Source organism: Paramormyrops kingsleyae, chromosome 6 (genome assembly GCF_048594095.1).
Source record: "Paramormyrops kingsleyae isolate MSU_618 chromosome 6, PKINGS_0.4, whole genome shotgun sequence".
Classification (NCBI taxonomy): domain Eukaryota; kingdom Metazoa; phylum Chordata; class Actinopteri; order Osteoglossiformes; family Mormyridae; genus Paramormyrops; species Paramormyrops kingsleyae.
The window spans coordinates 20,865,437-21,153,794 of NC_132802.1; the positions used below are offsets into that span (position 1 = coordinate 20,865,437).

At 41.8% G+C, this 288,358-nt stretch overlaps 3 protein-coding genes across 15 annotated transcripts; all 3 read right to left on the reverse strand.

Moving 5' to 3' along the window:
• Positions 1-6,447: 6,447 nt before the first annotated feature.
• Positions 6,448-9,258, reverse strand: LOC111855145 (E3 ubiquitin/ISG15 ligase TRIM25-like). 2 transcript variants are annotated; one of them, XM_023833861.2, is made up of 2 exons: positions 9,058-9,258; positions 6,448-8,688 (listed from the first exon to the last, which is right to left on the reverse strand). In XM_023833861.2, exon 2 carries the CDS (start codon positions 8,668-8,670, stop codon positions 7,159-7,161), a length of 1,512 nt encoding a protein of 503 aa, XP_023689629.2. In that variant the 5' UTR covers positions 8,671-8,688; positions 9,058-9,258; the 3' UTR covers positions 6,448-7,158. The 2 variants fall into 2 exon arrangements, with proteins under 2 accessions (XP_023689629.2, XP_023689628.2); XM_023833860.2 differs by lacking the exon at positions 9,058-9,258 and having other exon boundaries at positions 6,448-9,015.
• An 11,377-nt stretch (positions 9,259-20,635) lies between these two features.
• LOC111855144 (homeobox protein TGIF2-like) lies at positions 20,636-28,348 on the reverse strand. Its single transcript, XM_023833859.2, has 3 exons — positions 27,593-28,348; positions 25,535-25,776; positions 20,636-23,157 (listed from the first exon to the last, which is right to left on the reverse strand). Exons 1-3 carry the CDS (start codon positions 27,609-27,611, stop codon positions 22,444-22,446), a joined length of 975 nt encoding a protein of 324 aa, XP_023689627.1. The 5' UTR covers positions 27,612-28,348; the 3' UTR covers positions 20,636-22,443.
• A 2,279-nt stretch (positions 28,349-30,627) lies between these two features.
• Positions 30,628-226,255, reverse strand: LOC111855149 (disks large-associated protein 4-like). 12 transcript variants are annotated; one of them, XM_023833870.2, is made up of 18 exons: positions 139,416-139,452; positions 137,818-137,906; positions 133,684-133,762; positions 95,743-95,791; positions 92,661-92,795; positions 92,113-92,521; positions 91,974-92,023; positions 91,761-91,886; positions 78,056-79,237; positions 75,468-75,685; positions 74,670-74,823; positions 71,333-71,579; positions 45,509-45,885; positions 45,222-45,310; positions 44,031-44,473; positions 38,311-38,402; positions 37,215-37,367; positions 30,628-36,874 (listed from the first exon to the last, which is right to left on the reverse strand). In XM_023833870.2, the coding sequence occupies exons 8-18, from the start codon at positions 91,764-91,766 to the stop codon at positions 36,629-36,631; spliced, it is 3,207 nt and encodes a 1,068-aa protein (XP_023689638.2). In that variant the 5' UTR covers positions 91,767-91,886; positions 91,974-92,023; positions 92,113-92,521; positions 92,661-92,795; positions 95,743-95,791; positions 133,684-133,762; positions 137,818-137,906; positions 139,416-139,452; the 3' UTR covers positions 30,628-36,628. The 12 variants fall into 12 exon arrangements, with proteins under 12 accessions (XP_023689638.2, XP_023689634.2, XP_023689633.2 ...); XM_023833866.2 differs by lacking the exons at positions 137,818-137,906; positions 139,416-139,452 and adding an exon at positions 225,891-226,255 and having other exon boundaries at positions 92,113-92,237; XM_023833865.2 differs by lacking the exons at positions 137,818-137,906; positions 139,416-139,452 and adding an exon at positions 225,891-226,255.
• Positions 226,256-288,358: the final 62,103 nt, after the last annotated feature.

Sequence of the window (288,358 nt, forward strand, 5' to 3'; positions counted from 1 at the left end):
TGGCAGTCTACGCAGGGGACAGTGAACCCATAGTCCAGCTGATGCCAGTCATTGAGACATGGTGCAGGATGACACTGGGTGTTATTGAGAGTCCAGTACCTCTGTCTGGATGGCAGGCGCAGATGTCATGGGGTTCTGTAATGGTTGGCGCACGATACAACGATCCTCCCTTGGTGTGGTCTGGTACGCCCCCACTGAGTGTCCAGAACCCCGCAGCCAAATTCCAGCAACAAGGCCTGACTGCCTCAAAACATAGATGCATCCTACACTCGCTAACTCACACTAACATAGGAGATAGCACCCCAGACTAACATTAGGGACATATACACCCATGTTTGGTCTTGTTTGAATGGTCACAGTACGATGGACACAATATTCTCAACCTTAACACAGTATGTTCTCACATAAAAGAAATATAGAAAATAAGACTAAACCCACCAAAGTGGATGATCGTATCACATCCCACATTCCTTTTAAAGCAATTTGATTGGCTGAGGATCTGAGAATTGATAAGATCAGCAGTTGTCCAGGACACACACACAAGATCAAAACAGTCCCTAAATTAATCAATCACAATATTTCATCAGGAAATTTAGTCTTCACAGACATTCCGTCATTTGGTTTGGAATACTTAAGGAAGAGCTCCAGAGTAGCAAGGGGACACAGTCTGTAATCAGAGCTCCCACATAGTGCTGCGTGAATCTATCTGTAATCAGATATTTTCTGCAGTTACTCTGCGCCCACTCAGCTGAGGTATGTAATTGTTTAATTTTTGCATTGTTTCTGACTTGATATAGTTCAGGAGTTTGTGGCCACATATTTGAATGAATTAGATTAGTGTTATATTTTGTTAAATTGATGTCTTGTATTAATTGTGAATAAACTGTGTTTTGATTACTTCTTGGCTGTCTGACTTTGCTAACCTCAGTATGTTTCCGGTAGATTGGGTTATTTCCCCGGTCAGAGTTAAACTGTCTTTTGTCTTGGGTATATTAGCTTCACTACATCTCTTGCAGCCTCTGACTCGACCCCATTTCTCCGGGAACCAATGCAGCTGTGCAAGCTGAGTTAGGGTGAATATCGGCTCAGCCTCTGAGGAATGCCCAAGCTGAGTTAGGGTGAATACCGGCTCAGCCTCTGAGGAATGCCCAAGCTGAGTTAGGGTGAATACCGGCTCGGCCTCTGAGGAATGCCCAAGCTGAGTTAGGGTGAATACCGGCTCGGCCTCTGAGGAATGCCCAAGCTGAGTTAGGGTGAATACCGGCTCGGCCTCTGAGGAATGCCCAAGCTGAGTTAGGGTGAATTGACATCATGTCATCATGATGTGAATTTTAGGGCCTCTGAGGAATGCCCAAGCTGAGTTAGGGTGAATACCGGCTCGGCCTCTGAGGAATGCCCAAGCTGAGTTAGGGTGAATACCGGCTCGGCCTCTGAGGAATGCCCAAGCTGAGTTAGGGTGAATACCGGCTCGGCCTCTGAGGAATGCCCAAGCTGAGTTAGGGTGGATACCGGCTCGGCCTCTGAGGAATGCCCAAGCTGAGTTAGGGTGGATACCGGCTCGGCCTCTGAGGAATGCCCAAGCTGAGTTAGGGTGGATACCGGCTCGGCCTCTGAGGAATGCCCAAGCTGAGTTAGGGTGGATACCGGCTCGGCCTCTGAGGAATGCCCAAGCTGAGTTAGGGTGGATACCGGCTCGGCCTCTGAGGAATGCCCAAGCTGAGTTAGGGTGGATACCGGCTCGGCCTCTGAGGAATGCCCAAGCTGAGTTAGGGTGAATTGACATCATGTCATCATGATGTGAATTTTAGGGCCTCTGAGGAATGCCCAAGCTGAGTTAGGGTGAATACCGGCTCGGCCTCTGAGGAATGCCCAAGCTGAGTTAGGGTGAATACCGGCTCGGCCTCTGAGGAATGCCCAAGCTGAGTTAGGGTGAATACCGGCTCGGCCTCTGAGGAATGCCCAAGCTGAGTTAGGGTGGATACCGGCTCGGCCTCTGAGGAATGCCCAAGCTGAGTTAGGGTGGATACCGGCTCGGCCTCTGAGGAATGCCCAAGCTGAGTTAGGGTGGATACCGGCTCGGCCTCTGAGGAATGCCCAAGCTGAGTTAGGGTGGATACCGGCTCGGCCTCTGAGGAATGCCCAAGCTGAGTTAGGGTGGATACCGGCTCGGCCTCTGAGGAATGCCCAAGCTGAGTTAGGGTGGATACCGGCTCGGCCTCTGAGGAATGCCCAAGCTGAGTTAGGGTGGATACCGGCTCGGCCTCTGAGGAATGCCCAAGCTGAGTTAGGGTGGATACCGGCTCGGCCTCTGAGGAATGCCCAAGCTGAGTTAGGGTGGATACCGGCTCGGCCTCTGAGGAATGCCCAAGCTGAGTTAGGGTGGATACCGGCTCGGCCTCTGAGGAATGCCCAAGCTGAGTTAGGGTGGATACCGGCTCGGCCTCTGAGGAATGCCCAAGCTGAGTTAGGGTGGATACCGGCTCGGCCTCTGAGGAATGCCCAAGCTGAGTTAGGGTGGATACCGGCTCGGCCTCTGAGGAATGCCCAAGCTGAGTTAGGGTGGATACCGGCTCGGCCTCTGAGGAATGCCCAAGCTGAGTTAGGGTGGATACCGGCTCGGCCTCTGAGGAATGCCCAAGCTGAGTTAGGGTGGATACCGGCTCATCCTCTGAGGCGCGTACATGCTGAGTTATGGCAAACACCGACTCACAAACTCAAATACAGCAAGTGTCAGCTGAGCCTCTGAGGAGTTGTATGAGTCACCGGGCCCGAATGGTCGTCTAGGCTGACACTGTGTTAAGTTGTACTGATTTCTCAACCTCTGAACTGAGTCCTACATAGCAGATTTGCAGATCACCCTATCGGCCGAGGCGAATCCGGTGTACTCCACTGTCCAGGATTAATGGGCAGCAATAGAAAGAAAAGCCCAGGACTAATCTGAATAACAGAAATGTCATGACTAAAACACCATGAAAACTCTTTAGTTAAATTAAATAGAGGTGATTCTTGAAGACTGGAAAAAAGACAGATCTTGCAATATGTCGGCAATTTGTTCCTTCCATGCCTAGAAGACTTGGTGCTGTACTTAAAAATCACGGCGGTCGTACAAAATACTAGATGTAGTAATATTTGTTGTGGGGTGTATTCATTTTTGCATCACCTGATTTGCGTAAAACTGAAGATTCAGTAATCTAAGTTATATTATTAACCTTACTTTCATGTTCATTAGTTAAGAAAATGTTCTATAAAACTCTTCTTGTCAAAATTTTGGAAATTGTTGTTGTGTTCAGTGAGATTTTGATTAAAATCTTACTCCTGATAGGGGGTGTACTCATTTATGCTGAACACTGTATATATATATAAGGTCTTGTGCAGCAACAACGCTTACCCACTGCGCCGCCTTCCTAGGCTTGCACAACGTGTAATGTTAATATTGACATCACATGTTATACACATGGGCATGAGGGGCACTGCCAGGACCAAGACCGGGACTGGGTACACGGGACAATGAACATGGAACCATCACAGGGAGTTCTGTACCTCTGGTAGACAACAGGAAGGATCAGGGCAGTACAGCAAAGGGGAACTAGGAGAGAAAGGTGGGAAACAAGGAACTCAGAAACAATAGACAGAATGGAAAACATTACAAGGAGCTGGAGCTGAGGATCAGGGTTACATGTAATAACAGGACATGGCACATGACAGTGAGGGGTGCTCGATTACTCAGGCGCAGGCTCCGCCCATTCAGCTATGTGGCAGCCTGGAGAGCAGAGGAAAACACAAGGGTTAGTGAAGGTGCTAAACATAGAGGAATAAAAATGGAATAGTCAGTGACCCCTGCTGGCCAAATGTGGAAACAACTGATGGGAGGAGGGAGAGACCAATCCTTACAGTAATCAAGTTTAACTGAGTATTTGTGAAAGCTCTAGATATATATCAATGTTTTGTTATTTAATTTTTCTGTTTTACCCATTTGCAATTTTAAAAGCTTATATCTCTATCACTTGTTTATGCAGATATCCCACCTTCAGCATGTTGATTTCAGGGAGACAGATGAGGGACAACTGGGAGCGGGGTGGGGGTGCAGGCTTGGGGGGTATTACAGTAATACTATGTACCGTGGTATTTTTGTTCCAAAAAACACAACATGTAAAGCCCTGTGTTGTGCACGATGCAAAAAATGTAGACGGAATCATGGAATCCAGACATAAAAGCAGAATTGATAGTGAATTTATCAGGTTTCTGATTAAACAGAGGCCATTATAAATTATTGTGAGTGCCTGTTATCCAGTGGTTTTATTAATTGATTGATTGGTAATATAAAAAATAAAATGCCCTAGTGTTATGCAGGCCATTATTATTATTATTATTATTATTATTATTACTGTTGTCATTCCTTCGACAAGAGCCACAACTAGCTAGTTAGCTAGCTACTGAATATTATGTTTACTTTTCTCGTTGATTTCATAGCGATTTGATCGCCTAGTCAGTGATTAAACACCACTCATCCTTCCATCCATTTTCTGCCACTTATCCGGGGTCAGGTCATGGGGGCAGCAGTCTAAGCAGGGATGCCCAGACCTCCCTCTCCCCAGTCACCTCCTCCAGCTCCTCCAGGGGAATTCCAAGGCGTTCCCGGGCAAGCAGAGAGATATAATCTCTCCAGCGTGTCCTGGGTCTGCCCTGGGTGCTCCTCCTGGTTGGACATGCCTGAAACACCTCCCCAGGGAGCCGTGCAGGAGGCCCAAACCACCTTTTGATGTGGAGGAGCACCAGCTTTACTTTGAGTTCCGCCCAAATGTCTGAGCTCCTCACCCTGTCTCTAAGGCTGAGGCCAGACTCCCTGCGAAGGAAACTCATTTCTGCCACTTGTATCTGCGATCTCTTTCTTTCGGTCACTACCCAAAGCTTGAGACCATAAGTGAGGGTAGGAATGCAGATCGACTGGTAAGTCAGTCTACTGGCTCAGCTCTCTCTTCAACAGAACAGAATGGTACAGCGTCCGCATTATGCTGCACCGATCCACCTGTCAGTCTCCTGCTCTCCCTCACATGGAGTTAAATTTCGGCCCAGGTCTAAGTAATGAATGAGCTGTCCAAGTTCTGTGTACTATCTATTTTGTTAGGAAAAGCCATGTACTAAGACAGGTGTTAAAGTGCTTCGTGTTTGCCTTCATTTGCTTTCCTAAGGTTCCTAAGGTTTGACACTCATTCATCCTTTGGTCGTCTTCCCGAATACTTTCAGAAATAAAAGGCATTTCTTTTCTCTTGTGTTTGTGTGGGCAATGCAAAAGTGAGCCCTTTCACCAGCTTCACACAAAAAAAATGGTTTCCAGCTGTAGTCAGCATGACATTTTCAATTCAAGACAAGTCTGCACACGCATTTACATGTATGTAAGTTTTATTACCTTCTAAATCAGGGGTGCCCAATCTTATCCGCAAAGGGCCGGTGTGTATGCAGGTTTTTGGGATAACCTGTAGGTCAGCTGTTCAAACCCAGGTGTGAGGACTCTTCAGCCAATCAGTCCTCTAATTAGTAATCTAATTAGGGAGTTGCAGAGAAAGCCCGCATACACAGCGGCCCTTTGTGGATAAGATTGGCCATCCCTGTTCTAAATAGTCTGTAGAGTTTGCAAACTACCCCAATGCTTTTGATGTAGCTAATTTTAGGTTCATAATGGAATAATATATATTCGCCATAAGGTTTATTGCGTGAGAGTCTGACAGCATGAGTGTGACGCCAAATGCATGATGACAGGGAGATAAAGAATAAGGAAGAGGTGCTGGGTATCTGTGATGACCTACAGTACTGTGAAAAAGTCTTAAGCAGTCACAGAAAATATTATGATAATACAATGAAGATCTTATGTCTGTCAAAGTGTGTCAGCTTAACCACTTCAAAACTTCTCCTAAAATCACCCCAGCATTTGCAGCACTTATCCAATACACCCGTGTATTTTTTGACTCGACTACTACCCCACCTTGTTTGGCTAATCAATATCTCATTGAGTTAACTAATTATGCTAATGAGCTAATTGAGCTGGTAGTGAAAGTGAACAAATACGAATGGAATGGCTCAACTGTCTGGCAGACAGTGGGGAACTGAAGTGCAGTTCATCAAGCCATTGATACTAGTAACAGTTTAGGAGAACAGGAGAAATTCTTGCATTTTTTATGATGTTAATTTGCATATTGTTCTAATATTAAATACAGCCTTAAACATTTTCTCTGACTGCTGAAGACTTGCACAGTACTGTATGTGCATCACATGAGTATAATTCAGTCTAATTAAAGGACAAATATTCTGCCATTTGTCAAAAACAATTCATAAGATCTTATGTCTTACAAATTGTGCAATATGTGAGAGTATCGATATTTTAAATGATACAGTATTAAGAAAAGTACACATGAATATTACTAATGTACACTACAAAAAAAACTTCAAAAATTCAGTGTGAAAAATTGATTATTATCAGCAGAAAATGATACATGTAGTTATGGTAGTTAACTTTCTGATTGTAAAAGTATTTTTTTGTAGCCTTAAGTAGCTCAATAAGTAAAGTATTGCACTAGCAATGCAAAGGTTATGAGCCCAAATCCATGGGTGCAAACATAAAAAATGGTAACTTCCCTTTACTGTAAGTCTTTGGGATGAAAGCATCAGGTAAATGTAGACTTGCTTTACCACATGCCTCTGGTCACCCATGCCATTATATTAATAATCTCACCCTGACAATACCAAGCCAAATGACATACATCACATGTCATCCAAACATTTCCATAAACAATAAGAAAGTAAAAACCTTTAAAGTGGTAAAATAATAGGAAGAACCTCTTTTTCATAAAACTAAGGAGTGAATGTCACTAGGAGTGAAGTCATAATGTTTATATTACCCAATGGACCAATGCAACCAAAATGGAAGCTGAGAGACCTGGAACTACTGAGTCTACCGATTGAGCCCAACGTTCAAAAGAATATACGTTCAAAAGTAAATAATATTAGACTAAGATGTATTTGAAAATGTATTATTTCTCTATTGTATTATTTGCTTACTCATTAAAGAATAATTATATATTCAACTATAATTTGCAACTAATGAAACGTGACTGAAACTGCATTCATTCTGCATTTTATAGAGACTAACATGCACAATTATACTCAGCTCTGTAAGGTTATCCAGGACTCAGAGTTAGTTGAATGGATGGCAAAAGCAGGGTACACCATCTCCTGAAACTTGGCTGTAAAGGTGTGCAGGTGTTCCCGCCGCCCCTTGATGCTATGAAAGCACAGCGTGCCCCTACTGTAGTCCAGGGCCATTTCTAGCCTCAAGGGAGGAATAGTCACAGGAAGTGTCACTGTGGACGATGCATGGCAGGCTGTCAGTTTCTTGTTCTTCCACTGGAGGCGCCAGGAGATAGAATTGTGGCCCAGGCGGCTGTGATCCCCACGTCTGGGCACACTGGGATAACACACACCCACAGACCACATGCACTGGCCTACCTCCACCACCCAGACATGTTCTCCACCAGAGAAACCCTGGGAGCACAGCACCTGAGGCGCAGCCTGGAATCGTTCGGGGTGCTCTGGGTAGACCTGCTTGCCGGCATTATACTTCACCGTCCTCAGGTCATTGGACAGGAGCAAGCTATTGTGGACTGTGTTGGGGTCAAAAGTCAACTCCAATGGAGTGAGCAAGGTATGCAGTGCCTGGAGCAGCATAGTCATATCTGTCTTCAACTCATCTGTTCTTGTGAGAGCACATAAATGTCTTGTGTCCACAGTAGGAGGTGCTGGCATATCCACGTTACTATCTAAGGCTTCTTTAAGCTGGGACTTGATCGATAGAAACTGGTGAACAAACAGGCATTGGTCCGTCTCTGCCAGAACAGATTCAGCCTGCTCCTGGATATCCTTCAGGAGACTCTGCTGCTTAGTCATCTGACTTCTGTTGGCCTGCCAGCTCTCCTGCTTGCACGCATGCTCCTCCTGCAGCTGCTTGCTCAGTCGGCACTTGTATCCGTTTAGCTGGTTAATCATACTGTCCAGGATGCCCAGGGCTTTTACTGTAAGATGGTCGCTGGCATCAGCGAAAGCCATCTCCTCCCCAAGGCTCTTCTGCAGCAAGATAGAGGTCATCTGGAGCTTTTCTTTGGCGAGCTTCAGGTCAGCCCTCAAAATGCACCTCATCTCAGCCCCGGCACTCTCAAAGTTATGAATATCATGGCCGTAGTGGGTACCCTCAATGAAGCAGCTCGCACAGAGAAAGGCGGCATCAGTTGCGCAGTAAAACTCCAGGTTCTTGCTGTGAGACAAGCATTTCTGGGAGTTCAGGTCTGACAGTGGCTCAACCAGTGTATGGTTCCTGAAGGACATCTTCTTTGCATGAGCCTGGAGATGATCGGTACACAGGGAGATCTCACATTTCAAACAGGTCTTGAAGGCCGGTTTTCTGATGGGCAAGCAGTAGTCACACTGCACTGTGTTCATGTCCTGGCCCTTCCCTGTGGTGATCTTGTAGCTCTCAATGATGTTGCACAGCTTCAGGTTCTTCTGAATGTCCTTAATCCCATGATACTCTTGTCGGCATTCAGGGCAGCGGTGTGGTCCTTTCTCCGAGTCTGTGGCAGACTGGATGCAGGAGACGCAGTAGTTGTGGGCACAGGGCAGCATCACCGGTTCTGAGAAGAGCTGCAGGCAGATCGGGCATGTCAGTTCCTGCGCCAGGAGCTCCGTCGACATGATGCCGTTTCACAGTTCAACTTCACACTGAGCTTATGAAAATGAAACATAAAAAGTAAAACTATATGCCACCCCTACTACTGGAACAAGTTCTACCCGTAGAGCAACATCACAAGGAACATCAGCGAGAATCTTGCGATAAGAGCTGTTTAGAACAAGCTATTGTGCTTACGAGCAAGCAGTTTCCAGTTTTTGTTAAAGATGTTTAACATTAACTGTTCCACTGTCAGATTGTGCCAATAGAATGCTATAGTCCGATAACAAAATAAGGTAACGTTTGAGTTAAGGGTGCCCTTCATACTGTTACGTGACACCTACATAAGTCCTTCATTGTCCCAGAATTGGGGGTTCTTGTCACAGACTTGGGGCATGGTACAGGCAGGAAAAAATGGGTGAAGATACACTTGTGGCTCCAGAAAACAGACCACGAGGGGTGAAAACTAAACAGGGGAACGATATAACAGAACAAAAAAATGATCTATGAAGGGAAAACTGGTAACACAGAAAACAAGCGGGAAAGCAAGCATAGCAAAACCAAATAACTAAAATCAGGATCAAGTACTTAAATACAGAGGGCTAACAAGGAAACACAGGACAGGTGAGAACAATCAACAAGGACCGGCACAAGAAAACGGGCAACAGGTGAAACTAATAGTTAAAACAAGGAACTCAGAATCTAGGAAACAGAATCCAGCACTAGGTAAATAACAAAGACAGGTGAAATACAATCAAGGGCACAAAGCAAAAAACCAAAACACAATGCAAACCACAAAACTCAGGAACTGAGGTTAGTAGCCACATGCTCAGCCCATAGCGCCTTGCAGCAATCTGGGGGGCTGGGGAAAAACATGAAGGACTTGGGCACAAGCAGAACTGGATGACCAGCAACGCCTGCTGGCCAAAAGGGGAGGAGACACGAATTTATAATGGTTCGTTCCAACATAAATGCTGACACTGGCAACTCTTGTGTCAAGTTCACATATCATCTGTGTTGACTGTTGTAGGGTTATGTTGACTATCTTAGATTTACGTAAATATAAATTTGTATTATGACACTTTTCATTCAAGTGAGTTGAAAGGTTATAAGATTGACTCTACACTTCACTATGTCAGAGTGACATAAAGTGACAATTTGTCATGTATAGCCAGCTGTAAAACAGAAAGTGAATGCTTTTTAAGTGTTACACGTGGCTACAGTGAACATGAACATAGAATCGCACCTCCAGAGACTGCTGGTTAGTATCTTATCTGTTGTTTTGTGCAGGCAGAGCTTTCACGCTCCTCCTGTGTCTGTGGTGGGTTTGTATCTTGTCTCTGGTTCTGTGCGTGCAGAGCTTCTTAGGTAACATCAAATATATGCATCAAAAGGATGCCCTGCAGAATCTCCTTACATGCAAACTGTGTGTAAGGTACAACACTGACTCGTGGTGAATGCTTTGGTACTATATGAAGTGATTTCATATATTTTCTTTTCTCTTAAGTGAGTTTAACTTTTAATGTCAGTTTGCAACATGTGCGTGAATACTGTGGAAAAATAATAGGACGCTTCTTTGTAAAATATATATATATTCAACCAACCTGGCTTGTTCCTCATTGACGAAGAGCTCCTTCCTTGTTTTATGGGACTTCAATCCTGCTCCTAGGAGCCCGTTACAAACTTGCCCCAGCAGTGCAAGTGTCCCACATTTGAATTCTGCTTCAAAGCTAAAATAGGTGAATAACTGTACACATATGTACTGTATATAACTAATCATTATTTATTCCATATTCACATGATTTTTGTGAGGTGTAATCTTGGTTACACACACACACACACACATACACACACACTTTGACACTCATTTACATGAGTTCTACATGAATGATTCATACTTATTTGGGTAACCTTTATGGGCTTCCCTTGTCAGAAACATTCTCTGCAAAGACCCATCAGACTCCCACGGTGTCCATAAACACACCATTGACAGCTTAATGATCTGTTGCCCAAATGTGTCACCTATATACTGTACAGTATGCCATGCGTTGCATATGGTGAAAAAAGAAGTAAATGAAGGATTCACTGTTTAATTTTACACAGTTACATTGAACTTCCTCTTCTCTTTACCCACAATGCTTCACGACTCCTATGTAACTAATGACTGACAGAAAGAGAGAAAGACAGACAGAATTGTGACTGAATGGCGTTTAGTTCAGGCAATGTTCATTTACAGGAAGGTAACTGCACTGAATAGGAACAAGAAGATAAATGAACATAAAATAACTGCATAATGAGGTACAGAAAGAATGAGGCTCAACCAGTTTCACAAAAACTGCACAAAACAACCACTTGTCAGTCATATGTTAATTTAAGAAAGGGGTTAATTTTTAAATGTCTTATTTCAATTAGGAAGACTCATCTAAATGTGTTTTTACATATAATTAACTGCAGATGAACGCTGTGACTGACACATCAGCAAAACAAGGGAAGTATTTACGACAGAATCATAACAGTCTGTCTCGTGTTTAGCATCCAGACCTATTTGTCACCATGGAAACCAGATGCACCCAGATTTATGATGTACAATTAGCTTTACATTTGCTATATAGCAAAAAAAAACTGACAAGATTTTTTAAATTATGTACACAAGTGTTACGGAAGCCTGTTACCCATGTAACAGTCTCTATGAATAGGTTTCTTAAAGTGCTAAGAAAAGATGCCTTCAGAAAGCATTCGCACCCGTTCCAGTTTTGTCACATTCTCTTGGGACATGGGAAACTGGTTTTCAACACAATCAATTTACACATGATGCAAAGAATTTTAAGAAGTGAGATTTTCATGTCCCATGTCCCATTTCAGCCAATGAATTCATACCATAGACAATTTCTCTCTGAATACATTTGTTTAATTTATAATGATTACCTGAACCTGGTCGTACTAATTGTGCCATATTTTTTTCCAATTTTCTTGATAGATCATAGCTTTCTCAGTATTCTTATGACTTGATCTTTACCACCTTTTTGGTGCATTTGTTTGGATCATTTGTTGATCAAATTTGTGGTCTTCATGACAATGTAAATAATGCAGTTTGCTGTTTCTGTTTTGAATCCTCACAGAATGAAAAAAATGGTTATGCTTGTGACTGAACAAGATGGACCCCATTTATGTTTTAGTGCACTTGCATGTGAAAATTTTGCTACCACAAATGGGTACATTTATTGTATAAGAGTGAGAGTCATGCAACACGGGAGATGATGTTAAACTGTCCATTGTGCCAATGGATGGTACACATGAGGTTTCCCTTGATGTTGAGAGGAATGGGAGCTGTATCTCAGACATAGGGAAGATGTAAATTTCGGGACACATTATCAGTAGTGTGCCTTTGAGTCATAGGGTGTTTCGGCCTTTCAACACTAGACACTCTCATCAAAGATGGCCGGCTACAGGGTGATCAGGCCTGAGCTTGTGTCCCGTGCCCAATCATGAAAATTGCCTTGTTGTTCGGCACAGCTCACCAGACTATGCAAGGCAGATATCCCTGAGTCAAGCCTCGAGCTGACCGCCTACCTTGTTCCCCTCCTCCTGGAGGGTTCTGACCTGGGTTCTCGAGTGGGTGGGGATTAGTGAGCGGGTCATGTTGATGTTCTATGAGCCCAGCAAGGGTCCTTCCGCTTGAACCATATCCACTGGCTGCTTCTTTCGGCCGCTTCAGAGATTGATTTAATTATCTGCCACATAGCCTGTCCATGTATACCAAGGTCTTTCAGCAGCCTAATGGTGGAAGAAGCCACAAAACCTCTGCATCCCACGTCTACCGGATAGACTTTCGCATTCCATCCTCGTTGTTTAGCATCTGATGCCAGTTCTGTGTAGCGCAGTTTCTTTCGCTCATAAGCCTCTTCAACTGAATTTTCCCACGGGACTGTGAGTTCTGTGAAGTAAACAGACTTCAGTGAAGGGGACCAGAGTACCAAGTCTGGCCTAAGGGTGGTGGTTGCAATCTCAGGTGTCTGGTTTGGTAAGACTGGACAGGTTGGGCTGGTTTGGTTGTTTTTTTGTCCCTCTCAGATGAATGTTGGTGCCGTGATGGAATTGGTTGCTCTCAGAGGCAGAGTGTTGATGGTTTTTCTCTTGCTCTCAAGAGCTGCTGCCAGCCACTTGAGGATCTGGTTGTGCCTCCAGGTGTAACGGCCTTGTGTTAGGCTGGTCTTACAACCGGTCAAGATATGTTTAAGTTGGGCAGAGGGCACAGGTTGGGTCTTCTCCATACCATTGGTGGAGGTGTTTTTGGAGATGGGAGCACATCATAAGTAGCCCTGATAATGAAGCTGATGTTGCTTGCCTCCATTTCCCAGAGCTCCCTCCAGCTGAGCTTTCTCCTCTCCAGACCTTCCCACCTCATCCATTGTCCCTGCTTGACGAGAGCAACAGCCTTTGCACATCATTCTGCCTCCTCCTGACGGCGCACCTCCTCAACCACCATTTTCCTCCTCTCTAATGTTGAGGCCTTAGGCCAAGTTGGTTTACTTGCCATAAGGCCAAATCCTCCTCTTCCCCGCTGGACATGCCCCACAATGTCATTTTGCCTCAGAGCTGATGTAGGAAGCTGCACCACGTCGGATGTCCATTTCCGTCCAGTTAACAGGAGCGGTGCAGGATTGCTGATGGTCTGATCTCTGGAGTCCTTCAGAGTCATGTGGAGTCTTATTTTAGAGCTCTTGTACTTTTCGCTGGTGATGGTTAGTTCAGGGACCCCTTTGCCATAGAGGCTGATGTTGGTTAGACAGCGTAGGACACTGAGCCATTTCTTCACGTATGAAGTTACGGTTCGTTCCACCTTCTCTCGTTGTTATTGGGACCTCGTAGATGTGGCCACATTACCCGAGGAAAAAGTCCGAACTGTAGGCACTAGAGCTTGAGCTTATCTGGCAGTAGGGTCTTGCTGATGTTTTCTAGACCGTTAGTGATGTCCTGCCTTAGTTGTTGCACTTGGTTTTTGTCCCTGAGACTTGCATCGTACCATCTGCCCAGACTTTTTATAGGTTGGTCAGACACCGTTGGGATTGGGTCATCACCGATGCAGAACTTTTAGCTCTCCCTTGACTATTGAGATGCTTCGTGACTTGTTCAGCTGAATTTTCATCCGGGCACACGTGATGTTGTCCTGCAGTTTTCCAAGTAAGGTTCCATAGCATACGGCCCTTCACTGCCAGGATGGGAAACAGTTTCTTCTCTCCGGCCATAAACTTCTGAATCAGAACTGAATCATAATATGTAGTCATACACCCCCCCCCCCCACACACACACACACAACCGCACAGGTTTGTAATTATATATTTGTGGGGACTCTCCATTCATTCCTATGGGGAAAACTCTAATCCTAACATGATGACCTTAACCCCTACCCAGCCCTAACTATAACCATACGTAAGCAAACAAAATGCAAGACTTTTGGGATTTTTCATTTCTTTGATTGCATTCACAGATGTTTGTGGGGACTTGAAACATGGTCCCCACAATGTAAAAAAAAAAACAGGTCTTTATCACATTGTGGGGAACATTTGGTCATTTAGTAATATAAACATCCACACAGATACACACACAAACTGTATATACCCTTTATTTATTATACACTGCACATTCTCTGTCCTGCTGCTGCTGTTTGCACATTTATTTATTGATATCTACCTCAATCTTGCATTTTTTGCGCACTTCTGCTGCTAGAATGCAGTGTCTCATACTGTATAATACTGTATTCATTCAAACTAGTACTGTTACTGCTTTTGTCGACTGCACTGTATTGCTGTTATTGTGTTTATCTTGCAATCTTTATCCCTCTTTGCCGCCCTTGCACTCTGTATCGCTCTCTCCTCCCTGCACCTGTGTAGTCTTGTGTTGTTCCTGTTTTTGTTCTTTGTGATGCATCATGATCCTGGAGGAACAATGCTTATTTTCACTGTGTACTATGTATATGGCTGAAATGGCGATTAACCTACTTCACTTGACTTAACATGGTTGTCTGAGGACATCTTCCCCCACTTATTCGACTGCACCACGTCATTCTGAATTCCTATAAATGAATCTGCCACTAGGTGTCACTTTAGTTACAACTTCCATGAATGAAAGCCTTTTATCGCAGTAATAGTGTTTTGATAGTTGTAAATGGACCATTTGAACACATCAAGAATGCAGACTTTAAACACATTTACCAATAATATACTCATATTCACCTGAACACAAGCCCTCCCAAAAAAAATTCAAGATCTTATCTCAGTATCACATTTGTTTATATCTTTTCTGCTTGATGGGTTTTTACGGGTTTTAAAGATCAAAAATTACACATCTCCAGAGCATACAATGTCACAAGCTTATTAAAGCCTCAAGTGATAATAGACACGCCCCACTTAAACCTGATAAAGTTGACACTCCTACATTGACTCTTGGATGCCATCTAGTGACATTTCAAAAATTATGCAAGTGAACACACTTTTCCTGTTGCTACTGCTTAAAGAATTGCCCTATTTATTTTGGAAATTCCGATGGACCCTACTACATTTACTTTACCTCATCTCTGTCAGCTACAATTTACCTGGATTCTATTCACATAAAATGGTTTAATCTGGAAAAAGTCCAATTAGTTAGAGAACATTACAGCAACAATTTTAACCTTTTTCTTACCCAGACAGTCACCTGGATAAATAGTGTCACGTAGTGTAATTTCTCTTATGACTATTTAAAGTAACAATCTGTTTAAATTACCACAACATAAACCTAACTTCTACATTTTGCTGACCCTGGTGGCACTTCTTGTTAAATCTCGTTGATGGGGGGTGAAAGGAACCATGCGGTCTGGATTACTGTACATTGTGCTTTGGTCTGGATCTGGACCAGAATCCTCCATTTCAGTAACCCTGATGAACATACTAAGGGAGTAAGAGACAAGGTGCAGGTTTTCTGTGCTGGACCTGGTGATTTACCCATATACATCTGCAGAGAAGTGTATGTAGTTTCCATTGTGCATGTGGCTCTGTGGAGAGTGGTGCAGTGGTTAGCACTGTTACCTCACACCTCTGGGACCAGGCCGTGAGTCTGACTTTGGATCAGGAGGGTGCCAGTTCAAATCCAGTGGCAGGCAGTGTGAATTCACCATTGGCTCCTTAAGCCCAAATGCTACTAGAATGCTGTCTGATCTGCTCTCTCTCATTTGTACATGGGACCGAGGTGCCGGTCAGCACTGTGGATATTCTTCAGTCGATTCAGAGTGTTCTTTGGTTGATCTTGGTTTCCAGACCATGCTGTAAAACAAGCAGAGAGTTCAGACTGGATACACAGCTGGTAAGAAGAATACAGACAGCCATGTGGCTGCCTGACCTTGAGAAGACATGCTTTTCAAGACCGCCAGACTCGCACATTGCAGAGATAACAAACATGCCATGAGTGAATTAGAATACACATTCTTACAGTGGTTCCCATAGAAATCCCATCCATCTGGTTGAGACGAAGGTGAAGACTCTTTGTTAGAATAAAAATAACATTGCTATTTTAATTTCTGTAGTACACCAGACTTTGTAAGGAGCTATGCACCTATGTTTATAATTACTTTTTACTAAATTACTTTATTTTCTCTAAATAAGATTTCCTTGTTGTAGTTCATAGAATAAATATCCAAAAATCCATTATGGGAGCATCAAGCCACAATTTAGACATTCCTTTCCCTTCTATGGGTAAATCCCTGAAGTGGGCAGACTGTGTGACATAGGAGCCTTGATACCTGATTAGCTGGAAGAGAAACGGGGGGTGGAGAGAAAAGCTAGAGCTCTAAACAAATGTATGGCTGGGGGGGGGGGGGGGCGCGACTGCCTTGGTAGCGAGAACAGAAGTGGAGAGTCGCAGAACTCGTCTCCCTCCTGAGAACTACAGTAAGAAAACGGATTTCTCACTTTATGTGCTTGGCAGAGGATCCCCCTTCATACTTGTACCCCTCATGTCCTGTGAGTGATCAAAATGAAGGAAATGCTAACCTGTGATAATGGGATAGTGAGGGCAGAATGGGCAGGTGGGCTTCACCCTGTGTGGATCGAGTACCACCAGAAATACATCGATATGGCAGATAACCAGCCAGTGATACCAGGAGGACACAGTATTCACGAACTATCAGTATTGGAATGAAAGAACAGAGGTAAGAGTTAAATAAAACAATGTGAAATAATCATTATACTGTATATTGTGTATCATGAGAGCAATGAAATTGCAGCATATGTGAATATAAATATTCAGAAAAAAATTTGCTAACTTACTGGTTTCGTGACAAAAGTCCATTGACAAGTAGTGTTTCGCATATCTGCCGATATTTTCCACACAGATGTTTTCTTTTTAAGTGTGAATTTAAACCAACTCATTCAGTTCTGTTCTTTCCATTTCGCTATGAATTGTATATCTATCTCCCAAAAGGATACTAAACACAAATGTTTGGCATTTCATATCAATGCAAACTAAGAATTAAAAAGCACATAATGAGACTGCTTGTCAATAAACCTTTAAAATCAGAACAGCTCTTTTTTAGAGCTGTAATCTAGGTTTCCATTTATTAGTACTTAAAATGAATGTTGTACTAAAAATTACTGGTTGTATCTAATGAGTGTGCATGTGTATATACACACACACCCACACATACATATGCCAAAAGACAAACAACAGGCCAAAAGAATACTTTGGTAGAGCTACTGAAACTCAAAGATTAGACAGGGGTCTGTGCTCCAGAAGGAAATGGATCATTTTCTGCTTCCTCACTCATATCAGACCTGAGAGATTAATCAGTTTTCTCTCGATATTCAGTGGAAACCATGGGTCCTGTTGTTGAAATACACTGCATGTAGAGATTGTGGTTCAGAAAACGCAAACAAATATAAGATAGGAGATTTGATATTTCATAATTTCTAAGAGACAGAATAATAAAGCAACCATCCAATACACTCTTGTACTATTCGACTTAACCTCTAGCAAACCTTGTTTGACTCATCAGTACCTAAGTTATTCAACTAATTTAGCTAATTCATTAAGTGAGCTGGTGGTGAAATTTAACAAATACATGGTATGGTTGGGGTGCCCCTGAGGAGAGGTTGTATTTCTTTTTGGTGAAAAGAAGAAATTCATATTAGTTTTTATTGTGTTAATAATTAATTGCATATTCTGATGTTAAAATATGTTTTTTACATGAACAATTGTTCACTTACTGCCCATATAAGTAGCTTTAAATATTTTCTTTGACTGCCAAAGACTTTTGCACGGTACTGTACATTACATGTGTACTGAGTGTCCATATACCAGAGGTGGCAATTTCAGGTCCAGAAAGTAAAAATCCAGACCAAGATTTTGTTTCAACCAACCAGTTGAGTACTCTGTGACTTTTTATGCTCAACTGGTTGGTAGAAAGTAAATCATGGTCTGGATTTTTACTTTCTGGACCTGAAATTGCCACCTTTGCCATATACACAGACAAAACGATTTATGCTATACTGACTTTCAAAATACAAGCTAATTTACTCGAGTTTCTATGTACTGTAAGGAAAGAAAAACTGGGGTTGTAATTTCATTGAAAATGTTTTTCAGAAATTAATCACATTTCATGACCAGTTAAAATGCGAAATATGCTGCGACAAAGTCAATCATAAAGGAGACATGAGCTCAGCTCTGGGAAATTCTCTGCCTTGCGCCTGTAGCTTTTGGGACAGGCTGTGGCCCCGCATAGGACAAGTGGGTATAGTGGGTGTAGAATATACTTCTATGCCCACTTGTCCACAAGGACAAGTGGGTATAGAAGACTGAATAAGGCCCTCATTAACCATTGAACACTTTGCCTGAATTGTTGGATGTTTCAGACAAGAATGTGGTCTCAAGGTGGTAGAAGAGGGGCCAAAACACGGTGCATCCTGCTGGATTTTGTACTAGCTTTACCATATCAGGTATCTTTGGTGAAGACTTTGGCCAATAGAAAGCAAGCCTATTCTTTCATGTAGGTTAGCTTGCTGGATTTGTCTCATTGCCCTGCAGTAATTATTCTCAAATCAAATCAATTCTCCATCAATGTCATTACTGAACAAGGAATTATGGGAGATTGATGATAGTAGTACTCAGTAATTCCAAATTGGCTGAAAACGTTTTTTTTTTCTTTTTTCAAGAGTAGTTCAGGCCACTAGACTGTCAGTTGGTGGATAGTTGTGGGATTAGAAGTTTGACTGCGCTCTAAGAACCCGCCTGATGAGTACCTGAAAACTTCACCATTAGCCCATGAGGTAGAAATTCTCAACGCCTTTGCATACTTTGATGAGAAGGGCACTGGCATAATGGGGGTGAAATGCTGCCAAACACACTTTCAAACAAACTCTATGCAGTGTACCCAATTCCAGCTGATGAATATTTTATTATTCTGTGACAGTTTTTTGGATGGAATATTTGAAGAGATCATCAGCTGATTAAAGTTTTACTATTGTAGCAGAATCAAAGCCTTATAACAAAAAAAAAATGACTGGAGGAGACTGAATTGAAGCACAGTCAGAGTAAATAAATGGATAGAGAGGAAGCATGTGAAGCAGCTCTACTGACTTACAGGGTGAACCAAAGAACATCAGCATATTTGGTTCACAAGAAGGTCTTACATGACACCTGCGGGAGCTGCTCATCACCATGGTGATGCCTTCACCAACAAGGAGGTGGACGAGCTGTTCCGTGAAGTGCCCATCAACTACACAGATTTCAAGCATTGCACCAAGGACAGAGATAGCATTTCAGGACTGCTTTCTGCTTCACAGCTAGTGCCGACTTCCTTTCCACGCGACGGCCATCATAGACAAAGCAGATGTTCAACACTGGACACTGCGGATGTTCTCAAAGTCATCAGCCCATTGACCCACCTGAGATTTGAACCAATTACAAGGCTGCATCGCTACCACACATTTATTCTATCCACAGTCATACTATTGTATCCTGTATATAATTTGATTTCCTTTAAGATTAAGATATTTTTAAATGACACAGGATGTTGCAAAATTGCAAGGACCCCCCCACCCCACCCCCAGTGACGCAAGCTCCTTTTTAAAGGTTATAAAGCCAAAGTCAGAAACAAAAAAAAAAGAATTGTGACAAAGCCTCTGACCCATTAAATGTTAGATGCACCATTTACCTTTCTTAAATATTCATAAGGTGTACCGTATGAACTTTTATAGCCTTATCATAAAAAAGAAATTACACACTGGACACTCTGAGCGAGACAGATGTGCAAGCCCAGACACCTTGTGGGCTCTCCACGTTTCTGTGGGCCCCAGTGCGGACGCACTGCCTGCAATTACCCCACACTGCCTGCAATTACACCACACTGCCTTCTATTACGCCAGTGCCCTGACAGCTGTTTACACCAATAGACTGAATGCTAATTGCCGGTCACCAGTTCCTGTCCTGTTGCTGTACTCCCCAACTCACCACTGCCTGAGACATATGCTTTAAGGACCAAAGGAAACCACAGCTTCAAAGAGATGTTAAGCCTCATTCTACCTTCATCCCATAGACTGTAGTTTATAAATGTGTACTTGAAAAAAACAAATAGAATCCATCCAAACTTTTTAACCTTGATCAATTGTTGCTGCAGTTTGTATGCTTTGAAAAAATTACAGCCAATCCAGGCACTTCTCTAACAAACTACCTTAAAACACAGCAATGGGCAGCAGTGTGACAGTGGCTTAGCTCACCAGCTGCTCACCATTGTTTGAAAGTGAAACAGCAGCTGACCACCACCAAGTCACCAGGGTAAAGTCACCATTCTACAATCACTAACCATCAAAAACACTCGGAAAAGCTTCATGAATACAGAGAACAACTTTCTGAATCAGACATCAAATAAAAGCACTGAACAAAGATTGTATGAAGAAAAAAAAAAAACTTTTATTCTCTGAAATACAAAAGACATTTAAAGTTAAGGCTACAAATGAATGGTTTTAATCTGTTTTGTCCCATATATATTGCACAGACTATCCAACTGTATATGTGAATAAAGTATGTCTTCGAGTAAGCCCAGGGTAAGGCACAACTGCCAATTCATAACAAAAGCACCATCTTTTAATCGCGTTTTTGCAAAAAAAAAAAAAAAAAAAAAAAAAAAAAAAGTGTACACGTGAAATTTGTGCCAGCGTGCGTGTCATTCACTGGGAAGCTCACAGATGGCTGAAGGTCACACTGGAAGCTTTCTTTCATCACAGCATGTGGCACACAGACTCCTCCATCCCCTCTTCACAGTTCATTGCAAAATACATGCAGTTATATGCAACAAAAATGCACCTTTCATATAAATAAGTCCACAACTTATGTCTTGTTCCATCAGCCAGTTGTTTTTAGTAACAAACCACATCCTTGGTTTTTCAACGTGTCAATTTTCGACAATGAAAGATGAATAAACTTGGCATGGTGTACTACTAAAGATCTTTCTAAAACAAATCTGATACATTATCACAATCCTCCAGTACTTCTTTATCGTTGCATTTGCTTCGTTTGGTGCCATTTTCCATTAACCAGAGGAGGTTTATGGATGTTTCCAGTAAAGCGGCCTGCATGTGTGCCGAACATCACAAAACAACCATGAGGGAAACGGGGGCTACTCCAGACGTGTAGCACTTAAGGAAAGGCAGAGCAGCAATAGTTGGTGCCAACAGAAGCAGCGGATTTGCTCTCATGCAGATGCATTTCCACATTCTGTACGGTCCTAAAATCAGAAAAATGAGCCAAGCTTTCTAATAACGGACCAGGCAACTGGCTGCCTTTTAATAATGTAGCTGGACCCCACATTATTTAAAAAAATAATAATAATAATAATAATAATAGGTAACATAAGTGAATGATAGGGTTCGACAGAATCAGATACAAGAGAAAACTGAGGTGACAATGTCAAGAGACTGACAGAAAAACTTTTTTGGCGCAAACCAAAGTCACGTGACACTGAGGTACACGTTGTACAGAAAAAGACCGCAAGCGACTGAAGTGACCAGAATGTACTGGACACAGTATAAAATGGCTCAATTTCATTTTCAGAAGCACCACTAAGGAGCATGAATATCCAAACCTGGCACTGAGAAAACCACGGATTTTTTTAAAGTGCATATGAAAACGACACAGAAGCTCATGGGTTGCTCCTGTGATTGCGAGGAAAGAACATTTTTGCCAGTGAAGTGGGAGGTAAATATCTGAGGAATCCATCCAAAAGAGACAAAAACACTACATTCTAATCTGTGGCACATTTGTGATATTACTGAATTATTTTGCCATTCTGTCACACTCTAGTGTTGGAGGCAGAGCACAGCTTCATCCTGGTAACCCTCCCACCCTCACAGAAAAAGGAAAAAAAAAAAACCCCCACACACCTTTCAGCATCTACTTTACAAAATTCACACCCTTCACACTTCAGTTAGAACATTTCCAGAATGCGGTTTTACAGTGTCAAAAATAGTCCCTTTCCTGTCAAATAACCTTAAAAAAAAGTAAATTGTGATAAAATGTTCCAGAGCACCTGTAAACACACCAAACGCACCACCCATTTCAGCTGTGGGATGGGGGGGGCAGAGTTTGTCCGTTTCTCACCAAAAGCGGGAGATATCAATCCCGTTGGTCCAGCCAGTTCTGACCCCATGAGACAGAGCTGAAAAGTCTGGGGGAAAAGGTGCAAGAAGTAAAGGGAAAAGTTGGGCCTAGTTGACAGCCTCCTGCACAGGAAGGAGGGTGTGAGTGGAGCCCCACGCACAAGCCATGGAGCCGGCCGGGGCCGGCGGCCGGGGCTCCCCGCACATCACACTCCATGCCGGAGGCTCGTAAACACCCTCCACTCCTGGAATAGCCAGCTGGGGCCCAGGGGCCGGGCTCTCGCTCTGCTTCCCCAGTGAGCTACCAGTTCCTTCGGCAGTGGTGGCAGCGGTGATGGGGCCCGTACTGGCGGCCCCTTCTCTCTGCTGAAGCTCGAGCTCTGCTGCTCTTTGAAGAGCGGCGTCCACCAACAAGCGGAGGTCACTGAAGTCCTGTGGGCGGGGCTCGGGCGGCGTGGGTGGTGGGGTGTTGAAGAGCCCACCCCCCAACACCGGGCTCACCCGGGCCTCCACAGAAGTGCCGCCAGTCAGGTGTCCCTGCGTGTCCGATTGCACTGGTGCAGTGAGACTGGCCCCCGCTAAGATGGCCGCGGCCGTACTGCCCAGCAGGCCGAGGTCCAGTGCAGGGGCCGGTCGGATCACGGAGGGCCGCAGCAGGGGGAGCGAAGGGGGTGTCTCTTCTGGGGACTGGGGCACCACGGACGCTCTCGCTTCGGCCTTCCCCGTCCGTCTGGAGATGGTGAACTGGTTGGGATCTTTACCATCCTTTCGCAGCATGTCCGGGAGCAACCGCCTCCTGGCATTTATAAACCAGTTACAGATCTGAAGATGGAGATTAAATTATTAGATATGGGGGAGACCCAGTTCCGGACAAAACATTCATCGCTCATTCTTTGATGTTTCCATTTCGAAACCAAATCAGGGAGAAACAAAATCAGCAGCATTTGTTGGTTCCTTTTTTAAAATCAGAACTGGAGAAGGAAAAACGGGAAAAGAACTCCGGCTTCATAACTTGGATTTCTGTATTAAAACCAAATGGGACTAAAGATCGGTTCATTTCGGTTTTTGTGACATTCACAGTAAATTCAGGGGATGCCGGACAATATAGTATAAAACAAATACTGTGCCAGTCAAAAGTTTGGAGAAACCTACTCATAGATAAGTTTATTTGTGCTATTCTCTACATTTTATGATAATTGTAAAGACAACACAACTATAAAATAACATAACCTGCTGGAAAAAAAACAGCTGAGACCAGAATAATGCATGTGATTACACAGCATCTCTTCTGTTTTGGTGCTGGTGGTCCAGCATCATTAAGGGAACATTGCTGGTGGACAAGCTTCACATGCAGGTAGACCAGCGCAGTCATGCTGGTCCACCAGCCACACTGGCACCAAACCAGCACCAAGCTATGCTGCTCAATCTGCTGGCCAGACTTCATAATGAAATATAAACATGTTGCGGCTCTTATGAATAAAATATAAATAAGCCAGTAACCCCGATTCGTAGTGCAGGCCCCTCGTCAGTGCCACTCTGTTGCTGGTCTATGCTGGTTAGTGCTGGTGTAGCAGGGGGACCAATATGGCTGCGCTGGTCTACCTGCATGTGAAGCTCGTCCACCAGCAATGTTTCCTTAATGATGCTGGACCACCAACACCAAAACACAGGATGCTGGTAACTATGCTTGTCTATGCTGTTTTTTCAGCAGGGATATTTCATTTTATAGTCTTGATGTCTTTATAATTATCCTACAATGTAGAGGACAGCGCAAATAAAGCTTTCTATGGGTAGGTGTTCCCATACTTTTGGCTGGCACTGTATAATATTAAAATAATGTTTTTTGTGTTCTTGTCTGGCGTCCCCCGGATTTCCTGTGAATATCACAAAAACAAAACAAAAAATGATTTTATAGTTTGTGTTTGGTTTTAAAACAGAAAAACAAAACATGACATTTTTTCCCCCCTTTTCCTGTTTTTCTTTTTCCCGTTCTGATTTTAAAATGGGGGAAAAAAAAGATGCTGCCGTTCATTTCAAGATAAAACATACTAACACTGTTGCAAGAAGTGAACAAACCAGGTGCAAGGAAAAAGAATAGTGTGTGTGTGTGTGTGTGTGTGTGAAAAAAGTGTGTGTCAATGTCTAGGAGGGGGCAATCATCTTTAGGAACTTAGATCAAGATGGGAGGTCTTTAGAAATGTTTCAGCTTGAATAACATGACCCTAATCAGACCAAAAGACTGGTTAGTTTTTAACTCTGGTTCTTCTGCTACCCAAGTGTCACATTACACAATGTATAGGTGGTGTCTTTTTACCCCCCACCCCCGAGAAGAAATACACATGGCAGCAATTTTGTTTTGAGTACGACACACACACACACACACACACACTTCCTTTGCTATTGCTAGACCACAATCACAGCAAGTGTCTTGGCATCTCAGGCCACTAACAGCTATGCAGGACGCTGGCTGATGCTTACAGTTCAGCAGCGAAGAACTTTTAAACTCCTTCAGTTCTCTGAACCATGGGCCTGGTTTTAGGTCCAAATACCATTAATCAAACTCCACCTGGGAGGCATCCTATCAATTTCTGATCAAGATAAGTCGCCAATATAAGAGCACGGCCAAAGACATAGCTGGAAATAGATCCGACTTAGAATTCGTTGTGGGTTTGACCCCTGACATACATTTTGATTGAAATATAAAATTGACCACAGACACGGCATTTAAAACACAGCCTACATTGTTCTCCATTTCGCAATCAAAACATTTCGCCATGGATACGTTTGTCTGTATGGACAGGCTGATAATTCTTGCTCCAACTGAAAAACTGAAACAGAAGTACCCATGATTAAAATGTGACAAATTCAATCAAACTATACTATATTTAGCCTCAAAGTTTGAGCTGCTAAAATTAGATTGACCCAGTGGGGAACAAAGAAATAGGGGGGAAAAAAAGAAAAAAACACTGGATATTTACTTAAGTAATCCAATATATATATAGGTGAAAAATGTCATTTTTGTTGTGGATATTTCATAAAAACAAAACACTGGCATTGGCTTCCATGATGTTGTGAAAACACAAGAGTTCCTTTTACAAACAAGACTCCCTGCTTTGAAATCAAATGAGCAGCAGAAGAGAGAGCGGTACAGAGAGAGTCCAGAGCAGAGCGGCACCCAGGGCTGACCCAAGCTGCGTACCTGTAGCACCGAGAGGCTCGTCTGCCCGGACAGGCTGAGCTTCTCCTGCTCAGACGGGTAGGCGTTGAAGCGGTGTTCGTACAGCCAGCTTCGCAGCACCTGCACGGCCTCCTTCGGGAGGTTGCCCCGACGCCTGCGTTTCGCAGATCGATGCGACAGGTCCAGGGGGGAGCTGCAGCTGCCGGTGTCGTCCTCGCAGGTGTCGCTGTCTGACACCACGGAGGAGTCAGCGTCGTCCAGGGCTGAAACACACACTGATCAGCAACACCTTCCCACCACTGAACTCCATAAATTCATTATGGAATTTATCAAGAGATACTTTACAAATATTTTGGAGGGGGGGGGGGGGGCAGGATGGTGACAATTGCATTTACAAGCATAAAAGAAAAAAAAAACTAACTATCACATGGCATATCAACCCCGCCCCCAAAAAAAAAACTAATAAAACCCTCAGCTCCCGAAATATGGCTTTTGGGGGAAAAAAATTGAGGCAGAAATAGCAGCAAATGTAGCATCTTGCATCATTCGCCTTTGGGTGTCCAAGCCACTTAAAATCGTCAGGAAAACCCAATGGCAGCCTTTACGACCCCGGCGATATACTGTTACACCTTTTACTTTCTTGCGAACAATGGTAACTGGAAAAGGCCTCCAACAATATAATGTCGGGATTTAATAAAACTTGCACTAGCAGTTGTACAAATAGCCATACATACCCAAGGCCAAAACGGAACCTTATAAAAAATGTGCTGTTCTGCTGAGATAAACCGCCAGTGGGCGGCTGATATGAAGGCATTTAAACGTGCACGCCAAGCCATGACTGCACGAGCTCGCGGTTCATTGTACAGATGGGACTGTGACCCCCCCTCCCCCGTGAAATCCGAGCTGGCGATCGGGCCGGGATGAGGGATCCATCAGCGCCGCCCTGACTCGCGCACAATGCGCATCGGCGGCTCGAGGCGGCGGGGGATCCGTGCACGTTCCGCACGGCCGCGCTCGCTTCCGCTCCCCGGGCCCTCGAGGGCAGGTAAAAGCCCACGCAGGGCAATTTCTCACCCCACCCCCATAATACAGCTAATAGCGTGGATGTTTTGAGTTGGCGAGCGGAAAACAACTCAAGAAAGCGCAGATATTGACTCGACTGCGTCAAAACTGCTGGGCACTAAAAATAGCCACAGAACAACTGAATTAGCTCAACCGTCAGAAACATCAATGCAGAGTGACAGAAAATTAAAATAACTCGTTATATAGGTTAACGACAATGGGGAGGGAAAAACTGCCTGGGAAAATAGTGCAATTCCTTTAAAACGAAGATAATATACCTTAGGGGGGCAACCCCCTTCCCAGTTCAGACTCCAATATGAGTACCGTAAAAATGCATCACTAGTTGCCCACAGAGCACACACAGCTTTATTACAAAAATATCTATTTAAAAACCGTGTCGAAATGATGCTCATAGAAAACTGCGCACCTCAACCTCGAAAAATAGTGAAAACAAAAACAACTCGTGTTACCAATAAGTAATACGGGCAACTTCTGTTAAAAAAAATGACACAAAACAACGAACATTTAACAGGTGGACGCGTCCCATTTCGGAAAAATATCTGGCTGGCTTTATGTGGAGACGAAAAAAAAGTTTAAGCAGAAGCCACTTGGACTCCATAGTTTGTTGGGGGTAGATCGGGTGGAATTCTAACCCCCCCTCCGGACGATCAGCGTCAGTGGTCTCGCTGTTTCAAGGCTAAAGCTATACAAAGGAAATCAGTGCAACTAGCAGGAATTTATTACATGAACGATAAAGCAGAGAACCAAATGTGCAATTCCTACACCGCTACTTCAGCCCCCACCCCGAAAACTCCTCGGCCGCTCCGCCAGATGGACACCATGCTTGCTTCCCAAATAACTGTCCCTCCAAATTCAAACACAAACACACGCTGCATTTGCTCGCCACAAAAAGCCGCATTCCTGTTAAACCCAATAGTGGGCCGTTAAGTTCACGGAGATCGCGATTTAACGTGCGAACACCGGGCATCGCGAATGCATTGAAAGAAATAAACCCACCTTTCTTGAAACGTTTCATTCTTTGTGATGGCCGAAGGGTTGTTTGCTAGCTGGCTGAATGTTTGAAGTTTCTTGCACAAAATTCGTGCTCCTCAGACCGGATGGTTCCTTAAGCTCACAGGGTATCCCACGCGACGTTTTCGCTATTTTCAAGTCCCAAATTATCTTTCCTTTAAATTTGTTTTGAGGAGAACGCCCTTTTCTACCAACTTGTAAAAACAAAACCACGCTTTGTCAATCACGGCAAGCCTTTTCCACCATCAGATCACTACCTGCAGGCTGCAGCACCATCTCTTGCCTCAGTTTACCAATCTGACAGCCAGGCCAGGGCCAGACAAACCCCTCCCCCACTGCCTGCGCGGGCCAATCACAGCATCGCATGCTTCTCCACAACCCGTGCTGCTATCGAGTGACAGACAATCAAATCACTTAATTTATACGCCAGGAAGTGCCAGATTCACTGGAGCCGAGGCAGTGCAGTTAGTTTAGGTGACTCATGGACTGTGCACAGTGAAGATGTGATGTCTGATGTGATGGTGGCAGTGGCAGTTACAGATCTCTAATAGAGTAGTGCAGAGTTCAAGTAGTTAAGGATCTGTCTCTCTGTCTGGAAAGTTATGGTTTAAAGTCCTGTAACTGGCAGACTGTTTATATGTGTTGAGCCCTTAACTCCAGCTGCTCCAGGAGTTGATTAATCTGCATGTATGTATATATTTGTGACTTTCTTTGAAAGCAAGATGGGATAAGTGAACAATGCCAAATTTCCACATAGGAATGGAAAAAGTACTCCTGCTTGCTATATATAACATGCATTCACTGAGCACCCTATTAGGAACACCTGTAGAGATGCCTATTCATGTAATTATATAATTAGCTAATCATGTGGCAGCAGCGCAATGTGTAACATTAAGCAGATACGGGTCAGGAGCTTCAGTTAATGTTCATATCAAACACCTGACCTGAATGGTTTTGACTGTGGCGTGATTGTTGGTGTGAGATGGGCTGGTTTGAATATTTCTGTAACTCCTGAGGTTTTCATGCACTCTACTCTCTAGAGTTTACTCAGAATGGTGCAATATATATATATACAGACGGAAGTGCCTTGTTGATGAGAGAGGTCAGAGGAGAATGGGTAGACTGGTTCAAGCTGACTGGAAAGGCTATGGCAGTGTTTCCCAACCCGGTCCTCGGATACTCCCAGACAGTCCATCTTTTTTTGATCCCTCCCAGCAGGAACAAAAATGCGGACTCTCTGACAGGGAGCTGGTAGGGAGGAAAAACGTGGACCGGCCAGGGGTCCCCGAGGACCGGGTTGGGAAACACTGGGCTATGGTACCTCAGATAACCACCCTGTACAACTGCAGTGAGCAGGAAAGCATCTCAGGATACACAACGCATCAAACCTTGAGGCGGATGGGCTACAACAGCAGAAGATGTCGGGTTCCACTCACTCCTGTCAGCCAAAAACAGAAATCAGAGGCTGCACTGGGCACAGGCTCACCAAAGTGAAACAGCTGAAAAGTGGAAAAATGCAGCCTGGTCTGGTGAAGGATCTTGTTTTCTGCTGAGGCATACAGATGGTAGAGTCAGAATCTGGTGTCAACAGCATGAATCCACAGACCCAACCTGCCTTCTGTGAACAGTTCAGGCTGGTGGTGCTGTAGTGGTGTGGAGAATGTTTTCTCAACACACTCTGGGGCCGTTCATACCAAACGCTCATAGCTTGAATGCCACAGCCCACATTGCTGCTCACCATGTCCCTTCATGACCACAATTTATGCATTTTCTAATGGCTACTTTCTAATGTCTACTTGAATGATAATCCATGATGCCACGAAGCAAAAGTCGTCTCAAACTGGTTTCACGAACATGACAATGAGTTCAGTGTTCTGCATCCAGATGCACACCTTTGGGATGTGGTAGAACGGGATATTGGCAGCACGGATGCGCAGCTGACAGATCTGCAGAAAGTGCGTGATGAAATCATATCAACGTGGACCAGAATCTCAAAGGAACGTTTCCATCATCTTATGAAATCCATGCCATGAAGAACTGAGGCTGTTGAGAGCAAAAGGAGGCCCTAGCTACCTAGTATCAGTATAGTGTTCCTAAAAAAAGTGCTCAGTGAATGTACATCGTAAGTTTATTTAGTATGAAAAGTGACAACAGTAATTTCTCCTATTCAGAGGCACCTACTTGTATTTATGAACCGTTTCTCATTTCTTCAGTTTAATCCTTAGTTGCATTTGAGCTGGAGGGTTTGGTTTTACTTTTGAGGAAAACTGATCAGCCTTGATCTGATTAGTCAAGGTATAGTAAATAAAAGCAATTTACATGGCAGTAGTGGGGGGTCTGTGGCATGCTGAATCATTTGCACGTGGCCGTGATCTCTGTCTCAGCCCTTTCAAATGTTAAGTGCTTCCATTGGACTAATTAACACTTCCCATTCTTCTCTGCCTGCAAACAATGTCTCTGGATATACCACAAATCACCTGCACTGTAAATGAATGGATCACCTTTACCATAAATTTGAATTTAGAATTAAGTGATCAGTGGTCATTGTCAACACACCACAGCAGACAGTGCGCAACAACGAAATGTGACCTCTGCATTTGACCCATATGTGACTTTTGTGACATAGCAGGGGGCAGCTAATTCAGCGCCCGGGGAGCAGCGCTTGGGGACAGTACCCTGCTCAGGGTACCTCAGTGGTGACTTGCTGTTGGGGGAATCGAACCTGCAATCTTTCTATTACAAGTGCGCTACCCTAACCATCAAGCCACCACTGCCCACCGTCTCCAGATCAAACAACACAGTGTCTGCTGTTTGTACATGACAATAGACATTTTCAGGAAACTTTACATTCCACAAATGCATCCTGGAAAATAATGGCTAGCTAACTAAATATTGTCAAAAAGCTAAAAAGCCATTTTTTATCATGTCATTCGCTTTTCTGACACATTCACAGAAAACATCTTTAGGGGTGATACTTTATTTTTTCCCGAATCGCAGTGTAGTTAACAAAACAGAGACCGTTTATTTCACAAAGTTTATTATTTCGGAACCTAAGCCTCATAGCTTGTTATTTTCATTTTGCCCTTTGTAACTTTATAAATAATATCTAGACAGACCCTTAGAAGCAGAAGATTTTGTGTTTTATATCACAAAAACAGTTTTGCCACACAACCCCCTCAGAAGAATCTGAAAGGAAGATATTCAGCGGCATTGAATAGTGATTTCATTTTATGTGACAACATAATTTGGAGTTCTATAAACAGACCATTTAAACATCATTTGAAACTAATTCAGATATTATGAATGACATCCATAAAATTTAGTTTTGAACATATTGCCATATAATTCCATCAGCACGTCAGGTTTTTAATACACCATTCAAAAGCCCAGTAAGACCATTTAATTCAGGCCATTACATTTCAAAATATACAGAGGCCTCTGTCCTTATGAGGCTGTGGATTTTCATATATATAAAAAAGAAAAGTAAAAATTCTTAAAACAAATCAATAACAACATAAACTCTTAGGAACAACCCTGAATATATTTGGTGGATAATTGTAAATTCAAAATATTTAATTCACTTTCCAGTGAATTTTTTTTAATGTAAGTGTAAACCATCCTTTATGAAAAGGAAAATTTGATGCTCCATACATTGTTAACCAAAGTTCAACAAGCAAATAGGTTCAGTGATCTGGAACACTAAGTAAGACTGGACCAAATCTAGGGAAACTGCACAGCCTGCTGCTCTGCCTAACAGACTGATCACACTGATGTAATGTGACGTGGGCCGCACTGCATACAGCCAGTGCCTCAATGCCAGCCTTCGCAGTTCAAATAACGAAAAAGAAGGCCTAGTTTGTGAGCGGTCGGAAAATGAAATTACACGCAAGCCTGCAACATGTAGACGCACACCCTGAAAATCTTTTTTTTTTTTTAAACTCACTTTTGTCGACACAAACTGGTTAACAGCTGTGCCAGTGTCAGAATGAATAAGCACCTGTTTGCATCTAGAGAGCTGCCTGCTTGGATGACCGCGAGCTGAAATGAGGTCGAGGAACTGGACCCAAACATTTCAGTGCATGTCCAGCTGGATAAATAAATATGCAATAATAATAATAATAATAATAATAATAAATAATAATAATAATAACAAACTAATTAAAGAATGAAATCCCTCAATTGGCCAGGTTCTGTGGAGACATAGTATGTTGAAGACACACATTTATGTCAAAGCAAGATGTCACGTGATACTTAACTCTTAGAAAAGATAAGAACTCAATAGGCAGTATGCTTGGCCATCCAAGCTGTGAAGAACAGTGAAGAACAGTGAAGAACAGTGAAGAACAGTGAAGCAGTTCTTAACAGAGCTATGACACCATGCAGCAATCTTAGGGGCCAGAGGTGCCTATATACTACAATAAAAACAACGAAGCAGTGAAGCATGTTTGCAAAGACCAGGCAACTTCATTTCCCACCAACAGTTATTAGTATAAACTACTGTCCCTTCACCTTACAGGTGCTGGTCTGTAATAGGGGTTAATTGAACTAGAAGATGATAATTTGAGAAGTGAGTAACTCAGGAGACTAATAGAATCACGTCCAATTGATAATACTCATATTATAGGTCTTGACCTGCACGTCAGTGTGAAACATGGATGTTACAGCTGACTGTAGACCTCTTCATTTATAGCTGCCATTGTCCCTGAATAGCCAAGGCTTGGAAACATACAAAAAGAATTCTGGGAGCAGAATTAATTAAAGAGGAATGGATTCAAGACTCCATACACAGTCACTATAGAAAAGGACCATGTGAAAATGTGGTTGTTTTTTTTTTTTTTGATTGTCATTTGTAGACACTGCCCTAAACTTACTTTCCAGGTAACCGTGCAAAGCAGTGTTATGGTTTGGCATTGTAAGCACCCCAACAATGGGTCACATGTAGGGGGGCTGTGGCAGAGGTCTAGCTGTGCTCTCAGTTCTCACAAGACCGGGAAGCACACAAACTAAACAGGAGATGGGAGCAGGATGGCAAACATGTGGAAAGGGCCGCTGTTTCCGCACCCTTTGGCGCTCAGCAGAGTGAAGTAGGACGGTGCACAAAACCAAAGCCTGGGCATTTTGGCTGAAACAAGCCAGCTAGTGACAAAGAGGATAAGGATAAAGGCAGAGGATAAAGGTGCTGGGACCCAAAGGCTTCAAAGACACGGTGCATTATACATTCTAGCATATTTCACTAAATTCGGAGCTACATTTTTAAGCCTAAAAACTGGTTCCTATACACTATATTCCAAAAAAATTCTGATTTAGTACATGTAATAGAATTCATGGATAACCTTCAGTCAGTAAAATATGTGCTTGTTTTGAAAAATAATTTATTTTAATAAACTTAAAATAAATTTAATAAACTACTCTAAAGCAAGTGTGTTGCATCCTCACTGTATCACAGGCACAAACAAGGACAAAAAGTCACAGACAGAGAGATAGACAGACAAACAGAATATGGAAATGGCACTTGTAGAGGTTCACCCCAGGGCTGCAATGAGAAAGTTCAGCCAATAAGCTGGAATAGAATAGTGATACTTTATTCATCCTCATGGGGAAATTGTGTTTTCGCAGCCAGTGAGCTCTCGGGTCAGCCAGTGTGCAGTGCCCCAAAGCTGGGGGGGGGGGGGGGGGTAAGGTCCTTGCTCAAGTGCCCAACGGCAGAATCAGTCCATCGGCCCTGGGATTCAGACCAACGACCTACTGAGTGCAGCTACGGGTCCGAACCCGCTGAGCAGCACTCTCGGATGGCTCAGGTTAGCCAGCTCAAAACTGGATTGTGGTCTGGGAGGAAAACTTTTACAATCTACTGACACAGTGATTGTCAGAAGCAACCCGATCTGTTTCTGTCCTGTGAAACAGGGTTCAGGAGGGTCATCTGCATCAGAGACATGTCCACCTCTCCCAGAGCCCAGATCCCTTAGCCCTTACCAAGGACACTCTAAGGGGGCATAAAGGTCTTTGGTGGCACAAATGGGCTCATAACGCCGTCTTGCGATCTGATAGTACCAAAAAAACCTAAAAAGAAAACAAAGCAGGCTTTCATCCTGTGGACTAACCACTCGTCTGTCATGACAGATGAATCCTCAGTCAGCATCATAGATTGGAAATGCTTCTCACCAAAACCCACTGCCATTTACAGCTTCATGAATTGAGACAGCGAGAGAATGGTTTGTCTGAATAGGTTTCCAAAAATACTCGAGTCGCATACTATCAATTTCACACATCTTCAATTTAAATGTTTGTTAGGATTTCATGTGCTCTCTATTTCAGATAATGTGATATGATCATCTACGTACATATTGCAAAGAGCTTTCTCTTCCAGACCTTTCAACAGGACCTCAGCAAACCTTTACTTACAGACTGGAAGGTTGTACCAAATTTTGACTCCAGATATAGTTGTTTAGGTTCTGTGTTGCTTAGATTACCAACACCAGTAGTGTTAGGTACACTTCTTTATAACAATTATGATAAATAAGAATGATGACAAATGCACAATGAAGGACATTTAATGATTTTAAGACATAAAGGGACATTTCAGCAGTTTGGTTGGTGTATGAAATAGAGAAAAAAAAACACACCCAAAAGTAGACAGCAGACTGCAGTGAACTATATGACTCCTTTGGAAATTTCAAACATTCACTCCTGCATTCACCTCAGATCTCAGCACGAGAGACTGCTGGCTGGGGCGGGGGCCGTCTTCATAAGTACCATGCACACAAGGAGTGGGCTAGACCAGGCATCATTGGAAAATGTGCACTTTTTGTAGAACTATGTATTGCCCTTCATTTCTAATTATTCAGAATTTATGATGTTAATGTGCAGATTTTGCAGCGCTGCAAAAGCCAAAAGCTATACATGTCAGACACGTCGCCGTTATCGTCGTCCTCGCCACACTGGCGTTTCTCCCCGTCACCGGTTCGGAATCCACCACAGTTGCCCGTTTTCCCTTTGAGTACCGAAACATGAAAATGTACAACCGAGTGACTTAAAATGATGCAAACGACAAGATCAATAGCTAAATAATCTCTTTTTGGCAATTTGTAGGGTTCATACCAGGCACGCAGCCAGGTGGAAAAACGCCCCTCCCAATTTGCTTCAGGCACCCAACTCTGCTTGGCAACTTTTACTGAGAGGGGGGGCTCCTCTGGCCGACAAAATACGGACTACTCATGGCTGCCTGACTCTCCACGAAATTTATTTCTGGCTACAGGCCTGGTTTATACTGTATTTTTGTCCCCATTCTGTTACCTAACTGATAATTTTCCTTGAAAAGCAACCCACTTTGAAGCCTCGGAGAAACCAGACCTCACATCACACACACAGACAGAATATTTCCGCTGAGGGTTTTTCAATAACTGGTGGCGATCGTGCATAAAGTCTAAAGAAAGATGGAAGAGGAAAACTTCACATCTCACATAACAATAATGGCATTTACAACCAGAGCGCCTTTAAGAACCTGCAATGTACTGCACGTGCAGCAGAACAGCGGCCACTTTAAGGAACTCCCTTGCATGGACACTGACCCCAGTGTCCCAATTATTCAGTTAAAAAGGGGAAAAAAGGGTCAGTAAGAGTGGAATTGGACAATGCCTTTTGTCAATTATGTTATGTGAACCACGAAACCAATTTTGTGAATCTAACTCCCAAGTCGCATATAATAAACATCTTAAATAATATTTAATAATGAACAGATCCATGATAAATGTTAATTAGTCGTCTGGATGATTACGACTACCCGGATTTATGGGCTAGAGGTAACAGAGTTATACTAGCAGATCAGCTCAGGTACTGCCCATTCATGTGGATGATTCTACGGAATTTTAAGTATGCATCGTGGGGGGCGGGGGGGGTTAGTTACCACCACCATCAAAACACCTGAGCACCCAGGTGACCTGTGGGACAGTATCCATAATGCTACAAGACCCATTTTATAACCCCACAGGACGTCTGCAGCGTCTTCAAACGTGTGCCTGGCAAAGATCTGGCTTCCCACGGATTCAAATGTACCGTTGGAGCAAATATTTTGGCAACGTACTGGAGTGTGTATAATGAACTTTCTCGACCCACTGCACAGAGCATTAGGATGTTAGCATTGGCCTCCCTCTTTGCCAGACCATGGAGTTCATTCGAGCAGAAAGGATTCCGCCACCCAGAACCAAATAAAAAGAAAGAAAACCAAAAGCTCTTCGTGTCATGGGGCTCTCATTTCTGGGCTCACCTGCGAAGATACTATCCTGACCCCTTCAAGAGGGTTCAGAACGCTCGTTAAATATTAAATACACAGACACACATGGACAGGTGCGGTCAGGGACCTCATATGGTGCTAAAAGTTGAGCTCTGTGGAACAATCAGGGAGAAAAGAGGAGGGGCACAATTAACAGAGTGGGGGCAGGGGGGATATTCCATACATCCTGTTTCCAGGCTCTCACTCTGGCTGCTGCTGCTTGTCCTGGGCCCATCCAGACACAAGCCCCCATTTTTGGGGGGAAAAAAGAAGCCAAACGGAAGACACCGATTGAGGCACAAAAATGTGCAATGCTCTCCCTGCCCTTGCGTGCAAAGGAGAGGGGGTGTGACTGGTGGGGGGGATGAGCGGCAAGAGGAAAGAAAAGGGGGCTGACACTGCAGTCCAGGTGCTCAAGGACGCCGGCATTAAAATATTAGAACACGCAAATTTCTGATATAGTTCTTCATTTGTAGTAATAACAACAACAAGAACAACATTTATATTTACAACGACGGTAATAAAAGTCTTGAGGTTTTCCATGGCAGCCATGAGAAAGCAGGGCCTTCTGGGACGCTCTTCGTGTTCAGGCCGTACTCCATGTGGCGCCCTGGCCTGCCCTTGTGGTTCACCCTCTGCTGGGGTTCTGTCAGAGTGGCCATAGGGGCGGTTGTGGGGGGGGGGGGGGCGGGGTTCAGGGGAGTAGGGGGCGTGTTTCGTTTGTTTCTCACGCCACCCAGCGCCTCTCGCTTTCAGAGGCGTGTCTGCGCCTCGGGCACGTAAATCTCGATGCTGTCGGCACTCTCTGTGGCGGAGTTCTGTCGCACAGACGCGGCCCGCTTGGCGGCCATTAGCCGTTTGCGGGCTTCCTGCCGCTGCTTGTCCGCCGGGTCGCTGCTGCCGCCGCTGCCGCCGCCGACGCTCCCCTTCTCCCGGTTTGCTGCCAGCTTCGCCTTGCTGGGCTTCTTTGGCACTGGAGGGGGCTGCTTCTTATCCTCCTAAACACGCAAGGGCATCATTTTGGGGTTAGCGTGGGGGGGGGGGGGTTGGAGCCTCCACCCATTTAAAGGGGTCCGGGGGGATGTATTGGCTGGTTTTGATTAATGGGAAGGTTACAACCCCCCACCCCTTCATGATTTACGCCCATGACTCCAGGGGTGCTGGGTGATGGCTGACCATGCGCTCTGACCCGCTAACTCACCTGTATATATGTCCGTCTCTCTTACGGAGAGGACAGGATATGCAAAAACTATCCAATTTCTCCATGGGGATGAATAAGCTGCCACTATTACTCTAATATTAAAAGTTGAGAGGCACGGCGGGCAAAGGTAAAAGTACCTTCTTGTCTGGCGAGTCGGAAAGCTGCCAATCGTTGGACTTGAGGTGGTAAAGCTCGTCAAACTTCATGCTGATGTCCTCAATGGAGAGCTGCAGCAGGTCCCAGAAGCCAGCCAGGTCCTGGGCAGTTGGCCGTGGGTTGGCATCCACATTCTTCAAGGTCACAAAGCAGGAACAAGGTTATTTAAAACCAAAACAGAGAAAAAAACACTGCTTTTGTCAACTGGATGGAATGCAAACCAATGAACCTGAAAATAATCTCCGAAATTAAAAAAATTAAAATTAAACCAGCTCATGATCAATGTAAAGGAACAGGCAGTATTTCAGCAAAGTTAATGTGCTTTAAAGACACAGACACTAGGGGGCGACATTCTACTATTCCTATAAAGAAGAAAAAACATTCTTTGCGGATTGTAGAAAGATGCAGAAAGAGCAACAATAATCAGCAGTATGGAGTAAAGAGTGAGTATTTGTGGGTGGAAAAAATTTAGGAAGGGGGACCGAATTGATAGGGAGTGTCGCCCTGGGACAGCCTGCAGAGTTCAGCAAGATTCATCAGACACAGCAAGCACTGTGTTATGAACAGCAACTTCTTCCATCCTCACGTTGATTTGATTCAGAAAGTGTCACACACATCTAATTCCAAGAGTTTTGAAGATTTCAAGCTTACTGCCTCAAATGCCTCAAAATTCTTCCATTCTGATCTTTCAGGAATGTGGTAAAGATGGCCTTGTCCAATCAGGTGGGTAGAAAAAAAACCAGCACTGGATTTTTCAAGCCATGGTTTTCCTCAAGCGTGCAGTATATGCCGGTGTTTATCTCATGCTATTTGCATTGTTTAGCTTGAGTTCCACGTTAACGCTGAGGTTACAATAATGACTAGACACTGGATAGTTGGGTAAAGGTTACACAAGAAAACATGTCTAATTTTGGTTTCAATAGTTATGTGTCAGGATGGGGTTTTGCAGTGCTAATGAGTGTGAGTAACTGGTACATTCTGGCCTTGCTGAAAACACGCAAAATGGTCGCTCGCCTCAGTCACCCTCGCAGAAGCGCCGTCTATGTCGCCGTGTGGGGAAAGCAGACAGTTACTCACCAGGTTCTGGTCGCAGAGTCCTCGAAACTGCTGGAACTTCTGGGACATGAGAAGCTGGGCACTACCTATGGCACTGCGTACCCTCCCCAGCACTGCGGGCACAGAGAAACGGCAGATTAAGGACTGACCTGCAACCACGGAAAGCGTTTTTAGCAGAGCTCTTGGAGGAATGCCAACAAAAATCACCAGTGGAATCTGCGAGACAACACAGTCCTGCCCCTCACTGCAGCTGTCTCACGTAGGGCTGTGTCATGTGGGCGAGTGTCCAGGAAAGCAGCTGCCCCCCCACATTTCCCCTCCCAGCAGCTCACTGGCACAGTCTGGGTGACCCATCCTGGGGTCCGAACAGATCCAGAGTCTGAGACCATTAACATGGAACAGCTGACGAAGATGGTGCTATAAGCAGATTGAAAAGTATTTAAAGGTTCTACCATTTTGAGAAAACACTAATGCAATCAGCCTTGATAAGACATTCTTGGGATCACGGCATAAAGATCAGCCCCAGCTCAGTATGAAGCTGTGCGACACACTGCGTAATACAGCAGGGTGAATGTCACAGCAGTCCCCTCCCCCCACAGCACGCTCCAACTTAGCATGCCCGCTGTACTCGCCAATGCACTCCCAACTGGCTGATTAGGAGCAGCGGCAGTTTCTTTAAGACAGTGATTCTCAAAGTGTGGGGCGCGCCCCGTGGCAGGTGGGGCACAAGAGACCTGGGGGAAAGTCGTACAGGACTGATGTTTAATATCGGAGTCATTTTCAGGGCGGAACAGAGGATTCACATCGGTACCGTTAGCAACCTGCTCGTTCACTGCTATCGGAGCCTTAAAAGGTCAAAAAAGACAGATATTTAGCAGGTAGGAAAAGAAAAACAGGTGGTGCTTCTGAGACACATGAAGCAAGTGCTGAAAACTGGCAAAAAAAAGGCCAAAAAGGAAATATGATGAAGCATATCTCACTCTGGGTCTCACTGTTGGTAGGAGATGAGGAGAGACCTGACTGTATTTTATGTTTGAAAAACTGGCAGCTGACAGCATGAAACCCAACAAATTAAACTAACAAAACACCTTGTTCACCTCTCTTCACAAGTTTCTGCATTTGTTCTTATTTATACAGACTGAATTTTTATTGCTGTATTTCCGGAAAAGTGCAAATTCTGCTTAATTAGCCTTTTTTTTTTTTGAAAAAGCACAGACTATTGAAGCAGTGTAGTGACAAATGTCACAGAAAGTTGTTTGAAGTGAAAGTTGTTTTTTTGCTTAACAAAAGTTACTGAAGAAATTAATGTTAATGAGTTAGATTTTATCTAAATAAAGTTACACCTCGGCTTTTCTGTTATTGTTTTGTTGAGGTGGGGTGTGCAAATATTTCTTCCTGCCAAGTGGGGAATGATAGAAATAGTCTGAGAACTACTGCTTTAAGACAAAGCAGAGGTTCACCAAAAAAAAAGACATTTAAAAAATGCTACATTCATATCACATAAAACATCATATTAAAGAGGCCTTATTATGCTTTTCTGATTTTATTCCCATTCCTTCAGTGTGTTATATAGCTTTATGTGCATATAAGTGGTCTGCAAAATCTTAAGGGTCAAAGTACAAGCCAAAGGGAGTAACTCTCACCACAGAAACAACTCTTCTCTGATCTGTCTGAAACACCTCGTTGAAATTCCAGTCTTTACTTCCCTACCATGGTGAGGTCGCCTCCTAACACAACCCATGTTGGCTGCCTACCAGCAAGGATCCGTCTACAGACTGTAAAACAGGGGTGGGGCATATAAGGCAAGCTGACCAACCAGGAATGCCGACTAATCAGAGCCCACTGGGCTCATCAGGGGTACAGCTAAAAACTCCAACAAAGCTTTTCAGACAGATGGTGAAGAGATGTACAGTATGAGAAAAGTAGTGTGTTTTTGGAACACTGAAGCACGTAAATCTATTCTAGACTCCAAACATAAAATTATGAACAGTGAAAATGAGCATAATAGGTCCCCTTTAATACCAATATATAATCCCAATGACCATTTCCTGTTCAGAAAGTACTGTGCAAAACAGCACCACCTCTAGGTTGATAAACAGAACTTTAGTGAAGAAAAACATTTTCTGCCTCACTAAGCTCATAGATTTCAATGTGTTTCTCATCACCATCTATCTAGTAGCTGATTGGACAGCTTTGGAATGTGACACGGTTTTAAGCGTACCCAGTGAAGCATGCCTCACCTAGCCTTTCTAATGATGCTTTATAATGCTCATCCCAGCCCAAAGATGGACACGTTTACCCATTCAGAACATGTGTTCAGCCATCAGGCAAGATTGTTTTGTGGACAAGGAATTGGCATAATAATAGAAGTGAAAAAGGCAAGTGGTTGAAATACTTTAAATATTGTTCTTTTTTTTTTAAATTATTATTATTACTGTATCAAAGGAACATGTCATGACAGTCATATAATTAAGCCTTTTTGGAAATGGATTAGAGTTTGCACCTGTGCCGTACTGTATACAAGATTAAATAAAATGCTTAATGTTGTGAATCAATACAGGCTGCAGTTTGTGTATTTTTGGATAGCAGAATAGGACACCCCCCCCCACAAATTTTACTGTCATGAACCTGAGCAGGTGAGGGAGGGCCGATCTCCTTCATTTATTCAGATGAAAAGAGGCAACGCTAGTGAGAATTGGCAGCTTGATCAACGAATGTGAGCATGTACAGTCAGCCAAACACAATGACACAGAAAGGGAAACCCGTGAGATTCTGAAAAGGCTGAGGTCCCGTTAATTAAACTGCATCAGTCACTTAAGGGACACATTGGGAGTGAAAATGCTGAAGTAACCGGGAGTTCTCAGGCGTGCTTTCCTGCTGTGATGATGCTCTGCCTTTCATTGGTGTGTGTGTGTTGTACGTGTAGCATAAAACAGTAATGTAAAGCCATATAACCTACTCATATTCAGTCTAAAGTTTGTTTCAGTAAAAGTTTTGTTCAGCGGCTGTTGCGTCTAGGAAGAATCAGTAGTGGGGGTGGGGGGGGGATCAGAAGGCTGCAGAGACCTTTATCTCTGATCAAATGTGATCAGGCTATGACTGGCAGAGACCTTCTGATTTGATATTTCAACATTTGTTTGGCAATTCGATATGCATTGTGAAATTACGTACAGTATTGTGATTACGAAAGTGACATTGCTCTTTTTCTTCTTTTTTTTTTTACATTTTGCTGACGAGAAGTCAGTCTCGGTTAAAAAAAAAAAAGTTTGTTGCTTTCAACATAATTTCTCTTGAGCATTTGAGATCTAATTAATAATAATTTATACTTTTAAAAGATCCCCATGGGGAAATTCTCTTTACGCCTCCACCAGCTTGCTCTCCGTAGGTGAGAGTAAGCTGGCCACGAAGGGCAGCCAACCATTGGCGTGCGGGGGGGGGCTGGGGGTTAAGGGCCTCGCTCAAGGGCCCACGGACATACCAAGGCTGGGCTTGAACTGCACCCACGTCTACATTTAAAGTAAATATCTTCTTACTTTAAAGACCCTTATTAAGCAGTACTCAACAAATAAAAGATCAACAAAACCGTTTAATACAAACTCCAGTACTTACAGCATTAAGAGCTTTTTAGCAGTTAAGGGATCAGAACTAAAAATGTGGCAAGCAGAACAGCAATACTTTACTAACCCCTGGGGGGGGGGGTTAGTAAAGTATTGTTAAGTAAAGTATCCCTTTTTGCCTCCCCCATCTTGCTCTCCATGAGACACACAGACACAAATACAGGTGAGAGCAAGCTTGGGGGTCACAGCACAGGGTCAGCCAGCGTGGAGCTCCCCCGGAGCTGGGGGTTAAAGGCCTTACTCAAGGGCGCGCCGGCACGCGACTATTCGGCTGCGGCTGGGGCTTGAACCAGTGACCTTCTGATCACAGGGACAGAGGCTTAGCCCGCTGAGACAGACACGCCCCTAAATGACATGCACACCCAAAATTCCACTTTTACAGTATGCATTATGTATGCTACTGTGAACAAGAAGGGGACAAAAATGAAATCGGAACTGACAACTTGAAGAAATCTACAGCAAAGTGGAATTCTCAACAGAATATCTTGTAAACAAGTACCTCCACATTACACTACTGTTGGGGAGCACTGGGTTTTTATGCAACAACAACAGACGGTCAGGTTAACATGCTCGGGGGTGAGGATGTTTCTTTGACAAGACAGCTGCAGGTTTGTGGTCGTCCGACTCGGGGCGGTGCCAGGAAAGATGCACACGAATGTTACTGCTGCTATGTATCTGTGCTTCATGTGCTGTGGGGAGGGCACCAAGTTCCAGAAGGGGCACGAAAATAGCATAATGATCACCATCATAATCACCATTACGAATGATTTAAATTTAACATGGAGCAATAGGCACCATTAAACCATTATACAAGATATACATAAATGCTCAAAATAATAAAAATGAATCATGAAGCCCCCAGTCTCCTTGCGGTTGGCTTGACTGCATGGTGGTGCAGTAGTTAGCACTATTGCCTTACATGTGTGGGACCCAGGTTCCGTGTGTGTGGTGTTCGCATGTTCTCCTCATGTCGTCGTGGGTTTTCCTCTGGGTACTCTGGTTTCCCTCCACGGTTAATTGGAGTTACTGAATTGCTTGTAAGTGTGCATGTGTGTGTGTGTGTGTCTGAAGGCATGGTGTGTGATTGTGCCCTGTGATGGGTTGGTGCCCCACCCTGGGTTATTCCCTGCCTTGTGCCCATAGGCGTCGGACCCAGCGTGACCCTAAATAGGACAAGGGGTCACAGAAGGTGAACGGATGGATTTAAACTCTCGGGGTGCTCAAAAAATTTCCACCAAAAAGAATCCCAATTTGTAACTGAATTGATTCTCCCCCGACTTCTGATAATCAGAGTGACGAAGCTGTTGGTTGGGGGGGGATGGGGGGGTTACTGACATTTGTCGCACTGAATTCTATCTGAATAACTGCATTCAGATTCCCATTCAGCTTTCAATTAGTGTATTTCTTATAAAAAAAAACAAGTTTAACCTTGTTTTTACAGCCCAAACTCATCCAGCATTTACTACTAATCAAGTAGCATCAAAAAACCTAAATCACACAGTGTGAGTGTATGTGTATGTATATATGTGTGTGTGTATTATTATAATGTTACTGTCCAGTAATTAATCAACCAACTAGGAGTCCAGCGACCCCACAGCCACGACTCAGTGCTCCAGAGAGTGTGCTAATAAGCATTTGGTCACAACAAAGCTTGTGACATTTACACCCATGCTTTTTTCCCCACCAATTTTTCCCTCCACTGTAACCAGAAGTAATGCAGCATTTAACTGAGCAGCAGACTCAGAGCCAGAGCTTATTGATCCCAGTCTTAGGATGGACCTGCCGCAGCACTCGCATGACTCAGGTACAACGCAAGGCTAATATATATATATATATAAAAATGACCTGACTACCAACATAAACATGCATTGCAGCCCCATGGAGATGTGGTGTGACGGAGGGAGATACTGATGGTCTGGCCAAGTTCTTTAAAAACAGGCCCTAGAAGGAAAAAAAACCCAGGAAGTCTCCGCTAATGAAACTTTTTTACTGCTTCTGAGACTCTGGCATGTCAAGGTGACTTCCTGCTTCAGCACACTTCTTAGAGGGCTGCACTGTAACAGCCCGATCTCCTGGGGCAGCGCATGTCTCATTCCAGTGCAGCTGCAGTGGTCTGGGGCTCACCCTCCTCCGACAGCTGGTGGTCTTTGGTCTCCTGCTCCATCTGCTGGCACCAGCCCTCCATCCGTGCCGTCTCGGCCTGGAGCAGCTTGAGGAACCAGTGGCCGTCTCTCCGGCAGGTGGGCGCGCCGACCGGGGGGGTCTCGCCGGTGGGGACGCTACCGCCATTGCTGGTCACGCTTTCCAGCCAGGGATCCGGCGGGGGCAACGAAGACGGGTCCAGCGCTGGGTCCAGGCTCTCAGAAGAGGAGGACGACGACGAGGACGGGGCAGAGGAGCTGACCTGGCATCCGGTGCCACCCTCACTGTTGCCCTGGGTGTTGGGCGCCGGCTCACTCTCTGGCTGCGTGGCGCTGTCAGCCACTCCCTTATCTGCTGGCTTGGGATCATCCTGGATGTCACAGTCCGCTTCCGGCTTGGATGCCATGCTGCTGGAGCGGTTGAGCCTGGACACACACAGGGTTCACAGACTATGGTTACGGCTATATAACCACTTTACACCCGGGATCCCCAGCAGTGGCCCAACCATCAGAACGGAAACCAAAGAGGGCAGCAGTCACCGATGTCTCAAGGACCAGGTCTGACAACTCTAAGTTAAACCAAGGCCGTTCATCAGCCACGAAAATGAAAACATTTACAATGAAAGCACATCATTATGGGATAAAACACAGATAGCATGGCAGTTAAGCATGCAGACTGAAGGCTGCCAGCTTGAGTAGAGGAAGAACACAAAACCAAGGTGCACAGCCGTAAGAGCTCCAACATCCTAATCAGCTGTGCAGATGGGTGGCATTTGTGAAAACATAACCATGGGCTGATGTCTGTAGCCTGGGGCCCCCGGACGTCATTCCCCTTGGGGGTGTGCGATGAGGAAAATAAAAACAACAGCTTCAGCGGCCCCTGATTGGACTGTGAGTCACAAAGGTGCACAAACAGTTTGAGTAAATTTTCGAACCCTGTAGTGGCAAGGGGGAGTTTACCCACAGGAGGTTCTGCGTTATTTGCTCTTTTATGTGGAGCCTAATTTAAATCTGTCTCAGGGGGTGTATATTTTATACATACATGCTAAAAGCAGAAGGTAGGCGTTGTGGGTAAAAAAAAACAAATAAAACATCCAGGAAGGCCAGAGCCGGAGAGTGGGTGAGGAATTCAGAACCCGTGAAAAGTGAGGACCCACCCCTCCTCTGCACTTACTGCCAGCTGTCTTCCACCTGGACACCGATGGACTGGAATCTGGTCAGGGGTGGCGTTTCCTCTTTCTGGACCGGCAGAAGGCAGTCCACCTAGACATCAATCACATTATTGGGAAAAACGAAGCCAGTTCTCCATAACGATTTACTCTTGGTGAGGACCACAGCTTACTAATAATAAAACAAACACAAGAGAAATTCATCTGCATCGCTGTGAATGACAATCCCGTTACATTTCAATGTAGGACCAAGAACTTAGCTCTCTGCTCTGAGCCCCGCAGGGACGCTCACCTGGATCCCGATGGACGAGAGCTTCCTTTTGGGTCCGAGCTCAGCTTGGGGCTCCTTGGGGGTCAGGGTGTCCGGGGGGCTCTGCGCCGTGTCATGCTGCGACTCCTTGGGGGGGCTGCTGGGGGTTGGGGGCTCCTGTTGGGTGGTGCAGGGTGAAGGCTGGGTGGCATAGACCCGCTCCGGGCCGTCGGGAGGGTAACTGGGCACAGGCCGGCTGGCGGAGGGGGGAGCCTCAGTCCTGCGCTCCTGGTTCTCCAGGTACGTGTCGTGGGCTGACTCTGTGCTGCTCTGCACCGTGACGGAGATGAAGGGCTTGGCGGCAATGCGAGGCGGCACAGGGGGCGGAGTCCTCTTACAGGTGGTTATACACGTGGAGGCTGCAGGGGATGGCAAACAGGCGGTCTTAGAAGCTGCAGCTGGAGGACGCACTCACACACACAGTGTCCCTGAATGACAGACACAGGCATTCCTACGCAGACAGCCGTCCCATTAAAGTCGTCTCGCTTTAAGTAGCCCCACCCATTTTCATTACTCGCAACATAAATAAGCATAGGGCACGACTGACAAGTGTGGGCCTGCCCTGCCCTTCCCAGGAAGCACTGATGATGCACTGGGGTAACTTCCTCTGTGAGCCTCACTAAAGGGAAACCAACGAATAGGCTGAAGTCATAAAGCAGCAGCTCTAAAAGGAGATTCCACAATGAAACCAAACAGGTGCCAGCAGTGGCAGAGCATATAAGCTCAATCAACGTGGGTTCACATGTATACATTTGAACATAAGAAATTTACAAACGAGAGGAGGCCATTCGGCCCATCAAGCTCGTTTGGGGAGAACTTAACTAATAGCTCACAGTTGTTAAAATCCTACCTAGCTCTGATTTGAAGGAACCCAGGGTTTTAGCTTGCGCTACACTAACAGGAAGACTATTCCATAACTAAAGAAGTGCTTTCTCAAATTCATTTTAAAATGTATTGTCTAGTATTTAAACTTGTATAGAAATAGCTATTTGGCTGAACAGCATCTAGACTGGTCAGAATCTTATATACCTGGATCATGTCCCCCCTTAGTCTCCTTTGCTCGAAGCTAAAAGAGAATATCTAGAGTATGTGTTTTTCAGGTACTTCACAACTCATTCCCATACACCATATACATCCATCACGAAGACACCAGGATTTTAAAAGCTAGGCATCTTCATCATTTGCGGTTCTTCCACTGGCTTCCCAGCTGTAGAAGATCTATGACCACATGCGTAGCTGGGTTTCCAGATGCAGATGAGCGCCATCTAGAGCCAAAACGGGACCAAGGAACGTTGGGCCGTGAAGCCTGTGACCATTTACAACGTTTATAAAAATTTCCCATGCCTGCCCTGGAATCACTTTCACACATTATAATACACAGAGTCATTTGATAACAATGGTATTTATTGATGCTGTTAAGGCTTTAAATGCAGCTTTTCTTTCTGTACCGAAGACACCCAGAAAACCGAAGTATGCGGCCACCTTAATAGGTGTTCATTAGTATCAAATGCAATCAACATCATTTTAGCAATACGGCCTGTAGGGTCCCTGAGGTGAGCTTTTTGCTCACGGGAGTTTTACTTACACAAAAATGTCCTGAGGGCAGAATGAAAAATGACTGGTTTCAGGAAGATAACCAATCAGATTGCAGAGAAGGTGGGTCCAAACAACTAGAGGAGGGAGGTCCAAGACATCTGATTGATGTTCATTGGTTATCACTCTGGACCAATCATCTTTTTGTTCAACCCTCAGAGTTTTTGCGTAAGTAAAACTCCCATGAGTGAACATTTTTTTATTCTGATCCCACCCACTGTCCTCAATTGGTTGACATAATGGTTGGGGTTGGTCAGCAGGACTGATTATGCAGTTACCTTGAGTGTAAATTAATATGTATTTGTATATTGATGTTGCTCGTAAATGTAACCATATAATGTTTGCCATACAATTGGTGTGTTTCATTAGAGAGTAATGACGTCATTTAAATTGTTGTCTTCCCTCTCCATGCCTCTGCTAGTATTAAACAAATAGTGGCTGTTAATAAAACTTTCATTTTAAAAGTGCTCCTTTATTAAAATGAGTAAAGCACTTGCCGCAATACAATTATTTGCGCTCTGTGTGGGGGTCTGCTGCATCTAAAACATTCTGCGCCCTCTTGGGTTGTGGAGTGACACAGAATGAACAATATAGCACTGTCGTTTTAAATATGGAACAGATTGTTCTCGCTGAAGTGTTTGTTTTGTCCGGAAGTCATTTGAAGTGTGCAGCCACCTTTAATCTAGTGTTCTGGATAAAGAAAACAAGGCTGATTACTTCACCCACAGATTCCACAGCTGGCTTCTCCGGCCGCTCAGGCTCGCGAGGGGGTGGGCGGCCCCACTGCGCCAGCTCGCACCCGGGTCCTCGGCCCTCACCCAGAGCACAAACAAAATTCCAGAGAGGAAAGTAGGCTGACCAGAGTCTGACACAACCCACAAGAGTAATGCATGCATAAAGATGTAGATAAAGACAAAGCAATACAGAGGAGACAGAAGGGCTATATCGTGGAGAGGACACACAGACCAACGCCATCAATACAGAGGACACACAGACTGTTGGTTCTTGGGAAGGGGAGTCCCAGTGACATCGGCACTGGGGGAGGAAAGGAAGGGTGTCCCTGTGAAGAAAAAAGTCCAAATAACCGTGGAGTAGGTAGTGTTCTTTGGAGGGGCGGGGGGTTGGGGGTAGGGTGACAGTAGGAGAGAGGGTCCACAGGAATTTTGGCCACATTAAATGACACCAGCCCGCTTACACAACCCCCTCACACTTTGGTCTGACAGCTGGGAAAGCAAACAGGGCTCATCCTTATGGCACATCAACCTCTCCCCCCCCCCCCCCAGTGTCACTGCACTGGGACTCCATTACTGATGCCGTTGGTCTGTGTGTCACATCAACCCCCCCTGGATTACAGCACCAGAAAATGTTTTGTTTTACCTGCTACTGATGTTAAATCCTAACAAATGCATTATAAAACTCTTCGGTTCACTTCTGAACATGACATGACACCCCCCGCAACCAAAAAAAAAAAAAAAAAAAAAAAACCTGATCAGACCAGACCGGGGGTCCATACAGTAGCAGTGTCTCATACTGTGAAAAATCAGACCCTGTCCTTTGCGACCACTGCACCCCCCGGAAGTCTCCCAGCAGAGGACAAAGAGAAACATTATGCCTTGTCAACACGAAAAATTCCAGGCGTTCCTGAAACGCATAGGAGGAGAGTTCTGAGCGGCCTGTTCATGTGGAGCCTCGAGCAGCACCCACAGGTCGGCCCACTGATCCCTCCAAGCTGCTGATGCTACAGCTTCTTTTAAAAATCCACTTCAGGATTCCCTCCCCCTTTATTGCCTTCTGTCATTTATTGTAGTCTGTTGTTAATTTGTTTACTTCAAAGCCACAATTCTGCTGGAGAATCCTTGTTAAGCACATTGAGGCAACCATGTTGAGGAGGATGACATTTAAAAATGAATAAATATAAAAGCCAACAATGTGTTCCCCAGAAAGCCCTGTCACCCCTCCAATCTAATCCCTCCTCCTCCCACACCCCCAAACTCCACAATCTCCAGCTCACCAACACTCTTCCCATTTCGCCAAAGAAATGTTTATAGCATACACTTTCTGTGACTTGTCTCAGTGTGATTAGGTTCCCCAGATCTGCATTTGTCATTGTCCTCTCACGTGCCACCACCGAAGATGTTTTCCCAGCTGGAGTTCCTGAGCTGTCTCACCCGGAAACTTTTGTAGTTCCTGGTAGGGATGGGCAATACCACTGATTTTTAATTCATTTAAATTTTTTTATTTGATTCAATATCACAGATATTGTTTGGCAGCACCGACACCGATCCAGATATTTTTTGTGCGCATTAAATGAGGCAAGTTGGTGGTGTTACTGCAAGTTGTGCCAGACGGAAAGCTGACAAAGCACACTTTCTGTTATTGCTCCTGGAATCCAATACATTTCCATTCAGTGGAAGGCATGGAGGAGCTAAGGCAAAGCAAAATATCCTAGATAATTATTAAAATTACTTGTCAATGATCGCAACCCAGTTGCTTATCACAGTCCTTGCGATATATGGGAGATGAAAACTGGTATCTCAGTACCATAGTAGCCTGCAGTCCAACGCCGTGGCGTACAACCTCTGTACAGGGCTACATGCATCATTGAGTGTTGACCATGATTACACTAACAGCCAAAACACTGAACCATGCACCTTCAAACAATAATAGATGGTAAAGTAATCGCTGCAGTGCACTGAAGCAGTTAGTATGGGTAGCAGTGCAGTAGCTTAAAAAAGTATTAAGAAATAAATACACAGTAACACTTTGCTAAAGTATCTATAGTGCATTACTGATACCTTCATAATGTAATACAATGATCCATATAACAATTAATAAAGCATTACAGCATCTTCTACTGACAGTCATAAGGCATTATAGTGTTGATTATAATTAGGAATGGACCAATTCACGTTTTCTCAGTTCTGATCCGATACACAGCTGCTGATACCGGTACTAATTCCGATTAAAGAGCTCTTTTTAAATTTAAGATTTTAATATAATAAATATATAATAAATAGTTATACTTTATATTATCTAGCAAATAGATGAAAAAACATATGCCAAAAAATTATATAATTATGCTACAAGAAACCTACATAATAATGAACTGTTCCACCTTGTAGCACAGCAATGTACATCTTGTTATAAGTGTTTTTGAGGCATTTTGTAGTTCCATTTGAATATCTTCCAAGCGAAGTGATGAATGCTTAAAATGCCCCACAATTTCTCTCGCAACACTGCGAGTTACACTTCGTTGCGATAGCAGTCACCCCTGTATCACAAGCTGTAGCCAGTGAAAACAGCCCAAGTTAGCGACTCCTAAATCATACATTGTTTTTTTCATATTACATGCGCGTCTCGCACAATTGCGTGCACTTTGTTTAGTGGGATTTTCCACTAAACGCTACTTCCACCTCTCAAAATTTTGTTTTTACAAAGATTGCAAATTGCTGTGCATCACGCACAGCTTCAAATGGGTGGAAAAATAAAGTTTAAGTTGACCTCTTATTCAACTGCCATGCAAAGTCTGGTGATAGGAGGGATTTCTGTTGTGTTTCAGAAGATTTGTTCAATAGAAAATGGGTTAGTTAAGATTTGCTTATTTTCAATGTACATTGTTTTCGGTACAGTTTATAGTTGGAGGAGGTATACATTTCTGGATAATTAAAGTTGTCACTATTTTGTCACTACTGTGTAATAAGGAAGAACATAAACCATATCCTTCTGCTTTTAAATCAAGCTAAACAGTGGCTTCCCATTATATGGGAGCCCTGACCAACCACAAAAACTTGAAGTTGGACTAAGACACCCAGATAATGTGATTGCGTGTCGATTTACTCCTTCAATTGGACTCAAACTGGCCTAGGCGTTCTGCACATGCTCGACAGTTTCCTCTTGGGCTTTGACCCGGAACTAACAGAAGAAGTCGCAACACAGAAGTAGCATGGAGCATAGCAGAGGACGTACAGCATGTACAAAATGTACCGCTCTGTAAAGCTGTCCAATTCAACACGCAACTAAAGGGCACTTTTCCACTGCACCAGGTACCGTACTTTTGGTACTTCAAGAAGATACCAAAAGCACAGTACTTCCAGGTGTTCGTTTTCCACTGGCATAAAAACTGGTACCACAGCCAAATGACATCACAACACGAGGCAGGGTATTTTATACTGAATTCGAAAAATGGCTGCAGTAGGACTGGCCGACGTGCGATATCGATACCAACATCGCATATTATGCACATCCAATTCTTACATCGCTAGTCAGGCATCGTGGAAGCAGACATTTCTAAAGCTACATATAGGCTAGTAGGAATCCATGCACTTTATTTTGTCTGCGTACAAACTGAGGTAAAGGGAGACAAGGGCACGCATGTGTGTACAGGCACGGAGATGCACGAGTGAGAGGGGACTGCTACCTGCAGCAAACATTCTGTAGTAGTTCCTGACGCGACAGTTTGATGAGTCCGAAATTTTAGATATCCGACCCTATTTAGCGATGCTACTTATTATAGCCTTTGTGTAAACTGGGAGGTATAGACCAACACATCCAAAATATTATGGCCCTGTTGCATGCAGCAAACAGAATTTTTAGTAACAGCCAAAACATAATTCATATTATGACAGGTTAATACTGAACTGTTTTCAGTTACCAATTTTAGTGAATCTGAACATGTTTATCTTGGTAAGGACAGGGGAGACTTAAAATAAAGACTCCAGAGAACAAAGAGGTAAATGTAATCAAAGGCTTCCTGCATATAAATAAAACAATAACACAAAACAGACACTGCCAAAGCTCTAAAAACACACAACAGCCAAATTAACAAAAAAAATAAATAATAATAAAAAAAGATCCAGACGGCAAATTATAAACAAAAGAAATGTTGACAAACTTGTTTACTGGCACTAACAAGCAGTGGTGGCTGATGGCAAACAATGGAGGTGATGAGACGATAAACCTTCCCATTGTGGCATGTAACTCCACAGGCTGCCTACTTTATGTACTTTATTGTGGTAAAGAAATACGCAGTAAGATAATAGGTTATGTTTATTTCTTAAAACAAATATGTATCGGGGTAATAGATGTAACAAGCAGTTACTGAAAACAGTGTTTCATGCTTTTTTCCCTTTAAATTAGAGAGAAGGTCAAAAAGTCTGTTGTATTTACACCTGTAAAGAGATTTATAATAACTTTAGGAAAAAATACCAAAATACTACAAGAAAAGGACAAATAGCCAATGAGTATGGAGGCAGCGACATGTTTTCCTAAATAAGGGGATTAGCTGGGGTAAAAAAAAAAACAAACAAAAAGGACAATGCTGATTTGTAGGAGAAGATTCGGATTTTCGTATTATACCCATATTGAGGTAATTCAACTTTCACTTCACCTGGTCATCTAGCTGTGTCACTATTTACGATATTGCAATGCATTTTACAATGTTATAACAGCTAATTTTTCCAAAGAAGAGAGCAAATGTGTTTTAAAACTGCAATGTGATTTTAGCGTTGAGTAATTTCAAAGTTAGTCGTTTCATAGTTTAATCTGAAAAACAGAGGATGTGCTACCACTATGGATCAGCTTCCTCTACTAACAAGGCCTTGGCGCTTCTAGGTCAGATTCCAGCAAAGGTGAGCTACACCACTATGCTCAGGATGGCTCCACAGCCATCGCCTGCCAGTCTAGTTTGTAAAGCTGCACTACCTGCCTGCATCAGCACTGTGCGCATGGCCTGCTCTCACTGGCTGTTGACAGATGAAAAGCTTTGTTTTTTCCTGCAATAGACAGGTTCACCCCCATCAGAGTGTCAGTGTAGGCAGACCCTGTAGGAACCTGCTATATCATGTCTCAGGAAGGACTCGGGGCCCCTTGATGGGAGAAGCTAAGAAAAGGGTCATGGCAAGCTCACTAACAGCCATGTACAGCGGGGAAAGCAGACTGGAATAAACCACAGCATAGACACAAAGGACGCAAAGGGAAGCGCATGTGGGGGTGTGACAGCAAGAACATCATCTGCAATCAGAGTGGAGCATATGGAGGCATACGAGCTGGGGCTCATCAGACAAGGTAATGTTTGGGGAATTGAGCACCAAGTCTGACACAGACGGGGTGGAGATTCTCACAAGCAGCCTTCTATTGTTTCGAGTCCCAAGGTTCTGAACCAGAGCACCAGGGTGGTAGCCTGCAGCGTTCAGTATGGAGATACGGATATGGGGCTCCAGAGAAAGGACGCATGTTGTAAATGAAATCACAGTCGCACATGTGGAATTACTGAGATCAAGCCTACTCAGGCTACGAGGGAGACTCTGCAGCATGGCAAAAAATAAAACTGAAAAAGAACCTTTAAAACACCACTGGCTGGGTTATATAACTTTGTCTCATGGGGGAGATAAATAATTATGTATGTACTGGCCTTAAGAGCGATGGAGACCCTCCAAGAGGGACTCTGAATGAATGCATGAGTCATTCCCAGGCCTCTGAAAAACACAGGATACATCACCTGACAGACACTTGAGGCAATTATTGCAATTCTAACAGAGTAACCGTTATTGCATAATGGCCAATGATTGGTGGGGCTGCCGTTGCCCTGGGCAACCAGAGCCAGCACCGAACTCAAGCACAGACAAGGCAGATCTGCAGAGAAGCGCAGTGCAGGTGAAATTACAATGAACAAGAAGAAACGACATCAGTTTGTTGGGCTCCAGTCAGATCAGATCATGACTGCTGACTGGCACTGTCCACACCTGACCTCAACACAGTAGAGATGATTTTGAAGGAGTTTGACCAAGAAGCTTGAGTGCTCAGCATATATGGGAACTCCTTTAAGACAGCCGGAAAATCACCCCAGGAGACCATCTCATTAAACTGCCATAGTGGGGACAGTAGGGTCAGCCCATCCCTGGAACAATTGGGTTTAAGGGCCCAAAAGGTGGGATCACGCTGCCGACCCAGGAATTTGAACCGACAACCATCTGAGTCACAAACCACAGAGTTGCCCTCCACCCCGCCGAATTTTTTTATTTTTTTTTAATTGTTTAGTGGTCAGTGCATAATTCCATATATGTTATTTTATAGTTCTGATGTCTAATACGAAGCGATGTTGATTCGCTCTTGGGGGCGATCTGTCTCAATTGAATCATCTCTAGTTTGTCATCCACACAATGCCTCTGCAAAGTTTGAAAAGTATCCATCAAATGAGTTTGAGTTATTGTCTTAACAAACAAAGTGTTTGCAGCGGTGGACCAGTCCCAAAACCTTACATATATGCCAGTGTCTGGGGAATACAATGAATAAATCATCCATCCATTCTGTTTTGCCCATGTCTGCCTGTAAGCACCTGTATTCTGTATGTTTTACTGGACGCCAATGCTCTGAATGGTGAAATAGATTTCCATTATCTTCCATTAGTTTTTTTTGGCAGTTTACAACACAGACCAGTCTGTTGCATGTTGGACTTTAATCTGCTAAACTGCCACCACACCACTGATGCCGTTTTACCTTGATTATCCACAGTACCTACATTTTAAAACGACATATATATGACAGGATCTCATGTCACCCATTACCATGTACAACACTTTCTATGTCAAGATCTATACCTAAATGGATCAAATCAAACAACATACTAACAACCCACAAGAAGCAGATTATCTACACCAAAATGAACAGCAATAGGAACATACAAGGCCTGAAATTCTCTATTAAAAAGCCAAAATTCAACAGTGCCAATATAGGGCTGAATATTTAATTCAAAGTAAACACTTTTCAGCAGCACAACAGCTGCTCCCATTTTCTGACTTGAGCCTGAAACCACCTGCTAATGAACATTTCTGACCCTGCAGTGCGGCTCCATCCATCAAAGGATGGAGGGACTCGCTTCCAACCAGAATGCTGACCTCCAAGTTTAGTCATCCGGAGATTCAGTCCCAGCAACTGCAGAGTGCTTCCTCCTATACAATGAGTCACTGTCAGCTCATGCCTGCACAATGTGAAAATGCAAACACATGCCTACAAGAAACAGCTTTCCTCTGGAGGTTGGGCACCCCAATATTATATATATATATATATATATATATATATATATATATATATATATATATATATATATATATATATATATATATATATATATATATATATATATATATATATATATATATATATAAAATGCACTACTCTTCACCTTATGTCATTTACACACTAAAGTCAGAATGATAGAGAGAGAGAGAGAGAGAGGTATGATTCTGACTTTCCAGTGCATAAATGACAAGGTGAAGAGTAGTACAGATGGGCACATCAAGCAGAATTACTACTTGAATTTCCCCAGTCATTATATTCTAATAACAGGATAACATGAAACATTAAAAAGTAGCTTGAATAATTGAAACATTAAATTACCCCTCCATGAATCACCACCTATATTACATAATCTTGAAAAGGGACTGTAAAGCTTGCAGTTGCAATATTTTGTTTCCTACGACAAAAAAAAAAACAATGTAGCATGACTTACTGATAGTCTTAACTCAGCTGACTACCGCGGCCCTTGTGATGTGACAATTGCATGCGCATAACATAAAATGTCAACATTGCACATCATGCAGGCCTGTTACAAAATTAAACAGTTGTTGTTGCAAAAGGCTACCTTAAAACTAAAAGGTCATATAGATGCTGATATATTGTGATGTAACGATTATTAAGGTGGTTTACACTGCCATGTTCTCCGTGTTTAATAACAATAAAAAATTAATGATCTGAGATACTACTTATGTATTTCATTAATAGTGTGTAATTAAGTTTGCATGGTAATATTTGTGATTTTTTTCAGTGAATTTAAAAGAAAGTTAGAATTCTGAGGATTAAAAAGAAATAATCAGCTAACCGATTAATCAAATTAAACCAAATCAAGCTCAAAACTTTGAGCTTCAGAATGAACCTCAAATATTTCAAATTGCCTCATCTATTTATTTATTTTATACACATTCAACAATGCTGACTCCTTCCTAAAGAGGAGCAACAGATCTGGGGTGATGTGACAGCTGCAGTTTGGAGCACAGAGGCAGGTAGCAGAGGTGAGAGGTACGGCCCCTCTGGGCAGCGTGTTCCAGGGCTTCACCTGTTACCAGGCTGCATATGGTACAGGACGCAGGACCCGTGACACACAAACAGAGCCCGGGCTTCTCCACAACACTGTGGCCAAGAGACAGGGTCAGGAAAGAGCGGTCAATCAGTGCCAGGGAGGTGTGGCACACGTCAATCATCATGACGGGTGCCAGGCTGCAGGGCCGTCCCCGGAGGGCATCCAGGGCCAGCTGCCACAGTCTCCCACGTCACGCTTGTAACCTGGTGCCTTGTAATCTTCCCCAACAGACCCTGGGGTCTAGAGAAGGCAAGATTAATAGAGTACAGCTGACGCTGGGTCGACATGCCTAAAATCCTGTCCACACGGGGCTCTGTGCTGTAAACATAATCTGGCCTCTAAGTTTGCTAGGATCCAATGTCTTACAGGGTCAGAGCAAAAGGGGTGAAATGCTCCTTTACACCATTAATTTATATGTGGAAAATTATTTTGTGCTCTCAAAGACAGAAATTTGTGCCTCATTCCTCAACAATGCAGTGTCTGTGTGGTTCCTAGATATTTGCATTTACCTACAATTATTGGTTAAGATGCCTGGGGTACCATAAGTTGCTTGGATGTCGCTCTTAAGGAGGAACCAGTGCCGCTCACAAATTAACTCATAATCAAGGTAACAATTACCTCATCATTTCTGGAATCTCCCTGTTTACAAGAGACATTCAATCAGAGGCATAAATTTCTAACCTACTGATAATTTGATATAGAAAACAAAGGCTGAAATAAATCTGCTATTTAGCCATTACAATGACAATACTGCTTATGGAAATAAAGTAAATACCCTGATTGACTTCACAATGGAAATATATGGTAACATGAGTTGTTTTAGAAATCCAAAAGCCTCACACACAGACCTCGGGACAGAGAAATTCCTCATGCATGGGGTGTTACTCAAGCAAGATGACTAATAGCTGGCCAGCAGCAGTCCTCACAGAGGGACGTAGGCAGATACCATCACCTGCTCACTCTGGCTGGCTTCCAGCTCTGTGCGTTTCAACGTAACCCATCCATTCAAATCTCTCAATCAAGCTCAAGGACATTTACATTCATTTTATTACGCAGACGATTTTATCCAAAGTGAAGTACGATTCAGAAAGCAGGGCGAGCCAGTCTCTGGAGCAATTGGGGGTTAAGGATTTTGCTCAAGGGCCCAACGGTTAACTTGCACTGCCAGCCGCAGGAGTTGAACTGATCATGACCATATAGTGTCCCAATCCACATATCCACACACTGCCCCACAAAAGCAGTGTGCAGGACCAAAACACAGTGCATACAGTACACTGCGAGTACATTTTACTACTGTAGTATTAACACAATACTGTTAACACTTGGCCACTATCAAGGTCAAGTACTCAGTGCTGTGACTGAAACGACCCTACAGAAGCAGAAAAGCTGACGACCAAGACGTCCACTTTCAAATTGGCCCACAGCAAGTAACGGGATCTCTTGGATACGATGGTAATCTTACTCGTTTCTCAAAAGAAAGACTCAAGCGTGCAATGGTAACTTTGCCACATGGTTGCTATGGACACGATCGCCATAGCAACCATGTACCATTTCAGGGACCACTCAAAAGTGAACTGCACTTGTCTTGCATCATAAGTTTCTGTTACCAACGGCACCAAGAGAAATATCGTTAGAGGTACACAAACAAAGCACCTGAATTCAATAATTAAGAGGTGTGTTGTAACACCATATTCGTCCATATAGTGTATTTCACGGTGTCACACTTTGACAGGCATAATGGCAAGCTTTTTACCAACATGAAGATCATTTACACATCATTTTCTATGGCTGCCTAAGACTTTTGCACAGTACAATGTATACTATGACAACCCTAACCCTCACCCCGCCATAACAATAACCACAAGTAACTATTTTAGTTGTTTGATGCTTGATGCAAAGGCAGACAATACCTTTTAATCTAGGTTTTCATTTAGATTGGGATAACAGAAGAACTTGCGAGTAAAACTTAAAAGCTTTACGACTGAACCTGCAGCTTTGTTCCTGTTCAAAATACCTGTTGCTTTATGGTCATGACAACCACTTAAAGGTACATATTGGCCAAACACACAACACCAAGCATTAAGTCACCTAATAAGTTTAAGGTACAACAAAAGCTCAACTCAGATTCCTGTTTCTGTTCTACTGAGTCTCTTGATTGTATGAATGCAGTCTAGACAGAGAAATTACTAAAAAAGAAACTTGGCTCTACAGAGCTGAGCAATACCCTTCCAGTATGAGGCTGAATCATTTCTTCCCACCCCAAGCTATGTCTGATCCCTCACAGTCAGCCACACAGAGCATCTCACCAAGGCTGAAAATGCTCACAGCCCAGCAAAACAAGTGCATCATGTGGCTATGAGTAAACTGCAACATTACTACCCATGGAATTTTAATCATCCCCTATTCTCAAACTGGGCTTCCAGAATGACTGTCAGACAGGGATACTGAGAGCTGATTGGAGAACAGAACTGGGGCAGCTGCAGTCTAAAACAGAGAGATAAGCTTCTGAGGTGGTCCTTAGCTCAGATGCAGTCGAGAATGTGCTATGGGGGAAAAAGACCTTGCAGGAGCCTCCATTCTGATGTTATGTTCATACTGGGCTGTGAGAGGAAGCCACTGAATTATATCAAAAAGGTGTGTGTGTGTGTGTGTGTGTGTGTGTATTATATATATGAATCACATTCACAGGGCAATAAAAGTACAAGGGAGCTAAAGATAGGGCTTTGTCATGAAAGCCTTTGAAGGAGATGCTCTTTAGGCAAGGATATATACCTGCCACCACTTTTTGGACCACTGACTTGATAACATCCAGTCTATTATTTAACATTTATGCTGTTTGATATTAAGAGCAATAAAAAAAAGCATGTCAGGACCTTAAAGTCAATGGTCATAAGAGCAGACACAAGGACCACTACGACTATGATTAATGGATGGATCATATAAACTTGAAAGCAATTTATTATATAAGCTCATTAAGCTGTAGATGGGTTCTGATGATGTATGCAGATGGAATGTGAAAGTAAAAACAGAGCAAGCACCTCACCCGTCTCATTATCAACAAAACGCACGTAAACGAAAGGGCATCTAACGGTGGCTCAGTTACCGATTTAGGATGCTTTTCCACTGCACCAGGAACTGAAATTTTGGTACAGTACTTTCCCTTTTCCGGTGTCTTCCGGTCAAGTGCTAATACCAAAAGTTCCGGTACCTAAAGTACTAAACCAGCTGAAGTACCTTTTTGGTACTTTGAGGTGGGACCTTGCAAACCCTTTCTTTGTCGACTGGTTATAGAAATAACCAGACTCTGAAACACAATATAATCATCGTTTTGAAAGAAGTTACAAACTATGATAAAGTAAACAATGAATACATGGACAAATTACGAGATCCAAGCTTGAACTGATCTGGTTGGAAGAACAGATACAAGAACAAGATGGCATGACAAAAAAAAGCATTTTGCACGATATACATATATATATAGGGCAGAGCGGTATTGGAAAATGTTAAAATATGATTTTGTCTTAATAAATACTGGGGTATTTATAAAGTAAAAAACAGTTTACCAAATTTACCTAATTTCCCACAAACCCGTCTAGGAGTGATTTAAACAGCAAGGATGTAAATTATGATCGTCTCGGAGAACACATGCAAAAGCAGCAGAGGTAAACTTTGAAAATGATTTTTAAAACATATACTATATAATCTTGAAAAGAAAATCATCATTAAAATTGAAAGTTGGCTATTTCCACTAGGGATGCACCGATCCACATTTTTTCACTTCCGATCCGATTCCGATACCTGAATTTGGATATCTGCCGATACCGATACTATTCCGATACCAGAGCTCTATTTGCTTTAATATCACTATGATTATTATCATTATTGTTGATTTTATGAGGCTGTAATAAACTTCTCTACAAGCAAGTCTATGTATGTCCCAGAAAGCAACTTGAGGTAAGTATGAGGTTCGAAAACGGCAGAAATGCCATCCTGAAAACAAATATGCAACTTTAAGGGTTTAAATGGATATTTATTTAAATTTCAAGACAGGATTACTAGATACTAGTGCAATTATTAATTATATCTGTAGTGTTGAACGTCGCGACGGAGGTTCCACCTCTCGGAGCAACGGCTTTGCAAACATTGCACGTTGCTGTCTTACTTTGCGGTGTTTCGACTGTAAAATGTTTCCCCACAGCGGACATGTTGTATGGCGCTCAATGCTAAACTGCTACCTGCAGAGGATTTCCTGAAAGGAGGCGTGTCATCTCTCTCAGTGTCTCATTGGAGCACAGACACGTCACCTAGCCCGGGATCACTTGTGAAGTCATTTCAGCAGACAGCATTGTAGACATAGCTCTGGATCGGAAATTTCCGATCCGTTAATTAAGCTGGTATCGGAACCCGATACCGATACTGGATCGGATCGGCCCCATCCCTAATTTCCACATGCCAAAGTGAAAATGTTTTAGTGAAACTTAAACCCACTGCGCTGTGATGTCCATACAATATGAAGATATGAAAAAGTGTGATCTCAATCAAGTTAGGGCGCAATGCAAGGACTACATGTGCATAACATGCAATGTCGGTATTAATATCGCACATCCTCCATCCCTATAATATACTACAACCATTTTTTGAATTCAATACAATACCCCACCTCACGTTGTGATGTCATTCAGCCCGGTACCAATTATATGCCAGTGGAAAACAAACACCTTGAAGTACCGTACTTTTGGTACTTCTGGCCAAATACACACCAACCATGAGGGACACAGGATTGAGAGTGAAACTACAAATGAAGCACAAAGCCTTCCTCAATGACCAAGATGTCCCTTTGTGACTTTACACAGGTCTCTATTTCAGTGTGCAAATGGGCTGGTGTTACAAAGCCTTCCTCAATGACTAAGACATCCCTTTATGACTTTACACAGGTCTTTATTTCAGTGTGCACTGGTGTTACAAAGCCTTCCACAATGACCAAGACATCCCTTTATGACTTTACACAGGTCTTTATTTCAGTGTGCAAATGGGTTGGTGTTACAAAGCCTTCCTCAATGACTAAGACATCCCTTTATGACTTTACACAGGTGTATTTCAGTGTGCACATGGGCTGATGTTACAAAGCCTTCCTCAATGACTAAGACGTCCCTTTATGACTTTACACAGGTCTTTATTTCAGTGTGCAAATGGGCTGGTGTTACTGGCAGGTTTCTGCTGGATGCAGGGACCCAGTCCCCATACCCACAAGCTTACAGTAATCCAGAGCAATACACAAGCAGCTCAGCAATCCCCAGCCCCCCTTTTCCAGTACTGTTCTACTGAAAAGAGCACAGCTATGTTTAATGCAACGAGCTGGGGCTCCGGACGCCACATAGGACAAGCAGGCATAGAAAATTGATAGATAGATGTTCAGTGGACACTTCTGGTATTCTTAACAAGGAGCAGTAATAGCGACACCTAGTGGCCAGTCCATTAACACTTCGGGGAAAAAAAACTGGCAGAGGCAAAGCAGGAAGAAACAAAAAAATGAAAACAATAAGAGGTCTGAAGTTCCCCCCCCAACACAATTGGAGAATGATTATATGCAGTGAGAAATATGCATAGAATTTTGCATGGGACAACAGAAGGATTTGCACGATTAGCATGAAAGAAAAAGTAATGTTAGCATGCTAGATTGAAATACAGGTCATTCGTTACATTTAGCACAATATGTATCCAATTTTCAGTGTTAGTTTTGTACTTAAAAGCAGCTTCTCTTTGACAACACACTTTTCAAACGGACAACGAAGTTCCTTTATGTTTACCTTTTAGTGAACTCAGCTGGCTTAATATTTTCAGAATATTTTAAATGATCAAAACTCATATCGAACAATCAAGTATTAAAATATTTGAATGCTGCAGCCTTATATAGCACAGATTAAACAACTTTTCCCAGTACTCTGTAAAAATTATTTGATGTATCTCGATTTTATACCTCCATAGATACACACCGCCAAGGTAAAATTGGTAGTTTTGCTCATTATTATTATTATTATTATTTCACATGACAATGGACGAAAGGGTTTTTCTACCCTTCGTGTATATCCCCCAAATAGATTAAATCGTTATGTTAAATTGTACTCTGAAAACTTGTACATCTTAAGTTAGGTAACAGTTGTTCAGGACTGGTATAAAACACTGCCCTGAACATGTAACACTAACAAGATATTCATTCATGCATTAAGCTAAATAATATGTGGGTCATGCAGTTACTAAATGATTGTGAAGCAATAATACAACTTATTTTGAAGTAATGATTGATTTAAAAGAAAAGTGCGACAAACATCAAATATACTCCTAGTCAAACAACATCTGTCAACTGTTCTGACAGGCATTCAAAATCCTTAGCCATACAGCTATGTAACGCGCATATATTTTTTCCATAAACACAGCAATTACTATGAACTACAAAACACAAAAAAACACAAAAAGCATTTAAAGCTGCTTGAAACAAACACTGGTATATTTGTAAAGTACTTGTTAAAAACCAACCTGTTCGCAGTGTTTCTTTTCGCAATTACCGGCACAAGAATGAAAATACACGCTAATGCATAACTGAGGAGTAAGGAGCGGAGCTGCGCTTTTAGGCGTTTTTCCAGGCAAAATGCATGAACAAAGACGGTAGCTCGGACGAACAGAGCCGGACAGGGCCGGCGCCGAATCTCCCCGCGTCTCGGAAACGGCCCCTTTCAGTCGCTTCGGGCAGGAAAGCGGCGCGGCTGCCAGCAGCAGAGCGCCACCCTGCGGCCGAGAAGCTACCTAAGCAACAGGCTTGCTTGACGGGCCAGGCTATCGATCAAAATCGGGATATCAACACGTGTTCATCGCTGGGGCCTCCACGGAACCCAGTTTGCTGTCCATGCACAGGATGCCCCATAACACAGGATCGTAGCCTACACGTCATACCAGTTTAGAAATCCCCAGTCTCCGGATACCAATAACCAAGCCTTAAAAAATGCAGCTTCAAACTACAGTAACACGGCGCAAAACTTATCCAGCAACCCAGAAAACCATGCAGCCCGGGGCGCCGTTAAAATCAGCATGAACTTAGTGCCCCCGCCGCATCCAGGGCTATCATTTAGGCTCCCTGCAAGTCAGTGGAATAAAACGGAGGTACCGGACACAGTCTGACAACCATAAATCAGTAGTATTTTGAAAACGGGTTTACTCTTGTGTAATCAGGCACCGCAATTTCAAAACACTGTACCCTTATAATTTCTCACTGCCTCAATAGCGATTTACTGGCATTCTGTCTATGGTATTCTCACCCCTGCAACGTGCTTTGTAGCAGACGCATGGATGGATACTAGTGAACAACTTAATTAAGGGGTTACCCCAGGTTATTAAATCATCCTGTATGATGCAGGACCCTTGGTTTAATAGCCGTAACAACTAAACGCAACGAATTTACTATTTATTTATTATTAAACTTGTGAGTTTCAACATAACCGTCAGAGTAACAGATCTTAAACACGTTTTAAAACCACGACAAAATGGGGTAAATCTGGCAGTACATACTGCAGCATGGTGACAACATAGGAAGCTGCTTGAATATTTCAGCATAGAGCTGTGCAGCCATGCGACGAGAGCAGTTACCGAATTCAGCGTCACTCCTCTTCCTCCTTGTTTGATGGGCAATCAAACCTGGAGCTTCGGCATCTCAGGTCCATGACACGGCTAATGCAAGTCAAAGGAACCACGGCTGCTATCCCGTTTTACTACACGAAAGCGCAAATTTTAGCCTAAGTAAAGTCATGCAACATCCATCTCGCAGGTCCACGTAGTGAAAAGAAGACCGGGGGGAGATGGGGACCGCTCCCGCACAGGATTGGAGCACGAGTCTCTGAAAATCCACCTTAAAGGCTGCCGCCGTCCATTCAGATGACACGCAAATCGTTTTATATTTATTCTCTATCATCCCGCCGCCCCTCCCAACCTACGTAAGAAACGCCTCCATCGAATCTAGCCCACGCTTCATGCGATTGGGCAACTGCTTCCAGACTGCATATTCTATTGGATACCTCTTATGTCATTATTTCCCGCTACTTAATGTATGCACCGCCCACCAAGGTGACTCCGCCCATAACACAACGTAAGCATCGCGGTTTTGATTCGCTGCTAGCGCTTTTGTTTCCACGATAAGACAAATATTGCAGGAACACGTGACATGTATTCACACAAAAAAGAGAGAGAAGATGACAATTCCAGGATTTCCAGTCATATTATAATGTCATGCTATTACTTATATGCTAATTATATATATGCTAATGAATTATGTGCTTTACAGTCACAAATTCTGATGGCAATTTGCCTGAATTAAAATATCTTTTGTAGCTAAATAACCTGCTAAATTTCTCATCATTATCATCATCGCGATTATCATTATCATCTTCATTATTGTTGTTGTTATTATCATTGGTTTGATCGTTCTTGTTGATGCTTTATTTTATCACGCATGAAAGGGATAATGTGACACATTTGACATAATTGGTACAGATCCAGTTACAAATGCTATGTTTTTTTTAGTATATCTACAGTAGATAAGGGCAGCTTTACACTGACCACAAAAACTTTCTTGCTGAGGCCTGGATGTATTGTGAACAAGAACAGCCAATTAACACAACACAGAATTAACACAATTCTTCTTTGTCCATGCAGCCCTCTGAGGTTCAGAAACCTGCAGCTTAAAGCACAATGCACTTCTCTACAGATAAAAATTGTTGCATTATGGCAGCATATTGTTACTACCATAACAGAACGACAACAATGTATTCCCGGGACAGCCCCGTTACCTCATCTTCCCACCCATCCTCCTGCACTCCTTCCACAACTCTGATACTATACCTATTCCACTGACATGCCAGTTTGTACAGTATTTCCCCACCAATTAGTTGGCAAAACAAACTGACCAACTGGCACTTTGGGGTATTTATAAAATCGAAGGCTGCACCAAACGATTATTTTTGTGTCGATTAATCTGCTGATATTTTTTTTGTGTTTTGAATTTGGTGATCAGTGGCCATTGTTGACACACCACAGTGCACAATAACGAAATGTGTCCTCTGCATTTAACCCATATGTGACGTCGTGACATACTGTAGCAGGGGGCAGCTAATTCAGCGCCCGGGGAGCAGTGCTTGGGGACGGCACCTTGCTCAGTGATGCCTTGCTAGTCGGGGATTCAAACCAGCAACCTTTCAATTACAGGTGTGCTTCCCTGACCATTAAGACACCACTGCCCACTCAATCAGTTGACTAATCTAAAGATTAATTTACTGAATAAGCTAATAAAGACTACATTACTCCATCAAAAAAACCTAACAATTTAATACCAAAAACACTTACCATTTAAATGTAAATCATGGCTGACGACTTTGTGGATGACAAACCATTTTGATGGCCTGTGACATTTTAATAATTTATAATTAAATCAGGTCTGTGGGTTGCTGTTTTGTTTTCCATGGCATAAAAAACAATGTAATTTCATTCTGCTAATCTGCACCGGCAAGCTCAGCAAGTGTCACAGCCAGCAACCCCCTGCCCCCCCGCTGGGGTCCAAGTGCATGGTCAGGCCTATCATCCGGCACCCCAGGACCACTTGATTGGGGTGACTTGTAATGTAATCAGGTTCACCAGATCTGCACCTGTTCTTTCATGTGCTACAAATGACTAGGACTAGGGCTTTAGTGACACAATTACATTTCCCCACGATAAATTTTGCCTAGCTGAGGGGGGAGGGGGAGTGATATCCACAATAAATTTCTCTGAGCAAAAATACCGCAGTACAACCAAAATATTACTATAACCTCGCCCAAGGCTACCATACACCAGAAAATCCTTAATGCCCACCTTTAATTAAATTCCCCCATGATAAATTTCATCAACCTGCTACTGGATGACTACTGATAAAATCTGTCGAGAGGGGGCTGGCAATGAAAAGAAATTATAAGCATTATTTTATAATAAACAGGAAATCATCTCGCATCCCACCGTTTCACAATCACTGACTTGTACAATGTTCCTGGAAAGTCTGCGAAAAGATCCACGGGACACATCTGGTCTGCAGATGGCTGGTGCACACAAGAGGGCTGCTGCAGCCTCCTGTTTTGCCCTTTGCTGCCCCCATCGCTGCAGTTTCCGTCATCTGCTGCCACTTATCACTGCTGTTTCAATATTGAGGTGATGTGTTTCAGCTGTAGCCAGTGCAGATTGTAAGGTGTAGATTTTCATCCATATATAACATACATAATATTTTTGTGAATTGATAAGAAGATCCAATAAAGATCAAATACAGGAAACAGACTAATTATATCAATAATATCAATATACAATGTGTGTTTTAAATAAGATATTTTGGGGTCTTGCAAGTGGCGTCTTTTCATATTTAACGTGTTTGTGCAGTGATACAGATTGAACAGAACAGACGAATTAAGAGTGTGTTAGTTATTTCATTATGAATCCATGCATTATTAAGGCCAATCAGCACGCATGCAGAACTCAGGATGAAAGTTATGTACATGAACAGAGTTTTCTTCTTTCTTACATCATACCCTTTCACAATGTACATGACTATTGCATGTGTGACCATTGCAATGTCATGGAATACATTACACCCCCCCCCAAACACTGTCAACTCTGCTTCAATTTCTCAAAATTTGATTAGCTCCACACCTTCACTCTTACAATGTACAAGGTTGAAAAAAAATTCTCAAAAAATTATGTTATCGCACTAATGAAATAAGTAACTGCAGAGGCAGACCAGTCCAGGGACGGATTACGGACCGGGCCAGCGGGGCCGCTGCCCAGGGGCCCTTGGGGTGCAGGGGGCCCATGGGGCCCCTAACCCAAAACAATTTGCAACGCTTATCAACAATGTATTTTCGTTTGTCTATTTTAGAGGATGTATTTCTTTGATCCTCTGCCTACAAGGGCCCCTGACCCTATAGGGCCTCTGATGGAAACATGGAGGGAGGGCGTTTGGCTGCCAAGGGCCCTTGAATTGTGGTGGTTGTGGTGGTGGGGGGGGGGGGGGGCCCTCGCGAACGTTTTGCACAGGGGCCCACACAACCCATAATCCGTCCTTGGACCAGTCCCAAAACCATATATATTTCCTGTCTGGTGAATACAGAAAAAGATAGGCATAACTACAATTATCACACCAAACTGAAGCAGCGCTGCATAGTGATAGCAAAGTAAAGGGCCGTCTCAGACATTTGATCTTATTAGCACAATAACTCAAAAAGTATTTAAGTATTTTAAATTGCACCTAAATCAAAGTAACCCTGCTTAGTGGAAGCAAAATGAAGCATGACTGCAGAAGACACTTGACCTTGTAAATGTGATAATTCAGATCTATTTGATGGACGTTACTGCTACTTCACAACAACATTACATGGGTAATGGACACCTAATTTCATTTTAAGAAAGATTGCACAAAAATTGAAGCCATTGTGCTAGGTGACAGCAAAGGAAGGAAAGGGTAGCTGCAGAAGACACTTGCTATTATTGTTTATAACTCTATAAGTATTTGATTCGCCTTTTTTGAACTTATACACTGTATAACTGTTTGAGACAAGTCATGCTAAAATTAAAGCAGTGGCATTAAATGGTGGCACATACAAGGACAGCTAGAGAGTTGGGATTTTGATAAAGATGTTTTTGGAGAAGTGGGGAAAGTGTGGAGGGGGCAGAGATTGAGGTTGATGGTGTGAAAGGAGTAGGGATTAGATAGGGGAGGTGGTGGACGACGTGGTTGTTATTCCACCATATTGGTTTTTATTAGAGATGCACCGATTGTATTGGCCAGCTGACGGTATCAGCTGGTACAGCAACAATCGGCCATTGGTTGATGGCTAAAAATGAGACCATATTTACCCCCAATAATTCCCTGTAAAATGGTGACCTGTAGTGCTTTGCACAACCATGTGCTAAACAGAAAAACGTCTGCTATATGGAATTATTAGAAATGCATTTTGCAAACATTGCTCTGCTAAAATGTCATGAGGAGGATCTACTAATAAACATTTCAATCACTCACCTTAATAGGGGATACAGTGAAAAGTATGAAAAGTTTCTGAGAAACAAATCTGTTCCAATAGGGAAGCGTACAGTACTGCTGAAAGATGCAAGTCCGTCAGAAACACAAGCATTTGATAGCAAAATAAAAATCAGTGCACACAGTGCAAAATCAAAAGATATTACTTGGGAAATTATGGAGTTTATTGATAATGATAGCTGATGATCAGCCCTTCTCTGTTATACGTAACATGTGTACAGTCATAAAATAGAATGCTCTGGGACTGTTGTAGTATGGTTTTATTTTTATTTATTTTTTTACTAAAAAATAAATACTTTTTCATATCTTTGGAATGTAATGAATTCATTTTTTAATTTATTTTGGTGGAGTGTCCCTTTAAACTTATTTAAGCAGAATCTCCCAAACAATTGGTATCAGTGTCAGTTTTCAAAATAATGGGCCATCTCCCCAAACAAGCTTGACGGGCCGAATGGCCTCCTCTCGTTTGTAAATTTTTTATGGTCTCATGTTATCGGTATCGGGCAGAAATGTCCTTATCGGTATATCACTAGTTTTTAAAAGTCGGCAAATAACCATTCGTTATCTACACAAAGGAAGATGAATTTTGCACGTACACTTTGGATAATGCATTGCTTCTATTGGTGGCCAGACTTCTGGGCCACAGTGGATGTTAGATGCACACAGCAAACCCAGTGCACCATTTTTTCACCATAACCGCCTCCCCCCACCCAACCAGTTGTAGTAAAGGGGCTTACTGCAGTGTTTGTGGTGACTAACAGACACAATTGAGGTGGTCAAGATAAAGTGTTTCATATTTAGTACAAATGGGTATTTTACTTTGGTGTTTTTGAGGTTAACACAGTGTAACTGAACTCAAAGATCTGTACTACTCATTAAGTATTAGATTAAAAAATAGCCACATTTTCCATGCTGCTGCCTGGCTTTGCATCTGCCAGAATCTCCTGAAGTATTAAATTAGGCGCTAATGGTTTATGCACCTCACATTATCTGCACATGAGTTATGTAACTATGGCATTCAAATTACAACCTGATAATAGCGGAAAAATCCATTATTTTTATATACATTTATATTAATGCTTACATCTTATCTGGAAAATTGGAGTATTAAATACTATGCACTGAAAATAATAAAAGGCCAAAATATGCATGTAGAACAGCCACTCCATACAGCTGGAAGCCAGAACCACTAATAGAATAAAATGCCATAACAACATATCTCTTCTCTTCACATAAACAGGAAAGGCCAGTGATGCAAAGCATTTCTATGACTCTGTCCACTTACCCCCTCTCTCCTAAGGTCAGAATTCAGTCACAGTCAGAATTTTTTGCTTTTGGTTTGACTTCTAAACTCAGCATGTAAGTGTTCCACTCACGGTTCTTCATCCCCATTTCCAGTTTCTCCTCACCAGTTGTTCCCAAAGGCACAACAGCAGTCATCCAAAATGTGTATGTGTGCGCATATGTGAGACAGTTAGAAAAGGGAACCAGAAATGACTAACAGTGAGTCACTGCGCAGAGTAGAATCATCAGAGCACAAGTTTTACGTGCTTTTTGGTTGCTTTCAGCTTCTATTCATTTTCAGTGATCACTAGAATGCAGGACAGGCTGATATTCACGTAGTCATACTAAAGGCAATGCAACCTCCAAATTCAACTATCACAGTGAACAAGAAACCTGTGGGAACCCCCTCCAGAAGAGTATTCAAACATAAACCCTCGGAGGCATGGGATGGTCATGCTATTCCCAAAGAAACCATGTTACATTCATCATCTTTGATGACTTGCTTTGGTTAGGATGGCTGATAGATCCATGTGACAAGTATCTTTTTTTGGGCAACACAAAGCAATACACTAAGGTGGTCTTCTTCAGCAATAGGACCCATAATGCAAACACCAGTGAAATCATTTTTGAAGGACTTTGAAAGCACAGTAAGAAATAAATACTGTATGAACAACAACAATGTATCCCCTGGATGGCCCCGTCACCCCTCCCCCCATCTACTCCATACTCCTCACACCCCCCAATCTCTACAATCTCTACTCCTCCCTCCACATTCTCCCCACCTCTCCAAAACATCTTTATTAAAAGCCCAGCTGTGTCCAACTTGTCTCAATGTAATCAGGCTCACCAGATCTGTGTCTGTGGCTGTCCTTTCATTTTCCCACAACTAAATGATACTGCTTCAGTTTTGGTGTGATTTGCCTTGAAGTCAAATAGGCCTCAGATATACAATGTTCCTGGGAAGTCTGAAAACATGTCTTCTGCAGTCCTTTGCTGTCAATATGTGGCAGTGTTTTACTTTATTCCTAAATTTCATCACGTGCAGATCTTCACCCACACAATGTGTCTGCAAAATTGAAAAAAGGTCCATTCAATACTTTTTGAGTTATTGCACTAATGATATCAAGTATCTGTTGCTATAACAATGCTGCACTACTTCGATTTTGGGGCAATTTGTGTGAAAATTAGTTCCAGATCAGTACCCAGACATTGTGTCTGCAAAGTCTGAAAAAGTTTTAAGAAGATCCAGTTGACCAATCCCAAAATCATATGTATTTCCCATGTTGAGAATACAAATAAAGCAGCATAGTCATAGAACTCATAAAAAATCTACATGCTTGACAAAAATTGAAATGTAAATTGTTTATGCAGAGCTAGTCAAATTAATTAGTTTTGTTAGTGCATATCTCTCTGAAAAACATGCAAATTTTTTATGTAAAATCTGAAAAACATTAATAAATTCTGCTAAATTCTACCCATAACCTGCTAAATTTCAGCCATAACTAATGTGTTTTCACAGAATCTTGCAGTCACTGGCCTACCTAGCAATTGCTCAGATATTAGATTTAGTGAACTGTGGCTTTATCTGGAGCTGGTTTATCATGAGGAAATGTCACATCAGACCCATTGCACACTATGCTACACTGTTCAAGATGACTGCTAAGTAGAGTTTGGGGGAGGAAATAGCCTTGGTACTCACTGGTGCTGGAGCTGTACGTTCGAACAGTGGTGGCGGTGGGTGGAGGTGAGTCAGAGTCCAGGGAGCCAGTGTCCTCATCCTGGGAACAGCCAGCCTGTATGGCACGCAAGTAACTGTGCGATCGTGAGCGGAAGCAGGTGGCTGATGGCAGCTCCACTGCTTCTGTGGCCGGCTGCATGCTGCCTTCACCAAACGGCGAATCCTGGTAGGTGTCCACAGCGGTCTGGCCCACCTCTGGAACCTGCATCTGGAAGGACATATGGCATGAGGCCGTGCTGGGGTTACCAGCTCATCCATGTCACAGAGGACATTTTGAGCCAGGACAGGATTTGAAAGATACCATTTCCATTAAAGGGATCTGGATTTCACTCATGCACCAAGATCTTGCTGTGTACTGAATCTCCTATGATCATGCACATTCCACTGATGTTAATGTGAAACAGCTGGATGAGTCTTTCAATCAAGCAAACAAAGCAGTCAAAGCTCAAGAAGAGCTGAACTATTTGATGAAGTTCAGGAGCCTTTCAGTTTTAAAGTATAGTTTATGAAACATGAAGTAGCTCAAAGTGTCCTCCCTGAGGCACTCGATTGCCGCTGGGTGGCCTGGCAGGAATGTGTGTAGTCAGGCCGGGTCTGTGAGGCATATTAGGCCTGGGACGAGGTCTCATACTGAAATACACTAATGTGACACAAAGAGCACTGCTAGCCTAGCCATTAGCAGGTGGAAGGCGATATAATATTCTGGCAGTAGAAAAAGGAGATCCACCCACAGTTTGGAAAGGTGGCCTTGTGGAGCTGCTGATAACATAGACGGTCATATCTGCTAAAATAGCTTATATTCACACTCTCAGTAAACACATCACCTAGCAGAGATTCTGACACCATTTCTACTGAATCCATGCCAAGTCACTACACTACGATTTTTATGCCTCTAACACCAACCACTGAGGAATAACTGCTCAGCCGAAGTTCTGCTCACGTCTTCATAACTGAGGAAGGAGAAGCTCCCTGTGCTGTCACAGAACTGATGATACCACATCACAGCTAAGCACCGACCAGTGCTGGGAAGTAGTTAGTTATAGAGGTATATAGTTCAAGTTCAGAAAGTAAAAATCCAGACCAGAATTATGTTTCAACCAACCAGCTGAGTACAAAGAGTCCCAACTGGGTGGTAGAAACAAAATCTTGGTTTGGATTTTTACTTTCTGGACCTGAGCTAAATGGTAAATGGATTGCATTTATATAGCGCTTTTCTACTCCTATGAGCACTCAAAGCGCTTTACAACTCATGCCTCACATTCACCCATCCACACTCACATCCACACACCCATCCACACACACATCCACACACCTGTGGCTGAGGCTGTCAAGCAAGACGCCAACCTGCACACCGGGAGCAATTTGGGGTTCAGTGTCTTGCTCAAAGACACTTTGATGGGGTCAGGAGGAACCAGGGCTCAAACCTGCAACCCTACAGTTGCCGAACGATAGCACTATCCACCTTTGGTAACAGTGTTACATAATTAAATTACGAAATAAATTAAATTGTACTCCATTAGTTAATGGGAAAAAAATGTGTAATTAAATTACAGTTACTAATCAAAATGTTGATGATTACAAAAGGGGTTACATCCGAATATATTGTTTTTGGTAAAAAAAAGCTTATATGTAGAATATAACATTCATTTTGTTGCTTTGCATCTTTTCACATATAGAAATGCCTTCTGTGGCATTTTTCCAAACAATGTGGGTTAATCTGTAACCTATTACATTTCAAATGTAACTCTCCCAACACTGGCACCAACAATGTCATTTGCATTGTGGACACGGCACCGTCCCGTGTGGCTGCCTAAAAAACAGCACAGGAGAAGCCCGTAGAGAGTGGGAGACAGAGTGACCAGGGATGAGTTTCCCGAAGCGTTCTTAACGCTACATCGTTCTTAAGTTCTGTGTTAAAAGATAGAACTAACGAACGACGTAGCGTTAAGAAGGCTTCGGGAAACTCACCCCAGGACTGTACAGACAGCAGTCACCCCTCAGGAAGGTACAGGTCTGAAGGTCTTTTGTCCTCAGACACCTGGAAAGACAGGGCATCATTTTGGTTCTCCTACAAGTGTTCTGCTCCTATTAGCACTGAGACTGCATCTACCAGTCTAATCAATAATAGCCTTTTTTTGTTTTCTTTTTTCCTGTAAATGTACCTTGAAGTTTCCCTTGCAACCATATCATTCCTCAAAATAACTGCCATCCAATAGCAATCGATCTGGGGATCATGTACCACAGACGTGCCAGTGATCTTGCTTGGGGATCACGTCACGTTAGACTGGATTTGGTGCTACTCAGCAGGGGCCTGTTGAGCTCTGAGCTACATCACAAATTATGTAGCGTGCAATATATATGTATAGCAAGGTCAATATTTATCTTCAATATTGGCTTAGTGTACATAAGTGTGACAAAGTAAAATCTGCCCCGGGGGTGTCTTTGGAGATCAGCAGCCCAGGAAAGCTGGAAGGAAAGCAGAGTCTATAACTTGGCCTTATTGCTTCTCAGAATGATTTACAAAGACATCTCATTGCCCCTGCCCCCCCCCCTTCCCCAATATGCAGGCTGCCCCACAGTTCATTTCTCCAAATAGTTTGACGTAGCTGATGGTGTTTTCTATGAATATTTCATAAGAAATTTAAATTCATTCTGCTGCATGTTGATGATCTAAAAAAATGTTGATAATCTAAAAATACTGTGTTCACTTAACCAAAGCTTGAAAAAGTAAAACCTTTTCTAGTATTATACCTGTGGTGTTTCTAGGATTTTACTGTTACAGGGGCTGAGCCCCCTGAAGAAATATGGTACACCCCTCCCCAGTGTTACATTTTCTGAGTAGGGGGCTTCCACAATAATGTATGCTGAGCCAAAGTACCACGAAATATATACAAAAATATGGGACAAATCGCTATAGTTATAGAAAAATAATTTTAGGGGGGTTGAGACAAAAAATAGCGGAACTGAATGGTCTAAATGCTACCCGCTTTAATGGAGCCTTGTGATTTAAAGAACATAAAAATTCCTGCGCAATCATTAGTTAAGTGTGGGTCCTTCCATTAGGAATCAGATTTGCATGGCAATTACCCTACTGATGTTGGTAAAGGGAACAGATTGGAGAGTTTTCAGTGTGCTAATTGTGTTAATTGCTGGTATCGGTCTGGTGCAGAAGAGCACCATGGGGAATAAGACAGCCTAGCTTTAGGAGGAGAGCTCACTGTAGAGCTGTTCCCTTGGACTGTAGGTGACCCAGAGGCTTAACAGCAGGGTACGTGGGGGCTGAAGTGAGGGCACTGACCTTAGTGACGCAGCCAATTTTGCCAAGCGTGTTGCAGCCCAGACTGAAGTCCTCCTCATCCCAGTTTGGGAAAGTTGCACTGGGTGGTCCACTGATACAGTCCAGGTTGTCCAGGCTGCGATTGGTGGAGAGTTCTTGCAAAGAAGGGAGACAACTGTGCAGAAAGGACAAAACAAAATTACCCCCCTGACACAGATGGCCATAGTCAATGTCTGAAACCAAGTTTCAAGTGCACATTGTCTGCCTGTGGTGTATCAGGAGAACATTCTGAGGGCACATGAGAACAGAACAGGAGGATCAAAATCACCACCAAACTGGGCATCTATCTTGCTCACTCCCTAACATATCTTCACAGCAACAAACCGTCAAACAAACAGACAGAACCACCTGCCAGCAAGCCATGGAAACAGCTGTTAATCATTATAGGTGAAGAGGAAAACAGATCCTGGAATGCACAAGTGAACATCTACACATGTGTGGGATCCTGTTGGATGCTGCTATCGGGGGTCTATAACCTGAAACCAAAAACCAATAATCCTAAATCACAAAGGTTGTAATCTTTTACTGGATGGTTAGTGGTATACATTGGTTGGATGGATGGATGGATGGAAATTGTACAATACACCTAGATGTGAAGTTTAATGCACTTAGAACTATATCATTGCAAAGCTTCATTCACACTCATTTTTGGGCCTTCTATAAAATAAAGATCTGCATGCATGATTACCAGATCCCTTCATGACCTGTTAAAATAATCCATGAGCAAAAAAATATATATATATGAGTGGGGGGGCTTACTTGCGTAATGGCAGTTGCTCGCTCAGAGACTGCTGGGTGGCTTTCAGGTAGCTCTGGCGGCGGCCTGCCATCTTGGGCGAGGGTTTGGGGCTGCCCTCTGAGTCCTCGCTGTTCTCCTGGTCCCCCATGGCCTTCACGTAGCTGCCGCTGCGCATTCGCCGGCATGGGATTTCACTGGAGCCCCGGGTGCGGCCCAGCGTGTTGTTCCATTCGCCCGCCTGCAGGACACATTCCTCATAAGCAGCCAATTTGGCTATGATCACCTGACATTATTACACTGGTCCCTGTCACATACCCGCTATGTAACCACCAGAGCTCTCTTACAGTAAATACTCTATTTATATATCCGAGTAACATTTAAACTGTGGAGTGGTACAGTGTATGTGTGGGGTTGGCATATGACTCCTGTGTTACCTTGGTATTCCACTCTCCTTCTGCAGTTCAAGGACATGAGACTCAATTTACCACCTGCGCAAAGTGGTTTTGCTAGTTTCGCACCATCGTATTGCTCATTTTCACGACAGGCAGGCATGTCGTCAAAATAGTACATGATTTTGCACCCGCTTTCGGCTCGTAGGAGCGGCGTTTTTCAAACGAGGCGTAGCTGGGCGCATTGTCGTCGCGTTGCTATATTAAGGCAGCGAAATGACACGTACTGCACCTTTGACCAACGAAGACCACGTCTCAAGTCAGCGGTGCATTATTAAATTATATTTAAGCGGCGCATTTTAGAAAAGTATGGGTGCATGACGCTTGTTACGGACACAGGTCACACCCTCGAGATTATTGTATTTTATGTACGTTTTATTATAGGGCACAACTGGTCCTTTCACGTAATCATACTGTTCAATAAAACACCAAAAGAAAACAATATATATTAAGTAAGGAACAAATCAAAAAACCTTTTGAGTTCATTATCAGAATTAAGCACGTACTGTAATTGAAAGGACATCTGAATGCTGAAAATGCATTTCAAATATTTAGATAAGCCAGGTGGAGTATTACAACGTAGCATGCTGTATGTGGCGTAACATTGCCATGCGTGATGAATGTCTGCTGGACATAAATGAGGACACATTAGAGGACTTTAGAAGGCGTGTTGCTGAACTGCATGCGCCGATGGCAACAAAGGAGTGTATGGGCAGCAGCACGGGCAAGGAGGGGTCAGCTGTCAGAAGAGCTGAATCGTCTGTATACCCCGGTAAGGAATCGCAGTTGTGAGATTATAAAAATAACAGCCATATTGTCTTTTATTTGAACAATTTAAGCACATTAGAACTACTTTCATTTATATTTCGTGAACTGCAGACCCAAAATTAAAATAGAAAAAAATCACACACGCATAATTAATTCCCCGTCTCCAGCCGCTGCTCTCGTTCAGCAGCGAGCTTCTACCGTCTTCTAATTTCATTATACCGCTTTCGGAAGCGGATGATCTGGTGATGCCAGAAAACAAAGACACGGCACCTTCATCTCGATAGGCTTTGGTGGAACAATGCTGCTCCCGTAGACGACGTGCTCCCGCATTTTCACTTTGCGCACGAGTATGTCTGTTTCCTCGGCCGAAAAGCCAGGCAAACGCGCCATTGTAATAATAATCCGTCGTAGATCATGCGCCGCTGCTGAGGTGACGCGCCATTCTGATTGGTTAATTGCTTGTTATGGCCAAAACACGCCTCTGAATAATTAGAGAGGTAGGACAACCTTTTTTTTTGCCTTGCTCTGGCACAAAGTCTGTAAAAGTCCCGTAAAACAGGGACATGGATCAGGACACGCCCATGACTGTTAGTTCCGCTTTGCGCCTTGCATTAGATTGTCAAAACAGAGCCCATGCAGTTAGGTGAACTGGTATCTTAAAATTGACCGCCGTGTGTGATTATGCATGGGAATATGTGCATGCTTGTTCCCTGCGATGGACTGGCATTAAATCCAGGGTGTCCCCTCCCTGGTACCCTACACTGCATATGATAGGCTCTAAACCAGGGATCTCCAAGTCCGGTCCTGGAGAGCTACTGTACAGTAGGTTTTCTATCCTACTTGGCTTCTGATGAACCACACCTGCTCCTGGTATTTACTTGAGTATAGGTGTGACTCATCAGAAACCGGGTAGGATAGAAAACCTATTGGACAGTAGCTCTCCAGGACTGGAGTTGGAGACCCCTGCTCTAAACCTTCTGCAACCTGGTGCTGGATAAGTGGCTGATTATTTACCAAACAATTCGGAAAAGCAAATTTTATATTAATCCAATCATTTTCCATAACCACTTACCCACTGCACAAGCACAGGGTATTAGAGACCAATACATCAAAGATCATACACTTACACACTTACACAACAGGCAACTCAGAGTTACCAGAGTAACAGGTGAAAATCTGTGCAAACATGGGCAGCACATGCACACTTCTTAACTGCAACATCACCCATTTATAATAAAACTTCTATGTATAAGGAAATATATTACTAAGCTTTCCCTTGACAGCTTTGGAGAAGAACCATTATTATAATATAATAAAAATGCATGACAATGGAAAGGAAAGGTGAATTTTTTTGGTAAATGTTATTTACAAAGACAAACATGTCCTCTTACCTGCAGGTAACGACACGTCAGGTCCTGGTGACAGGACTTGGACTTGAGCAGTGATTTATCAATTGTGGCCGACCCCATCTGGCAGACCTGCCTAGCCTGGCTGAGGGTCAGGGTGGACCAGGAGCTGCGTTTCACCACCTTGTTTTCGACAGCTTCTCCACCATTCCCATCCCCGGTTCCATCCACAGGCACAGGAAACGGTGGACACACCTGGACCTTGAGGTCATTGTTGCTCTTAGAGGCTTTCAGTGTGTTTTCACTAATGGTGTTGTAGCCCTGTGGAAAGACCTTTGGCGCCCCCTGGCTTTCAGGTGCGGAACGGCCCAGAGTCATCATGGCCACTGGGGCGTGGCAGCCACCAGCATCATCATCCAGATTGTCCTCGGAGCTCCACAAGCCCAGTATATTAGAGCGGTTCCGCCTCTTGGCGCTTTCGGTCTTTGCCCGGTCTTTGCTCTTGCTGCGCCGGCCACGCTTACCTTCTGCAGCACGTCCATTGAGGTTTCCCTTGATGGAGGCCTCAAGTGACTGCGACTTAGCGAAGAGCTTCTGCACCGAGTGCACCAGATAACGGATGCGGCCCGGGCTCTCGCTGCGCTGCTTCGACGTCCGGTTGCGGTGGAACTGCAGGGTGCTGAATCCGTCCCGCTGCACGGGAAGCTGCTTCTCAAACTGATCCAGCAGGTTGGCAGGGAGCCTGTTGATCTTGCTGGCTGCGGAGATGGTAGCTGAACCGCTGGTGATGAGAGGGGTCCCTCCCACACCCACGCTCATGCCGACACTCATACCAAAGGGCATCGAGGTTCCCAGGTTTGCTGAGGGGATGCCCGGCATGGAGCTGGGCGCAAACTCAGAACTGTAATGGATTCGAGGGAAGGTGCTGCTGTTAGTCATCTGGTTGTGGAGGGGTAGCATGCACTCAGGGGGCAGAGAGGTGGGGCTGGTAGGGGGGAAGTGGTGAGAGTCCATGGTACCATAGTGGTCTATGGTGGGGCTCAGGAGGAAGGGGCTCCGGGGGTCAGGGGCCAGGGGGTACATGACCTCCGGCAAGCCTGACGATGGTTCGCAGGAATCAGACAGGTGACGGTTACGGTTGATTCCCAACCCTTTCATGGTAGCCAAGGATTCCCCTTCAGAGCATTGCCCCTGTTGGAGTAAGACTACAGTCCAGGCAGGGTACCCCTGTAATAATTGAGGAGAACAGAAGGAGTTTACTGTAGCATTTTGGAAACATGCACTCAAAGAGTTCATAGGTATTCCCTTTGACTCATTTCAATAAATCGAATCATTCTGAAACTCTCAGTGCAACAAAATACAAAACCAGAAGGCCCACATCAAGCAAAAATGCTGGTATTTTTATATTTTGTTTAAACAGCAAATGGAGTTGCAGGGGAAAAAATTGTGAGTTTGCCTGACAGTGTTTAGTTTTCATGAGTTACTGTCTTTGCAGGGATATTTCAAAACCTGCATCTACACACAACCACATATGAAATGAAGCGGAGGTGCACAGTCATCCACAAATATCACCCATGGACAGCAGTAGGCCTATGTAATGCAAAAGGGAACAATTTCATGATTGGGTTAGGCACTACTGTATCCCTCACTATAGTTATTCCACTTGAATGTCACCATATTTGGATCAAGATAACGTAACAACAACTGCTAATTATCTTTGATAGATAAGGTGACTGTCAACCATCCACAACATCATTTCAATCCACATTGATTGAAATCAAGGTGTCACATAGAAGGTTAATTGAATCTGCCTTTATCAGCCTAGTTTAAGTCTCTTGCAAATGGTCAATTATATCCTTCCTTTGAGAATTCGGTCAACATGCTGGATAAGAAATAGAACCATCAGAAAAGTAAAGTAACTCCTATTGATGTCGTTACCGTTCTCTAAGTTCTAAAGCAAAGTGTTTAGCATGGATTGATATCGTGTGCAAAGGGAAACAGGAAAGGTTGACTTTTTCTTTTCAGGATAACACTTGTGGTCAAATGACATACATGTAGGTAAGAGTGAAAAAGATTGGCAGTGAAGGGCAGCCACCATGGAGCTGGGGGTTAAGGGCCTTTGCTCAAGGGCCCATGAACTTAACAATTCTGTCAAAGTTGGGCTCAAACCAGCAACCTTCCAATCACAAGCACAGATGCTTAGCTCACTGAGCCACATGCCACCACACAGTGGTACCACTTCTGCCTCTCTACCCTTAAGTCTCAAACCATGGGCCCAGTGAGTCCGAAATCCGCCAGGCCTCCATTACAGGTTATGTATAAGTACATGATACTATATTTTTATTTGTAAAACTTGTAACAGTAGCCTGTGTTTTTTCCATTGTCCCTCTGTGCTTTGAGGGGTGTATAAGCATGATTTTCATTGCTCTGTCATCCCTTGATACATGACATTTTATTTTCATTGCCATACCGTATCTGGAGAATTAGGCTGAAACGGAAGAATCCCTTCCATCTGAGAGATAGCGAGAGTACAGAACTGTATGATAATGAACAATGTACTTTGTTATTACTCTGTTTAATGTTGGTATTGTCTTACTGTGCATAATTTGATCAGTTAACCTTTATGATATGTATGTACATGAAAATCACGTGATGTATGGAGTCCACAGATGGTTTGCCATTATCTGCAGCTTTGGCCATCCACAATAGGTCTTGGAATGTATCACCCATGGATACGGGGGGGGGGGGGGGGGTCTACTGTAATTATAAGTGATTATTATAAGGAATGCTAAAGAGGGTCCAGAAAACAGAACCCTAAATGTGTTTTTGATATGATCTGCCATTCTGGCAAGTGCAAAGGGATAATTACTTTTGCTTCCAACCCAGTGGCCAGCAGCACTACCAGTCCTAACTGTCAGCAGGTATCCTCACAGATGGCTCTACTGTTCTGGCCAATTGGCTTTAGGGATTCGAGCAGTTTTGATGTGAGCTTGAAAGCCCTCTGCTCACTGGAGGAAAGCAGCACTAACCAGTGGAGTCCCTATGTGGAACTATGAGCAGACTGCTGTGTTAGACATCTAGCCCCACACGATTTTCCCAAGCTGCCTGCCTGCTGGCAGGACAGCTGCCAGTCCCAGCATGCCTCTGTGTATCGCGCTACTTTATAATAACTAATTCTCAGCTGGTTGTACGTATAACATCAAGGCAAATCTGCAGGTAAAAAGAAGCGAAGTGCTTCGAAACATCACGTGAACAAAGCAATTTATCATTATAGGAACATTTAATAAACGTTACAAATTAAGATATGGAAACGTTCAAAGTGTCCAGTTTTCCTGATGTTCTCAGAACATTATTCCTCTACCACAACTATTATTACAACTAAGAATAATAACATAGAACCAAACAGGGCATGGTAGGGCAGCGGGGGACACTGTTGCTTTGCATCTTAAAGGTAATGGATTAAAGACCAGGTGGTGTGTTCACAGTATGCACATATAGCACTTATATAACATATAAAATAACATTTATTATAAAAATATTTTTCAACATGAATTGTATTAAAAGGATGTTCAGGTAATCTTATTGTGCTGACATTGACAGAACCTTTGATAAAATTGAAAATGTGGAAATAACGTTCTGTCTATGTTACAGTAGGAACATTCTCTGCCAACTTTGAGAAGACCTACAGGTAACTCTGGCTAAAGTTATGGGAATGTTCACTGTTAGCTGGGCAGACCTAGAGACTTTCAGCTTTCAACAAATGTATATCCTTACATCCAGAAAGTTTTTCAGAGAGAGCTGAACTCATTTGGTTAGTAATTATTATTGATGGCCGTGTTCAACCTTTAGCTCGATCCATTCAGTTCTAGGGTGGTTCTCTGTGTGCCTCAGTGATGTCTGCGGGTCCCCGAGGACCGGATTGGAGCAGATTGGGAAACACTGCGCTGGAGCAATTGGGCCGCTACTGCTTTGGAAAAAGTCATTAAATGTATTATAGCTGCTTGCATCAGTCTAATGCAGCTGTGTGGACGATTCCAAAAGCTAAAAAATTGGGTGAATCTGTGGAGCTTGGAAACAGAATGAATTATCCATCAAGGGAGATGTGCTGGAGGACATATTCACATTAGAGAAAAATATCTGAGCACTGTCAAGTCTTTCTTTCATTCTTATAGTTTCGATTTTCCATTAAGATTCACGATGTTTCAAGTCCAGATGGAATTAAAACTTCATTCTTTAAAGAACCTGTCAGCAGTGCAGAAGAGAGAATCATTTGTCAGTACATCAATCTAAGCTCATCAAGATGCAGCTGGCCGACGTTACTCCATTATTATTAATCTGCAAACATATGTTCATCTACTATCATTACTAAATCAATGGTGGAGCTTTAAATGTGATCTATATAAACAGCTCAAGGGTCAGATTCAGACCACGGTATAATCTGTCTAGCATTAAATTCTCTCTGCCAGTTCAGGTCCTTGGTTCCACAGTGATGAGGAGCTTTAGTGAGCATCTGATGTCAAGCTCAACCTTACGATTGTGACTAGTGATTTTGAACACAGCCTTGATGCTCTGTGTCAAAAAGTCAGGCATACTGAGCACCAAGACTCATTTTGATTTCTAAACTGACTGAGTTCATTACTGCATATCTGAGTTCAACTTCGAGTCCGGGAAACACAAGTTCAATTCTAGGCTATGAATTCAAAAACCGCGTATTGTAGACTAAACAGATAACTATTTCCAAATAGGGAATAAATGATTTGTCAAACACAAATGTAACACACATCCACTCCATCCCATCTTTTTTAACAAACTGTTTATTAAACATTCACATAATATAGCTAAAGTGCACAGAAAACTATGCAATAAGACTGTTATGGTGCACATACTCATCATGTATGATTCGGTTCATCATTTTCAGTTCGGTACCCTCAATGAAACTAATGAATACAGTTATTGGCAGGGGGTAGATGTTCAGCATGGAAAACATTATGCTAATTGTGGCTGTGAGTTGGTTACAGCTAATGCTGGTTACAGTCAGTCAAAATCGGTGGTTTGGGTACATTTTCCATTCCCTATAAATTACACCAGCAGAGAGAGAGATTCCATGATAAGACCAAGACTGTATGTCAGCTCTGTTAATCAGAACTCTGATATGTTGCTGGAAACATATCCAACGTGCTAACTTAGGCCTCGTTCACACGGACGTCTGTACCAGGCGTTTTTCTGGCGTTTGTGGCGCCAGGTGAGCGCAGAATGAACGCCGACCGTTTTTCTGCTCATTGGAGCAAATCAAAGCGACCACACGGGCGTTCAGCACCGGCGTTCGGCCGGCTACGCTTTCAAATAAACGCTCCATGCAACGTTTTCTTGGCGTCAAAATCCCGACGAACGCGAGGAAAATGACGCTATTGCATTTACATGGCGTTCGGTTGGCGTTCTGGAGGACCGAATATGTCCCACGATTCTGTACGGCAACTGCGAGAAACCACATTTTACGGAAAATGTGATACTCGTAATATCGGTATTGTACCAGCAGTGAGTTAATCAGCTGCTGGTACAATACCGATATCATGAGTAACTGATATTTAAATTGGTATTTTCGCTTAAAATACCAATTTAAAAAGCTCAGTAGGCAACTGGAAATTTGGACATCTATAAGGAAAAACTCATTTAACTGATGCGCCATATCTGCTTTCTCTTTTCAACTGTCTTTACTCATAGGGTTCAACTGCAGTTAATACGAAATTACAAAAGCTGTAGAAATATTTCAGCATAAAATCATGCGTTATAAATAATTATAGTGTTACAGCAATTACGGCCGTAATTATCATAAAGCCTTGCAACCCCGATCAGGATAAGCAGTGGGGATCGAGATTGATGGATGTGTGGATGTAAATTAAATTTACATAAATGCATCTTGGACCTCTAGCTTAAAAATTAGTTTACACACTGCAGCTGATCCCCCCCAAATTTAAGCAATTAATATATAAACCCCGCTTCTCTCCAATACCTCAACAATTACGGATGGATTCGAGAGTACAGTATAACTTTGGCTACTTATTACCCGTGCGACATACTCAGAAAACGGCGGCTGAAACACCGAACCCGAAAAAAATCACAAAAAAACTGAAAATGAAAGACGTAAATTATGCATGTTTGAAAGTAATTTTTAAATGTAAAACTAAAACTTTAATATGTGATTTCGTCATCTTGTTTAAATCTCGAAATATACATTAGAAACCTTAAGAGTAATTACTGACCCCACAGGTAAATACACGAGACTACAGATTGGGCGTCAGGCTGGTGTTAAACAGCGTCAAGCGAACGCCAGTGAAACGCCAATCGAACGCAGCTACAAAACGCAGGAAAAACACATATGGCATTCAGACGACGTTCATTTTGAACGTCCGTGTGGACGAGGCCTTACGTGAGACGACATCATGCAAGTGCATGCATGACCAGAGTAAAGCAGAAACACCTCTGCGAGTTTGTCTCCCTGCGGCATTCATGGCCTTTATTCCAGGATATTCAGATGGGACTAAAAATAACTACAGCTATCGGGGTGTTTATCATTACAGCAACCATACTTGATGGCAGAGAACATCATGATTATTACATTTTTTAATTTCTATCAATTTTCTGTACCTGCTTCTCTTGTTTAGTAGCACATGGGGTCCGGGGCCTATGCTAGAAGGTATGGGCACAAGGTAGGGAACGACCTAGGATGGGGCACCAACCCATAGCAAGGCGCACTCACAAGCACACCTAGTTACCTATTTGGGAACTCCAATTTGGGAACTCCAATGGGGAGACACCAGAGGAAACCCCAAGGTGATACAGGGAGAACATGCGAACTGCACCCACGTGTAGCCACGGTGAAGACTTGCACCCTGGTGCCAGAGCTGTGAGACAACAGTGTCAACCACTGTGCCACTGCGCCACCCAATTTTGAATTTACTTTACATATTTCTTTTTTCAAATGAGTGTATCTTAGGTTTTGTTTACAGACACATTGACAGACACATTGCCTTTGGTTTACAAACGCCCCTAATAGTGTTTGTGTTTGCAGTTTTAATAATAAATCATCTCAAAACAAATTCTGTTTTCCCTGCTGTGCTGAAATTGGACTGTTCTGTGAACCCAAAATTAACATTTCTTGAACAGTTCCTGAATAATTTTTGCAGTGTGGCAGGGCACATTATCCTGCTGAAAGAGGCCACCCCCACTGGGGAATATTATTGCCACGAAGGGCTGTACTTGGTCTGCAGCAATGTTTAGGGAAGTTGTACATGTCAAAGTAGCATCCAAATGAGCGCCAGGACCCAGGGTTTCCCAACAGAACATTGCCCAGAGCATCAAACTGCTTCTGCCAGTTGGCCGTCTTCCTACAATGCATCGTGGGGCAATATCTTCTCCAGTTAAACAACACACATGCACCTGACAGTCCATGTGACAGAAAAGGTGACTCATCAGACCAGGCCAGCTTCTGCCGAAGGTCCAGTTCTGATGCTCATTGTAGGCACTTTCGGCAATAGAACGGGGTCTGCATGGACACTCTGACCGGTCTGCAGCTACACAGCCCCACACCCAGCAAGCTGTAATGCACTCTGTATTCTGACACCTTTCTATCATAGCCAGCATTAACATTCTCAGCAATTTGTGTTACGGTAGCTCTCCTGTGGGATTGGACCAGATGGTCTAGCATTTGCTCCCCTCACGCATCAATGGCCTTGGGCTCCCATGACCTCGTTGCCAGTTTACTGGTTGGCCTTCCTTGGACCACTTTTGGTAGGTACTGACCACTGCATACTGAGAACACTCCACAAGACCTGCTGTTTTGGGGGATGTTCTGACCCAGTCATCTAACCATCACAATTTGGCCCTTGTCAAAATTGCTCAGATCTTTATGCTCGCCCATTTTTCCTGTTTCCAACAAATCCGCTTCAAGAACTGACTGTTCATTTGTCTAATATATGATGGCACGTGTTTGACAGGTGCCATTGTAACAAGACAATCAATGTTATTCACTTCCCCTATCAGTGGTTTTAATGTTACTATTGGTGTAATGTTTTGATGATATAATTGGTGTATTGTTTTCCAGAAATACAATGCTATGAGCAGGTTTATGCCTTAAACATGTCCCATTTAAAGGCCCTGTTTTCTTGTTGCTTAAATGTGTTGGAACTAAGAAGTCCGTTCAACAACTGACCTAGGATCCCCCAGTCAGAAAATTTTATCAGCAACATTTAAACTGCTGTATATCATGGTGTAATGTCTGGATGGTGCAACTGTATGTAAAATTAGATAATGGGGATTAATAAAATACAACATAAATTATTATTATAAGATTGGCTAGCTAGCTGTATAGCTATCGCTATATTACAAAAACTCCTTATGCCAGATGTACACAAATTAGGTAATTGCTCACTTGGCAGACATGATGAGGGCCCTGTCTTCAAACTAATTAAAAAAATTTGAGAACAATGATATGGGGGTGGCATGGTGATACGGTGGTTAGCAGTGTTGCCTCTGGGGTTGGAGGTTCCACCATGGCTTCATGTGCATGGAATGTGCATGTTCTCCATGTGGGGTTTTCTCCAGGTTCACTACCCTCCCCCCACAGTCTGTGCAAAATCTTTATTAAAAGCCCAATTTTGTGTGACTCTGTCCATTCATGTATCACCACTAAAGGTCAGTACTTCAATATTGGTGCGATTTGTCTCAAAATGAAATAAGTCTCAGATCGTAATCTATACAAAGTTCCTGGGAAATCTGAAAAAGATCCATTAAATACTTTCAGAATTACTGTTCTCACAAAATGAAATGTCTTCTACAGTCATCCTTTCCCTTCCTTGCTGCCACCTAGTACTGATGCTTAAATTTTAGTGTGATTTGTCTCAAAATGAAATCAGGTGAAGATATTCATCCATATAATATTTCTGTGAAGCAGTAGTAATATCCATCAAATACTTTTCAACTTATCAGATTCACGGTGTCAAACGCTGTCTGCTGTCACCCTTCCCTTTGTTGCCACCAAGTGGCGCTGCTTCAATTTTGGTGCAGTTTATCAAAAAATGTGACCCGTTCTAGTTCACACAAACAATACATCTACACAGATTGAAAACAATCTGTGAAATACTTTCTGAGCTATTGCTCTAATGAGAAAGTGTTCAGCCCCACAAAAGTGAAAGTGCAGTTATGTTCCATACTGTTTTATTCATTTGGCTCCTGTCGGTTTTCTTCATTATGGAAAAATCCAAAAAGTCTACAAAAAAATTCTGTTTAGTCACCGACATCATGTGCACTAGGACGACTTGGTTTGATCTTTCTACTGAAGGGTGAGTACTGCAGGGATGCCTTTGAAGTATGTCTGAATTTAGCAGTTCATAGCGCAAAGAGAGAGGGCTGGAGATACTGACTTCCAGCTGTTTAAATAAGAGTCCTTTTTGCATTCTACAGACACCTGCATGGCCTGCAGGCTACATAAGGAAACCAGGTAGTCTGATGCCAGGTCAGATGCTTCACCACATGCAAATATGCTCAAACTGGAATGGGAATGATGGGGAGTTTATAATGCAAGTGGTAGCACAATTTGATGAATGTCCCTTCATAAAAATTACTCAGGCTTGATACTTCATCGGTCCCTGTGGAGAAATTCTCTTTATGCTTCTGACACCACTGAATGGTGCTCTCTGTTGAAAAAAGGGCTCAAAGTATGTCCCAAAGTAAACCAAGAGCACCATCTAGTGGGGTCAAAAAATACAGCTAATGGTTCACGAAGCTTCATTTGGCCATCACTAACCATATCCACTGACTAATCACAGGTAATGGAAAACAGCTGTGGGAAATGGAAACGAGAGGAGGATACAGGATCGCTAGCAGTGGCATCTGCTGGCCAATTAGGAAAAGGATGGGAAAACGGAGGCAGATCATGACAAAAATAGCATAGCAATTAGAAACAGAGACCAGTATCCCAAAGGAATTCGAATTCCAGGCTGGACCTTGTTGCCAGATCACATTTTATCTGGGAAAACATTCAAAAGTATCAATAGCAGAAACCTTGAGTTACTCTGAATAAAACAGTTGACTAAAATGATAACTCACTCACACCTATAAACCCCCACATGCATACACTTAGCACATGTGTCAGTGGCATATATGCCCACCACCCTCCTAAAAAAAGGCAGACATAAATTTTGACCTGGGAATCTGTTACAATGTTGTGTGATGCACTAGGTCTATTTGTGCAACATAAGAGCTGCTGCAGATTCAGGGTAAAGAAGCACAGGGAAAAGTGCCCGCCCACTCAGTGCATTAGAGGTATCCGCTTCCTGAGCACTGAAAACAGCTCTCCCATATAGCCTCTGCCCACATGACTGCATTTACACTCCAGTCTGACACACTGAGTCTCAGAAGGAATTGGAATAGAGAAAACCCTGTCCCAGTGTTTGTTTCTATGTATTTTCAGCATTTCAGTACAATGTAGGTTCACCAACCTCTAGAATGCCTGATATTATCACTGTAAAAGCAGAATAATATAGCTCTAATGAATGTTGTGACTGAAATCCAGCAGGGATGTGGCACTATACACTATCAGAAAAAACACCGAATACTACCATTGATGGTACAATTACAATTACAATTCTCCTGATGAGGTTTTCCAAGTCTCTTGTTAATGCAGACTGTTATCTTTTGATGGTTTTGGCACTAAAATTCACTGCACTACTGGGAACTATCACTCCTCCTCTCCTGTTACCACAAAGTCCCTACATCACATAGCACAAGTACCCACTCTGGTGACCAGATTCTTCCTTTCAGTCTCTTTTGAGGCCCATTTGACAGTGCTGTGTGTATGTCTGCTTTTCTGATAGCCCCTGCTGTTGAAGTTACAGCTGGCTAAGGAATAGGGGGGTCTGGAGTGCAGTTTTGTTGATGTGAGTTGTGTCTCCTGGCTACAAAGGCAAGGGCAAGAGGTTGACCAGCCAGGAGGGAGCCCTAGGGAAGTAGATTAACGAAGAACAGCAATCCATGGATCCCCGCTGTGTGCTGGAATGAGAACCAAAAGGGCAAAGGGAGGATGAGGTAGGCCCAGAAATGCACAGTATAGCTGAGAACTCCGTGGTGAGCCGGAAGCATTACACAGATAGCAGTAACTGCTACTTACTCATCACCACAACCTGCAGAGAGTCCAGCAGGTGTACTGTTAGGCCAAGGTTTACCTGGAAACCCCCCAACGCAGGAGCCCGCAGGACACGCTGCTCCCACAAACACATGGCACGAGAGCCCCGGATTTGTGTGAACCCGAGAAGCTCGGGTGTATTACAGGACTGGAGCTACACAAAGCTAGATCCTTCCACTGGCAGAGATAAGAAAATTATGCACAGGGATTTAGAAGATGTATACATAGGAATTTGAACCGTTAATCCATCGGCAGCTTCTGCTAAGAGGATAAATGTCCTTTTGTATGTCTAAATAAAAATTGAAAAATCTATAAAAACTTATGCTAAAACAGAAGAGGCCAAAGAAGGATCAGGCTATGAGATGCGATTTCATTATGAGACGGGGGCTAACGTCAAATGGAGAAAAGAGCCAAGTACCTTTCATCATCCTAAGATAAAGAAGACTGTAGGAAATATGAGATTGTGAGATATTGCACATGGTTTAGATTATACGTGTGTAACAGGAACCAAGCAGCCGCATTAACAGTCATTGTCCATAGGTAATGCTTGTTATTGCAAACACCTGCTCATGTAAACACCTGCTCCTCCAAACAGCAGTTCATATGGCTGTAGCTGAATACATAAGGGACACATATGGTCCAGAGGTCCAGTTACGGTGTGGCTGGTTGTGATTGTTATTCATAAATATGAATAACATAAGTATCTAAGTATCTCAGAAGCAGCCACCCTCCTGGACAACTTCTCATAGGTTACAGTGCCTGGAGTTTACAGAGAATGGTGTGATAGATAAACACTTTCAGTCAGTGGGAGCTGTGTGGTGAAAACACCATGTTAATCAGGGAGGACAGAGGGGAAGGACTTGACTTATTAAAGCTAATAGACAGGCCAGAGGTGCAAAACCAAAAGTTCAAAAATGACACTGGTGTGCAAAAAGGAATCTCTGAAGGCTCAACTTATCTATGCCAAATGCAGTGATTAAGGCAGATCTGGAGGCAAAAGTCGTTCCTAACCAGTACTAGCTTGGTCTACCTAATAAAGTGGCCACTGAAAACTGCATACACTATACGGACAAAAGTATTAGACACACCTCTTAATCATTGAATTCAGGTGTTTCATTCAGACCCATTGCCACAAGTGTATAAAATCAAGCACCTAGCCATTTAGTCAGGCTTACAAACATTTGTAAATGAATGGGTCATTCTGAAGAGCTCAGTGAATTTAAGGGTGGTGCTGTCCTAGGATGACACCTTTGCAATTAGCTAGTTCGTGAAATTTCTTACGTTACATATTTCCTGGTCAACCTTAAGCAGTATTATTGCAAAGTGGAAGCATTTAGGAACAACAGAAATTCAGTCACGAAGTGGGAGACCGCATAAAGTAACAGAGGGGGGTCGTCAATTGCTGAGGCGTATACTGCATAAAAGTCGCCAACACCATGTTGACTGCAGAGTTCCAAACTTCCTCTGGCATTAACTCCAGCACAAATATTATGCGCTGGGAGCTTCATGGAATGGGCTTCCATGGCCGAGCAGCTGCATGTAAGCCTCACATCACCACAGAGTGGTGTAAAGTACATCGCCACTGGACTCTGGAGCAGTGGAAACATGTTCTGTGGAGTGACGAATCACGTTTCTCTGTCTGGCAGTCTGATGGACCAGCCTGGTTTGATGGGTGCCAGGAGAACGTTATCTGTCTGACTGCATTGTGCCAACTGTAAAGTTCGGTGGAGGAGGGATAATGTTATGGGGTTGTTTCTCAGGGGTTGGGCTAGGGCCATTAGTTCCAGCAAAAGGAACTCTTAATGCTTGAGCATACCAAGATATATTGGACAACACTATGTTTCCAACTTTGTGGCCCTTTTCTGTTCCAGCATGACTGTGCCACAGTACACAAAAAAGGTCCATAAAGACATGGTTTGGTGACTTTGTTGTGGAAGAACTTGATTGGTCCGTACAGAACCCTGACCTCAACCCCATCGAATACATTTGGGATGAACTAGAATGGAGCCAGACGTTCACGTCCAACATCAGTGGTTGGCCTCACAAATGCTCTTCAAAAATCTTGTGGAAAACCTTCTCAAAAGAGTGGCATCTGTCATAGTAGTAAAGCAGGTACCAACTCCATATTGCTGCCTATGGATTTGGAATAGGATGTCGTAAGTGTCCCTGTAGGTGTAATGGCCAGGTGTCCCAATACTTTTGTTCATGTAGTGTAGGATTATTGTAAGACTTACCACACCAGCTCTGGTATTGTTTGAGACATCAAAGGACAGACATTTTTAATGATCTCTTTAAATCACTGATAGCAGTTCTGTGTTATGAACTTGCCAGTATCTCTGTCATTAATTAATAGTACACTGTAAGAAACCCCAAAAAATCACCTAAAAGGAACCTTTGATGTTCTGCTCATCTGTAATTCTAACAGACTGACTCACTGCCCTAAAGGAAGTCAAAAAAATTTATCATGGCCTCATAAGAACTTTAAAAACTACTTAACCATCTTACACATACTTGGATCTTTGGCCTTAGCAAACAAAAGATTCAGTATTCTATGAATAAATTAGTTCTTACCAACATTCAAAAGGGAAATAAGTCCATGCAGTCCATCTTTAATGAAGCAGATGTTCAGTTGGGGTTTATTAAACCTTTGACCCATGTATCTCAGCTACCCAAACCATTGGTTCAGCAGGTCATCTCCTGTGAAGATAAACCAAAAAAGCAGAACATATGGTATTCAGTGAGCTCCTTATATAACCTTAAGCAGCTAAATGTGTAGATATCAACCTGTTTCACAGCTTAATTAGAACCAGCCCAGGAGTGCTGCTAATATCAACCTAGAAGAAGAAAGTAGCAGTTATGTTCCAACTATAAAGTCAGCCACTCTCTGGCCTCTGTTCTCTAAGATGTAACATAGGAAACATACCTTTGGCAATGAAATATAAAACCCAGCAGTGCTTGTTCTTTTTTTGGCATAATCGATGTTGTTGTCAACAGCAACTTATACAACTTATATGGGCAGGCTCTGAAGCATGGCATGTTCTGCACCTTCTGAAAGACAGCAGCTTCAGTTCCATGTCAAGGTTCCGCACAAGAAATTTAACTGTAAGCCCAGTTCTGAAACACTGTGCTATTGGAAGCAACTTCAATAGACTTGTTTTTTTTTTTTTCTCTTTTCGCTTGGACCCAAATTGCTTCCATGAATCATTCAACCTCCCCTCTACTGTTTTTGTGTAAATAATTAATTTTGTTTTTCATGATGTGATTTTGATAAGGTGTATACTTCATGGCTGCACTCTAAGCGCGTTTGATCCTCCCACCTGCCTTCCACTCGGCTAGGAGGAGAGCAAAAAGAACAAGGATATAATCGCTACCTGCAAAGCAAAACTGGGTCAGCTGATCTGCATCTTTTATTCCAGAGATGTCATGGCTGGCCATAAACCGTTAAGCCTTAATACATTTGAAGATTTATACCTTTTTATAAAATGACTGGCTCCTCTGCAGTTCAATGGCACAGATTTCCCTTTCCCCTAAGGTATGCTTCTTGCTCGCCCACACCTCTCATACCCAGTGGATCCTTCATAATACATCTGCAACCCTCTTCTGGCCCTAATGAGAGCCAAAAACAACATGCCACAAGTGACAGCTCCGACTACGCTTTCAGCTACTGTGCTTAATGCTAAAATACCATGGGGACATATTCACTTGCCTCTGGATAGATCAATAAATTTAAAGGATTTTCATGCCTTCTAAAACATTGCAAAGATGTTCTCTGCATGTATACCAGTGAAGCATTAGCCATATGAGTAATGTAATGTGGATTGTAAAAAATCGGTCATAACCCCAGTACTTAGGCTTGGGCGGTAATACGGTAATATGGTATACCGCGGGATCTAAAAATAGCAACGGTATCAGTTTCAATACCATTATACCGTCATAAAAACAATGCACTTATATAGGAGACACGGATTAAATATGAAATACAATTTATTTAATGCCTAAAAATGCGTATGCGTGGTTGTCATCACATGACAGCGTGGAGGAGAAATAGAGAGGAGGGGAAAGATGACGAGTCGCGCACCAAGTGACCTGTGGCCTGTACTACGAAGCGGGGTTACTGGCTTATCGGGGTAACTTGTCAGATTTAAGGTACCACAGTTTAAATGGACTTCATATTCGCTCACTTACATTTTGCCCAGACTACCTTAAATCCAACAAGTTACCCCAATAAGCCAGTAACCCCGCTTCGTAGTACAGGCCACTGGTCTCGAAAAAGAACACAACTTCTGCAGTTTGGCAGTATTTCGGGTTTCGACCGAACGAGAAGGGAGAGGCGGTAAATACGGATTTATTTAATTGATTCAGGTATTTTTATTTGGTTTACGTTAAAAACAATATTGGAAATAAGACTGGAAAGAAGTTTTTGTTTAGGACTATTGCTTTGCAATACTTTTTATAATATGGATATGTTTATGTTAATTCAACTCTGGTTGACTGTTGTGGGTCTATTTGCACTTTTTTATAAGCTGCTCTTCTTTGTTATTAAAAGTTGTAACTAGATGAATACATTCTTATTTGGTTAAACACAGAAAAAAAACCTCCGACCGATAAGTTGTTAAACACTCTGTGAGATGTTTCCTCTCCTGATCGCTAAAGAGACTGGAAGCGTGGATGCTGCCATTGCCCAGCATCAGTAGAAAGTATCGCACGCTACATCTCTAGCTTGGGAACAGGTGTTGCAGGAATTTCCAGCTGGAAACCTGATTCATATATGAAGAGAATATTTTCTTACACAATCAGTCTAATAATCAAGGTAAAGTATCAAAGTAAGTTTCCCAAACTGTTCGAACCGGCTCCACATGCACATCAACCAGGGTCAAGGCAGTAAACTTTGTGGGCAAAGGTAAACAATTTGCTTGGGACAGAGGCCATCTGAGCGGAGTGGATTACATCATCTCTAAGATGCTAGAGAAATAACTTTCTCATAGACAGAACTTTCCCATAGACCTAGGCCTGGCATAGCACCTTGCCTAATAACAAGGCGATCCTCCAGACTCACGGAAAAGGGAGGAAGGCCAGTCAAAACAGAGAAGGAAAGAGGCCCACTGTCTCAGGGTCGCGGCTACAAGATACCAGAAGACATTACCGGCAAAGACAATTTATGGCACTGCGCTCAAGGCCTGTAGGCCCACAACAGTGAGGCATGCAAGCCGTGTTCATTTCTAGGCCTTCACAGATTTCCTCCACACTCCCCCCCCTTTTAACACAACTAAATGCATTCACCCCTCCTGAGAAGGAAGGATCCATTCTTCCTCAGTACCACTGCTGAGCACTTGAAGATATTGAACAGATACTAATCTAATAATCATATAACGAAGCAAAGGAATAAAAACACGTCGTCCAGCAGCCAAGGGATTCTCATCTTTATAGGAATCACCAAAAATAAGCATAGTAGACTAACAACATGCTTTCATTTTCAGAATAAAATAGTTTCTGCGGATTTCACAATGCAAATTAAAGTGTCATTGTTCCATGTTTCGCTTGCTGCCAAAATCAGCGAGGGTGTAACTCCCTATTCATTTAAGTAGACATCTTGCTTGGCCGTGCCTTCTCTGTCGAGTTATGCACGGTGTTGATGAGGGAAGAATACGCTTAACGGAAACGCAAATGATTTTTTGATACACTTTTATGACTTATGCACAGGGATGTCGTTAGAGATGTTGGGCCGCATGAAAGTATATCATATTTGCCCCCCAACCCAGACTAATTATATTATGTTCAACACAGGGGCCCTTGGAATCCCACCTCCCAGTATGGCACCCCTGTTCATGTGACTAATGGGAGAATAGACCCAGAGTTTTTAAGTGCATGAATGCTAGTTGTAAATATATTGTTATTAATTTAAAATAAAAGGCAAATTCATAACTATCTGATCCGTAAATATGTAAATGGTAATTAAACCACATTTATTCTGCCCTTTGTAGTATGTAGTTCTTCCATTAATTTTGGCTCATAAGTATTATTACATTAATGCATAAATGACATGAGTAGAATAGGTGAGTACTCATAGGTGCATAGAATCTAGCACTGAATTCTCATGTTTAGCTTAAGGTCTTGAATCGTAAAAGGTCTCTGGCCATAATTCAATGGCTTCAGTCTTTAAAAGGCATTCATATACAAATATTATAATTTTATAAGGAGACACCTTTCTGTATAGTTGGCTGATATTTCTTCCTGAAGAGACAGAAATGGAGATGCATTAATGCATTCATGGATATTAAAGACTTATTTTGGTTTAATTTGGCAAAAGGAAGGATTTTATTGGGATAGTCAGTGAGACTTGTCTTTATGTTCTGTATGCCCGTTTTGGTATAGGAAGTAGTGTATGGCCCATTTTGGTGTTTGACATTATCCATACATGTTGGTGAAGTGCATTTTTAACATAATGTTCCTTGATTGCTAAAAGAGCAGGTGCATGTCCATACCATTTCAGCATTTCAGTTAACCCAACGCCAACGCTGCGTTTTGAACGCAGTCAGCCATGGTAGTGACTCACGTTGGTGGCACATTCTTCCTGAAAGGAGGTCTGGATGGAGACCACACTCCTGTCAGGCAGAAAATAAAGAGGGTTAAATTATGCTGCATTCACTATGTAATTTTGAATTCTGTCAAAAGAATATCCTGTTCCAGTAAATACAAAGAAATGCTGTAGGTAGCCATGCTGTCCCTTTCATGTAACAGAACTAGTTTGGCAGTTATTACGATGTTACAGTTATAATTCCTACATTAAAATTTTTCTTGATGCTATTCCACGTTATTCATTGCTACCACATAACACAAATCATGAAATACTTAAAAATCATGGTAAATTTTCCCATTAACTTAAGCCAAAAAAGCATGTTGCTGCGCACTTTTTGGACTTAAGCATGTTGACTTAAGTTTGGGGTTAACATACACTTCAGGTCACCCAAAAAAATGGTCCCCACAATCAAAATATCAGATTTTTACGACATTATGGGGACAGATACCATTCACAATTTAGTAACTCCAAAACACCTTGGCATGGTTTTGGACTGTGGGTGGACACGAGAACCCAAAGGAAACCCTCCATGAAGACATGGAAAGATCATGTAAGCTCCACCCACGGGAGTCAGGGTAGAGATTTGGATCCCAGACCCAGCAGTGTGAGGTGACAGTGCTGAGCACTGCAGCACTGTGTCAGCTCCCTAATAAGGTATTGTCATTTGCTATGCACAAATTTCAAATGCTGCACTGCACCGTACAAGTTTCTTTCTGTCAAAGGATTCTCATGTTCCTGGGAATGCCCGGATATCAGTGTACTAGGCTATCACCATGCTTTCATTTTCAAAATAAAATGTTTCTTGTGGACTTCAGTTAGGCTCACAACACAAACGAACCATATTCCACGTTTTGCTTGTTGCCAGTATCACTGAGGGTATAACCCCCATGTCTTGCTTAATAAACTAGACTTCTTGCAGGACTGCATCTTCTTTTCTGGATGACACTAGGTGGGCATGACTGTGCTGATGAGGGGAAAATACATGTACATCAAAAGCGTGTAACTTTTTAAGTCCTTTTTTTGACATAAGCACCTGATGGGAGAGCAGACCCCACTGTGAATTTAATTTAATTATGCACGTATAACAGCTACAATGCGCTGGACATGGTGGTTCACCGGGCTGCACAATCGCTTTGTGCTTTCAGCATTGTGGGTTTGAATGTGTGTCCATAAGTACTGACATCCCATTCAGGCTGTATCTCTGCTGCGTTACCCATGTTACCAGGGACGGCCTCATGACCCCATCCAGGATAATTGGTTAGATGCTGGAGGGATATGGTAAATCAGATTGCCCATTATGCCCTCTACAAACAAAGCTTGTTTATCAAAATGAAAGTTAGCAACTGCACCTGGTAATTCGCAGGAATAAAGTAGTGGGTATTTATCTAAACCCCAAGTAGATCTAGACGTAGAGAACACAGCAGCTGGCCAAAGTGTTTGCAGATGTGTCCAGTGTGCAGTTCTCCTAACACCATGAACTCCGCGATTGATAATTGGGAGCTCTGAAATACATGGATTTTTCTGTAAAACTTGTATATAATTCAACAGAAAGGATGAATATTTATGAATGCAGTTTTTACACAGGCCCATGTATAATTTATATCTTGTTGGGGAGCATATCTTCCATTTTTATAAAACATGAACTTGAGCTCAAACACATCAGCTATCCTACTTACTGTGTTATTGTCTGCATTAGGAGGTTCAAAGAGGGATTTGTTCCGGCCTTTGCCTCCTTCTATAGGGATCACGAACATACAAATTTACAAAAAAGGCTGGCAACTGTACAAAATACGAAGTTTTTCTTTATGTCAGATGGTGCCTCTCCTGCATTACAAAAAAGTGCTAAATGTTAGCAGCTGCCGCTAGCTTTCTGCCACTGCACATCCTTGGACATTCGATACTACGAGATACTATGACATTTGATACTATGAGTGCGATACCTCAAAAATTATTGTGCGATCTTTGTCTGATCTTTTCCAAACATTGCAGGCTCATTGTATGGGTGAAGATCTAGACCCCTTCACATTTTGAGACAAATCACATCAAAATTGAAGCAACGGCGCTTAATGACAGCTAAGAGAAGATGAGATGGGTAGAGGCTTATCTCCGAGAACTGGATCAGCCTATTTGTTTTTATAAAATCTACAGCTGACAATGGACACTTCAGAATCAGCTCAACATTGGAACTGCAAGACAGAGGGCAGCCGAGAGTGAACACGGAGCCTGCAGCTGGCATCTTGTGAACATGGCCATCTGCCATCTGAAAGCATTTCTTGGATCTATGTACAAGCTGGAACATTGTACCGGTCAGTGATTCTCAAACTGCAGCTTGTGAAGAAAAAAAAACGTTTTTTGGCCCCTACGGGGCTCCGTTTGTACCAATAATGTATCGGTTCTTACTGTTATGTCATGGAAAATGCTGGTTACAGTGCAAAAGAGAAATATAATATAAATATTTAAACATATAACAATATAAACAATATGAATTATATTTTCAATAAAACACACGCAACGCAATACATGTAACCATCTTTTTGAAAGATTCTGTAAATTGCCATATGAATAGAATGTGCAATAAATGAATATGTGTACTTTCACACCTACATAGTACAATAAGGACTCCTAGCATTCAGGTAAGAATACATTTATTCATTTTCACATTTACAGGTGATCCATCCAGTACTTGTAGTTAATATTTTTTATTAGCGACAGAAAATGTTCCCGTGGTGGAGAGGTGACATTGCGAATGGGACCTACGAACTGTATCATCGTGGGAGCAGCCTTCAGTGCCACCGTACACAGGCCAGTGTGGAGAACAGACTCATTGATGGACTTTGTCTTGATCCTTAATCACAGCTTACACTCTTTTCTGTTTTCAGTAATGTCACTATGCCCGGGGGGGGGCAGCCAGTTGATCTTGGACCCCCAGAGGTTTCTTTCCTCTCCTCTGTTGTCATCTGACTTTCTTTATTCAGTTTCTTTCCTTCCTTTTTCCTGTTCTGTATTACTCTCTCTAATGATGTTTAATGTATCACAACACATCCATGTAAAGCGCTTTGGGACGACTCTGTTGTGAAAGGTGCTATATAAAAATTAATTGAATTGAATCGAATTGAATAAATTGAAAATGTGTAAATGCTTCTTTTTTTCCTAAAGTATTCCCTTCAACACTGATCATTAATGGAAAAAATGTGAGCAGAAAACCATTTTGTGAAACTCATCCCCTATGGATGTCTCCTTAATAAGGCCCGTAATGTAGGAATGTGCTGTGGGGTGGGTTTGGCTCTCAGCAAGGACACTGGGGCCTTACAGTTCTCCTGAAAAATTCTCCTTGGCACATTAGGGCTGGTGCTAACAAGGCAATAGTAAATTGTTTCAATGTTACAGAGGGCTATAATTAGAAATGTTTTTTATAGGGATGCACTGATCAGAAATGGCCGATTTTCGGCCTGATTGGTGCTGTAAGTAGTCTAAATATGGCCGATTTTATGAGCCGATCAAGTAACTGACCAACTAACATTTCTTTTAGTTCCAACTCTGTTTCCATGCACAGTTGTGCCCCCTGCGCCTAACCAACTGCACCCCCCCCAATGCTGCATGATAAGTGCACTAAAACACCTACTGGAAGCATGTCTCTCATTTGGAAATTCTTTACAGTGTAGGATGAAGACATTAAATTTACCTTGGGTAAAATATATAAAGAAAAAAATGATCTGTGAAGTAACTACCCCAAGGACAAATGGAACAACAAATTTAATTTGGCATTTGTGGAACCATCACCCAGGTGAATATAAAGATTTGTCTCAACAAGCAGAGACTAGCAAAGTGGCTAAAACTGCAAGAGCATCGTCTGTGAAAGCTGGCCATCTCTGAAGGTATGCAGCGATCCACCCTGGGCCTTTGGACAAGAAAAGGCAAAGGGTCTAACAAAAAAAGATAATGAAATTTATAGCATTAGATGACCAGCCTTTCTCAGTCAGTGAAAACCAAGCAATTTGAAACTTAATAAATTACATGAACCTAAAATACATTTTCAAGCAAGCACATTTTTTTGGATGTTACTCTGCCTGAATTGTTTGAATTTTTTTTTTCTTTTGGGTCATGTAGACAATCTTCTGAGTGGTAATGTCAAATCAATCAATTTTACAACTGATATCTGGACCTCAGATGTTAACTTAATGTCAAGGTTAAGCTTGATTGCACAATGAGTTGATGAAAACCTTGAGCCATACAAAGTGCTTTTACTTTCACAAGAGATGTCAGGATCAAAGATAAAAAAAAAAAATGTTTCAAACATGCCACGTTGAAAAAAACTAATTTCATGTTATTGTGCATGATAATGCAAGATACATGTCAATGGGAATGGACAAGGAAAACTTGCAGACTTTACCATGCATGGTGCATACCTTGCAGTTAGTTGTCAATGAAGGGATGCCCAGCAAAGCTTTAAAGACCCGTCGCATATTCATGGCTTTATGATATCCAGACACAGTTAGGCCAGCCCAAGAAGAGATTGGAGCCAGATATTCCTATCAGATGGAATAGCACATAATATATGCTGCAAAGTCTGATGGAACAGAAACGTGCTCTGGGGGTAAATGCGACAGAATATTACCTGCCAGCTCCACTAAACATACATCAGTGAGGACTCACTGAGAATGCGTTGACACTACTTGCAAATTTCGGGGAACTTGCAAAGGAAACCAGTCCCTGCAGCGTCTGCCACGACGTCATTCCATCCGTCATCACACTGAAACATCTTTTGGAGTGAAAAGTAGATGTAGACCTTGGAATGGGAACAGTAAAAGCTGCCTTAGCAGGTTAGAGGAAGTTTGGCACCACTGAAGAGGAACCTCCGTACACTGTGGCCATTGTTCTTCATCCCAGGTAGGCAACTATACTAATATTCATAGGAATGTTTTTTTTTTAATGGAAAACCATTTCAAATGTTTAGAAAACACAAATGTATTGAAAGTACTGAAAATGTTTCAATAAAGATATTATTAATGGTAACATCTATAGACTGATGTGTTAGAATTTATTTTCTTAACCTACTTGTCTTTTTCTCTCTGTCACGTCAAGGTAGGGACAACTCAGAGGCAGCCATAGGGTAAACTAAAACAGCAGAGGGACGGATACAGGTGACGACCTGGGGAACACAGTGAGTGTGGGGACATATATACTCAGAACAAGATTTGCAGCCAAAAGACAGGTGTGAAGGGTAAAAACACGGGGGCTGGGAACCAGGGGATTATGAGATGGCCAGCGACCTCTGTTAGCCAAATGGAGACAAGACGGACACTGTCTCTCATCAAAAGATATATGACTCTATATTTCTCAGCTGAAATTAAGGGTCACGTAAGACAAGGTACTTCTGAACAATCTGCTCAGTTACTGGGATTTTCACACACAACCATTTCTAGGGTTTACAAAGAATGGTGTGTAAAGGGAAAAACATCCAGTATGCGGCAGTCCTGTGGCCGAAAATGCCTTGTTGATGCTAGAGGTCAGAGGAGAATGGGCCGACTAATTCAAGCTGATAGAAGAGCAACTTTGACTGAAATAACCACTCGTTACAACCGAGGTATGCAGCAAAGCATTTGTGAAGCCACAACACGCACAACCTTGAGGCGGATGGGCTACAACAGCAGAAGACCCCACCGGGTACCACTCATCTCCACTACAAATAGGAAAAAGAGGCTACAATTTGCACGAGCTCACCAAAATTGGACAGTTGAAGACTGGAAAAATGTTGCCTGGTCTGATGAGTCTCAATTTGACTCAATGAGACATTCAAATGGTAGAGTCAGAATTTGGCGTAAACAGAATGAGAACATGGATCCATCATGCCTTGTTACCACTGTGCAGGCTGGTGGTGGTGGTGTAATGGTGTGGGGGATGTTTTCTTGGCACACTTTAGGCCCCTTAGTGCCAATTGGGCATCGTTTAAATGCCACGGCCTACCTGAGCATTGTTTCTGACCATGTCCATCCCTTTATGACCACCATGTACCCATCCTCTGATGGCTACTTCCAGCAGGATAATGCACCATGTCACAAAGCTCGAATAATTTCAAATTGGTTTCTTGAACATGACAATGAGTTCACTGTACTAAAATGGCCCCCACAGTCACCAGATCTCAACCCAATAGAGCATCTTTGGGATGTGGTGGAACGGGAGCTTCGTGCCCTGGATGTGCATCCCACAAATCCCTGCAAGATGCTATCCTATCAATATGGGCCAACATTTCTTAAGAATGCTTTCAGCACCTTGTTGAATCAATGCCACATAGAATTAAGGCAGTTCTGAAGGAGAAAGGGGGTCAAACACCGTATTAGTATGGTGTTCCTAATAATCCTTTAGGTGAGTGTATATCAGTTGATGCAGGCAATGAAATGAGTGCTAATGAAGTTGCTTTCATCAATCAAAAGCATGCAGTTTGTTTGCATTGACCATTCATGGTTATTTGTGGTTGGCAATTGGACAGGACCACAGGCTCGCTCGTGTCCGCACATTTACAAGATGATCTAATTTATCAAGGTCCCCCTGGTATGTCTTAAAAAGGATCCTAATAATAAATAATTTCAGTCTAAGCCCAAACTTGTCACGCCCGCACCTACGACCAAGCCCACGTAGGCGTGGCGATCCAGCTGCAATCTATCTCATCGCTGTCAAAAGGCGATCACTGCTTCGCACTAATCGCAAAGTATTGTTGCCATCCCAGATGAGCCTTGCTGAGCGTGTAACCTTCGTCTCCTGTTTCCTTTCCCTATCCCTGCCCACCCGCCTGCCGCCCCTGCCCATCTCATCCTTCTGTGTCTCCCGCTTCCCTAAGTGGCGTGTTGCTGTAGGACTGACCATCTCAGCTTGTGACCTCCCCGCTCCGTCCCTGACCACACTTCTGTCTTGTCCTTCGGATTTTCTAAGCCAGCATTTAATAAAGACCGTTTCCGGCACTTCGGGTCCAGCGGTCTGTTTTCTCTGCGAACCTGACAAAACTAATGTCTTCCAAAGCACTGTCCGCTTTATGGTTTCTGACAGAGGTAGTCTACATAGGAATTTGCAGTTAACACGACTTTGTGTTTAAGTGGCAATTTAATGCGTAAGGGGAGTAGTAGTGCATGAAATTAGTGGAATTAGTCATCTCCACCTACCCCACCTCCATCTATTACAAATGGACGTTCATTTTTCAAAAATCCAACAGAAATACAGTTGTGAAAAGACAAGTAAATGCCTAGCTGGAAATGTGGGCTTACTTAATTTCCATCTTAATTTATTCCACGAGAGGATGTGTGCAAGATCATGATAAGACCTGAGAAGATGCATGTAAATGTGTGCCCTTTTCAGACTGGTGTGTCAGATCTGCCTCATTTGTCCTGAAGCTTAGTCAAAGGGTAACAATAGGTGCTTTCCCACCAAAGTTCAGGAGCCTAGTTCCATGAGCCAACTGGACCAGGAACTTCTGTAGCAACTGGACACTTTCATGTGTCGTTTTTCCATACAAAACTACACCACCACCCCAAAACAATAAAGGAACAAGTTGATTTCTTAGTCGGGTAACCGTTCACGTGGTTCCGGTGCTGGGAAAGCACCCAATAAACCTGCTTACCCAAACAGTTAGCACACTCTGTAACTCCCCTCCCCCACTAAAGTTTCAACAACAAACATTATTTTTAAAAATATTGCTCTACTCAGAATCTGAGCAGTATTTAATGGCATGAAGGAATGGAAAATGGAGCTTTTTAAGGCTTTATCGTCTGTTTCAGCTGGACCGTGTGGGGAGTTCACTTAATACAGTAGTCAATGCTGCGTGCAGGATTTAGGGTCACATATGGCCCCAGGCCAGATGTATGTCCCAAATACCGTATCTTTCATTAGGGTGAAAGTCAGCATAATTGCACTGAATAATGAGCAATTAAATTGTATCGAGTTTTATGGCTTCACTGTTACCTATCAGGCAGATCTTTCCAAGCAGCTTGGGGCTGAGGTATCTATATCAGGCCCTACTTTACGTCTCACGTCATGAAACCTGGAGCCAGTGTTAGCTGGGGATCATGTGAAAATATTGCTAACTATGGATGTCTGTCATGCATGGTTCATGGACCATTCACATCCGGACCCTTTTTTTTTTGAGAAGACTATAACTAACTTACCTGTCCCCTGAGCAGTTCTCTAGGCAGCACCAGACGGTCTTTACTTATGTTTTGTACCTGACTAACAAGAATCTGGGGTGGCACAGTGGCGTGGTGGTTGGCACTGTCACCTGGACCAGCGTTTGAGTCTCCCCCTGGTTTGCATGTGTGTGGAGTTTGCATGTTCTAACTGTGTCATTGTAGGGTTTCTTCTGGGTGCTCCGGTTTCCCCCCACGGTCCAAAAACAGGTTAACTGGAGTTACCAAACTGCATGTGTGTGTGTGCCCTTTGAAGGGTTGGTGTCCCAGCCTGGATTGTTCCCTGCTTTGTGCCCAGATCCCCCGCGACCCTGAATAAAAAAAGCCATTACAGAAAATGGATGGCTAGGTAATAGGAACCTAATCCTCATGGCATTTTGATTTACTAGCTGTCTGATCTTGTACATTGTATAGCTCTTTCTCCAACACTAACTTACACTTGGAAACAAGCTGGGCAGCACTTGAAGAGAGAATTAGTGAATTCCAGGATGACCAAGCAGTAAGTACAAATTAAAATGTACACATCTGCAAAGCAAACGAGGCTGAAATTTAGGCTTTTGTTTTCATTCACATTAGGGCTATACATAATGTAAATAATTCATCTAAATATTTTCAGTGCAGTCAGGAAAGTTGTCACAGAACCCTTCATTCAGAAAGTTGTGTTATGTACTGTCACCCTTAGAGAAGGAGACAAGGTGCGTGTAGTGAGTCTGTACGGGCAAAAGTCCACGGCCTGAAACTGACTACTGTCAGTTAAAATATTTTGTACGGTCAGTCAATTTCATTCAGTCAGTAGTACAGACTCTCCCGGGCATATCTCACATGCAGCAGCAAAGCGTCCCTGCTATCCAGGAAGCGTCCCTGCTATCCAGGACACCCACCAATAATACCTTTGAAGCCACTAGTGGCAGAAATCCTTCATATTTCAAGCAAAATTACAAAGAATCTGTAATGGGGAAATCAACACCTTGGCATTCTACGGGGGTGGGGGGGGGGGTCCTTCTCATGTAGCCTCCCTGCCTTTCTTGGTCTATACTGACAATGTGGAGACAATTAACCCAATGGGTTCCGAGACATCTATCCACAAATTAGCATTTGGATATTTTACTATAAGATGTTTACTATGAACTTTGTTGTCAAGCTTAATCTCACTTTTCTTCCTTGCGGTCTATAAAACCAGTGATCAGAAACTGAATCAAGATTTAATCGGCAAGCACAAACGTGCACAAGGAATCTTACTTGGTATGAACAGTGCAGATGTGATGGCAGACAGATATGGGTATATAGATAAACATACTGGTTATGTCACCAAGCCATATAGCTCCTGTAGACCCTCCTTCCCCTACGTCCTTATACCTGCTAAGAAGGCCTACAAACGAGCCGTTGGGAGTATTCCGTTTAGTAATGTGATGAGACTTGGCACAAAGACAGTGGCCTCAGCCAGTATTACAGGTATGTATACTGTCCTCATAATAGTATAGAAAAAAATCGTTATAAAGTATTGTTTTTTTGTCGGCATGCTGTTTGAGCAGTGAATAGATGACGTACCCAGGAAGAGAGCAAAAGAAAAAAACAGTTTGTCAAAATTACTCTTTTGTGGAAATTTGGAAAAATGGCAGCAAATCCTTGATGCCATCTCTTGGATCATGGCACTGACCTTGTGACACACTGTTAGATTCCAGAGAATTACTGTCTTCAAATTACATTTAACGCAGAGTTCAGGTTTTGAAATCTGATTTGATTATTGCTTTAATTCAATACTTTCTCAATATACATTAATACTTTAAGTATCTTGATACATATCAATATCACAACTCATTGATTTCAGTTGTCTGTGTGATTACATAGTATAGTTTTCCTAAAGGCAAAAAAATATCAGTCACAATCAATGATATTGTTTAAATTAATTATGTATTACACTATAAAAAAAGTTAAATTAATCTATTTCAACAAATTTTAAAGTTTGGAAAACATGTTCCAGATGGGGCTTGAACTAACAACCTTCTTGCTTCCATCCTCAAAAACAGGCAAAGTATCGTTTCTTTCGCCAAAAAATTCCATCCTATCTCATTTAATGCACAGATGAACCAACAACGCACCTATTTTCTCTTCTTTTTCCCCATTTTTTCTCCCCTCCTCCATTTTTTCTTTCCCTTTTCTTCACCTTCTAACAGTGAAATGCAGGGAGGTTCCATGGTACACAGTAGGTCGCATGCATGGTGAGCAACTAGACATTACAAAGTGGCACGTGAGGATCAGGCATGGACTGAGTACAAACAGGTAAATGCACACGTGTCAATCGGGACCACAGTACAGCTATTTACACGACACAGACTTGGGGCTAAGTACACCTCTCGCCACACGCTCCGTGCTGTTAGTGGGCTCCATTGTGCCGAGCCATCTCACCGGCGCTACACTACGAATGGCATTTTCAGACATGGACATTAAAGCATACATGAAGGAATACATGCAGCCACCTAATTGGTGAGGACGGATTCTACAAATTGCATACAAGTGGAAGGTGCTATGTAGATTTTAAACAGCAACCATGGCCCAATTGTTTCAAGAGAAATCTCTGAAACGAGCTCTGTTCGGATTATTTTCTTGTACTCAGTTCATAAAATGCCCCTTGCCCTCAAAAATAAGTAAAAAATTACAAGCCAATATACCCAACACCACACAGTCAGATTTACCATGAAATACACATCACATATTATGTTATATTACATGATGTCGTCACACATGTTTAAGAGTGACCTTTTCTTCAGCTGTCTCTATATACCCAATATACCCAACACCACACAGTCAGATTAACCATGAAATACACATCACATATTATGTTATATTACATGATGTCATCACACATGTTTAAGAGTGACCTTTTCTTCAGCTGTCTCTATCCCAACACATGAAGGAAACAATCCTTGGGGCTTTAGAGCTGCTCACACAGTAAAATACAACTTATGAGTACAGATAGGATTAAACCTAGCATATCTTTTTATTATTCAGTCAGTTGTAGTTGGAAAGTGCCAGAGCAGTGAATGAAAGGCAGTCTCCTTTGTATTCATTCCACGAGAGGTCCAAGCAACTTAGTATCCATATGTAAACTTCAGTCAGCAAGTTCTTCAGTTGAATTTTAATATTAGCAGGTGATTGCAATCAAAATTGTAAGCTGCTGCCAATGTAATGCCCAGTCTAATGTTTGTCATTGGCTATTTTTATATCTTCTAACCACTATGATGAGATGCCAGTCTATCGCAGGGCACATACACACATATATACTAAGGGAAATTGCAACTGTATGTTTTCAAACTATGGGAGAGAATTGGGGTGACTAGATAATTTACGTCAGGCAGGACACTTTGAGCCAGGACAGGATTTGTAAATTATCATTGCAATTAAAAGGACCTGGATTTCACTTGAGCACTGAGTTCTTGCTGTGTGCTGATTGGTCAGTCTCCTATAATCATGCACGTGTCACTAATGTTAATGTGAAACTGCTGGATGAGTCTTTCAATCAAGGGAACAAACCAGTCAAAGCACAAGAAAAACTGAGCTATTTAGCCAAACACAGGAGCCTTTCAGTTGTAAAGCAGCTTGCAGAACCTGAAGTCACTCACGTGGATTATCTATGGTCACTCTAAGAAAACCCACATAACACGTGTGAAATTCACTCACCCAAACCCTTAACCCAAACCCTGAAAGTGTGAGGGAATAAAAGTGGACAACTAAATCACAACTTTGAATTAACTTTCGTTATAGGGTTCAGGGGCATACGAGCCAGGGGCGAAGTGTCCCCTCCAATATTGAATTTGGCTTCATCCCCCCAGTAAACAGACCTCTGTTTTTAAATTAACTTGTATGCTCCCCCAATCTCAAACTTTCTCTTACGTCATTGATAGGGTTCACATAGGAAGATGATTGGGCAGCATGGTCTACGCTGGTGTTGTGGTACACACAGTGAGCGGCAGGCATCTACATCACCAGATCGGGGGAAAAATACGAGATGACAGCTTTGGTTATGTTGAGATGGCAAGAAAAAAAAGTTGCCATTTCAAGATAACCGGAAGAAAAAAATTATGATCAGTGTCCTCTCTGCCATACATGTAGGTACACTGGGGGGATTTATAAAGCAGGATTATGATAGTTGTTCTTGAAGATATGTAAGGTACATACAAAATGCCATTAGTTTGACATAGATCACAGGATTTATAACTATTGTCTGCAAAATGGCCCAACACTGACACGTTTTTAAAAAGATAAAAGATACAAGAAAGAAATCACAATGAAAATTAAAAGAAAAATAAGGACTGTAGAAAATGTCCGAAAATTTCTAGAGATGCACCGATACCGATATTCGGATCTGTATCGGCGCCGATCCAGACCTATTTGACGGATCGGGAATCGGCCATGCGTGACCGATCCACGTCCTATACTTACTTATTTAGTTTTTGGCAATCAATCGCACGACAGCTCTTTCCCATTTTACATGTGTGTTTTTGCGGAATTCAAATCGAACGCTATCACTGCCCCTAAGTTTTTTTTGCTACTCATTGGGTGTGAGTACAGTGACTTCCGCCTGCTGTGAGGTCATGCGCATACCCTTCGCAGTACGAGGAGCGTAAGATAAGACGTGACGATCTGGGAGTATTTTAGGCTTTTAACAGAAACCGGAAGCACAGCGTTTTGCAATCTATGTAAAATAAGGTTTTGAGGTGGGAGTAGCGTTTAATGGAAAATCCCAACTGCGAGACAAAACAAAGCAATGGATGATTTGGGAGTCGCTAACTTAATTGGACTGTTTTGCGAACTCGTTGCTTGAGATACAAGAGGGGCTGCCATCGCAACAAAAGTGTAACTGCGCTGATGCCAATGGGAGAACAAGTTATAAAAGATGAAGTTATAAAAAGCGCAGCAGTCTGCAAACATGACAGAAAAAACCTGACACGTTGACGACAACTTTGAATTTCATTTGAAATACATTATCACATATTCTAAAGAAGGCTAGGCTTAGTGTTAGAGGCTAAAACTGGTTTAAGTGTGGTCACCATCAGTAATATGCTCTGGTCCCATCCCCACTAAATTAAGTGATGAAATCTATAGCAGATTATCGTTGTTCAATCACTGGCCATCTGAATGATGCCCAGGAAATAATGCGTTTTAAAAAAATCTGACAGACTTTTTGGGGCAGGTTTGAACTTTTACAGACAGATGGCCTTCACTCTTCATGGGCATAAAAACATAGCAAATAGTCTTAGGACAAAATCTTGACTCACCAGAGACAAATCCAGGCCATAGACCGGCTTAACCAAGTGTCTGTTAGCTGCATAGAGTCGTCACCTACAGTCCAAAAAAAATCAGGACTATATCTGTTTTATGGACAAACAAGCATAAAGGCACTGCTCGCTGTAAAACATGCTTTGAAAACTTCATAAATATTAACTGGGAGCCCATAACACATGACACTGGTAATATAAACAAAGTTGGGTTACTTGAATATAAGGTCATTAGCTACTAAGGCAATGCTTAAAAATGATCTCACCACTGATCATGGTCTAGATACTTTGTATTCGACGGAAACTTAGCTTGAGCAAGACAACTACATTCCTCTAAATGAATATGCTCCTCCTGGGTATGCTTTTAAACCCAGGTTGGAATCTCGAAGGTGCTGGTGTTGCAGTCTTTGATTGAAAACTAGGTATCACACAGCGATTAGGGTATGAATTCAACACATTCGAATTTATGGTATTTAATGTAATAAGCAACCCTTCTACAAATGTTACTATGATCATTGTTTATAAGCCTTCTGGCCCCTACAAGGACTTCATAAAGGAATTCACTGATTTCTTAACTAGCTTGATCATTCATGTAGATAAAGTTGTCATTGTTGGGGATTTTAATTTCCATATGGAAAATGATACTGATCCTCTCGGGAAAGCCTTCATCTCCATACTTGATTCTGTTGGTTTTACACAGAATGTCTCAGGGCCTACTCTTCTGTTTAATAACACTCTAGATTTGATTCTCAGTTTCTGCAGAACACGTGGGAATTCTCTCACTAAAATCTGCTTCCAACCATGCACTGGTGACATTTGAGATTCAGACAAAGACTATGACATTGTCGGTTCCTAAAGTATTTCTCTAGTCATTTGATTGGTCCTTCCACTGCTGCAGCCCTCACTGATAAATTTCCACACACGTTACATGCATTACATTAGTCGACTAGTCAAGGTTAAACTGGAACTTGTGTTCCAAATGGTTGAGGAGGAATTTTTGTAGTAGTCTTGACTGTGTTGCTCCATTAAAATGAAAACAACTTGCAGACAAGAAACACACACTTTTGCTATACGGACCAATTGCAGGAGCTTAAGCAAGCCACACATAAGCTCAAACGTAAGTGGTACGTCACTAAGCTAGAGGTGTTCCGGGACTGCCTGGAAAGCAAGGGCCTCAAAATACAGACATGCGTATTCTAGGGTCAGGTCCACATACCTCTCCCAGCTGATAGAAAATAACAAAAACAACCCTAGATTCCTGTTTGGTACTGTGTCACATCTTACAAGGAATCATTGGGCTTGCTGGGTGACAGCAGTAATGATTTCATTATATTTTTTGATAGCAAAATAACTGATATTATAGAGACGATTCAGATTGTTAAAATGGCTACTCATGACATTCAGACATCTGGCTGTGCAATGTGTGATAAAATAAGGTATTTGAATTCTCTTTTATAGGTGAATCTGATTTACTAAAACTAATATCGTCAATGAAACATACAACCTGTACCTGCAATATTGTTTAAAGTGACAGTGTTCTACTTACAGATATGAAGTACAGTATACTTAAAGTTAATATTCAGCTACAGCTAAGTGACAGTTCTGTCAAACACTTAGCCAATACTTTGTGTGTGAGACAAAGATTTCAAAGATTTAAAGATTTTTCAGTCTTCTACAAGTCAATGATGATTTTCCTGGACCTGGATCTGCAACGTCTGGCGTAGATGTCTAGGAGGCTTGGGAGTGCCTGTCTGATTGTGTGTTCTGCTGACCACACAAGCCTCTGCAGATCCTGCTGCGTGCTGTTCCCAAACCTGTCAGGATGCTTTTGATGGTAGCAGTGTAAAAGTTCCTCAGAATTCTGGCAGGTCGCTCGAAATTCGGGCAGGCAGCTTGATCCTCAAATGATTTTACAAGCCTGTTTCTGCATGCTTTCCAGCCTTTTAGCCTGTTCTACAGTCAGGGAGCTGTGCCAGACAGGGACTGCATACTCTAGCACTGGGCATACATAGCATATACAGGACACAGAATTTTATCAGGTGACACAGAGCAAAAAACCTTCTATTAGTTGAGGTCATCATGTGGTCTACGTGACTGTCCAATCGCAAGTTAACCTGGATGGTGACCCCCAGGACTTTGTGTCACAGACCTCCAGGGTATTCTGCTCAATGATGAAAGTCGGCAAGACAGGTGGGTGTTTCATATGGGAGAAATGTACAATTTTAAATTTCTTTGTGTTGAGTTTCATTTTGTGCTCCTCTACCCAATTATCAAGAACATTCAGGGTGTTGGAGAGTACAGGGTTGCTGGAGTGTCCATGTCTGGGCTAAAGTCATGTTATGCACAAATTTCCAGTGGTCTATTCTATCCTGGAGGGCACTGTTAATCAGAGCTAGAAGCACTAGACCATAGGCCCCAGGAAGGTTAGTAGATAGTAGATATCTTTAATGCCATTTGCACAGGTACAGGTAAGTACAAGTACATTGGAATTCTTGTGCGTATCTCCCAGAGTCATTTTTACAAAATAGAGAGACAGAGGAGAAGAGACAGTTTTTTAAACATAAAACAACATAATATAAAAATATAAATAATAAAAGCAGCAAACACACTAATTACAGTAAGCAGATACACGCTGTGTACAGATGCTGATACAGGATACAGATTGCCTGGCCTGGGTGTATGAGTGAACCCCAGATGTGGGGTATTCCCAATCAGAGAGATAACCCTGGTAGCGTGCTTTCTGACAGCGATCAGTCATAAAGCTGCAGATCCATGGGATCAGGCCAGGTCTCACTCCAAAGTCCAGGAGATCATCAAGCTGACTAGGCAGGTCAATAACACAACACTTGCATAAGGCACAAATGCATATGGCAGCCAACTTTGGCGCCAGCTCCAAGATGAATTAGTGTCAAATTGACCACTTTTTAAATTGAATCACTATTAAATGTATTTAATTATTATTAAATGAATCACTGTTACATCGGGGGTAGCATGGTGGTGCAGTGATTAGCATTGCTGCCTCATATCTCTGGGACCTGGGTTTGAGTCACCATCATGTGTGTGGAGTCTGCATGTTCTCCCCCTGTCGCTGTGGGGTTTCCTCCGGGTCCTCCAGTTTCCCCCCACAGTTCAAAAACATGCTGGAGCTAATTGGAGTTGCCAAATTGCCCATAGGTGTGCCAGGGTGAGTGTGCCCTGCGATGGGTTGGCGCCACAGCTTGGGTTGTTCCCTGCCCTATGCCCATAGGCTCCAGACCCCCTGTGACCCTGAATAGTGGTTTCAGACAATGGATGGATGGCACTGGTACATTTCTCAAAGTTTCTGATGGTGAAATTACTTAAGGATTGACCATGACTTGACTTGCTTGAGTAAAGTCTTGACATGATTTGACTTGCTTAATTTTAAGAAGCATGACTTGAGGCTTGACCTGAAATGTAATGGTTAGGACTGCTGACTTGATATGTGTATCCCATGTCTGCGAAATACCACTTCAAAGAAATATTAATGTATTAACACAAAGAATCTAATACAGAATATGGATTGCCCAGTTTCATATGGAGCTGCTTAATCTGAGGTCTCATCTTTAACACCAGTTGGCAGAATGATGTTAAAAGCTGAGCTGTAGTCAATAAACAGCATCGTGACTGAGGTGTCCTTTACTATGTGTCAGCGCAGTGAGCAGGGTGAGCAAGATGACATCATCCATGGATCACTGACAGCATAATGCAAACTGGAGTAGGTCCAGTGTTGAGGGGATGTTGAGAGTGATGTGTGACATGACTAATGCTTCCAGGCACTTCATGACTATGGATGTTAAAGCAATGAACCAGCAAACTTAAATAGTGCAATCAGTGAGCCAACAGTGCTATTGCAAAGAACTAATCATGAACTTTCTAAGGCTCTGGCTGAAGGAAGACTTTGTTGAGCAACAGGCTATTCAGGACCTAGAAATGCTTTTGGTAGTATGGTCCTGGGTCTCTGGTTGCGTGCATTTATAAATGGGGCTCATTCTGGTCCCAAGTCGCATTATCCAGGGGGGTGCTACATGCTGGTGGTTGAAGTGGCTCCCCATTGGTTCTGGAAAGTGCTTTGGGTGTCTCGAATAGCACTATATAACTTTCATTCATTCATTCATAAGTGCCAGAGGGGTGAATAAACTAATTCTGAGAGCAGGCTCATGGAATCTGTGCACCACAGCTTTATTATGCCTGATGTGTTGGAGCAAGGTAAAATGAACATAAATCTACATGTTTTAAAATAATTCGATATAAACAGATGTAGAAACAGATGTATGTATCCACTCAGCAGCTGGCTTGGCAGGAGCCTTATGGAAGTCCAAAAACGCAGCTGCGTCAGCTAATCATTGCCTAATGTGTGGATGCCGCTGATGACCAGCAGGGGTCACCCAAAGCAATCAGAAACTGCATCAGGATACTTATAGGCATAATGCCAAGATGGGTGCTTGGATTACCGTCAGAGATTATGACAAGTAAATTTTTCAGTCTAGAGTTGTTGCTGGGCTTTTACGCACATCTGATGAGCCAGCACTAATATCACACTTATATTACACATTAAAGGAGAAACTGGAGTACAAATATTCCCATTCCAGTTGAGTTGCGGGTTGGAGTTTCTAAGATTAAAAAAACCCAAGTTTCGAGCTAGAGCCGTTTCATGAGCCGCAAATAACCAACATGGCTGCCTGCCATAATATATTTTGATAATAATATAGTGAATTAATAAAAAAAATCACACATCAGCTGTTTTCACAATTGGTAGCGTATGAAAAATGTGTTACTGAAGTTTCATTTCAGTAAGACAGAACTAGCTACAGAGTGCTACAGCTACCCATATAGCTGAATAGTTTATATTTCCAAATCATTATGACATCAATCTACACACATAATTGGTTTTATTTTACTTATAATGATTTTATGTCAATGTAAAGCAGGAAAAATCATGGCCTTATAATGATTATTTATCATTCATGGTGATTGCCCCTGTGGCAGAATGACTATATTTTGTTTTGCACATCGCGGCAGGATGCAAAGAGAGGTGTCAACGTAAGGCAAATAACATATTCTGACTGTAGAAAGTCCCAGAAAAGAGGACAAGTCCAGGAAAAAAGGGGACGTATGGTCAGTGTACCCTGTGCAGACTGCCATATTGTCGGACATCACAGCATCTGCTTCTCTGTGAAGTCAGGGTATGTGAAATTGGCCCAAATTTTCCAGTCAGAGCTGCGACTTCCACAGCTGTTGCATAGCACTTTTTCAAGTAGGAGGTAGAACAATTTTTGGGTTCTGAGTGGTCTGGGATGCAGCATTAGGTCTCATACTGTAGCTTTTACAATCATACCTCAGTGTTGAAAAATTCCCAACACAATGTCTGTCTGTCCCAAGGCCTTTAAATAAAATAAAAAACAATAATATATAATGAAATAAACCTCTGCATTGGAAACCTGCTTTGTGACTATGCAGTGTCTTGTTTTCAGCGATGTTATTTCCAATAGATATACACAATCATGACAAAAATTACTCATTGTTTCTCACAGCAAAAGGAAGGATTGACTGCTTTTCAGTCAAGATCAAAATATTTATGTTGGATGACACTGAAATCTGAAAAGGATGATACTGCCATTCTACATTTAAGTTAATTGGTCCTTTAAATATTTGTTATGCTATCTTCCATGGCTGCTGATAATGTTTGTTTGAAATCAAGGGTGCATATTTGGGTATGGACTGTAGGGATGTGTCCTTACCAATATTGTGGGAGTATTGTGCGTGTTTAGGGGGGGGCGAGGGCTGATTTGGTCCCATTAATGCTGAAAACAAACCTAAGTCCTTGCATAAAATGTGATATAACAGGCTTTGGTTTAGGGTTATACTGGAATTGGAATTGCAGGGGGAAACACATTGGAGTGTTATTGCAAGATAAGTTTAGGAGAATTTATGATTTATGGACTTGATTGTCTGCTCACTTGAATGTTAGTGTTAGTGCTGTTTAAGATTTATGTATAAGTTTACCTGCCTAATCTTGAGGGGATTTGCCTGGATGAAGGGGGGATAACAGGAAGTAGGAGTCATTAGTCGGCGTGTGGAAAGTACCTTTGTGAACTTGGCAATAAAGTGTTCCCTAATAAATCTGCCTCAATCCATAGAGGATTATTTAAAAAGGTCCGTCCACCTTGTAGGAGAGCCCGCAACTTACAGTATTATCCGATTCTAACAATTTCAGTCAATTAGTGCAACAAGATGTTACACATATACCCTAGATACCAGCAGTTAGCGCACAGTTCATAATAATTGTAAAATGTAAAAGCTTTGTCTCCCTCCCCTACTAGACAGTGCTGCTATGGAGTCTGCTCTTCCTATCATACTGACAACCATTGGAGCAGAATTCGCCCCCGACAGACTGGTAAGATACAGCTCCTTCGTATGGCTTAAATTGAACTCACATGGCTTAATAAGGTTACTGAATGGATAGTAGTTACAGTCTGGATGTGCTTGATTATGAAAGGAGACGCATAGTGGTTAAGGCTAGCCACCACAACAGCAAAAACACCAATGAAATACATCTTTGACATAATTTAGGAAGCTCTTCTAGAACAAGCACAATGGCATCATTGGTAATGGCTCAATGAATCTTTGTCTGTGTAGTCCTGCATGGAGATACCTGTCTAATCCAACACCCCGTCGGTGCAGGCATTTGGGGCCGAGTGTAAATAGGGATGGGGGCCTGACATGGGGAACCCACATCTGTAGAAGATTTCTGGATATGGGATTCTGTGTGCAGTAGCCGTGACATTATTTGAAAGGACAAAGGACAGTGTGAGCCTGCAGGTGCACCAGAATGAACATTCTCTAAATGTGCCCCGTGACTCAGGCCATGTTAATTTCAATGCGAGATTTCTCTCTCTGTAATAGTAACGCACAGTTAATGTAATGGTGGGTGATAGAAAATAAGGATTTTCGTGACCTACTCATGCTTTCAGCAGAGAAATCCAGGTTCAGTCTAACAATATGAACAATAAGAATATGAATACAAAGAGATCACCAGACACTTACATGCTGCAGATCCCCCTGCTGGTTTTACTGGAATAATAATTAAGAGATAATGGGCGATGGGTTTGCAGACAGGATTAGCACTAACAAAGCTGAATGATGGCGGCTTTGCTGGGTTATTCTGTATTTTCCAAGATGTCGTCAGTGGACTTCAATTACCAGATCTTTATGGTCTGTGCCTGTGACAGGATGAATATTTATGGTCACTTGAAAGATGAGATATGAATCTAATCGTCTCTGACAAATTTGTCCTGTGAATATGAAGTAGTACAAATGGTGAACTAAGTTAGTATTAAAATACAGCTCTTTTCTAGGATTAAAGAACCACAGAAAATTTGTTCATAAAAATACATGACACGTTCGCCAGTCCAGGCAATTATGACCGACTTAATTTTAGACAGTATACTTGTTTTTCTAAATTGCAGACATGCATCTCTTGATGTGGATCTTTCTGTATGTTGGCATTGGAAAATTAAATGGCAAATACCTGAACGCAATAACAATAGTAATAATAATATAAAAGTACAGCTATGCCTTTGCGATCTGGACTGAACCTCATAGTACTAACGTTTTATGATAATTCAACAGGTTATCAAAGTCAAAGTGAGCTTTATTGTCATCTCCGCTATATACAAGTACACAGAGAGACGAGACGGTGTGGCGCCGGTTTTACGGAGTACACAGAACAAAAGGCATGTAGAATTCGCATATATAAATACAAATATACACTATAAAAATATAAACTCTAAACCTAAATAGATAAGATAAAAATATAAACTCTAAACCTAAGTAGACAAGGAAAATTAGTTACATGCAGTGTTTCGATGGTATGTGGAAGTATTACCATTCAATATGACATTTTGAACCACACAGATATTTAAATAACAGTATCTTCAAAAAAGTCTAAGTTAGAAGGATAGAAAGATGTGTAGTAGTTCAATAATATGTGCAATTATGTAACAGAAAACGACAAAGATATATGCAAACAATGTTCAATAATGTGCAAATATTGCATCAATCAAGTAGTCAAGTAGAGAAAACTGCAATCACAATCACGGAATGTACTTTTTTTGTGCATTAAGTGTGCACAAGATCATTATTATGAAACATTATATATTATCGTATATAATGTTTAGTGCAAAGCTCCTTGGATCCAAAAGGGATAAAGAGGAAGCTGGTAATGCAACACAAGGTTCTGCTTATAGAAGCAAACAGCTCAAACTCAAACAGTGGCCTACACCACAGGGCCTACACCAGAGGGCACAGGGCCTACACCACAGGGCCTACACCAGAGGGCACAGGGCCTACACCACAGGGCCTACACCACAGGACACAGGGCATATATCAGAGGGCACAGGGCCTACACCACAGGGCACAGGGCCTACACCACAGGGCCAACACCAGAGTGCACAGGGCCTACACCACAGGACACAGGGCATACATCAGAGGGCACAGGGCCTACACCACAGGGCACAGGGCCTACACCACAGGACACAGGGCATACACCACAGGGCACAGGGCCTACACCACAGGACACAGGGCATACATCAGAGGGCACAGGGCCTACACCATAGGGCACAGGGCCTACACCACAGGACACAGGGCATACACCACAGGGCACAGGGCCTACACCAGAGGGCACAGGGCCTACACCACAGGGCCTAGACCAGAGGGCACAGGGCCTACACCACAGGGCACAGGGCACCGGATGGTAAGACTTGATTTTGCTATTTTAATAATTGCATAGGAATTCTTTAGTGAATCTGTGGGTTATGAACCTATGCCCATGAATGGAAGGTCACCGGTTCAAATCATTTAGTTGACAGAGTGATGTTGCCGTTGGGCCCTTCAGCAAGGCTCTTCATCCTCTTTGCTCCAGGGACTGCCCGACCCTGCTATCTAAGTTGCATGTCATCATGGATAAAAGCTTTTGTCAAATAAGTAAATAAAAAATCTAAATATTTTCATATTTTGAAGTAAACATTCCCGAAAAATCCCAGCCACTATAAATTGCTGAAATGTGGATCTCTTTTTACTATAGCTTAATGGTAATTAATCAACAGATATTAATTCAAATAGGAAGTTATTCAAAGGATTATTCTGGGAATATAAAGTCTCTATGAGCTCCACAATGACAAAAAAAATACGCCAATGCCCTTCATAGTTACATGTGGTGCCTGGGGACAGTCTCCTTGGTGTTCAAGCTGACAGCCACTGACGGCTGTATCCCAGTACGAGACTGTTGTCCTGGGGCTCCCAGAGTGAATGTAAGAAGTGTCTTTGTATGTCACCCCTCCCCAGGCAATTATTATGGACAGAGTCCCACTGGGACTTCTGAGACGAGGCTGAGCTTCCAGGGAACAAGAAAATGGTGGCTGATGGGGGCAGCTTCTGCCGCGCTTGGAGGAGCTGCCTCTTTTGGCCAGTGCACATGTCACAGCTAGCAAGAGGAGGGGGCGTATGGGGGTAATTAGAATCTACAGCTAGTCTCAGGGACTTCAGCAAGTATGAGATGCTTGATTTGTGCCCCTCTCAATTTCTACTCTCTCATTATAGACCGCATGGAAACAGCTGAGTGCAAGACCCTCTCTCAGTCCCTGTGTGAAACATGGAAGGTAATCTCTGCTGACATAGGAGCCAGAATTAATTGTTAGTTATAAGCCAGCTGGCTAGCCATTAGTTGTATTCTCTACCCAAACAGCGGAAAATACATTTTGATCTGTATGTGACCCTTGCCCTCAAACTTATGGGTGCAGAGTCCAAAATTAAGAAAGCTAGCAAAGAACTGGTGACCTCTCTCTATTAAAGGATCTTCAGATTATGGAGGACCACACAGGAATGGCTTTACCTGGCACTTATAGAAGAGCAATGTAGAAGTTACCAAGAAAGTGACTCACCATCAGGGGTTCATTAATGTATGGGCTCACCCAGGCTGAAACCCAGGGGCCTGCATCAAAAAGGGTCCTCAACTAACCTTATGTAATATAATTTTAATCCTAGTGTTGCTATTTGTCTCACATTTTACATGACTGTCCCGTATTTTATCGGATTGCCCTGTATTGAAAAATAAAATGCCGTGTCGTGTATTGAACCAACATGGGACGCGATTTGCCCCGAATCGACGGGGACCACCCTGCACCCTCATGTTTTTATCATTGGCAACAACGACTGACAGCTTATGTAGCCCAGGGGCCAATACATCTGCCTCTGTTCACCATGGATGTAACCAACAGAATCTCACTCTGCCAAGGAGAAATAACCCGGATCATTAAGTAAAATAAACAAAGTAGGTGGACAAAAGATGTAAACACCAGATTAATTAATTTAACATTGACATCTCAGTCACCTAATTGCTCTAAAATGTTATATAGCTACAATGAGAAATGTGTAGCCAATATACCCAATGTATCCTGTGGTTTCTACTGATCTCAAGATCATAAAGACCCCAAATGCACTGCAAAACAAACTGAAGAGTGGATATAGCGACACAGCTGGTGAGCCCTGAAATCGGCAGACTAAAGGTCACTGAACCTGTGGGGGAAGGTGGCGAACCAACCATCCACCCACCCCCTACTTAATTATCCTAGTCAGGTTGCTGGGAGGCCTGGAGCCAAACCAGGGCTGCACAAGGCCCAAGGCTGAAGAACTGCTGTGATGAAATGCCAGCCCACCACGGGGCACATACACACACCCACAATCAAAGTGGAGTTTCTGGAGGAAATCTGCATGGCACTGGGAGAAGCTGGGAGTGCATGTGTGTTTGATGATGTGTTTTAAACGCTGTCACCCTCCACAAGCTATGTAAATGATTCTAAAAAATTAAGCTTAGACATTTCAGCTATTTATTTCAGTGTGTGAGGTTTCTGAAATGATATATGCATGGGAGAATAAAATTTGTCAGAATAGCAGCAGCTTTGGAGCAAATTGTCTCCGAGTAACATGTATACAAAGCTAGCTGCTTGCCGTCTGCCCCATAAGGTGCAATAACAGACCTCAAAGATTCAGAAGTGGAGTGAACTGAGGCCATTGCATTGCTAGATTAGCTAAAGCAGGGGTCTTCAACTCCGGTCCTGGAGAGCTACCGTCCAGTAGGTTTTCTGTCCTACTTGCCTTCTGATGAGCCACACCTGCTCCTGGTATTTACCTGAGAACAGGTGTGACTCATCAGAAACCGGGTAGGATAGAAAACCTATTGGACAGTAGCTCTCCAGGACCGGAGTTGGAGACCCCTGAGCTAAAGGATGTGGTATTGAAAAGGCATACTATGGAGTGTGGGTAGCATTAGCGGGCCCGACACCTAAGCGGGCCTGACGCCATGGGGGCAGTGGGGTCCGGTGGGCACCGACACCAGATTCGATCATTCACCTGAATAAGGGTGGTTAATCTGTACTAAGCAGGGGAAAGGACACAGCAGGCAGTAGTGTCTGGATCTGCTCTCCAAATAAGCTCTGATTAGAACATTCCCTCTCTCTCATTCCCTTACCCAGTGGGAGAGCTAAGATTTCACAGGGACCTGAATGAGGAATACTGTAGCCATTGAAACATTTACATACTATTTAAGATGTGCGGTTCTGCTCTAGATTTGGCAACATGTTCAAATCTGAGGTTAGGAATTAGCATTCATTATGCAATTGAGAAAAGAGAGATTGTATTAGAAATGTTTCATTAAATATACAGATGTTTGAATGGGTAAATTGTAAAAACTGTGTGCTCATTACTTGGGACAGAAACAGACGCTAAGTGACTAAATAATGCATTGTAATATCCAGCAGGACGATTCGGAACAAAAGCAGCTGTGGTCTAGTCTCTTTGCCAGTTCTAGCAGTTGTAGTTTCAAAACTGGATCTCATTTACAGGTGTTTCCGCAGCAGCTGTAATATCAGCAAGCCTGCTCTGCCGTGAGTCAGTCTGCAAGAGCTGTGCTGCACAGCTGCGATCCTAATTACTCCAAAGCAGGCAAACACAAAAACATTTTGCCCCAGTCCAAAGGCTCTGGCTGCCTCCCTTCTGGAAGCCACCTGCTGTGAGTGTTGAGCAGCCTTTCCTTTTTATTTTTATGAATGTCAGGAGGTTATTAATTAGAACTATTTCCCATCGTCATTCTGTCAGCTCCTCAGTGTGCATGCAGCTTATCGTGACAATTATTTGCAGTCTGCATCAGGCACGCTTCGGGTCTACCCAGTGAAATCCAAAACTATGTTTTTTTTTCGCTTGTTGCTTAAGTATCGTGTGTAACTATTCACACTTAGATGGCCCAAAATAAACCGGATCCTCAGTCTCAACCGCAGCCTCACCGTCGCACTGAACAAACATACTGTACATCCCCTGAGCTGATTAGCATTTTAACTTCCACCTCTGTTCACATGGAGCCATCCTTCAGTGGCCTTTCAGTACCAGAGATGCTTCGGCCGTAACGGCACTAAAGAATCTGTCAGCAAACTGTCATAACTGTGACCAAACTCCATTACTTAAATAGCACTTGAGCCAAAACAAAAAAAATGAAGCAGAGCCACTGGCTGATTTCCACCACGGCAAAATCATTCAGACAGCCTGCGCGGGAAATCTACCCCAGTCGTTTCGATCTCTCATGCCAGCGACACACCAAACGTGGTTATGCCGGTGACCCACGTTAACATGACAGCGTGCTGGGCTGCCTGTCACGCTGATAAATGCCAGAATGGACATGTGTGAAATCTAAGGTCCATGGTTTCATTCTGCAGCATATTTTGTGCTATTTCATTCACATATGGAATTAAATTCTTCGCTTTTGGCAGTGCTGGAGAGAGAGAGAGAGAGAGAGAGCGAGAGAGAGAGAGATCCTTACTTCATATCTCTCTACAGACTCCTGGTACATGTAATCAGCTTCATTCATATTGGTGACACCTGATTTTATTACTATTCGTCTGCTACACACACACTAGGCACAGGGTTAATGTTGGTCCTGTTATATTAAGAAAGGAGGATACCAGATGGCTGTATGCCATCCATAACAATAATTCACAATTCATAGTTATAATTTAACTTGTATTTGCTTGCAGTGCATCATCCTCCCTGTAAAATGGTAGTTATTTTAAGCACGTTAGGGAGAAAGAAAACTGCAATAACTGTACAGTATTCATAAAAGCCATGATTCACAGCCTCAGTTAAAAATGATAAAAATATATCTTAAAAACAATGCACACATACATATTGTCTTATAATTTAATTTGATCTACTGTCAAAATTGAATAACCGCAGCAGTAGTTGATGAATAACTTATTCCAAAGGCAAGTGGTTTTTAAACCTCAACAAGAAATCTCAAACTGAGATTGACCTTGTGCTAGGGCAATGTTTCCCAGTCCGATCCTCTGGGACACGCAGACAGTGCACGTTTTTCTGGGCTGTCTGGTAGGGAGCTGGGAAGGAGCAAAAACATGGACCTTCTATGGGTCCCTGAGGACCGGGGGGGGGGGGGGGGGGGTACTCTCCTAGGGCCATAGGACAATGCTTTCTCCCCCAATACTCCTTTGTTGTCAGGCACGCATCTTGGGCCCAAGTGGGAGCGGTTAGACACATCATACGGGCCCAGCTGAAGTAATTGTGCCTCAGACTGGGAATTATATGCGGTGGGCCTGTTTGTTGTCATTATTAAAGGTCATCTTAGAGATAAAAAAAGTACCTTAAATATATCCTAAATTAATGCGACCACTGATCACACTCGTGGACAGTGCGGAGCTGTTGTGTAATCTGGCCATTAGCATAGCTGACGAGTCATACGCACCCAGCCGCCCAGCATGGCGTCTTAACCATGGGGAGGCTTACAGTGACTGGACGGATGGTCTGCTGTTCTGCTTCCTGCTGACGTTACTGGTGTAGGCAGGGAATCACTGATTGCTGTCCAGAGGCTTAGTGGCTACCTGCCTGTTTCCTGAGCTACTGAACACAATCACATACCTATGGGCACCGGGGCTGGAAGGAAAATGACAGCTGCACTCCCTGGAGCGGTTAGTGGAGGGTGCCAGATTGGGAAAATTCAGACACTGCAAATATGGTTGGAGAGACACTGTTTCCCCCAAAAAGGCCTCTTTCACAGTACTGCAATAAACTCTTTGCAGTTGCTGCTGCTTCAGACAGCTAGTTTTTCTTGTAGAATGTCACCATCCCTGCCCATCTACTCTATTGCAGGGGTAACCTCTACTTGTACTGGACAATTATCAATCATCTGGAAATTTTCCACCCCCTTCAAAATAAGAGCCTTGAAAAGTATGTCCAGGTTCCAGGTTCGACTGCTGTTGGCCAGTTGCCTTTACTACAGTCTGATACTTTCCCCTTCTGTCTCAAAAGCCATGTCCTTTTCTGTACTATTAATCTGTGATTCATATCCTTCTCTAAAATGTTTTTTTCCGGTCTGTTTTTATTTTTAACAACCAATAAAAAAAATCATTGCGAGTAAACAACACTGTAGGGTGCCCATCCATTTTAATAACCCACGGAGAAAGCGCAGTGGATGATATTGCAGGCTTTAACCTTGAACAATATTTTTTGGCATTTTCTGTAAGTAATACTATAATTTAACAGTGGAATAAGTAGTTTTTAAGCATCCAGTATGTTCACTTAAAAACGTACCATTTACACAATTAGCCACTAGAGATTATTACAACAGAACACTGTGCCATTGCCATGGATCAGAGACTTGCGATTACTGCAGCTTAACAGCATAGCCCCGTCTAGGCAGAAGGACACAGAGGTAATATAAAATCACAGCAAGAGGCCACCACCAAATTCAATATAAACAAGCCTGACGATAAGCCCGAAACCACTGAAGAGAGAAAGCGGAAGTGAAAAGGGTATCAAAGAAAAGACAGCACATTCGTCTTATTTAGCAGATACTTTTATCCAAAGCAACATACTTTTTTTGATAAAGCAAGGTCCGACAATTGCTGGAGCAACTGGGGTTTAAAGGCCTTGGTTGATTCAGATATATGTTTCAGTGCTCACATAAGAAGTATTACTAGAACTACCATCTATAGAACATAGCCAAGCTTTGGAAGATGCTCTTCTTCCATGATGCAGAAAAACTAACCCATGCCTTTATTACTTCCAGATTGGACTACTGTAATGCCCTCGTTTCTGGTTGTCTGTCTGGATCCTTAAAGCTCATACAAAAAATTGATCATATTAGCCTGTTCTAAGCTCCCTTCACTGGCTTCTAGTAAAGTCTCGGATTGACTACAAAATACTGCTATGAACTTACAAAGCACGGAATGGCCCTGCACCAGAATATTCTTGAGATCTACTGGTCTCTTACAACCCTACTTGCCTGCTTCAATCTCAAGGAGCAGGATATCTATTAGAACGTAGAGTAGAAAGAGCCACAGCAGACTACAGAGCGTTCTCTTACAGAGCTCCGCAGCTGTGGAATAGTCTCCCAGTGGATGTGCAAGATTCAGGCTTAAGGCTGGTTCATACTTCTCCGCACAAGCGCGTATCCACTGTGACTGCGTACTCTGCACAAGTACCACAGCAGTGATGTTTGTGTCCGTTTCTCTATGTTTTACAAATTCAAAGAGCCAACTCACACAGGTGACAACTTTAGTCAGCTGGCTGGTGTACGATTTTCAATTTGAAACAAATCTGCACTCACATACACATGCATTTACATATATGTAACAGTTTTATGACCTTGAAAATAGTCCATAGGGTTTGCAAACTATTAATCTAAATTAATCTATCTTATAGGGACTTTAGTTCTACCGTTAGCTAACCGGTCACTCACAGTTAGGCCTACAGTGTCTGGTGATAGCTGAGAGGACATCAGTGCCATTTGCTTAGGATGAACTGAACTGTCAGTGCTTTGGCTATAGTTTCACACTCAGTTGTGGAATTGGGACACTTTTTCACTGCACCAAGTACCGTACTTTTGGTTCCTTATTTTCAGTACTTTTCCATTGAGAACCAGTACCATATAAATCCATTCTTTTTCCATCCATCCATTTTCAGTAACCACTTGTTTTATTCAGGTTCACATGGGTCCAGAGCCTATCCTGGAATCTACAGGCAGGGAACAACCCAGGATGTGGCACCAAGCTATCACAGGGCACACTCACACACCTGCAGGCAGTTTGATATCTCCAATTCACCGTAGCATGTTTTTGGACTGTGGGGGGAAACCAGAGAACCTGGAGGAAACCCCACGACACAGGGAGCACATTCAAACTCTACAGTGGCGAATCTCGGTCCCAGAGGTGAGAGGTAACAGTGCTCACCAATGCATCACTGCACCTCCCAGTTTTTCCCCATCATTATCAATCTAAATTAATACACTGCGAAATATAGTAGCTTGTGAAAACTTGAACGCAAGATTTTACTGGGGCACAGCAGATCAATTTTGGGGCACATGTCCATAGTAAGTACTGTATTTTGGTGCTTGGTAGTATATGGTTATATCCTCAGCTAATGTTCCATTTTCAGATGATGGGCATTTTCTTAACAACTTCTTGGATAAATTTTTCCAGTGTAAATCAAGTTTTGAACTTAGGAAAGCTGCTGCACTCATGACTGGCAGTAGAGTTCATTTTTCACCTGAAATTATTTGGGAAATAAGAAAAGAATTTAGGTCATTGTATTTCAGTGGTATGGCTTTAAGCTGAAAAACATGGAAGAAGTATTTACTCTCAAATACTTCAGCTTAGATACTCTCAAAAAGTACTCTTTCGGTGTGGCCTTGTGGGTTTGTCGCTTCTGCAATTCCAAGGCTTCCACTGCAGCCCTTGACCTCAATGACTTTGCAGTGATTCAATAATTTGTAGTGAATTTGTTCATCATTAGGGAGGCTTCTAAAAGCACAAGATCCCAGATGTAACTGGCAAACTGTAGTTTACATTGGCACAACTGAGGCTGAACATAAGGAACAAGACAGTCTTTCATGAGAAATTTTCTCTATGGGTGCATTTGTCCTCATTAAACATCACAAATTTGTCCAGCATTACTGGTCATGTTAGGTCACTGCCTACTCCAGCAGAGCTGGAATTATGCAGGAATGTGATTGGTTGCTAGGTTTCTTCCAATGAGGGTTACTCAAGTTTGGCAGCTAAGTGCAAATAAATGAGGTTTGGTTCTATAATTATAGTCTATTGCAACTTGTATTCTATCCTATCAGAGGTGTATTTTCTCAGTGAAACTGGACCAGCCCTGGTTTGTGCAATGACGAAGGCCACAAACTCCAGTGTGATATTGATTACAATCTCTAAATCCGGTCTTCTAATGTAGTGCCGCGCTTGCAGCTAACTTAGAAATTAGATGTTTATGCAAAACAGCAGCTGTGTACCAGTATATGGGAGCAACTGCTGCCACCATATCCCTCAGCAGTATAAGGACAAGGCTACGTGCGGATGTCCTGAAATGAGGTGCTAGGCTGGGAATAAACATGAGCGATTAACTTCTTAAATCAAATGAAGTATAAACTATGTTAATAGCTATGGCTGCATGTTTCAGTACTTTATGAGTTTCAAGCCTTATTGCTTATTTAAGCGCTGCATATATTTCAAAATGGGCAGATGCCCGTCAGTGAAATTCTTTGAGGAAAGGCACATACTCCTTATTTGTAGCTTGGATGAGAAACAATATTATAAATGCTAATCATCAGAATAATCATTACTAAGCCTGAGGGGCTCCATTAACTGTAATCTCTCCACATTAACTGTAATCTCTCTACAATGACAGGATGCAGTGAATTCACTTGCTGATATCCAGTCCTAACCAAGTCTGTATTTTTCCTGTCACAGAAGGATCTATGCTTTGAATGTGAGAGAGATTAACTAGTCCTGGGGGTCTATTATGTTACTAATTACCTAACAGCTACCTTGCCTAAAATAGTTCTGTTCTCTATTGAGGTTATGGTAATGGAGACATCTACTGATGGTTAATGGTATTGCAAAGATCAACCATATAAGTAGGACATTAACAAGACATGAATCACCATTGTGGTCTCTAGCCAACGCAATATACGTATTTTGATCAGTGCCATCCTTTATTCAAAGGTGGTCATCAGCAATAGTTTTTCACGTTCTTGTTCAGTGAATTGCCCCACAGCAAATCGTCATCTTTGGTTTTTATTGAATCAGGCATTTAGCTTGCTGGATAACCTAAGGTAAGACACCTAGTAAGACTAACACAAGTTCATAGCAGTTAAAATTATACACTGGGGCCAGTGATGGGTTTTCCATTGAGAACCAGTGATGGGTCATGGCAACATGGCTAAGGTTAAGAGACTTAATGAAAGATAAGTACTTCAAGGGACACACAAGGAGAAGTCAAATATCCCAAACTTTGAATGATGGGACAAAAGCAGAGCAGACAGCTGATTAAAATGACTAGAATCTATAAAGAAGCGAAAACACTGACACAGATTAAGGCTTTATTGTTTCTTTCAAGAATTCATTTCTGAAGTACCCCAGAAAATCATTTTGACAAAAATGTCTATAAGTTCAGCCAAACCGCCCCCCGGTTTTCTCACTGAGACCCTGATTGCTAATGGTGGCAACTGAATGTCATAATCAAACAGCTGAAGAACCTTCGGATGAACAGCTGAAGAAGAATAATTGCTTTTCGAGACAAAAAAAAAATCGTCCCATTTAGCAGACTTAATTTTAGATATGCAAACAAAGTAATGTTAGTTTTTTTCAGTTTATTCAAAGTCATTTGAAAACTTCTAGGGAATGTAATGATATTATTTTTAAAAAGGATCTTTAGGTAGCAGGTAGTACAGTGGATAAGGTGTCTGACTGAGGCCAGCATTTGCAATTTTGGAAACAGATGCATAATCTCAGCTGAAAACTTAACGGAATAGAGTAAAAATGTCTAGGCAATGTAGCCAATAATACTTTTAAAGTGATCTAACAATAAGTCTAACAGGATGGATAAAAATTATTATGGTGAGAGTTTGAATTCTGCCCCCTGCTTTGTGTGTGTGGATTTTTCCTCCCACAATCTAAAGACATGCACCTAGGCCCTGTAAACTGTCCATAGAGCGAGTGTGTGTGTGCCAGTGTTCAGAGGTGTAGGGACAGGACAGGCAAGGCAGGCAATTCCCCCCCCCCCCCCCCCAAACTGGGCCGATTACATAGTATTTGCATTGCAATGACAAATCTGCTCTATTTCTGTATTGTGTTTTTCACAGTAAAGTTAAAATAAAGGAATTGTGTTTATTAAACTCTCTTTGTAGATATTATTAATTTAGAATTCACGCTACAATTATGGTCATAAATTTTACCACGTTGGGTGGGTGTGTTGGGGGGCCCCCTGGAGTTTTTTGCCTGGGGCCCCCGGTGTCTCTAGGATCGCCTCTGCCAGTGTTATTACAGTTTTGTTTTCTTTCTTTATTTAGGTTTCATTTTTATATTATTTTTATTTTTCATTTTAAATGCAGTTTAGGAGGGCAATGTCCTGAGGAGGGCAATGTCCTGAAAAGGGCAATGTCCTGAGAAGGGCAATATCTTGCTCAGGAAGGGCTTGGTCCTTATGCTTAGGCCCTTACTCCCTGCTTTATCCGAGAGGGGAGATGTTGGAAGAGGAAGTGACCAGGGTATGAGGGGCCAAACATTATTATCTGAACTCTGTTCTTCATCCTTGCAGAGTGCAGGTCTTTAAGCGGGGGAAGCTGACAGCCAATGATCTTTTCGGCACATCACACAATTCGCTGTAGTCTCTGTTTAGAATGTGATGTTGCAGAACCAAAACAGACAGCAATGGAGGATGTAATAACTGATTCAATAATGGCTGTGTAGGTCTCAACCATCAACTTCTGTGAAAGCTTAACCTTCTTCAGCTGATCCAAGAAGTGCAGGTGCAGCTGGACCTTTAAGTTTCAAATTAATTTGAGTTAAATTTTATCTCTAGGGATAGACTGAAAGTTGTAGAATTACATTTAAATACATTTATTGACATGGGAAGAACCTAAATTCACAAGTAGATATTAAACAAGGAAAACAGTACGCTAATTCTGACTGTGAGTTGGTTATGGGTAAAACTGGTTACAGTGAGTCATAACTGGAATTTTGGGAACATTTTGGTTCCCTGTAAACTGCACCAACACTGGGCAGAGAGTTTCCTTGATAAGAGTAAGACTTTGGCAGCTCGGTTACACTGAACATGGAAACACATCCAATATGCTAACTCATTTGAGATGACATCATTCAGGAGTGTGTATGACTGGAGCAAAGCAAAAACAGCCTCTGCAACCTAGTCTCCCCAGGTGTGGAAGTTGAACATACCCGAGCTTCAAGAAGCCACTGACGGGAAGGAAAAAAAATCACCCCAGTGCATCTTCAGTTTTCTCTTACTTTCTTTTGATCGATCAAAGGAGGAGTCTATCCCAATCCTGAGAATAGCGTCTTTCTGAAGATGATTTACGTGACTCCTCTTTATAGCTTCCTGATTATCCCTTGATTAAACAGGAAATCATTTTTATATTATTGGATGGATGAATGGATGGATGGATGGATGGATAAACAGGAAATCACATTTCATTGGTTAGCCCGCGAATAATATAACATACTCCTAACACACCCCCAATCGACATAGACCTTTCTAATTGGTTCCCCTTCCTTAGGTGTCAGCTGTGTACACCTAGGCGTCTCCTCAATGTCTGCCCAACGCCAACCCCAGTCCTTGATTACCACAAATAAATTCTTCTGTAACCTATGATTATTTTTCTTTCATTTTCTGTTAATCGACTAGTTGCCTTTTCATGGTGCCAGAGCTAGTCCAGTCATCAGAACCATCCTGCCTCCCATATCCTCCAACCTTGATCAGAGGATACTTGCTCTAGCACTGCATCTAGGTGGCTATCATCACCTGCTCTGGGTCATGGTACCCCAACAAGACAATACCAGAACCACTTCCCTACCTTCACTAAAACTTATATTTCCAACATAAAATGAAGCAAATATCAAGCTAAAAGATTAAAAGGGTAAATGAAATAAAATAAGTGGTACCTGGGATTCTAACATAAGAACTGCTCTTTAAAAACATTTAACTATTGATACTTACCAGCAATTTTTTTTCTAAATCTGCTAAACTTCCACTAAGGGGAAACAACAGATTAAAAATTTTCTTTCACATTTGGCATCTAAGGCACCGGGCTAAAATAATAACTACAAATTTAGGGGTGTTTTTCACTAAAGATATGCGACCATACTCGGCAGTAGAAAACGCAGAATTTAGACAGGATTTCGTTCATTGTGATTGTTATGGTGTTGTATTTTTGATTATAAAATTTATTTTACATATTTATTTTTAAAAATAGACAAAAGGTCTTGTTATTCATATACATCGACAGATGCATTGCCTTCAATTCACAACTGTCCCTTACTGTGTTTGTGTTTGCAGTTTTAATAATATCTCGAAACAAATACTATTTTCCATGTTGTGTTTACTCGGTTTGTCCTTTGTATCATCCTAAATCTTTTAGGACATCAGAAACAATTAAGCGTTATGAATAAGAAAAAAATATAGGGAATCAGGAAGAGGGCAGATACTTTGTCACTGATATCATACATTATGTTACATATAGTAGTTACTATACTTGTTACTATATCTAATTCTGTAAATACTGAAGGAACTACTGAAGGGACTATTGAAGGAACAGGTAATGAATAACACAAGTGAAATACTGTCATGTTTGTTCATCATTAATGAATCATGACACATCTTTCATCTTAAGTAGAAGATTGTATATGTTCATGATTTGTAGTTCAGTAGTAACTTAGTTACTATTAAGTATTTGTGTCCCTTCAAGTAAAGTGTTACCCATTAGCCAATCTACCTTACTTTGTTTTCTTTCCATAAGTCGTTCCAGCAGGCATTGATGCTTGGCAGTATCTGCATTTTGCAATGAAGCTTCTTCTTACTGGGTTACTTGCACAGATACTCCTTATTGTATTTGTACACAAAAATGGGCAAATAACTCTGGACTCCAGTACCACAACTCTGATTTTATGTGTCTGATCTTTCAAGAATCTTACATGAATACACAATGCACATTATTTAGTAGTAAATTAACCGTATATTAACAAAACGATAATTTATCTCTTTAAGAAAAAAGACGATTGTATGCAGATTGTGAGGTTATGTCACGAAGTAACGTGGAGAGCGGCGGGCTGTTTTTTTGCAGAGGCGGTTGAGGCTGGCTGCAGCGGGTGCTGCCATAGGACTTAGAATACGGTAAAAAAGAAAACTTGCTAAACTTGATTTTACAGTTTATGTGATGTAAGAAGATTTTTTAATTAACTAAAGGAAGATGGAAGAAATGTTTTAAACTATGATAAATAGTTTTTTTTCTGCTGTACATTGACACTTCCGAAGATTTGGAACGAATATTCCATGTGCTTCGCTAAACAAGGACCTACCGAACGGAGCTCATAGCAGGATGGCGAGCTAGACCTATGGAGCAACTGTGAAGGATGAGTAGAGGGAACTTTGAATTTCTTACAACGTGTGCAGTTAGAATATGATGGACTGAATTGAACTGTATATTAAATGTGCACTGTTTTCACACATTATTTAGCGTGTTAGTATGTATGGGCGTGGCCTATATTTCACGCGGTGAAAACAGACCCAGCAGAAAAATGGCAGAAAACACTACTTTGGAATTGCAGATTGCGTTTTGATTAAAGGATACAGCTGCTGCAGTAATAATGAATATTTTATAAAGGAACTACCAACTGCTTGTTTTTGTTATATAATTACATGCATTGTTCAGTCATTCATTGCAAAGGACAATTACTGCTAAGTTCTGGCAAAGGCTTAAGGTCATAGCTGGATATTTTACTAATGAAGAAAAGCAGAAGCACTTTAGGTTAAAAGGAAGAATTAATTTGATATAAACATGTTGATTATTAATTATTAAAAGAGTTATTTCTTTTTAATATTGTGATAATTATCGTATTGTGAACCTTTTATCGCGATATTATCATACCGTGAGTTTTTGGTATCGTTACATCCCTATTCATTTCAGTTAGTATTGTAAGTATATGTAGAGTTTTCATTTAGGTGTACATTTTCATTTTTGTATCCTATTTCATTTCAATTTATGAAATAATACTTTTATTTTTCATTAACAATAACAACACTGGTCTGTACCCTGTGATGTACTGTCTTGTGCTCTGTACTGACTGGATTGATCACTATGTTATAACCCTAGTTATCTGACCTGTCACTACCACTAACAGTCAGGGAAATGACAGCTAGGTATTAAAAAAGTAATACAGCTCATGTATCACAGCTATAATCCTCATTTGTATCAGCAGTCTCTCAATATGTAGTCAGTGTTCCTTGCTGAAAGAATCAGACATAATATTCTCATATTCATTACATTACACTGAAGAAATCTCCACTGCAATAAAATTTTCCTAATATTACCCCTGAGTCATTAGCATATTGGAGGTCTAATTGAGTCATATATTTGATACTAAGAAACCTCCTTGGCAATCAATTCCTCATCCTTAGAGGACAGAAGGATGAATGAGACAACATGAATGGCACTCTAGAGTGTTTCTCAGCTTACTTCAGATGAAAACTATAAGAAAAAATTCTTACACACTCTGACCAATATAAATCAGATTTTTTTGTGGCATTGTCACAAAAGTGAAATTGGTGCTGTATTTTAGTTGAATTCAACTTATTTTCATGCCGTGCACTACCCAACATGCTTAAACCCCAGCTGGCGGCTAAACCTCTACTAAGGTAATCTGATTTTAATTAAAATTAAAATTAATGAGAAGAAACTATGTAACTAATTAGAGTACATTTCTTTGGGAGGGCTTCTTAAAACAGCCCTGGCGACACCCCTAATGCTTTGCCCAGCACCTTTCAAAACATGGTAATTAAGATTGACATAATAAAAAAGCAATTAAATGCTTATAGGATTAAATGTCAATTTGGAAAAAGACAACAAGGGAAACAAACTGAAACCCCACTGGTTGATACATAGGAGATGTTGCAATTCCTGCCAGCCCACCCACCTAACCCTGCTAAGAATCTACTGTATAACTTAGTTTTGTGAGAAGAAAATCAGGACGGCTTTCATATTAAATGCTGTTGTATATTTAATGACAAGAGATGAAACCATGAATTAAACAAAATATTTCTTGTTACTCTTACCCTCTTTATTTTAAATGTATTTGGCTTATAATTACCAGGTCTAATGAACTGAAAATTATATGTGCTAACAGAAACCTGGAAGTTGTGACTAAGCTTTTGTTTTCCACAGCAGATGTGAGACATGTAGTTTGCAATAATACATTTGTAGTCTTGTATATAAACTGTCAGACACCTTTTTATTATGTCTGTTTCTTCCTTCCAACAGATTTATTTACCTCCAAAGGCCCTAGATGACATTATCAAACAAATATAGGGCAGAAATAACAGACCTGATGCAGAATTTTGATTGAGGGATTCAGCTGTTCTATTCCGTTTCCATTCCATCTGTTTCCGCATCCATCTCGGCTTCTGAAGGAATGAGATTAGGCAGAATGAGTCGTACTAATTAAGACAAAGAAGGGTTGGAACAACGTTGCATATTGAGCAGTTTAACAGCAAACTAAAATAGAGGGTAATATCATCAGTATCTTTGTAATGGAACTTCTCTGTTTCTCACCATCCATCAGCAGAGCGGCAGGGTATTATGGTGCAGCTCCCAGCTAAATGAATAGCCTATGGGAGGGGCTGCTTCTTGCTTTAACCTTTGCTAAAAGACTTCCCAAATACGGCTTGGAAATGGAAAAGGCACCACTTTTTTGGGTTGTGAATGACACATAATGGACCATTCATCAGTCTGCTGTGAAGACAACCTTGGGTTCCCACCAGCGTTCAGAAGATTTAAACTTTTACTCTGTCGGATGTGTAAGTGACTACCCAAGGTCTGAATGTGCAGCGGGCTTGACAGACTGATTGTGTGCCCATCAGCCACCTGGCAGGGATCCATTGTGTTACGTTAAAAAACCTACTTTGACGGTAAAACAGGGACAGGCAAGGGAGAGAACCAAAATGGCACAAGATCTTGGATTTATGCAAAGGAGACAGGAAGGGAAAATAATAGCTGTATAGTTCAGGCCAACCCCCCCCCCCACCCCCCCCAATGCAACTAGCTTAATAAGCAAAGAGAAAAACAGAAAGGATAACTGACAAGAAGGACTCAGATGACACACTCATACAAAAATCCATGATGGGTATCATGTTCTCATTGTGTTATTCATTGTAAAACTTTGCCCCAAATTGTCCATTCGTGTTAATGGGACGAGTTTAAAGAGGTGGAGGAGCTGATTAGCTCATCAATCACACATGGTCAAGTTTACACAGCCTGGAATTCTGTTACACCAGCCATCTGGTTTTTTTTCTTCACTGTGTTTTGCTCAGCACCAACGGGAAGCAGCTGGCTGCCCAGATCCGTCCTGCGTTTAGGATCACAATCGCTGTATTCAAGACAGAATTCTGGGCCCAAAGTTCAATATTGTGCAACGTCCACTAATTTACATATAAGTCAACAGGGTGACATGTCATATTTTACTTTTCATTCCAAAAAAGATTTAATTAGTTCATGGTGTGGATTACAGAAATTTAATTTACCAATGTCCATATTTTCCAGGGGAAATGTATATGAATTATCATTTATATCAACTGATTATGGGTCTTGGTTTTAAATATACAATAGAATCATAAATTCAACTAATTACAGATCAGGATGGAAGAGAACATGAAGACAAATCAGCCTCATTTTTCATGGAAAAATCTACCATAAGCCCTCAGTGGAAAATCTCTGAGATCAGCTGCAGAATGACACATTCAGAACATGCCCTTACCTGCACAAGTGCATTTGCAAAAATGAAGGAACGGCTGCATCATTTGGGGAGGTATTTTGGGAGGCAGGCACTCATTACAGTGTATAGCTCACATTATTCATGGAATTGCCTTAAGGAACAGGTGCACATGCACCATGTGCTGGCATTTCTCTTTCTACAACCTGCTAACATCAGTCTGACTTATTTACAGGGTGATAAGATGACATTTAGCACAATGGGACTTACACACAAAGAGGATAAAGCTTCAGAGTTTGACTAAAGTATGATATATAAAGTATACATGTACGCTGCATAAGCAGACCGCAAGAGAGAATCAGGAGGCTTTTGTATATAAATTTCTTTCGATGTTGTTGCTGTATTAAGGCTCATTAACTAAGTGGAAGCAGCCACTGATTGTATATTACTGCATCAACCCTCTGCATTTCTGCCCTGTTCTCTATCTGTCGGAAGGGGAGAGGGAGAGGCTCTGGCTATGATCTTGCCTGCAGGTGCTTTGAGCAAATCAGTTGTTTTTAATGAATGTGAGCCCTGGTCTCCGGAAGGGAAAACACTGTTCATCACTCCCACCTGTCCTCCATTAACCAACTGAGATTTTGGGCTCAGTTAAAAATAGTCCAGGGTTGTGACCCTAAAATTTTTTAAAATAAATCTCAATGCATCAAGGAAGCACTATCAATTGTGAATTTAATTCCACACAAAATACTACACGTGTATAATATAAATGACAAACCCAGGGTGCAAAAAAATAATGACAATAGAAATTTAACCTGCTCAATATTATTCATCTTGACAACATCCAATATCTATCTAACAGTTCTACAATTTACATTTTTACTTCAGGAAATCCAGTATAGTACACTCCTCACTGGCTGTGATGTGGAAGTGATGAAAGGCAATTTCCTCGGGGTACACACACCAGAAGACCTCCTCTGGGACCATAGACAGCATCCTAACCAGCCGTATGACCACCTGATACGGGAACCACAGAGTTAATCCTAACCAGCTGTATCACTGCCTGATATGAGAACCATAGACAGCATCCTAACCAGCTGCATCACCGTCTGGTATGGGAACCACAGACAGCAACCAAACCAGCTGTATCCCCGGCTGGTATAGGAACCATAGAGAGCATCCTAACCAGATGGATCACCATCTGGTATGGGAACCACAGGGAGCATCCAAACCAGCTGTATCACCGTCTGGTTCAGGTTCCATAGCCAGCATCCAAACCAGCTGTATCACCGTCTGGTTCAGGTTCCATAGCCAGCATCCAAACCAGCTGTATCACCGTCTGGTTCAGGTTCCATAGCCAGCATCCAAACCAGCTGTATCACCGTCTGGTTCAGGTTCCATAGCCAGCATCCAAACCAGCTGTATCACCGTCTGGTTCAGGTTCCATAGCCAGCATCCAAACCAGCTGCCTCACTTTCTGGTACGGGAATTGCAAAGCCACAGTGTGGAAGTTTCTCAGCAAATAGTGTAGACAGATCATAGAAACTTCTTTGCCCAGCCTCATGGACATATACAACAAATCCTGCAGCCACAGTGCCCACTCTCTCACATGTGAGCCTTGGCGCCTGTCAAACAGCTTGATCACCCCCTTCCATCTGGAAAAAGGTTCCAAAGCATTCTGTCCACCTCCACCAGGCTCTGCAACACATTTTTCAGCTGTTTACTTGCACCGTGTCATTGTTTTATCATTGGTGTATATTGTTTGCTATTTATTTTCATTTTTTAAATTATCCCCCCATTATTTATTACACTGTTTATTGCTCCACTGTTCTTGTTTTGCCGGTCTGAAGCTGCAAAGAATTACAATTTCATTTCATTCGTGTCACGTGACAATAAAGTGACTTGACTTGCATGTCCAGTGTCACATGGGTGGATCCCTCAGTGCATTAGCACTGTGATGAGGGCTTTCAGTGTAACAAGAGACTAATTGGAATGAAGAGGGGATGTGTGACACAGCAGCTTGATTTGTGTAAAAAAGAAGCTCGTTATAAGTGTAGTTACTGGAAGACATATTTAGAGGACGTTTAGCAGTGTGTATTGTTCAATTAAAGGACCGGAAAACCCTGCAGCAGGTAACCTCTAATACGAAGGATAATTATAGGGATAATTTTTCTAATGTGGCTTGTGTTTTTGGTCTCTCTGACTTTTTTGTTTCACAGCATTCATTTTCAGATAATTTTAACTCTTGTTATGTATAATCACCTCATTAGTATAATTTTTGTTTACAGAAACACCTTTGGGCCAATGTGGGAATACAGTCCACAATAAATCGCTAATTTATCGGTTTTTCCATATGACACTGGATGCTGAGGTATGCTTGTCAAGGTTTATGGACATTATAGAGATTCACACGATTTGGACTGATATAGCAGAAGCCTCAAATGTTATTGATTATTTTGATTTAAAAGTTAATTTTCAGGCCATTGAGATAAGAGGACCAGGATAGGCAATTTGAAGATGGATGGAAAGAGGGATTGATGAATGAATGTAATGAGAGATTTCAAAGGGGGTGTAATAAGGGTAGCGGTTTCAAATGTAGGGGCAAAAATTATTACAGATTGTTAAACTGATGATACAATGTAACTTTTAAAAAGGTGTTTACAAATTATTACACCAAGGTTATGCCTATTCATGGCATATAATAGCCCCCTTTTGAGCGGACCAGGTGACATCTATTTCAGGTGGCAAGATCACCTCAGAGTACTCCACTCAGTCTGAAGGACCAACTGCTTGATTTTGAAGTCTCTCAAAACTCCTCACCCAGTCATGGAGAGTCTGGGAACCTTGTGGAAAAAACAAATTTCGGTCCTTTTAATTCATGACCTTATTTTTTCTGTCATTATCCGTTGCTCATGACCTGAGTACAGGGATATAGACTGACTGGTAATAGGGCTGAACGATTTGGGGAAAATATCTAATCGCGATTTTTCTGACACATTGTGATTGCGATTTGATTTGCGATGTAATTTTTTATGTCAAGCTTCAGTTCAATATTCAGTGTGTAGTAAATTTAAAACATATGACGCAGCATTACCACATGATATACCATCAAAATTTTAACTGGTCTATATTCTAATGCAAGGATGAGAATTTAAAGATGTGGTGCGTTAAGTTAGAATAAAAATGAAAACAATTGCAGCAAAAAAAAAAACAATAGCGATCTTCCAGGTAACGCTGATTACCCCCCTAACAACACTAGAACCACCTTTTCCCACCCCAATGAACAAGCAAGAACTACTTCGGCGTATGCATCCCTAATTTTGTTTGCGCTAATGTGTTATTAGTGTTAATATAACAGCAGCGAATCTAACACTCTCAACCAAAAAGCCGTAATGTTCATAACAGAGAGGCAGTTCTGTCCTGAAACCGTAAAGCTGGACATTTTTAAACATAGTCTGCATTTAATAAAATGTCGAATAAATAGAAGTAGTTTATTGGTGAGTTCACGTTGGTCGAAGTTTCCGCTTTTTAACAACTGTATACGGTTATTTTCTATACAAATCAATTCAGGTGGAAAAAAAATTGTAAGTGTTCAGGGTTGTAAAGAAATCTTACGGCAAATCTATATTATTCCATTCTGAACTTAAAATTAGCTGCATCAAAAGCGTTAGGGCAGTTTGCAAACCCTACAAACTACTTACAAGGTAATAAAACTTTTACATACATGTAAATGTGTCTGCAGAAGAAACCAGAAAATCTCACTCCATACAGCTGACTAAAGTTGACCACCCTGCATTTTATTTTAAATGAAAATGAAAATTTAAACGACTGAAGCGGTTTATCATTCCTTTGCCTTGTTATTCGGACAAATATAAAACGAATGAATAAACATTATATGCGTCTCTTTTTGTATCTTTTCTAAATAATAAGACCCCGTGCCCATTCCCAACTGAAATATCGATCAAAGCGATGTTGTTTTAGTGTTTATGTTAAAGTGAGGCTTTTATTTTATTGCTGCTGTGGGATTAAGATTAATTTCACAAGATTAATCTTTGGAAATACTTAAATTAGTAAGCACAAAACATATGACATAAACAAGACTGTATTATGGGTTTTTCGGCTTTTTGGGGGTGACAGACACTGCTGCTGTGAGAATTACTGACTGTCTCGTTGTTTTGATGGGTTAGCGGTATGCTAATGCTATTGCCCATTAACAAGAACAAAATAGGTATGATACGCTGAAGTATACAGTATGTCGCTGCTGGTGGTTAAAAGGAGGTCGCCGGTTCTATTGTTGACAGGACCTTTCTGAAACAACCTCGGACCATAACATAAGAAGGCAATTCACTTACAGCTCAGTAGCGGTATAAGTATTTTTTGCGCATCGCGAATGCAACTTTTTCCTTGGGTTTCACGTTTTTGCTGTTTGTCTTCATGGGCCACGTCTGATTGGTTAGCATGACTGGCACGCGAGAGGCACAGCGCTTGTGATTGGTGAGAATGACTGTCACACAGGGAGCACGGCATGAATTTGTAAAACTATTCTCACAACAGTCGGACGTGTTGTATAATGTACATCCTAAATCGCAGCCTTTGCGATATGCTAATCGCGTTGTTTCAAATTTTGATTTCGATTTGAAATCGATAAATCGTCCAGCCGTACTGGTAAACCACGAGCCTTGTCTGATAGCTCCCATTTCAGACAAAAGTCAAACACTATCTGCAATTAGCATGAATGTCACCTCTACCCTCCCAAACTGAATGCACTTGCTGTATCTTCATATCTTGTACATCCAAATGCCCAGCACGCACGTATGACACAGTTTTAAATGAATAGATAGATAAATGGATAAACGCATGTATGTATGTAACATAAATTTCAGCCAGCCAGAGCAATGCTGCCTAGTGTGCTGCACGTTGTACAATAGTTGCCATAGGAAAGTACTAATTGTGTGTAATTCTTTTTGGAACATAAGGATATACACTGTCCCTATCCAAGTCTCAGATACATCTCCCAGTCTAATTCTCACACCTAAAGGTACAATTATCCTATTCTGACATACATCTTTTTTGACATATGGCCTGTCTGCCAGAACAGAACCAACAGAGCAATCAATAGTAGCAGCTCTGGTACCCCATATTTTGAAAGCATCGACAGGGTCATACAGTCATAATCCTTCTCCAAGTCCACAAAACACATGTAGACTATGCCAGCTTATTCCCATAAACCCTCACATAGGTATTTTACTCACCTTCAACACAACATTTAAGGGGTGCTTATCTCATAACAGATTTCATTAATCCCTGTAGTCTTTCTATCATGGACACCTTGTATCATCATAACAACTTCAGTGACATAGATCTGCAGAACGCAGAACTGCATCCTGGTGAGAGGGCATACTGTATGCAGTTGGTTAAGGAGATCCTAAAAGTGTTCCATCCACTGCTCAACAATATTCCTAGAGCAAACCAGTACTTTCATAGGCTTGCTGAATACAGATCTTAATGTCCTCCTTCCCCCTGTCCAAAACATGTTTGTGGCTACTCAGTAATCTCCCTCCTTGTCTTTATTGTCACCTTTCTGGCTTGTTTGCACCTTTCAGCTGTTTCAGGAGACCCTAGTGTAAACATTACGTCGAAGGCTTCCTTCTTTGGCTTGAAAGCTTCCTTCTAGTGTCTGTTAGCTGGTCCTACAGTATGGCCTTGACAGGCAACAACTGCCTTCTTCGTATAATTCTTTGCAGCTGCTGCAGCTATTTAGGCCTTGTGCATAGCCCATTTCCGACTCACTGTCTTAAACTCCAGATATAGTGGGGTAGGGGGTTGTGCCAGTGATTTGAGTCACTGGTTCCAGTCCCAGTGTTAGCAGAGTAATTTAACCATTGGGCCCCCGAACAAGGCCCCCCAATTGCTCCAGAGACTGACTGGCTCTACTAACTCAATTGTGTCACTTTGGATAAAAGCATCTGCTATATAAATCAAATGTAAATTTAGGTCACTGGATTACTGTAAAATTATTTGCACAGTAAGCAATCACTGATGATCCAAAGTTGTTGAGGGCCCTATAGTAAATACACTTGTTCAAGAGGATCACTGCAAATTTAGATATACGGTCTTGAGCTGTGCTGCAAATTGATTTCAGGACCATAAACATTCTGTTGAGTCCTGGTTAATAAACAGGTACCCCTACTGCTATTCAGCACGCCAGCACCCTACCTCATAGCATGATAGGAGTTGAGAAGTTTTATCTTTAGAATGTGCTGGGTCATCTGATGATTGTGGCACCTTCTCATTAAGTGGGAATATTGTACGACAATGCTGTTAATAAAAAGTCAGGTTTGATATAGTTCTCTGCAACAGATGCCCTTCCTAATATTGGTATGGCAGACAGATTGATCTGTACCAGATTTACACCCAAAACACCAGGCGATGCAGTTCACCACTTTAAAGATAGGGTAGAAAAAGACAAATGCAGCAGACAGGGTCTTAAGGCTCATTATGGACCAGCATTACCCATAAAGAAAATAAAAATGTCAATTATAATAATGATACACTAAGAAAAAGTTCACAGGTAGTAAATGAGCAACAATTTAAACTCTTCAGCTACAGCAGATTATTATTGTTTATTATAAAGCACCTTGTAAAAACATTTTTTTCCAAGCGGTGTTTGCATCCCATGATGCTGTAATAAACAGCCATATAAACCATTTAAAGTCTTCTTCACCTTAAGCAACACATGACTCTTCCCAGTACCACAGAATGCCAAAACTCCTAATTGGCTACAACTGTGTGCTTGCCTGCAGGAATGGTTACATAAGCTAATGATGAGCTGTGTGTGCTATATAAATATAGTAAGAAAATAGTGGATTTATAAACAAAGGAAAAATAAAATGACCCAAGCACTGAATTTTACAGGGTCTTTCCAAAAGAAAACCAGTCATTGACTTTCACAGCATTGCATTTTGACAAGATAGACTTTAGATTACTCACAATACACAAATGGTGATTTGTACTATTGAAGTAATGGAAGCTCAGTAAGCTATGTAATTGTTTTTGTGTTTAAGGGTTGAGCCACCTTGGCAGTCCAAACAAATGTAAGGCTGCATTTTATATACTCGTCAAAGTAAGGGGCATCCTTCTGTAGGTACCCAGGGGCAACTCTATTGTGCATTAACCTTGAGAATTGATTTTGGTTTTTGTAAGGTCAGTGATGCGGCAAGACAACTACAGGACTGTGGGTGAAATTGCTCCTTCTTCTGAGCGCTTTATGTTGTGGGCGGTTCACCCAATATGCATCGGAGGTTGTGCATGCTCACCCTCACCCATCCTAGTTGGCATGGGTATTGTGTGTTTATGGGATTGGCCTTTACAGATGGGGTAAAATGGGGAGGAATTCAAAAAAAGACACAGAACGTGGCTGTTGATATAGTGCTCAGGGTAAAAAGCAAAATGCAACTACACAGATTGGAAACTCCTCTTTGGCTACCTCAAGGCTTTGTGACGGGTCATGTTTGACAAAATAAATAATCTCTCCTCCCACCTCAAGTGCAACTTCATTAAACTTTGGAGTTGTATCCATGCAAGGCCACTTTCACGCAGAGCCCATCTCTCTTCAAATGAGGCACTAAGCAAATGAATGGGCCCAGCTGTCAGGATAACACGGTGTTAATCCTGGCACCCCACTGCCCTCTGCTTCTTTGCCCTCTGTTCTCACATGGTGATTATTCCCTAGTAATTACATGGGAAGGGGCGATGTCTGTGTCCTGACCTTGTGTAATCTGGAAATTGTAAGATGAAGAAAGGAAAAATCAGAGTAGCCTTCAGAGTGCTTCACCATGTGGAGGGGCAGTAGGAGCCGTGATTCTTGGACCATAAAGCAGGCTGGCATGAATGGTGGTCTGACTGGAAGCTCTCGTGGCAGTCACCCTATGCCTTTCTGTCTGCCCTATGCCTCTCTGTCTGCACTATGCTTCTCTGTCTGCCCTATGCCTCTCTGTCTGCCTCATTCCTCTCCGTCTGCCCCATGTCTCTCTGTCTGCCCCATGCCTCTCTGTCTGCACTATGCTTCTCTGTCTGCCCTATGCCTCTCTGTCTGCCTCATTCCTCTCTGTCTGCCCTATGCTTCTCTGTCTGCCCTATACCTCTGTCTGCCCCATGCCTCTCTGTCTGCCCCATGTCTCTCTGTCTGCCCCATGTCTCTCTGTCTGCCCCATGTCTCTCTGTCTACCCCATGTCTCCCTGTCTGCCCTATACCTCTGTCTGCCCCATACCTCTGTCTGCCCCATGCCTCTCTGTCTGCCCTATGCCTCTCTGTCTGCCTCATTCCTCTCTGTTTGCCCCATGTCTCTCTGTCTGCCTCATTCCTCTCTGTCTGCCCCATGTCTCTCTGTCTACCCCATGTCTCCCTGTCTGCCCTATACCTCTGTCTGCCCCATGCCTCTCTGTCTGCCCTATGCCTCTCTGTCTGCCTCATTCCTCTCTGTTTGCCCTATGTCTCTCTGTCTGCCCCATGTCTCTCTGTCTGCCTCAATCCTCTCTGTCTGCCCCATGTCTCTCTGTCTACCCCATGGCTCCCTGTCTGCCCTATGCCTCCGTCTACCGCATGCCTCTCTGTCTGCCCCATTTTTCTCTGTTTGTCCTATGTCTTTCTGTCTGCTCCATGCCTCTCTGTCTACCCCATGTCTCTCTGTCTGCACTATGCCTCTCTATCAGTTTTATGGGTATCAGACTGGAACTCAAATGCCACTTCCAGTCAATATTTAACATATGTAATCAGGGTTGTGCAGGGTCGACTATAACTCATTGGAAAGCTCAAAAAGAGTAGTTTTTCATGGTATGACACTTTTGCATAAGTCTAAGTTTCTTTTTTCAAGGTCAAAGTCCATCTCGACAATTTACTACATTTGGTTATTCAAGCAACACCGAAGGCCATGGAGTAGCAAGTTGATTGTTCATGATGAAATACACACGTATGTACACTACGTTTCTTTCAAGCATCAACCTGTCTCTTGGTCCCCATCATGAGATGAGTACCCCAAAATGTACAAGTTTTTTAAAAGAAAAATTTTCTTTTTGGGCATCAAAAAGGCATGTAGGAGGAGGGGTAATTGTTTTTACTTCATTGGGAGTGAAAAGTACTCTCTTTCAAACAACAAGTAAATGTGTTTTTATTGAAAGGAGTCTGGACTTACAAAAAATACTGAAACTACCCTAATCTCGCTCTCTTTTCATTAATTTATTTTAGATAGTACTCTTTTTTAGCTCTACAACAAGCTATAGTTGAACCAAGTAGCAGTAATAGTAAAAAAGAGAAAGCACTCTGAATTATCTTTTATTGCTATCTGCAGTGTAAAAAGGTGCTATATTTTAAATGGAAAATAAACAAAAAAAAAAAGCTGATCTCTGCCAAATTTAATCAAAATCAGAAATGGTGATGCAAAGGCCATTTGCTGAATTAAAATGGAATGACCCAGGTAATACACATAAGCAGTTAAGAATGCGAAAACATTACATGTCCCCATGGAAAAGGGCCAACATAAACCAATTGTAAATTGATAGAATAGACTATAAATCATGCAAATATAAAGTAAACTTTCCCTACTCCTACATAAAAATGCTCAATTTATATGCTGTACCATCTAGAAATTAATTAATTAAATTAATTTAAATTAATTAAATTCTTCTTTCTGTCACTGCAATTCTAATTCCAATTCAACATCCTGTGAGGTATGGCCATTTCAATTCAAATTCCAATTCATGAGCAGAATGGGGCACAATTCATAAATTCTGATATGTCAAGTTATTTTTCATCTGAGGTCTAAAGAAGTCAGTCCTCTTTGGGTTTAACATAGGCAGGGGTGAAAGGGATCAGGTCCGGCTCACTTATAAGAATACGTAGTGTTTTCAAGCTCAGATATTTCTTCTGTTGGTAGTACAGAGCCACTTTGAATGCAGATGGAGGTGAAGAAGAAAACTGTAATATGATTCAATTTTGCATCAGGGATGGAACTAATTATATGATCAGCGAGAATATTCTCAAACCAGTCTTTCAGCTGAACTGAAGGCTACAGTGGGGAGTTGCTACCTTAATTGAGAGCCACCTTCGTAATTATCTCAGAAATTTGGACCCTGTATGGTTACATAAATATGTCAAAGGGAGGAAATGTTGCAGACTATGAAAAACAACGAGGAACTGCACCATCATGGATGGTGGAAGATGTGGGAGCCTAAATGCTGACGGCTGAAAGGAATCATGCGTGTTCACAGGAATGGAAATCCTTAATAAGTCCTTAAAGAGAATTTGCTCTACCTCTGAATGATAGCTGACCAGAAGACATGCAGATTTTGGGGGCCTGGGAAAAACATTTTGCAGTATACACTGCCCCCCACCCCCTGCTAATTTTTAAGATAAACTTGACAGAATGAGAAATCATGGAGCTCTCTCCCTAACAGCATGTACAGTGCTTGTCTTAGTAAAAATAGCTTTCCTAAGTGCACAGGAATGCTATGAAGCACTCCAGTGAAGAAAAAAAGAGGTCCCAGCATACCGAATAACAGCACAGACGGCCTACCTCGCTCCTCCGGATATAGAAATGACATTTGTGACTGAATAAACGCTGAGCAGAAATACACATCAGTGAGGAACAGCTCACGAAAAGTGACATCCGTGTTGACAGCCTATCCAGGCAAGAAATGTGTTGGGGTATATTATTAAAACAACGCTATAATGTAAAGATGGTTCCAAAAACTGCAAAGCCGTCCCCTGTTGCCTAGGTTCTGGCCGTATTCCAGTGCAAGTCCTCACAACCCGAAGGATAAAACATAATTACTGGATAGCTGACACCCTGCTCTGGATCTGTGGTCGAAAAGAGCTTAAAGAACAAAGTGTAAAAATTACTAATAAAAATCACAGTTCCTCCCAAACAGATAAAGTTAACTAGTAGTTAAGCGCAGCAACAGCACTTACCAGAGTAAATGTCATTGCTTCTTTAACGAATGACCCACATTAACAACCAAAGGATGCAATAAACCACTTTTCTCCCCTTTATAAAGGAACAACAAATGTACTGGTTCGTCTTTTCTGCATGACTCATCTGTGCATGATTGTGCATTTATCTGCTAAATAAGTGAAAACGTAAAATATAATCAGGAAGAGAAGCAGTCCAGGTTCTGTGTACATTGCTCTTAATTATGTCCCCCCATATAACATAATATGCAGTGTGTTGCCCTTAGTGCAGTGTGCTGCCCTTAGTGCATGCTCCTTACCTATAACATAATAATTAATCATCTTTTTCATTACTGGCACTTCTTATGAGCTATGATTTTGCATGTAAACTTAATACTTATTATAAAATCAATGTTGATATCATTTCAGAAGTCAAAAGATGGCAAGTCAGTGATATTATTTTGAACAGCATTTGTTGGCACACTTTTGCTATAATAATAGGAGACTGAGGTCTTATGTCTCATAGCAAATTACAATTCACATGGTATGTTTTTGTTAGCTATACATGCAAAATGTGAACTTCTGAATATCAGTGTGGAAAATTGCCTTAATTTAGCATAATTTGACTACGAAACAAATGGACATTTCTGAGAAGTGAATAGACTACATATTCAATTATTCTTTTCATAAATGATTGACAATGTAAAGTAGTATAATGTATTTTGAGTGAGAGTACAGCTCTGATGAGGAGCTCTAATTAAACAGCTCAGCTCATGAATGTGCTTGTGTGTTTCCTGCTCTAACCCCAATTCTTAATTACCTTAATCAGCTTCAGTAGTTGGTACATTTTTTTTATAACGATTGAGTATATCTGAAAGTTTTGGCTGTTTTGCAATGCCTTCCAGTAACACTTCATATCACAACAGTGAATGAAAAATATATAACGGATTCAGATGATTAACACCTCCGTGGATTAGCCTAAGATTACTGTGGAGAATAGATGCTTCTATGAGTTTAACACCCCTAGCTATCTTGTTTTTAAATAATGGCTTCAGGTCTCAGTGTCACGTGAACAATTCAGGATTATAATCATGGCTGCCATTTCCAAAATGATCCTTCCTCAAAATATTGGGACCAATTATTCAACAGCTGAGCAAACATAAAAGAAATTTTTATTGCCATGTTACCCCGTTGCCATGCTTCTTGTCTGAGGTGATGAGGTGAATGCGTAATTAGACAGTGGGTGTGAATCTAAGTGGCCTGTGAAGTTTCTTTGTTGCACTCCTGTGTGAAGATGATACTAATTACAGTGACACGTCAGCCAGAGCAGCTCTGAGTAGCAAAGATGGCCCCCATTGACGTCGGAGCAGGGATCACAGTCCACAATGCAGCGTACAGACGGAGGGAACTTTATTCTCAAGCACAACTCGAAGGAACCAGAAACCAAAAAGTGCATGAGGGGTCTAAACAAAGGCAGGGAAGTAACACAGGATCTTACAAAGATTTAAACTAGATGCTGAGGGCACATACTGACTTGGAACAGGGTACTCAGTGGGGAACATCCAAAAGCAACACATGCAAACACACTCAATAGCCGACAAGGAAACCTGGAATAAGCAGGGACTTATATACACAGGTAACGAGGTCTAAACTAGGTACAGGTATGAGACATCAACATATTCAAACACCAGGGACTAAGAGAGACCAGGAAAACAGGACTTGTATACACACTGGGCACAGGTGTAAATATTCAACTAATGTACAGACACGGTAAACCAAGAACAAAGATATTAAGGGTAAGACCCAACCTGAGTGCGGAAATACAAGGAACATGATATATACACTAGGTAAACCAAAACAGAGATCTGGGGCACAAATACAACAACGTTCTAGCCTCAAGCTCACAATGGCCTAGGTTACATTATTCTCAGCCGCATGCTTAGCACATTCAGTCATGCAGTGGCCCAGGGAAGAGGGAAAACAGTGAATGGGGGTAAATCTAGGGGAACACAGCGAGTAGACCAAGATTACCAGGGACACCCACTGGCCAAACGAGGAACTTAGGAAAACAATTGACTGATCGGGACAAAGCAGAGACCAATCCTGACACACCTGAAAATCTGCATGTTTTCAATCATTATATGCATATGAAAAGCTAAAAGTATATAAAGGTTCCCTTTGGATTTATCTTTTTACTGAAGAAAAATGTTCTGTTGTGAAATAAAATTTGACCATTTATATACAGTGTCCATTCTAAACTTCTTTGGTGGTCAGTTAAATGACATTGGTGAGAGTACTCAAAGAAATATTTGCAAACCATTACTTTATCAGATGCTGGAAGCATAGGTGTGTATATGGTCGTGATTTCTGGCTATTTTCCCTTCATTTATAATAATAACTTATCCAAATAGATTTCTATGCCTGTGGAAGCACTCTGTGGTAACACAAAGTAGTCAACAGTCAAGACATACCTATAAAGTAATATAAGTACTCAACAGGATATTCAAACAGAATCACCCATTATACAGGAAGATGTCATGTTCTCCTAACTGTAAAAGGCTGATCATTACCTTGTGGATGAATGTATTTTATAGTCAATCAAAATAATTCCTTTGCTGTTTTACCTGGTTTTTATATGCATCACTGAAGGACGTCATGACCACTGTATTTAAGCCAACCAAAATACCTTCAAACGTTGTGAGCTAAGAAAATGTGATATTTTGCCAGATTTTGGTATTTGCAGTTTTACTGTATTTCTCCCACAATAAAGGCTTCATTTTATGTTTTAGCTTATTTACTGCAATAAGTGACGTTGGTGCCTGAGATCTGTCTGAGTGGGTGGGATTGTTGCTGTGCATCTCTGCCACTGGGAATTTAAATCCCGCTGGTATTCTGTGCGTATGTGCGGTTTGTATGTTCTTCCCATGTCGCAGGGGTTTTCTCTGGGCACTCTGGCTTCCTGCTGCAGTAGTTTTAATTTAGGATGAGTTGGCACAATGCTCTGAATCTTTGTTTGTTTATCCAGGGCATCCCCTGCCCCCTGCCACCTGCTCCCTGCCCCCTGCTCCCTGCTCTGCACTGCCTGTGAGAGGCCTCAACCTCCCTGTAGGCATGTACTGGATAAGCAGCTAGAAGAAGCATGGATAGAAAATGTATTGTGTTCGTATAAGTTTTCATTTTTGGAGTAAAATCTTATATAAATATTATGTAATGGGTGTTAAATATTTATTGTTCAAAATCAGGGATGTGAGTATTCCAATACTTAATGTAAACAAATATTTGGAAGATTGGTGATACAAAGTAGCAGGAGTGTCTCCTTGTGCGTCTCCTTGTACAGTGAGCCATGATAAGAGAAGCTAAAGCCCTGATTTCCACAGTGTCTCACATTACTGTGTGGTGTCATCAAATGTCTGAGCACCCACTGCCTCTGCTGTTACACTTTTTGCTCTTGTACTGTACGTACATACATGCATACATATGTGTGTGTGTGTGTGTGTGTGCGTGCGTGTATATACACACACATGCACACACACACACACACACACACACACACACAGTTGTATAATCATATCTTTTTGGGGATATGATTACACAACTCTGTGTGTGTGTGTGTGTGTATACATGCACACACACACACTGTTCATTCATCTCTATGGGAAAAATGCTAATGCTATGACAACCCCTACCCAGCCCTAACCATAACCACAAGTAACCAAACAAAATACAAATGTTTTTGCATTTCTAGTTTTTTCATTGCAGTCACGGATTTTTTAAACATAGTTCCCCCATATGGGAACCAGGAAACTGGTAAAAAAAACAAAAAAAAAAACACGGATATTCATCACTTTGTGGGGACATTTGGCCCCCATAAGGTAAGATATACCAGGACCATCCACTCCGCCCACCCCCACCCCCCCCCCCCCACACACACACACACACACACAGTGTCGGTCAAAATTTAAAATGATTTGTTATACTTCATAATTTTTGGATCTAATCTGAAATAGCTTGAAATAGCTGAAATTATTTGACAACATTGGTAGACATTTTGCAAAATGGTGGACCACTCCGAGGTGCCCGAAACCCTGAAATGTCAGGTTGTTCAGATGAAGGCTGATATGATGACCCTCTTAGCCACAGGTAGAGGAGTTAGTCATTCGAAGAGCTTGTTTTCTTAAATATTGAAGCTATAAAGTAAAACTAATTCATTCAAGTCCTGAAAGAGGCTGGTTGCCCACATACAAGGAGCATGCAAGTGAACAGGGTAATTGGGGGACTCTCAGGGGGAACCGGCTCAGCAGTTGGAATTGCTCGGGAAATTAGTTCCAGGCAGGGCAAGAACTTGACCCCTATCGGGGTCTCGTCTTCTGGGACAATATGGACTGAAAGCCCACTCTGTGGTGACCAAGCCACTCATCAGTAAGAAGAAAAAGAAGGCTAGACTAGCCCTTTGCTGAGGAGCATGTTGTGTGGACAGAGGAGAACTGCCCCAAAGGCCTCTCACATGGCTACATGGTAAAGTGAATGCTAATGAGATCAGAATCTCCTTCAGCAAGCATGTGGTTCCTTCCCTATGGGCATCACCCAGTCAGCCAATAATGTTTATACAGGACAATGCCCCTTACCACACGGTGAAATAGGTGAAGCAATTCATCGAACCTGAGAACATCAAGGTGATGAAATAGCCAGCTCAGAATCCTGATCTGAACCCTATCAAGAATCTCTGGATGGTGATTTCTGTCTTAAATGAGACCTGTCCTCCGCGGTATTGCTACCTTCAGAAAGCCGTGGTCGTGGTGGTGGCCTATCAGTCATCTACCATAATGAACTGAATTTGTCCCGACTCCCATTATCTAAACTGTCTTCATTTGAATGTCTGGTATTTAAATATAAGCCTCTTTTCCCCATGACATTCCTTCTTATTTATTGACCACCTCAACCAAACCCATCCTTTATACTTGAAATGTCCAACCTTCTTTCAACGTTTTATACATCCTCTGCCAATATTATAATCCTTGGAGATATGAACATTCACGTGAACACCCCCTCTTGCAGTCATTTAGCTGAATTTCTCCAACTTTTGCACTGTTTTAATCTCCGGCAACTTTTTGATGTTCCTACACACACACTAGGGGGCACACTCTTGACCTGGTTATTACCAACTCTGCCCCTCTTAGCAATCTGCAGGTATATGACCTGGGGGTGTCAGACCACAAGGCCATTTCCATGGAGCTGCTGTTACCATCTCCTCTCAACAAGCCCAGGTGTCAAATCTGTTTCAGACACATAAAAAACATCAACCCAGCAACTCTGACTGCCGACCTTCACCATCATCTTCATACAAATTTCTTATCAGTCAATGATGGAGTGGATTATTATAATAACACTCTGAACAGTCTTCTGGATACACATGCCCCTGTTAAAACTAGAACAGTCACCTTCTCCCATTCAGCTCCCTGCTATACAAATGAACCACGGACAATGAAGTCAGCAGGGCGTGTGCTAGAGCGGCGTTACAAAGCCTCTGGCCTTACTGTCCACAAGCTTGCCTATGGAGAACACCAAAATGCTTACTCAAAGTCCCTTAGAAGGGCAAAGTCGAAATATCAGCAGGATGGGCGATCGGGCCTCTGTGTTTCTGTGCCTCGCCTGCGGAATGCCCTTCCTGACACTCAGGGCACATCAATCTACTGACAATTTTAAAAAAGGACTTAAAACCTTTCTTTTTAGCAGATTTTATCATTCTTAATTTTTTCGCTTCATAGCATTTTACAGCATGTTTGACAGTCATTTGACAGCACTAATATATATATATATATATATATATATATATATATATATATATATATATATATATATACACACACACACACAATGTAAGCATAAAAATACTACACCTATATCACATACCTCAGTATCAAGCCTTTCTGAAATACTTCTTTTAAAATCATAAAACACTGTTAACTGTTCCTTTATTTCTCAGTTAAGAGAAATTGGGTTGTTAAACAGTAATGAGAGGTATGGACAGGTGGGACTAAACTGTTCACAATGGGTTAGTTCAAGGTCTAATTATTTAAGGTCTATATGTAATTAATCTCTTGAATTTATCTAAAGCGACCTACAGTTGTACCCATGTGTATAAATGTTTTAAATGGAGTAAAGAAGGTTAAGTACCTTGTTCAATTATAAAATACAAAGCCCCTCTTGAGACTGTAACCAATAACCTTACTCTGCATGTATGCATCCTTTCCTATTATGATGATAACTCAAAAAGTATTTGATGGCTCTTTAGCAAACATTGCAGATGCATTGTATAGATGATGAAATTAAAAATCAAAAAATGTTTTGTGCTAGCAAAGAGGGGGGCAGTATTAACACTTGATCCCATTAGAGTGATAACTGTCCAAGTATTTGAAAGATTTTTTTCACACTTTGTAGACACATTGTATGAGTGACGAATTGAAATTGATCAAATCTTGAGACATCTCACCCCATAACTGAAGAAAAGGGAAGAGTGAAAGCAGATAAAAACATTACAAAGCCCCACCCACCGCTCTACAAAACCCCACCTACCGCTCTCCAAAGTCCTGCCCACCACCCTACAAAGCCCCGCCCACCACTCTACAAAGCCCCACCCACCGCCCTACAAAGCCTCACCCACCATTCTACAAAGCCTCGCCCAACGCTCTACAAAGCCCCGCCCACCGCCCTACAAAGCCCCGCCCCCATTCTACAAAGCCTCGCCCACCGCTCTACAAAGCCCCGCCCACCACACTACAAAGCCAAAAAAAGTCCACAGTGAAACATCAAGAGAAATGCAGTGCATAGGGAAAGAAATATTGCAAAGAGCAACAAACGTAACGTAAAGAAATATGACTGCCCAAAAAAGCAAAAAAAAGAAAAAAGAACTATCACAAAATTGCAGAGTGCAGACATGCACTTTTTAGGTTTCCCAGTTGGGAAACAATGATGTGGACATATAAAATCATGATTCATTCTGACTTTCTGTCCTAACTTTCAAAAAGTATTTTAGAGAAATTTTATATATATTGACTATTGATAGTGACCTAAAATATTGAGATATTATTGATAAATAGAATTTGAGTAACTGATGATTCAGAGAATTTGGATAAAAACACATTTATTGGTTCTCACTGTTTCCAGTTGATCCATCTAGTACATCTAGAAATTGTAGAGGCTAGGCGGTGTGTGGGGGTTTAGGGATTAGATGGGGGAGGGGTGACGGGGTTGTCTGGGGAGGACACTGCAGTCATTCTATCAGCCATTTTTCTTAAAATTTGTCATGGTTGTAAGTTGTTCATTCTCAATAATACTTTTTACATACATACCTCCATAAGATGTTTATTTTATGTTTGAACAGACGATGATAGGGGAGGGGGAGTTAAATCATTCGAGTGCAGTTATCGTCATACTCATGTATGCAATATATATGATTCAAATTGTTTTTGAGTTGAATAGGTAAAAGCTAGTCTGACCAACAGGAACCCTGGAGGGAGTCTAGAAGACTGTTCAGTGGTGTGTGTAGCATTTTGCCTTGACTGGGTAGCTCCTTATAGAAAGAGCTCATTGAACAGCACCTCCAGGCAGGAGCTGTTAGCATGCAGCACGTGCAGCAGGTACAGCACGAAGAGCTGCTGTAGACAGGCAGGGAAGGCAAGTTGTCTGGGCCAGGAACTGCTGAAGCAGTCAGGTAACAGAATCGCTAAGTTTCTATGGAGTTTAATGTATTTACTTTTATGTCAGCATATCCATATCCATGTATGTCATCCTTATAACATACTATGTTACTGTTAGCCTTATACTTAGCTGTAAAATATGACTGACTCTTACACATGAATGGGGTGTCCTGTGCATGATGATTTGGAATGGTGTCAGATTCTGACTGACTAAGAGCTACTCGATTGACCTCACTGTGTGCGATAGAGCTGAATTATATGCCAAAATTAGGAGATGCAGAATTCCACATTAAAAGCAAATATTTAGAAGCTAAACCAAGACACAAGATTCATTTTAACAGGCAAATTAAATTAAAATTAAAATGAGGCCTATACCAAATCCAGCAGATAGTTACTATTTAAAAGCAAAACCAGACATCACACGCTGATGAATCACTGGCCACGTTGGCCAGCTACCTGGTATTCAGAAAAATGAATGCCTCACCATCTGGCCCCAAGGTTTTAGCAGATGGTTTAAAATGAGAATCCAGCTTTACCGATTCTGTCACTGCAGTCTGGTGACGGTGCTAACAGTTTGCTTTAGAAGGGCCACATCAAATTCGGATAAACAACCAGCTGCCACCAACCACATTTCTGTCGGAAATTGTCACCTCCACAGAATAAAAGACAGATGAGTTAGGCTAAACCTTTTAAAAGAAAACAAAATGTTCCTGAGGCATGCATTGAAATATCGTCATTGTCATTTTGTTGTTCTGATATGTAACTTCGGCGGGAAAAAGAGTTTCTCTCTGTACTTTACTATATTATACTAAAATGGCATAGGACCTCCCTTTGCTCTCAGCCTCAGTTCATCATGGCACAGATTCCACTAGATGTTGGAAACATTTCTTTGAGATTCTGGTCTATGCTGACATGATTGCTTTGTGTAATTTCTGCACATTTGTCAGTTGCAGGTGTTCCAATGGATTCAGATCCAGTGACTGGGAAATTCCAAAACTTTCAAAGTACAAATGAACATTTATTAAATGAATAATTGGCCAGTAATTATAATTGTGAACTCAGTTTACAACAAATACAAACAAATACTGTAATAATAGATAATATTGTTTGTGTTGCTACCTGTTATACGAACAGTATCTTTGCAAAGTTTGCAAATTGCAGTGGATTGGTCCATGGTGGATTTTGCAAATCCAAACATTTTCTACGACCAGTTCTTCCTGTCGTTCTGCACACTCTGGTTATTTGTCTGCATGGCTGAACCATCTATGGCCCATGTGTTGCTTACTGCATGACATGGGTGCAATATTTTTAGCAGTGAAGTCACACCCCTTGTTGTGATCCTATCAGCCAGAGGGACATAGGTTCACATTGTGATGTGTTCTGAAGAAAACGAAACCCAGCAGTGAAAACTGATTGAGTGATCATGAACTGACAGGCTCTGTCTTGATGTGTAACTTACCTACATTAACAATGTAGTTTTGTTTATTTGACTTCATTTGACCTCTTTATAGTGACAGCATCCAAGTTATGCCTTAAGGCACACAAAGAATATTCTCAACTTGAAAATGACAAAAATTGGTGGCTATAGTGAAAAATAGTAACAATACTGAAAGAAACAGTTGACTAACTGAAGTTCATTTTTCATTCTGTAATGTTTTTCATCATATTATACACAATGCAATACAGTACATTAACACCAACACTGCTGTTTCACATGGTAAGCCTATTAACTGGATATATGATTTAGTTAATTTTTGGGGTAACGTTAGCTGATAGGATAGCCAAGCTGCACCTTGCACAGACATTAACTCCGACTTCAGTTCAGGTAGGTCTAGCATCTGAGACTGGCAGCCTGGAAGGCAAAATGAAGCAAACGCTGCAATATTTGCAAGAGCTTGCAATTTTTCAAATTTACCGCAGATTTTCCACAAGATATGGGCAAATCAACAGGCCGCTTGCATTTGGACTACGACATGTCTTGTTGCGCCGTTCATGTGTGTTTTTAGTTGGGTTCAGCTGTGGGGAAGATGAGCACAGTGAACACATCTCATTAACCAAAAAGTTGAGGCATTGTAAGTTAAGTTGAAGCATTAAACAGAGCACAAATGAACACAGTCTACAAACAAAACAATAATTTTTCTGTCAATGTATTTAACTGCACCACCAAGACTGACTGTTGAGTCTGTTGTACAGAACTTGGATACATTACTGGAAACACATCAAAAATACTGAGACAACAACATCCGCATGTGTGTGCAACTGGAGAAAGGTAGAAATAGCCTCTGCAAGTTATTCTCTTGGTGGTATTTAAGGCGCTTTTGCCAGGAAATTGAGACCGGGCTGAAAAAATAACTAAAGCTAAAGGCGTGTTTATCACTACAGATATGTAGTCATACTCAGCAGAACATTGGATTTAGTTCATTATGATCTTTATGACACAGATTTATTAAAAATTTTTTTAATTACTTTACATATTTATTTTCAGCTGCTATTCAGACATGTCGACCGACACACTGCAGTTTTAGTAATAAATCATTTCAAAACAAATTCTGTTTTGCTGCTGGACCAAAACTGCACTGAAGCACCCAAGCAGATGACCATACTCAGGTCTTAGTGGTCATTGACTTTAGAGAATCTAAAATCTGCCCAAACTTGGAATTTAAACTGAGATGGTGTTGGAAAAGTCTCTGCACACGTTTGCTCAATCACAGTAACACCGTGCCAGACCCACACATGTCAATCCCTTAACAAAAAAGGGTCATGTGCATCTGGGAAAATACATCACAAGGAACAAATGTGACCAACAAAATTGCAGAACGATACTTTTAAATTGATATATAAAAACTGATTTTTAACTGTCATTGCGAACTAAAAATCGCCACCTTGAAGAATCCCATTGTCCATTTCAAACATCAGCTTTCATTATTATGAAATTCTATTCTATTATCTAGTCTATTTTATATTCCTCTCTTGAGTGAGCATCACAGCACTGGACCTCCAGGATGCAGTTTCCTCAAACAACTAAAATAAGAAGCAATGCTGTAATTCTAGGCTTCCAAGGTCTCCTGATATGGTTTGGCTTATTTATTGAGGTGAGTATTGAATTTCTGAACCTGGGATTGCTTCAGTTTAATTTTATATGTATACATAAGTCTCAGGTAATTACTCATGCAAGGTTATCAGATTCACACACATGCATTTGACATACCATACATTTCCAATATGATATTTTAGAAATCCATTACATCAGGGAGAAAGCAGCTGATTTATGATTTGCTATAAATTCACTAAAACAAACTCTTCCATACACAATTCTTATATTCTTGATACACAAAAAAAATCAGCAATATTCTACATGACCAAAACAACCTCACATTCCGCCACTCAGACTGATGTTTACTGAGCCAGGCAGAGAACAGGCTTTATCATCAATTACCATTCATCATCAGACCATTTTGCAACGAGGTTACATTGATTACATTGGTTACATTGCAGTAATCCATGAAGAGAACCTTGTGGCCTTATTTAAATGACTATTCATCAGTCATCCTGACTACAAATCATTTGTTGACATGGCTATAATGGAATTAGCTGCTTGCTGTAGCACTGCTCAAATAAAATATCCTTGGCACTTAGACAAATATCACAAAATTATAATGCAAGGGCTAGGTTTGGAAGGATGGTAGTATTAGGAAACACAAACAGTGAATTCGCCTCCATACTACAAGGTGCAAGCTTTATTTATCTGAAACATGCAGCCAGGGGTGGAACGAAGGGGGGCAAAGTCAGGATGATTCTAAGGGCCCCTGAGTGACAGGAACCCTAAAAAAGGTTAGGAACGTAATTGGATTCGTCTGGGTTGGGAGCCCAATATAATATGTTATCATGGGGCCCAAAATCTGTAGCCATGCCCCAGCATGTAGCCAAGCTTTGGGAACTGTAGAATTAAAAGATGTTGTGTACCATTAAATATCTACATTTAGTCTGGATGTTAAAATGGATCGTGTGTCTTGCTGTAGCTTTTAGATAGAAGCACAGAAAACCAATCCTTCTAGGGCAGCTTTAAAATACAAACCTGTTTTTGCATCCAATTGCATCATATATCTACTGTAGATATTCTAAAATAGGATTGCACTAAGAAACAAGTACACAGATTCTGATCCATGACTAAGACATGGCGTACACTGAATGTAAATAATTCCTTGCTTGGAATGATAAAATTAGTTTTCAAAGAATGAAGCACCCGTTGGCTCTTACATATATACTGATCAGCCATAACATTAAAACCACCTGCCTAATATTGTGTAGGTCACACTCATGTGGCCAAAACAGCTATGACTCATTGAGGCATGGACTCCACAAGACCTCTGAAGGTGTTCTGTGGTATCTGGCACCAAGACGTTAGCAGCAGATCCTTTAAGTCCTGTAAGTTATGAGGTGGGGCCTCCATGGATCGGACTTGTATGTCCAGCACATTCCGAGATGCTGAATCGGATTGAGATCTGGGGAATTTGGATGCTAAGTCAACACCTTGAACTCTTTTTCATGCTCCTCAAATCTTTCCTGAACAACAGTAGATATATGATATTAGCTAAGTTCTCCCCAAACGAGCTTGATGGGCCGAATGGCCTCCTCTCGTTTGTAAATTTCTTATGTTCTTATGTTCTTATGTTCTTAATTCCTCAACTCATTCCTGAGTCCATTATCCTGCTCAAAGAGGCCGCTGCCATTGGGGAATACCGTTGCCATGAAGGGCTGTACTTGGTCTACAACAATGTTTAGGTAGGTAGTACACAGTACGTGTCAAAGTAACATCCACATGAATGCCAGGACCTAAGGTGTGCAAGCAGATCATTGCCCAGAGCATCACACTGCCTCCACTGGCTTGCTTTCTTCCCATAGTGCATCCTGGGGCCCTCTCTTCTCCCAGGTAAATGATGCACAAGCACGTGACCGCCCACATGATGTAACTGATAATGTGACTCATCAGACCAGGCCACCTTTTTCCATTGCTCCATGGTCCAGTTCTGATGCTGACTTGCCCATTCTGCCCTTCACAGTATAAGGGGGTCAGCATGGGCACTGTGACCAGTCTGTGGCTACGCAGCCCCATATTCAGCAAGCTGTGATGCACTGTGTTCTGACACCTTTCTATCAAAGCTAGCATTAATTTTTTCAGCAAATCGTGCTACAGAAGCTCTCCTAAGAAATCAGACTAGACAGGTTAGCCTTCGCTCCCCACACACATCAATGAACCTTGGGCGCCCATGACCCCATCACCTGTTCACCAGTTGGACTTCCTTGCAACACTTTTGGTAGGTACTGATCACTGCATACTGGGAACATCCCACAAGACCTGTTGTTCTGGTGATGCTCTGACCCAGTCATCAAACCATCATAATGTGACCCTTGCCAAAGTTCCTCAGATCTTTACACTTGCCCAAATGTTTCAGTACAAATATACAAATGGTTTTGAACAACTGTCATCATTTGGCAAAGTTTTTAGTTGCTCTATTTTAGTTGGTCAAAATAGATTATGTATTTTCCCATTGTAATACAGTTGTACTTGATTGCTTTGACATATTTCATGAAACATACTTAACATTCTCAGGACTATAAGAGCATTTCTCAAAACAGTTATATGCATATAGCCCAACACTATGGTTTAGCTGTAACTTACCCAAAACAATTACAGTTTTTCTCGATCGCTTTGGCACATTTCTCAAATGACAATTAACATTTGCAAAACAAGAAGTGTAATCCCCACACCATAATGTCACTTCTGCAGCAGAACATCATTTCTCATTGCTTCGCACAAATTTCCAGATGTTTTAGTACATATATGCAAATGGTTTTGTACAACTGCCATCATTTGGCACAATTTTCAGCTGCTTTAGTCTTGTTGGTGAAAATAGATTATTTAGTTTCTCATTGTAATAATTTTACACCCAAAACTATATATGTATGTGATCACTGTGCCAGTCACCACATGCAATACCGTTAAACGAGCTTTCAAAATGATTAATAAATATATTCCATGAATTGAAGTGAAATGGCACTGTTGTATTTTTGGTTTCCTCAGTCAAGGGTGCTGTAAAGGGGGGGGAAGTTAGGATGATTCCAAGGGCCCCTGAGTTGGATTAGTCTGGGTTGGGGGCCCATTGTAATAGACTTTCACGGAGTCTAAAATCTCTAGCAGCCCCCCTGCCCACAGTACATGATTTTGTTGTTCTTTTATTGCCATTTTGCTGTTTTTGTGTTATACAGTGTTGCATGGCGTTTTTTGTTTGGTATTGTACTGTGTCTTGAGATCTGAAGAAGTTACATGCGCATGCAAGTTCTTTCTCTTGAGAGCGAACTTTACATACTGTGATGCAGAGCCTAGCAGCCTTGGAACTGGTGTCTTTGATATGAATAACTATCAGTTTGCTAAAGAAAAATAATCAGTCAGTGACAATGTGAAAATGAGAAACGACTGTCATTCAAAATTGTGGTGATCAGGAGCATTACACCAACTTACACTTACATTCTGACAGTATATCTAAGGATTTTGACTCTCATGGTTAAAGCAATACTGATTTTACTTTTCATTTTGGTGGCACTGACTAATTCATTGGTGGAATGATTCACTTTTGAGATATGAGTTAATTGTTTTGGATAAGTTACAGGTTTTTGCAGCTGAACCATAGTATTGTGCTATATACATAAACTGTTTTGAGAAATGCTCTTATACTGTAGTCTTGAGAATATTAAGTATGTTTCATGAAATGAGCCAAAGCAATCGAGAAAAACTGTATGGCTGATCAGTGTATAATGCAGTCAAGTGTTACGAAACACCCAAGGAAAGTGCCTTGAGGTGACTCTGTTGTGAAAGGTGCTATATAAAAATAAACTGAATTAAATTTGAATCTAATTGAAGGTGGAACATTGCAGACCAGGGGATATTCCACAAAGCAGGATTCCCCTGTTAGCTGGATCATTTAAGCCAAATGTGTAAACTGTCCAGTAGGAACAGAGGTAAGTGACATTCTTATTGGACAATTGTTACATTTGGCTCAAGTTATCTGGCTAATGAAGAAATCTACTTAGTAGAATAACCCCCTAGACAGAGCCTCAAATTCAACCCCACAAAATATCTTTGAGGACAGTCCAACCATCCATCCATCCATTACGTACCGCTTGTCTGGGGTTTGGGTCGCAGGGGAAGCAGCTTCAGGAGAAATACTCAGACCTCCCTCTCCCCAGCTACCTCTACCAGCTCCTCGGGGGGGACGCCGAGGCGTTCCCAGGCCAGCCGAGAGATATAATCCCTCCAGCGAGTCCTGGGTTTGCCCCGGGGCCTCCTCCCTGTAGGACATGCACAGAAAACCTCTCCGGGTAGCTGCCCAGGAGGCATCCGCACCAGGTGTCCAAACCACCTCAACTGGCTCCTTTCAACTCTCCCGGATATCCGAACTTCTCACCTTATCTCTAAGGGAGAGCCCAGACACCCTGCGGAGAAACCTCATTTCATTCTGAGAGTTTGGTGAACTGTTTTGTATGTGGTGGTTGACACGATGATCACTTACATACACTGTATAGTTTCAGGAATAAAACTGTTTCACTGGAAACCACATAACCCATTTTGACCAAACAAAACTGATCAGAACAGAAGCGAGCCATCGCTGCCAGCGGGGAGATTGCCACGCACCCTCCCCCAAATCTGGTGCTCGCGATCTTTGGAAGTCTCACAGGGCTAAGCAGCAATCAAAAACGCTCATAGGTGCTGGATGCGCACCCAAGCGCAGGGTAGATCGGACAGAATGCCGCCGCCTGAAGGTCTGGCCACGGAACAAAGCCAAATCCAAAACAGAACCCATCTCTGATCATGAGCTCCTGCCCTGCAACCCATGCTTTGTGTCCCTCCCCCACTCCCACCGTCATCACTGGCCTGCATTGGTCTGGTGGCTTCATTTTCTGTTTCCTGGTGCCTCAGCGGACACCAGACACTGCCTACCCCTACCACTCTCATAGCTCCGTTATTGCCTGGTCTAAGAGACGCTGATATCACCAGACGACATCGCCATCTGATGCCCGCCTCCTTGCCCCCTTTGCTCCCCCTACGCTTTGTTGTACCTATTGAATTCTTCCTCTTGTTCTTAGTTCTCCGGGTTTGCCATAGTCGTGCCTCCCCCCAAAAAAACTACTCGCGAATGCTATAAGCCTTGGCCGTGAAGGAAGTGCAAATCTCAAAATAAAAAGTCCCAAACCCACAATAGTAAGGAACATGTTTTGGTGTTGTCAAGGTAACGTTACAATGTGCTGTCCCATTCCTATTTATACCATTTTGAGCCCTTGCACCCTCTCACACTCAATCACTTACCAGGTGACGTCAATTAAGTCTGTGATGGTTCAGGGCTTAGGCCATAAGGGCGGCTTTGGGATTGAGCCCCTCTGTCTATGTCTCTCTGCCTCTATACAAGCACCCCCCCCCCAATAATACATGAACTGAAACATTTGTAACTTGTGTGAAACAATGAGAAATTATATTCTACTGGGCAGATGTAACTTCATAATACAGAGGTTACACACAGTGTTTTACAAATGTTAATTGTTATTTGAGAAATGTGCCAAAGCAATCGAGAAAAACTGTAATGCTCTTAGTGCAGTGATGCATTTACAAAACTAACTTGATGCATGAACCCTAATTTCATCATTTTTCATCAAGCAGAATAGGTGCATCATGGGATTTCATCAAATTACTCACTGCACCCAGTCACAGAAAACCCTTGAGGTTCATACATGAATTCCCTAAATTATAAAAAGGAATAACCAAATGACAACTTGTTACAGTTTTTCTCATTTGGCACATTTCATGAAACAGACTCTATCATAACAGTTTATGCATACAACACAACAGTATGGTTAAGCTGCAAAAGGCCACATCGAACCCAAAATGAACGATGTCTCAAGAGCTAGTAATTCTATTAAGGAATTAGTCAGTGCCACTAAATTAAAAAGTACAGTCTGCATTGTTTTAACCATGAGAGCAAAATGCTTAGATATATTTTCAGAATGTCAGTGTTCAGAATGATTTTGAGTTTTTTCCCACTTTCTCGTTGTCACTGACTGATCATTTTTCTTTAGCAAACTAATTCTTATTTATGTCAAAGACACCAGTTCTAATACTGCAAGACTCCACATCACAATGTGTAAAGTTCACTGGCAGGGGAAAGCACTCACATTCACAAGCAACGTTTTCAGGTCTCAGGACACATTAGCAAACATTTAAGTCATACATCACAGAAATAGAAAAAATGGCAAATAGAACAAGAACAAAATGGCAACAAAATCAGCGCTTAATTTGTACAGGAGCTTGAGCTCTGGCACCTTTGGCTGAAAGGAGTCTGCAGTCTGGCACCTCTCAGGTGTGTTCTGCCACCTCACACGCTACTCCTAAAATAAATAAACTTAAAATTAATTTGAGTTCAACTTTGGAATGAATGCAAGCTAAACTAAGGAAACACATTTATAATTTGTAATATGCCTAAATTATTATGTTTTGACTTCACACCACACGCACACAAGAAAAATCTACTTCTTGGGCACTAAAATAGATGAGGTTACATGCCAGGTTGTTACAGCAAAATAATTAGAAGAAAAGGTTGAAAAAAAAGTGTATTTTGAATTTTGAGTCATTGGAACCCAAGCAGAACAGAAATGAGCCAGAAAACCTGATGGAAGAACAAGCAGAGATAGTGAGGAGAGGAGCAGCTTTTTGGATGCTAATGCTAATGAGGAGGACTGCAAAAAGAAGCAAGAAAACTGCAATACAGATGAAAAATTTTACGTAACTAGTAGGTGTCGATACTGCATTGTTAAGTGTTTAATTAATGGTGCATTACCATTGTTGAAGACTGATTTGTGTGTATGACATCATTGTGGTCTTTATGAGCACAGGCGCACTTCTTATTGTAATGTCTGGCAGACCAAGGCATCATGGCGGCAATGAGAAACAAGGAAACGCCCTTTAATTGAGCCCTTCAAAAAACTAACCTACAGTAGGACCCAAACAACCACCAAACAATACATAACAAGAAAAAGCAGGGAAGCAGAGGAAGGTCAGACACCAAACAGTAAGGCATACACACAATGGGTAATTTGTACAATGGCTAAAAACACACGAGGATCACACAGGTTTCACTCAAGACACAAGCAAGGGGACATACCACAATCGGGAACACAAGTATTTACAATGACACACACAGGAGCTATTTACAAATTTCCCAGCATGACCGTCACAACTGTGGATACCAAAAATACATCCGTGTTGTATCACTGCAATTTAGAGAATAAATTCTTAATAAGGTTATAAGACCATCTGCATGCATGCACTAAAACAATTGCGATTTGTGTGAAAGAATGAGAAATAATGATCTGTTGTGGACAAGTTACAGCAAGGTATTCTACACTAGTTATATTGCAACTGTAAACTGTCATTTGAGAAATGTGGCAAAGCATTTGAGAAAAAGTGTATTGCATGATGTCACAAACACCCCCAAAAAACGAATAATAAAGTATAATTTGCAGCTGAGATGAAGAGTTTCTGCAGATTTTGGCCTACAATGAAGATCCTTCCCCTATCAGTTTGCCGTGATCAGAAAGGGCTGAGATATGTACTATGGTTCTCATCAGCAAGCAGCTCTGGGTTTGATGTTCTGTAGATCACCTGCAGATATACACATATCACAGCCTGGTCATAAGGAGATGCAGCCAACAGCCCGACACGTGACACTACTGCTCTCAAATACCTGCATGTTGTTTCAGCTGTTCAGCCTGCCTCCAATAGCACTTGCTCCACCCCATAAGTAAGCAGCACTATGGATGGGGACACTGAGTTCAGTGGGTCACCCAAAGCCAGGGATGCAGAAGCTCCCCCTGGATATTCCACTGGCAAAACACACAGGCATGTACCATCTGGGGTGTTTCAGTAAGGACTGAGCACAGCAGGGATCTGGTTGAGGACTATCTTGGCTGCTGTATGAAGAACATGTCTGTGTGCACGTCCTGAAAGGAGCTGGAGAAACAAAGGAACACCGGCAACGTGTTAGCAGTAATCCCAAAGCTGCGAGTCACGTGGGCACGCAGCTTCTGACTGCTGAGCAGCACAAAAGGAATCTCTGTAGCTGCTAATTAAAATAAAAGTAACTGCTAATTCTATAAATAAGGATAAAAACACAATGCTGCATAATTAGTTGGCCAGGCTACTTGTTATTGCAGGCATAGCAAACTATGAAATATGGATGTTTGGTAACAGAATTGGTGGCACCATTTTCTGCCTCCATGAAAAGAAAAAAAACTCCTCTTCCCTAACCAAAAACAGTAGCTCTTCACTGTTAATATATTAAACATGTAGACTCAAAGGCATAAAAATGACATATAAGCAGTTATATTAATATATATCTAATTTGCAGTATATCTAATTATACATTATCAACCATGTGACAGCAGAATAAGATAAAAATGATTTATTTTAATAAATATTTATTCAAATATCTCATTTTCACAGAACACCATTATGTTGTGGAAAATTAAGATTAAAGTAATGTTATTCATGACCCCAACACAAGAACATTGGAAAATGTTTGCACAATGATCAAATGCAAATTGTATTTTTGTCACTGGAATTGAATTATGTTGAATCATATCATACAGGGGAAGATTTTCAGGATAACCTGTTACACTTAAACCTGTTTTCCCCCCCCCAAAGAAAACAAGGTTATAAATAGCTAACTGATCCCTTTATGGGCATATCGACCCTGCACAAACTTGTTAGCATCCCTGACAAGGCCTCTCACCCCCTACACAACACCTTCAACAATTACTAGAGCTCCTTCAGCAGAAGACTCATACCACTAATGCACACCACCGAGAGCCTCAGGAGATCCTTCCTCCCTATCGCCATTAAACTGTACATCTCCTTTCACTTCTGTTTGGAAGAGAAAGACCACCACACCGCCCATATCAAGTACCTAGAGTGCAATAGACTAGCTGCTTTTTCCATTACTCTTGGACTCTGTTCTCAGTAGTATTTATTTCGCAGTATGCCATTCTTTTGCACATATATACAGTGTCATATATTCGTGTACATATAAATGGTATCCTATACACACAATTTTTGCATAAACACATTTAGTTACCCACTTTAGTTACCTACTTTCTTACATACCTCATCTTTGCATCCTTTATATCTTTATACTTACATTCATAGCTTTATATTTGGTATTTTTAAGCTATGTTTCCTGTTTTAATCTTGCCCACTGAGAGCTATGCCTTGGCCCAAAAATGATATTCCCCAGACACTGGGAAATACATAGGGCTTTGGGACCAGTCTGCCACCACAGACACTTTGCTTATTCAAGGTTTACTTATTTTTATTAATTATGTGAGGCCTAGTTGCACTTAATCTCTTGAATTTATCTAAAGCGACCTACAGTTGTACCCATTTATAAACATGGGTATTTTAAATGGAGCAATGCAGGTTAAGTACCTTGTTGAGTTATACAATACAAGGCCCCTCTTGAGACTATAACCCATAACATTACTCTGCATGTCCGCATCCTTTGACATTAAGATGATAACTCAAAAACCGTTGGATGGATGTTGTTCAAACTCATAAACCATTTCATGGATCTTTTTTAAAATGTGCAGAAGCATTGTGTGGGTGCCGAACTGGAATGGATTACATTTTGAAACAGATTGCCTCGAGACTACAAAGGGAGCTGTTGGAAACAACAGCATTCTTTTCCTCAGACAGCCCTGTCACTCGCTCTGCCCATCTAATCCCTACTCCTCCCATACTCACCAACCTGTTCAATTTCTAGAAGTACTGGATGGATCACCTGGAAATGTGAAAGTTAATAAAATGTTCTTGTTATGATATAAAGGTCTGAACGTATATTTATTAATTTATTGCACATTTCACATTTATGGCAATTTACAGAATCTTTCCCCACCAATTAGAAATGCAATGCAATTAGAAATTGGAAATGCAATGCACAAGAGGCACTGTTTTTCAGTGAGTGATGTGAAGAGAACGTGACACAATGAAAAGTAAAGCCATCATTTCACTGATTTGCATCCTGTTCAACTCCCCCCATGTACTTACCTTTTGTTCCTCATGTCTTCGTAGGACTGATTCCCCTGGTTAACAACTTCTCCTGCTCCCTGACCCTGACAACCCACTTGTTGATTCTTGGTATTTCATGCCCTCACTATGGACTTGGTTGGCCCTCCTCCTGTTTCCAGGTGTTTCACCAACAGGCTATCAACCCAGAATTGCAAGCTGAGATCACATGCCACAGAGAGGTGAAATTCTTGGAGGAATACGTCCAGTTTTTTTGAATAACATCAGCCTGGAGTGCAACACTCTCGTCCCCAAATTGAACCAGTATGGACCCACCTGCGCTCAGCCAGCACCAAACCAGAACCCATGGTGCTAGAAAGAACATCCTTATCTCCAGTGGAATAACATCAATGACGACAATGTCAACTCTGCATCTACAGTGGTGATCCAAGTCACCCCATTCGTACCTGCCCGACCAGAGCTGCTTGATTCCTGGGAGCAGGCATCCAGATAGGCATATGTCCTGTATTATTAACATCACACAGAATTGGTTCATTTCAGACTACCTCGAAAGTGGGTGTGACATCAGAGGGTTAATGTTGTTCATGCTGTCCTAGGCTGGTAAGTGAGTGGGGGAAGTTGCTCTTCTTGATTCAGGAGTTGCAGGTAACTTTGTCGATATCAAGTTTGTTTCTGTTTGTTGTACTAGGAGAGGATGGGTTTCTGCTCAAGTTGGGACCAATCAGGCAGCAGACTGTTTCCCCAATACTACAAATAGGAGCTGTCCACCACGAGGAGATTCAACTGTTAGTGCTCCCCTCATCCTGCAATCATGTCATCATGGGACACCCCTAGTTCCAGTGCCACAACTCCTCAGTTGACTGGGCTTTGGGAGAACTCAAAACATGGTCTCCCCACTCTAACACTGCTTATCCGTTTGAATATATTGTGATGCATTATGGCTTAGCTAATATTCCCACAGATTTTCAAATTTTCATGAATTAAATGTTTTCGGACATGATAAACCATCTACATCAGGGGTGTCCAACCAGTTGATCGCAATCAACAATTCTCAATCAATTGTGAAGTGCGTCGCAAGCGTCTGTGAACTTGCGTGTGCGCCCATAGAGCACAACTAATCGTGTACTGTAAGCATTTAGCACGCAAACATGTCAGAAGCCAAAAGATCAAAAACGTATCATTTTCATTCAGTGGGAAGAGGATTAATTTTTTGTTTACTCAAATTGGAAGTCTATATGTCTTATATGCAGTGCGAGCGTGGCTTTACCGAAGAAGGACAATTTGGAGCGGCATTTCAAAACGATGCACAAAAGCTACGAGACCGAGTTCCCTGCTAAAACAGCCATACGCAGCTGAAAAATGAGAGAACTATAAAGTCAGTTAGCAGCACAGCAGTTAATTTTTACCTATCTGCATCTTCCCAGTGCCAGCGGTCCCACTAAGGTAGAGAAATACATTTATTTACACTTTTTCAATTTGGAGAATTACCTGAATTTGCTGTGTGCATGTTAACTATGTAGAAAGGCAATAGCTAGAGTAATAATAAAGTAAAAGAGTAATAGCTATGGCTCCCTATTTGAACTGGTAGATCTCGGCACACTGTCCCTTGAAAAGCGGATCTTGAGTTAAAAAAGGTTGGGCACCCCTGGTCTACACAGATGATATTGTGATATACTCCACGTCCCTTGATCAACATGTCCAACATGTGCAGCAAGTCCTGCAGAGGCTCCAAAACCATCAACTGTACGTAAATGGTAAGAAGTGCGCATTCCATCAGTCCATGATTAAATTCCTCGGTTACATCCTGGAAGGGTCGAAATGCATGAGAAGATGATCCAATAACAGATTGAGTGGCCTCAAACCAAGACGGTGAAGGAACGGCAGTACATTCTTTGGATACTTTAACTTTTCTTGCTGGTTCATGTAACTGTCGCTAAGATGGTTATTTTTTAATTTCTTTTTTGTTGGTTTGATTTAATATAGAAGGTATACTGTGATAAATGTATATTAGTGCCCTCTGCTGATTGAATTGATCTGTGTTAACCTTTGATCATGTGACTGAATTGGGTAGGAGTGAATGCACTCTGGGAGATTCATGGAGTCGGCTTGTGGGGAAGCTTGTCACTGCAGAACCGGTAATAACTCCTAAACACTTGGTCAGAAGGTGCACACGTTTTTCACGGTGTTGAGAAGAATAAAGACGGAATAACTTCAACATCAGTCGGGCGTATGTTTTCTGCACCAAATGAAGAACTTTGGGAGCTGTTATAGTTCATATGCAGCTTCAGCACAGTAGTCACTCCTATGATGTCCCTCCTATGCTCCGGCATGTGTTCTCTTTCACTGGACCTCAGATTAGGTAGTTTTCCATCATCTTAAAACCTTGTTTAGCACAGCTTCCATTCTCCAACAGCCGGATCCTACCAAGCCCTTTGTGGTGGAAGTGGATGCATAGGAAAATGGCATCGGTAACTAAGAGCTGTTAGCTGATGAAGCTTGCCCTTGAATAGCAAATTGTCACCACAGTACATCGGGCCCTTTCGAGTAGTCTAGCTCATATGTCCGGTGACCTATCACCTCCAACTTCCAAGCACTCAATGCAAGGTATTGTTGACTCATGCAACATACTGAGGGGTTCTCTCTTGTCTCTAGTGTTACCCTGACCTGCCTCTCCTCTGATCCAGTCCTGCTGAGTCTCTGCTAACCTCAGATTCCCCTGGTGTACTGGGCATTTGTTCCTCATGTTTTCATAGGACTGATTCCCCAGGCTAACGACTTCTGCTCCAGACAATGATAATCCACTCACCAATTCCACATCTGTCTGCATTAGTTCCTCATAAATCCAGTGTTCTGCATTTGGGTCCCTGAGTCTCTGTTCATTACACAAAGTCAATGAGTAATCATTTAAAATGATCGTAATCTCAATATCGACCATAATAATTGTGATTATGATTTTTGCAACACTTAAGCAACCCTATGGCAGCTCTTTTTAAAATACCCAAACACATATTAATTGACAGTGTCAAAATCTGGTGCAAAGCATGCTGGTAACTGCATAATTAGTCTTGCTGACCAACCCCATGGCATCAAATTATGTCAGACAATCATGGACAGTGGGTAGGATCAGAATAAACAAAAAAGTTTGCCTTGGGGACCCTACACATGTGGTGAACCAAAACATTGATCACTACAGTGATCACCACTCATACAAATTTGTATTTCTAAAACGACACTGATTACCTTCGAATTATGCGAACACCTGCTAGGAGGTGGATAATTTACATCATCTACTGTTGTATGTATATAATGTAATTTAAATTTTCGTCCTTGAATGTAAGATGAACAGTGCTTGAAGTGGACTGGTACTCACTGGTTTACAGTGCTGGCACCTCTTCTCTCCAGAGTACAAGGAATGTTTCCTGTGTACCAACACAGAGTAATAAGGGGAGTATTGGCACCTGTTTTTCCCCACTTCAAGTACTGAAGACGACCCTGGTTTTTTATATGTACTTTTTGGAGAAAAGTCTCTCGTATTCAGCCCAAAATCATAACTACAAGCTTGGGACTGTTAGCAGAAAAGTAAAACCCTACCAATAGAACATAAAACCTATTGGTGTGCAACTCAGCAGGCTGAGCCTGTGCCTGTGCTCAGACGGCAGAATAGTTACATGTCCTTGAGTCCTTGAGCAAGGCCCTTATCCCCCGGCTCACTGCGCACGGCAAAGTGGCCGCCTCATTACTCTGACCTGTATGGAGAGCATGATGGAGCAAAGCCAAATTGAGATTTTCCCCAAAGGGATTAATAAAATATTTCTATTCTATGCTATATTATCACAAGCCCTTTTATAATTAACAGACACTGATAATTACATGAAAACCAGCCTCTGAAGGAACGTAGATCAGGCAGAGGATCTAGAAATGAAAGACCAGTTTTGCATATTTTTAGAAGCAAGATGTCACTTTATATTAAGTTTATGGAATAAATACCTTAGTCAAAATAAAGAGACATACACAATGGTCAGTCATCTAAGCAGAACAGAGACATATGTCTAATGACTTATTCTATGATGTTTGTCATGTGGTAGGAAAACAGAACAACTAAAGACAACAAAATTAAGGACAATCTGCTTGATATATTTTAAATTCTTCAGTTTGCCTACAGGTGAGAGCAAGAAGTGATTATTTTTGTTTGATTCTGTTCACCTCCAAACCACTGACAGACAGCCTGGTTAAAGACAATGATTGTGACTTAAAACCCACGCTTCCTCACATCAAAATGCTAATTCCTGCAAGCGTACCCTGCATCTGAACACTGTAGATGAGGTAAAGCAAAAAAAAAAAACCTGAAAGCTTTGAAATTGTACAAGGAAAAAACATAGGCTACTTTTACACATTTTGCAATAAAAAAATAATGTATCATGTACTTCTAGATAACCTGTAAGGAGTAAAATTGATTGGTTAAAAAATCTTAGCTTATAGTGGGTAATCGTCAACTTACAGCTTGTACTCACTTGGTACGCAGCTTGACTTTCTTTCTCTTTCTGCAGTTTTTAAGAATCAGAATTGACTGTAATTGATTTTTAGGGTAAAATCCTCAGTAAAGATTCTCTTGTTTCTGGCTTGCGTGCTCTTGCATTCACATGTTCCAGGTAAATGTACAAAATAGCAGACCTGTGACCTGTACTACGAAGCAGGGTTACTGGCTTATCGGGGTAACTTGTCAGATTTAAGGTACCACAGTTTAAATGGACTTCATATTCGTTCACTCACATTTTGCCGAGACTACCTTAAATCCGACAAGTTACCCCGATAAGCCAGTAACCCCGCTTCGTGGTACAGGCCCATGGCACGTAAATTTCTGAAACATGGCACGGCATTAATATTCATATGGGAAACACTACTCGATGATCATTGCACTATGGTGATGATCTTTGAACTACAATGTTTTTGGGAAATACCTCTCTATTGTAGCAAAAACAGTTGTTCTTTTTGCTATCTATCGTAGTAACAGTCAAGACTCTGAGGTAGCTAACTAGCTAGCCAAGTAAAAAGTAAAGTTATACTGAGAGATGTGCAATATATTGGTACTGGACGATATTTAATAATAATCAAGGTATTTCTTCGGTCCAATGCGTCAGTTTGGACTAATATTTAAACTTTATCTATATTCAAAGCACCGGAGCTAAAGACACGCTGACACGCCCTGAGGGGCCAGGAGCATGCAATAGTAGGATACTGGCTCTCCGCCACTCCCACACTATAAAACAGAGTGCAGTCGCAACCGGGACATTGCAAAGTATTATAGCCAGATGCTCAGAAATGAACATTTCTTTCACCAAGCCTTCTGTCTAGCCCGTGTTGTCCTAACTCTCCCTGTCTCTGCCCTGCTTGTTCCTGCCTCACCTGTTCCTGCCCTACCTTCCCATTCCTGCCCTGGTCACTCTGATCCTGCCTGTTCCTGCCTCGCTTGTTCCTGCCCTGGTCACTCTGTTCCTGCCTGTTCTTGCCTTGCATGTTGCTGCCTCGCCTGTTCCTGCCCTGCCTGTCCCTTCCTGCCCTGGTCACTCTGATCCTGCCTGTTCCTGCCTCGCTTGTTCCTGCCCTGGTCACTCTGATCCTGCCTGTTCTTGCCTTGCATGTTGCTGCCTTGCCTGTTCCTGCCCTGCCTGTCCGTTCCTGCCCTGGTCACTCTGATCCTGCCTGTTCCTGCCTCGCTTGTTCCTGCCCTGGTCACTCTGATCCTGCCTGTTCTTGCCTTGCATGTTGCTGCCTCGCCTGTTCCTGCCCTGCCTATCCCTTCCTGCCCTGGTCACTCTGATCCTGCCTGTTCCTGCCTTGCTTGTTCCTACCCTACTTGCTCTGATCCTGCCTGTTCCTGCCCTGCCTGCCCACCTGCCCTGGTCCTGTCTGCTCCTGTCCCTGCCTGCCTATCCTGTCTGGTGTTTCTGTTCCCTGTCTCGTGTTTACTCATCAAACGATTCCCGATCTGGTTGTCTAGGCTTACAAATAAGACCATCGGTCCCCAGCACTGAGGTACCCTGTCATCTCTGGTCCTCCATTGTGATACGTGCCTACTGAAATAATCGACTATCAACCATTTTCTGTAGTGGAGGATGAGGGATTTTGTCATCTCATTTACTCTCATTTATAAGAGTGACAAAGCAACCAGTCTTCCACATGTCTATAAATCATTATTAAATCTGTCCCACAGACTTAAATAACAACACCACTCTGCTAATCTACTTTAGCAAGCTCAGCAAGTTCTACCCTCAGCACCCCCTCCCCCAACCCCACTCAGCAAGTGGCTCAGAAGTTTGCCAGTTATCACATTCGGTAATATTACCGAAAATATCTTGGTTATCCTAGGTGAAACTGGCCAATTCAGGTGGTGCTTTCTTAATTTGATAATTTTTTCTTTACGTATAGTTTGTCAGTTGGCTTTTTCACAGTTTACACTGGCTTTGACTCCCTGTTTCATTTCTTATGGTAATATCTGTATATTATCAGAAATTTTTTTTTTCTGCATACTCGTGTTAGTACCTATACTGCTGTTTTCTGTCTGCAAGTTGCCACACAAAATTTAATTTGTGTCATCTTAATATTGGTAAACAAGTGAATTTATCTTGCCTGATGGCTGAACTCATGTTCTGAATAGTTAAGTGTGTCAATCATCTTTGGGTCATGAATGTGCAAGAGTGTGTGTAACTGGAAAGACTAAGGGCATGTCCGAAATTAAATTCTAGTACAGTATGTACTGAATTTCGTTAGAAGCCTACTACTCAACTGTTGAAACACATATGGTATGTAAGCATGAGAAAAGTAGTAACGCACTTGAACATACTGTAGTCACTATACTGCATATTACCTGACCCAGATGTTTACCATTGACAGAGTTTGACCGCCCGCAAAAATCAGATGATATAAAAATCACCACCTTGGAGAACTGCAATATGTAACTATATCGATTTTCCCTCCTCCCCTACTGCTCACTTTACATATTGCATTTTACCTATTACATAGCAAATAAGTATTTGATCTTGAATAATGCCCCTAGCTGAAACATTGCTTCACTGAGTGGATTTAAAAAACAGATCACATTCCACAACTATCCAGTTAACAGCATCAGCAGCAGAGGCAAACATATATGTTCAGATAATACTCCTACACACATATATAAATCTGAGAGGAAGAAGGAGAAGAGGTGTTATTCCAGAGGGCTGTGGTTGGGCTTGATGGCTTAGGGAAGTAGTGTGAGTTAAGATGAGAGGCAGATAGGGTTAGGGTTAGTACCTGGAGTATGTTTATGTCAGGTACTAACACAAGACCTGCCTACCCCTTACACTACTTAACCTATATGATATATTTCACCTCAAAATATCTTTGCCTCAAGAATGGATCTAAATAATTCATAGCTGAGCGAGTTTCTTTATGGAAAATGTAACAATTTATGCTTCCATCATCTCTGTGTCTAGAGCTGTGGCTATCACTATCACCGAATCCTGGGCTATGCGACCTGAAATGGGCTTGTAGACAGGATTAATCATGTTGAGAACGGGGACAAAGTGTGGCATTGCTGTCAGGATATCACCAGCCAACGTCATGCAAGCACCTCAGAGGGATCTGACATCTCCGGTGCTGAAGCTGTTTTGCTCCCTGCCTTAGGGGAATCGAGGCAGGACAGTGAAAAGGAAAAGGGTCAGGGCATAATTTCCACTCAGTTCTGAAGACGGCAAAATGTGTGTAATGAAAAACGTCCTTTATCGCCCATCATGTTGTGAGCCCAGTGACCTGTCCTGCTGTATACTTACAAAAAAATCAGACAGCACTAAAGGCACCGCTGTGCACTGCAGCAGAAGATGTGATTATTCTGACCTTATCAAGCCTACATAACCTCTACAGAGAAATGTCCATTACCAGTATTACAAATGACATTTTCTCAAGGTGCGCAAACAGACAAAGGCCATCACAGCAATTCATAACAAAAGTAAACTAATACTGAAACAGAACCTAATTTCCATGTGCAGTAAAAGACCAAATTTAGTCCAAGTAGTTCAGTAAATCCAGCTCTCGCAACACATACGCTCAAATAAGTGGACTTATTTTGATGTGGAATGTTTGCCTCTCATTCACAGATTTTTCTTTTTTGACAATAAGATAGTTTCATATTTCTTAACACTGTTTTGTTACGCTTACCCTGACAACTTGTAAAATAAAAAGCATAAAATAAATACCCAGTCACATAAGGAATAAGTCTGGCACAAGGGCTCCGTGGGTACTGCTGTTGTCCCAAGGGTCAGAGGTTCGAATCCCCTCCCACTCTTTGTTTGTGGAGTTCGCGTCTTCTCCCCGTGTTGCAAAAGCTTACTCTGTGTACTCCAGCTTCCTCTGGTGGCTAAAAAATGACACCTATAAATTACCTATAGTGTGGAACCGAGCGTGTCCTGCAATAAACTGGAATTCTGTCCAGAATGTTCCTTGTGTTATACCTAATGAAAGCTGGGATAAATTCCAGTCCCCATAACCTCTGTGATGCTATACTGGGTGAGTGGGTGGACAGATGGACATTTAAGGAAGCAGTCTTTTATATGCAATAGATTAAATAAATGTTCATACTATTGACGTCAAATGAGTCATACCAGCAATATTCTCAATACCTTTAACATCAGCACTGCGCCAGAATGATTACAGTATATCACCATATTGCTGGATTCCATGCTAAATCAGTAGCAGTGGTCCTTAGGACTCAGCAGGTTTCCATGCTTTCTTTGGTTGCTCTGGGATGAATCAATCTTCCATGGTTAAGAAATGACAAGAAATGGCAGAATGTAACAAAAGCACTTTGTTTACCTAGGAACACACACTCAATAGCTGCAGAATGATACTTCTACTTTGCCTTTTACTGTGTTTTCACACCTCACCGCAGTAGCAGTGTTACCTGCGCATCAGTCCTGAGCTGCAACAATAGAAAATGGAAAATTGCATATCAGAATACAAAATCCATTTGGTGCCAATATAACCAAAATGCTTGGCACAAGAGCTGTCGGTTGAATACAGTGACAGGAAAAACGTGTTATTTGCTAGTGATAGCTGGGAAAATCAGATTACAACTGACAAAGTGCATGTTACGTCTTCTTACAGCTAGCAGCTGAGAGACAAGTTCTGCAAATGTGAAATGTGAAATCTGCAATGTGATTTCAGTCATCCAGGTGAGCTGCCTGCACAGGCATATCGGGTGGCAGACCGGTGTGTCTTCTTTTGATGGCAGAGTGCTGGACCCTGGACAACAGCATGGATCTCCCTGCAATAACACACTGTTATTCTCCCCTGAAGCTGTCTTTTCAGCACAGAAACCTGCATTTCTTTCTCTGCAGGGTCTGTGATGGTCCAGAAGTGACAGAGCTGCTATCAGCTAGTACTGATGAATTTGGGTGATGAGTTTTACCGGCCAAATGAAATAATATTATATAAATATTGTCAAAGAAATCAACTTAACAGTGGGAAATGTAGCAGAACACGATGTTACAGTCCACAGATGATATTCAAGAGAACCAAGAGGCGTGGCTTCACCCCTCATTTCTGCTTTGTTTGTCAGGCTGAGTATAAAGCACAGACACAGTGACTCCTATGGTTACCACTGAAGTTGGTAGCAGAGCTTATTTTAGAACACTCACCCAAAATGTAGCCCGTTTACTGCTGCACCCAAGATGTCTGCACAGCTGCTGTAAAGTAAACTGCATATGATTTGGGAATTATCCTGGGAAGCAAGGCCTCTCATTTTTCCTGTATAAACTGCTAAGGAAGTTTGGCTCTCCCAAATAGATTTCTCACAACACAAAACCTGCACCTATCAGCTGGGTAATGTGTTAGGAATGCAAGGATGCCACATAGTATGATGGAAATGAAAATTATTAACCTACAAAGGGCTGAATTCAAAGACCCCCCAGAAAATCAAAGTGAAGAGATGATGCAGCAGGCTGGTCCATTTTGCCGAAATTTCATTGCAGCAACTCAAAATCGTACTCAGTAGTTTGTATGGCCCCCACGTGCTTGTATGCATGCCTGACAATGTCGGGGCTGCTCCTAATGAGACGACGGATGGTGCCCTGGGGGATCTCCCCCCAGATCTGGATCAGGGCACCACTGAGCTCCTGGACAGTCCGAGGTGCAACCTGGTGACGTCTTTCACATCTGTCACATGTGCTCAGGGTGAACCTGTTCTCATCTGTGAAAAGCACAGGGCACCAGTGACAGACCTGCCTATTCTGGTATTCTATGGCAAATGTCAATCGAGCTCCACGGTGCCGGGCAGTGAGCACAGGGCCCACTAGAGGACGTCGGGCCCTCAGGCCACCCTCATGAAGTCTGTTTCTGATGGTTTGGTCAGAGACATTCACACCAGTGGCCGACTGGAGGTCATTTTGTTGGGCTCTGGCAGTGCTCATCCTGTTCCATCCATCCATTTTCTGAAACTGCTTAATCCCAACTGGGGTTGCGGGGGAGACCTGATCCTGGGAACAATGGGCGCAGGCGGGAACCAACCCTGGGCAGTCGCCAACACACCGCAGGGCACACACACAACTACAGGGCCAATTTAGACTCACCAATCAACCTATCCTGCACGCTTTTGGACTGTGGGAGGAAACCGGAGCCCCTGGCAAAAACCCACACGAACATGGGGAGAGAGTGTGGACTCCACACAGAAAGGACCTGGGACTGAACCCAGGACCTTCTTGCTGGGAAATAGCAGCGCTAACTACTGCACCACCATGCCGCCCTCATCCTGTTCCTCCATGCACAAAGGAGCAGATACCGGTCCTGCTGATGGGTTAAGGACCTTCTACAGCCCTGTCCAGCTCTCCTAGAGTAACTGCCTGTCTCAGGGAATCTCCTCCATGCCCTTGAGACTGTGCTGGGAGACACAGCAAACCTTCTGGCATTGACACATCAATATGCGCCATCCTGGAGGAGTCGGACTACCTGTGCAACTTCTGTAGGGTCCAGGTATCGCCTCATGCTACCAGTAGTTACATTGACCGTAGTCAAATGCAAAACTAGTGAAAAACAGTCAGAAAAGATGAGGAGGGAAAAATGTCAGTGGCCCCCACCTGTTAAACCATTCCTGTTTTGGGGGTCGTCTCATTGTTGCCCCTCTAGTGCACCTGTTGTTAATTTCATTAACACCAAAGCAGCTGAAACTGATTAACAACCCCCTCTGCTACTTAACTGACCAAACAAATATCCCAGAACTTTAATTGACTTGAGGCTATACTCTGATGAAGAAGTGTTCCTTTCATTTTTTTGAGCAGTGTATATTTTTGCTCAGTGTGTGGTTAGTTTTTGTTATTTTTTCCTCACCTCTGCAACTTTTGCCTTGGATCTCATGAAATATTTTTGTTTATTGCAGCAATAAATGGTAGTATAATGAAACTGATTAACTACCCCAGACACAAAATAGACATTTTCAACAGTGAAATTAGTATAATTTTAAAAATCAGAGGAAACTGATATGTTACATTAATTAGTTTGCGAGAATGACCCATATACTATCCTTGGTGTTAATCTTACATGAATTTGGAGATTCAGTAGAAAATATTTATGATTGTATTGTTTAATGGTAGGTGTAATTAATCACAATGAATTACAGAAAACTGTGATTAATTGGTAGTTTTTTTATCAATTCACAGCCCTAATTTTTGTCCTTGTTCCTTGTAGGGAGTTTTACAATAAATCTGCACACAGTGTTTTGGTTAGGCAATAACTCAAATTACATGTTCTTTACTGTTTATGAAGTGTGAGAATTTTAGAAAAGGATGTCACCACCTCATTCTCTATGGGAAATTCAAAAATAGCATTGAATTTAAGGCTAAAGTGACATAGCAGCAGGATAAGTATATGCAATCTACTCATATCCCAGGTCTGTACTGAGGTCACCCTCTGTGAAAGTCATCAGGAGCCCCTGTTCCTCCAGGAAGCAGGACCAGTGGGTATTCAGTAACAGACAGCACAAAAGCAGGACCAGTGGGTATATAGTAACAGACAGCACAAAAGCAGGACCAGTGGGTATGCAGTAACAGACAGCACAAAAGCAGGACCAGTGGGTATGCAGTAACAGACAGCACAAAAGCAGGACCAGTGGGTATATAGTAACAGACAGCACAAAAGCAGGATCAGTGGGTATATAGTAACAGACAGCACAAAAGCAGGACCAGTGGGTATGCAGTAACAGACAGCACAAAAGCAGGACCAGTGGGTATGCAGTAACAGACAGCATAAAAGCAGGACCAGTGGGTATATAGTAACAGACAGCATAAAAGCAGGACCAGTGGGTATATAGTAACAGACAGCATAAAAGCAGGACCAGTGGGTATATAGCAACAGACAGCACAAAAGCAGGACCAGTGGGTATATAGTAACAGACAGCACAAAAGCAGGACCAGTGGGTATGCAGTAACAGACAGCACAAAAGCAGGACCAGTGGGTATGCAGTAACAGACAGCACAAAAGCAGGACCAGTGGGTATATAGTAACAGGCAGCACAAAAGCAGGACCAGTGGGTATGCAGTAACAGACAGCACAAAAGCAGGACCAGTGGGTATGCAGTAACAGACAGCACAAAAGCAGGACCAGTGGGTATGCAGTAACAGACAGCACAAAAGCAGGACCAGTGGGTATGCAGTAACAGACAGCATAAAAGCAGGACCAGTGGGTATATAGTAACAGACAGCACAAAAGCAGGACCAGTGGGTATGCAGTAACAGACAGCACAAAAGCAGGACCAGTGGGTATATAGTAACAGACAGCACAAAAGCAGGACCAGTGGGTATGCAGTAACAGACAGAACAAAAGCAGGACCAGTGGGTATGCAGTAACAGACAGCACAAAAGCAGGACCAGTGGGTATATAGTAACAGACAGCACAAAAGCAGGACCAGTGGGTATGCAGTAACAGACAGCACAAAAGCAGGACCAGTGGGTATATAGTAACAGACAGCACAAAAGCAGGACCAGTGGATATGCAGTAACAGATAAACAAAGACTTCAGCCTTTGCGCTAACTGAAAAAAGTCAAGGAGTGTGTTTCCCGATAACAATGACTCTTGGCGCCTTACGAAGACCCTAAAGATACACCTTACGAAAGGTATTTCTTTTCTTGCGTCTGTTTTCCAAACAATCTCGTAAGGGGTTGCTTAAGGGAGAGCTTCCTAAGTGTGACCTTAATGGCCGCCGGAACCCCGGATTGGTTGACACTGATGGCTCGAGAATTGATTATTCCCTCCATGCAGCAACTGCTTGACTGCTGCATGAGAGAAAGTGGTGTTTTTTTTAAATACAACATTGCAGAAATCCTAAAAAAATGTTGCATTAATTAGAACTGGGGAGAACCTAAGAATAAAATACAAAATTAACAAACAATCATTTAACCGTAAATGTGATTTTTGCCGATTGGACGCACGAACCCACTTCTCTAGATTGTAGTATCATCAGTTCATTTTTATTTGTTCTATGAAGCACCTGAATGCACCAATATGTGTGCATGTCATTGATACAGGGATCAGCAATGGCACAATAGCAGAAAGAAAAGTGTGTTTATTTCTTAACACAAGGGAATGAATGTCCTATGTGATTCAGTATTAACTACTAAGGACTATTCCAGGGTGCTTTTTTGGAGAAAATATATTAGACAAAAAATTAACATGTAGTGTCGACTCATCAACTTCATGAACTAAAGTTTTGATAAACTGTGACATGGCACATATAGAGAGGTGTGTGCATTCCAGGAGCATCGGAAATAAGGGGAATGCATCCAACCCAATATCGGCAGAACCCCCCCCCCCCCATCCCAATTAATAAATAAATACATAATCAACAGAATGCTTCTTATCTTTCATTATGAACCCACGTTACTGAAGCCAGTTCGCTGTGCATTCAGAGAACAAGGACGAAATTGAATAAAGATTGCAGTTATGCATCAAACAAAATAATTTTATCATGTAAAATCAGTTATTTTTACTTAAGTGATGTTTGGTTATGAAACTGTACTCTTAATGATGTTAGTCTCATCTTAAATGAGCAGAATGAGCCGACAACAGCAATAAGAGACAGCTAAGAGAGACCAGAAAAAAGGAGCGGGAGATTGACAGGTGGATCAGTGCAGCATCGGCAGTAATGTGGACGCTGTATCTTTCTGTTTTGGTGAAGAGGGAGCTGAGCCAGAAGGGAAAGCTCTCAATTTACCGGTCGATCTATATTCCCACCATCACTTATGATCATGAGCTCTGAGTAGTTACCGAAAGAATGAGATCGCAGATACAAGTGGCCGAAATGAGTTTCCTCTACAGGGTGGCTGGGCTCAACCTTAGAGATAGGGTGAGGAGCTTGGACATTCAGGAGGGGCCCAATGTAGAGCTGCTGCTCCTCCACATCGAAGTGAGCCATTTGGAGAGGTTTGGGCATCTGGCTTGCTGGGGAGATGTTTTGGGCATGTCCCACTGGGAGGAGGCCCCGGGGCAGACCCAGGACACGCTAGAGAGATTATATCTCTCAGCTGGCCTGGGAACGCCTTGGGATTCCCCCAGTGGAGCTGGAGGAGGTGGCTGGGGAGAGGGAGGTCTGGGCATCCCTGCTTAGAATGCTGCCCCCACGACCTGACCCCGGATAAGCGGCAGAAAATGGATGGATGGATGTATGGATTTGTATAAATGGCCTCATGCAAACTCTGTCCTCATGCACCTTGCCGGGCAACATATAGTCAGTGGTTAAATGGAATGTAGGCTTCCTGTCACCGGGGAAAAACCACTGGGAAAAGTTCCTGTGCACAACACAACACTGCACAAATGACAACTAACACATGTTACAACCACGTCTAGGGTTCAGTCACACAGAATGGTCTGGTGTGGCATGTGTTTGCGTGTTAGATATCTAGTGTGCACTAAGCAGGGCCAATTCTGGGTAAGGGGGGAAAACTGAAACCACAAAGTATATAAAAAGAAACAGAATAGTGTATTTTAGGGGATTTACAGTTCAATGGTGTTGGCTTCGGAAAGGACCTGTGCCAAAATAAACACCCACAACTAACTCAGGAAAGAAAATACATAAAAAACACAACTCACCTCCCTCTCTAGACAAAAACAGTTAAATAATAAAACACAAGTGGCAGTCAATCCCTACAACTGGCGCACACTCGCAAATACATACTGATGCATTACCAAATGAGAAGGGTAAGAGCGGCAATCGCATTCTAGTGAAACAGTCGAGAGTCAAAAGCTAAAGAGTCAATAACAGAATGGCTGACCAAAACCTAAGGGGTAGGAACAATGATTGTAGTCAATTAAATAATCCAATGTCAAATCCTGAATAAACAGGTAAATACAGTAACCATAGAACACAAGCAAATAATGAGCAAAATGGTGTGTTTCTGACTGAAGGCTGTTTATATTCACTTCTGGGTGGTGAAATGGAGAGGGGTCATTCCATGTCAGATCATCACACTTTCGGACCTCATCGTCACTGATTTTAGCAAAACTTGCCATGCTGATTTCGTCACATGAGTAACTCATGAAACTGAAATTAGGTGTGTCTGGGATCAATACTGAGGGAGATTTAAGCGAACAAAGTTTTAATTTTTGTGGTGGGGGGCTATGATTTTGACTGGCTATATTTACCTTAATGTAAGCTGCACAGAAGTGGTCCTTATATTGTTTTAAAGCTATTGTCCAGCTCTATAGATTAAATAAATAAAATGCCATCCCCATATGAATAATTACTATGTAATAACCAATTAAATTATTAAAAATTCAATAACAAAAAACCTATATTTCAAATTTGATCAATTTTTTACTAAAGCTAGATCATAATGTCATGAACATCTCCAGAAAATTTGGTCTTTGGCTTTTAAGCTGTTGCTGAGATATTTTGACTTAAATGTAGCGTCACATGGTTTCATATCACTAATGGGCCTTTTTAATGGCAGCCAAACTGACATGAAATAGTATAACAAGCACAGGTGTGTGTAATAACATTAATTAAGGTTACAAATATGCTACACTGAAATTTAAGGCAAGCTTCATTAATGTAACTGCAGACACTTGTCATACTATTGAAAAGGCCCACATGGCTAATAAATATATGGCTAATAAATGCCCTGCATTCATCAGAGGTGAGTGAGTTGAGCAAATTGGTCCAGTGTAAGTGCACACTGAGGGATTCACTCTACTTTGCAAGCATCAAAGGTTATGTCGTGGCTGCATATGATGATAATTGGTGGCTAGGATGTGTTGAAGAAACTATGCCCAGCACTAGAGAGTCGAAATAATAGGCAGAAATGGAGCGGCAGATGGGACTTGGGTTGGAATTCCAGAGTGGAAACAGAAGATGGAATCTTTGCCGAATGGAGAACTGGTAGGACACCAAACAGGACATAACACACTATGAGTGAACCTTGTATAGGAAGGTGCACAAATAACACCACTGCTAGTTTGAATTAGCCGTTTAGTTCAAAATGTTGTAAAACCAATAACAAGGCTATGAATTTGTCCAAATTATGCTGTACACTAGCTAGTGTTTGACAAACATTTTGGAGAAATAACTGAGGGAATGCTCAGTACCCTCAGTGCCCAGTACCCTCAGTGCTCAGTATCCTCAGTGCTCTCAGTGCTCAGTACCCTCAGTGCCCTCAGTACCCTCAGTGCTCAGTACCCTCAGTGCCCAGTGCTCAGTACCCTCAGTGCTCAGTACCCTCAGTGCCCTCAGTACCCTCAGTGCTCAGTACCCTCAGTGCTCAGTACCCTCAGTGCCCTCAGTGCTCAGTGCCCTCCTGGAGTAGCACAGCCCCAGCGCCAGTATCACCTGCGTCCACCTCCAGCTAAAATCTCGTGTAGCAAGTACAGGCAAACTGCCATTTAACAGCTTCAAAAGCAAATGGATACTCTGGGGCAGAAAGAGAGGGCACATCCTGGGACAGCAGGAAGTGAGGGGTAAGACAACATTTGAAAACTTTTTACAGAAGCAGTGATGGCAACACATCAAGCACAATAAATGTCTGAGGTCTTTGTGGGACTCAGAGGCCAGAATTTAATTACCTCTACTTTGGCATCCAAGGGCTTAACCATCTTGTGGGACACCCTTTTACAATTTTTTCCCAAACTCAAATTTGTACAAATTCAGAACAAGAAACAAATAATTGAGAGAAAACTAATTGAAGTAGATCCATATCACTGTCCGAATAAATGACCACATCATCCACATGAGCCGAACAATTAGGCACATTACCAATGACGGCATCTATGAAATGCTGGCAAGTGGCCGGTTCGTTGCATAACCCAAAGAGTATAACTCTGTACTGAACAAAGCTATGTGTCTGTTGCAACCTTCCAAGATGTGGAGTTTTAAAAAACATTTTGCTGCACCAACCCGATCTACACAATCCTCCATTCGAGGCAGAGGAAAAGAGTCACTCTTGGTGATTGCATTTATTTTCCTATTATCAGTATAAAACTGGTGTGTGCCATTGGGTTCAGAATAAGCAGGCATGGAGAACTCCAGGGATTAAAACAGCACAAGTATTCCTCACTAAAAATTCTGTCTCTTCCTTTAAAACTGCATGTTTCTTAGGGTTCGCGCGATACGGATGTTCTCCATCATCAATGTAGTACTGAATCACAGTGGTGTATAAGGGAACGTCTGAAAACAGGAATGGAAATTTACTAATTAAAGATCTGATATCTTCCTGAGTAGACATGGACAAATGTTCCAGCTTGTCCTGTGACCTTTCAAGGGACTTTGAATTTGGCAGCTGTGTACAAAGAGGACTATATCAGGTCATCATATTCAGGAGACTAAACCAGTGTTCAGAATGGTACAAGTGAAGGTGGAGAGAATACTACTGGATGGGTGAACTACAGACTGGGCGTAGTAAGGCTTTAGCATATTTACATGGCATACGCAAGATTTACATCTGCATTCTGGAATATGGATGACATAATTAGCGGGGCTAACCTTTTCTTTAGTTTCATAAGGTTCTGCAAACCTTGCATGGAGAGAGGAACGAGACACAGGAAGTGAAGTGAGGACTTGATCACCCACATGAAATGAGTGTTCCACAATTTTTTGGTCATCTTCCCTTGAGTGGAGGTTAATGGTCATTTAGCCAAAGGCTGAGCAAGACCAAGACACTCGCTAAGTGCAGAAACTCTCCCGGATGTGGGAAAAACAGAGAAGGTGGACTCATCAGAGAACAATACATGTTTCACATTGTCCACAGCCCAAGATCTGTACTGCTGGCACCTTTGAAAATGATGATTGGTACTGGCTTGAATTACCAAATATTTGGCTATAGCAGCCCAACCAGCTCAACTCTGTGGAGCTCCCGGCAAAGATTTGGTGGAAACAAGAGAGTTGAGGTTAATTCTGCACTGAGTTGGGCAACTGTGGTTTTATGTTTTTTGGATTCAATCCAAGTTGGTTTTTGGACATCCCTTTCACACAGCTTCTTCTTGCATCCACAGTTGGATGTGGTCCATCCTTCGTGGTGGTATGCCGACATTACCCATTTGTCCTCTATTGAACTCTGATGTCTCCCATTATGTTGAGCGGAATGCAACATTTTATGTACAGCTGTGTCATTGCTCTGCTAATTCAACTTTACAGCCTGCTTTTACTGATGGAATGTGCAGTCAGTGAAGGCAATTGTTTGAGACCTCATCCTCCAAAGAGTCATGTGAATTTATGTTTCCTTTTTTATTCACAAGACATTTTTCTTTTCTTGTCTTGTCACTCCAAATGAATGATAATCTGTAATAGACAAAAATAAATTTGGAAATGTGGGCCTATCCACATTATCCAAATAGTTACATTTATTGTCACCCACATTTCACATTTAATGGACTACTCCAACTTGACCACCTTAGCATGTTGTGTTTGCACAGAATAAAATTACATAAAATCGAGGTGCCATCGACTGTCACTATCTTTATGAAGCAAAGAAATAAATCTTTTTCGAAATGAATTTGAGAAGAGAAAGAAGAAGTAAGATGCCCAGTTTAAGGAAATTTTGCCTTAAACTGACAAAATTAATTAAAATAACAGCCAGTGACTCAGCCTGTTGTGCACTCACCACACCTACAACTTCTAACGTTAGTGCCTCTGTTGTTTGCAGTGAACCAGCTACAGTGTGGGAAGAAAGTGCCAGAGGCAACACAGACAGACAGCAACAGCCCCCCAAAAACCAGACACCCACTCGAACCACACCACCATCACAGTGCAACCTGAGCAGCACCAGCGGGAGCGAATCAGTGATTGAGGCCACACTGCTACGTTTTTAAATGAAAGAGATCCCCATCCACACAACCGTTTTCACATCATTTACGAAAGTATTTCCGCTCACACTGAAACGATTAAAAACTTATATGGCATAGCTATTAGCCAACATTTGCCATGCACATATCAACATGGTAACTGGTAAATTAGTTTCTTTTCTGTGCAGTCACACTGGCCCTGTTTCACGCTTGGTTTTAAAATGCATCTTTGGTGATCGATCACAAGTTGCCAACCAGACACAGTGCTGTTTACCCCTGTGTCTGTCACGCGTCTCCAAGGTACCAGCTGACCACTTGTGTTCAGATTTTGTTACTGCCCCACTCACAGTTATTGTGAAGTCCTTGTCAGGACGCATTAATGTTTACACTACAAAACATATGGAGTCAACTGCATCCCAGACCACCTCGGCAAGTGGTTTGAATGAGCATATTGACTCACAATGCATGTTGGTGGTCATTTACATATTTATTTAGCACTGTATATGTTAATCATTGTCCAAGAATACCAAGTATTTATGCAACAAAATTTTTAAAAGTGAATGTGTATACTCAGGCTTATAGAGCCTCCTTATTAACCTACTGCTGGGCACTGCTGCTAAAAGGTGAAACACATGGACTAGATTATGTCTGGATAGATACACAAGCCCCCTACCTTACAATTGGGATTACATAATCAACAATGTCAAATCAGGTGGTATATAAGAGCCAAAAAGGAGCCATATAAATGGCAGATTAAGTTTGATCCATGCATCCACCACCATATACTAAGGTAATAGACACTAATTCCCATAGCCACATGTTTTTGGACTGTTAAAGAGAATCCCAGACAAACCAGGGTGCAGATAACATGCAGATTCCACACACTTGAAGCTAGGGACAGAAAAATCAAACCCTCAGCTCTGGAGATAAAAGCTTAATGTGATCCTATTAAACCATGTGAACCCACTAAACCAAACAATTAAAATATATATTTTCCATTTTACACACCATCAGTCATTCACTTGGGGCTATGAATTTGAGTACACCAGAGAACACACAAATCAATCAACAAACAGCAACTCATGTCAGTGGACACATACAAACATGCTTTTTCATCTCCTGGATTTATCATTATAGTAGTACATACATTTTCAAACTGCACAATAGCTACCTTCAAATAATTAACTTAAAAAATAATGGAAAATTGTAGCTGGACTTAAATATTTTCATACTGGTAGTTATTGTTCTAATACGTTTTTTTGTAGTAGCAAGAATAATAAAGGGCACTACCATTAAAGCAGGGCAGTTTGCGGCCAACTGTAAGCAACTGTAACTGTTGCATCTTAGTTCCTTTGATCCTTTGAAACATTAGATTAGATTAGATTAGATTACATTACATTAGATTCAACTTCATTGTCATTGTCCAGGTACAATGAAATGCAGTTGAGCATCTAACTAGAAAGTGCAAATAGTAGAGAAATGTGCAATAAGGCAGAATTTACAGGTAGTATTTACAAGAGTAGTATATACAAGGGAGAGTATATGTATATGACTACTGATTAGTTTATTTAGATATGTGAGATATATGAAATATGAATAAATATAGACATGAAATAAAATTATGTACAGAATAGATATAACAGGTGAAATATACATAAAGTGCAGCCAAAAGTTATTGATATTTAGAAAGGTCAGTTATTGAGTGGTAAGGTTTGAAAGAGACTGTTCCTGAGGCTGCTGATGTTGGACCTAAGGTTCCTGTAGCACCACCTTGATGGGAGGAGGGCAAACAGCGCATGGTTGGGGTGCGAGGGGTCTTTGATGATGCTGCGAGCCCATCGAAAGGCACTGTGTATGCTGCAGGTCAGCGATGGTCGGCAGCGCGATGCCGATGATGTGCTGGGCAGTTTTCACCACCCATTGCTATGGTGCAATTGCCATACCACACTGATGTGGACGCCCAGGTATTTGAAGGTGGAGACAGACTCCATCTCAGCCCCATTTATATGGATAGGAGCATGTCTGCTGCCCTTGGTTGTCCGGTAACCCACGAGGAGCTCTTTATTCTTCCTGGTGCTGATTGTGAGGTTGCTGTCAACACACCATGTTGCTAGGTGCTGAACCTCCTCTCTGTAGGCTGACTTGTCATCGTCACTGATCAGTCCTGTTACCGTGGTGTCGTCTGCGAACTTTATGATGGAGTTGGAGCCATATAAAGGGACACAGTCATGGGTGAAGAGGGAGCAGAGGAGTGGACTAAGCACACAGCCCTGCGGAACACCGGTATTCAGGAGCAGGGTAGAGGATGTGTGGTTGTTTAAACTGACCAGCTGGGGTCTGTTGGTTAGAAAGTCCACTGTCCAATTGCACAGAGAGGTGCTGATGCTGAGGTTGCTGAGTTTAGTTGCCAGATTGGAGGGAATAACAATGTTAAATTTGGAGCTAAAATCAACAAATAACATCCTAACATAGGAGGTGTTATTGTCTAGGTTTGTGAGGGCAGAGTGAAGACCTGAGGATATGACATCCTCTGTTGACATATTTGGACAATAGGCAAACTGGTGGCAATCTAGTTTGGAAGGTAGGCTAGATCTGAGGTGGGCCAGAGCCAGTATTGCAAAGCACTTGGTGATGATAGGGGGTGAGTGCGACGGACTGCTAGTCATTCGGGCTCCGTGGAGAGGATAGTTTAGACACCGGTACAATTGTTGTGGACGTGAGGCATGTGGAGACGACAGCTTGAGCCAGTGATAGGATGAAGATGTTACTGAAGACCTCAGGCAGACTTGCCATCATGACCAGCAGCCTTACTTTGTTCAGTGAGGTGATTAATTGTCATTGTTGACACAGTGGATTTAACCCATATGTGACACTTTAACATAGCAGTCAACAGCTAATTCAGTATCCAGGGTGCAGTGCTTGGGAGCAGTACCTTGCTCAAGGTACCACAGTGGTACTTTGCTGGTTGGGGATTCAAACCAGCAACCTTTCAATTACAATCTGAAAGCAGTGTTGCATGCCTTCAACAGGAGTCTAACCTCCCTGGTCATCCAAGGTTTCTGGTTGGGGAAGGTCTTAATCTGTTTGTGTGTTGTGACTTCATTAATGTTTGTATTCATGTAATCTAGAACAGAAGAGGTGCTCCTCTCAATGTCCACTGCTGAGTCCAGGGTGGCATTGGTGGCAAAGCTGCAGTCTGTATACTGAAACTCCTGCTTAGAGCAGGGTCTGCCTCTTCAAGCCAGACTTTCACCATCCTCATTGAAGGTCTCACACGTCCGATGAATGGTGTGTAGTTGTGGAGCAGGAGCAGGGAGAGATAATCCGATGGTCCATGGTGGTGTAGCGAAATGGCCTTGTAGACCTCAGCAGTATTTCTATACATGTGGTCCAAGAGTCTACCTCCTCTGGTGGGGCAGGAGACGTTTTCATGAAACTTGGGAATACAGTTGTAAGGTTGGAATGACTGAAATCGCCCACAGTAATGAAAGACCCACCTGGATGTGCCGTTTGTTGTTTGCAACAGCAGCATGCAGTACTTTCATTGCTAGCTTAGTGTTAGCATCCAGTGGCACGTACACAGCAGTGATAACAATAGATGCGTATTTCTGGGGTAGGTAAAAAGGTCTACATTTAATCATCAGATATTCCAGATCAGCAGAGCAATGACTTTCAGTTACGACGGTGTGTGCACACGAAGTACTGTTCTCATAAATGCACAGACCACCTTTGGTCTTACCAGAGTTCTCTATTGTTCTGTTGGCCCAGAAGACAGTGCACCTCTTCAGCTCAGTAGCGTTGTCTGGGATACAGTCATTTAACCATGTTTCTGTAAAAATCATGCTTCTCTTTCCTTTGTTTACGGTCTTGGCGCCACCACTGGGCTCTACCTGTAGGCAGAGTCGGTGTTCTGGCTATCTCTGGCGGTAGTTGCATGTTGCTCAATGCTGCGTTTTTGCAAAGGAAGCCAATGTTTAAAAGTTCTAGTTGGCTATACAATATGTTTGCACGACTGTATCGGGGGAAAATAAATGAAAATAGTAACCATATTACTACTAATTTGCAAAACCTGGGGAGATGCAGGGCTTCGCGATGTATATGCGCTGCCATCTTGATAAATTTCTTCAAGGCCATCTATGGCAATCTACAGTAGCTACATTAGAAGCATATTGACTGGTTAAAGGGAAACTGGTCTCTTTAATGGTGTAGTAACTCATTTTGTATTTTGAATAACTGACAGCTGATTTGTCTCGGCGTAACTGTCAACCTCTTGAGAATGAATCTTGAATTCTCTTACAGTTCTTGTTTCTATTTGAATTCCACACATCATTTTCAACAACAGTCCTATGGAGCTGCAGCATGTAAAATTAATGAATGATATTACAGTATATACTCAAACATACAGCAGAAAGACATGGAGCCATATGGCTGTGAGTGTATCCAAGCAAGCCCAGCAATCTGTACAATATGTTCAAAGGTGGCTGGTGAAATTGAACAGAATAAAAAAGGGCATTTTCCTTATTATACCAATTCTCCAATTTCCCTCAATGCAAAAAAAAAATGCATGTTGACAAGCTGGAAATAAAATTCCTTTATTTTTCAAGCTGATCTTTTGGAACAATGATTCAGTTTTTGCTGAATCTAAAAACATTTCTCCTTTAAACCGTTTTTACTGTACTGATCTGCAAAGTAATCATCTGGGAATGATTATGTCTGTGTGCCTCCTGAAGTAAGATCTTGATGTTCTTCTTTTGGAAAGCTTCCAAGTCCTCATTAACCTCACCAACACATACCAGTCACAGCGTTTATCTTAAAAACAAAAATAGTAATAATGTTGAAACATGCCATTTATGTGTCTTCTGTTATGCAAGTTGTGCAACTGAAATCAAATGGTGTTGGACTCTCAGATAGGGCTCTGGATCACAGCCAAGAGAGGCATCATTAATTCTCGCTCTGTGTTCCTTCATTTATCTGATGTCATAATAATTAACATAAACGGAACATCAGAAGGTAAAGGTCCTGCTGTTTTTATTATCTGCAGTGAAAAGACCTTGGGAGGTAAACCAAAGAGTGTCACGTCAAAGTGCTGCTAAGAGTTAAACATAGAAGATTCCAGAAGTATAGTGTGCCTCTGTTTTCTCTATTAATTTAAATTCTGTTTATAGCCAAAGGGAGCTGGGTGGAAATCACAAAGGAATCGGGCAGCTAAGATTAAGTAGCGCAGTGCTAAACACATAACACATGGCACTATTGAGCACTGAGGAACATTAATCACCCCCCCCCAGTTTGGGTCTCTGTCTCCTGTCACAGAAGCACTGGCCACCTGCTGATGGAAGCTGGGCCACTGTCCACATATGAGTCATGAATGAATGGGGGTTGCTGTGGCCAGTGGGCCACTATGTAACTGGTTCATTCACATCTCCCACTTTACAAATAGGCCTCAGCAGCCCAACTGCGTGGAAGCCTTTGAATGACACAAGGGGATTATTGATATAATAAACAGCAATGCTACCAAGCAACCGTTTTCATCTAATAGAGTGCCTTGAAATTTCACTCGAGTGACAGAAATGGCGGAGAAAAATAGACCTTTTTATTGACACGTTTTCAAGCCAAACAAATGTCTGGTGAGCAGGCCAAAAAAAGCAAATGCTTAACAGTATTGCAGCCCGAAAACGTGATCAGCAGCTATAACCAAGATGAATAAAAACACTTACAACATATTTCCCATCCTGTAAAATCACAGACAGGAAGACAATTGCATGTTATGGCCAATATTTTATAGCTACATGGAGAAAAAAGAAAAAAAGTGTAAACATTCAGGCTTTGCCTCAAAAAAAAGGTTGTAATAAATAAAACCACAGTTCTAACAAGTTCCAATATATTTCTGAAAAATACATCCACTGTACACCTTCGCCTTGTCTGGTAATGTGTAATTGTGTAATTACAGTCTCTAGGGACCTCATTCCTCATTAATGTGTCTTCAGCCTGCCCCTAAAGGTTCTTCATGCAGCTGCTTAGAGTCATGAAATGACTTCCATGGCTGCATCTTCTAATTTATCTGCAGTGTTGCACAGTGTGCAGAGCCACGCTGTCTCAAAGCCACACTTCGCATCATCCTATCACAGTCCATTATTAGCCAGACACTATCATAGCCAAGAGCCACCAATCAGAATGTTGCTTGCTTCCTGTTTACCAGCTCTGTTGTCCAGCAGAGGGCACTGGCACTCCCCCCGCCCCCCCCCCCCCAAAAAAAAAACCAGAACCAGTTATAAGCTCCTCAGTCTACTGGATCCAGCTCAGCTTGACTAAGATATCAGTGGCAGCTGCAGCTACAATGCTGGATACGACCAGAGGTCCAACTCACCGGGAAGCACAAAATCAGAACATTATTTACTGCCTTGACACCCTGAATCACCCTGTCATTTGTTGGGATCCTGTGGGGACTTACAAGGTTTTTAAAATTCAAGATTTGTTACATGTTTGTTATTGTTGTTCTCATCCACTGCAACTTTTTATTTGGTAATCAGCTGCTTAAATTTCATGCTGCATTCTGCCAGAGATACATTCAGTCTCCTCTGTTTCTTTACCTCCCCACTGCATACATCATAATCTTTCTTCTCCAGCTGCTGCAGCCATGACTCAAACACAAATATTGGACTGTCTCCCAAAATAAAAATCTATTCTGGCTTCAACAATGCCTGGAATTCTGATTCCAGCTGTTCCCTGTTTTATCGATATGAAGAAAGGTGATATTTTATTAATCAATTTCAGGGAAGAACACATCAGCATTTCGGTCCCTCTACAGGGACTGGAGGGTTTGAAAATGAAAGCGATGTAAATTCATACCATTTTGAGTCTTTGCCCTTGATCCTCTGATCAATATGCTGCTAATCAAAGACAAGACCCATGAATACAAAGGACCCATGAATACTAAGGCAACCTCTAAATACACCAACAGAATGAGCTTCAGGAAGTGAACAATAACTTCCACAGGAAGTATGTCCCTTTATGCCCCAAAGACTTGGGACTTAGAAATGAAACATGACTTCCAGTACCAGGAAATAGATATGCTGCTTCTTTAATTTCTGTAGAACAATTAATGTAACTCACCCGGAAATAAAACAATGTCAGTTTGTTATTCTCTAATGCAAAATATTACATCCAGTCACAGCTAAATCAGCGGCATCAGACTGAAATAGAAGCATAATACTATATATGACAAGAATATAGATTCAGGCAGCCCAGATTACGAGAGATCTGTTCCCTAAGTCTGCCTTTAAATGAAATTTGTAGGCAAGTCGTAATAATAATAATACAGTGTATAATAGCAATAATAATCATATAGTGCTGCACTGTACCTCAAGCCGACAAACAGCTGAAGCCGCGTGATTTTTCCAGGCATCACAAAGTAGTGCGTGCGTTCCTTATTATGAACCACTGCTTTTAACTTGAATTTTTATATAAAAGACTTTATAGTAGTCCATTCGTAAGTACGAGTTGTCCACAAGTCAGAGATTCTCAAGTCAAGGGCTGTCTGTACTTAACAAGTTGTGCACTAACTTAGCACTGCAGCACATTGACTTTTCAAACTTTCAAATCAAAACATTTAACAAGGATTTCAACACTATTCTTACTAGACATAGTGCTTCAGTGAAACTTCAGCACTATAACAGTGCCACAAGCAGCAGCATGTCACTACCTCAACACAGCCATGACGTCCAGGTAGCCAGTCACACTGCGCTGATTTTTATTTGTTCTGACCTGCACTAACACTGCACGCTTAATCTTCTTTCCCCTTAGACTCAAGAACAAGCACTTGACCTGGGTCAGTCAACTGGGAAAAGTAAGAGTAGAACATAAGACAGAAGATGTAGCACAAATATCGCATCGTGTGGGTGTACGGACTGTGCTACTGTATGTGTGTGAAAGACTATAACAGATGGCAGGACCAAAAACAGGGAACATGTGATACTTATGACCTCTTTGTTGGTGACAAATCAAGTAAAGGATAGATAGGGTGGAACCAGAACTCACAGAAGTGACCTAGGAAAAGGCACTTAACCTCCCGCAATGGTCTCCAGTTATGGAGACAATGGTTAGCTCCATAACCTGGTTATGGAGACAAAGGTTAGCCCATAGCAGGGCCAGTGTTGGATAGAGTCTAAGAGATGAAGAAGGAGAGGCCTGGCACATGAAAAGTAGAGATTCTATGGAATATCCTATGGTCTCGCGAAAGGCGGGATGCTTTCTGTGGGACAAGAACGGCAGCTTCCAATCCCTATTTTCTGAAGCGTGCGGCCAGTATTTTAGCACACAGGTCTTGTTCCGATTTGCTACTTTCGTAGGTAAGAAACCATCAGCTTACTAATTTACACATAAAGAGCACATGCACTGAAATGAAGTCATACGTATAGTTTTAGCCATCCATTCATTTTCTGTATCCACTACTCCTATTCAGGGTTGCAGGGGATCCTGAGCCAATCCCAGTAGAAACAGGGAATAACCCAGGCTGGGGTGCCAGTCCATCACAAGGCACACACACACACACACACACACACACACACACACACACACACACACACACACACACACACACACCACTCATAATTTTGTAACTACAATTCACCTTAGCATGTTTTTGGACCATGGGGGAATCCCAAAGGAACCCCCATAAGAACACGGGTAGAACATGCAAACTCTACACACATAGAGTCAGGGCAGAGACTTGAACCCTGGTCACAGTGATGTGGGTGCTGTTCAGTGCACCACTGCGCCATGCTATAAAAGCTGTGATTGTACTGGTAAAGTGAGCAGCTCTACCTCCATAGTGTTTTCAACACGAATACAGGCACCATCCAGACAGACCCATATAAACAACATATTCAGAAGGGACTGGCAGCGCAGACACATCCGGCTGGTGATTGCTGTCACTCCAGTTGACTCTGCAAACTGTTGTGGATGGAAACGAAAAGGCCTCTGCTTAGAAAAGGACAGAGCAAAATCCTTAGCAGCAATCTTTATGTGGAAGTGATCTAATCCAAAGATGGTCCTGGTGTATCTTGTCACATTTGCCATTGCGACGAGATGGGCTGTTCACAATCCCATCCATCCACACCCAGTAAAGGATTCATGGACTGTTTCTTTGGCCGACATGTTCTTGGATTGAGAGTCCAGAACGAGGAGTTGAAAGTGATCCATCGGTATCTGACGTCTGGAAGTTTCCATCCCTGATAATGAGCTAATCTCCTAGAAATGCTAAACTCAGGCATTATTTTGTATGCTGGGTTATACATTGTTCAGTTTGCATCACCGACAAATTAAATTAAGCCAAAAAATAACAGAAATGAAGGGAATACAGTACAAGAGATATCTAAAGAGGGCAGATAGCAAACTCCACCTGCCCCTGAGTTTATTAAAAGATATTGTATAGTTTACATCCGCATTTAATTTAGTTAGCAGGCACTTTTATCCAAATATATTTTATCTATATTAAAAGATATAATGATATATATGGTTCCATAATTCAATACTAGTGGAAGCCAAGTCTCCCCCCCCCCTCCAGGTCTTCAAGGATCAAACAAAGTAATAATTATGTCTTCATTGATAAATAACATGCTTTTGTCATAACCACTTCAGTGATGGGTTCAGAAATATAGATTCGGTGCCAAGGTGAAAGGAGTGTAAATTTGGGCATGTCCTTGATGGGCTCTCATTCTATTATGAGGAATAAAGGCACTTTACTGTCACCAATTTTACTTAAGTAAGCAAAAGGACCGGATGATCTACTCATAGACTGACCTTGAATTAAACCTTCAACTATGGAGCAATAAGGCAGCCGCACTCTCCACTGAGCTACCTTTCCTGCCTGTGTGAATTAAATTATAAAGGGAAGGAGTACACAACCTCTCCCCCAAGCCACATCCCCAGCCTCAATTTACTGAAGATTTATTTTCTCTGCTGGAGCTAAAAAAGGACAACAGTCTGGCACACCATCTTATCAGGGGTTCTTGGAGGAATCAGACAAGCTCCACTCAAGGGAACGGCAGCTGTGGCCTAATGTTGCCTTCAGGTTGCCCTGGCATACATCCCACAATCCTCAGCGAATTGGGCATAGTCCATCTGTGGCACCAACTAGTAAAAGAGCTCCCCCCCAATACGGCCTACAGAAAGACAACTGCAGCAGTGCTCCCTTCTCGCTTGGAGTGCTGTGCTACAAGATGTCTTTTAAAATATACATAATTTATCCTCACTGCACCAACCGGCCGCCTCCCCAGCCTTGGACTGCAGCTTGTCAGCGCACATACCCCTACGCTGCCTAGCCGTGAGTCACTGCGAAATGCTGACACTCAAGCGTGGGCTCCATAGGCCGGAGCAGCAGCGGCAAGAGGAATGGAGACTCACGTGGGATCTCGCATGGCGCTGACGGATACGCGCGCCGGCACAAACGAGGAACCCACCAGGCAATGAAGTACCCTATAGGCAGACAGAAGTGGAAGGAAAATGGCTAACGTTTCTACTTAGCCACAGACCGGGAGAGTAATCTTTCATACAGTCAGCTCACTGCACAACCTGACAAACTCTTGCACGGATTCAGGCATAGACTAAACGTAATGATTCATGGAGACAAATCAATGCATAAACACGTGCCCACCATTCAGGCACCTGTAACAAATGGAGATGCTCACACACAGATTGTGAATGAAATAATGGATGAAAGGCATTGGGAACAGACCCGGATGGGGAAAGTTGTCTGGCAGTTACTACTGATTTGATGCTAAGGTGTGACCCCACTCTTCTTCAAATTATTCACACAATTGGTTTTTAGAAGGATACATTATTTCATCAGGGACTGAAGGGAAAAACTCAGAGATCAAATGTAAAGGAACAGAGTATTACATTATCTTTCACTGTTTTCTAATGACTTTAACGCTGCCAGTAAATTTAAAAGGATTAAATGGATGACAAACAATAAGTGATAAAATTGAAATGTTAACAGTTTGGTGTGCGAATAGCTATTAGCACTCCTAAAAGTGTTAACAAGCTAACAATGATGACGATAATGCCATTTTACTGTAGTTGAGCTCTATAACACGCGCACACATAACATCAGGTCAGAAAACAATACAGCACGTCTTGATTTATGAGGGAGGAGCTTGCGTTTCACTTCAACCAATCACGGTCTTCATTGTATGACATCACCACATTAATTAAAACCAGTATTTTCTGTTAAGCAACAAGGTGCACAGATTTCTAAAGTACCCATTTTAATTGTATATGTCTTTTATTAAGGCATGTCATAGACACAAAATACAGAAAGATGCTTACCTGTAAAGGCTGTACAAAGCAATGTAAGGGTGTGTCTATTTAATAATAATAATAATAATAATAATAATCTGTGGGTTAAGGACCTTGCTGAAAGGCCCACGGACATGTGGCTATGCACACTGCCCCTGGTTGGATGGCATTGGAAACGGACCAATGCAGTGATGTCATGCAATGAAGACTGTGATTGGTTAAAGACATGAAACGAAAGCCCCTCCCTTGTTAACCCAGGGACACAATGAACTGGGGAAAATCAGGATGCCTAGCAATATGCAGCAGTATTGGGAAGCACTCTGAAGAGAGGGACCTCATAATGTACTCAAGCCCGGTGGGTTTGCCAGAGCTGCTGCCCTTCACCCTTTGGCAATAATCCAAAGCACTAGGTCACATCTTCCTAGCAGTAGGTAAGTTATGTACTGATTCTTTTAGTAACATCCACACATTGCTGAATCACAGAAGTCATATATTAAATAATAATGATGTCTGCTTAGTATAAATAGTATTTATACCTAAAATCTTAACAGAAAAATACTGAGACAATCAATGGTCTTGTCATGCACATCTATAATATGCTTCAAACCCCTCTGTCCATTTGAGATAAAGGTGCTAATCCTTACCCTATGTTAGAAGTCCCCCCCCCAGGCAAAACAATATGCATATGTGAAGAAGTACAGGAGTACTGCAAGGCTTTTGGTTAGTTGCAATACATGGAGCAATTTCATATTCTTTGTGGGTCCATTGTACATTGGAAAAATGAAGTAGTGGGTTATATTTTTAGGGCATCTCTGCATACTTCCAGAAGCTGTCATTGAAATGTACCATTCACTGTATACTGTGCTCTAGAGTCTATGTATCCCACTATTGGCATCTTTGCATTGGCTGTTCTGAACATACATGCATTATCTATGCCAGTGAGGAGCTACTGTACTGTGTGAAATGGGCCTGAGTGAGCTGCCCAGAGTTTAACCCTTTGAATCCTATCCATTTTTAGAGCGTTTTTCTATATCTTTGATTTTAGGCTTGTTACATTGTATTTACTTGAGTTATCCACATGTGCTTTATGTTTTTGTTTTCAGGACATTCTGGGCTACTCAGATTTGTCATAAGTTGTCATATGTAAATGCTGACACACAGTCTTGATATAATCCTTTTTATGAGGAAAAACTACTTGCGCCAATTGAAATTTCTCAATTTTTAGTCTCATCTCATATGAAAATTTGCAGGCACTACAAATATCTTATAAATGTTGAGATTAGAGACTCTGTGATGTAGGAATGCAGGGGGTTTCATTGGTGACCTTTTTTTGGCTCAGCATTGTGAAGGAATACAGTCAGTGCCAGACGGAAATGAATATCTTTGATTTTGCATCCATTTGGCACCTTGTTGAAGTTATCTGATAGACAGCAATGCATGCTTTTATAGACGTATTTTTCACTTTATAACATCTGAAAGAAACTGAAATGGAAAAGCATTGTTTAGTTGATGAAGTGAAGATATATTGAAACCAACACAAAAACAAACTACAACGCACACCAAATCCTAATACAATCTCAAAACAAATACTTTTAGGAGTAACATACATTCGTTTGTTTATATTTACTGTTCTGACAATAGTTGGTAGTGTGTGGATCATTGCGGAAACAAATATGTGCTTTGTGTTCCAGGGTGTGTTTTGATGGAAAATGTTTAAAATATGTGCCTCATTGCATACAGGATTACTCTGGAATACTTTAGCAGATAGTGTTGCAACTTGGAGAAATGGATCAAGTAAGTTTTCTCGATTCCAAAGATATATGATTCTTGTCTGTGCATTATACCTATTCATAGAGGCTGATATTAATCAGTGCGAAAATCAACACATTTCGCGTTTGTCGGGTTCTAAGGGCACATTTATCCTTTCTGAGCAATATCTGGATTACCGCAGAGCGCCTTGTTCTTCGAGAAGCAGCCGCACATCACTCCTGGGTTACCGGGGTTACTAACAGTCAGTGGCACAGCTACTGATTCTGGGCTCCCTTGCAAAATGTTACCTTGGGGCCCCCAAACAGGGTAGGGGGGCTCTACCATACAAAGTGCTAAATTTATTGTGCAGATGCATAATGTTTCCTGAGTACATACATTATTATTTTTCAAATTCAGGAGCTCCCTGAAGCTTCTAGACCACTGTTCTCAAACTCCAGTCCTGGGGGGTTGGAGCCCTGTGTATCTTAGTTCTTTCCCTGTTCCACCATAAATGATTCAGTTCAAGAGCTGTGTGGTAATTAGCACAAGGAGTTGAATCAGGTGTGTTAAATGAGGGGAAACCCAAAAACTGCAGGGCTCCGGCCCTCCAGGACTGGAGTTTGAGATGCCTGTTCTGGACCATGATAGGCTTGCAGAATCTGTGCATGACACCCCAGGGCAGAAGTGATTTAGAAAGCGAGTGTGGCTTTCATTCAAGCTCAGGTTAAATTTCAGATAATGCAGCAGATTGATTATTGAGCAAGTGCTTTTTATTATATAATTATCTGTTGGACTAGAAAGCTAATTTCACTCAAGTTAACATTAGCAATAAAATTTGAAGTAATGGATTAATTTGCATCACATGGAGACGAAGTATGTTACAGTGGCTGATTAGTGTCATCACACTGCGAATTCAGAAAACACCTACAAATTCTGAAAACACATGGAAACACTTATTGGCACCATAAGTATGGTTAGACAGTAAGATAATAATATTTGTAATTAATGAACCTCTCACTGAGAACAACTGAGTGAGCTGCTGTCGCCCTCATTTCTCTTTCAACTTTGTGTAGCCTTTTTTCCCGATAACCAGATTTTAATTCCGGCTAAAATGATCTGATTTGCTTCTATTTGCCAAAGAACAAGAAAAGAAGAAACAATTCAAAATAGGTGTCCACATTTTTTGTCACTCTGGAGCCCTTTTAAATCATCCTACCCTTTTATAACAGTGGTATTACTGGGGGGGGTGCAGACTGCACTGGGTGACATCAAAATGACTGTGCATAAGTAATAATGATTAAATTGGTGATTTTCCAAGTAAACAGGATACCAAGTGCTCTGCACATAAGGGAACATTCTTTATGTCTCACACAAAACACACTGGAGTTGAACAATTGATGAGCTGCGCATTAAGTTGACTGTAAAGGGGGGGGGGGGGTGCAGACTGCACTGGGTGACATCAAAATGACTGTGCATAAGTAATAATGATTAAATTGGTGAATTTCCACCAGCATCACCCCCAACTTTGAACACTTACTGTACAAATCACTCGATGGGGTGTCAGTCCTTTGGTCAGCCCCTCCCGTCAGTCCCCCACCTCATTTCAACAAGGCTAAAACTCTAGGCTAAGCTCAAATTTACTTTTTGGAACCATCTAATGCACTCTGATCAGAGCTGCCATTATCACCCAGTTAGAATGACACTCTGATTAAGATGGTTATGTCTGCACACGCTACATGCCGTTATTTTCGTCACTGCTGATGTTTCATTGATTTTGTCAACTTTTTCATCTACAAGTATTGTAGTAATTGGTGCACCTATATCAATAAGCCTAAAGCCTAAAATAATTTCTGATGACCTGCGTGTTTGTGGCTTCATGTGTGAGGAACCCACATGGTGCAATGTGCCACAAAACAGTCAAGCTTTACCGTCTCACAGAATTCAGAAATTAAAATAAGTTGGCCAAAGGGTTTGATTTCAATGAAGTGATTCGCAAGTTCACACCTTTGAAGGCCAGGAAAGGAAACTTTTGATTTAGTCGAGATGTTCAGTAAGTGTTGAAATACTTTTTTTATTTTTACGATATTATTTATTTTATGAGTATACCAAGATATTCATTTGTCTACAACTTCTATGTTATTTGTGCTGCACTTGACCATGCAAACCTAATCCATTAATATATGTCATGTAACAGTAAAGTTAAAATGAATATAATTTTGATTAGATTTTTACCTCAAATTCGGTTGTTTTCTCACCGAATTTTCACTTTAACCAAATGCACCTATGTAAATGTAAATACAAATAGCCATTTATGCTGCGCAAATGATATTGTAATTTAAAGGTGAAGACCGTGTAATTGTAATTGTGCTTGCTGTAACTGTGGTACAGTAGTTATGTCACTAATATTGCCATTTCCTTCAGTGTACGGGAATTACAATTTATGAGTAATATTAGTACTAAATCATTACTAAGGATTCTGTGTGGTCTGGTACAAGAGGAAGTCCATGGGGGTGGGGGGGCGGCGTGACACCCCCCCTAGGGGTGCTACTGCCTTACGGTGCCCTTGCTTACATACATTCGTTTAGGCCGCTTGGAGCATTTCCTTATCTGACAGGCTGTTCCCCAAGCTCAGTGGAGCAGCGTTTTTAATCAAGGCCCTTGAATGAACAGCCTTTGAGGGCCCTCGAGAACTCTGTAATATAATTAATTATGCGCAAGGCAGATTATAACAGAACAAGGTACAGAATGTAGCATGATGGCAAGCTTTTCAAAAGAGCCAGGGACAGCTGATCTGCCTGGAAATCAAACCCCATTCATCACTGCCAGATTGCTTAGCTTTGCCCATAAACCAAATGTAACACACAAGACATTATTAGCAAATGGCATCAAAAACATATGATTGATGATGTCACACTACTGTACAATATAAACTGTCCTGTTGCTCATAAATTATGTCCATTTCCTGTCCATTAGCTGTCATCCCTTGTTCTTTTTAAGCAGGAAATGTGACCCTACAGCAGAATGAATACAGAGAGGAATATGTGGGCCATCCTGTCAATCTGTACATAGAAGTTCTCTGCATATGATGGGCAGTTTGCTATGACAAAAGCTGGATCTTCAGTTTCGTTATCCTCCCCACCAACAACATGATGCCATCACCCCCACCCCCACCTAATCTCTACCCCTCCCACACCCCAAGTACAATCTCCCCACCTCTCCAAAAAAATCTTTATTAAAAGTCCAACTTTGTGTGCACTTGTTCACCAAATCAGCATCTATATTATTTTGAGTTTTAAGTGTTTGTGGCGCACCAATCTCAAAACCATACATATTTCCCATCCAGGGTATACAATAATACAGTAAAATCTATCTGACCAACTCTATTATGCTAACAGAGAAGAAAAAATAGGCCACGGGGCTTTGACTTTTACAAAGCGACTTTCATGTATTGATTGTGTCGTTATGCTTTCTTTTAAATGGGACTGCTTTGAGGAATGTTTACTATTGCAGTTCATCGGGTGTCATAGTCCTCAAAGCACCATAAGACCTAAGAGGGCTTGGCAGTGACGGTCAGGGAGATGGTCCTCAGCCCTCAGCTGACAACAGATGGAAGGTGGACTCATAGCAAAGACACAGAAGGGGATTGGGATTTTCAATTTACAATAAGGCCGTCAAGCACAAATTGTTACTTTTTCTAATACCACTCAAACCATTCAATATCACCAAACGTTTTCGGTAACACTTTACTTAAGGCCATATTTTTTATCAATTTATAAACACATTCATAACAAATAATAATGCATTCATAAAGCATTATACTATAAACATTTATCAAAAGGCATAACACATTATAGCTATACTTATTATACATTATGGATGCTTTATGAAGCTCTCATCTATAATGCACTATAGATATCTACAGTATATAATGCATTATAATGGTCGGTATAAGCATTAAGGGTTCTTTGTAATGCTTTATAAAGGTATCTATAGTGTATGAATGCATTTTAATGCATTATGAATGTGTTTATAAATTACTAAGAACGTGCCGATAAGTAAAATGTTACCACATTTTCTATGAGCTGTGCGCTATAGGCGAACATCAGTCAAACTCCATAGTGGTGCCCCTACACCCTGCTGCGATGGGATGGGTGGGGCTGGCAGTCTAGCTTCCCACCTAAGGTAAACGCTGGGATCTCTCTCCCCATGGTGATTTGTAGAACAGTTTGTGAATTACTCAGAACGTTGCATGCAGTCCAAAGCCCACCCTGATGCCATATTTAGGGACATGGAGAGCTGAACACCAAGTCCTCTTCAGGTTTGCTGTTGATGAGCTGTGAAACTTCCCGTTAAATTCCCTCATGCTTACTTTACTAATCTTGCTGTCCCAAATGGCATAGCCAGCTCCACAGGCATCACATGGGAGCCAGGAACGAATCAGCTTCATCGATCCTGACTATATAGTTTTCAGTATGAGGAAAAACCTGAACTGTTTTAATCAAGGTTAAGAATGTCATTAGGTCCCCGATGCACTATATGTTCCCTCTATACTGTAAGTAAACAGGATACCAAGTGCTCTGCACATAAGGGAACATTCTTTATGTCTCACACAAAACACACTGGAGTTGAACAATTGATGAGCTGTGCATTAAGTTGACTGTAAAAGTAAGCTCATCCAAATTGGATGATGAAGAACGATCCGGGTCATTTCACATTTACTTGTGCTTTACTGGTGTCCAACCAGGTTCTAATTTAAAGGTGCACTGACTTTTCTGTGACATTCTCAATCTCAGTGATCCTCTATCAGACTGCATATTCTCAGAATTTAATTACTGAGGAAATCCCAACAAAGCATCTCTGAGCTTTGGAGACAGTGGATTTGAGGCCTTAAAATCAAAAGAAGCTCGTTGTGGCATTTGTCTTGGTTTTCATTTAGGTTGCTTCCTGTAGCTGTTGCTACGTTAAATCTAGTTCCACCTTAATGGCATGGAAACTGCACAGTGGAAGAGCCATATATGGCCCTTTGGTCTGTCTCACACATACTTACTGCCCTTTTTTAAAATTACACATCCTTCATACAGTACATCCCACAGTCCCACAGTACTCATATATACAGCAGGACATTTATGAAGGTAATCATGGTTTAGTTTAGCATGCTCCCTAAAGGATTTTGCACCTGCAGATCTTAAGCCCTGTTCACTTATGTCTGCTCTACATTACTATCTGTCTAGTCAGTACCATCCTGGGCTACACAACATTAAACATAAATAGAATGTCTTGGCTGTACACCGTTCTCTTATCTTCACTGTACAATGGTCATCATGCTTTTCTATACTTTTCTATATTGCCAAAGTGCTGATGTATAGGTTCACACAGATTAGCTGTAATATGTTTGTCTGGTAAACTGCTTATATGCTGGTTTTGGGAGGCCAAGTGCATGCGGCACTTAAGCATCAGATAAATCACTGCTGGTAATACCCAAAATGCAAGAAGCGCATACAGGCTGCTACTGTTGAATATAATAAAGATTCTAGTTCTCTGCATATGTTGACTAAATTAATTGATTTTCTCCTGCTATGATTTTTTTTTCTTTGTGGGCTTCCTGTTTCTCTGATGTATTCACAGCAAAATACAGAGGCAGATGGCTGAAAATTCCATGCGTACGTGTTTGTCTGTGGCTGTGTGTATGTATATGCTTGTGTGTGGAGGTCTTTTTCCACAAGAAAAACAAGCATGATTAATTGTTGATGGGTCATTAAATGTCATGACAAGGACAACATATGGAAATTTTTTATTCAAAAATGCCGTTATCATCATGAAATATGAAGTTAATCAGCCAGATAGATTTCCTGTAATGTTATGAATCCAACATGCAGCCAAGCTCTCCAGCAAAACATACACAGCAGGGTAACAATCAGCAGAGTGACTTTGATACGCATCGTCACTTGGTTAGTTGGTGTACAGCAGGACTGTGAACACCTTTCTCATAATCTCACCATCAATTATCATTGGTCTAGATCCCTTTTAGGAAAAAAAAAGTATTTAATGTAAAGCTGAACAACAATCAATACTTAATTATCTTAAGTAATCCAAATGTATGTGTGCTGCTTTTTACACAGGGTTGCAGTTACTGCCGTACTTTTAATCAATGTCAGCTTTGCACAACCAGTCAGCTTGAGACAGCAAGTTAAATGATTCTCAGATCCTAGAAAAATGTGCCTTTTCTCAAAAATGGATGGAAATGCTGAGGATTGTTGCCTTGGTTTGATTGCAGCTTGACATGTGGATGGATGAGCATCGTGCCTTGCAGCTCAGGCAGGTTTAGCTATTGACCATGAACATGAAACGACCTTGGAGACCATGAAATCCTACCAGTACTTTGAACTTTCCGTGGTGAAGGTCAAACTGTTTGCTCCAATGACACAAACCAAGGCACATAATGCTATTGTGATATAAGGATGATACACTTGTTAGTAATCTATTTCTGCAGTTAAGTTAATCTAATATGATCTAATCTTCATGAGGCTGCTTTGGTCAATTGGTGTCCAGCAGTGGAGTCAGGAATCATAGTGTAGGTGGACAAGAAGAAACCAGGTGGGTCACCCCGATACTAACTCGCTTGGCAACAAAATCACACTACGAACTCAACTACATTTTATTTTTTATCAGTTTTAAATGACCCGTGGCATTACTGAATGGAGAAGCAGTGTTCATTTATTTTTCTAGTTCATCAGTATAGCAACAAATAGTATTATGCAGAATATCGGAACTCCCGAGATTAATTTTAAAACGTTTTAAATGAGTTAACATAATCTCAAAGTTACCTTCTGTAAGATCACCCTTAAAAGAGTTCTGCTTACAACATCAATTATAACTCTCTCCCTTCTGTTACAGCTGCATGTACAGTCGACAAACTGACTGCATCCTCTTTTAATAATATTTCATTGTATTTTTAATGAATAGCTGGAAACAATGAAATCCTCAAAGGCCAATCATTAACACACATTCTCAGCAAAGAGCGAGGACAGAGATGGTGTCATAGACAGAGAGTAGGTCAGATTTCTTCTTTTTTTCAGGGCCAAGGCAATGGGAATCAACCTCACTCACTAACAGTATTTGTTTTGTTCTCTTACCAGTTTTTCCTCAGCAATGGCTACCAGCTTGACCCAGAACCTGTGTTCTGTCCTGTCGACACAACTGCAGTACTCTGTGGGCCAGCTGCATTGCAACCGTGAGCATCCTCTACCGAATGAAAAAAGCTCCATTTCTTGTGTCAGAATCGAATCAGTGATGTTACTCAAAGGGCATGTCCAAATCCAGTCTGCCTACAAATTCTTAAATCAGCATTGCACTACCTTTCTTGAAGTATCCACTCAACAAAACATGAGTCCTTCTCTGGTCCCCTCTGCTAGGTCATATTTCTCCTTTTCAATGGGTTCTCAGGGGAGAAACAAGAGATTGGATACTTACCACGAGACCATTATGCAACACTCATGCTTGTTTGTTGATTTCAGAGCTTTGTCTGTTTATGTATGTTTGCCCTCTGTAGAATACAGTTACTGTTCGCTTGCTGTTTTAAGCATCTGGATAAGTGCATCCACAGGATTAATCAGTAAATGACCATTAAAATGTAATATTTTATTAATATTTAGCTGTGCTTACATACTTTAAACATATTTATCTTTGCTTTATAAAGAAATTATATGTTCATGACTAATATGCAGCGGGATTCCAGCGTGGTAGGATACTGGTCTGAATTAGCTCAGAATTAACTGGTGAATTAGTGAGAAAAATTACAAACAAATTATTCAGCACAAAATCCTCAAAAATTAAGAGGCTAATGAGTCCTTAATTGTTTGCAGTATTAGGAGCAATGTTCCAAGAACGATTCATATTTATTCATTTGTTTGTTTATAATGAACTTACATTTTAGGCTTGTTCTTGTATTCAAGACTTACTAATTCTTTCATGTATTTAATTTGTGAATGTTTTTTATCAGTTTATCAGACTGATAATCATGTTGTTATCTGCTTAACAGACTTAAATAATCTTGCAGATGATTGTAGCGAGAATAAATTATCATGGCTCTCCTGACAGCACTTCTCTGCTCTGTCCCAACCATTGAGCTGCTGCAGCTCGTTGCCATTGGCAATCACAATTAAGATTTGTACAGACTATGTCTGGCTTCCATTGTAATCTGTCTTTTTTTTATCCATTAACTTGTTTGTATATGACGGTAATGCTATACTTGGACATTTCCACAGCAGCTTTTATTTTTTTTACGAAGAGTATTTGTTCTGATGCAAGAATGTTTATATATATATATATATATATATATATATATATATATATATATATATATATATATATATATATATATATAGGCACTGTCACCCTGCACTTTTCCAGGTTTTACCTTTGATTTAAGATGAATGATGAACTTATCATTAAGATCTGGCTGCATGCATCATTATCATCTAGAATGTCAAGCCAAAAACATCAGTGTAGCGAAGTTTCAATGCTTTGCATATTGATGTCTGTGATGCTTGTACTTAATTTGGATGCATCATTTCCAGACTGAATCCCTTACGCACAACATCGACAGCCTGATCCGTCTTGGTCATTATGGGGTGGTGTAAAATTGTGTGTTCTGGGAGCTCTGCTACAGGCAGGATCAACAAGAAGCCACAGCAAATGGAAAATGATGTTCAAAAGCCTTGAGAACAGCAGCATGCTGATCATCGCAGACATGTATCAAACTCTGTAATCCATCATCTGTCAGCTGCCTGGCTAATTACAAAGGATTAACATTGCAGAAATCCCACTTTCTACTAGAAAATCAATAACATGTAACTGTGCTCAAACTACACCAAGATAAGTGTAATCGAAATGGATGGAAGCTTCTCAGTTTAAGGCATTTCTTAATTATGTCTGTGCTATTCAGTTTTTACTAAGCTCCATAAAAGGAATTTGGTTCTGCCAAGTCATGTCATTGAAAGAGAGCAACCTAATGCTCATATACTGCAGTGTTTATGAATTATGATGTCATCTCCATCAGCTTCTTAGGTTCTCTTTACCAATATTATGTATCAGATTTCATCGCATATTCTTTTACAGAGGAGATATTTAAGCCTTTCCTTTTCCTCTAAAAATGAGTCAGTCTCAGGAGCATGAAGGGCTGAGACTCAAAGTAAAATTAAATAACTACAGTTATTTATAAATTAAGTCAATCTCAATACAAGTAAATCTCATCCTGTTTTTTTATATATATATTTTTATATTTTAATAAGTTGCTGTATTCATATGCTTTCCCCCCTCTGAGCCTGTGAGTTATACAGTCCAATCAGTCAGAGGCTCTTAAAATGTTCCTGTGTCATTCTTGGATCTGCAGTTGTTGACATCTGCCTATCAGGACATGCCGGCCCTCGCCCGGCCCCCCCGTCACGCGCCGGCCCTCGCCCGGCCCCCCCGTCACGCGCCGGCCCTCGCCCGGCCCCCCCGTCACACGCCGGCCCTCGCCCGGCCCCCCCGTCACACGCCGGCCCTCGCCCGGCCCCCCCGTCACACGCCGGCCCCCCACCACACGCCGGCCCTTGCCCGGCCCCCCCGCCACACGCCAGACCCCCATGTGAGCTGCAGCATCACCATTAAACACATCAGGACATTTTGGTAGTAGTATCCTTTTGCAGTTTTAGCCCTTTTCCATACCCTGCTGCCCATTCCATTTTTTTCCCTCCCTGCTGCTTGTGTTAAACCCGTTTACACACCCATCCCAAAATAGCCCTATCATGTGGTTTTGGTCACCACCCCCCTAGCAAACATCTTACAGCTACCATATTTATTTTGCAAAATAGAAGTAAGAGATAGATTTATGGATAAGGTTGACTGAAGGCAGAAAAAAATTTACAGAACACTCACGGGAAAAGAGTGAAACAGAGTGAGAAGAAGGGCAGCATCGCTGTTAGGGTTAACTGTCATTTAATTTATCTGTCACTTGACAGAGCTTGGTCCGCCATAGCCCCTTGAGCAACATCTTTGTCACATTGTATCCTAAAGTATCACTTACATGGGGCTTAGTTGTGTTTCTAGTGGTGTCTGTGGGTCAAATAAGAGGGGAGAAAAGCCTTAATTTATCACAGGACGCTGCATGCCACTCCAACCCCCAATCCACCACTCCCCTCGCTCCAGGGGTACCTTGTTACAGAAGAAGTCATAAAGTCCACATTCACCATAATTCAATTCAGTAACCCTGTGGGAACATCTGCTCCTTTTAAACTTGATCACAGGAGACAGTTTCACCAGAGTAATGAATGCAAGCTGATTTAATCTGGTGTATGGCTCAAAACTGCTACAAATAATACTGAGTTCTCTGTCTCTCTCGCTCTCTTTCTCTCTGTGAGCATGTATATATTACATTGTGGGGACCAAATGTATGGCTGTGTGATATGACCAAAATCTCATATCTCGATCTATGTCATCTCATATCCCGATAACGATATACAGTCGTCCCTCGTCATTTCGCGCTTCGACTTTCGCAGCTTCACTCTATCGTGTTTTTTTCGAATACATTTATTCATTAAAAAGTTGATAGACAGTGAAAATGATATAGCGCGCGCTCGGTTATCTGAGTCAATTATACACCTCTGTATTACAATTAAAATTACTGTTCGTATGGACTGTAGGCCTATGTGTTTGAGCACCCCCGCAAATCCTTCAATGCCAGGTGCAGGGGAATAGTAAAGAAATAAAGAATCCTACTTCGTGGAAATTCATTTAACGCGGTAGAGTCTGGAACGGATTAACCGCGATAAACGAGGGACGACTGTATATCACAACTGCACCTCATATTTATGGGTTTTCTCTACAGATCAGCTGTATTAGGAATTGGACAAAAATCAGCATAAAAAGGAGTGAGGTCACATGTAACGTGATCCACAAATAGACGGGAAGTGATACACAAGTGTGCAAAACCCTTTTCACGTGTACAAATCGCTCTGTATTTTTGTGGATATAATTCTGCACAACAGAAATTTAAAAATACAAGTTTGTGGATAGTTAATTATTTGTGGATCATGGTACATATTTGTGAATTGTGGGTTACAAATAATAAAGTCCAATAGAACAATACAAGTGCCTCATCCCATGTAACCTTGCAGACTGTCATCCAAATGATGAAAAGAAACGGTGCCAGAAACAGTGTATTTTGCGACACCACGAAATAAACAATAAAGCATAATAGGAAACAACAGAGGTTTTCATTTTGTCATCGGATACATATCGCCATATCGCACAGCCCTAGTAGAGAGTCCCCGCAAAGGTGTATGATGCCCTTCTACTGGTAAACAGGAACAAGACCATACCCAACCCGTACTGCGAAGAGACACAAGTTACGGCATTGGTCCCAGCTCGCTTTGCTTTTCCACTGCAGTAGGGTTGGCTTGGTAAAGATGTTGCTGGGTTTGAAGAGCGACAGTGACATAAAACCAAAAGAGAACTAGAGAACAGAGAAACTGGAGAAGTAAACTCAGCTAATGACAGCAAATTACATTTTTTACGTTTGGTTAATATCAATTAATTATTTAACAGAGTTGGGTAATTCAAGCCCAGAGAGTAAAAGTCCAGTCCAGGATTTTGTTACAACCCACCAGTTGACTCTTTATGCACACTTGGTTGGTTGACACAAAATCTTGGCCTGGAATTTTACTCTCTGGATCTGAATTACACAATTCTGCTATTTAAACACAGACACCTTTGGAAATGTACAAACTTGGCAACATGGAGCTTCACGTGTTTCCACAGAGGTTACATGTACACTAATTGTCTGACTGCATAAGCTGCAAGGACCATATTCATTGGGGGTATAAAATAAAGAAACTTTGGTGTTGTCGCATTAGAATTATTTTTCAGTGCCTAGGGTAACCAAACAACATTTTCCTGGAGAAAAAAATGCTTTTTGTTGAAATCCACCATGCACTGGAAATTCTGAGGGAAGATTTCTGCATCTCAGAATGCCTGTGAATAGTTCGCAAGTATTGCTTTTTTGTAAATGCACAGGGATACAAATTGATAGAAGCATTAGCGTGTGTGAGCATTACTGGCACAGAGGATCCAGGGCTCCTGCAAGCCCCAAGATAGGGCAATAAAACATGCCCTGCTTTCTGTAGCTGGAGCGTGTGATGAAACATTCTTGGCAAAGGAACTCTTCCATGTGCCTTGATGCTGGTGACTCTTCCCATTTTCTTTCTGGACTGCCACTAGTGTGACTGTTTGAAAAGGCACTTCGTGAATCTGATTTGCATGTTCCACTATTTTTGAGGGCTGTCTGTTGCAGGGTAATATGCATCAAGAAGAAACAAATAAGTAAATAACTCATTTTAATTTCAAAGCGTTTTCATCTATGTATGCTATGTATGGGCCGGGGGGGGGGGGGGGGGGCTGGAGCTGATCCCAGAATTCACAGGGCATAAGGCTGGGATACCCCCTAAATGTGATGACAGTTCCTTTTCAGTTCACATACACATAGCCATATTATATAGGCAATTTAGAAACACTAGTTACCCAAACTGCATGTCTTTGGACTGCAAGAAAACCTACAAGGTTTGGGGAGAACAAATTCCTCATTTACAGAGCAGAGGAAAGACTTGAAGCCCAACCCGAGACGTGTTAGTAAGCAGTGCTGCCCTCTGAACCATCGAACCATAGACCAAAAAACGTACTCATATGTTCAGGATCTAAAAAAAGACTAACAAGTAAACAAATATTTGCGAAGACGTCAGATATAAAACATAAACTATATTAAACAGGCCAAGCCTTAAACCATCCTTGATTTAATCTCATTTTGAAGGTATGAAACACAAACAGGCATCCAGGGAACAGATCCATTAATTTCTCTGTATGTGCTGGGATAGGGGAGGGGTAGCTGGCAGAGAAATGTAATTACAGGAAGACTACAAGCCAGCAGTCCTTCCTGATTTTATTGACTGTCCGCACTGGGTTGGTTCCTCTGCCCCACTCTTCCTGTCCGATGTTTCAGCCCCCCGGAAACGGAGAAATGGGGGATATTACAGCGGCTCTCTGATGTTGGGAAAGATGCAAAGAAGGTGCCATTCTTCTGTTATCAAACCTTTAATTTCTTCCCTCCATGTCATTAAAGCTGATAGAGCATTAATATTCCAGAGTTATATGGTCTAGAAAACACAATGTCATGTTATCAGGAGTGAACCTTTAATTGGAGAATTTCATGGTAACGGCCACTGAACTTCTCACCCTGCGTATGTTTCGAGTTTGTGAGTTTTCAACATCGGCTGGAAGCAAAATCTCTGTTCAATGTGACTTACAGAAAGGAAGCATCTTCAGGCTGTGTACTCATCTGCATGTCTGTACTCCTTTGTAGTTTTGGTATCTGTGTGCACTATACGTCACTATGCTCCTTACAATTCCAGGCAACTAATTTTCACTGCAAAGATGCTAGTCAGTAGAGAATGTAACACATAAATATAGTCTCCTTACACATCACACCTGGTCTCATGTTCTGATTATTTGTCTTTTCTCCACTCTACTTTGTGTAATATAATCCAGAAATGATGTTTGCAGAAAAATGTATGTAGATGGCCTGCTGCATCAAACATATGCAGACTAAAAGCTTACAGCCGTACTATTCCATTTCTCCGTAGGAGACTTAAAATACGGTATCTATATATAAATAAGGCATCCAAATATAAATCTACAATACAAATAGGAGGCATTCAATTGATGAGCAGAGGCCAGAACAGCTGGGCCCAATCTGCAGAGAGTTGAACTGTTAATTTATCAAGCAAAAATCAATTTTGATGCTTATGAAGAAGTTCCGAATGAACACAATAAAGATTGATTGATCAGGGAGATAACGGAGGTTAGTGTACATTTATAATACAGCTACCCTTCTTTTAACAACTTCTCCTGTTCAGACTGTTGAGGATGTCTGTCCACAGCATGTAGACACACACTATGGGAAAGTCTGACACACTAGTTAATATAACTGCTTGTCAATGTGATACAGGAGGAACTTGGAGTCCCCATGTGACATGGGGGGGGGGGGGGGCATTCAGACTCTGCACACACAGAGTGGGGGTGGAATTTTATCCCCCATCCCTGTGTCACGATACAGGTAAAGGACAGAGAACCCAAAGGTGGGGCAAACAGAAAGTGAAAACACAAGACAGGAATCGGGGTCGGGGGCAAAAATCATAAAGCCAGAGAAACTATCCTGGGGAGTGAGGGGAAGGACAGACACTGGTGAGGACATGGAGAGAGAGTTACGTACAGGTACACCCAGATGGGGGTTGGGATCAGTAGTCCTTCAGGGTAAGAGCTCAGTACACCCAGATGGGGGTTGGGATCAGTAGTCCTTCAGGGTAAGAGCTCAGTACACCCAGATGGGGGTCAGGATCAGTACTCCTTCAGGTTAAGAGCTCGGGAGTCTCAGGCACACAAACTCACACACGAGGAGACTAGTAATTAGTGAGAATTGGGGCAGAGAAGCATTCGGTAGTCAGAAATGCCAAGACAAATCCTCATGCCAATTAAACCAGTCATACCAAATTTATACTAAGGCAATTACAAAGAGAGCGACAACGGCTGTTAGAAGTCCAGTGAGCTGAATCGGGCAAGGGGGTGCGGTTACGGCGAGCGATCGGGAACCATACTCACACCCTGGTGTGAGCCATAGTCCCACCCAATAATAAATAATAATAATCGTAATATAGTACATGCATACATACTAGGCCTGCACAATGTACAATGTTAAGCTCTACATTGCATGCTATGCACTCTTAACCCATGTCTGCCTTTCCTGCCACATTATCACGTGATTAAAGCGTGGATCGATCCAGTGCAGTCTTGACAGATTGGCCGGGTTTTGTCAAATCATTGCATTGGAAACTCTTCATGCTATCTGGCAGTCAGCCTGTTGTAGAGAGTATGGAGCCTCAGAAGGATGACGGAGGGGGAAAAAATAAAAATAAAAAATTTGATGGTTGGAAAGAAAAATGGATTCTGGCAAAGGTTGGACTTTTGCAAGATCCCGCAGTACTTTTCCATTACCATTAATAACTGACTAATAAGCATGAACCTAAACAATACAGACATACAGTATCCTGTAAGGCTGGGCTATTCAAATCACAGTCCTCAAGGGCCGAGCCCTGCTGATTTTCCAGCCTTCCTGCACCTGTGAGCCAGGTGTGAAGCCTCTGACCAATCAGAATCAGTAATTATTAAACTAACTACCTGGGAGAACCAAAAACACGGCCTGGATTTGGAATCGAGAGCCAAATCTGAAGAGCCCTGCTGTAAGGCTGGTTTTCTAGATTTCTTGATGTGCGAATTTTAATTAATATTTCAATGTTTGTGTGTGCACTTCACGTTCAATAGCCCAGCGGTCTTGCTTACGTATTACATATTTCTGTGTCATTTATTATTATGCTATTATGTATAAGAATGCAGAAGGAATAGTAGACAGATCAGATAACTCAGGCAGAAGAAAGAAAAGGCAGCATGAGGCAGACCGGACACAAAATGTGCCATGTAAGTATTTTTTATTTATTTCACATTTGGCATGTGCTGGAGATTATGGCTCCTAAAAAAGTATTTGGCTCCAAAATATTCTGGGTTTAGGAGCAACGGCAGGGCTGTGGAGTCGGAGTCAGAGTCGGAGTCGAGGAGTCGGAGTCGGAGACAATTTTGGGTACCTGGAGTCGGAGTCGGCAAAAAGTTAACCGACTCCGACTCCGACTCCTACTAAATTTAAATGGGAATTTAAAAAGTAAGTTGAAATGTCCCAATTCACAAACAGTCATAATGAACTACTTCTCTGCTGTACGAATAAAGCCCAATGCATGCAGTGCATAATGTTACCACAAAACGAACATGTCAGGTAACCATGAAGCATGCTTTTCATTGACTGTATGCGTCACTATATGGGATGTAATGCACAGGTAAGGTGCGGCACCGCTTTCCATTGTGTCGTGTTCCACTGTTACAGGGAACTGTGAACCTAGCCTAAAGCCCCCCATACATTTACAGATGCACTGCCGACTTTTCGGCCGTTCAACGAGTCATCACGCGTCAAACGCCTGAAAAATCATCTGGTGTGTTCTCAGCTCCGTCGGCTCCCCTTCACTATGCGCTACCCTTGAAACCTTGTTTTCATTGTGTTTGTCTTTAATCTGGCATTATAGTAGAGTGTTGGCTTCCTAGCCAGTAGTTCTGTGGTGAAATGACATGTATGTTGCCTTCCTTTCCTTCAATGGATGTAGAAAATACATTAGCATAGTATATACATACAGAGGAGTCGGAGTCGGGGAGTCGGAGTCGGAGTCGGAAGATTTAGAAACTGTGGAGTCGGAGTCGGAGTCGGAGCATTTATCTACCGACTCCACAGCCCTGAGCAACGGCTCCTAAACTTTTTTTTTGTCTGGAGCCCTGACTTACATACATATTTTGGATATTCTCAGCCACTTCCAGAACACAATTGCTGAATATTTAAAGACGACACATACTGTATTCATGAAAAACACAGAGACCTATCTCCAGTGTAACGGACCAGCCCTTCCACTGGAGAATGGTGAGAAAGGCCTACATCTTGCAAAAGACTCAGAATCCCTTTGCATCACGGACAGCTTTTTCACTGCATCCAACTTATTGTTACAGCCAACCGCCATTCACAATAAATAATCTGTAGTGCTGAACAGAAGAAAGGCCAGACCACTTGCTAACTTGGTATATCTGCAGCATGTCTGTTTCACTGGGAAGCTCACTGGCGGATTACAATATAAAAATCCATGATTTTGCCATAAAAGTACTAGTCCACTCAAAGATAGGAGCATTCATTACCTTTCTGCATAAGGCTTCACGTCTCACGGCTCTCATAACCCGGGGTCTCCCCCAGGTTAGATATGTCTGACACCTCCCAAGGGAGGTGTCCAGGAGGCATCCTACACAGATGCCTGAACCCCCTCAACTGACTCCTTTCGATGCGGAGGAGCAGCGGCTCCGGCTACATTCATACAGGAACTTTGATGGTCCGCAATAGCGGACCCCATACCCCATACTCCTGAAGCACCCCCCACAGGACTGCCAAGGGACACAATCACATGCCTTTTTCAAGTCCACAAAGCACATGTTGGGCAAAATCCCATGAACCCTCTAGTATCATTGTGAGGGTGAAAAACTGGTCCAGTGTCCCACGACCAGGACAGAATCCGCATTGTTCCTCCTGGATCTGTGGAAGACCCTCCTCTCCAGGACCCCAGCATAGACCTTCCCAGGGAGGACGAGGACTGTGATCCCCTGAAGCTGGAACACATCCTAGTTTTCAACTAGTCTATATACTACAACAGCATAATAGAATTCCTGAAATTCAGCTATGGCGTTTGGATTTGGTGCGTCACCTGAAGGTTTTCAATGGCCTCATCTGGCCACCACTATGAAAAACCTGTACAAAACCTGTAATAGAATTAATGTTCTACTTGCTAGCTATAGAATACTACCTATGTGCAAACATTGTGATGACTGGAGTAAACCAAACACTATCTATCGATAAATGCCTGGAAGACATATAAATAACTAAAATAAACAAAGAAAATCATACATATCATGGTAAGAGGTGTGTATGCAGTACCATGTTGATGCGAAACTACGGCATTATGTCTGTCGATGTGCTAAAGTCACCTCAGTATTTGCAGTAACCATCCAATGTATACATGTATTTGTTGACTCAAACCAACAGCATACAGTGATCAGCTAATTATTACCTCAGCAAGTTATATAACTAATGAAGTTAATAAATAGAGCAGGCTAGTCAGCAATCCCATGGAATGGCTGGGGTTGCCCTGAGGAGTGTTTTTCTAGCCATCCAACAAGATGTCAGCAATTTTTTGGAGAACAGAAGAAATTCTGCTGCATTTTTCTTCTGATACATTTCATTTGCATATATTCTGCTTTTAAATTGTGTTTTTTTTTCTTGAACAAAAAAACACATTTATTACCCAGATATGAAGCTTTGCTCTGATGTCTCCACAGTACTGTATGTAGTTGAATAATGTTTAAAAATTGTTATTTATGACTTTGGATTGAATACAGAAGAGTATTTGCCTGCTGAGAGGTGCCTGTCAAAATGAAATGAAATGAAATGAAATTAAATTAAATGAGTTTGAGTTAAGAGAGGATGATGCCAGATGTGTGTGTGTGGGGGGGGGGTGGACATCTGCTGGACGATCAGATCCAGGAAACATCATCACGCCTCAGGTTATGAGAGCAAAGTGTCCCCAGTTACTCTAGGGATGCACATTAAAGGACCCTTTTCATGAAGTTTCTGGCCAGCCAATCAGAAGTCTTGCCAGCTGGCTCCGAACTGCACATGGCCCGGTCCTGGTAAGTCTTGTGCAGAAAGGGTAAGGTTGACACACACTGCATACAGAGGCAGCCAGAAAACAAAGGATGACACCATAGCTTTGTCCTTGGCCCTGAGGGCAGAAGGCAGCACATCCAAATTAGTGCAAGATTACTTAATGCGCCATTTGCCTACTGTAAATAAAATTGACCTGCATTGTTTTTCCCTCTTTGCGTATCTATTATATTACTTGATTATCTATTTACTTGAGTAATTATTAATCACAAACATTCCAGTTAATGCAGGAAATTCACTTAACACTGACGAGTCAAAGGTGATTATGGGGAAGCACATTCTGAGCATGGTACCCGTTTCATTACGGCCCTCATCTTGCTTTCAAAAGCCGTAATTGCCACACAGTATGCTAACTTCTTATCCAAACCTTGAAGGTGTTCACCAAGATACCGATTGAAATAAATCAAATGAATCATCAAATTTTAACCTCCATGCTTATACCTGGAACATCCGGTACCCAGAAGCAGTGCAGAACTCTTAGCCTGGATGTTTTTGTCCACAGACTTAACTTTTCTATACGGCCAACATGGCCTTTCCAGGGAACTCTACTGTATACTGTAGATACTTTGGATCCATGCTTGACTTGTTTTCATAGACCGTACTGGCATGACTGAGATTGATTTCATGGCAGGTGATTTAAGGCTGGTGTATGAATGAGTAAGCAGAATACCATGTAGGGGCATATTAATCATATCATCATTGTTGAATTAGGTAATAGTTTTTGTTACTTTTTTGTGATAGTTTCCTTCCAGGTTTGTATGGTGCAAACCAAGGGTACAATACAGAAAAAAATACTCCCAAATGGTTGTGAAAAACCTAAGACACTAAAGCACAAAACATAATATGAGAGTGGCACAGATGGCATAACATAAAAACCGCTCAGACGCAATTATAAAACTTGAAAAGCTGAAATTCTAACTCTCATTTGTTGCAGGAGAATCAACTGTACCCTCAGAGTGGGCTCCAGCAGGCGCTCCAGAATAAAGTTATATACATGCAAGCAAGCATAGGTTAGTCCCATTAATGAACACAATCGGCACCTCATTGTGTGCCTTCTGATGCCGGTTTAATACCTCTAAGTGTTTGTGTGTGTGGGTGTGTGAATGGAAGAGTGTGATGGTTCTCAACCTTGCAAAAGCAGTCCTGACCTTCAATATAGTACAGCTGATGAGAAGACTCATAGTTACCCTGGATGAGTCCTGACAATTACATCCCAGTTTCAATACATCTGCTGACTGGGAACATGCCCCTCATCCAAATTGACAATGCCCTTTTCCCATACTTGATTCTGCTCTAATTACTAATCAATAACAAAAGCAGAAAAGAAAAATGTACAGCTTCTTTTGATCCAAATAGTCATTTTTGTACAGTGCATCTTGAAAGTTTATGAGTACCAAATGTAGTTCTAGAAAGTGATTATATCCACAAATGCTATTTAATTAAGTAATTAATTTCAATTAATAAATGATTAATGTAACAGGAAAGTATGACTGTTGTGATGCTCAATCAAGAGAGGATTATAAAATCACTGCAAAACATTTTGGAATGAATCAGTCTGCAACAAGTAATCTATGACTGAAGAAAATGTAGGCATTGTTCAAACTGAAACAGAGAAACAAGAAAAATGATGCAGAATGTTCAAACACAGCAGAAACAGTTCTTTTGACACAGTAACTAATGTTGCTGTTTCCACCTAAAATAGGGTGACCATGCAGATAGTCCATGTCAAGGAGAGCACCTTGAGCTTCAGGTTTTACAAAGTACTTTAAACCTTACAGTACCTGGTCCTTACTTAACCATAAGTAACCAAACAAAATACAAGATTTTGGCATGTTTAGTCTTTTGATTGTATTCACTGATTATTATAAGATTGAGTTTCCGCTTATTAGGTCCAGAAAAAAAATGTCCCCACAAGGTCAAAATAACAGGCTTATATCACATTGTGGGAATATTTGGTTCCCACAAATATATATAAAGTGACCACACCCACTCACACACTCACAGTATACTGTATTAATCATAAGTAACTAAACAAAACATAAGACCTTTGGCCATTTTAGTTTGGCCATTTCACAGATTTTTATAAAATTGAAGTTTATATTGTGGGGACCTGATAAATATTCCCCAAGCTAAAAAGTAAGATTTTACCACATTGTGGGGTCCAAATGTCCAAAAGTCCCCCTTTTGTGCCACGAAAACAGTCCTGATCTGTCAAGGAATGCACTCCACAAGACCGTTGAGGGTGTCCTGTGGTATCTGGAACCAAGACGTTAGCAGCAGATCCTTTAAGTCCTGTAAGTTATGAGGTGGGGCCTCCATGGATCGGACTTGTTTGTTCAACACATCCCATAGTTACTTGATCGGATTGAGATCTGGGGAATTTAGAGGCCAAATCAACACCTTGAACTTTCCCCAGGAAAAACGACACACGAAACTGGCCAACCACACGAAGTATCAGAAAACATGATTCATCAGAACAAGCCACTTTCTGCCATTGTTTCATGGTCCAGCTCTGACACTCACATGCCCACTGTAAGCGCTTACAGCAGTGGACAGCTGTCAGCATGGGCATTCACCCCCCTATGCAGCAAGCAGCAATGCACTGTGGGTTCTAGCACCTTTCTATAATAGACAGCAATACGTTTTTCAGCAATTTGTGCTTCAAGAGATATAAGATATCTTTGTTATCACTGTACAAGTACAATGAGATGATGTTTAGATCATCCTGTAGAAGCCTCAATAAAACTGTACAAGCTAAAGAAAATTTATGGAAAAAAAAACCAGAAATAAAATAAATAGCACACAGCAATTACAATACACAGTATAAAAGTATGAGGAAAATTGCACATGAATTATTGCACAAGATTAATTATTGCACCGGAGAAAGTATATCTGTGCGTGTGTGTGTGTATGTGTGTGTGTGTGTAACCATGTGTAACCACTGACAACATGACTTCAGTCATCAGGCAAGATAACCTCAACTGTTCACCAATATTCCTTGTTGTTTTGTGGGCAAAGAATTGGTTTACTCTAAATGAAAGATCCAAGAGTTCAAAATACTTTCATTTATAAAATACTGTTTTTGTTGATTATAGCTAATCCCCTGTATATATTGTAAATAAGTATGGTCATTTTGTTACATTTTTTATTGTACAAAAGGAAATGTCAATGTAGTCTTGCAATTAAGTCTTTCGGGAGATGTGAGGATTAGAGTTTTGTACCCGTTCGGATTATTGCCTGATTGCCCCTTACTGAAAAATGAAATGCTGTGCCCTGTCCTGAATTAATGTGGGATGCAATTATCTCATAGCTTCTGGACACATGATTAACCCCCCACCCCCCCACTTAGTGAGGATTCATAGTTTGATCAAGGAAAGTGTGCATCTGCAGTTAGTCAAACACAGCGACACAGTGAGGAAATGCATGAGATTATGAAACAGGAAATGGCCATGAATAACAAATTAGCCCCTGTTTAAGCACATTATACCAGGGAACAAGATGCTGATGCTTTCTAAATTATTATTTATTGTTCTCTCTGTCTGGCATTCCATAACAGGTAACATTGAGCTACACTGAAAAAATATTCATTTTTGAGAACAGAGACAATGACAATACCTTAAAATCAACTTAACATTAGCTGGCCATTATAGTATTGAAAGTTAAATATGTACCATAAATCCTGATTGTTTTGAAAAGCTGCCAAGCAGTTATCTGTAACGCAGCCTGGAACTTCTCTAAGCAATAACAATGATTCCTATAGTTTTGTTGGCAACACTTTCTATGAATGCCATGTCTAAATAATACATAAACACATTCATGCCACATTATGCATTCCTAAACCATTGTAAAGATAACACACTACAGCCATGTTTATTATGCGTCATGAATGCGTTATGAAGCTCTCATCTATAATGCACTATAGATACCTTCATAATGCAGTCCAAAGCACCTTTAATTCTTACACCGACTACTGTAATGCATTATAATAGTGCATTGTAGGTGACAGCTTCAAGTAAAGTGTTGGCTTCTTTTGAGTTTAAATTTTACATATGTAAAGACTGGGCTATAAGAGGTATGGAAGTAAATTAATGACAAAAGTCATTGATGCAAAAAACCTCGTTGAATTACACTAATCGAATAATCAAATGCATTTAATAATGCTTGAATACTTGGGGTGATTAAATGATAAAAATGAACTTTATAAAAACTCTACATTGAATTGTGGAAGCCGATTATTTTACCAATGAAATTATTTCCAGTTAAAATATTTGATGTTTAGATGTACATTCACATTAAATTACAGCCTCCAAATATTCAAACATAATTAAATGCAATGCGTTTTTATTCAAGCATTATTAAATGCAATGTGTTTTTATTCGATTAAATGTAATTCAACGTGGTTTTTTGCATCAACAACTTTTGTCATTAATTTACTTCCATAAATGAGGCAAAACTTTTATTGAGTTTAACTGGAAGGGAGCAGGGGGGGTTACATACCTTAGACTTCCTGCTATACTGGCTAAACTGGCCAGGACCTGGGCATCCTAACATTTTACTAATTCTACAGATCCCTCCATTGGTCGGTTACTCATCTTACATCATTATAAAAACTGAGCCAGACAGTGTTGGTGGAATGGAAGCTGCCCCTCCTGGCTGGTTCTAATGCTTTTCTAACACTTGCACAAATCCTACTGAGCAGGAAATTATAAAAACCAATTAAAATACAGCAAACAGAGTGTTTTGGGCTCCATAGCATTCCTCAGAATTGCCTGCTACCTGTGTAGGTTTTCATTTGAAGAATTCCACTAAAATCCCCATTTTAGAAGTCCCACTTTAAAATAATGCTCAAATATTGTCGCAGCAAAAAATTACATTTTAAAGTATTAATAATTGAGTGTAAAATGTATGCTTTTCTACTATCCATAGGCTACTGATCCCTCATGCATGTTAAGTGAGAGAAACAGAGAGCGAAATATAAATGGATATTATTCGCATACTTACAGTTTCGTTATTATGCATATGGCTGTTACACAGTATTATATAGCAGCAATACTATATGCACACCAAACTATAAAGACAATAAACATTTCAATGAAATGAAGTGAACAAATGGGGGCGGTGAGTGACTCAGTGGGCTTGGACGCTGTGCCTCCGATTGGCAGGTCGTCGGTTCAAATCCCTGGGTTGGCAGAGTGATTGCACTGTTAGGTCCCCAAGGAAGACCCTTAATCCCCCAATTGGCTCAGGGACTGACTGACCCTGATTTCTCGAAAGAAAAGAAAGCATGTCGCTTTATATAAATGCACCTGCTAATTTAATGTAAATCAAAATAAATGTGAATTGATAACATTGGACGTAGCATTGTCTTTAATCGGCCCAATAGAGGGAAATTAAACTAATCTAATATCTAGTGTGCTAAGTCCACCTGGCAAATGTACTGAAGCTCAGAGTGTTACAGTCACTGCACTCACTGGAGCACGTGGATGGTACTGTGTGCATTCGCTGTCAGGAATACTAATTATGCAGCCAGCCAATAAATGCACTCAGAGAAGAGCAGTGCATATGCATATGTTATGTCTCGTGTGTTATTAGAACGTGTGAAGGGAAAATGTAATTCTGCAGAAATCCCATAAAAAGAGAGGAGACCTGGTGATTTTTCTCCATCACAAGACTGACTATGGACCCAATGGATGCAATTGTGAAGAAGATCTTCGCAAAATTAATCAATATTATGAACAATTCTGCCCTTCTGCTTCAGAGGGTGCTACCCTGGAGCTCATTTGGCCACTGGCTCATTCCACCACAGTGTGCTAAAAAAATGCTACTGGGGATCATTCCTGCCTGCTGCCATTAGACACAACCCCTCCCAACGTGCCACCCCCCCCCACACCCCACTCGCAGCCATAACACATCAGGAAGCATCCCGTCTTTTAAAAATATGAATCCAGTGCAATCTACTATATGTATTACCATTAATAATTTATTATTATCATTATTATCATCATCATCATCATCATCATCAACCCACGTTAGTTTGTGTACGTTTAAGTGACTGTCAAACAGGTGACTGTCAAACTGGCAGACATCAGATGGAGCTGCACTGCTTCGAAACATGTAATGTTTTTACTCGTGGCATCAGGCAAAAGCTGAGGCGAGCAAAAGGGCAAAAGGATGTTAGTGATTTGGAAAACAAGCACCGTGCTTCAGCAGAGGGGCAGAGGATCCACATGGCTGCCGGGAGACAGGACAGCATCTAACCTTACAATGCCATGTTTGGCAAAATGCTCTCGGCCAAACATGTATGAAATAACACTGCAAAATGCCACTGATGTTCCTTTGATTAGCAGCCTTTTGTTACAACATAGTTTGGGTCTCTTTCTCGCTCTCAGCTGGCCTGCAAGAGAGTTCTGAGCTGTCATAACAATGCTCTTCACTTTGTCTCTCAAAAGACTTGTTGTGGGCCCAGCATGAATTATTAAACATCCCCAACTACTGAAATGGGGTTTTAATTGTTCAATTCCTAGCCAACGACGGCCATGTAAGCCTTAGCTCTGCATTATAAATTCTCGTACTGTCACTCTGTTTTCTATCAAGAATACAATCCCTGTCCATCTACACCAGAGAGGCAAAGTCCCACACCACGCTCAGCAATTCCATTCATATCCATAACAAGATCGGGGTACTCAGCAAAGTCACTTACTGGAGAGGAACTTACTCCTATGCAACAATAGGTATCACTGGTCACCTGTAATGCAGTGGGAGGTCAGAATAGGACAGACCAATAGAATATTAAATTTAGGGGCAACATTACATATTACATTACTTATAGACCATTTGATACACGTTACAGTGCATGAGTAAACTAACAAAATATACTTTTAGCAGGAAGGTAACAACTGGCAAAAACCTTAAGACCAGTCAAATTTTGCACTTCTTCTTAAAATGACCAAATGCTGTGTTTAGAAAACAACAACAACAAAAACCACGTCCTCACATACTTAATGATCATACACAGAACAGTGTGGGTGAAATCACCCAAGCAAACATTTTACATCCATTAGATATCAGCAGTCCATCTGTGCATTCACATAATTACAGAGCACATTGGTACATTGCTCAGTTACTCGTTTGTGCAAATCTCCAATGGTTACGGTACCTTTGCTGCGCAAAATGAAAAGCAGTAAACAAAACAGGATGAAGTGCATGTTGTATACAGTATGTCTTCACAAACAAGGGAGAGAAGTACACAGGAAAACAATGGTGACGAGTGGAAGGAAATTTTTCATCAGTAACATACAACACCTTTCCTTTGATTATTGCACATCATAATTCCCACTTGATAATTATGTTTGGTACAGGTATATGACATATGTCTCCACTGTGACTTCTTGTCTTTTACAGTGACCTACAGTTCCTTATCCTTCACCAGTTATTGCTCATCTCTTGGCAGAACAAATTATGTGATAGAGAATGAAGAAAACGACCTTTGGAGAGAGCCAAGTCATTAAATGAACGAAGAAATTAGTCTATGTATTGCTGTAGTTGCCGTCATTTTCATACAGTATATCTAACAGCAGCCGTTTTGCATTAATGCTGTCATGCACGACTACATCACTGAGTGACGTTTTCGATCGGTTTTCACCTTTAATTTGGCTTTTTAAGGGTACTTGATCTTGCCTATTGCAGATTGCTTATACGTCTTGTGCGATGGTGTAAACAGACGTGCAGGAAGGTAAATGCCACAGTACATCCTTGCGTCAAACTAAAATCCGAGCTTTGGAAATCGAAACTGGACTGTAGTTATCCATTACTTTCCTTACCATTCCATGGTCATCATCCAAGGCCAGAAAACATGCAATATTTAAACCAGTTATGGTAATTAAACTGTCTTTGATTTAGAGGCAAAGCTTTCACCCGACACCAGTTTTCACACCATTTTTTGAAACGACCACATTACCAATAATAATCACACTGTCCTGAAAAATCTATACATAATTGTAGCAATGCAAAATAAAAGTATGGAAAATCCTTGGCAAACACGACGTAAACTGTGTTTGTCAGCGCGATTTTAATTTTCCAAAACATGAAATCAATGATCTTCTAATGCCTTTGAAATCCAACACGGCAAACAGAGATTAATAATGTTATTTAAAGCAAAACAGGCAGGTTGAAAAAAGAGAATTTACGGTTTCCTTAAGCATAGACTGCCAGTCTTAAATGCGTTTCATAATAGAGATCTGAAACTTCCATAATACTGGCATTTTATAATCAATACATTCCTACCTGTTATCCGTCAGATGTGTGTGGGTTTGTGGAGCTGAAGCAGCCGTGATATCCTGTCCCTACTGCTGCTGCGTCCGTAAAATCAGATTTTCGGAAAACCGGCAAAGCCCGACGAATTACGTAAAAATATATTAAATGGCATTAAGCGGTGCCATTAAGAGTCGTGATCCGCGGATGCTTCTTCGGCAATATTATTCTAGGAAAAAGGCTCGTTGTCCGCCTTCTCCGTGTGCGTCAAAGGCTTGGAGGGGAGCAGCGAGCGACCGGTTCGTAGTGATCCCCATAAGCGCCGTTCATTCACGTTTGCAGTATAAGGAGACGGTGAGGCGAGCGATGATGCTGCAGCGTTCAGCGGCCCATTGGGATTTCGGTGGAGCGAGGGAGAGAGAATGGGGAGAGAAGGGAGAGAGAATGGAGAGAAGGAGTGAGAGAGAAGGGAGATAGAGGGAGGGGGAGCAGTGAAAAATACAGGAAATCAATTCTGAAAGCAAAATAAGGGCCTGGAATCCAACGTTTTAGGAAAATTAGCACCGTGGACAAACATTTTCTTTTCTTTTTTTCCTTTTTTAACAGATGGAGAGGGAACCAGGAGCAGACATCAGAAACAAAATATGCCTTGTACAGTACATGAGAAAATGCCACGTTTTATAGTGCAGCGGGAAGCAAAACCATTAGGGACAGCGATGGAGGTTACAGGTTCAAATCTCAGGAGGACCATCTGTAGTACACCTGACAATGGTACTTAGTCTGAATTTCACCCATAATATACCCAGCTTATTACAGGTTAAAACCACAAAAAAGTTTATTTATATAACGGCATTATCTAATGAACTTGTAAAAATATGATCACCTCAAAGACAATATTTGGAAAGAAAAATATTTTTGTGCTTTTGTTTTATTTTGATACTGTATGTGATACTACTGGCTTCTGAATGAAACACACATTTTCCATTGTATGATTTTTTTTAATGGATGGTACTTTCTACATTTGTTTGTTAAGAAGGTATTTTTAGTTCCTCAAAGTAAAGTTATTTTGTAGTACCTGCAAGTAAAGCCATAGTGAATTCTGAACTGCGTTTTTGACACCCATGGAACTGGTACTTAATAAAGTACATTTTATTTCCCTCGACTACTGACAAAGTACAAACAAAGAATGCCTTAAACCAAACCGTCCCAACCACCATGCTAGGATTTTGGCCTGGTGGTCCCCAAGTCCACCTGGTGGTCCTGGCTACGCAGACTATGCAGAACCTCATCAAGAGTGACAACCACAAGGTCACATAGACTTTTTACAATCCCCATTATCACAGAGGTAGCAGTGCAGATGTGATGGTTTGAGAAGGATCTGTTCAGCAATCCATCCAGGTTTTGTGACAGAGGAAAGTACTCACTTCAAGTTAGAAAAAGAATGTGGAAAGGTAAATTTGAATAGGTGAAATAACCCCAAAATCAATACAAGACTCCAGCCATCCACCTTTCCCCATTTATGTTGTACATGGCCCCACAGGGCTGGGAGCCTACACCATGGAGGGTAGGGCACAAGACAGAGGAAGACAATTACTAACTGCAATAACAATACAAGACATCTACAAAACACAGGCATTTTTTATCATGGAGAGAAATTGGAGATTTTTTTTTGTCAAGTTAGTTTTATACAGACAAAACAGCAGCAACCTTTTTCCTAGTTTTTAAAGAGATTTGTAACATGACAGTAATGATTCAATCATGCTTTCCCTGTTGCTGTACGTCTGAGAAAGAGATGGGAGACCAGAGCTGGTTGACACAGTTTTTATACACCTCAGACATCATGATACATATAATACATCATGATAACCTAACTACATGCAAATTAATCCTTAAGGTCTAAGCTAAAAATTAGACGCTTGATTACAGAAAACAATTACAGTGTACAGTTTGTTCAATTATAAAACCATATTGTGCTACCCCAAGACAGAGCTGTTTGACACAGATTGTGGGCTTGGTTGCACAACATTAATATTCTAGGAATTTTTAAACAATCTAGTAACATACAAAAATACCAAGAATTTTGCTTTAATCCAAAGTAAAACCAAACATCCAATGCCAGTGAAATAAAGCTTCTGAATCGGCAAAGTATTCAAAATACAGTGGTACCTCAGTTCTCGAACTCATTAGAACTCGAATTTCTTAAAATCGAACCATCCAGTTAGAAAAAAAAATTACCTAGAGCTCGATCTGAATCTCAGAATTCAAACTGTGAACGCCGACCTAAGATAACTTGTACACGCGGGGAAATGAGTCATGCCGCATGTCTCTCAGCAGAAACAAAGGGTAATGCTTCAGTCTCAGCCTCGCATTAGCTGTGATAGCATCGTGCATGTTTACATTAGCTGAATACATATATTTAGACAGTAAGAATACATTTAGACAACGATAGACAGTAACAGTAATTAGATTAGATGCGTTTAGTACAGTATATGCTGTTCTTGTTTTATTCGGTTCAATTTGTGTTTAAATGCTTAAAAAAAAACATTTAGGTGTAATTTTTTGGGGCCGGGAACCAATTACTGTTAATTGGTTTTCCATTATTTCTTATGGGGAAAATTCGATCACAACTCGAACTTTTTAGAATTCGATCTGGAGTTCTGAACGGATTAAATTCTTGTTCACTGTACATACTCCGTTTAAACATTGTCTAGTAGACTAATAAGAACAGCAATAAAACAATACAATCTTGGCCATGTGGATCACATGAACACATCATCTAATGTCGGATTTCTGTGACAGTTCTCTGTACTGGCTTGGAAATTAATCGCTGTGCCAACCAACCCCAGTCTCCCCTACTTAAGTGCAATATACTAATTAAATACCCTGGTATGGAATTTGGCAAAACTGTTAGTTACTTTGGATAGAACATGCTGGCCAAGCAATGAAATAATAATGTAGCCTGTGTCTTCATGGGCTGGGAAAGAGAGTAAAGTTATGTGGTTGCTAGGAAACAGCTTTTATTTGTTTAAAACAAATTGTCAGTAGAATATGTTATTTTTGTATGTTCTCTGAGCAGGTCCATATGAATTGGATACTCGGTATCACATTATATAATAATATGGAAGAAGCAGGGATTCAGGTTCAAATCTCCATGAGGCAGGTGTTGCTGTAATCATTGCTTAAGTCTACACTCCACTGTCTGAACTGATCGCATTGGAAGCTTTGCCAGATTTCTTATGTATGCCAAAAAATTCTTGTGCGCTGTTACTGGTTTTCAAAGGCTCACACATTTTGTTATCTCAAACCTGCCTCCACACTGCTGTTTAGCTGGATCCAGCAAGCATTTTATGTAACTGGTACAGTACAGGTGACAGAAACCTAGACCTTAACTGTTAAATATGACCTAGATGTGAACCAGACAGATGGTTTTCTCTGCACTTTTTGACGATACAAAGCTGTCTTTTCTATGCAGTGACAGGGTCGACAAACTAAGTAGCCGACAATGTGGTGACATGACAGTAAATCCTTCAAATATTGCAGAAACATCAGAACAATAGCAAAGAGAATATGATTAATGAAATTAAGGTTATATTTAGTCTGAAGGTAAGTTACTGTACACTCTCACATCTTAGGTCTGTTCTGATAGGACCATCTGCAATGTGTATGGTGTATTAATTCAGCTGTATGTCCATCTTAACTGTGAGGTACTGAAATCAGGCATGTATTTGTTACTGATTTCCATAAACAAACAATACACTTGCTGTCTAAGCTAACCCCGAACTGTGCTATTACTGCTGCAATTTGGCCTGTCAGTTTCTATCTGCATTATATATCCAGCAGTCTGCTCACTAAATTGAGGCTGACGCTCTGGCTAGAAGGAATCTTAGCAGCCTTCATACCCTGGGAATCCATCCATGACTTTGGAAATGGTTGAATCATAATTAATTCTAAAGTTTTAATGGAGCCTGTTTCCAGTTACACATTCAAACCACAGAAGAATTCAGATGTCCTCAATCACAAGTGATGTTTTTCAGCTATGAATTAGGGCACATTTTTGCTAATTCAAAGGAACAGCCTAAAAAACAAAAAACAAGTCAGCAAACAAAATGTTTGTTATTATGCACATTGTCAATGTGACTTTATATTTGTGAAAAAAGTCTTTTATTTTAATTTAATTATGAGTATAGATAGGATTTTTATTCAGTTGAAACGCTCATATTTAGACACATCATGTCTATCCCATTTATGTATTTTGAAACCTAGCCATCCAAATAGCTTAAGATATGGAAGCCTGAATCAGTGACATTGAGTCAATTCAGTGATTTACACTGCTGGCCTAATGTATATATTCAAGCTTCATTTCATACTCATATTTAATGTTGTCAGTGTATCTAAGTAGGACAATGCACAGTTCCTGAGTTCTGTAGTATTCTGTAGCTATAACATCAACAGACCTCGCCACTGGAAGCCTGGGCCCTATTCTGAGGACAGAGCTGCCCATTTCATTTTTCCAAAACCAAAATGGAACTTGTCACAGCCTCAGCTACTTGTGAACGTGACAAGAGAGCTGTAGATTTTGGGGGAGTAGTGTGGACACTGGCATAATTAGATAGATATGGGGATGCACTACTTCCCTTGTGACAACTGCATTCTGGGTCTCTTTGAGGCTGTCTGTAACAGCAAACCATGACAGAAATTGACAGTCACATGCTGCTTAAATGGTAATGGGTTTTTCAGTAGGATGAAATTGTGACAGTGGTACCTCAAAGTACCCTATTACACATCAGTGTGATAGCCTCTGAAACGGAAGTATTAACCCATTCATAAGAAGAAAAGAACTGATCTATATGATTTGTTAACATTTTCCCCACCCAAGGCTAGCCACATGGTCTTGTCACAGATGGCTGTCTGTTGGTAGGTATTAGTCTTATTCAATTTACTATCATAAAACGTGATTTTCCTGTTAATTAAGCAGTTTGTCACAGGTATACTGAAAGTAAAGTGTTTCTTGTTCACTATGTAGTATTGAACCTTATCAATACAAGGAAATCTCATCTTCATCTCACTTGCTAATGCAGCATTGACAATTTGATTACACCATTATTTTCAGTGTCTGGAGCTCCTGCAATCACTTCCATGCTGGATTGGTTCAGATCAATTACACTTCATAGATCAGCATTCCGGAGTGGGATGGAGCTGTGACAATATTCCCAAGTGTATCAGACAGAAAATTTATGTCATATATATATGAAAAGTTAGTCCCAACCAAAAAATCTCATGAGAGGTTCTATGAGGACATTTCACATTAGCTGTATTACTCCGCTTTGCAGGTGTGTTCACTAATTATTAATTATGGACTGAATTTTCCGGATATGCGGAAAGTTTGGATGCAATAGCCCGTTCCACTTTTTTTGGGAACTATAATTCAAATAGGGTTGCCATAATCTATAAAAAAAATATGCAGTGAATTTATGAGATATTCCAGTAGAACCCATTCTATTATGATCCTTTGCCATCCATTTAAGGATGGGAGTTTTCATTAATCCAATGTTTGAGTATATTTTTCCATGCAGCAAAACTGAATATATTATACAGTTTCCTTTTACTTGCTGACAATATGCATTTTTTGGGTAAACTTAACATGGAAGACTGAGTCCATTTCAAAGTTTACATCAAGAATCTTTTCCATCTGATGAACAATATTGGTCCAGTGTCTTTGTATCTGACAACAGGGCCATAAATAGTGTGTCAGTATACCCACCTCAACTTTACACTTCATACACAGAGGTCACAGTATTGAATTGAAAGTGTGTCAACGGAGAATTTTGCAATATATGTATAATCTTTCACTGAGTTTCCTTAGTGCAACTGCAAACAGTTATTATTTGATCATGCTTCCAAACATCTTCCCAAGACTCATAATCAATAATAACTGACAGTTCTTTCTGTATTTTCCCTTTAAGTCTCTGAGTATCTACTGAAGTAATGTTCTGCAAAGTACTGTATGACAACGAGAAAGTATCCATCAGTTTGCATCTGTCTGAAATAATAATTTCTCAAGTAGAGAGCTCATTGGGTCATCTTTTAGGATAATGTTTCCCATTATATAGAGGCAATATGATTAAAATGTAACTTTAAAAGTGACACTGATTGGCAGTACAAACGGGGAAAAACACTGTCATTGGTTTCCTGAGCATCTAGGTTCCATTTGGCCATAGCTAATTTCTCTTTTCCATTGAGCCAGGGTGTATTGATCTCTGCTTGACAATGAGTAGTGAAAGACTTGCCAACATCTTTCCTTAACATTTCCACCTATTCTGCCTAGTTTCTTTGCCTTTGAATCAGGTAGAATCAACGATCCTGTGTGGAAAGATGGAGGCGAGAACTTGACTCTCATGTCACTGATCTAACTGCCAGATGGTCAAAAAACAGCGCCCCATGAGTACAGGTTGGAAACACCACAGGTAAGAATTGATAACAGTTGAATTGCTGCTCACACATTATAGAAAAACTTGCCAACTCTCTCCACAAGGTGCCACTGGGTCATGCTGCACAGGCTGTGCCAGTAAGAGTGGCCTTAAGGTACGGCATCAACTGCCTATGAACAAATACCTAAGAAAATATTTAAAAACAGCCAGTGGGCTCCTTCATTTTATGGAGCATAAGAAGCACCAAGCAGACCTTGGCTAATTCGTTTAGTATTAATCAGAATCAATTCATGTGTGAACACATTCAGTTGCTGCAAAGTAAAGAATCCCTAAATACAGCCACGGAAAAAATTAAGAACAATTTTTTGTTCCACTCATTTTTCAATTTAAGGGTGTGCCTCTGTGAATTTATTATAATATATATATATATATTTATTTATTTTTTGCAAATGGCAACCTGGTTCTTATTGATGAAGGGCTTCTGTCTTGCTGGGATTTCAGTCTTGCTTCTAGGAGCCTGACATGAACTGTCCTAGCAGTGCACTTCACACCTGCACTTAATGTTTCCCATTCATTTCCTCCAATTTATGAGAAACTCACGGATAAGTTAACGGCATTAGATGGTTCTTTGGCACTGGTATGTTGCTTCCCCCCATTACCTGGCTGGTTTCTGGTCATTCCCAGTGCCCCCAGCTTCATTCTGTTGTTGTGTACCAGTCTTAGGAATTTTGAACCTGGAAGCAACCTGCTGCTCAGCGTAGCCTTCCTACGGCAGAACCACGATTAATCCAGGATATAAAAAAATATAATTTGTTTAAAAATATAGAGCGATCTCAGTTTTTTCCTTGCCTGTATATCCGCTATGTGTGTGTGTGTGTGTGTGTGTGTGTGTGTGTGTGTGTGTGTGTGTGTATCTGTATACACACTTAAGGGCAAAAAGTACTGGGACACCCATAGTAGTTACAGGAACTGGCCACATAAGCCACACCCATTGATGACAGACAGGTGTATAATTAGGCACACAACCATGAAATCTCCAGCATCAAACAATGGCAGTAGAATGGGTGGTCAACAGAGATGGAAAGTTCAGGTTCAAAAAGTACAAATCTGGACCAAGATTTTGTTTCAACCAACCAATTGATCATTGAGTTCAGGGGTTTCATTCAGACCCATTGCTACAGGTGTATAAAATCAATCACCAATCCATGCCATCAGGTTTCTAAACATTTGTGAATGAATGGCTCATTCTGAAAAGCGAATTCAGATGTAGTGCTGTCATAGGATGCCACCTTTGCAATAAGTCAGTTTATGAAATTTCTTCCCTGCTAGATATTCCACAGTCAACTTTAAGTATTATTGCAATATGGAGACATTTTGAAATGACAGAAACTCAGGCACGAAGTAGCAGACCACAAAGTAACAAAGCGTGATTGCAGAGTACTGAAGAGCATAGTGCATAAAAGTCACCAACTCTCTGTTGAGAACATAAATTTACAAACGAGAAGAGGCCATTTGACCCATCAAGCTTGTTTGGGGAGAACTTAACTAATAGCTGAGAGTTGTTAAAATCTTATCTAGCTCTGATTTAAAGGAACCCAGGGTTTTAGCTTGCAGTACACTAGCAGGAAGACTATTCCATACTCTAACTACACGCTGTGTAAAGAAATGCTTTCTCAAATTAATTTTAAAATGTTCTCCCGCTAATTTACACTTACGGCCATGAGTTCTAGTATTTAAACTAATATTGAAGTAGCCATTTGGCTGAACAGCATCCAGACCTGAATCTTATATACCTGGATAATGTCCCCCCTTTAGTCTCCTTTGCTCGAGGCTGAACAGATTCAGTTCAGCTAACCTCTCCTCATAAGACATTCCTCTTAGACCAGGAATTATTCTTGTAGCCCTATGTTGCACCCTTTCCAAGCAATGTCCTTTTTAAGGTATGGTGACCAAACCTGCACACAATATCCTAGGTGGGGTCTTACCAAGGAATTGTATAATCGTAGCATCACCTCCCTTGACTTAAACTCCACACACCTAGAGATGTAACCCAACATCCTATTGGCCTTTTTTATTGCTTCCCCACACTGGTGAGAGTGGGACATGGAAGCATAAACATACACACCGAGGTCTTTCTCATAATCAGCTACCTTTATTTCAGTGGAACCCATTAAATATCTGTACTTTATGTTTCTGCTCCTGCATGGATTACCTTACATTTATCTACGTTAAATTTCATCTGCCAGGTATCAGCCCAGTCGCTAATTAAATCAAGATCTGATTGTAGCCTCTGTGCTGCTAGATCAGTATCTGCTACACCACCCACCTTGGTGTCATCCGCAAAATATTGACTCAATAACTGCAGAGTTCCAAACTTGCTCTAGCATTATCCCAGCACAAAAACTGTGCTGGAAGCTTCATGGAATGGGCTTCCATTGCCGAGCAGCTGCATGCAAGCTTCACGTCACCGAGTGCAATGCCAAGCATCAGATGGAGTGGTGTAAAGCACGCCACCACTGGGCTCTGGAGCAGTGGAAATGTGTTCTTTAGAGTGATGAATGGCAGTCCGAGTTAGGTGGATGCAAAAGAACTTTACCTGCTTTGACTGCATTGTGCCAACTGTGAAGTTTGGTGGAGGAGGGATAATGGTATGTGGTTGTTATTCAGAGGATTGGCTAGTCCCCTTAGTTCAAGTGAAGGGAATTCTTAATGCTTCAGCAGACGAAGACATTTGACAATTGTGTGTTTACAACTTTGTGGGAACAGTTTGGGGAAGGCCCTTTTTTGTTTCAGCTCGACTCTGCCCCAGTGCACAAAGCAAGGCCCATAATGACACGGTTGGGTGAGTTTCGTGTGGAAGAACTTGATTAGTCCACACAGAGCCTTGACAACCCCATCAAATACCTTTGGAATGAACTACAATGGTGTTAAGGCAGGACAAGGCACCAGCAGAAATCAGGTGATGATCTACTGAGAAGCTCCAAGACAAAGGGGCTTATTAAGGAAACTGAACACACTATGTAAGGCACAACATAAAAGAATCACGAGGAGTCAAGAGCTAAACTACAAGAAACTAAATCAATGCGGCTGGGGAGCAGAACTAGGAAACCAAACAGAGCAACAAACACACAGTAACCTGAATAATGACTGAGGAACAGGACAAAGGCAGGCACTAATGTATACTCACATAATGAAGGCTAACAGAGGGCAGGTGTGGACCACTGCAAAAATCAACCAGTGAACAAAGGAGCAGGACAAGCAACAGGTGGAATGAATTGCAGCTAACAAGCACAGGAACTAAGAAACTTTGGAAACACTGAGGGCTAATACTAGGGAAGACCACGAATAAGCAGAACCAAAATAAAACAGGGCACATGCAGAGTTAACCAAAACATAAAGTTAAACAGATATAACAGCCCAGACATACAAAATATTTTGCATACAACCATTTACTTACTACTGACTTGGAAAAGAACAACCCATCTCTTCATGACGTCTACAATGATGAATTTCTGTTCCACAATCACTTGACATCTAAATGAAAAAGTCAACCTTATTTTATCTTCACTCCCTCTTTTTTGTGTCAATGCTCAGCTGCTCCTGTTTTTACCTCTAACAGAACTTGAGATACACAAGACTGTTGATGGTAAAGTGGAGGATGAGCTACTTAATTTCCTCGCTGTAAAAATGAAGACATCATCTTGTTGTCAACAAACACTTTACATTCCAAGTGGATAGAGTCCTTGAAGAAACTGCTGTTTAAACTTTTCCCCATCGCATCATCGAATGTTTCCCATAAAGGGCCACAGAAAGACGTCAACATAAAGTCTTTCTTTAGGGCAGGGGTGGCCAATCTTATCCAGAAAGTTCCGCTGTGTATGCGGGTTTTCGCTGAAACTCCCTAATTAGATTACTAATTAGAGGACTGATTGGCTGAAGAATCCTCACATCTGGGTTTGAACAGCTGACCTAAAGATTATCCTGAAAACCCACATACACACTGGCCCTTTGTGGATAAGATTGGCCACCCCTGCCATAGAGTAACGAATGAGTGTGAGGAGGATGCTCCCAGGTTTGTCTGTCACTACCTGGGGCCTGTTTCACAAAGCAGGATTTCTTGCTTAGCTGGATAACTTGTAGGATTTAAGGTAGCCTGGGCCACATGTAAGTAGATGAAAATGAAGTCTATTTAGCCCAGACTACCTTAAATCTAACAAGTTATCCGGTTAAGCGAGAAATCCTGCTCCGTGAAACAGACCCCTGATCTACCACTGGTGACATTTACTAACATTTCCTACTTAGCCTACATAGGAGAATGGAGCACCTGTGCACTGAAGTCTGCTCTATAAAGTGCACGGTACAGCTACAGGTTAAAGTAAGCAAAGATTTCTGTGACATCACAATGGATGGTTTGGATGGCACAGTGCTGTGGGCTACATCAGGAGGAGCCACAGGTTTGGGCGCCAAAAGGGCTACAGCAGTGGCCTCCCCTGTTGAGGGGCCTATAGCACTGGTGTTACTCATGGGAGTTTTACTTACATAAAAATGTTCTGAGAAGGAAAAACGATTCAAACAGAAATCCAATCAGATTATACAGGAGGTGGGTCCAAGAAACTAGAGGAGGCGGGACCAACCAATCAGATGTTTTGGTCCCACCTCTTCTAGTTGCTTGGACTCACCTCCTTTGCAATCTGATTTTCTGTAAGTAAATACTACCACGAGCACTGATGGTCCTAATAGTGTAATGTCTTTGCTGGGCTCTCCAAACTGGAGTCATATTGGGTCTAGAGAACACTGCTGGTAAAGTAAGATTTTGCTTTGCTATCCCCGGGCAGGAAAAGAAATCTACAGTAGTAAAGTTCGGCTTATTGTTGGCATTAGAGCTGTGGGTAACAAAAATAGTCAAGATTAAGCTAGTGAGTGTTTTCACTAGACCTAAATGCTGAAATTGTATCTGATTATCTTAAAGAAAGACTTGGCCGGGAGGTTATCTGTCAAAAGACTGACACTGAATACAATAGATATGGCTCCTTCAAAGTATCTTCCGAATGCAATGAGGTTGGTGAAATGTATGGTCCAGAGCTCTGGCCAACAGTCAAACACTGGATCTGCTGTCAGGAGAATGAGTGCATGCTGGTGCTATGGGCCATGATTAGTCTTAGTAAACGGCTTTTCGAGTTTTTTCCTACAATTATTGTTGTCTGAGTCTGAGTCTAAGCGTAGAGGATGAAGCTTGCCATCTAGTTGTTGACACCCTGCTGGAGAACAGTAACATACTATGTATGCAAGGGACATTTTTAGAGAAGCAGGATTAGGAAAGATGTAATTCTGTCAATGATAACTTTCATGGGGCTGGGGTGTCTATAGCTGAGCAGGCATGGGAATAGTCAGAGGTAGGATATCTGGGGGTGTGGCTATCCTATGGAAGAAGAAGCTTAACTCATTAATAGATTTGGTTAGGTTTGGTGCTTACTGGTGAATTGTAATACTGTTGACTCATGATGTCAAGGAATTCATTATCCCAAATACTTATACACCCTGTGAATGCCATCATAATGAGGAAGAATATTGGCCTTCATTATTTACATTTTTTCCAAATAATACATCTTCTAGTGTACATGTTATTGGAGATGTGATGTGCCCAGTGAAACTCCAACAGACAAAATCTGGTGGTCCTGGTGTTCTTTTTAAAAAATTTTCCTTCACCAAAAAGTAAAAACATCCAGCAATGCAGTTAATGGTGGCAATTAAATAGTAATTGAAGGAAAAAATAATACAAACTATATAAGTAATGAAACAGGATAACAAAACTTTTAAAGAACTCAATTCACTAAAAAAAAGGAAAAATTCTCAAGCTATGCCCAGAACTATTAGGCTCTAGCAGTAGCTACCTGTATCCTGGCCCCATCTGCTCTCCCCAAAGGAGTTTTACCCCCCCCCCCCCCCCCCCCCCCCGGTTATATAATTATAGCCCCTCCCTCATGACAATTAGAACAAGATTAAAATCAATGAACAATTCCACTTCATATTTCACTGAAGACAAAATAGCATACCTATTGACAACATACTCCATTCAATACTCCACTAAAAATTAGCAGCAATAATCTCCCAACTCCTCTAGTAAAGCTTTTTGTCCAACAAACCACAACCTTCCTCTATATCAGGTTCATCTCCTGCTTTCCCCTCCATAAAGCTAATTGGAAACCCCCACTCCCCCTTCCTGTTTGGCTGTCCACAGCAATACACAACATTGAGGGACACCTTTTATTGCACTTAACCCAACAATAAAGAAGTATTCAATATGTAGCTAATTTTGCTGTACGTCGTGCAATTATTGACACTGTATCAAATGTAACCTCCAGAATGGAAGATACACTTGGCCACTGCAGTCACACTCTAGAGGGCATGGGATACCCCCTTGATGGGAGATATGAATGCAGATATCTCAGAAGTCATTATTTGCCAAACATATGGCTCAATTTTGGGAAGATAATAATCTTGTGAATCAAAGTTCTTTTATTCGTGAGACCTGGCACATCACACAACATCATGGTTGGACTATTGCTGTAGTACAGCCGATGCACATGTCTCATTGGGATGTATGACCATTTTGTATGGGACTGTAATGACTGATCATATACCTGGATAAATGTTGAACATATACATGTGCCATGCGAAAGTGGAAATAGTGTTATCACAGTGAAACTGGATTGGTCAACCATCCCTAACTAAAATCCATCTACTGTACCTTGAGATGTCATTATGTGTAGTGATATTAACTGTGAGAATGGGAAGAATAAGTTAGATATCTGCCACATGTGTAATGATATGATGAGTGCTTTGTGTGAAGGCAGTAAGCTTTACTATAAGCATAAAAATATGACACGTGACATCGGAGCTGGCGGGAATTAGGATGTTGCTGGGTATCATGCTGAAGCCTGTGAAGATACTAAATCATGCAAGTATGTCTCACTGCGACCTGTGGGAAGGTGGGGCTGGACATCCACCCTGGCCCACATCCACCCAGGCCCACATCCAGCCAGGCCCACATCCACCCTGGCCCACATCCAGCCAGGTCCACATCTACCCTGGCCCACATCCAGCCAGGCCCACATCCAGCCAAGCAGGAAATACCGTATTGACCCGAATATAAGACGACTGATTATAAGATGACCCCCTCCACTTTTTAGAAAAAAAGTTTTTGAAATACCAAATATATATACACAGAAAAATAATTTCATTTGACAAGAACCAGCAACCACAACTTAGAAAGCATCCACAGGCAATCGGATTACAGTAAATGTACTGAAAAGCAAACCTTCCAGAAAACAAATGTACCATTTGTGGAGGGGGAGGGGAGATAATGAATATTATAAATCCACAACCCTTGAGGATGCAGAATGTTTTCAAAACAGCAGACCCACACAAAGAGCGTAAAAACACCAATTGCTGGGAAAAGTTGAGCCATATTAATAAATGATATGACAGCTCTTTTATAATGAATGTGACTATCTTTATTAACAGCCACTATCAGTTTGATACTAGCAGCAGCGCAGCCAGGGAAGCCAACAATCTACACGACACTTAGGAATACACGCTAAACACACACATTGTCAGGATTTCCAACTCTCACGCATCTGGCGTGACACTCACGCTTTTTGCCTCTCATGCTCACACAAGATATCTTACGGCAAATCTATATTATGTTAATTAAGTCAAAACACTTGTTACAAAATATCGTGTTTGGCGCCATCTATTCCCTTTTTTGTCTAGACACCCGAATACAAGATGACACCACTTTTTCAGACATATTTTGAGGGGAAAAAATCCTTATTATACCAACACGATTTAGTAATAATAATAATAATAATAATAATAATAATAATGATGATACTGGCTGAGGTATGCGTAAGTCAAGTACCGCAAAGTGCTTCATGAATTAACAGTATGATTGACATGATTGACAGGCTTGTGAGGTAACATATGTTAGGCCAGGCTGGACGTGGGCCGGGTTGGATGTGGGCCAGGATGGATGTGGCCAGGTTAGATGTCCAACCCCACTTTCCCGCAGGTCACAGCGAGAGGCTCCTCAAATCAAGGGCTAGTCTAGGCCCTGTGTCCGAGTATAGGAGGCTAGCTAACGCAGGATATAAGTATGCTATCCATCTGTAAAAGTGAGCAAGCCAAGCTGATAAGTAACAATGTTACTGATTTTTGGAAAGAAGTGAGAACTGTAAGATATCGCTACCATGCACTGTAGATGGAATCTCTGGAACAGGTAATATTGCAGACTTATGCTGACAGTATTATAGCACCTTATTCAGTTGTGTTCAAAGTGATTTATATAAGGCGGACTTACTGAGAGTAATGATGTCTATAAGGAGCAGTATACTAAGGATAATAATTTGTATAAGGTGAACCATATTGAGAATAATGACCTAATGGGTTCAGTGGTAATTATGTTACATCAGGTACATCAATCCATAAATAAACTGACTGATAACAAAGCCAGTGGTTTAGATAATATCTCTGCTGGGCATCTTAAATAAGCCAGCGTAAGGATAGCCCCTCTATTGGCTATTTGCTTTATTGGATTTATGGTTCATTGCCAGATTCAGAGTTGTCTGTTCTGTTAGTGACAGTCATTAAGGACAAATCTGGTAAAGTAGGCAGCCTGGATAATTACAGGCCCATAGTTCTAACCAGCATACCATCAAAGATCCCCGAAAGTATACAATATATATATAACTATAGCTGGATATATTAAATGAGTTTATTAATGTTACAGATAGCCAGTTTGGTTTTAAAGCTAAACATTGCAGTGACCTGTGTGTGTTTGCTTTGAAGTAAATTGTAAACAAATACGGAGATAAAAACGAATAAGTTCTTATGTTTTTACTGATGCATGTAAAGCCTTTGATCATGTTAATCACAGAAATTTTGTTTCTTATATTTAGTTAAAAAGGTGGTGCCCAAGTCCATTGTGTGAATTCTGGCTTACTGGTCTGTCCATTAGGCCATTAAAGTAAAATGAGGCATTTAGGGCTTAGTAATGGGGTCAGAAACAAGGGGGAGTTTTGTCACCTGTTCTTTTTAATCATTATATTGATGATCTGTCCAAGCAATAGAAAGCTTGTAATACTGATTGGCAATATTTTAGTGAGTCAAATTATGTATGCAGATGACCTTGTGGTCTTCAGCAAAAGCAGCACTGTTCTCCAGCAGCTCCTTGCTGTATGTTCTGTGTATGATGTGGAACATAAAATCAAATAAAATGCCAGTAACAGAGTCTTTGTGGTTTGTAGAACCAAAGAGGATGAATGTCTAACATTTCCTGATTTTTTAATTCTAATAATAATCTTAGTATCTATAAAAAGGTAAAATATCTTGGACATTTTATGACAGAACAAATGACAGACGAAAAAGATATTTATAGCTAATGTGTGCATGATGTATGCACATGCTAGTATTCTCTTATGCAAGTGCATGTACTAATGGAATGGAGGCATATCTGTTCAGAACATATTGTACATCACCATATACCGTGCACTTGTGGTAAAGTTACAGAAAAGCAAGTATGTGGAGACTTCTAGTAACATATAATTATACCAAGAGAAAATTACTTCAGAGAGCTAGTTGGCATAGGGCATGTGTGGTGTTTGTGGCTGTGGGAGTGTATACTGTCAATACTGTTTTAAAAAATCATCTTGGGCTTATCCAGCATAAGAATTAGTTCCACGTTATACCAATCCCGGTTGTGGAGACATTGGTATAGTTATCTCCTTGTAGGTCACTGATTTATATGCTGTTCAAATAATAGCTTCTTTTGTTATTGTGTCTATAATAAAGGTTTTATTGATTGTTCTTAATTACAGTATATACACGGCACCAACTACAATCAATGAGAACAGTATTTACAAATAAATCCACACAGGCATTTTCACATTGTTTACAAAAGTATTTCCATCCACACTGAAACAAGCAAAAACACATTTGACATATCTATTAGCCTACACTGGACATGCGTGCATTGACACAGTCAGCAGTAAAATTGTTTCTTTTTGTGCAAATATGCAGCAGTCACATTGAGTAACATGCTATTGTCCCTGGTAGTAACAGCATTGTTGAAAGCAGCTCCTCCATATCTGCCATGTTGGAATGATGTTTACTTGCATGTAGGGTGAACAGAAGTGTTTATCAATACCAAAAACACAAAGTAGTGCCATGTGATAAGTAGGGACCAAATAGGGAACTTTTAGAGTCTGCAACGTCTCTTTCACTCATCCACACTGCAATACTAAAAAGATTTTTTTAGAGGTGAAAGGTGTTAGAACACACAGTGTGTCAAGCTGCGTAGCTGCAAACCAGTCAGAGTGCCCATGCTGACCCCTGGCCACAGCCCACAGTGCCTACAAATGGCACATGAGCATCAGAACTGGACCATGGAGCAATGGAAGAAGGTGGCTTTGTCTGTTGAGTTACATATTTGGTTACATCATGTGGATGGCGGGGTGCATGAGTGCGGTTTACCTGGGAAAGAGATGGCACTATGGAAAGAAGGCAAGCCAGCGGAGGCAGTGTGATGCTCTGGGCAATGTTCTGCTTGGAAACCTTGGGTCCTGGCATTCATGCAGATGTTACTTTTACATGTACAAAGTACTTAAACATTGTTGCAGATCAAGTACATGGCAACAGTATTCTCCGATGGCAGGGGCTCTTTCAGCTGGATAATGCACACTGCCACACTGCAAAAATTATTCAAGAATGGTTTGAAAGACATGAAAAAAAGTTCAATGCCTCAAAATTCACCAGATCTCAGGCTTATCTACAGATGCTGTGTGGGATGTGCTGGAAAAACAAGTCCGATCCATGGAGGCCCCACCTCAGAACTTACAGGACTTAGGATCTGCTGCTAACGTCTTGGTGCCAGATACCACAGGACACCTTCAGAGGTCTTGTGGAGTCCATGCCTCATGGTGTCAGAGCTGCTTTGGAGACACAAAGGGGAGGAACATGAGATTATGTGGTTCGCCTTAATGTTATGGCTGATCCATGTATATATACACGGTTGAGAGCAAAGCTTGGAGCCAGAGTGCACTGTAAAGCCATTTATCCAGCAACCCTGGAGCACTTTTCATGGTAAATGTTGCAGGTCTAAAAGAAATATTATTATGATCCTACCTTACACTCTCTCCCACAATAAAATTCTCCCACAATAAATTTGCCACAACACATTTTGCCGACCGGCTACTGGACTGCTAACAAGAAAAATTGGAAAACGGCGAGTCTAGTAACCAAGAATTAATATTAACTTCATAATAGTATATTCATAAAATCATCTTATGCCCCACAGTTTTAGAATCACTGACCTGTACAATGTTCCTGTGAAGTTTGCAAAATGATCCATGGAATTATATGGCAGATGGCTGTGTTCACAAGATGGTGGTTGCAGGCTCTGTTTTCGCTCTGAGCTGCCCTCTGCCTGCAGTTCCAGGTTTACTGCCCTCTGTCATTGCAGTTACAATTTTTTATCTAATCAGGTGTACAATTTTAGGTGCAGATTTTGATCCATATACTGTTTTTGTGAAGTGGTAATAAGATCCATCAAAGATCAAACAGAGTGAATGGAAAAAATCGGGCATTTTTGAGTTATCATGCTGACAAGATCAAATGCCTGAGCTGGCCACCTCTTTGCTACCACTGTGTGGCGCTGCTTCAGTTTCGGAGCAATTTGTTTCAAAATTTGTTAGCTTCCAGCTTGTCACTCCTACGATGGACCTGCAAAATTTGAAAAAGATCTGTAAAATTTCACTTCAATTCAATTTATTTTTATATAACACCTTTCACAACAGAATCACTCCAAGGCTTTTTACATGGGTGTGTTGTGATACATTACAACGTCATTAAATATTCTCAAAATGCTTTCACGTCAAAATACTTTTAGAGTTACTGTGTTTGCAAGATCAATTGTCTTCTACAGCTGCCGTTTCCTTCCTTTGCTGCCACACAGCACTGCTGCTTCATTTCTGGGGCTATTTGTCTGAAAATGAAGCCAGGTGTAGATCTTCATCCGTGTCATTTTTTCTGAAGCAATAATCAGATCCATCAAATAGCTTTTGACTTCTCGCATTCAAATTCAGTTTTGGGGTGATCTGTCACTAAATGTAACCATATAATGCTTCTGCAAAGTTTGACAAATATTGAGTTATCATCTTGACAAGATCAAGTGTCAAAGCTGCCCTTTTTTTGCTATCACTTTGTAGCACTGTTTTCATTTCAGGGAACTTGGTGGCAGGGCAGACAGCAGCGGCGGTCAAGTATATAACCAATATACAACTATAAATAGCTTTCAGTTTTTAAGTGGAAGAACCATCAAAGAAAAACATTAGTTGTCAATTGAATAAGTTTGTTTAAGCAAAATGGTCATTCTCATTGCAGATCCCACTGAGGATGGCGGGGCTGTGTGATGCAAAATTACCAATCCCCATTAATGTCAATTTGAAATCTAAATCTCATACTGCTTCTTGAGTGAAAAAATGCCTGCTAAAGTTTGTCAGAAGGGCATTGAAATATTGGGTACAGCTGTTTTCACACTCAAATATGTGGTAACGCTTTACATTAACTGCACCTTCATAATGCTTTTATATTGCATTCATAAAGCGTTCAGTGCACCTTCATAATGTATTCATTAAGTATTCATAAAACATTCATAAATAAGATATATTACTCTAAGCAATCTGCAGGTTTTACATGTCTGACAAATCCAAGAGAGTAGTAAATATTAATTTAGGTAAACTTTCATGCAAAAAGTAAAAAAAATATGTAAGATAGAGGGATCTGTCTGAAACGGTTAACCATGTTAGGTGTTTCAGATAAACGTTTGTATTCACTTACCAAAATAAATTACGTGCAGCACATAGACCCAGTCGTGGATTTCCATTTATTAAAATTTTGGATGTTCTTGCCTAACATTCGAAACAAACAAATCATCATTAGACAAAACACACACCTGAGTCCTCATTGACTGATGAACAGATTGCTTGCTGTTGTAATCAATGTTTATTTCACTAGAATATTTAGTCAAGAATCAGAACACACTTTGAATATATACTGTATGCACTATATGCAAAACTGTCCCAATTTTCTCTGGGATTTGTCTAATGGATTTGAGATTTGCATTCATTGATAATCCAGTATGCATTCTCTGAATGAGTCCACCAAATTTGATCCTCTTCTATTTAAATTAATGGTAAACTGGTTGAGAAAGTTTCCACCTTTAAATTTCTAGGTATACAAATGTAGGAGGACCTCTCTTGGACAGCTAACACAATTTCCCTGTTGAAGAAAGCACAATAGCAGGTATACTTCTTGAGCTCACTTAGAATATTCAGTTTGCAGAAGCAGCAGCTGCAGACCTTATATCACTGTTCCATGGACAGTGTCCTAACATACCGTATGTCAGTTGTGCTAGCTGCTCCTCTACTGAGAAGAAAGCTTTGCAGAGAATTATCAGCATTCCCCAAAAGATCGAGGCACCTGCAACACCCGTTGTTTAAAGACGGCCACTAGCCTGGGGATCCGTTCTGACCCATGCTACCACCTGTTTTCATGCTACCATCAGGAAGATACTACAGAATCTTTCATTCCTGTACCTCTAGAAGGAGGACCAGCTCCCTTTTCACACACAAATATGTTGCAATGTTGTCATCCCAACAAGGTCTGAAACCTTTTTTAATGTGAATGAAAATGTCCTGAAACGTGCATCCCTATTTGTAGAAAATCTTGCATCATACACAAGACATCCCTGGAACCAACTGGTATTAACCTAATTAAGGAGAAATACAGTAAGTTGTTATGCATACCTGAAACTTGTAAGGCACTCCTTTTATGAACACTATTACAATTACAATTTCTACCTTGTTCCAGAACTCATGATTTTAGCATATTATGATGGCCATGACCTAAAATTAATGTGTGTGTGTATATATATATATATATATGTATATATAGTGCATTTAAATTATTTTACCAGATTAGGTGTCCCAATATCAGAATGAACAGCATAAATACACCTGAGAGGTATCAGCTGCAGGCTTCTCCCTGATGGCTCAGGCCTCCACCAACTTCATGAAGAAATCTATGGCAGTCAGATTGCACCGGTTCCCCTTGGACAATTCCTTGAATGGTCCGATGAGGTCCACACCTTGTAATGGAAAAGTCAATGGAACATAGCAAGAAGAAATTGAAGAAAAAAAGACAAATCACCTATAGCATTTAAAAGCTCCAGCATTTTGAGTTTAAAGACTGGTACAGGCTTACTGATCATGTACCATGGGGATACCGGTTTGAAGGGGTTAATTCCTGATGCCTCTGCCTTCACCCTCTCAAACCTTTGACAAGGCAGGCGAACTCTAACCTAGATGAGGAATGACGGCACACAATCAATAACTCAAATTTCCAGTGGCTCACAGTTATCTGTAGTAAAAGATATAACAATATATAATTTTATATTATGTTAAATGAAAATTATTACAAACTTTTCGGTATTATTAACTAGAAATAAATATTGGTAACTATAAGCCTTTGAAGACAAGTATAAATAAGTGCATTTTTTGGAGCTATTCAGTTTTTTGGTAAATCTGAACTGATTTGGGATGAAAGACTTTATCTTCTCAAACTGCTTTGGGTAGTGGAGCACTGACATAGTGTCACAAACCCAGTCTTGCACATCCTCAGTGATGGTACGCCAGTAAAAGTGTTGGGAGATCTTCTGCTCCATCCGCCTTTGGCCGGAATGTCCAGCGTGGACCTCATGGAGGATCTTCTTTGTCTCCTCCTCAGAGAACACCACCCTCCTCTTCTGTAAGCCATTGGCCCCTGTAACACATGGTGTCATCTAAAATACAGAAACTGACATTAAACAGGAGAACACCAAGTATATCTATACCGACAAAAAACAGAATATACTGGTATGGCATACAGTGTCAAACAGAAAAGTAACAAGCATAGCAACATCAAGATACCTATCTGATAAATCTCTGGCAGTAATTAATCCATAGATAATGACAGGTATATAGGCCAAAACACAGTGAAATAGGGACAGCTTTTTAGGCCTTTGTCTTATAATGAAATGCAATGGAATAGTCTAAGTAGCAAGATACCAACACCGTACTGCATAAAACAGTCAAATGTGAATTTCGATCAATTTCTTTGGTTCTATAGCCTGAAGAAACAAATTTTCTGAGGTGCTCCAGATGGCATATCTGCAATACTTGCTGACACTTGCCGTAGACTTTTCCACTCTGGAGAGATAAAACAGAATATCTTCAAGCAGCACCATCCTTGCTTATAACAGTGAACATTGATCAGTGAACTTGATAGAGAATATATCAGTTGAAGAAGATTGATGATGCTACATTGATGACACAGCAGAACTCCATCAAGGACTCGGCAGAAATCCGTTGAAGATGGCGTATCTTATAGAACCAAGGTTTTTCAAGAAAAGAAAAGGTCACGAGGTTGCTGGTCAGTTAAGATGTTATAAAGGTAAACCAAAGCTTTGATATAGAAATAGAGTTGAAACAGCATATTAACCGCCACCCAGTGCACAGTTTGACACAGTAATGTAGGGAAGGAAACATACTACTAAAGAGCAGAATATACAGCAATAAAAAGAATTCTAATATACAGCTTTATGTGTGTGCCTGTGTGTGTGTGTGTGTATGTATATAAATTTATATATTTTGTATATACAAGTGGTTGAGCTCGCCCCTTCACTTAGGGTGTCTTAACACAGACTCGAACCTGCGTGATGAGGGTATAGGCACGCCCCTGCTACCCTGTCCAGCCCTCTGACCCAAATTACCAGCACAGAACAAGCCGGGACAAACAGGCACATTACAGACGGCAGCAAGCTGGAAAAAGCTGTTCCCTCCTGATGTAAAACAGCAGCTCCTCCCCTCCAGCACGATGGTTGGACGATGGAGACGCACGATGTCATGAGATGAACGTGATGACTGGTTGATAAAAGTGAGCTGGAGATGATTGGCTGCCAAACAATTATGGACCGTCCCCTGTTAACAAAATGAGCGCACAGCACACGCAGACAGATACACACCAGCACAACTAGCTACGGGTTCCGCACGTAACGACATCCACCACGTCTCCCCAATCAAGCACAACTCTCATTCGTCAAAGCTCCAGTAGGTGATGAAATACTTCATATGACATTGTGTGCAAAACTATAAGTTCATAGCGTGAATCTCCTGGGTGAGATGATATGCCAGTTGAAAGATCTAGCAGTCCTCAAACCTCCACCGAAATAGATTTACATAAATGAAAATGGTGCTGATTCAACTGATAATGCTACATTTTGGGAGGAATTTCTGGGTCACACAGCAAGGTATTTTGCATCCATAGCTACGTCCACACATGTGTGTCTCCAGTGTATACAGTGGATCTCATTGATGGGGAGCATGATGTTTCATCTGATATGCTGTTTGAATCTCTTCTGCTGTACATAAGTCAATCAGAATGGGCCCTCAGGATATTGTAAGAGAACAAAAAACCAACAGCAAGAAAGCTCTTGAAATTGTACATCTCCCAACACTGAAGCTGAGAACCAGAGCTTCAGATTCATGCAGCTGTATATTAGAGGACTCAATGATGCAGGACTTAGGAGGATGTTAAGGATCATCACTGGGCCTGATGTCATTTCTGTTAACCAGCTTGAGGTCCTATTCACACCACTTGAGAGACTGAGATGCTAACCAGTCTCACATACCTGTGGGCCAGTTCTGGAACTACCATGGGCATACACTTCATACCCAGAACTAGGCGCTGAAATGGACAATATGCCATTTACTAAAAACTGCTATGGATTCAACATAGAGCAATAAGTATTCCGAAACTTTTAATCCAAACATAACAGGGTTTGATTTGTGGAATTTCTCCATAATTGTTTTTTTTTTTTTTTGTAGGGGTGGTGGCATTTTTGAGACATTTCAAGAGGCTTCGGTTGCTTTTAATGTAAATTTAAATTGTTTACTCCCCTTGTTGCAGGAAATGTACACTGTTTATAACTGGAAAAAAAACCCACTGCATCTGCTTTCTTTCAAATTTGCTAGTAACAGGAACATGCCTTTTAAGTGTTACCTGTTACACATGAGTTTTACTTTTTGTTCAATTACTACAGAGACTAATGCACTATGTATATATGTCTGTGCATGCAATCATGCATGGGTGCACATAACTGAGTGATTGGAAGGAACATGCTAGTTTATATTTTTCTACTGTTCATGTTTTGGCATTTTCATCTGCAATAGGGCCATGGTTTAAGGCTAATTACAAAATATCCTATGATGTATTCCATCATTATTATCTGACAATAAACTGTTGATTTTTTTCTAAATCATTATCAGTTGCTAAGCTGAATTAATTATCCCAACAATTTATGTAACAATTAAAAGAGTACTCTATTGTTGGAATGACCTTGAATTTGTGGAAGATGCCATGGTTTGTTGTTTAGCATTATAGCTATTAATCAAATTTTCAGTGCTAAATTAAAGCACTTATAACTGACGAGCCTTGCACAATACTGAACGTAACCCTCATTGCCTGAGCAATTTGAGATGCATGGTTAGGAAACATACGCTCAGCCCATTTGGCCAAGCAACAACCCAGGGCACAAGAGAAAGAGTGAGGACTAAAACTGGGGTAAACCTAGAGGAAAAGAGGGAACAGAAATGGGATGATCAGCAACACCCGCTGGCCATACAGGGAAACGACAGACAAGGAGAGTAGGCGGGGACCAATCCTGACAGACACGTCAAAATATAACCTAATGCAAATCCAAAACAATGCATCCATAAAATATAGCCTCAAAGTGTCATAAATCTGTGAATATACAAACAACCGAAATGACAATGCATGAAAACAGAACATTGGAATTACCAAAGTTTTGGAGCTAGAGCACTGGAGCTAAGTAAAGTCAAGGCACCGCTAGGAGAGCAGCAGACCTACTGACCTGAGGAAATAGGCAGGAGCATAAGGGAGGAGGAGTTCTGCAATATGCTGCAGTTTATACTATATACATACTATCTTATATTATACATGGGCAGGCAGTCAGGATAGTTTATGAAGGGGGGAGGGGTATGTATAGATTTTTTTAGTGTTGTATGTATCGTAATTTACAGTATATCTTAGCAGGAAAACCAGCAAATAGGGAATTAGAGTAATTGAGACTGGAGGAGATTAGGGGATGCATGAGAGTTTCAGCATTTGTGCTGTTTAGCATGGGGCGGAGCCTGGCAACATTGTGAAGAAGAAAGAAAGCAAACTTGGTGAGTGAGTTAATGTGAGCATAAATGGTGAGGTTTAATCAAATAAGAAAAACAAGGTTGCAGGCAGGTTTAGAGGGATTAACCAAAATACCATCAATACAAAAGATATATCACAATATGTGGCAAACAGGGCAATGGGGTGGATTGTTAGCACAACAGTTGTCAGCATTAAGTTTTAATGCTGGGTATCAGTGAAAAGTTAATCCATGATGGCGAAATATGTATCCAAGTGGTAACATATAAAAAATGAATAGGAGAGGACCTAAAGCTGAACCTCGAGGAAGACTTTGTATATCAGTGTGTGATTTGTATTTATTAAAGCCAATAAACTGCTGTTTATCAGAGAGGTAAGAGATAAACCAGGAGACTACAGCACTGGTAATGCCAAGAGATGCAAACCAGCCATAAGTGCATTTGGAGAAATGGTGTCATGGTGTATTTAAAAGAACGCTGAACACCCCAGTGTCAGCTGCCAAGGGAAGGTCATTAAATACCCAAAGGAGCGCAGTCTCAGTACTGTAGAGTTAAACGAAAGCAGACTGAAAGGGTTTGTAACGCTTATTTGATCCTATAAGAGACGGCAATTGGGCCGCAACAGCCTTTTGTAGTATTTTGGAGAATGGTAGGTTAGAGATTGGATGATAGTTGTTTAGATCAATTGGGTGCAGACCAGGTTTCCTGAGAACTGGGGTAACTACGGCAGTTTTTAGATCTATAAGCACAATGCTGGACTAGGGATCTATTTTTCAAAATCTGGCAGGGGGTAGAACTGGATCTTTTAATTAACTCCATGACATAGGAAGCAGTAGTAAAGGAAAAATCAGAAAACTGAATAGTTGAATATGTAGGAGGATAGCATTGTACAGTAGGGTTAGGCATACTATTACAAAAGGGGCAAATTTTACTTTGGAAGGAGTTAAGAAAAGTGTCACATTGCTATGAAGTCACAGGTGGTGTTAATTAACAAGTCTGTTTATAGTAGAGAAGGGTTCTGGGCCTACAATTTGAATTATTGATGACTGATTAATAGGAAGTGCAGAAATCATTTAGGGCAGACTAATATTTCAGCATATGCTCGCTGTAAGACAGGGAATGCAAGGCCTGTCTTCTTATAAAGCCATTCTACATGATGGCCAGTTGCCCTCAGGGCTCGACGCACTGGAGTAAACCAAGAAGAGGAATGGGAGAAGGGGACAGCCTTCCCTGTGCTTTATCTTACCCTATGGGGACAGCCTTCCCTGTGCTTTATCTTAGCATAAGGGGACAGCCTTCCCTGTGCTTTATCTTACCCTATGGGGACAGCCCTCCCTGTGCTTTATCTTACCCTATGGGGACAGCCTTCCCTGTGCTTTATCTTTGCATAAGGGGACAGCCTTCCCTGTGCTTTATCTTACCATATGGGGACAGCCTTCCCTGTGCTTTATCTTACCATATGGGGACAGCCTTCCCTGTGCTTTATCTTACCATATGGGGACAACCTTCCCTGTGCTTTATCTTACCATATGGGGACAGCCTTCCCTGTGCTTTATCTTACCATATGGGGACAGCCTTCCCTGTGCTTTATCTTACCATAAGGGGACAGCCTTCCCTGTGCTTTATCTTACCATAAGGGGACAGCCTTCCCTGTGCTTTATCTTACCATATGGGGACAGCCTTCCCTGTGCTTTATCTTAGCATAAGGGGACAACCTTCCCTGTGCCTTATCTTTGCATGAGGGGACAGCCCTCCCTGTGCTTTATCTTAGCATATGGGGACAGCCTTCCCTGTGCTTTATCTTAGCATAAGGGGACAACCTTCCCTGTGCTTTATCTTAGCATATGGGGACAGCCTTCCCTGTGCTTTATCTTAGCACAAGGGGACAGCCTTCCCTGTGCTTTATCTTAGCACAAGGGGACAGCCCTCCCTGTGCTTTATCTTAGCATATGGGGATAGCCTTCCCTGTGCTTTATCTTAGCACAAGGGGACAGCCTTCCCTGTGCTTTATCTTAGCATAAGGGGACAGCCCTCCCTGTGCTTTATCTTAGCATAAGGGGACAGCCTTCCCTGTGCTTTATCTTAGCATAAGGGGACAGCCCTCCCTGTGCTTTATCTTAGCATAAGGGGACAGCCTTCCCTGTGCTTTATCTTAGCATAAGGGGACAGCCTTCCCTGTGCTTTATCTTACCATATGGGGACAGCCTTCCCTGTGCTTTATCTTAGCATATGGGGACAGCCTTCCCTGTGCTTTATCTTACCCTATGGGGACAGCCCTCCCTGTGCTTTATCTTTGCATAAGGGGACAACCTCACCCTGTGCTTTATCTTACCATATGGGGACAGCCTTCCCTGTGCTTTATCTTAGCATATGGGGACAGCCTTCCCTGTGCTTTATCTTTGCATAAGGGGACAGCCCTCCCTGTGCTTTATCTTAGCATATGGGGACAGCCTTCCCTGTGCTTTATCTTAGCATAAGGGGACAGCCCTCCCTGTGCTTTATCTTAGCATAAGGGGACAGCCTTCCCTGTGCTTTATCTTAGCATAAGGGGACAGCCCTCCCTGTGCTTTATCTTAGCATAAGGGGACAGCCTTCACTGTGCTTTATCTTAGCATATGGGGACAGCCTTCCCTGTGCTTTATCTTAGCATATGGGGACAGCCTTCCCTGTGCTTTATCTTAGCATAAGGGGACAGCCCTCCCTGTGCTTTATCTTAGCATAAGGGGACAGCCTTCCCTGTGCTTTATCTTAGCATAAGGGGACAGCCCTCCCTGTGCTTTATCTTAGCATAAGGGGACAGCCTTCCCTGTGCTTTATCTTAGCATAAGGGGACAGCCTTCCCTGTGCTTTATCTTACCATATGGGGACAGCCTTCCCTGTGCTTTATCTTAGCATATGGGGACAGCCTTCCCTGTGCTTTATCTTACCCTATGGGGACAGCCCTCCCTGTGCTTTATCTTTGCATAAGGGGACAACCTCACCCTGTGCTTTATCTTACCATATGGGGACAGCCTTCCCTGTGCTTTATCTTAGCATATGGGGACAGCCTTCCCTGTGCTTTATCTTTGCATAAGGGGACAGCCCTCCCTGTGCTTTATCTTAGCATATGGGGACAGCCTTCCCTGTGCTTTATCTTAGCATAAGGGGACAGCCCTCCCTGTGCTTTATCTTAGCATAAGGGGACAGCCTTCCCTGTGCTTTATCTTAGCATAAGGGGACAGCCCTCCCTGTGCTTTATCTTAGCATAAGGGGACAGCCTTCCCTGTGCTTTATCTTAGCATATGGGGACAGCCTTCCCTGTGCTTTATCTTAGCATATGGGGACAGCCTTCCCTGTGCTTTATCTTACCATAAGGGGACAGCCCTCCCTGTGCTTTATCTTACCATAAGGGGACAGCCCTCCCTGTACTTTATCTTAGCATGGGCATCAAGAGCATTAGAAGTAGCCTGGATATATGTAGAGAGAATCTCAGAAAGACAGGATAGGTTAATAAGATCTGAGAGTGAAGCTTGTAAAGAAGCAGAAAAGGCAGGGGGGGGGGGTCAACATAATTTAGAGTATAGGATATGGTAGCAAGCCATGAGTGGGAATGAACACTCAGCACTAACAATGACCAATGAGGTAACAGGGCTTGGACAGGCACATGTATACACAGGTAATGAGCTACAAATAGGAAACAGGTGTGAGTAATTGAGACACTAGGCTGGGAATCATTAGGAGTATATGGGATGGCCAGTGACATCTGCTGGCAAAACAGGGACATGACAGGAAAGAATGGCAGAGAGGTTTTGACAATCCCCAAATATAACAACTACTTTTAAAAGGCCAATACATCAAAACATAATAAGAAAAATGCGTTTTGGCTTATTGCAGTGCCACCCAGTGGTCAAAAGACATAAAATTGGGTGCACGTCCTCATTAAGTGGCTGCCAGGCCAAATGCCAAGTTTGGTGTCAAACCTTTAAAGCAATGCTGAGATATGGCCATACAGGGAAACGACAGACCCATCCTGATTTGCAGCTTTGCCGCTAAATCTTGTTTTGTGGTGAAAATTTAACATTTTTGTGAAACTTGGTCTGAAGACCACTTCTAAATTTGGTGAAGATTGGACAAAATTTATGGCCTGTTCAATTTTAAACCTTTCAATAAAATGTAATATGGCAGTCGCTAAAATTAAGTTATCTTGATAACTTGCCATGGTTTGGCTTTGGGACCTCCAATAGTATTATCAGACAAACATATCAACAAATATTAGCCAAAATGCATTTTTGCTTAGGTCAGCACCCCCACGTGATGGAGTGACACAGTTTTTGTTGGGCTTTTGTTGGGCTTCCGAACTTGATTTGGATATACACTATATTGCCAAAAGTACTGGGACACCCCATCATTGAATTCAGGTGTTCCTATCAGTTCCATAGCCACAGGTGTATAAAATCAAGCACCTATTATAACAAAGTGGAAGCAATTGGGAACAACAGCAACTCAGCCACGAAGTGGTAGGCCACGTAAAATCACAGAGTGGGGACAATGCATGCTGATTCGCACAGTGTGCAAAAGTCACCTAACTGTCTGCAGAGTCAACAGCTACAGACCTGCAAACTTTGTGTGGCCTTCAGATTAGCTCAATAATAGTGTGCAGAGAACTTCATGGAATGGGTTTCCATGGCTGAGTAGTTGCATCCAAGCCTTACATCACCAAGTGCAATGCAAAGCCACTGGACTCTAGAGCAGTGGAGGCGTGTTCTCTAGAGTGATGAATCACTCTTCTGTGCCTAGCAATCCGATGGACGAGTCTGGGTTTAACGGTTGCCAGGAGAACGGTACTTGCCTGACTGCATTGTGCCAAGTATAAAGTTATGGTGTGGGGCTGTTTTTCAGGGGTTGGGCTTGGCCCCTTAGTTCGAGTGAATGGAAGTCTTAATGCTCCAGTAATTGAAGGCATTTTGGACAATTTCATGCACCAAACTTTGTGGAAACAGTTTGGGGATGGACCCTTCCTGTTCCAACATGACTGCACACCAGTGCACAAAGCAAGGTCCATAAGGACACTGATCTCCCATCTTAGACAGAACTTAAAGCCTGAGTCATTCACTTTCCATACTTGATCCTGATATTCTGGTTTTGCAGTATTTCTTGAAAATTTTCTTCAGCTGGTTAGTTTATGGTATATGTTAAGTTCCTATGTTGTTGTATTTCCGCTTTCTGTAATATTCTATTACTGTGCGTATTACTGATTTTGTAAAGCAACCATAAAATTGGGAAAGGCACTATATAAAATAAACATATAATTGTTAATGTTCTGTGTCACAATTTTACCCGCGTCTTCCCTGTGTCTCAGTCAGCCCTCGTCTCTCCTGATTTATCCTCCCTACCTCTTGCTTTGACCATGGTTCTTTTCTTTGTGATCCAGTGTGTGTCAGTGCTATAATAAAGTCCCCTTTGGGGCACTAAACGCTACATATGGATCGCTATTCCCTCCCTACATTCAGACGTGACAGTGATATATTAAGAGATCCAAAGGACAGGACATGTCAACCTACGAAGTTGAACTTATGTGGCCATGAAGTTGTTTCCATTGCATTTATGCTCTAGTAGTGTGTTTGGCCCCATTATTGCTGCTTGCAGCTACATTTTGTACTTGTTTGTACTTGTGTATGAGCTGTCTGTTGGCAAATGTGCGTTAAGTTTTGTTAGTCATTGATGAAGTTAATTTGGCCTATATTGTTATTTTATTTACTAATATTTCTCTATTAAGAACAAGTATGCTAATACACAAAATTTGGAAACGAAAACGGGAAAATTTTCATTTCCGAATCATCTGCATTGGTCACAATACATGCCCAGTCATGAAGCATAGGTAATTCAAATCAATTTCAATTAAACTGAGCCAGTGCATTGAACTTGTGTCAATGACATTAATAGAGGGACGATAGACCAGCACTGTCTTATAATTAAACAAGGATCATAGCTGCAGAAAGAAAAATATAATGTAACTATTACCCCATGGCATGAACAAAAGCAATCATGTTAGCTGTCGTGGTCAACCTTCAAATGTTATAATCTAGCGCTATCAAAAAAAATCAAGGCCTCTAGCATAGAAGCAATAAGTAATTAATTTTGGCTGGTTATGTACAACACATTTGTGGGATTCACGTGAGGCAAAGGGATGACCTTAATTTTAATATTTTTTATTCTAAATGCTTTCTCAGCAGTTTTTTTAATCAAGAATGCATTGCTTTGAGACCAGATCAATTCCACTTACCACATGGAATAGTCTGTTTTTCTATTATGTATGAGCCCATGAACTGCTGCAAAGTGGCTTAGACAAGTAATTGTTTGTCGGTGTAAACGGCAAGTGATACACTGCGTGCCTCAAATCGCTGATGCCATCACCAGTACCACTCATATTTTTCACGGCATTGCATACATTCTGAAAGGTTTTTTTCTTTAAAGTGTTGCTGTGAGAGGGCTGGCAGTAAAACGCAGGCAGGTTTTCCTGCCCATGCCCTGTAAAATGCCAAATTTTCTCCTCTGTGGAAGCCTATTTATAGGTGCCTTTCTTAAAATAAGCACAGGAAGCGGCATTCTTTTTTGCCGGCTGACTGAGCTGCACGTGCTGCCACCTGCCAAAGCCCCCGCAGACAATGCAATCTGGGCTGCGGCAGCGCTGTAACACTGCAGTCACATGACCCATAACACGCTGCTGGGTGCCACCCTGAAAAGTTATTTTGTCAACATGTCATGTAGTTCTGTCACTCTGTCCTATTCACCCACTGATAGTTTAATTTACCTTTCCTTCAAAGTGTCATTTTTTTTTGGCAAACAGCGAATAACCAGGATCTTGGCCCAAAAAAGGTTGCTGTTTAGGCCACCATTTTAACATAATCCTTGCCAGAATCTTCCAGTGTTGGAAACGAGGCCCAAAAAGCCTTATCCTAAGTCCAATCCCTGCAGCTTCTGGGGTGGAGCTGATTATGTTCTGCTGACATGGGCTCTGGTCCCTGGATAAAGGAAGACTTGCAGGGCAAACAGGCAACAGTGTGACGGCTTATGGGTTTAAGGCAGGTCCGCCTTCCCACCCTAACCCTACCTTCTCTCATCAAGCACAAAATTAATACAGTTGAATTTCCATTTTCTAATGACTGTGGGACATGACCTGTAGCACATGTATCAAGAGGACAATAAATGTGAATGAGGAGAAATATTCAGTAAGAGACACTGCATTCATTTACTTAAATAGCAGCCACATTAAATAAGGCAGCTGATTAATTTGACATAGCCTATGGTATGAATTAAATTGTTTCATATTAATTTGCATTGCCTGACATTGGCAAGGGGTGACACCATTTTCATCAACTTTGAGCAATAAAAAGTAAACAACGCAGCTCTGCAATAATGAGCTCAGTTCAATACAATCCAGAAAAAAGACTGAGAGTACACATCAGCATAGTACAGAACAACATAGCACCGCCTAGTATTATACACTAACCATATACTAAGATCCAGTCATAAATCAGTGTGATTTAGGGTTGCAAAATTCTAGGAATATTCTTGTTAATTCCCATACTTTCCCGTTAATTCCCATGGAAAGTTTCTAATGTGGAATATTTCCAAAATTCCCCAGCTTAACTTCCCATGGAACGGAAAGTTTCAGGAAAATTTCCAGAAATTTTCCAGCCCTTTGCAACCCTAGTGTGATTTGACTGAAGTCCACCATTACAACTTTAATGTACTTAGTTTTCATTTTTATAATTATGCTGATGATAATAATAGTGATTTGTGTTATTGATACATTTTTAGTGTTATCACATTATTTTTTTGTACAGAACACTCTTCTAGTGTACTTCTGGATTGTCCATGTGATGTTTAGCAAACTATATATGGATAGTGATGTTCTTGGAAAGTAGTGGCTTTCTCCTTCCATCCCTGCCATGCACACCGTTGCTCTTCAGTGTTCTCCTGATGCTGGACTCATGACATTAGTCTTAGATGTTCTTTGTGACCTCCTGAACTATTACACTCCTTGTTCATGTAGTGATCTTTGTTGGTTGACCACTCATGTGGAGGCTAACTATACCATTAGATAACACAAACTCCTCATAAATCTCTTTTGATCAAGCCACAACACATTTCCAAATCCTCTGCTGTGAAGATTAGACTTTCATAGTGAAAACCCAGATTTACAAACTTTAAATATCACAGGGCCAAACTCACACCTGATCACAGGGCCAAACTCACACCTGATCACAGGGCCAAACTCACACCTGACCACAGGGCCAAACTCACACCTGATCACAGGGCCAAACTCACACCTGACCACAGGGCCAAACTCACACCTGATCACAGGGCCAAACTCACACCTGACCACAGGGCCAAACTCACACCTGATCACAGGGCCAAACTCACTCCTTATTGACTTGAATTTCCTCATCAAATGAACTGATAATACTAGAGGTTCACATACTTTTTCCACATACAAACATTTAACAATTTTCCTCAAAAAAATCAAAGAACAAGAACAATGCTTTTGTGCCATTTGAATTAGGTGATCAGTGGTCATTGTTGACACACCACAGCACACAGTGCACAACAACGAAATGTGTCCTCTGCATTTAACCCATATGTGACGTTGTGACATAGCAGGGGGCAGCTAATTCAGCACCCGGGGAACAGTGCTTGGGTGTGGTACCTCAGTGGTGCCTTGTTGGTCGGGGATTCAAACCAGCAATCCTTCAATTCCAAGTGCACTTCCCTATCCATTAAGACACTACTGCCCTTAACTGGTTTTTCTATATCTTGTTTTAGGACATGCATGAAAATTTGATCACAAATTTAACACATTTAAATTTATGCAGAAATTGAGAAAATTCTAAAGGGTTTACAAACTTTCTAGTACCAGGTTATTGTAGGTGCACCTTTCAGCAGGTTGGGGAGCATGCACCAGTCCAGTGCGTTACCGTACCCACCATATGACAAAACACCTCAGGATCCCAGTTGGCAACCCCCTAGGCCGATACGTGGTCCTGTCCCACCCTCTGGAAATGGCCGTCTATCTGCCACAGCCATGTATTACGTGGGCGTTCCCTTGATCAAGCCACTCGGGTCCTCAGCAACGTGACATGAATTTCACTGCCTAGGAACGTGAACCTCTGAACAAGATCGACATTCTCTCCACAGACAAACACACTATTGTCAGTTGTGCCCAAGAGGTCATTAAAGGCCTGGATCTTGGTTTTGATCCAAGACAGTCGCAAACCCAGACACTCAGACTTCTCACTCAGCCCCTCGAGAACCTTGATCAGAGCCTCCATTGACTCCGCAAAGATCACAACATTGTTGGCGAAGTCAGCACTGGTAAATCTATCCTCACCAACAGATGCACCACAGCCGCTGGACCCCATGATCCTGCCCAACATCCAGTCCATGCAAGCATTGACATGAATAGGAGCAAGAACATACCCCTGACAAACTCCAGAATCCAATGGGAAGAACACACAAGTTCTGCCTCCTCTCTGCGCAGCACTCATAGTACCAAGGTACAAGGCTGTCCATGATTTCTAGATATTTCAGGGGGATCCCATAAAGTCTCAAGATGTCCCACAGGGCAGCTCCATTAACTGAGTCAATCGCTTTATGAAAATCGACAAAGGCTACAAAGAAACCCTGCTGATATTCGCATTTGTGCTCAATGAGAACCCTCAGTCCCAGAATACGTTTGATGATTTGTTAGGCGTAAAACCAGACTGACTGTGGTCTCTGGTAGGTGAGCAAATGATCACAGATCCTTTTGAGGATGACCCTAGCAAGGATCTTACCCAGCACTAAATGTTATCCAGTGTTATCCCCCTGTAGTTGCCGCAACCCAGGTGATCACCCTTCCCTTTCCAGATAGGGACAACAAGTCCCGTTTTCCCGTCAGTTTGGATGACCCCTATCTCCCAAATGAAATCAAAAATTGCTTGCTATGCCAGGAAGACAGCCTTATCAGCCTGGAGATGTTCACAGTCAGATAGCACAGATCTCTGTGGCTTTTCCTGCCCCCGACTTGTTCACTACCTGTGCAAACTCACTGAAATTGCTGGGGGTGGGAAGTAGCTATCAGCACCATATGCTAGACTGAACGATCCCTTGTTTTTAGCCTTGAATTAAATATCGGGAGTGAGTCTGAATCTCGGACACTGGAGCCCTGTAACAGAATGCTGTGCAACCAAATGAAGACCATTTCAGTCTAAGCGCCGCCTGGTAGCCCACACCTTGAGAACAAAGCCGACGAGGGGGGTTATGTGGAACCAGTGAACTGCTGATATACTCTGGTGCTAAACCACTGAGTGCCTTATAGGAAAGCAGTAGCACCTTATCATGGATTACATAATTATACACTGACCCCACTATGAGAATTCTACTCTTTCAGACCCATTCAGGCTTTATTGGAGTATGAGACAGATGCTTAAACCCCTGTTGTTTGCATTGGCTTAAGAGCCATTTGCAGAAAATATTTGAAGAAATCAAGAGATACATGGCCACATGAAATATTTGCAGCCTGAGTCTCACCCACACTACATGCTCAGTACACATCACCCTGTCCTCCATAACGCACTGGCTCCCTGATCTATATCCCATTTACACTCAAAGCACTCCATGGTTATACTCCTCACTATCTAACAGAATTACTCGTAGATCTTCATCTTCTGGTCTGTTGTCTGTCCTGAGATTTAAACTTCACCATATACTCTTAGGGTCACAGCCCCCAAGCTGTGGAATTCCCTCCCCCAGAGTCTTTGTGAAACTACTTCTCTCCTGGTTTTGAAATCTCAACCCGCCTTTCCTCATAACTGACGTAGATGGTGTCTAACTGGCTGATACATTTAGAAAGATGATTCAGTTTTTTTTGTTCTGCGTTTTATTCTCAAATCCTGAATATAATTATGAACACAATTTCCTCTCTGTGATACCGTATGCCTTTATAGTCATCCAGAGGACAGAGGCTGAAATGCCTGAGGTTTTGTTAACATTTAAATATAAATCAATGGGAGCTCAGTGTTCAGCTGCCAGGCTGGTCAGGCATTCAATAAAATGAATAAAATACACATTCACGGAAATGGAGGCATGGTCTGAAAAAGCAATCGCATAATATATGCCAGCTGAAATGAGAAGCTAAATGGGAGGAGCCTATCATGTACAAGAAAAGAGTCGGCATGTGTAAAGGTATAATGGACATTATTCCCTTTTATTGGAACTGAAAAAGTGCCAGGGATGTCAGACATTAAATTCATCTAGGAAGGATTGCATGATCTTGGCCAATTTTGATTGTGTATGTGAAACTGAGGAAGAGTGGCCTAATTGGGGTCGTACCCAGCAATTGAAATTGCCACCCATAGTTAATTGGTGAGAGGTTAAATCAGACGGTTTTGCAAAATATTGCTAAAAAAAATCCTCATAATCTCTGTTTGGAGCATACACACTGACCAGTGCAGTGTTACTGTTGTGTGTGCATGGCGTGTGGCAATATCATGCTCCTCAGAAATTCTATATTAATTATACTTCCCCTGATGCCATTCCTACATCCTGGTCTGCAAGACTCGACTCAGTAATAAATCTGCCTTCAAGATGCTGGATCAGGTCCCATTGCTCACTGAGACGACCGTCAAAGCAATTGGAGCAGAGTAATCAAGGATAATGTGCCAATTATAATTTCCATCTTGCACTGTTAAACTCGCTCCGTAATGGACTATGCCTCTTTCTTAATGAGTTGACTACCTCAAAACATCTGAACATTCTGCTGCTCGTTGAAACTTGGCAAACATCTAATGACTATTCACAGTTGAACCTGCTGCCCGCTGTGGTTACAGTTTTTGTCTGAGCCCCATTTGAAGGGGTGGTGGTCTGGCTGTGGTTATACTGTATTTTGAAATAGTCTTAAAGCTATTGTTGTTGATTTGCACCATGATGCATCATTTGAGTATATAAGTTTTAAAATTCCTGGACAGGCATTCATATATGGTGTTCTAATCTACAAAGCTAAGCTCCACCTAGAGCTTTTCACTGAACTCAATGAATTAATCAGTCTTGTTTGTGGCATGTCACCTGCAATTATTTTACTGAGTGATTTCAATATTTATGTAGATACCAAATGTACGGCCACTGGTGAGCTGTGCTTCACATTAGATTGCTTCAGTTTTGTACGGCATGTTGGTTTCCCAACCCATGATAAAGGTCATAGTCTGGATCTCATCTGGTATTCAGAATGTTTCTTTGTCTGACTCTGATACTGGTATATCAGATTGTAAACTAATCAAATTTTGTTTTAGCTACTCCTAAAATAATGATTACCATTTGCAATCTCAAGCTAATTGATACGTCATCTTTCTCAGAGTCTATATGTGCTTCCCACCTCCATGATGCTGTTGAACTGTAGTACCCTTTGCAGATACTTAGTTTGTGTAATTCTATGAGGTTAAAATCCTGGACGATCGTGCTCCTGTAGGCTAGTACATACTTCTTACACCTGGCTGTGATTCATACCAGAGCTACAGTACACTATATTGCCAAAAGTATTGGGACACCTGCCTTTACACACACATGACATCCCATTCTTAATACATTGGTGTTGGCCCATCCTTTGCAGCTATAACAGTTTCAACTCTTCTGGGAGAGCCGTCCACAAGGCTTAGGAGTGTGTTTATGGGAATTTTTGATCATTCTTCCAGAAGAGGTCAGGCACTGATGTTGGACAAGAAGGCCTGGCTCGCAGTCTCCACTCTAATTCATCCCAAAGGTGTTCTATCAGATTGAGGTCAGGGCTCTGTGCAGGCCAGTCAAGTTACTCTTCCTCCACACCAGACTCGCTCATTCATGCCCTTATGGACCTTGCTTTGTCCACTGGTGCGGTCATGTTGGAACAGGAAGGGGCTGTCTCCAAACTGTTCCCACAAAGTTGGGAGCATGAAATAGTCCAAAATGGCTTTGAATGCTGCAGCATTGAGTTCCTTTCATTGAAACTAAGGGGCCAAGCCCAACCCCTGAAAAACAACTCCACACCATAATCTCCCTCCATCAAACTTTATACTTGGCACAATGCAGTCAGGCAAGTACCGTTCTCCTGGCAACCGCCAAACCCAGACTCGTTCATCAGATTGCTAGACAGATAAGCGTGATTTTTCACTCCAGAGAACATGTCTCCATTGCTCTAGAGTCCAGTGGCACCGTGCTTTACACCATTGCATCCGACACTTTGCATTGCACTTGGTGATGTAAGGCTTGGATGCAGCTTCTTGGCCATGGAAACCCATTCCATGAAGTTCTCTATGCACTATTCTTGAGCTAATCTGAAGGCCACACAAAGTTTGCAGGTGTGTAGCTATTGACTCTGCAGAGAGTTGGCAACTTCTGCACACTGTGCGCCTCAGCATGCGTTGTGCTCGCTCTGTGATTTTACACAGCCTACCACTTCGAGAGTTGCTGTTGTTCACAATTGCTTCTACTTTGTTTTAATACCACTAGCAGTTGACAGTGGAATATTTAAAGGCAAGGAAATTTCACAAATGGACTTATTGCACAGGTGACATCCCATCACGGTACCATGGTTGAATTCACTGAGCTCCTGAGAGCAATGCATTTTTCGCAAATATTTCTAGAAGCAGTCTGCATGCCTGATTTTATACACCTGTGGCTATAGAAGTGATTGGAACACCTGAATTCAATGATTTGGAGGGATGTCCCAATACTTTTGGCAATATAGTATATATACCATGGAAGAAGCAGAGCTATGCTTTGAGAGGCTCTATAAGAAAACAGGCCTGGTTGTTCATATTTTGGCTTATTTTGACCACTTGAAGGCATACAGAGCTGCTGTTATGGCTGCCTTCTCATCGTATTACTCTAATCATCACTAATATGACTTCTAGGCCTAAAACTTTTTTTCCACTATTAATAACCTTTGCCTGCCTCCTGCCAAAACCCCTGCTGCTTCTGTTGAGCTCCGTAATGCAATCTTGAAAATTTTCGAAACTTGAGAATTTATATCAGTGCTTTTCTGCTAAGCCTCCTCTATCTCTGTCACAACTGGACTTCAGGAGGGAGTGATGATCCACAAACAGGTTGGACGTTTTTGAAGATTTTGGCTTTAGTGCACACAAAATACACAGTATTGGAAAATCAAAGGGCTGGGAGGGGTCAAAACAAGAGGAAAAGAAGGAAGAACAACTAGTGAGGGAAAGTCTTGCTGGTGTCTTGGCAGGGTCACCAGGGAAATGGGTTCTGTCCACACACTCTGGGTTCCCTGCTGGTGTGCTAATCCTTCACGGAACTCCGACATGTCTGTGGTTTTGTCTTCTACCAGTTCAGTTACGCCCACGCCTGAGTCTCCACCGCTCAGCCCAGGACAGCTCAGACCAGACCCTTGGTAGTCTCCATGGTCCATGGACCGGTGTTCGGCCCTGCACCTATTTCCTTTGTTCATTGGTCTCCATTTTGTTCCTCACCCCGTTCTCTGTCCAAGTCAGCCGTGGTCCCTGATTCTTTTTCCTGGTCATATCCAACCCGCTCTGGTGTTCCCCATTTTTCTCCTTACCCTTCTCCTCATGTTCCATATGTCGGTCCTAGTTTCCCTTTTACATACCAACCTTCTCCAGTCTCTTCTTTTCCATGGGTGTTGCTGATGTCTCATCTGGTCTGGTCTTGTTTCCCCAGTCCCAGGTCCTATGTACTTTGTTCGTTTTTTGTGTCCTATTTCCTTGATCCCTGGTCCCGTGTGTCAGAACCAGGACTTATCTAAGACAAAGGGATTACATCAGACAGGGTACTGATTGGACTAACATTAACTCACTGTAGATAATGCAAACAGCTACAATGACAGATCGTGGGTGGAGGGCTACAGCAGACACATATATTCACGGATAACAGACCAGAGACAGGTGTAAGTGCTTGACAATAGGTTGGGAACAATTAGGTGATTATGAGATGGCCAGAAACTATTATTATTATATTATACTTATTATACAGTATTCCTACCAGTCTTGCTTCTATTGTAGAACTAGTCTTGAAATCAAACTCATTTTGTCAGTTACATTCTGCCCATTCTACAGTTAACAAGGAGTGTCTTAACACTGTTTCAGCTCCCATGCCCTATATTGTTCCACCTCAATTGAAAGCTGCTGCTATTGTCAAGAATCCTGGTTTAGACTTAGTTAAAATCTTACAGACCCATTTGAAATCTTCCATTTATGGCTAAGATTTTGGAGTTGCTGCCGCTCAACTTAAAGATCACTTAAGTGCATATAATCCGTATGAACCATTTTGATCAGGATTCAAAGCCCTACACTGAACAGAAACCGCACTGCCTGGGGTGGCTAATGATCTACTCGAGGATACAGACTCTGGGGATGTCGCCGTACTTCTCCTCGTCGATCTTAGCTTGGCATTTGACGGTGTAAACCACAAAATCCTGCTCAAACTTTCAGATATTGGTGGTGTTGCTCTTTCCTGGTTTACATTTTATTTTATTGACCATCAGTATTCTGTATCCTTCAAGACATTAAAATCCTCTCACTCAAGGCATCCCCTGTGAGTCTGTTTTAGGCCCTTTTCTCTTTAGTATTTATGTGCTCCTGTAAGGTCATTTCATTCATCACCATGTTCTCAGTTTTCATTCGTATGCTGATGACACACAATTATATGCAATACCAATACAGTCACCTCCATACCACCTGCCTCACCCATTAACTGCCTTAGTATTCTAGCCTGACTTGGAAGTTGATGTGAATTGGGTCCTAGTAGTGCGCTCAACAACGGTCTGTAATTATGGGGTAATCAGCCTGTCACCTCTCTGTCCTGTATTAGATCTCTGGTTCAAATAGCATTTTTCAATCTTAGTAGCACTGATGTGTGTTGCCCTCCACACAACCCATGTGCTTTGGCAGCCAGATAAACACCTTCCCGTTACCAAGGACTCATCTACATGTTTAATGGTGTAAAAAAAAAAAAAAAAAAAAAAACAATGCAGAAAAACATAAAGCTCTAATTAGCTGTATCCAATTACACTATGCTTCAAACATAATTATAACACTCCATTTTGTTTTAATGTTTGGACTACTTAACATTAATTTTAATTGTAAAGGTGACCAGCAACACTCATTGCCCAAGAGAGACCTACCAAACTTTATTAGACATCTAACTTTCTAACAATAACATACATAAGAAGTTTAAACTAAATGAATACATACGGACGATGCTACTGCATCCATGAAGATGAAAGGTGATGGAAATGGAATAATAAACAGATGTTATAGATGGTTAACAGCTTCCATTCGATTTAGGCAACTTCTTCTTGCCAGGAAGTGACTAGAAAAAAAATTCTACAGGCTGCCAATAGGTGGTGCTAAACTACCACTTCTATTAAAGATTTAACATTTTAATATCAGAACAGCCAGCCTTTGTTCCTTCCTCAGTATTACTGGTACTGAAACATTAATCCAAAGTTTCATCACTACACGTCTTGAGTATTGTAATGTATAGTTAATTGTAGAGATATTTGGAAAGGAAGCCAACTTATAGTATGCTCAAAATTCTGCTGCCTCTTTGCTAACGTACTAAAAAAAAAAAAAAAATACCCACATTGCTCGCGTTTTTCAGGATTTTCAATCAAAAATAAATTAATACTTATCACCTACAAAGCTCTTCACAGAATTGCCCCTTCCTATCTGTCTGAATATCTTCTTCCCTTGATGCAGGCTTGTACATCAAGATCCTCAGGATCCAGTTTGCTCAGTGTACTTAGGATTATGCCACAGTGTATGTGAGCTATTCAATCTGTTTCAATTTTTAAGCCTCAATTAAAAACATCTTTTGCAAGAATGTTACAGAAGGGTATCTGCAGAAATCCTGTTGTGAAATTTTAGTTTTTTTTTTCTTTTAAGACTTTTTCAATGCCACTTCAAGCCAAATTTAAGACCAAACTGGCATGCTTTAGCAGAATCAACACCCATACATTTACATTATGGTGAGGACACCCACTGTTCACTAAAAATTGTATTTAAAAAATGGTCTAATAACTGATGTGTGAATAATAAATCAAACTTTTCAAAGCAACAATCAAGGCATGGGTGCCTCAATTATAAGTAATCCTCCTACCAAGAAAAACAGAGGAACAACCGACTTAGATTAAGACATTCAATGCCCCATGGAGCAGTGCAATGCCCCAGTGCAAGCATAAAGAAAGTTCAGAGACAAATAAAGATATAATGAATTACACAGAACACACTAGGGAAAGGCACAAATTAAAGGGGTCAAAAACATAAGGGGAAAAATACAAACCAACTAATGAAACCATAAAATAATCTCACCAGGGAACAAAGCAACACAGGGAGCAGGACTACAAGACGAACAGAATTCCCAACACACAGTAACATGAACATGAACACTGACAGAAAACAGAGCGGCCACAGGCATGTAAAAACACACAGGCAAGCAGGGTAAACAAAAAATAGGTGTAACTCAATAATTGTCATAACCTGCTCGTCTGATCCTCCTGTGTGCCACGCCCCCTCGTTAACCACGTGTGGAATCCCCATGTTACCAGCTGTTTCTAGTCCTGTCTGATTAAGTTTCTGTATTTCAGTACACGTCTACATTTGTTTCCCTAGTCCTGTCTTTGAAGTCATCACCGTTTTTGTGCCTCGCCTTCTTGTTTTCCTGAATAAACCCCTCGTTCCATGATTACTCGGCTCCTGCTTTCCCGCTCCAAATTTTGACAATAATCAATTAACCAATGAGAGTCATGGGGCAACAAACAAGCAACAAGTGAAACAAATTAACACTAACATGCACGTAAAAGAAGGAACTAAACAGACATTGCAACTAGACAACATAACCATTAACTGGGTATACAACACTAAGATAATAAGCATGGAACAGAAATACAAAACAAAACCGGAAAAGAATACAAGCAGGGCAGTCTTTCAAAGGGATACAGATAGAGAAACACAGGGGAACAGAAACCCATTAATTACCAATAAACAGATGAGGCTGGTCAGCCTCGAACCCACGAGTAAGAGTGACGTACACGCTCGGCCTACTGAGAAGCACAGCAGTACCAGGGAGCAGGGGAAACACACAAGGGTTTAAGGACAGAGAGGGATAAAGGTGGAATGGCCAGCAATGCCTGATGGCCAAATGCAGAAAGGTCACAAAGGGAGGGGTTAGGAGGCACCAACCCTGACACGATACCATACTTATATGTCTATGGAGCTTTTAAGCAAGTTCCAATAATCTTTAATAGTAGTTTTTCTCAGTCGCTTTGGTATATTTTTCGAATCACCCTTAACATTTGCAAAACAGTAAGTGCACTTCTCCATACAATTTGTACAAACAGTACCAGATGATGGACTACCTGCAAAAGCCTATAACTTTCTAAAAATTCTTATTTTATCCCTTAAAACTAAATATTTATGTCAATGAACCTGTTGGTGCCATCAGAATAACTAGTCCTTGTGTGATCATTCACAGACAAGATGGTCAAAATGCTTAGCCATGTCGTTAATTTAACAGTGCCCTCTGTATGTATTTCCTGATGTAAACTATGGCTAAGATTTTGATGACAATGATTGAAAATGCACAAGTACTTTTTCTGTATGACACATATCAATTTCAGCAGTATAAAGTTACACATACTGTACATATACTGTAACACGCAAACACTCACATATGTATACATATGTACACACTGTAAGTATGCCTACCTATGTGTGTGTGCGCTACAGAATACACACAGTGTGTAACTGTATAAAGTATAATTACTGTATACTACACATTGTTGGATTACATTCCTGTTGTTTCTATGAAATATTTGAATGATTGAGGAGATGGTTGTAGTCCCAGCATTCAGATGTACCCTTTGATCAGCCTCAGCCATTGTAAGGCCATTATTGAGGACATGGTCCACGTTGTCACCCTTATTTCATCAGGAAAGTGCCTCTGTTCTTGGCCTCTTCTACCTCTACCTCTGTTTTGCCCCCTTACCCTTTCATCATGCAGCCTTACTCCACTTCTTCTTACCAGCTGTTGACCCTGTTCATTTCCTCATTGTTCTTCAATTGCCAAATTGTAACAGTGTGTTGTGCTCTGTCAGTATATGCTTTACCAACTGAAGGTTCATGAGATGCACCTCTGAGCTAATTTAGAGAACTGATTGATAATTAGTCGATCTAATGCTTCAAACATCCCCCTCTATTGGTGAAAGTCAAGATTTAACAGAGAGATTCATCAGTTCGGGACACATTTATATTTAAAAAACTGTAATACAGATGTATAGAGAATATGCTTGACCGATTATGACAACTAGTTCAACCATTTTGCATATAATGACTTATACAATGAACTAATGGAGAACCAGTGCAATACATTTTGGCCAACATGGCATAAATAATTGATAATGTAGGAATCAGCAGGCGATTGTAAATAATAATTTGCATGACTGTCCCAAAGCATTTGCAACTTCGCCAGAAGAACGAGACATTGCGTTTATGATGCAATGTGATGCGATGAGGTGGAGGTTGTACAAGTAGCTATGCGAATTTCATTTCTTATCTGAGAAATATACCAAAGCGACTGAGAAAAACCGTCATAAATCCATTTTGGCTTGTAAACATGAAGAAATGCCTTTAAGTACAAACGCATAAGCCAAATGTGTGGTGACCATGGTATAAGCAGGTTAATGCACTCTGAGTCTTGCATTGTATGTTTTTGAATGCGCTCTGCAGAGGCAGCCACCCTCTACTGCACGCTGGTTGATTCATCGCCTCTGCAGTCGTGCGTTTAAAAACATATAAAGCACAGCTTTTCCCACATTAACCCTTTACTTATTTCCTCAGCAAAACTTTTCATATCAGATCAAAGAAATTTCTGTGGAAATCAATCCAATTAAGCCTGCTTTCATTGTTACAGATAACACTGGATTACCCTGGGGCACCATCCAACTCCATCCATGTAGAACATGCGTGCAAGGAGCAGATATGCAGGCAGGGAGAAAACATAGGCAGTTGGGTTGTTCTTAGTCTCACTACAGCAATCTTTGGCCATGACCCAGAAAATGATACTGTATAAGGAGGAATGTTAAATAGAAACACTATGTAGCTGCCAACTGGAAAACTTTCACACATCCAAAGTTTAAATGGTTACAATAGTGTAAAACCAACCTCTAGTTGCAAAGGAGCTTATCAGATTAGTTTAAGCATTAGCACTTTCTTGAATCACCACCTGTCATAAATTACTGACGAAGGAGTGGCACAGTTCAGTTTAAGCAAGGGTAGCCAAAGATTCTTTGCATTACATGGATTAAATAAGTGAAATGTCATTGAGCCATAATTTTATTTCATTCAGGCAGTCACTGAGCCATATTACTTGTTCCATGCAGTAATAGTTTCAAGCAGAGAGACAGTTTGGGTATGAAGATGAATCAGAATTCCAGTCATAGTCAGTTCTGAAAGGTCATTCTAACACGGGTCACTGATGGCTCAGAAATCTGTTTAATGTTTTCAGGTCTTGAAAAAAATATTTGAACTGTATAATAGAGAAATCTGGCAGCAGATTAAACGAGTCTTTCCACTTCCTCACTGGACTTGGAATGTTCCAGAAGAAAATCTGTGAGATGTGTACAATATACAGTACACTATATGGAAACATGTATTGGGCAACTGACCATTACACTTACTGGAACTTTTATGAAATCCATAGGCATCAATGTGGAGTTGCCCTCCCCCCCCTTTGCATAACAGCTGTCACTCCCAATATGTTTGTGCAAATAGTGTATGATATTGCTAAGAGCTACTCCACTTTTATGATTATTCCGTAAAATGGTCAAGTGTCTGCAACTGACCACAAAAACTCCAGTTTTAGCTGGTAACTATTTTCCTTTATTTAGAAGGGCAGTTCTTAGAAAGGCAGTTCTGATCTTATTTTCAAATCATGTGCTTCCAAGTTTACTTGTATAACAACTACCATTAAGTACTACTGATATTGTAAATGCCTGATTACACCTTACATTTCCTGTCACCTTATCTGAAGGCCACAGCTATCAGAAACGTCAGTATAGATGTATTCACAGCTAGACTGCCTACATTATGTTTTCAGCTAAGTCTTTTTGCTTTTTTATTCTTGTTTGTGGTGTTATAAGTTTCAAGTAGATGAAGTATTTACCAAAAATAAAAGACGGATCCAGTGGCTTTGGGTCTTTTCATCTTGTTTTATGTTACTCTTCAGATAGCAGATACCTCTCATTGCAGTTGAGAGATTTAATTATTTCCTATACAATCTGCTTTTTCAAAGGCCAACTCTTTGAAGGATTCCGTTTCTCTAAAATCCCCAGTAGATGGCACTGATGCTTCCCAGTCACATCTGCTCCTCAGTGCTACTTAAGAATCTCTCCCTCTGATTTTCCTCACTCGCGATTAGAGAGCATTTTGAGCCAGAGATTTCTCCTTCCCATCTCCTATTCTCTGTCATTAGAAGAATTACAGACACTTTGGGCTGCATTAATTATTATCCAGAATCAGTATGACATATAGAGAAGCTCTAAGCTTGAATGGATGGGGTGAAGCACCCCCAAGGTAGAGCAGGAACCAGACTCACCCCCCATGACCCTGTACTAGATAAGCAGTTGGCAGATGGATGCATGGATGGATAAAATTATAGGATTATTTCTGATGAAATGAAACAAAGTCATACTTGTCTGTTTTGAACTTTGGGAGCGTTCGGTACTTTTTAAATTGCTTTTCAAAATGCATTCATAGCATTTATCACATTCCCTACTTTTTCATTCTGATAAACATAAACAACAATCTTGGTTCCTGTACTTGAAAGCAGTGAAATTCTGCTGTATTTATTTGAACAACTTTATTAAATGGTTCAATGGATAAAAATTTAAGAATAAATGGTCAGTAGCCACATGGTTAATTGCTGATGTAATTGCAGTTCTCGTACTACACCTGTGATGTTATAACGACACTTCTCAGCTCCAGTCTTTGCTGCAAAACTATTTGAAAAAGTTGTATCTATTTATTTCACTGTGTGAAGCAATGATGCATGCAGAGCTGAATGCTCTCTGTTGCCAGGGACACGTTGTTTTTGGAGATATTTTGCTTATCTTTCTGCCCCAAATTATGCCCCCCTCTGCCTCCATCTGTTGCTGTCCATAGCTTATCCCGAAACTGTATGTACACCTGTCAGGGCCCCCTCTCCTCTGTTGTTGCCATTAGAGCAGCTGCAGACTGTCAGTCCTGTCAAAACTAGAGGAGAAGGTCACACAGGTGAGCACTGGGTGAAACGGCAGGTAAAAAACATGGTGGTTCCCCCTGCGCTGTAAGCTTGGAAAGCCAGTGTATCTGCAGAACTTGCTTGGGTTAATGAGTTCAGTGCCGAGGATTCTTAAGCTGACAAAGCACATGCTTATGTTCTTCAATCAGAGCCAAGGTGGGCTCATTTGAAGCAGTGGGAGGAAGCAGTCTCTTTGCATCAGTCTGAGAGAGTCGACAGGCAGCACAGCTGAAATGCCTTCCTGATGGCGAGGCTAAACGATGACCCGGAGAAAATACGCATGGTTTTCTGAGTGTAAATAAAGACAGCTGCACTGAGGCCCATAAAAAACAAATGCAGGCAAACAATCTAGTTATTTATGATGGCCAGGTCTGCTGTTAGGGTCCGTTACATGGCCATAGTGCAGCTTTCCCATCATGTCTATTTATTGTATTCTTCTTGAACTTCAGGGAATACATATGGCTTTAGCGCTGGGCCATGGACTGCAGAAGTTTTACTTGGTAAGATGATAACTTAAAAGACCATTTGAACAACACACACCAACACCACATATGAGCGGGTGGAGGGAAGCATGGGGTCTTTTCACACCCCTGTTCTCTGTTCACCATCTGGGGTCGGGGGCTGGGGGGGGCTGGCCGTCCGGTCGGGGTCTGGGCTGGTGGGCTTCTTGGTTGCTGTGGGGTCCGGGGTGGTCTTCTTGTCCCCATGCCAGAGGAAAAAAAAGGGATCCATCTCCGAGGTCTGGTGGCGGATTGCCCCTCTGGGGGTGGTAGTGCCTGGATCTCGGAGTATAGAGTATATATGGGGAGTGTGAATGTGTGTACGGCGTTCATTTCTGTGTCTTCATGTTGGGTGAATGGGTGAATATTTGTTTATGTGTGCATGAGGGTGGGAACGTATGCTTGTGTATGTGTACGCCTGTTTGTCTATACGTATAATAATAATAATAATATATTTTATTTGTATCGCACTTCACATTTAAACAATCTCAAAGTGCCACAGAATAAAAACATTGTCATAAAAAGCAAAAATATATCTGGAAGATGGTAAAACTAACAAACTAACATAAAACTAAAAAACTAACATAAAATAATTAAATCAAGAAATAAACCTAGAAAATGATAAAAACTACAAACCTAACATAAAAACTTATATCATAAGAACACAGATATAAAAGATGAAAAGCAGCAACTGGGGTCAATAATATGTTCTGCTAAATAGAAATGTTTTAAGTGCTTTTTTAAAGTGCTCAGTAGTCTGTGGTGCCCTCAGATGATCAGGGAGGGCATTCCATAGGCGAGGGGCAGCAGAACAGAAAGCCCTATCCCCCATGGTACTGAGCTTAGTCCAGGGTTGGAGAAGGCGGTTAGAGTTCATAGAGCGGAGAGATCGTGTTAAGGTTTGTGGGGTGAGCAACTCTTTCAGGTATGTGGGAGCATTTCCAAAAATGCACTGATGAGTAAGCAGGCAGACCTTGTATTCGATCCTCGCTGAGATGGGGAGCCAGTGGAGTGTGTAAAGGATGGGGGTGATATGGTCATGTTTCTGCACCCTCATTAGGATCCTAGCAGCACAGTTCTGAATGTACTGCAGTCTCTGAAGACTCTTGTTAGGAATCCCAATAAATAGTGCATTACAATAGTCCAATCTGGTGGAGACAAAAGCATGGATTAGATTCTCTGCATCAGGCTGGGTCAGAGTAGAACGGAGTCTGGCAATATTCCTGAGATGGTAAAAGGAGGTCTTGCACAGATATTTGATATGATTTTCAAAAGTTAATTGAGGATCAAACCGCACTCCAAGGTTGGTGACCGATGAAGAGAGGGGGATGTCATGTCCAGAGATAGTTATGCTTGTTATGGAGGATGACCGGATCTGGTGGGGAGAGCCTACCAAAATTGCCTCAGTTTTGGAGCTGTTTAGCTGTAGAAAATTTTGCTGCATCCACGACTTGATCTCTTCAAGACAGTCAGTCAGCAACAATTCGTAGGATGGTGTTGATAGGGTAGAGTTATGCTTGTCTGTTTTCATGTAGAGTTGTGTATCATCGGCGTAGCAGTGAAATGATAGCCCATAACGATTTATAACACCACCAAGGGGAAGCATGTACAGAATGAAAAGAAGGGGTCCGAGTACAGAACCCTGAGGCACTCCACAAGACACCTTGTGTTCCCAAGACTTTGCATTTCCAATGGAAACATATTCTGTTCTATCTGTAAGATATGATTTGAACCAAGAAAGGGCAGCATCAGCAAGACCTATGGAGTGACATAACCGATTTAAAAGTATGCCATGGTCGACAGTGTCAAATGCTGCAGACAGATCAAGGAGAACAAGGAGAGAAGGTGAGCCGGCATCAGCTGCCATCAGTAGATCATTAGTAACTCTGACCAGTGCTGTTTCTGTGCTGTGAGCAGAGCGGAAACCAGATTGAAATTTTTCAAACAGGTTATTGCATTTAAGATGGTCCTGAAGATGAGCAGCAACAACCTTTTCCAGCACTTTGGAAAGAAATGGAAGGTTAGAAATGGGCCTGTAATTTGCCAAGACATCTGGATCCAGTGTGGGTTTTTTAAGAATTGGTTTAATTATTGATGTTTTTAGAGCATGTGGAATGTAGCCATCCTGGAGAGAAAGATTGATTATCATGGTGATGAAAGGGCTTATGGCAGTATCAATCAATCAATCAACATTTATTTATATAGCACTTTACAGCAACCTAAGTTGAACCAAAGTGCTTCACAGCACTAAAATGACAATAAAATAGCATTAATAATAGAAACAAAGAAACATATAATTGCAATCAAATAAATGTACAATATGCATGAAAATTATAATAACAGCATAAAATTATAAAGTATTAAAAGCCATTCTAAACAAGTGGGTCTTTAGTTGTGCTTTAAACAAAGGGAGATCCGTAATTTTGCGTAACTCCGGTGGAATAGTGTTCCAGAGTTTAGGACCAGCGACTGCAAAAGAGCGATCACCCCATTGTTTGTATCTTGACCGAGGGACCACTAGCAGGTTTTGGTTTGCAGAACGTAAGGCTCTACCTTGGTGATAAAAGCTTATTGTCTCACACAAATAAGACGGTGCCAAACCATTAATCGCATTAAAAACAAACATCAAAAGTTTAAACTGAATCCGGAACCGTACCGGAAGCCAGTGAAGGGAGCACAGGATCGGTGTGATGTGATCATTTTTACGATTATTGGTCAGCATACGAGCCGCAGCATTCTGCACAAGTTGCAGACGGTGTAAACGAGCTTGGGTGATTCCCACATAAAGTGCGTTGCAGTAGTCGAGCTGCGAACTAATAAAAGCATGAATGGCTTTCTCCAGATCACTCTGATTCAGAAAGGGTTTAACCTTCGCAAGTAGGCGAAGATGAAAAAATCCTATCCTGACAACAGAGTCAATGTGAGTCTGAAAATTTAAACTGCTGTCTAAAGTCACCCCCAAATTTTTGACTGCCTGGCTCAAATAAGGAACTGGAAAATCGAGACCAGCAGTGATAAAACTAGAAGAATTTTGGGTCCCAAACATAATACACTCTGTTTTACTCTCATTCACACAGAGACAGTTTTGTGACAGCCAGAGTTTAATGTCACACAGACAACTATGGATTGATTTAAGTGCTTCAGAAGAATTTGGCACAATTGGCAGATAGATTTGTAAATCATCTGCATATAGATGAAAAGAAACATTGTGCTTTGAAATGATTGACCCTAATGGCAGCATGTACAAAGAAAATAAAACAGGGCCCAAAATGGAACCCTGTGGAACACCAGAGGTCAAAGGGGCTGAGGAGGAAAACATGTCACCAATCATTACTGAGAAAGTCCTATTTGTTAAATATGACCTAAACCATTGTAGTACAGAACCTTGAAGGCCAGTTATCAGTAGTGTTTGCTTTCACCAGGGCTGTAGGAAGGGGGTCCAGAGCACAGGTGGAGGGTTTCATCCTCCTAATAATGTCTTCAATCTCTTGCTGGGAAACTTCTGGAAAGTAGTTTAGAGACCTGCAGAACTCAAACCGTAAACAGTTTGTCAATGCAGGTGGAACAGAAGAACCAGGAGTGACAGTACGAATTGAGTAAATTTTTGTTTTAAAAAAAGTTATTACAGTGTTCTTCAGTAGCTTCTATATGCAGCGGGGTTTGTGGTTTAAGAAGGTGATTGATGGTGGAAAACAACTGCGTCAGGTTGGGTCTTAGACTCCACCTGAAATAACATCTCAGGCTCTATTGCCCCCCGCCACACTCCCTGCCGGTGGATGAGGCCCCCGGCTGCCGATGCGTTGGTGGTTCTCGATGTCCGGGGCTGGATGCTCTGGTGTGTTCTGGCTCACTCTCGGCGGTTGCCTGTCGGGGCCTGGTCCTTCCGGCTCTGTCGGGTCCCGGCTGGGGGGTGGGGAGGCCCTTGGACCTCTGGGCCCGGGGTCCGGTCTGCCCTGGTGTGGCCGACCGCCGACGGAGACTGCGTGCTCGCCGCCACGGCCCCCTGGGGCTCCTGTGATGTGGTTGCCGGATGGCCCCCCTCCGGAGAGCTCCTCTGCCCTTTTCTGGGTGGGGGCTGCAATTGTCCCTGTGGTGGTCCTCCTGGGGTTCCCGTGCCCTGGGGGGCCTCTGGATGTCTGGGGCCCAGGTCTCCTCAGTGTCGGCTTCATGTCCTTGGTGGGCGGGGCTGTGGCTCCCCACACACACTACTGGACATTTACATAGAGAAACCATAGGAACACCAGCACGCTGACACACAGGTGTGCACACAGGTGCTCACGGACACGTGCTCACGGACACACACTGTCTTGATCGGCTGTTGTTTCTGGGCATGTGTTGTAATGCTGGTTGTGTGTGCTGTTCAACAACATTTAACGTTTGATGGTCGTTGTGATTAGTACAGATGTTGTATGTTGTCTTTTTCTTTTCAGCAGACATGGAAGCAGATTATCTTTTTTGTTTTTTTCTTTTCTCCCTTTTTTTTTTTTTCTTTCCACTCCTCTCTCTCCCTCTCTTCCCCCCTTCTTCTCCTTTGTCCCCCCCCCTCCCTCTCCTTCTTTTGAGGAAGTAAATAAAAATATAAAATAAATAAATAAATAAATAGATACAAATAAAGTAGTCCTCCGCAGAAGGGGGGTGGAGGAGGGAAAAAAAAAAAAAAGACCATTTGACAGATCTTTGTATGCATGAGAAAGTCGAAAGGATTAAATTTGGAGACGGATCACACTAAAATTGAAGCAGCGCTGAACAGTGACAGCAAATAAAGGCAATTTTGACACTTGATCCAGTTATCACAATAACGTAAAAACTATTTGACAGATTTTTCTTTTTTCAAGCTTTGCAGAGGCATTATGTCACGCCCACAGGGGTGGGGCAGCACAGTGCTTAACAATCACCCTCATTTGCCGGTACAATACTTAAGGCTTAGCGGTACTAACAGCCATTGCGAAGTATTGTTGCCATGTTACGGAGCATTACCAAGCATTCATCTGTCTTGTGTTTCCTCTCCTTTCCCTGCCCGTGTCGCCGTGCCCTGCTGTCTCGCCTGCCCTGCATCCCTGCTCGGTCCCGCTCGTCCTGCCTCCATCCCCGTTCCTGCTTGCCTCGCTTGTCCTGCCTGCCTGATCCACTCACCCTGCCTGATCCATCCCTTCGTGTCATCGTCCCGTCTCTCTTTGTAGGACTGATTTACCCGGCTTCGACCCTTCAGCATCCAACCCGACTATTCCCACGGATCTCCCTTTTGGCACTGTGTGTTATCGGCTTTGTCTGTGTGAATAAACCTGGGTCCTGCATTTCGGGGTCTGCCTCCTTCCTGGATCGGCCGCTCAACAGATTATATGGAGGAGGAACTGAGGTTGATTACATTTTAAGACAGATCCGCCCAAAATTGAAGTAGGGCTGCTTAGTAATTTCAGAAAAAGGCAGTTTTGACTCTCAATCTCATTAAGACGATAATTCAAAAAGTTTTTAGCAGATCTTTTTCGGACTTTGCAGAAGCTGCAATAGGCTGCCAAACTGGAACTATATTTATGTATGTCATATAAAGAATATAATTCATACAAATGACATTTTAAAACATGGGCATTAGGACATACAAAAAATATAGTTAACCACCTAATTGGTTAGAAAAAAAGTATACAAGTTGTCAGGATCTGTCCTGGTTTTGTCTGTCATTTCCCTGCTTAGCCAGCTGGTGTCGCTGGCCGTCCCATTCTACTGTATGTTCCGCTAGTGCCCCTTAGTTTTAGCTCCTAATGCGTTCATCTGTTCCACGGATCGCGGCCTGGCTAAATGTGGTAACCTAGCAGCGCCTCTGGGATGGGCTTACCTGTTTGGATGTTTATATGGTTACCAATGCCTTTAATTCCGTTTCCCTTGTTTTCATGTATTTCAGTTTCAGACTTTGTAGACACCTTTACTCCTGTGTACCATGCTCACGTCTAGATTTATTAAGTTCTGCTTTGCCTATGTGCCCAGTATCTCTCAGTGTTCTGTAGTGTTGGTAATCACATTTGTTCTGTCACTTAGTTCCTAGTGTTTTGTTTATTGTCTATGAGTTAAACCTTCATATTCATTATCATGTGTATTTAGTTCCTGCCCTTACCTGTTTCCAGGTCACCCATTGTGGTTATTCCTGTGTTTGCTCCTCTTCAGATGTATGCGTGCGCCTTGCTGTGTTTGTTCTTCTGCTGCTCCCCGTTTTAGTTATTGTATTCTACCTACCTGCTTTCATCAGACCCTTCGTTGTCCCTTTTGTCCCTTTTGAGCCCAGTGAAGTCCCCTGCTTTCTGATGTCCTTGCACCACACCCCTCCGCCATAAGTGAAATGTGCAGAAAATGAATAAGTGTAGTTCAGAGTTACATATCACCACTAGCATTCAGGTAAGAACACATTTATTGGCTTTCACATGTCCTGCTGATCCATCCAATAATTCTAGAAATTGTAGAAGTTGAGTTTTGTGAAAGGACAAAGATTTAGATGGGTGAAACGGAGATGGGACTGGACCGTCCAGGGAATACTGTACAATGCTGTTGTCGCTGATAGCTCCCTTTCAAGTTTCTTCTCCTTTTCTCTTGCAACAGCTGGCTTCATATGTTAATATGAAGCCAGCTGTCAAATAAGAAATATTGCTGAAAACCCTTGTTTTTTTGCATGTATATCCATCCATCCACCCTTGTTATCTAGCTTAGGGTAATATTGAGCCTGTCCTTGGAAGTGCAGAACCTGGAATTAGGAACATTCTGTGTCTTTGTCAGTTTTTATCTTGAATGCCCCCAAAATGTCATTTCCAATCTGGGCAAAGCTTCTCAGAAGCGTTGCCACAAAGCCACATTAGTGGCACTGGAGGCTGGCACTGGAGTCTGCACTGATCTTTAATGTTAATGATGTGGTGAGGCCAGCTACAGCTGCCCCAGGGTTGGGCTTTTGGTTCACTAACACTAAAAACTGACATGCTGAGTCTGGGCCTCCATCTGGGTTGTTTTATTGTGCAAAGTTTAGTTATCTTTCAGTTTAGTTATCTTTCAGAGGTCTTCCATTCCATATCTTGGGCCTCCTCCATATAGCAGGCCAACTTTTAAATTTTCACAATGGAACACAAGCGGAAATAATCTGAAAGATTAATTCATTTTAACTGGTGTAGTTTCATGCTTTTCTATAGTTTTCATGCTTTTCAATCATGAAACAATATTCTTATTCTGAAATTTAATCTGCTTCAAACCCCTTTACAAGTGAGGAGATGGTGGTACTTTGATTCCAAGTTTTCTAGGAATACTTCCTCTGGTTGAGAGTATGTGTGGGAGCTAGGAGACTGTGCACAAGGTTGCAGACTAGATTGTGCTGTGCTCCGTAAACCTGTGTTCATCTCAACTTGCCTGCTGCCCCTTTATATTTGTCACCATAACATATTGGAGATGAGGATTTCTTTATTTTAGTATTTTTACTGTGCTCCAGGAAGATGAGGGTGTTGAATGTTCCTTTCCCAAGTTTTTTTCTTCTGAGCCCCAGCAAGCCTACAGTGTCATTCACAACGTGGCTCCAGATTTTCAGTAACTACTTATTGGTGATCGATACTGCAGAAGATAATTGGCCAGATGCACAGAAAAGAGCGGTTCTGCTTCACTGCCTCGGGATGGAGGGACAGAGGATTTTCTATATGTTGACCAGCACAGGCAGTACATACAGCGCGATGCTGGATGCGCTGACTGCGTACTTCATGCCAAAAGTTAATCTGATTGCTAAGCGACATTCTTTTCGTAAAAGATTTCAGGCACCTAACGAGTCAGTTTTACAATACGTGGCTTCTTTACGTGAACTTGTCGCTACTTGTGAGTTTGACGATGATTCAGATTAAATGATCCCTGACCAATTAATCGAACATTCATCCAGTGCATGCATAAATGAAAGACTTACTGGAAGCTGATCGAATGCTGGACAGAGCAGTAACCATTGCAACAGGGACAGATGGGTGCTGACCCTGACATCAGCCCATTCAGTTAAAAGGAAAAGTCCTTTTAACGAGGGACCTGTAAAGAGGGACCTTTAGCAAACTCTCCGACTTGCCCTGCAGCTGCTACTTGTACAGCAGAGAGAGGACTCATATAGCAGACAGAGGACTTGTACAGCAGAGAGAGGACTCACAGAGGAGAGGACTCACACAGCAGAGAGAGGACTCACACAGCAGAGAGAGGACTCACACAGCAGAGAGAGGACTTGTACGGCAGAGAGAGGACTCATATAGCACAGAGAGGACTCGTACAGCAGAGAGAGGACTCACACAGCAGAGAGAGGGCTCATATAGCAGAGAGAGGACTTGTACAGCAGAGAGAGGACTTGTACAGCAGAGAGAGGACTCATACAGCAGAGAGAGGACTTGTACAGCAAAGAGAGGACTCAAATAGCAGAGTGAGGACTTGTACAGCAGAGAGAGGACTCATATAGCAGAGAGAGGACTCGTACAGCAGAGAGAGGACTCATATAGCAGAGATAGGACTTGTACAGCAGAGAGATGACTCACACATCAGAGAGAGGACTCAGACAGCAGAGAGAGGACTCACACAGCAGAGAGAGGGCTCATATAGCAGAGAGAGGACTCACACAGCAGAGAGAGGACTCATACAGCAGAGAGAGGACTCACACAGCAGAGAGAGGACTCATAAAGCAGAGAGAGGACTCACACAGCAGAGAGAGGACTTGTACAGCAGAAAGAGGACTCACACAGCAGAGAAAGGAGTCATACAGCAGAGAGAGGACTCATATAGCAGTGAGAGGACTCGTACAGCAGAGAGAGGACTCATATAGCAGAGAGAGGACTTGTACAGCAGAGAGAGGACTCACACAGCAGAGAGAGGACTCATAAAGCAGAGAGAGGACTCACACAGCAGAAAGAGGACTCACACAGCAGAGAAAGAAGTCATACAGCAGAGAGAGGGCTCATATAGCAGAGATAGTACTCATATTGCAGAGAGAGTACTCATATGAGTACTATGAGTCATCTCTCTGCTGTACAAGTCCTATCTCTGCTGTACAAGTCCTCTCTCTGCTGTTCAAGAGAGCAGTGAGACTCTCTGAGCTGAGAGAGGACTTGTACAGCATATAGAGGACTCATATAGCAGAGACAGGACTTGTACAGCAGAGAGATGACTAATATAGCAGAGAGAGTACTCATTTTGCAGAGAGAGTACTCATATGAGTACTATATGAGTCCTCTCTGCTATATGAGTCATCTCTCTGCTGCAGAGACTGCTATGAGACTCTCTGAGCAGAGAGAAGACTTGTTCAGCAGAGAGAGGACTCATATAGCAGAGATAGGACTTGTCCAGCAGAGAGAGGACTTATATAGCAGATATAGTACTAATATTGCAGAGACAGTACACATATGAGTACTATATGAGTCATCTCTCTGCTGTACAAGTCATATCTCTACTGTAGAAGTCCACTCCCTGCTGTTAAAGAGAGCAGAGAGACTCTCTGAGCAGAGAGAGGACTTGTACAGCTGAGAGAGGACTCATGTAGCAGAGACAGGACTTGTACAGGAGAGAGATGACTAATATAGCAGAGAGAGTACTCATATTGCAGAGACAGTACTCATATGAGTACTATATGAGATATCTCTCTGATGCAGATACTGCTATGAGACTCTCTGAGCAGAGAGAAGACTTGTTCAGCAAAGAGAGGACTCATATAGCAGAGAAAGGACTTGTACAGCAGAGACATGACTAATATAGCATAGAGAGTACTGATTTTGCAGAGAGAGTACTCATATGGGTAGTATATCAGTCCTCTCTCTGCTATATGAGTCATCTCTCTGCTGCAGAGACTGCTATGAGACTCTCTGAGCAGAGAGAAGACTTGTAAAGCACAGAGAGGACTCATATAGCAGAAATTGGACTTGTACAGCAGAGAGATGACTAATATAACAGAGTGAGGACTCATATTGCAGAGTCCTCCCTCTGCTATATGAGTCATCTCTCTGCTGCAGAAACTGCAATGAGACTCTCTCAGCAGTGAGAAGACTTATACAGCAGATAGAGGACTCATATACTATAGATAGGACTTGTACAGCAGAGAAATGACTTATATAGCTGAGACAGTACTAATATTGCAGTCATCTCTCTGCTGCAGATACTGCTATAAGACTCTCTGAGCAGAGAGAAGACTTGTTCAGCAGAGAGAGGACTCATATAGCAGAGAAAGGACTTGTCCAGCAGAGAGAGGACTCATTTAGCAGAGAAAGGACTTGTACAGCAGAGAGATGACTAATATAGCAGAGAGAATACTCATATTGCACAGAGAGTACTCATATGAGTACTATATTAGTCATCTCTCTGCTGTACAAGTCCTATCTCTGCTGTACAAGTCCTCTCTCTGCTGTTCAAGAGAGCAGAGAGAGGACTTGTACAGCAGAGAGATGAGTCATATATCAGAGATAGTACTGATATTACAGAGAGAGTACTTATATCAGTACTATATGAGTCCTCCCTCTGCTATATGAGTCATCTCTCTGCTGCAGAAACTGCAATGAGACTCTCTGAGCAGTGAGAAGACTTGTACAGCAGAGAGAGGACTCAAATAGCAGAGAAAGGACTTGTCCAGCAGAGAGAGGACTCATATAGCAGAAATAGTACTCATATTGCAGATAGTACTAATATCAGTACTATGTGTCATCTCTCTGCTGTACAAGTCCTATCTCTGCTGTACAAGTCCACTGTCTGCTGTTCAAGAGAGCAGAGAGACTCTCTGAGCAGAGAGAGGACTTGTACAGCAGAGAGATGACTAATATAGCATAGAGAATACTCATTTTGCAGATATAGTACTGATATGAGTACTATATTAGTCCTCTCTGCTATATGAGTCATCTCTCTGCTGCAGAGACTGCTATGAGACTCTCTGAGCAGAGAGAAGATTTGATCAGCAAAGAGAGGACTCATATAGCAGAGATATGACTTGTCCAGCAGAGAGAGGACTCATATAGCAGAGAAAATACTCATTTTGCAGAGACAGTACTAATATGAGTACTATATGAGTCATCTCTCTGCTGCAGATACTGCTATGAGACTCTCTGAGCAGAGAGAAGACTTGATCAGCAAAGAGAGGACTCGTATGGCAGAGATAGGACTTGTCCAGCAGAGAGAGGACTCATATAGCAGAGATAATACTCATTTTGCTGAGAGAGTACTCATATCAGTACTATATGAGTCATCTCTCTGCTGTACAAGTCCTATCTCTGCTGTACAAGTCCTCTCTCTGCTGTTCAAGAAAGCAGAGAGACTCTCTGAGCAGAGAGAGGACTTGAACAGCAGAGAGAGGACTCATATAGCAGAAATAGTACTCATATTGCAGAGAGTACTCATATCAGTACTATGTGTCATCTCGCTGCTGTACAAGTCCTATCTCTGCTGTATAAGTCCACTGTCTGTTCAAGAGAGCAGAGAGACTCTGAGCAGAGAGAGGACTTGTACAGCAGAAAGATGACTAATATAGCATAGAGAGTACTCATTTTGCAGAGATAGTACTCATATGAGTACTATATTAGTCCTCTCTGCTATATCAGTCATCTCTCTGCTGCAGATACTGCTATGAGACTCTCTGAGCAGAGAGAAGACTTCTTCAGCAGAGAGAGGACTCATATAGCAAAGAAAGGACTTGTCCAGCAGAGAGAGGACTCATACAGCAGAGATAGGACTTGTACAGTAGAGAGGTGACTAATATAGCAGAGAGAGTACTCATATTGCACAGAGAGTACTCATATGAGTACTACATTAGTCCTCTGCTATATGAGTCATCTCTCTGCTGCAGAGACTGCTATGAGACTTTCTGAGTGGAGAGAAGACTTGAACAGCAGAGAGAGGACTCATACAGCAGAGATAGGACTTGTACAGTAGAGAGATGACTAATATAGCAGAGTGAGTACTCATATTACAGAGAGAGTACTCATTTAAGTACTATCTTAGTCCTCCCTCTGCTATATGAGTCATCTCTCTGCTGCAGAAACTGCAATGAGACTCTCTGAGCAGTGAGAAGACTTGCACAGCAGAGAGAGGACTCATATAGCAGAGAAAGGACTTGTCCAGCAGAGAGAGGACTCGTATAGCAGAAATAGTACTCATATTGCAGAGTACTTATATCAGTACTATGTGTCATCTCTCTGCTGTACAAGTCCTATCTCTGTTGTTCAAGAGAGCAGAGAGACTCTCTGAGCAGAGAGAGGACTTGTACAGCAGAGAGATGACTAATATAGCATAGAGAGTACTCATTTTGCAGAGATAGTAGTCATATGAGTACTATATTAGTTCTCTCTGCTATATCAGTCATCTCTCTGCTGCAGATACTGCTATGAGACTCTCTGAGCAGAGAGACGACTTCTTCAGCAGAGAGAGGACTCATATAGCAAAGTAAGGACTTGTCCAGCAGAGAGAGGACTCATATAGCAGAGATAGTACTCATATTGCAGAGAGTACTCATATAAGTACTATGAGTCATCTCTCTGCTGTACAAGTCCAATCTCTGCTGTACAAGTCCACTCTCTGCTGTTCAAGACAGCTGAGAGACTCTCTGAGCAGAGAGAGGACTTGTACAGCAGAGAGAGGACTCATATAGCAGAAATAGTACTCATATTGCAGAGAGTACTCATATGAGTACTATGTGTCATCTCTCTGCTGTACAAGTCCAATATCTGCTGTACAAGTCCACTCTCTGCTGTTCAAGACAGCTGAGAGACTCTCTGAGCAGAGAGAGGACTTGTACAGCAGAGAGATGACTAATATAGCATAGAGAGTACTCATTTTGCAGAGATAGTACTGATATCAGTACTATGTGAGTCCTCTCTCTGCTATATTAGTCATCTCCCTGCTGCAGAGACTGCTATGAGACTCTTTGAGCAGAGGGAAGACTTGAACTGCAGAGAGAGGACTCATTTAGCAGAGATAGGACTTGTACAGCAAAGAGATGACTAATAGAGCAGAGAGAGTACTCATATTGCACAGAGAGTACTCATATGAGTACTACATTAGTCCTCTGCTATATGAGTCATCTCTCTGCTGCAGAGACTGCTATGAGACTTTCTGAGTGGAGAGAAGACTTGAACAGCAGAGAGAGGACTCATACAGCAGAGATAGGACTTGTACAGTAGAGAGATGACTAATATAGCAGAGTGAGTACTCATATTGCAGAGAGAGTACTCATTTAAGTACTATCTTAGTCCTCCCTCTGCTATATGAGTCATCTCTCTGCTGCAGAAACTGCAATGAGACTCTCTGAGCAGTGAGAAGACTTGTACAGCAGAGAGAGGACTCATATAGCAGAGAAAGGACTTGTCCAGCAGAGAGAGGACTCGTATAGCAGAAATAGTACTCATATTGCAGAGAGTACTCATATCAGTACTATGTGTCATCTCTCTGCTGTACAAGTCCTATCTCTGCTGTACAAGTCCACTCTCTGTTGTTCAAGAGAGCAGAGAGACTCTCTGAGCAGAGAGAGGACTTGTACAGCAGAGAGATGACTAATATAGCATAGAGAGTACTTATTTTGCAGAGATAGTACTCATATGAGTACTATATTCGTTCTCTCTGCTATATCAGTCATCTCTCTGCTGCAGATACTGCTATGAGACTCTCTGAGCAGAGAGAAGACTTCTTCAGCAGAGAGAGGACTCATATAGCAAAGAAAGGACTTGTCCAGCAGAGAGAGGACTCATATAGCAGAGATAGTACTCATATTGCAGAGAGTACTCATATAAGTACTATGAGTCATCTCTCTGCTGTACAAGTCCTATCTCTGCTGTACAAGTCCACTCTCTGTTGTTCAAGAGAGCAGAGAGACTCTCTGAGCAGAGAGAGGACTTGTACAGCAGAGAGATGACTAATATAGCATAGAGAGTACTTATTTTGCAGAGATAGTACTCATATGAGTACTATATTCGTTCTCTCTGCTATATCAGTCATCTCTCTGCTGCAGATACTGCTATGAGACTCTCTGAGCAGAGAGAAGACTTCTTCAGCAGAGAGAGGACTCATATAGCAAAGAAAGGACTTGTCCAGCAGAGAGAGGACTCATATAGCAGAGATAGTACTCATATTGCAGAGAGTACTCATATAAGTACTATGAGTCATCTCTCTGCTGTACAAGTCCAATATCTGCTGTACAAGTCCACTCTCTGCTGTTCAAGACAGCTGAGAGACTCTCTGAGCAGAGAGAGGACTTGTACAGCAGAGAGAGGACTCATATAGCAGAAATAGTACTCATATTGCAGAGAGTACTCATATGAGTACTATGTGTCATCTCTCTGCTGTACAAGTCCAATATCTGCTGTACAAGTCCACTCTCTGCTGTTCAAGACAGCTGAGAGACTCTCTGAGCAGAGAGAGGACTTGTACAGCAGAGAGAGGACTCATATAGCAGAAATAGTACTCATATTGCAGAGAGTACTCATATGAGTACTATGTGTCATCTCTCTGCTGTACAAGTCCAATATCTGCTGTACAAGTCCACTCTCTGCTGTTCAAGACAGCTGAGAGACTCTCTGAGCAGAGAGAGGACTTGTACAGCAGAGAGAGGACTTGTACAGCAGAGAGAGGACTCATATAGCAGAAATAGTACTCATATTGCAGAGAGTACTCATATGAGTACTATGAGTCATCTCTCTGCTGTACAAGTCCAATAATCTGCTGTACAAGTCCACTCTCTGCTGTTCAAGACAGCTGAGAGACTCTCTGAGCAGAGAGAGGACTTGAACTGCAGAGAGAGGACTCATTTAGCAGAGATAGGACTTGTACAGCAAAGAGATGACTAATAATGCAGATAGAGTACTTATATTGCACAGAGAGTACTCATATGAGTACTACATTAGTCCTCTGCTATATGAGTCATCTCTCTGCTGCAGAGACTGCTATGAGACTTTCTGAGTGGAGAGAAGACTTGAACAGCAGAGAGTGGACTCATACAGCAGAGATAG

Coding starts and splice junctions, on each gene's coding strand:
- LOC111855145 (XM_023833860.2), bottom strand. CDS start 8,739: ATGTCGACGGAGCTCCTGGCGCAGGAACTGACATGCCCGATCTGCCTG.
- LOC111855144 (XM_023833859.2), bottom strand. Junction 23,158..25,534: donor CGAGCCTCTCGGTGCTACAG/GTACGCAGCTTG, acceptor CTCCATCTTCAG/ATCTGTAACTGGTTTATAAA.
- LOC111855149 (XM_023833873.2), bottom strand. Junction 75,686..78,055: donor TGACGTGTCGTTACCTGCAG/GTAAGAGGACAT, acceptor TGTGTCCTGCAG/GCGGGCGAATGGAACAACAC. Junction 45,311..45,508: donor TCTCGTCCATCGGGATCCAG/GTGAGCGTCCCT, acceptor ATTGATGTCTAG/GTGGACTGCCTTCTGCCGGT.